Raw genomic sequence first — 215,890 nt, 5'->3', positions numbered from 1 at the left:
GTGAGTAGGCCCGCGTACCACAAAAAAAAAAAAAAAAAAAAAGTGAATGCAATCTTTATCAAAATATTACTGTAATTTTCTAAATCTTGACAAGCAGATTCTAAAGTTTAAATAGAAGATTAAATGCTCAAGGAAAGTCAAGAAAAATTTAAAAATTTAGAAGAGGAATTTGCCTGAGCAGATATCAAAACATACTAAAAATCAACAAGCCTCAAAACCAAAAAGTCATGAAGGAATACTGATTGTGAATAATGAAAGATAAGACAAACATGCATGTTCTTTAGTGGCAAGACTCATAATTTTTGTCGAGTCAGTTCTCCCAAAATTTCTTGTAAGTACAATGCAATATCCATAAAATCTTCAACAGAACGTTTTGGTTTTTTTTTTAAACAAAATTTGTTAGGTGATTCTAAAGCTCATATTAAAGAAAAAAATTCAAAACATTCTAAATAAAAAAACTATGGGGCTTCCCTGATGGCGCAGTGGTTGGGAGCCCGCCCGCCGATGCAGGGGACGCGGGTTCGTGCCCCGGTCCGGGAGGATCCCGCATGCCGCGGAGCGGCTGGGCCCGTGGGCCATGGCCGCTGGGCCTGCGCGTCCGGAGCCTGTGCTCCGCAGCGGGAGGGGCCACAACAGTGGGAGGCCCGTGTACCGCAAAAAAAAAAACAAAACAAAACAAAACAAAACAAAAAACTATGGGAACAATTTGTCCTTTCAAATAACAAAATATGCTAAAAAGCTACTGGAGTTAAAACAGGGTGTTATTAGTGCAGGAGGAGGATAGAAGGAATTTGATAAATACTGAAGAAACAGACTTATGCATAACTAGGAATTTCCTTTATGATAAAGGTGGCACCTCAAATCAAGGAGAAAAGATCAAGTATCTAACAAATTGTTTTTTAACAAATTACTATTTATAAGAAATAAGAGTGACACTTCATAATGCACCAAAAGAAACTGAATGTGTTTAAAAGTTAAAATTTAAAGAAAAAAATTAAGGTATTAGAAGAGAGGAAAAATATTTAATAACTTCAGCATAGGCAGGGCTTTCTAAGCAAGTTGTACAGGTGAATGTTGATAGATATGGCCCCCAAAACAATTAAAATGCAAAAAACCATATACAACAGGTGTCCCCAAGCTGCCTGAACCATCCCCCCCACCCCCGCCACAGTCCGTGGAAAAATTGTCTTCCACGATACCAGTCCCTGGTGTCAAAAAAGGTTGGGGACCGCTGATATAAACGTTAACATTTTTTAAATTACAAATAAGAATGTGTTTCCAGTATATTTAACAGACAGTGAAATACCCGGAACATAAAAAAGAGCCCTGGACTTCCCTGGTGGCGCAGAGGTTAAGAATCCGCTTGTCAATGCAGGGGACACGGGTTCGTGCCTTGGTCCTGGAAGATCCCACATGCCGCGGAGCAGCTAAGCCCGTGAGCCACAACTACTGAGCCTGCGCTCTAGAGCCCACGAGCCACAGCTACTGAAGCCCGCGCTCTGCAACAGGAGAAGCCACTGCAATGAGAAGCCCGCGCACTGCAACGAGTAGCCCCCACTCGCCGCCGCAACTAGAGAAAGCCCGCGCGCAGCAGCAAAGACCCAACACAGCCAAATATAAATAAGTAAATAAATTATAAAAAACAAACAAAAATAGATTATAAAAAAGAGCCCTACCAGTAAACAATAAAAATTGACCACCTAATGAAAAAATAAGTAACAAATAATAAATGGCTAATAAGGATACAAAAACATTTAAAAACTTACCAGCAAAGAAATATAATTTTAGCAATAACAGATAAGAAGTACCTAAATGATATATAGATACTGGGTGTATCCCTTCCCTTGATGGCTGAGGATCATAAGCTACAGAATCATAAAAGCCCAAAACTCTTGAGGGTGATTTGTCCTGTTGTGTGAAAGATTTGGACACTGGGGAGGAGAATTCTTTCCTCATCTGGAAATTGCTGCAAGGACCTCGTAAACCTGTAACTGCTACTGACCAATCTTTCCTGTCACATAGAGAACGCACCTGAGGAAGAAGCCAACATACAGCTAGTGGATTGGGCATGGGAGGGAAAGGTGTGGAAAAAAGGTGAGGGAAGAGGAGAGAGAGGGATTAGATTAAGATTGATTATGCACTTGGGTCCAGCTCCATCACTGAACGTTTAAAGTAAGCCACTGGCTCCCCTCTACTTATTCTCCAACCTATTCTCAACCCTCTATTATCAGGCCTCCACTCCTAGTCTATTGAATCAGTTTGGTAATGGTTACCAGTAGCCGTCCAACTGTCAAATCCAATGGACTCGTCATCTCACTTACGTGGCATTTATACTTTACATCTTGAAATTTTCTCCTTTAATTTCTTTAACATCTCTTTCTCCTGCTTCTCTTGTTAGAACATTTAATGCCAGTATTGTTTGGGAACTCCTTTTCCTCTGCCTTCTTTTACATTTTTAAAGTGTTTTTACTTGAAAATATTTCCAGGTATAGAGAATTATACCTGTGTACCTATCTCACCATCTATTTCTGCTTCAGAACTTTAAAGACATTATAGATACATTTGAAGGCCCTATACATGCATCCCTAGTATTATTTACCTCCCTTCCTCCTTCCCAAAAGATGGTTATTTAAAAGGTATCCACCATCTTGCAGCTGGTATCATTCCCAAGTATATTATTACATTTTTATACTTTTACTAGATGTATCCATAAACAATAAATAGTAATTTAACAACTATAAATAAAAGGTATCAAACTCTATATGTCAATCTAACTTGCTCTTTCAATATTTCTTTTGACATGTAAGAGCTGTTTCCAGTTCATTCACTTTAAGTGATATATAGTATTTCATCACAAGACATACTATAGTACTACTGACTCATCTCCTGCCTCCCTCTTAGACTTACCTTTGTGAATATATTGGGCCCACCTGGACAATCCAGGAAAACCTCATTCCAAATCTTTAACTTAATGACATCTGCAAAATCCCCTTTGCAGTATAAATAACTTTCACAGGTTCTGGAGATTAGGATGTGGACATCTTTGTGGGAGAGATTATTCAACCTCTCATACTGTTTTAACTACTGCTCCCTTAATTCCAAACATCTTTCTCACCTGGACAATTCCCAAACTATTCACATAGCCACGAGCTTTGTGGTCTCAATTTCGAATATAACCATAATCCTCTCCCTAAGACTTTCGGTGGTTGAGCATTCCCTACAGAATCAAGTGAAGTCATTTTCTTAGCATACAATTGGTCATGATTTGACTGCAAAGTAAATTCAGCTTTTCTCTTGTCGTACTCTACTGAAACCTACACTCCACCCATTCCAAACTATTATACTGAATTTGCCACATGGTCATGCCTCTTTGCCCTTCTTTACTTGCACTCTGTCAGTATGCTGTTCACTCTTCCTTCACCTACCTAGCCAACACATATTGTTCATGAATCCATTTGGAAGTTAATGCCTCTCCCCCCAACCCCAGCAGAGCTGACCACCATTGAATGTGTATTTCTAATACCATCAAAACATTCATAACACTTCACAGTAATATTTTGGCTTATAATGCTCCACTCTAGTTATTAAGGGTAGAAATTTCATAATTTTAGCATTCTGTGCACCTAGTATCTTGGCTTATAGTAGATATGTAAGATCAAAATGGTCATAAATGAAACAATTAAGGTCATGGAGTTAGTGTGTGGGTATTTCTAAGATTTGAATACTGATGGAAAGTGGCATGCTACACAAACAGCCATACATCCACAAGAAAACAAGTGGTGAGACACAATAAAAAATTTTTTTAACTTAGTAAGTTAAATCTGGAATCTTGAAGAGTATGTGCTATTACTCCCTAAATTTTTGGATGAGTAAACAAGCTGAGAGAAAGAAATGATTTGCCTAAATACACCAAGATTAATAACAGAGTTGGCTGTAGCTATGGGAAGACTATAATGTTACTCAGGGTTGGGGGGGATTTGATAGACATTCAAATTTTATAACCTTCTAGCCGTGTTTATGAGCGTGTTACTTCATTTCTAGGACACAGCTGTTTTGCTGAGGCATGTGTGAATTATGTTTTTTAGGGATCTTCACATAGAAAAATGGCAAGTTGATAATAAAATTTTTTTAGCAGTGATAACAGTCACAACAAGCTTAATGCTTTTAATTCCTCTCCAATCTGACAATTTTATTGGTGAGGATTGGAAACATTAAAACTTGAATGAACTCACATGAGAAGTGCTTAACAGTAGTTGGCATGGAGACTGTCCAGGTGGGAAGAGAGGATGATGATTAGGATTAGGGTAGCAACAATTAAGACAGAAATAGGGGTAGATATAAATTAAATAATTTTTAGCCCTATCCCTAAGTAAGCTGAAAGAAAATGTAATCTAATGAAAATCACCATAATGCTAGAGATGAACTGTTTTTTAGAATTAAAGGGAATGATTTTAGTTCGGTATTTCTTTTTGCAGTCCCCCTCCATCTTGCCATTGTTAGGATTATCAGAAATCCTGCAAGAACAAGCATAACCATCTCAAAACCGTATTGATATCTCCCTGCCCACAAAAGGTTCTTTGCCAATGTATTCAATCATAGTGAATGCCACAAACTTCCATCCAGTTCCAAAGTCACAAATTCATGAGTCATTTTCTATGCCTTCCTCTTACCCTCTATATCTAACCCATTCACGTCTTTTTCCCAAATGTTTCTCAAATCTACCACTTTGCTCCAACTGTATCATCACCAGGTAAAATCTATCTCGTCTCATCTGTTCTCCATAATGCACAAATTTCAAACCCAGGAGTCTGGCTCTTAACCTCTTTCTCTGTCCTCAGCTTGGAAGATGGAACAAGGTCCCCCCCATACTGTATCTGCAGGACACTATAATTCTTCCAATGCATCATAAAGATGTACAGTTTGCTCCTTCATCTGGAACACTCTCCTCTGGGCTCACCTAATTAACTCCTACTCCTTCAGATATCTGTCCTCGGTTTCTCAGGAAAGCATTCATCCCTGTATCACACCCCACTCCAACTGCATGGACTCTGCCTGGTTCTGGCTTTCACATTTACTGCTGGTCTAATTTTGCAATTACTTATGATTATTTCATGCTAAGCACCATAAGGGTAGGAATCCAATCTATTTTTTGCTGTCTAGCACAATGCCTGGAACACAGCATGCAATATATACTGGCTAAACAAATACCCCACCCATCACGATTAGGTCCAATGCTAAGTCAATACCCTCAGTTTTGACATGTCGAGGTCATAGTTATTTGTATAGGCAGAATTTGGAATGCAAAAGAGCAAAATTAGAACTTAGATGCATCATTCAAAATAAATATAAAACATACGTTAAAGATAAATAACAGCCTACATAAGGTTATAGGGAGGCTGGAGTTCTACTATGGTTCATTAAGTCTGATACAGCAGGTATGCAGAGGAAACAGGAGAGACATACAGCAGCTTCAAAGATTTGCAAAACAGCTACCAAAAATGAATTTAAAAGATAACATTTAGGAAGCTTGTTCCTTCCCACAACACCAGAAGAAAATGGAGCATTATGAAGAAAGTGAAAACATCTCAATTCCTTTAAACCCTCATACAAACTAAAGACATCCTTGATAGTTTTCATTCCAGAGATTTTTTAAGGAAATTCAGTCCTCTAGTAGTGTTAAACTTTTTATAAAAACTTCCAGGCATAAAACTGAAATTTAAACTTGGAGACATACTTCGGTTAATATTTTCTAACAAGGCATAAATACATAAAGTATCTCAGTGATAAGACTCTTGATAAATCCATTCATTTTTAATACAACTCAAAAGCCTACATAACTAAGTTTATCAATTGGTCATTAGTCCACCTAATACACAATTACAGTGTGTTCCTGATATGGTAAAGAAGAAATTTAAGTTATGCACTCCTCTCTTGGCCAAATAAACTCACTAACACACTGATAGAAAGCCCTAAGGCTTTGTTAGCATGTTTCCCCTGTAAACCTGTTATTACTGGGATGATTTTGCTCACTGATATCAGCTATCTTCATTAAGATAAATGTTCATTAGCAAAATAAAGGTTTTAGCTGTTGAAAGAGCAATGCTACTAAGTCATCATCAAAGTGAATGTTCACATTAAATGTTACCTTTATATGTATTATTTATAAACACACTCATAACACATAACTTGTGGAATAAATATTTCTGAATATATGAGAATTAGAAAATCTAATTTGAAATTAGCCTATATTTTAAAAGACCTAGATTTCTACTATTCAAGAATAAACTGTGGCATAACAGCTATGTAACACTTCAGGGTTTTTTAGCAATGCTATATTCAATAAAAGTTGAGCTGTCACATTAATTTGCAGATACCAGCTGTTAAAAAAAGCCAGAGATTGCTCAGCTTTTCCATTTTTGCCGTTATCATAGTTTAAAAAAAGATTAAAAGACTCACTTAAATTTCCCAGTAAACCTTCCCTTAAAAAGCTCCCCCAAACCCTTTAGCTCTAGGGTTTGCAATCAAAGATGTGGTTGAAAAGGTAAAGGTAACCAAGGGGCTTTCTCTTGGAAACAGAAGTTTAAAGACCCAGAATTTACACACTCAAATCAGGCCATAATCTGACCCACGAAGGCAAACCCCTAAGCTGCACATTGCCCTGTGATTTTTCTCCCCTCAATAACTGCTTCTGACACTAAAAGAATTTAAGAAAACCCCAGAATCACAGAGCTGAATCTTCTAGCTCTCTACCCTCACTGTGCAGATGAAATATCACACAGTCCATACCCCGCTCCCAAAAACAAAATAATAGCTGAAACCAGAATAGAACTAGAGAGTGGGCAACATAAAAGCTAATCAGAAAGTAAATACAAGTAGCCATTTAGAGATAAGCCACCTGGAGAAAAGGAAACCAGTCCTGCTTTTTAATAATTTTATTTTTTCTAATTTTGTGTTAATTTCCCATAGCACCTTGGCAATGTTGAAAACAAAAATACAAATACAACGATGTACTCATTATAACATAATATGCATGAGCATGTGTCACACCATTTGCGGGGGGGGGGGGGGGGGGGAATGGTTTTGACAACAAGAACAAACCTAAGCAATGGACAAGAGAAGCCAGATAACTGGTTCTGACTCCCAACCCCGAACATTTAAGAGATATCACTCACACCTGAATCAGGCAAAAAACAAAACCCAATAATGATGTGGATTGTTTCTTACACTAATCAGTGTTTTGTGCTTCAAAACTGAAAATAAAACCATTTCATTGTATACACAGCCTGTTGATATCTCACTTGTACTTTCAGGAACCGTCTACTCAACAATTCACAGCTTTTAAGAATAAAATTGAAACTATTTAATAATTAGGTGGAATTTAAAAAAGAATACACTCTCAACTTGAAAACAAATTCTCTTTCAACTTCTTAAAATGTCCTCAATTAATGAGGACTGAAATGTCTATGTATCTTCTTGAAATCTCAGACTAAATTAGCATACACCAAAAAGCCCAAAGTTAAATTAATGGCCACCAAATTGTAAGGAAATATAAAAACTTAGGAAAGAACACCATACACTGTAGTTAAGAATTTACAAAAACTCCTCTTTCGCATTTTACCCTTCCTGTAAAAACAAAACAGTACTTTTAAAATATGGTTAATATACATGGCCAACATAAATAACAGACTTAACCCCAGTGCTGCTCAACTGTATCAAAGTAAAACCAATGGACATTTAAGCCAAAAGACTAAATATTTAAGGCCATAACTAATAAAACTATAACGTGTTCAGTAACTTTTAAATATTAGTCTCTGCTCCAGCAGATGCTAATACTCCCTCATTACGCCTTCTCCAAAGCCAACCTGGTATTTAAAAAGAAAAAGGAATGTACAACAATATTCAAGATACCTTAATTTTAGAAACCAAAAATAAATAAATCTGCATGTCATCTGATCACATGCAAATAGAGCACATAAGATGATAAGAACAATAAAAACATATCACTGAAAGATCTTATCTTCTTCCAAAATCCAGTTGAAAAAAATTTAGATGGATCATTCCTTTGAATGCCAGTGTCTATATTTGCAAAAATGAAATTACTCAGATTAAAGACAGGCCTAGATACCATGAAAACCTTAATTATCTGGATAGAAAATGGAGGCAGGTTTTGCCATATCTCTATCTATATACCTTCTCTGTGAAGTGCAAGGTGATGAACTTGTGTGACTCTTGTTCTCATGCATTTAAGAAGTATGGCAGAAGATCACTGAACCATACACTCAAGATCATTTGTATCTACTTTTACCCTCCAACAACCCAAGGACACGTTAAGTCATAAGGATGAAGAGAAAAACTTGACATTTAAATTCCTCGTTCTAAAGAACCAAATAAATAGTTAAACTACAATGAATGCCCGACCCTCATCAGTTACAGAGTAATGCTGGACAAAAAAGCCATCAGTTTCACACAACTCACAGGCATCATTTAGATACAAACCTTAAATCTGATATAATAAAATAAATGCTAAATACATATTGTGAATATATATATTATATATATATATATACACACACACACACACACACACATACACCCACACATTATTCTTCCCTATACATCCCATCAAAATGGGAACTATTAGCTGTAATGAGGCAAATTAACTGAAAAACATTATATTATGAAATTTAAAAATGGTCATGTCTTTAAATTTCTACTTTCAATAACACCTTCTGGGAAAAAGCAAGAACACACTTGCTTTCTTGAAAAAGAACTCTTTTCTTGTGTATCAATTAGAACATTTAGTTTTTAGAAGTTGGGTAGACTAACAGCAAGTCATACAAGGATACAAGTAATATAGGCCTATTTCTGTGACACATTGTAAAAAAAAAAAAAAGTATTGTTTCATCTAAGTGCAATAATTAAGTTTATAATCCTTACCAAGCGATTTTTGTAAAATGTTTATTCTCTTAAATCCAATACATTCACAGAGTGTTAACACTTTAAACGTTTATCATTTCCACCAGCTGCAGCATTATCTAAGTAAACCAAAATAAGCACTTTTATCATAGATGTAGTCAGTGATTATTAATACTTTTTTTTTTTAAAGGACCTAAACTTCCCCCAAATTTCAGCACAGGTAGTTTTATGGTATGTTTCATTTAGTAGAAAATAGTGTGTAGAAATGAATAGTTTCAAACTGCTTAAATATATCATGTTATCAATCCACCAAATCAAAAGCAATTGCCAAGCTGAATAATAAGTTACAAAGAAATGATAATTCTGGCTTGTACAGAAATGTGCGGTGTTTTCAAAGCTCTGAACAGTTACCTACTAATACAAATCTCCAAAGCTTAACTTAGAGTTGGAAGATGAGTTTCACAGTAATGTAATTTTAACCCTCATTTACATTCATTTTAATATATTACTAAGATGTTTACTCTATGTCACAATGGTGCTTTCCAGTGTTCACAATTTACAGTTTCAATTTGTACATATGTAATTCACTAACATAAGGGACAGTTATTACTATCACAAACTATCCCTAAAAAGAAAACAAAACCCCACCTTACATAGAACTCTGAAAATGGTATGACTTAAAACAGATTAATGCAACATGGTTTTTAATTTTTTAGCCATTTTCTAAACACCAGCATGTAAACTTGCCTATTTAATGTGAGAGCTACAACTTTATTCACTGAGAAATTATATGTTAATTTTAACTATCTTTCTAACCTCAACTCAAAAATTTTGTGACTTGCTGGTTCTGTTTCTGTGAATTCCAAACTGCTTTTTTTTTTTTTTTTTTTGAGAAAGGGAAAGAAGGAAGGTGATAAATACATTGTAAACAGAAAAGGTTGTCCCCAAATTAAACCTTTAAAAAGAAATTTCTTTTTACATCTATACTATTTAACACTTTAAGAGTCAGCTACAATGTTTCATCTTTAACACTAACACAAATAAATTACTGTAGGGTCGGTCTGCCCTATCATTCTGGGATCTAAAGTTCTAAATACATGACCAGAAGAGTAAAATACTTTAATGTTCAAGTCAGAAATTTAGAACAGTTATATGATTTGACTAGACTGAGCGAGGCAGCTAGAAACATACAATTCTGTAGGTGATTGGTTATTTTGCTTTTGGGGGTGGATAATCAAAGAACAGAGTAATGAAGAAAGTAACAAAAAAAAAGAAATCGTTTCCTATTTTGGGGGGGGAAGAAAAATCACAGGGCAGCTTAAACCTCTGAGCTCCATTTGACCCACCCCCTCAGATATAACACAAAATTTTAATTTTTCAAATAACCCCCATTCTTTCCTTGAGTATCAAACTGATTGGTAGTCACATCCCCAAGTACAATCAGAGTTTAACAGCTTGTTGAATGAAATATTAGTAAGGTCAAAAAGACAGACTAAATTTCAAACTGGAAAAAAAAAAATCTACTCAAGTATTACATTCAGTTTTCAAATCATTTACTAACATGACAACAGATTTGGCTTCAATCATACTTGCACACACTCACACCACAACAGTCACCCCCAGCCACTGATCTGTTTTGCAACACAAGGCCATATAGGCAGAAATGGCATTCTCCAAGCCAAACTTTAAATAGATTAAAAAAAGTAATTTCTAATTTTACAGAAATGTTTCTTCAAAAAATATTTTCTCTCACTCCCTCATCTCCTATACTGAAGGATGTATAATGTGTTTTTCTCCCAAGCTAAATCTGAACCCTCAAAATTGATTCCAGGCAGAAGATCTCTGCAAATTAAAATCAAAAACAAAAATAGAAAAATTATATTTTTATATATGTATACATATATATATATATTTATACTGATTGGAATCCTCCAGCATTTTAAAATCGCTTTAGAGATGAATTTTGGGATTCTATAGCTCACAACTCCAAAATCCATAATGATTTAAGGATGTACTTTCTCTTGTTTCCTTCCTGGCCACGCCCTCCCCTCCAAAACAGTTCAATATAGCCAGGCTCAAGTTTAATGGGAAGAGAGAGAAGTTTCTGAACAGTTTTTTTGTTTTTGTTTACTTTGGTGATCTGGGTGGCACGTATTGCTCTTTGCCATTACGTCGAGTCACTCCCTGAGGTATAGCCCTATGGCCAAACTGGCGTCTCTGTTCCCTGATTTTTCCAGCTGCTCCCCTGGGAATGGCATTGCCTCGGAAGCCAGAGTAATCCTTACTAGCCCTTGCTTCTGGCTTCTCATGTTGTTTCTCGAAGGACTTCTCAGGAGCTCCATTCTCTTCATTTTTGGTGGGAGATACTGCATTGGAGCGAAGTTCTCGCAGTGGCTGCACAAGAACTGGAGATGGCTCTTTAGGGGGCTTCTGGCACACTTCAGCATAACTTAGCTTCCGAGGTTCCTTTGAAGTAAAGATAAGAAACAAAAACATTTATGGTACATATTCTCTAAATAATAAAGTACAGAAAGAATAGTGTTAACCACAAGAAATCAGTAAGTTATCTTGTAGGAAAGGGCACTAGGCAGTCTCTTATACACTGCTATTAAAGTGTACAGGTACAATCTTTAAAAATAAAATTTGTTGAATATAATTAAAAAGTCTTAGCAATTTATGTATGATACAATAATTTCACTTGAGATATTTATTTGAAGGATATACAAGTCAGCAATGTTTATAATGATGCAAAAAAACCTGGAAACCTAAATGGCTAACAAGTAAGAACAGATTAAATTAATAATGGTACATCCACATGATGAAATAAAATGGTTCCATTCTCTCTTCCCTGACTACAAAGAACCCTAAGAGAGATACAAGAATCTCAGCAGAGCAGTTGGAAACCAATAATATAAACTCTTAATTACCTCATCTGAAAAGGAGGAGAATAGGGATGCTGTGAGAATGGGCTAAAGCATAAAAAAAGTCTTTAGTACTGGTCCTAGCATATAGTAGGCATTTCATAAGTGGTAGGTGCTATTCTATTATTATCATCGTTATTATTAAAAGACAAGATAAAATGTTCTTAACCTGGAAAAAAAAAGAGCTGTACCAAAAATGCACTAGTTATATCAATGAATGAAAGACTTATAGGTAAATTCTGTGGCTTTTTTCCCCCTGCTTTTCTATATCTTTCAAATTATAAAAATGATTCTGGAAATTGAATAAAAATGGCAGTGGCTCCTCATGGGTTTCATAGATTTGTTAAGCATTATACAAAAAAGAATTTCAAGAGCCTCAAAGCCTCTATACCCTAGCCCAAAAAAAGGTACAGTCATCATAATGAGAAGGAAGCTTCACTTAACCACAATCTGATTGGAAATAAAGCAATCAAAAGAAACAGAATAAACAGTAATTTCTTCATTCCCTCAACAAGGCTAAAATTTCCAATTTCTTCAGAGTGACTTTAAATTCCTTTTTCAATGCGGGCAACCAGCCCCAATTGGGCTATTTCCAAATGACTCTGCTCTAGCAGAGTTATGTGAAAAATAAAATTTCTCATTATTTAACCTATTGTTTTATTCTCGCTAAACTAAATTCATCAAGTTACCTGTAGGGCCACAGCTACAGCTGCACTTATGTTACTATTACATGGTGAAGCAGTATTTGTTCTCGATGGCTTTGCAGTACTCGGGGAAGAAACTGGTATAGTTGTCTGGTTGGGAACATCTTTTTGAACAGTTGAATCCTCTATTAGATCCTTTTCTTGCTGAGTTGTGCTATGGAAAAAAGAACTTGACATTAGGCTTAGTATAGAGCACAAAGAAACACCTGAGAAATGATCAGAAGAAAAAGTAATCTTAATGTGAAAGATCATCTACTTTGAAATTGTACCTTAATGCAGAAAGCTCAGCTGTACATGGAGGACTGGTGCTCATACTGAGTTGCTGGGCAGAGGTGCAGTCTGTCTGTTCATCCTCTGCAGTCACTGGGCAACTAACTCTCAACTCTTCCTTATCCTTAAAGTGGAAACATATTTCAAAATTGAACTTATATAGATACTTCTCCCAAGAAGATAAACAAATGGCCAATAAGCACATGCATGAAAAGCTCAACATAACTGTCCATTAGGGAAATGCAAATCAAACCCACAATGAGAAACCGTTTCACACTCACTAGGATAGCTATAATCAGTAAGACAGACAATAATGAATGTTAGTGATAGTATGTAGATATTGGGACTCTCATACATTGAGGGTGGAAATGTAAAATGATGCAGCCACTTTGCAAAAACAGTCTGGCATGGGGATTCCCTGGTGGCGCAGTGGTTGAGAGTCCGCCTGCTGATGCAGGGGAAATGGGTTCGTGGCCCGGTCCGGGATGATCCCACATGCCGTGGAGCAGCTGGGCCCGTGCGCCATGGCCGCTGAGCCTGCGCTCCGCAACAGGAGAGGCCACAACAGTGAGAGGCCCGCGTACCACAAAAAAAAAAAAAAAGTCTGGCAGCTCCTCAAAAAGTTAAATATAGAGTTACCATATGACCCAGCAATTCTGCTTAGTTATAAACCCAAGAGGAAACACGTCTATACAAAAACTTATACACAAATGTTCACAATAACATTATTCATAATAGCCAAAAAGTGAGAACAAGCTAAATATTCAGCTGGTGAGTGGATAAACAAAATGTGGTGTAACTATCAAGTGGAATATTATTGCACAATGAAAGGAATGAAGTACTGATACACACTATGACAAAGAATGACCCTTGAGGACATTATGCTAAGTGAAATAAGACAGTCACAAAAAGACAAATACTGTTTGATTCCACTTATATGAGATACCTAGAGCAGTCAATTTCAGAGACAAAGCAGAATGGTGGTTGCCAGGGCCTGAGAGAAGTGGGGGAATGTGAGCTGCTATTTAATCGGTAAACCATTTTAGTTTTGCAAAATAAAAACAGTTCTGGAGACTGGTTGCACAACAATGTGAATGCATTTAACACTACTTAACTGTACATGCTTAACATGGTTAAGATGATAAATTTTATGTTATGTGCATTTTACCACAAGTAAAAAACGAATATCAAGAAAGAGCCCTAGGGCTTCCCTGGCGGCGCAGTGGTTGAGAGTCCGCCTGCCGATGCAGGGGACACGGGTTTGTGCCCCGGTCTGGGAGGATCCCACATGCCGCGGAGCAGCTGGGCCCGTGAGCCATGGCCGCTGAGCCTGCGCGTCCGCAGCCTGTGCTCCGCAATGGGAGAGGCCACAACAGTGAGAGGCCAGCGTACCAAAAAAAAAAAAAAAGAAAGAGCCCTAGAAATTAAAATCGACCGACAAAATAAAAATTTCAATAGGTTTTTAGGGGTATGGGATTAAAATGTTTTAAAATTTCAATAGGTTTAAAAGGTAACATTCAGGATAACTCTATAGAAAATACAGACAGGTACAAAGATAAAAATTAGAAAAACCAAACAAGAAAATCAGAGGTTCAACATACAAGGTCCAATATCAAATTAAGTGTTCATCCCATATTTGTGGGTTGGAATTATAAGAAGTACACTTTATTATTATTCTTTAAAAATGTATCTATGGGGGGCTTCCCTGGTGGCACAGTGGTTGAGAGTCTGCCTGCCGACGCAGGGGACACAGGTTCGTGCCCCGGTCTGGGAAGATCCCATATGCCGCGAAGCGGCTGGGCCCGTGAGCCATGGCCGCTGAGCCTGCACGTCCGGAGCCTGTGCTCCGCAGCGGGAGAGGCCACAGCAATGAGAGGCCCACGTACCGCAAAAAAGAAAAAAAAAAAAAAATGCATCTGTGGGACTTCCCTGGTGGCGCAGTGGTTAAGAATCCGCCTGCCAATGCAGGGCACACGGGTTCGAGCCCTGGTCCGGGAAGATCCCACATACTGTGGAGTAACTAAGCCCGTGCACTATAACTACTGAGCCTGCGTGCCTAGAGCCCGTGCTCCGCAACAAGAGAAGCCACTACGATAAGAAGGCTGCACACCGCAATGAAGAATAGCCCCTGCTCGCCGCAACTAGAGAAAGCCTGTGCACAGCAACAAAAACCCAATGCAGCCATAAACAAACAAACAAACAAACAAATAAATGTGTCTGTGTATCACACCTCACCAAATCTCAGAAGCCATCAACTTTAAAACACACCATTATTTTATATACTAAGAAAAAACACTGCCACTAAAACTACAATAGTTTTTTAATTATAAAACAGCCTGACTTTCATGGGGAAAATGTAATAATAATAATTTTTTTTAAAAAAAAGGTCTTAGGGGCTTCCCTGGTGGCGCAGTGGTTGAGAGTCCACCTGCCGACGCAGGGGACACGGGTTTGTGCCCCGGTCCGGGAGGATCCCACATGCTGCGGAGCAGCTGGGCCCGTGAGCCATGGCCGCTGAGCCTGCACGTCCGCAGCCTGTGCTCCGCAACGGGAGAGGCCACAACAGTGAGAGGCCCGTGTATGGGGGGGGCGGGGGAGGTCTTAGAAGTGGTGAAACAATTACAAAATTGCATAGTTTTTTTAACAAGGGAAGACAGTGAAATACCTTCAAAATTCTGAGGGAAAATGATTTCTAATAGAGAATTCTACAGAGATAAGCTACTGATCAAGTGTGAGAACAGAAGAACATTTCAGAATGCAAGATCTCAAGAAATTTATACTAAAAACCTTATACAGGAAGCCTGGGAAGATGTGACCCACCATAATTTGGGAAAGTCATACAAGAGTAAGAAAAAGAAGGGATCCACCAAAGAAGAGTAAAGAAAATTCCCAGGATGACAGTGAAGTCCCAGGAACACAGCTGTGCAGAGTATAAGAAAGGAGACATAATAATAATATACCATAAGCCTCAGTTATGGAAAAAAATGATGCAATATTGAGATGTGACATACAAATGATGGCATAGCCTAGTCTAACTGGCAGTGTCTTTTACTTTCTTAGTGATACCAAAATAATGGGGCATCTTGTAATTGATGGCAGCATAGATATGATGAAGTACAATATATTGAGAGGATGAGAAAAGTATATTGGTTTAAGAGAGCTAATCCCTCAGCTTCTAGAATGTAAAGTTAATAGACAACGTCTAAAACTGAAAAATCTAAGAAGGAGCAGTATAAACATGTTAATTAGATATACAGGGATAAATGTCAGGAGAAAAAGCTAGAGTTGAAAGTGGTAGCAGGGGACTACTATTTTTCATTATAAGCCTAGATATACTATGTACATGTACCCTTGAAAATGAAGCTGAATTAGAAACAAAAGGTAGAAAATGAGAAAAATTTGTGGGGCATGAGGATTTAGCATATAAAGAGGTCTACACTTAAAAAAACATTATAGGATGGGTCATCCCAACCTTTTGACATCAACTCTCCATTTATTTGGAAGACTTGAGTTTACCAGAGTAGCTTAGAATTCATTCGCGTTATCACTTAATTATCGATATATGCACTTAAGTGGAAATGACACTTTCCATTCACCTTTCATAAATTAGTTCTACCAAGCTGGGTTGACTGATACAAAGACAGGCAAAGGTGAAGAAACATTTTATTGACCTTGTGTAGCTTTATCACAAATCTTTTCATAATACTCAGAGTATGCTAAAAACTCATGAATAAACACTATGATAGAAATAAACATTGAGTGCAAATAAACTGTTAAATAACCCTGAAAACAAAGGCAAAAGATTGGTCCCATAAGATAAAGATTGGATGCTTCAGTGTTTACCTTTTCTTTGCAGACACCTTTAACAACATCAGACAACCTACTCTCCAAAACAAGTTCACCTGGCGTTCTTGATGAACTTCCAGGTAAAGGAGGAAAGTTTGAGGCTAATAAGTCAAACTTTGGTGTTGGAGCCTTTGCTTCAGCTGTTGAAGGATGGGGTCTCTAAAAGACACAAATCAAAAAACAGGTTACATGCTCATCTCATTCTCTAATCCTGTACCACAGAAGCTGAAAGCTCTAAGAAACAAACCAAACTCCACCTAATGAAGAGAACTGTTCCTCTATAAATTCCTGGATTCTCATTTTAGTTCTCATTAGTATTGATCAATCTGACCTATCTTTAGTCAGCTCCTTCTATTGGTTCTTTTGCAAACTCTGCCACACTCTTTAAACCTTCTAATCAATCTCCACTATTCTTTGCTTTCTAAATTTGCTATACCCTCTTCCATAACAAAAATAAACACAAAAACCCCTACACTATCTAAATTTGCCATCATCTTTTCTCCTTTTATAGTCTCAAGGGAAAACAATATCCTTCCTTGAAAATCTTTTCATCTTTCTCCTCCACCTACCACTCTCTATACCCTCTGACAAGCCTCTCACTTGTATCTTCTTCTCTACTCCCTCACCGCACCACTAAAATTGCTTTGACAAGTCACCAATGCCTTCTTCCACAATGCAAAATCTGACAGACTTTTTTTTCCTGACCTCACTCTAGCATTTGGCATGGTAAACATTCTTTCCGGTGGGAGCTCATTCTTCCGTTAGCTTCTGATACCTCTTTTCCTTCATTCTCAGATCTGACAAGCATGTGCTCTTCTCCCCCTGACCACCTCTTTGGATGGTTTTGGTTTCTATATGATTGCCACTCTTTCTCCCTTTCCATACTCTCCCTGTGTGATATCCATTATCCACAGCTTCAACTACTACCTACATGCAAACAACTCTTAAAACAATCTTTTTCACTTTTTGGTGAATTTTTGGCTGCACAACTCTGAAAATTTACCAAAACTCACTAGGTTGTACGCTTTAAATATTTTCAGACCAGATCTTTGCCTGAAACCCAGATATCAATTTGCCTATTAGCTATCTCCACTTGGATTTCTCTTGGATACTTCAAACAACAAAATGAATAATCACATTTTTCAGCCCCACAGCTACTATGTTCCTCAAGTTCCATTCTCGGTCCTTTTTAAAATCACTTACTCTACTGAGAGTCCCCTGCATGATCTCATCTACTCTTGTAACTTTAATTACTACATGTAAGCTTACAAATTCTAAATTGTACCTCTAGCTAAGATCTCCTCACTGCACAAGGGTACCCCCACCCTGCCCTTTGTACTAAGAAGCATGCCGGTCTCCTGTTTCTTCAGTCCTAATCTTCAGTCCTCAATCCAGGTATTTTCAACATATTAAACAGACCTCTAACCTAATCTCTCCTCTCCTCAATTGTTCAGGGCCACTTGAGGATTCACATAGACTGCTACAATGGTATCCTAAAAAAGGTGTTGCCTAAAGTCTCAAGGCTGCCATGGTATAGAAAGCTATAAATGAAAACCCAACACTTTTAAAAGGTTCACAGTTTGCCCAAAGGACTATTCTTTTTGTTATAATGCAATATTTTTCTTCTTTGAAAATCTGTACCTTTTCACTGCTTAAACATGTGATATCCGTATACTTATATGTATATGTACACTATATAGTATACTATTAAATATGTATATAATTCACTACTTATACACGTAAAGTGAGTATTATATTTCACATTTATGATATAAATGTAAATTCCAGGCAGGGTTTTCTTCAGACCTCCATGTCTTCCTGTACTATTTTTATTCCTCAACTCCTTTTGACCACAGTTAAGAAATGGGAAACATTCACCATGAACAAACCACACACACAAAAAAAATATGAATAATTTGAAGCTAGGTAAGTGAGGATTCAAATAAGAACCTGCCTAGAACTATAAAAATTTTTTTAAAAATCTCGAAGTGGTTTTACAGGATTGGCAAACATAAGAATCAGCACTAGGTAGAAAACTGCCCCCAAGTAACAATTAATAAATAGTATAACAGTTTCCAACACCATCCAACAGAGCTTTAAAAGTGAATCACATATGCTACCAGACTGGCAAAAAATCATATACCTTGTAAGGCTTATGGATAAACAGAAACTTTCAAAGAGTGAAAATCAGCACAACCCCTATAGAAAGCCATTAGGCAGCAACTTACTGAACTGTGACTCAGAAATCCCACTTCTAGGGATTCTCCTTCAGATACTACTGCACACATAGGAAGTGATGGTTGTATGAGGTTATCATTGCACTGTCTGTGGCAGCATTGTACAATCAAAAGATTGAACCTCTTTAAATTTCCATTAATAAAGCAATAATTAAACTTTCCATGGAATATTTTCATATATTTTATTTTAAACCATGTGAACAGATTAGGTATTCAAGTAATTTTTTTTAAAAGTGAGCAACACAAGTCAAAGCTCTAACTATATGTGTGCTTTAAGGGTGAGGGGTAGTGATGATGGCGGATATTTCAGGGTAAGAACAGGCTCTAATTATTATCAATATTATAATCAATAAAACAAAAACCCGGAAAGATACACCAGAAGTCAACGCCATAGTAAATCACAGAAGAAAAAAAAAATTGAACGTATGTAATTAAAGGTTAAAAAAAACAAAAAACTTACTGGGATCCTTTCATCTTCCCGACGTCTTCGACCTCTGAAGAGAGTTCTCCTTTAAACAATGACAAAAGGGAGTGGGGGTGGGGAAGCAGGTGGGAGGGACAACTCATAAGTTTCTTCAAATGTATACATTCTATCAAAGATGGGTGAACTTCTATTTTAAGTATCTATACTTCCTAAATCTCCTTTATTATTAAAAGATATATTTTCTTCTTAAGAGATCCTGAGCTAATCTACCAAAAACTTCACCTACTACCACCACCACCACTAAGTAAGCTGGGCCCATTTTTATTAGCAGTGCTCCCTCCAAATCAGAAGCATATTAGGGTTCATTTTTTTTGTTTTGTTTAGGAAGGGTAGATAACATATAACCCCATTCCCACAGTTTAGATGTTGCTAGAAATTAAAACTATGATGCAGATGGAATCTTATCTTTCTAAGCTAATCTTTCCTTAGTGAACTGTAAAGAACTTCAGAATAACTTTTATAAACCTCTGACTCAGAGCTATATGGACATTCTGAATTTCTTAATTATGAAAAACTAGTAACACATATTACATGAATAAAGTATTTATTTAGCATAACTATATACCAATAATTAAATTTAAAAATCACTAGATCGTGGTCTTCAAACATTCATATTATGATTAAAGAATTTTCATATACCTTATTTCCATATTTATTACCATATTTCCTTACCTGCCCCTACCATAGTCCCCATTCTGTTCCATCTGCAAAGTGGGAGTCTCTTTTGGAAGGTAGCTTTGCTCCTGGTGCCCTGTTACTGTAGGGTTATGTCGTTCAGTTGGAAAGTTCCTTGAACCAGATCTGTTCAATGGTCCATCCCCCAATGACACAGAGCCCTCTGTTGAGTGTTCTGAACCACTTGACCTAAAATGAGGCTTCACACTATAAGAAATATAAGACCATATATGTGAAAGGATAAATTAAAATGGAAAATATTTTCTCTTAATGGTAGAGACTCTTAACAGGCCAAGTTAAAAATTGCCTTCTGCTGTATTCTGATTTTCCATAAACTGGGTTGGACACAGAAGCATTGTGTTGTAAAAATGTAAACCCTTTAATGTCTCAGACATATTATTTTTAAAAGGCAAAGAATTTTTACATTAAAAAAAAGCTGTTTGGAGAGATTTGGGAGGTGATCCAAAGTTCTTCAAGATAAGGCTACTTCTACCCCCAAATTTAGGATATAACTAGGATTTTAGCTAATTTCTTTAACACGAACTGCAGTTCTGACACATCTAAATCAGCCAGGCTGGAAGCTTATTGAGTCTATGCCATACATTCTCAATGGGGCAACAATACCCACAAAGGGAGTAAGAACTGGCATACATTACACAAATAGATATACAATAATCTCTAGTATTAAATTTTCATATGGGGGAATTGGGGGAAAAGTCTAAAAAACTCTTTAGGGGACTGATAATTTTTTTTTAAAGTAAGGAACAGTGGAATATATTAAAATCCCAGCTTCCTACTAAGAATCCCTCTCCAAATGAAATCAGTTGTTCAAAGATCCAACAAAGATGTGAGACCAAAAAACTAGAAAAATATAACGCAACTAATAGCCTGGCATGACTTCATGAATTAAGGTATGGAATCTGGTAAAAAACAAAAAAACAAACCAAACCAAAGACAAAGCAAAACAAAACAAAAACAAAAACCACCTACATCTAACAAAAGTAGCTTTTATCTTGGATGATGGGTATAAGTACCCAACTCTCTTAACAATTTGTAAGCAGATGAAGCTAAGGCAGGGTAAAGGAGAGAGGATGCAGTTTAATCAATAGTGAAAACATCTAAAGTAAGCCCAAGAAACTGAGGACCCTGGCTCTACAGGAGATTAAAAAAGGAAGTATTAGATTTCTATTTAGCCCCTTGCTTGAACTTTATATACTCCATTTTTTTACAGTCTATTTTCATAGTTACAAATTTATAATATTAATAACACACTGTAAATTCCTGGTTCTTTGCATAGGGATTTTAAACCTCATAATTATGAACAATTAAACATTAATTCCAAAAGCATCTCCAGCTATCCTACTAACTCTTTGGAGAGTGTAACAAATTAGATTACTACTACTAAAACTTAAACATAAAAATTAGGCTATAATGTTGGGCTAAGTCTCATATACAATACTTTTCCAGATAATTACTTATGCGTTACAAAATAGTTTCTGAATAGCAATGAAATTTACAGTATGTCAACTAACACAAACTAATTTACATTATCCATCATATCTGAAAACGACCTCATGAGGTAGATATTGCTGTTTATGTATCTGTTCAGAAACTATCACTCACTGAAATTCTCTCATTGCATTTCAATACACCCAGTAAACAAGTTATTAGGTTTAACAGCCCTCAGATCTCATAATCTTACCCTTCACAGAGAGGGACTTAACAATCGCAGTCTTGGCAAAAGAAAAAAGGATGATGAAAGAAAGAAGTGATAAAAGATGTAAAGGAAGAAGGAAAATGACAGAAAGATAAAGTATGAAAGGTAGAAAATTGCCCAGACTTCTGAAAGTTAGTCCTATTCTCTCTCAGTAGGTCTAGTGATCATCACTGGGCTGTTACAAGGTTAATGTAATAAACTGCTCTTGACTGATAACTTAAATAAATAAAAATAAAGGCCTGGCAGTGGTCACTTCTTAGAAGTAAGAAGGAAGCAAGGATTTGGGTTGGTGGTCAAAAGGTTCTAGTTCATCTGCAATATCTGCATTTTTATAAGGAAGTATTCGTGTATTATTTCTGTGACTAAAAATTAACAACCTGTATTGGTCAAACAAACGCAAAAAAATGTACACAAGTAGTTTTGAATAACAAGCAAAATTATACTAAACCTATCCTGTATCTTCAAAACCAGATATATATCCTTATAAGCAAGAATGACTTGGGACTTCCCTGGTGGCGCAGTGGTTAAGACCCTGCGCTCCCAATGCAGGGGGCTTAGTATCGATCCCTCCTCAGGGTACTGGATCCCACATGCATGCCGCAACTAAGGCGCCCACCTCCTGCAACCAAGGAGCCCACCTCCCAGAACTAAGACTGGGTCCATCCATCCATCCATCCATTCAACCAACCAACCAACCAAGTAAGTAAATAAATAAATATACTTTTTTAAAAAAGCAAGAATGACTTGACTGTCATTCTTGGCTTTCTTATTGTATTTTTACCTCTTATTGTATTTTTATCTCTTTTTTTACCTCTTGAAAGCACAGCAGTGCTCTCAAGTGACAATAAAGGAATACCATAAGCCCACTTAATGTATTTTTAAGTCAAGCATTTGCAAACACCAATACTTTTTGTTGTTATTAAAAATTGTTTTTAGTCTCTTATAACCAAGACATCTACTTCACGTAGACGTAACTGTTTAAAGCAAAATTTACCTCTTCAAAGAAACGTGAAATCAACAGATACATATTTTTACAAAGCTACTATTTCTAATCATGAGAAATCTGTATCTCCTCACAAGGGAAGTTATAAACTGTCATTTGTATTAACTCAATTATTATTATTATTATTTTGGGGGGTTCGCGGGCCTCTCACTGTTGTGGCCTCTCCCGTTGCGGAGCACAGGCTCCGGACGTGCAGGCTCAGCGGCCATGGCTCACGGGACTAGCTGCTCTGCGGCATGTGGGATCTTCCCGGACCAGGGCACAAACCCGTGTCCCCTGCATCGGCAGGCGGACTCCCAACCACTGCGCCACCAGGGAAGCCCATTAACTCAATTATTTTTAAGAAAAAAACTTTACTAGCTATAGTAGAAGAAAAGAAAATGTGCTAATCTCAGGTCTGCTGATGATGAAAAGCCATGTAACCCTAGCAAGGTATTCATCCTCTTCAACTTTCACTTTCTTCAATTCATCTGTAAAATGAATTAAAACTACATCATAACAAACGTCTTTCCAGATTTAAACATTACTGTCTCTGTGTGCACATGGAAATTAAATAATCTTTTTGGAACAACAGGATGGAGGTTAGAGGACAGTGTGTGTTTTTAAAGCTCACTGTACTTCTACTCATATGTCCTAGCAATACTTCAATTTTGCTGTTATTACTGTATCACCAAACTAAGGGTCATCTACAAGAGCACAAGTAATCTTTTGTTTATAAAGAATCCTTTATTCTTACAATATGAAGAGTTCTCATTCGAAACTTCATAAAGCAATTAAGAATGTGTATATGTAGTAAAATTTTCTGTACACTTAAAAATGATCTTCAGGGAATCCCCTGGCAGTCCAGTGGTTAGGACCTGGTGCTTTCACTGCCGTGGGCCCGGGGTTTGATCTGGGGAACTCAGTCAGGGAACTAAGATCCCACAGGCCGCAAGGCAGGGAAAAAAAAAAAAGATATTCAAATGCTTTAACCAATTGTGTCAGTTAAAGTGAGTACATGGCTTCCCTGGTGGTGCAGTGGTTAAGAATCCTGTAGCCAATGCAGGGGACACGGGTTCGTGCCCTGGTCCGGGAAGATCCCACACGCCGCAGAGCAACTAAGCCTGTGCTCCACAACTACTGAGCCCGAGTGCCACAACTACTGAAGCCCACGCGCCTAGAGCCCGTGCTCTGCCACAAGAGAAGCCACTCAATGAGAAGCCTGTGCACCACAACGAAGAGTAGTCCCCGTTTGCCGCAACTAGAGAAAACCTGCGCACAGCAACTGAAGACCCAACACAGCCAAAAATAAAATAACTTAAATAAATTTAAAAATAAATAAATAAATTCCAGCTATCGTTTTTTATCTTACCGATTTTTTTGGAATGGTCGACCCATATTCACAGCAGCAGCAGCAGCAGCAGCAGCAGCAGCAGCAGCATTTGTTTTATAAGATCCTGGTGAATTAAAGCCATTCACAAAACTACCATTGGGAAAAGGAGCCTAAAAGAAAATTTTAATGTTTAAAAGCTATTCATAGTAAAGACAAAAATCTGGTGTGAAGGTCATACGAAACTTCTAATGAACTAACCTAGCATCAATTTCTTTGATAAGCCAAAAATAATTTTAAACATTTGCAATACTCACTCCAAGTTATCACTTGAATTACAGAACAAGGAACAACTGGTTCAACACTTAATAAAGAATATTTCTCTCTGAAAAAGTTTCACAAAACTAAAATCATTTTAAATCATTCAGGATTTTTCCAGTCTATTAATTTACCCAGCAACATTTAAAGAATAAAATGATAGGAACCAATAGCTCAACTCTTAGACTTAGTCATATGCATATATTTGATATGGGGGATTAAATATCCTTATCACCATTTACAAGCCAGAAAGTAACCAATATCAACACAAAACAAAATAAAACATGAACTCTAATTCTAGCTGATTTCTTCAAATTTCAGCTTCAGTGAAAAAATTGTATTATTCTGTGAGGATCTCACTTACCAGTGGTGTTTCAAAGTAAGGTGTGGGATTTGGAGACCAAGACTGAGGCACAATACTATAAACAGAGTACTGTTGGTGAGGATTATATACAGGCTGCATAAAGACCGGTGAGGCATACTGTGCTTGAGTTTGAATGGGCGGACTATACATACTAGAATCCATTAATCGATAACCATTCTTAGCAAAAAACGTATTGATGGCTTTTATCCTTGCCTAGAAGCAAGAAGAACACAAAGGATATAATCACAAAGGATAAAGTGTATATTTTCACAAATACATTTAATTTACATTTGGAACATATTTTCCATGACATTATTTCCATGTACTATAGAGTTAGTAGAGCAAAAGAAAAGGAAATGATTGATAGCTGTACTTTTAAAAACTTTTACATGGCAAATACAATTAATACAATAAACAAAGTAAAACAGTGAATGTCAAAATATTAAAACTAACTGCAACTTATCACAAGGGGGAAAAAGAAAGGCAAATGGCTCTTATATGAAAAGATGCTAGACCTTGCTCATAAGAGAAATGCAATTAAAATGGGATTAACATTTCTCACTTATAAAATTGGAAAAAGTCTAAAAATTTGACAACATACTCTATTGATAAGGCTGTGGCAAAACAGGTACTCTGATACATTGATGATGGGCATTCAAAACAACACAACCCTTAAAAAGGAAAATTCAGCAATGTCTTCCAAAATATCACATATGCATATTATCATATTCTTATCAACCCCACTTCTAGGAAACTTTACCGCATATACACAGACCAAAAAGAGGTTTTTTAAAAAATGATGCATACGGCTACTCACTGACACTTACTATGATAGGAAGTGGGGGGACGTGGGGGGTGAGGGGGCTCAGACCCACATCTCTCCCAAACACACACTCACACACACAAGACAACCCAAAAGTCCATCAATGATTGAAAACAATGTGGTATATCCAAACAATTATCAGATGTAAGAAAAAACAAAAAAAGAAAGAAACCTGAGGAACTGCTCTAAATATTATAATGGAGTGATTTCCAGAAAATACTATTTAAAAAAAAAAAAGAGGCAATGCAAGGAGAAAGGTATGTATAGTAAGGTGTTGTTTAGATAAGTTAGATGTGGATATGAAGATATACTTGCATTCATACAGACACGTGAATATGAATTTAATATACTGCTTTAGATATTTTACTTTTAAGCCATGCACACACTGAATAAAATTTTTAAAAATCAGTTTGTAAAAGTTCAATGCAAAATGAACCTAAATGTGTATCCAACTAGAGGAATAACACAGAGAAACTCTAAATGACTTTTGGTATTGTTATTCTGAGACTTCTGTCTGTGATTTTGGATACAGCAAATCATAAATTATATTGGGGTCACTGACATCTGAGATTTTCACGTGGGAGAAAAGAGATGCAGACAGCAACTGAAGAAGTAAAAACCATGTAGCCTGAATTTAAATCGAAAGCATCTATATAAACTCATGATATATACTGTCATTAAAAAAAAAGTATTTAATAGCTCTGTTCAAAGAAAAAGCTTAGAAATAACAAACAATTAGCCAGAAGCACTCCTTGTGCCTAACCAGTGGACTGCAAAACATTACTTTCCCATAAAAGTAACATGGCAACTCCAGAGCCTTGTGACACAAAATGTACAAGAGCCTGGAACATCTTGTCACACTAGAGAGCAAGGAACATTGAAAATTACCATTACAAAAGGACTCAAAGAGGCTGTACTTCATCAGTAAGGACAACGAACACACCAAATATGTTTAAATATTCAAAACCAAAAAATATCTGAATGGTCGTTTTTGAAGGTTGCCAGGGAACCGACACATTATTTTGAAAACTGGTAGTAAAAGCTAGAACCAAGCATTTATCACACATTGTATATATGAGCTGTACCTCAGGGTAATGAAGATGAAGGAAAGCTTTTCTTTATGGAAGTGTTTCAAATAATAAATGGAAAAAAGCACAGAAATAGTACCACTTTGCAACCATTAACATATCAATATAGCTAGTCAATGATCAGCAGCAGCTAGTATAAGAGAGACACACAAAGACATATACTACATGTTTTTGTTCTCTTTGCTGCTCCAAAATAAAATCTAATTCTGATTAAGCCTCTAGATCTAGCTACCAATTTGCATGAAATACAGAGGTCAGAGGATCGTGTTAAACTACACTCAAGAATATAACTTGGGACTTCCCTGGTGGCACAGTGGTTAAGAATCCGCCTGCCAATGCAGGGGACATGGGTTCGTGCCCTGGTCCTGGAAGATCCCACATGCTGTGGAACAACTAAGCCCATGCACCACAGCTACTGAGCCTGTGCTCTAGAGCCTGCGAGCCACAACTACTGAAGTCCATGCACTGCAACAAGAGAAACCACCGTAATGAGAAGCCCGCGCACCGCAACGAAGAGTAGCCCCCACTCACTGCAACTAGAGAAACTCCACGTGCAGCAATGAAGACCCAACGCAGCCAAAAATAAATAAATTTATATTAAAAAAAACTTATTAAAAAAGAGCTCGTTTTTAAAACAGGAAAAGAATATAACTAGTCAATTCAAAAGTGGGCAGAGAACTTGAATAGGTATTTCTCTAAAGAAGATATATAAGTGGCCAATAAGTAGGCGAAGAGATGCTCAACATCACTAATCATTGAAGAAATGCAATTAAAACCACAAAGAGATATCACATCACATTCATTAAAAGAGCTACTATCAAGAAACAGAAAACAGCCAAATGTTGGACAGGATGTGGAGAAACTGGAACCCTTGTGCACTGTTGGTGGGAATATAAAGTGGTATAGCCACTGTGGAAAACAGTATGGAGGTCCCTCGAAAAATTAAAAATAGAATTACCATATGACCCAGCAATTCCACTTCTGGGTATATATGCAAAAGAATTAAAAGCAGAATCTTGAAGAGAAATCTGTATACCGATGTTCATAGCAGCCTTATTCACAAAAGCTAAAATGTGGAAGCAAACCCAAGTGTCCATCAATAGATGAATGGATAAACAAATTGTTGTATATACATACAATGGATTATTCAGGCCTTAGAAAGGAGGGAAATTCTGCAATATGCTACATGGATGAACCTTGAAGACACCATATTAAAGTGAAATAAGCAAGTCACAAGGAGACAAATACTATATGATTCCATTTATATGAGGTAAATGGTCAAAAATCAAAAAGTATGGGCTGAAGGAGGGGAAAGTGGAGAGTTCCTGTTTAATAGGCAGAGTTTCAATTTTACAAGAAAAGAGTTATGAGAATGGATGATGGTGATGGCTGCACAACAATGTGAATGTGTTTAATATTATGGCACTGATAAATGAAATTAAAATTTAAAATGGTTAAGATGGTAAATTTTATATATGTGTATTTTAACACAATAAAAAAACACATAGCTAACGAAATGTATAATGTGAGAAACTTTGTAAGACAAATAACAGTGATTTCAAAAACATACTTCCAAAAGTAAAACTAAAGAGGTAGAGGACAAAATCATAAATTGTATTTTATATTTTTATTATTATTATTTTGCCACTCCCCGCAGCTTGTGGGATCTTAGTTCCCTGACCAGGGATCGAACCTGGGGCCCCAGCAGTGAGAATGCCGAGTCCGAACCACTGGACCACCAGGCAATTCCCCAAATCGTAAATTTTAAAAAAGAAAAAAGAGAAAGAAAAAATGTGAATCGGGAAAATGTGAACAGTGCCTGATGTTTAAGAAATTATTGTTTATTTTTCAAAAAGTGTGATAGTAGTGTGCCTATTTTTTTTTAATCCCTTTCTTTTAGAGATACCAGTATTAGTTTATTTACATGCAGATGAAATTAAGTTTCAAATTTGCTTCAAAAAACCTGGGGACATCGGGAAGTAGGTGGGATTAAGATGAAACAAGAAGAGCCATGCTCTACTAATTAATCTATTAAAACCAAATAAATATGCTATGGATAAAAGGGAAATAATGTTCTTAAAGACTGAATAAAAGAGGAAATCTCAGCAGAGAAGGAATATATTGTTTAAAATAGAAATGCTAGAACCCAACTTGAAGATGAATTCAAGTCCACAGAAAGTATCCAATCTGAAGAAGAAAGAGATGGAAGAAAAACAGAATCGCAGTGAATCAAGCAATACTACATATGTGTAACTGAAGTCTCAAAAGGAGAGGAGAAAGTGAGGCAGAAAATTTTTTGAAAAACTAGAGGTTGAAATTCCCCCAATTTGGTGAAAAGCATCAATTTACAAACAATAAGTTCAGAACACCCCAAGCAGTATAAATAGAAAACCATAGCTAGACACATTAGAGTCAACCTACTGAAAACCAAAGAGAAAACAAAACAAAAAATATCTTGGCGGCAGGCGGAGAAAAACAACATATATTACAAGAATGACTCACTAGAAAGAACAGAAGCCAGAAAACAATGCAATCTTAAAAGAAGGAAAAAAATTAAAACTATCAACCCAGAATTCTGTATCCATGTACATGTATCAATGTACAGAATTCTGTACCCATCAAAAATGAGTGTGAAATACAAGACAGCTTTAGATGAGGAAAAACTAAGAAAACTCATCCCTGGTGGGCACTGTTATAACATCAAAGGAAGTTCTTTAGCCTGAAAGGAACTAATACCAGGTAGAATTGATCTATGGAGGAAGAGCAATAAAAAATGCGTTCTTGGGCTTCCCTGGTAGCGCAGTGGTTGAGAGTCCGCCTGGCAATGTAGGGGACACGGGTTTGTGCCCCGGTCCGAGAGGACCCCACATGCCGCGGAGCGGCTGGGCCCGTGAGCCATGGCCACTGAGCCTGCGTGTCCAGAGCCTGTGCTCCGCAACTGGAGAGGCCACAGCAGTGACAGGCCCGCGTACCGCAAAAAAAAAGAAAAAAAAAGCGTTCTTGCTTATTTACAAGAGAAACAAGATAAAATGTGAAGCAACTTATTAGCACACACAATAAATGTTTCACTGGACTCCTTCACAAGCATATCTCTAGGCCAAAGTCTGCAAGGACCCTTGACCTTGGATGTCCACTGCACAAGAGTGAGAGCTCTCCCAAATTATCATGGGTGATTTTTATTAATTTTTGAATCATGAACACTATAATTTTCCAATTAATTGGGCACAAAGATACTATAATAAAATATAGCACTATGGTATAATAGCTTTTATAACTATTTTAAATTTTTGTGAAAAACGTAAATAACTATGATTTAGAGGAAAACACATGCAAAAGCATCTTTACATAAAATAGATAAAATCTAAGAAAAATGATAGGTCTAAATTGGAGTTTAAGCATTTAAAGCCATTTTATTAAAAAAATTGTCAGAATCTAATTTCACATCAGATTTTAAACTACTTTAAAATAAATAACTCTCCATTAAAAAATCTTTCTTAGGTTAAGAACAGAATTACTAATATTTATATTTTGTATTTGTATATGCTGTACTATAAAACAGAAATCAGTATGTATTAAATTAATTTACTTCATCAAAGAGCAAGTAGTAAAGAAATCATGTTAATATGCTGCAAGGAGTGTTTACATTCAATACAATATGCTTTATGGATTCAGGAAAGAGATTCTGTATTAGGTAGGGTAGAATACATTACTGTAATGAATATACAAATGATTTAAAAGGCCCAAACACAAAAAAATTACATTTACCTTGTTAATACATTTAACAAAATACGTTTAAGACAAGTACGCCGAAAACTACAAAGCAATGAGGAGAGAAACGAAAAGCCTAGATAAATGGAGATACCATGTTAGAGGACTCGATATTAATAAGGTGGCAATCCTCTCAAATTAATGTATAGTGTCAATGCAATCCCAATCAAAATACCAGCAAATATTTTTGTAAAATCGACACACTGATTTGAAAATTTATATGAAAATGTTAATGACTTGGAATACCAAAAATAATTTTGGAAAATCAAAACAAGTTTGAGAACTTACATATTATCTGATTTTGTAACTTATTATAAAGCTACAGTAATCAAAACAGCAGGGAACTGACTTAAGGGACAAACACAGATCAACAGAAAAGAACAGAGTCTAGAAATAGACCCAAGCACATATATGCTTTAATAGTCAACAAAGGAATAGTCTTCAACAAATGGTGCTGGAACAAGTATTATACTTCTTTTAAAAAAAGAATCCTGACTTTTCCTTCCAAAAAACACAAAGTAACTTGATATAGATCATAAGACGTAAATATAAATACTAAAACTATAATACTTCTAGAAGAAATCATGAAAAAAAATACTCATGACATTAGGAGGGGTTGATTTTAGAGAAGACAAAAATAATGAACCCTAAAAGAAAAAGGAGATGAAACAGACTTCATCAAAATTAAAAGTCTACTCTTTAATATACACTGTTAAGAAAGCAAAAGGCAATTCACAAACTAGGGCAAATATATTTGTAATACACATCTGACAAAAAACTTGTAACCAGAATACGTAAGGAACGCTTACAAATCAATAATCAGACTAACAACCAAATTTTTAAAGATAGAAAAAAGATTTAAAAAGACAGTTAACTAAAACAGATGTATGGAAAGAACGAAGATGTCTAAGAACAAGTGACTAGATAATCAAATCGCACTACAGGCATACCGTATTTTATTGCACTTTGCTTTATTGTATTTCCCAAATATTGCAGTTTAAAAAATTTTTTTATGTATTTATTTATTATTATTTTTTTTGGCTGCGTCAAGCCTTTGTTCCTGCATGCAGGCTTTCTCTAGTTGCAGCAAGCGGGAGCTACTCTTCATTGCAGTGCGTGGGCTTGTCATTGTGGTGGCTTCTCTTGTTGCAGGGCACAGGCTCTAGGCACGTGGACTTCAGTAGTTGCAGCACACAGGCTCAGAAGTTATGGCTCACTGGCTCTAGAGCACAGGCTCAGCAGTTGTGGCACATGGGCTTAGTTGCTCCACGGCATGTGGGATCTTCCCAGACCTGGGCTCGAACCCATGTCCCCTGCACTGGCAGGCGGATTCTTAACCACTGTGCCACCCGGGAAGTCCCCACACAGTATTTTATTAGTTTCAAGTGTACAAAATACTGTCCAATATTTTTATATCAACAGCATTTAATAACTTTGTGTCTCTGTATGACATTCTGGTAATTCTCGTAATATTTCTCACTTTGTCAAAATTATTATCTTTGTTATGGTGATCTGTGATCTTTGATGTTACTAATGTAATTGTTTTGGGACACCACAAACCATGCCCATATAAGGCAATGAACTTAATCAACAGATGTGTGTTTCTGACTCCACCAATGGGCAGTTCTCCCGTTCTCTATCTCTCCTCGGGCCACCCTATTCCCTGAGACACAACAATATTGAAACTGGGTCAATTTGGCCCTAAAATGGCCTCTAAGTATTCAAGTGAAAGAAAGATTCACATATCTCTCACTTTAAATCAAAAACTAGAAATGATTAAGCTTAGTGAGGAAGGCATGTCAAAAGTCAAGACAGGCTGAAAGCTAGGCCTCTTGTGCCAAACAGTTAAGCCAAGTTGTGCATGCAAAGAAAAAGTTCTTGAAAGAAATGAGAAGGACTACTGCAGTGAACACACGAATGCTAAGAAAGCCAAACAGCCTTATTGCTGATGTGGGAAAGTTTTAGTGATCTGGATAGATGACCAAACCAGTCACAACATTCCCTTAAGCATAAACCTAATCCAGAGCAAGACTCTCTCTTCAATTCTATGAACGCTGAGAGAGGTGAGGAAGCTGCAGAAGAAAAGTCTGAAGCTAGCAGAGGTTGGTTCATGAGGTTTAAGGAAAGAAGACGTCTCCACAACATCAAAGTACAAGATGAAGCAGCAAGTGCTGATGCAGAAGCTGCAACAAATTATTCAGCAGATCTAGCTAAAATAAGTAATGAAGATTTTCAACGTAGACAAAACAGTTTTATATTGGAAGAAGATGCCATCTAGGACTTTCATAGCTAGAGAGGATAAGCCAATGCCTGGCCTCAAGGCTTCAAAGCTTCAAGGACAGACTGACTCTCTTGTTATGGGCTAATGCAGCTGGTGACTTTAAGTTGAAACCAATGCTCATTAGCCATTCCAAAAATCCTTTGGCCCTTCAGAATTATGCTAAATCTACTCTACCTGTGTTCTGTGAATGAAACAACAAAGCTCAGATGATAGCACAACTGCTGACAACATGGTTTACTAAATATTTTAGGCCTACTATTGAGAACTACTGCTCAGAAAAAAAGATTCCTTTCAAAATATTACTGCTCACTGACAATGCACCTGGTCACCCAAGAGCTCTAATGGAGATGCATGTTAAGATTCACGTTGTTTTCACGCCTGCTAACACAGCTTCCATTCTGCAGCCCATGGATCAAGGAGTAATTTCGACTTTCAAGTCTTATTATTTAAGAAATAGATTTCGTAAGGCTATATAGTAGCTGCCATGGATGACGGATCTGGGCAAAGCCAATCAAAAACCTCTGGAATGGATTCACCCATTCTAGACGCCATTAAGTTCATTCATGATTCATGGAAAGACAAAATACCAACATGAATAGGAGTTTAGAAGAAGTTGATTCCAACCTTCATGGATAACTGAGCAGTTCAAGACTTCAGTGTAAGAAGTAACTGAAGATGCGGTGGAAATAGCAAGAGAACTAGAATTAGAAGTAGAGCCTGAAGATGGGACTGAATTGCTACCGTCTCATGATGAAACTTAAACAGATGAGGAGTTACTTCTTATAGATGAGGAAAGAAAGTGGTTTCTTGAGATAGAATCTCCTTCTGATGAAGATGCTGGGAAGAATGTTGAAATGACAACAAAGGGTTTAGAATATTACATAAACTTAGTTGTTAAGGCAGTGGCAGGGCTTGAGAGGACTGACTCCAATTTTAAAAGAGGTTCTACTGTGGATAAAATGCTATCAACAGCACTGTGTGCTACAGAGAAATGGTTTGTGAAAGGACAGAATTGATACAGCAAACTTCACTGTTGTCCTATTTTAAGAAACTGCCATGGCCACCCCTACCTTCAGCCACCACCATCCTGATCCATCAGCAGCTATCAACATCAAGGCAAGATCCCCCACCAGCAAAAAGATTACAACTGGTTGAAGACATGGATGATGATTGCCACTTTTTTTTTAGCAATAAAGTATTTTGAAATTAAGGTATGTACATTTTTTGACATAATGCTATTGCACACTTCACAGATTCCAGTAGAGTGTAAATGTAACTTTTATATGCACTGGGAAACCAAAAAATTCGTGTGACTTGCCTTACTGCAGTGGTCTGAAACTGAACCCTCCATACCTCCAAGGTATGCCTGTATATTCCTACAATGGAATACTACTTGGCAATAAAAAAGAGTGTATTACCAATACATGCTACAATACGGTTTACTGAAAATAATTATGGCAAGTGAAAGGAGTCAGGTACAAGAGAGAATATACTGTGTGGTTTCATTCATATGAAACTACAGAAGAAAACAAACATATAGCAGCAGAAAGCAGATCAATAATTGCCAACACTGGATGTTGATGAGGGGAGACTGAGTGAGAAACAACAGTGCATAAATTTGCAAAAACTAATAAAAATGTATGCTTCAAATAAGTACATTTTATTGTATGTAAACTATAAGAATGTTGATTAAAAAAGAAAATTTTTCTTAGAGAGGGCCTAGCAAAACTACATTCAAATCCAAAGGCATAAAGAAAAATATCAATCTTGTAATCTTGCTACAACAAAATGGATTTCCACACAAATACCACAAACATAGTAACAATACAAATAGTTAATTTGACAAGAAGATTAAGCTCCTCTAAGAACTCATACAGATCAATAAGAAAATCTTCACAGAAAAATAGTCATGGGGACTTCCCTGGCAGTCCATTGGTTAAGACTCCATGTTTCCACTGCAGGGGGCACAGGTTCAATCCCTGGTCAGGGAACTAAGATCCCACATGTGTAGTGTGGCCAAAAAAAAAAAAAAAAAAAAAAAAGTTGGAAAATCAGAGAATCAACTACAGGAAATTTTAAAGAAATAAAAAATACTGTAGGGACTTCCCTGGTGGTGCAGTGGTTAAGAATCCGCCTGCCAATGCAGGGGACACGTGTTCAAGCCCTGGTCCTGGAAGATCCCACATGCCGTGGAACAACTAAGCCCATGCACCATAGCTACTGAGCCTGTGCTCTAGAGCCCGCGAGCCACGACTACTGAAGCCCGTGCACCTAGAGCCTGTGCTCTGCAACAAGAGAAGCCACCACAGTGAGAAGCCCGTGCACACAACCAAGAGTAGCCCCCGCTCACCGCAACTGGAGAAAGCCCCCGTGCAGCAATGAAGACTCAACACAGCCAAAAGTAAATAAATAAAATAAATAAATTTAAAAAAATACTGTAAGAGTGTAAATTGGTTCTACCTAATAAGTAAATGGATATACTCTTCGATACAGATAATTTAGTTCTAGGGTATTATCCTAAAGTTATAATTGCATATATAAACAGAAAAACAGTGGTATAACAGCAGAATAGGCTCTATGCGTAGGTACCTCCACTGCATCAATAATTAAGCAAGAAAGAGTGCTTGTACACTTATAACTAGGTGAGTGCTTGACAAAAGGAGAGGCTGCTGATCTTTTCTAAGTGAGCAGTACATAAAAGTAGCTACCATCCCTGCCCCTCAGTAGCTTGTGTTCCTGGAGTGGCTGGCTGGTGCCAAGGCATGTAGTGGGGACTTTGTTCTCCAAAAATTGAGGGTGCACTGTGGTTGGTCTGGTGGATTCCTGAGAAATCAGTGCCCATGCTCGCCTTAGTTTTTATTCACAGCAGCACTGGTGACTGACTTAAAAGGACAAAATCCTTTGCCACCAGCATTACCCTATTCAGAGCCAGACATTTAGGGAAATCTTTTTTAGGTCACATGCCAAATGCAGAGATAATGGAACAGAAATTTCAGTGACCACAAACAACAAGGAATATATATTTTACGAAAATAATTTGGAAAAGTCACAAATGAACAGCTATAGCCCTCAACAAGCAAAGAAATCAGTAATATATGAGGAGCAGGAGAATCAGATTTCCAGAGTTAACACTTTACACTACCTTGGCATGTCTAATTCTCAAAAAAAATTACAAAACACACAAGGAAACAAAAAACTATGGTCCATTCACAGGAAAAACAGAATTTGATAGAAACCATCCTGAGGAAGCTCAGACATTAGAATTACTGGCCAAAGACGTTAAATCAACTATCTTAAGTATACTCAATAAGTAATGAAAACCATGGACAAACCTAATAGCGATCAGGAAAAAGATGTATAAACAAAATGATAAAAGGTAATCAGTACACCTACCCTTCAAGAAATGCTAACGGGAGTTGTTCAAGGTGAAATGAAAAGACACCAAACAATCAAAGCCATAAGAAGAAATAAAGAACACTGGTAATTACATAGGTAAATTTAAAAAATATTATTGTACAGTTGTCCCTTGGTATCCACAGGGGACTGGTTGCAGAACCTAGAAATACAAAGGGCTGACTGCACCTTTGGTATGTGACTCCTCTTTTTTCCTTATGATTCAAAAGAGAAATGAACAAAACAATATAAAGTGATACCAATGGGCACACATATAAAGATGTAACCTGTGACAATAAGAATATAAAGGGGGATGGACAGAGAAGTATAGAAGCAGAGTATTTGTACACTACTGAAACTAAATTGGTATTATTCAAATGAGGTTGTTATATATTTAAGATGTTAATTGTAACCCCCAAGAGAACCACTAAAAACAAAACAAAACAAAACTTAAAAGTATACAGAATAGGAAAGGATATCAAAATAGTTACATTACAAAATTTCAAAAAAGGCAATAATGGAGGAATTCAGGGGGAAAAGACATTTAGGACACACAGAAAACAAATACCTAAATGGCAGAAGTATTCCCTACTTATCAGTAAGAACTTTAAATGTAAATGGCTTAAACTCTCCTCTTAAAAGGCAGACACTGGTGGGTTGAAAAAAAAAACAAGATTCATCCATATGCTGTCTATAAGAGATTCCTTTTAGATTCAAAGACATTGAAATTAACAGAACTGAAAAGGGTATTCCAAGCAAACAGTAATCAAAATACAGCTAAGATGACTATATTATTATTATGCAAAACAAAGTCAAAAAAGGTTATCAGAGACAAAGGAGATTATATATTGATAAAAGGTTCAATCCAGCAAAAAGATAAAACAATTATAAACATACATGCATCTACCAAGAGAGCCACAAAATATGTAAAGCAAAAACTGACAGAACTGAAAGGATAGACAGTTCTGCAATAATAGAGACTTCAATAACCCACTTTCAATAATGAATAATAACAAAACAGAAAAGCAATAAACAGGGACTTCCCTGGTGGCACAGTGGTTAAGACTCCATGCTCCCAATGCAGGGGGCCCAGATTCGACCCCTGGTCAGGGAACTAGATCCCACATGCATGCTACAACTTAGAGTTTGCATGCCACAACTAAGGAGCCCTCCTGCCACAACTAAGACCCAATGCAACCAAATAAATAAATGAAATAAAAGCAATAAACAAACAGGGAACTTGAATAACACTACAAACACTGACAGACAGTACTCTAAACACCAGAGTATATATTTTTATCAAGTGTACATGGAACATTCTCTATGAGAGACCAAAACTGGTTTTAATAAATTTCAAAAGACTGATATCTTACAAAGTATCTCCTCTGTCCACAATGGAATGAAACTAGAAATCAATGACAGAAGGAAAACTAGAAAATTCACAAATTAAACAACACACGTTCTTAACCAATGGGTCAAAGATGAAATCGCAAGAGAAATTAGAAAATAATTTGAGATGAATGAACACAAAAACACAACATATCAGAACTTACTGGATGTATTGGCCATAAAAAGGAACAAAACTGGGTCATCTGTAGAGATGTGGATGGACCCAGAGACTGTCATACAGAGTGAAGTCAGTCAGAAAGAGAAAAACAAATATCGTGTGCTTCCCTGGTGGCGCAGTGGTTGAGAATCTGCCTGCCAATGCAGGGGACATGGGTTCAAGCCCTGGTCCGGGAAGATCCCACATGCCGCGGAGCAACTGGGCCCGTGAGCCACAACTACTGAGCCTGCGCGTCTGGAGCCTGTGCTCCGCAACAAGAGAGGCCACAACAGTGAGAGGCCCGCGCACTGCGATGAAGAGTGGCCCCCGCTCGCCACAACTAGAGAAAGCCCTTGCACAGAAACGAAGACCCAACACAGCCAAAAATAAATAAATAAATTTTTTTAAAATCGTATATTAATGCATATATGCAGAATCTAGAAAAATGGTACAGATGAACCAGTTTGCAAGGCAGCAACACAGACACAGACGCAGAGAACATACATATGGACACCAAGGGGGGAAGGGGGGTGGGTTGAACTGGGAGATTGGAATTGACATATATACACTAATATGTATAAAATAGATAACTAATGAGAACCTGCTGTATAGCACAGGGAACTCCACTGTACAGCAGAAATGAAGACAACATTGTAAAACAACTATAACCCAATAAAAAAGAACTTACTGGATGTTATAAAAACAGTGCAAAGAGGGAAACTTATAGCTATAAGCACCTATGTTAACAAAGAATGATCTCAAAGCAATAACCTAAGCTACCACCTAAAAACTAGAAAGAAGCAAACTAAAACCAAAGATAGCAGGAGGAAATAATAAAGATTAGAATGGAGATTAAAAAGAACAGAAAAATGACAGAAAAATCAATGAAACTGAACGCTGGTTCTTTGAAAAGATCAAGAAAATGAACAAACCTTTAGCTAGACTGACTAAGAAAGGTTAAAGATTCCAATTCCTAAATCAGAAATGAAAACTAAAATCAGACCCAAATACTGATTTTACAGAAATAAAAAGAATACAAGAGAACAGTGTAAACAAAGGCAGATCAACATGTGGATAACCTAGACGAAACGGACAGATTCCTAGAAACACACAAACTACAAAAACTGACCCGAGAAGGTGGAAATTTGAATAAACCTTTAAGAAGGAGGTTGAATCAGTGATTTTAAAATTTCAAAGAGGCCATATGATCCAGCAATCCCACTCCTGGACATATATCCAGACAAAACTATAATCTGAAAAGATACATGCACCCCTATGTTCATAACAGCACTATTTACAACAGCCAAGACATGGAAACAACCTAAATGCCCATTGACAGATGAATGGATAAAGAAGATGTGAGACACACACACACACACACACACACACACACACACACATACACACACACACACACGGAACATTACTCAGCCATAAAGAAAGAATGAAATAATGCCATCTGTAGCTACATGGATGGACCTAGAGATTATCACACTAAGTGAAATCAGTCAGAAAGAGAAAGACAAATAGCGTATGATATCACTTATATGTGGAATCTAAAATATGACACAAATGAACTTATCTATGAAACAGAAACAGAGTCATATATGTAGAGAGCAGACTTGTGGTTGCCAAGGGGAGGAGGGGTGAGGGAGGGTTGGATTGGAAGTTTGGGACTAGCAGATGGAAACTATTATATACAGAATGGATAGACAACAAGATTCTATTGTACAGCACAGGGAACTATATTCAATATCCTGTAATAAACCATAATGAAAAAGAAAAGAAAAAAATTTCACCAATCCTTCTCAATTAACACCAATCCTTCTCAAACTCTTCCAAAAAAGTTGAAGAAGAAGAAACACTTCCTAACTCATTCTAAGAGGCCAGTATTACTCTGATAAAACAGACAAAGACACTACAAGGGGGGGGGTAAAACCTACAGGCCAATATCCCTTATGAATATAGATTTTAAAAATCCACAAAAAAATACATCTTGACCAAGTGGGATTTATTCCAGAAATGGGAGTGGGAGGGTGGGGAGGGAGGATGGGAGGTGGGGTGGTTCAACATAAGAAAATCAATGTAATATGGCACATTAACAGAACAAAGGAAAAACACACATGATCATCTCAATTGATACAGAAAAAGCATTTCAAAGAATTCCACACTTTCAAGGTAAGAATACTCAAACTGGGAAGGGAAGGGAACTTCATCAACATGACAAAGGCCGTATGTGAAAAGCACATAGTTGATATCACACTCAGTGGTAAAAGACTGATGGTTTTTCCCCTAAGATCAAGAACAAGACAAGGATGCCCACTTTTGCCATTTCGCTCAACATAGTATTGGGAGTTCTAGCCAGAGCAATTAGGCAAGAAAAAGTAATAAAAGACATCCAAACTAGAAAGGAGAAGTAAAATGATCTGTTTGTAAATGACATGATCTTACATGTAGAAAATTCTTAAAGAATCAGACCCCCACCCCCACCCCCCAAAAAAGTTAGATCTAATCAACTAGTACAGCAAAGATGCAGGATATAAAATCAACACTCAAAATGGTTGTATTTCTATACACTAGGAATGAACAATCTGAAAAGGAAATTAAGAAAATTCCATCGACAACAATATCAAAAAGAACAAAATACTTAGGAATACATCACCTATACAATGAAAACTATTACAAATTGCTGAAAGAAATGAAAAACCTAAATAAATAGAATGAAACCCATGTTCATGGATTGGAGGACTCAATATTGTTAAGATGACAACAATATTCAAATGATATACAGACTCAGTGTACTATCAAAGTCCCAATGGCATTTGCTTGGAGAAACAGAAAACTCCAACCTAAAATTCATATGAAATTTCAAGTGGCCCTGAATACCCTCAGCAGTATTAAAAAAGAACAGTAAAATTGAACAGCTCATACTTCTCGTTTTCAAATCTTACTACAAAGCTACAGTAATTGAAATAGTGTGGTACTGGCATAAAGACAGACATACAGATCAATTAAATGGAAATAGAGAACCCAGAAATAAACCCAGCTCCTCCCATGGACACACCAAATTTACAAGTACTTACAGAACAAGTATCTATGACAACAACCTGAAGACTAGCAGAAAAGATTTTCCACAACTAAAGACATGAAAAAGGAAGCACGAGATGGGTAGAATGGGTGGAAATGAGACATAGTCAGGACCCAAACCCCCTGGTTGGTGACCCACAAACAGGAAGAATATCACAATTGTAGAGTTCCTCCCCCAAGGAGCAAGGGGTCCAAATGCCACATCGGGCTCCCCAGGCTGAGGGTCCTAAAACAAGAAGATGAGGCGCCAGGTCTGGCTTTGAAAATCAGTGGAGCTTGCATACTGGACACTGAGAAGATTGTAGGAAACAGAGAATCTGCTCCTAAAGGGTGGACGCAAAAATCTCACCCACCCAGGACCAGACAGACGGCTACATAGGGGAATTCTACAAAACATTTAATGATGCATTAACACCTATTCTTCTTAAACTATTCCAAAAAATTGAAGGAGGAATGCTTCTGAGCTTATTCTATGAGGCCAGCATCACCTAGATACCAAAACTAGACACAAAAAAGAAAACTACAGGCCAATATCACTGATGAACATGGATGCTAACATCCTCAACGAAATATTAGCAAACAGGATTCAACAATACATTAAATAGATCACACATCATGATCAAGTAAGATTTATCTCAGGGATCAAGGATGGTTTAATATCTGCAAATAAATCAATATGATATATCACTTTAACAAACTGAACATAAAAATCATATGATCATCTCAACAGATGTAGAAAAAGCTTTTGAAAATTAAACATTTAACATTTATGACAGGTATGTTCCTTATATACCCAATAAGTTGGTATATAAGGAACATACCTCAACATAATAAAGGCTATATATGACAAACCCACAGCCAACATCATACTCAATGGCGAAAAGCTGAAGCATTTCCAGTAAGTTAAGGAACATGACAAGGATGCCCACTCTTGCCATTTTTATTCAATATAGTACTGGAAGTCCTAGCCATAGCAATAACGAGGAAGAGAAATAAAAAGAATTCAAATTGGAAAGGAAGAAGTAAAACTGTCACTGTTTGTAAATGACATGATACTATACACAGAAAAGCCTAAGGATGCTATCAAAAATCTATTAAAATAAATGAATTCAGTACAGCTGTATGATACAAAACTAATACACAGAAATCTGTTGCCCTTCTATACATTAATAATGAACTATCAGAAAGAGATTTTAAGAAAACAATCCCATTTATAACTGCATCAAAAAATAAAATATCTAACCAAAGAGGTAAATGACTTATCCTCTGAAAACTATAAGGCATTGATGAAAGAAACCAAAGATGACACAAACAAACGAAATGGTACACCATGCTCATGGACTGAAGAATTAATATTGTTAAAATGACCAAACTAAGCAAGGCAATCTACAGATTCAAAGCAATCTCTATCAAAATATCAAGGGCATTTTTCACAGAAATAGAACAGTAATTCTAAACTCTGTATGGACACCAAAAGACCTCAAATACCAAAGCAATCTTGAGGAAGAAAAACAGAGCTGGAGGTATTTCGCTCCCAGATTTCAAACTATATTACAAAGCTTCAATAATCAAATAGTATGGTGCTAGCTCAAAAAGAGACACACAGATCAATGAAACCAAAGAGAGAGCCCAGAAATAAATCCACACATATTTGGCCTATTAATCTATGGCAAAGGAGGCAAGAATAAACAATGGGGAAAAGACAGCCTCTTAAAGAGAGCTGGGAAAACTGGATAGCTACATGCAAAAGAATCAAATTGGACTACATTCTCACACCATATACAAATGGGCAGAGGACCGGAATACAGACTTTTTATTCCCCCAAAGAAGACACACAGATGGCCACAGACAGAAAAGATGCTCCACATCACTAATAATCAGAGGAATGGAAATCAAAACCACAGTGAGATACCACCTCAAAACCGTCAGATGGCTATCATCAAAAAGACAACAAATAACAAGTGTTGGCGAAGATGTGGAGAAAAGGGAACCCTTGTGCACTTGTAGGATTGTAAATTGGTGCAGCCACTATGGAAAAACAGTATGGAGCTTCCTCAAGAAATTAAAAATGGAACTCCTATAGGATCCAGCAATTTCACTTCTGGGTATTTACCCAAGGAAATCAAAACTACTAATTCCAAAAGATATATGCACCCTTATATTCACTGCAGCATTATTTACAACAGCCAAGATATGGAAGCAACCTAAGTCCCCATCAATAGATGAATGGATAAAGAAGATGTGATATATATACACAGTGGAGTATTACTCAGCCATAAAAAAGAAATCTTGCCATTTGTGACAACATGGATGGATCTAGAGGGTAATTATGCTAAGTGAGGTAAGACAGAGAAAAGCAAATACCACATGATCTCACTTATATGTGGAAACTAAAAAATAAAACAAACAAAACAAAATGAAAACAGACTCATAGATACAGAGAACATTTGGGTAGTTGACGGAGGGGAGGGGGTTGTGGGGCAGGTAAATAGGTGAATGGAATTAAGAGGTACAAGCCTCCAGTTATACAATAAATAAGCCATCGGGATGTAATATACAGCATAAAGAATATGGTCAGGGAGTTTCCTGCTGGTCCAGTGGTTAAGACTCCACGCTCCCAATGTAGGGGGCCCGGGTTTGATCCCTGGTCGGGGAACTAGATCCCGCACGCATGCCGCAACTAAGAGTCCACGTGCCGCAACTAAGAAGCCTGCATGCCGCAACTAAAGTCCGCATGCCACAATGAAGATCCCACGTGCCCCAACTAAGAGCCAGCACAGCCAAAATAAATGAATGAATGAATGAATATTTTTTAAAAAGAATATGGTTAAATAATATTGTATTAACTTTGCATGGGGACAGATGGTTACTAGACTTAACACGGTGATCATTTCATAATGTATGCAAATGTCAAATCACTATGTAGTATACCTGAAATGAACATAATATTGTACATCAACTATATTTCAATTAAAAGGAAAGGCTAATATTATAAAACCCTTAGAAAACATAGGGGAAACATTTCATGATCTTGGATTTGGCAACAATTTATGAAGTATGGCAACAAAAGCACAGATAACAAAAAAATTAATTGGACTTCATAAAAATTAAAAGCTTTTGAGCCTCAAAGACACTTCAAGAGAGTAAAAAAGATAACCCACAAAATGGGAGAAAATATTTGCAGATCATATATCTGACAAGAGTTTAATATCCAGAATATATAAAGATCTGGTACAGCTCAACAACAAATAACCCAATTTAAAAAATGGTCAAAGGATTTGAACAGACATTTCTCCAAAAAAGACATATAAATGGCAAAGAAGCACATGAAAAGATGCCCGATATCATGTGTCACTAGGAAAACGAAGCAGAAAACCATGATGAGATACCACTTTCTACCCATTAGGATGAGGGCTTTATCCAAAAAGCAAAAATAACAAGTGTTGTTAAGGATGTAGAAAAATTTGAATCCTCCTCCATTGCTGGTGGGAATATAAAAGGATACAACTGCTTTGGAAACAGTTATGCACTCCTCGATATGTTAAACATATAATTATCATATTACCCAGTAATTCCTAGTATATACCCAAAAGAGTTGAAAGCAGGGACTCAGATAGTTGTGCAGCATTATTCACAGTAATCCAAAGACGGAAGCAACCTAAGCATCCTTCAATAGATAATGAATAAACAAAATGTGGTATATACATACAATGGAATATTATTCAGCCAATAAAAAGTAATGAAGTTCTGACACATGCTCCACATAGATGAAGCTGGAAAATATTATGCTAAGTGAAATAAGCCAGATACAAAAGGACAAATATTGCATGATTCCATTTATATGTGGTATCTAAAATAGGTAAATTCAGAAAGACAGAGACTAGAAGGGAAGTTACCAGCAGCTGGGAAGAATGGGAAGTTATGGTTTCATGGGTATAGAGTTTCTGGGGATGCTGCAAAGTTCTGGAAATAAATACCGGTGATGGTTGCATAGCAATGTGAATGTACTAAACACCACTGGGTTAGCTGTACACTTAAAAATGGTAAATTGTATGTATGCATATTTTATCACAATAAAAAAAACTTTTAAAGAAAGCATATGTTACAAATTATTTGTAAATAGAACTTAATAATTAAATCACGGAACAATATTAAATGTATACCTGTAACAATGGTGAATGAAAATATCTATTATGAGAAAAGAATAGGCGTGTATATACTATATATTTCCATTCACGTAAAGACAGAAAGAAAATTCTTAGATAGGTGCAGAAAAAACTGCTCTCTCTCATCACCTCTAGGGAAAATGACTGGAGGAATCTGGGACAGGGAGATTTAATTAACTTATTTACTATAAATCATTTGACTTTCTTACCACATATAGGTATTACTTTCACACTTAAAATAATGTGGAGGATGGACTGTAAGGAGGGGAAAGCTGAAGGCCTAACAGCTAAAAGGCTATTCCAATTGCTCAAGCCTAAACAATGGTAGTAATGATTGAAAGAAGTTTTGAAGGCAGATTTCATAGGATGTGAGAACAGATTAGACATGTAAACTGTGAGCAAGTGTCATCAACGACAATTTCCTGGTTCCCAAATGGCTATTAATGCAGTGATGCAGTTAATTGAAATGAAAGTACTGAGAATGTTTTCCACCTTTGTTACTAAAAAATTATTCCTGCTCCTAAGAGCAGGATTGAGTTCTATGATTATCTTACACATTGTCAATCAGCATCTAACTTAAACTTCATGCTGTCTGAAGTTATACTTCTAGAAGAAACTGCTGTTTACAAAGTATTTTGACATTCTATCACTAATTTCCTGAAACAGCATTTCATCTGTTTCAGAAATTTCTTTAAAATCATTATGGGTTTTATAAAATGTTATTCATCTTTGTTTGTTAATAGACAGACAACAAAAACCTTCTTGTCTCATGATGGACTAACAAATGTTTCTTACCATGATTGGCTTGCCCTGAAATGTCTTAACTTCTTCTCTTAAGTATTTAAAAGCCTGTTAACAAAGCAGGAAGGAACTTTCATTAGCATTCAAACATTTCATTAAAGCCATCATTATTCTATCAAGAGAGTTTTGGTAATTGCAACTATCTCTAAACTAAACAATAAAAAATTCTGAAGGTGATCCCATTATGCAGGTGACAGGGAATGAAAAAGTAAAAATTTAAGACTTCAGCTACAGTTCACATTTATTGTATATTAAACTACTATGGATTTCTACTGACACATACTCACAAAATTCAAAACAGACCCAAAATATCACTACATATCAATTTTAAAATGGGTTCGGAGGGCCTTCTAAGATGAAGAATTAAAAAAAAAAAAATCAGTACAAGGTTTTAAAAGGCTATTATAGAAATTTTTGTTTCAAAGGAATATTACTTTTCTTATCTTTAAATAGGCCATGATAACAATTAAGAGTAAAATCATTATGTCAAAATACCAAGAATCAGAACGGAAGTTATATATATTGCGGGCCTACTCTGTAATAGAAATACTAACTACTGAGTACATAGTCTCTGATCCCCATGTTAATTTAAAAATTGTTAATATTTTTACTGATAGGAAACAAACTGTTCTTACATTGAAACAAAAAAAGCTTTAAGAAGATCATCAAAAAGGAAACCAATTAATAAGCAACACCAAAAAGGTGAACAAGGTTCTCCAAAGTCTTTACAAACATTACTGTAAGCACACATTTTTCTCAATTAAAATATACACTACTGCTTTTATCACCAGGACTTCAAATCAGAAGAAAAGTTTTCTTCTCACCTGCTGTGCATCTGTGTCTGACTGGAAAGTGATATACCAGTTGCTATTGTGTGCAAATTCACAGCTTATCACCTTGGGGCAGTTTTCATTTTTAAACAAAGCTTTTACTTCCTAAAAAAGAAAATCTTCAGTTAACTCTAAAAATATATCAAAAATGGGCATTTTTTTTTTCCTCTTCGTGTCTTTTGGTCTTTTCTATTTCTTTACTTAGTAACTGTTTACGCCTTCTGCCCATTTTTCTGTTGAGTAGAATTATACTCTGAAACAAGAACATGCATAGTTATAGTGCAAATTTTGTGCATGATTTAGGGATGGAAGCTTATTTTATAATCAGCAAAACTGAAGTATTATTTCAATCCTAGTGGCAAGCTAAATTCTGCTTAAGAGTACAATCTTTCCAGTCCTGTCATTGTCCAAAAAAACAGGTGTGGGTGGGTGGGGGGACTGTCCTACATTAACATTTTCTAGGTGCAAAGTATTTTATGCATTTTCATTTACTCCAAATGCTCTGTCTACAATAGTCACAGACATGAACTGTGCACAGATATCTTGTTTTTCATAATTGATTTAATTAAAAACTAAAACTCAAAAAAATATATGGATTTAGAAAAAGATGATTATCAAAACTCAGAGGGACTTCCCTGGTGGCACAGTGGTTAAGAATCTGCCTGCCAATGCAGGGGACATGGGCTCGAGCCCTGGTCCGGGAAGATCCCACATGCTACAGAACAACTAAGCCCGTGTGCCACAACTACTGAAGCCTGCACGCCTAGAGCCTGTGCTCCACAACAAGAGAAGCCACCACAATGAGAAGCACATGCACCACAACGAAAAGTAGCCCCCGCTCGCCGCAACTAGAGAAAGCCTGCGCGCAGCAACGAAGACCCAATGCAGCCAAAAAAATAAACAAAAATAAATAAATCTATTAAAAATTACTGAAAATAAAATAAACAGTTAAGAATATTTAGCTTTAACAATACTAATGATTTACCTCTACTGGTGTTGTTTCCGGAATCTCTCTAAGAATTACAATACAACGCTTATGACTTGGTCTCACTTTCTCGCCCTTCTCATCAACTTGCACCATGGGAGAAGCTGAAATTTTAAAGATGTTTCATTCAAAAGTGTAAAAATAGTGATATTAATAATTCCATTAAAAAACTATTCATTTCAATTTCCAACTGAATAAATTAGCAGAGGCTAACATCTTAAAGAAATTAAGTTGTAGAATCAAAGATCACAGTTACAATAAAGTATCTTGAGACTGATATGCAAAGAACATTGTCCAATGTTATTCATTGCACAAATACTCAGTGTACTTATTTTGTGACGTGGCACAGTGTTGGAGTTGAAAAGAAGCCTTTAAGGAGTATACAATATTTATATCTCATAGGGCACTTCCCTGTATACAATTACCAAATTCTTTATTTCAAGTAAAATCAATGTACTGCATTAGCCAAACACTACTCTAGGGAATGTAATGAGCTTTGATATGTGAAAAAATTCTCCTTAAAATTAAAGTCTGAGAAACACTTAAAACCAAGAATTATATATAAATGATTACAATCTTTCTTTCAGATGCTGGTTTTGAGTTAATATAGAATGAAGGTAGTACCACAAGCCAAAACTTTTATTTCTAGTCCCTTCAAAGGATAATATGTCACATCTTCCTGTGCAGGTAAGTAGAGAGAATAAAAGTAGTTGTTAAGGAAGAAGGCCTGTGTATAAGTGCTAGGTTTCTGCCCTTGGAGGTAGGAGATTCTGTCTCTTGGCAAATTCTTTAAATGTTGACAAGACTGGGTCATTTTAAGATCTGGTCAAACCAGATCAAGACTGGTTTGATCTGTACAAACCGATCAGAGATTTCATAAATGTTTTTATCCCTCTGACAATGGAAATCCCTACTCCCATGAAAGTCTACTACTGGACTTGCTTTATTTTAACTTTCAAACATTTCAACGAATTTCAAAAAAAAGTGAAGATCCACCTTTACTCAAGTAGTTAACAAAACCTGTATAAGAGAGGTTACCAAGAAATGCTGATATAAGACACAAACACCACTAAAAATTCTTAAGCCTCAATCTAAAATATAAATTCTTTACCAAACTTTGGAGCAGTGTTTGTCAAACTGCAGGTCGCAACTCTTTTAATAGGTTGTGAAAACAATTTTATAATAAAAGAAATGAACTCATTTCAAGCATTTAGTATTAATCTACTATTAATATTTCAGTTGTGTGTATGTGTGTATTGGGTTGTGATATAAAGTTTACTTATTACTTTTGTTCAAAAGTTTGAAACAGATTGCTTTACAGGGTGTGATAATGACACATATAGCTTTCTAATAGCCCAGAAAACAGGTTTAATTGCTTATACTTGAGTAAATGGGTATCAAGATGAACAACCAAGGTACAGAACTGATATACAAGCTATATATGTACCAGTCAGTAAAAACAGATAAATTATTAGCACAGAATAGCAAAAAATATGGAGTTAAAAACAATTTCCTGCATGATCAGAAGTCAAAAGAATATTTAATCTTTGATTTTAAAAGTAAGCTAAAAGGTACGATTTACATACATCTCAACACTTCAAGAATTAGGTCAGGGTCTGTGGTCAGCTTTTTTATTTCTTCCATGTTGGCAACTGTCCAAATTGGGATGAACTGATCACTGTCCATTTGAGATATCAGGTAAAGATCCTTTGACAAATTTTCTCTGAAAGGAATAAGAGAAGCAACAGTCCAATAAAACAAACAAATCTTAAAAAGCACCTAAAGAAAAGAGATGCCTTATTAACTTTTGTCACTAAACCTAGGAAAACAAAATTATGCTATCAGAAATAACACAGTGAACTATGAAAATACGTAATATACAACAGATACATTCTAACAACTTCTGGAAAGTTTCTGAATCCCCAAATACATTGTGCCCAACAGTTTTGAACAAGGAATTTATGAAATTATATTGATATGGAAAGAGGCTTAATATTAAAGTATATTACAAAATATTACATACAGTTTTGTTCCATCTTATAAATACCTTATCACTGATGTTAGAATATGCATGTGGAGAAAATTGTAATGTAAACCATGAGTTGGATCATGGAGGATTTTCAGTTTCTTAATGTTTGCATTTTTTAATAGGTATGTTTGACTTTTTATTTAAATTTAAATAATAAAGTTAAAATAATAAATATAAAACATTTTAAATTAAGACAAAAGACTAAGATACATTTTTTAAAAAAGAAGATACAAATGCTCTATCTTACACATAAAATCTTGTTCAACAAACTGAAGGAGAATCAAATTCATGTCTTGTTATTTACAAACCTTTGTATTTATCAAACCTTTGAAGCAGTCTGGTTATAAACAGCTAGAAATCTTTGCTTAAAAGCCACCTTCTCAATGACCACCCTATTCTGAAACCACCCAAGTACTCCTGATTCCCCTCTTCCCTTGCTTATTCCGCTCTACTTTTTTCCATAGCACTTATCACCTAACACACTTCTAAGCTGCTTATTTATTATGTTTATTGTTTTGTCTCCCCCAGTCATAATACAGGTTCCACAAAGGATCTTTGTCATTCAAAATGACAAAGCCTTAGTACTTGGCAAAGAGTAGGGTCCAGGCCTTTACATTCAAATTATACTAAAATAGAGTAGTAATTACCTTTTTAAGGTTACAATTGTCAACAAGTGGTGGTTATTTGTCTTGGGGGAAAAAGAATAGAGAGGATACCAGTAACAGTTAAACTCACTTCTTCATAAAAGAAAGAACAGGGCTTCCCTAGTGGCACAGTGGTTAAGAATCCACCTGCCAATGCAGGGATCACGGTTCGAGCCCTGATCCGGGAATACCCCACATGCCGCAGAGCAACTAAGCCCGTGTGCCACAACTACTGAGCCTGCACTCTGGAGCCCACAAACCACAACTACTGAGTCCGTGTGCCACAACTACTGAAGCCTTGGTGCCTAGAGCCTGTGCTCCGCAACAAGAGAAGCCACCGCAATGAGAAGCCTGCGTACTGAAACGAAGAGTAGCCTCCGCTCGCCGCAACTAGAGAAAGCCTGCGCACAGCAACGAAGACCCAAAAATAAAATAAATAAATTTATTTATTAAAAAAAAAGGAACATACTAGTCAACCAGATATTCTTTAAGAACTTGAAAACAAGACAACTGTAAACATAATATTGTACAACTAAAAGGCTGTAGCCTAAATCAACTCAGACTTTCAGCCAGTCTCTCCTTATAAAACAGTATGACACACCCTTAAAGAAACTACCTTGTCAGAAGTAAGTCAAATTAATAGATATATAACATCGAGGATTATGACTAATACCTATTATGTTCATGACTAATACCTAATATGTCTTAGTGGCAATTCTACTGAGCTACAAATGGCAATTACCCGGCTGGTTTGAACTGTATCGTAGTTCTGAGTAGGATGTGATAGATCATGATAAGCCAGAGCTCATGCTGCAACAACTAAAAAAACTTGGATAGATTACAAAAAAATCATGTTTTTGGAAATAAAAACTGTAGAAGCTACAAGGACAAAATGAAATTCCAGAAAGATAATCTTTCTTTTCCAAGGATATCTGCAGATCCTGGACCAGAAAGAAACTAGTAGAGCTTTATTTTAGGCAGTTGCACAAGACTGGTATTATGAATTGGAAGCTAAAGGAGCCCCCAATACACAGCTGATTTTCCTCTATATGACATTTACTGAGTTCTAAGGAGGAAGATGGAAGGCTGGGACCCTGAAAGATGGAAGGCTGAAAAAGGAGAGTAAAATCTTTGTGGTCTTGTGGAAGCCCCAGTAGAAGAAGCAACCTTGCATCAAACCTAAGACAGGTCTCCCTGACAAGACATTTGCCAGATTTTGAAGCTGTACAGGGTAAGAGGCTAAAGAGCTCATCTCAAACCTCTGAAGAACAGAACTAAATTTCCCTTGGTGTTTCACGACTGAGGTAACAGAAACCTGCCAACTTCTAAATCAAAAGCCTAAGAAGGTCATGCCTAAGGAACAGAGATAAATCAGAGGTCGATCGAGTCTAATTAAAGTTGCTGCTCAGCCCTGACTCAGCTCAATCCTTAACTGGATTGAAGAAATCAATCTGCTTCTGCTTACCAGAAGAAAGCTCAACTCTTGTCTAGAGAGAAAAATTATGACACTGCAGCTTTCTAGTTTCTTTTATTATGTAGTGCCCAGCATATGTAGTGTCCAAATTATAATCAAAATTTATAAGACATGCAAAAAGCCAGGAAATTGTGACAATCAAGAGAAAAAAACCCTCAAATATAAGCAGACACACAAATGATCCAGCTAGTCGGCAAAGATTTTAAAACAACTATGACAAGTATGGGAGACAAAATGAATTGCATCATAGGCACAACTGACTAGAAGGGTCTTGTTTTCATAAAACTAGGGCCTGTACTAGACTATAAAGGCAAAGAAGAAAAAGGTGGAGAAGAAAAGGGAGATATTCAGGATGAAGAATCAATTAAAACTGAGTCAAGACTGTATTATATGTAAGGAAATAAAGAAGTCTATGATAAAATCCAGGTTTCTAGCTTAAAAAATTGGTTTACTGGTCCTCCTCCAAAAAACAGAAGGTATTACATTTGCACACATATCCAAACTTCTGTTTATTTTGGAAGGGGCAGTTCTACATACTGAAGGTTTATACATCTAAGCTATAAATATACCTACATAATTCTTAATTCTTATCTGTAAATAAGGTATCTTGAAATGTTTGCCTGAAGGAACTCTTTATTTAATAGAAGAAACTGGTAATATAAATTCTATACCCATCCACATCTTATTAAAAATAACTCTATGCTCAAAGATTACAAGAGCAAACTACTAAAAACATAGAGAACCCTAAAAATGAATATGATTATAGGAAAAATATCCAAAAGAAATTTCATTATCTTTCTACTGGGACTAGACCCTTTACATAATCAACTGGAGACCACATCTTTAAATCTCGTTAAGAAATATACTGAAGAATGATACCAAAATACATCACCAAAGGAAATTAAAACCATTTTTCCATTCTATTTCATAGGTATTTCACATCTACTAATCAAACAATTCAAAACGGAGAAAGGTCAGTTTAAAAATGATAGTGTACCGTGAGAAACAGAATTCTAATTGTTTCTTCAAACACTCTTTTAGTTCTTCTGTAGAAATTGCTGAGTTGCTTTCTCCTGATAGTAGAAAACAAGAGGGGAAAAGTTAATATCTAATTACCATAGGTAGTAAACTTTACATATTGTTTTCAGAGTAAGCCACAAAGTATGCACAAATTAAAATCACCAGAAAACTGTATTTTTATTCTTTTTAGAATTCAGATACACACAAGGTCTACCTTTTAACCTATCTATTCTTCTTTCTTTAGACAGATTTCATATCAGTTTTTTTTTTTTTTTTTGGCGGTACGCGGGCCTCTCACTGTTGTGGCCTCTCCTGTTGCGGAGCACAGGCTCCCGACGCGCAGGCTCAGCGGCCATGACTCACGGGCCCAGCTGCTCTGCGGCATGTGGGATCTTCCCGGACCAGGGCACGAACCCGTGTCCCCTGCATTGGCAGGCAGACTCTCAACCACTACGCCACCAGGGAAGCCCTCATATCAGTTTTTAAATTACATATTTTATCAAGTAATTAACAAATCATCGGTAATACTAAAAGCACTTGGATACCATATTGTAAAACATTACCCTAAATACTTAAAAAAATGTGATAACTATTTATTCCTTTAATGAAAACTCAAAGAACAAAAGTAATAGTGGGGCTTCCCTGGTGGTGCAGCGGTTGGGAGTCCGCCTGCCGATGCAGGGGACACGGGTTCGTGACCTGGTCATGGGCCCGTGAGCCATGGCTGCTGAGCCTGTGCGTCCGGAGCCTGTGCTCCGCAACGGGAGAGGCCACAACAGTGAGAGGCCTGCGTACCACCAAAAAAAAAAAAAAAAAAAAAGTAACAGTAATCTAGGGGCTTCCCTGGTGGCGCAGTGGTTAAGAATCCGCCTGCCAATGCAGGGAACACGGGTTTGAGCCCTGGTCCGGGAAGATCCCACATGCCGTGGAGCAACTAAGTCCGTGCACCACAACTACTGAGCCTGCGCTTTAGAGCCCGTGAGCCACAACTACTGAGCCCACAAGCCACAACTACTGAGCCCTCAAGCCACAACTACTGAGCCCGTGAGACACAACTACTGAAGCCTGCGCGCCTAGAACCTGTGCTCTGCAACAAGAGAAGCCACCGCAGTGAGAAGCCCACATGCCGCAACTAGAGAAAGCCCACACACAGCAACGAAGACCCAACGCAGCCAAAAAAACAAATAAATTTATATACATAAACAAAAGTAACAGTAATCTAAATTTGAAGACAGGAACTACACAAAGTGGGATATATATATGGCTCCACATCTGTACTATCGGTAGTAAATCTGATGTTAGTCACACTCCTTAAACTTCTATCTCTTAACAGACTTGTTGTTGCCAAGGGGGAGGTAGGGTAGGGGAGGGATGGATTGGGAGTTTGGGGCTAGTAGATGCAAACTATTATATAAAGAATGGATAAACAAGGTCCTACTGTATAGCACAGGGAACTATATTCAACATTCTGTGATAAAACATAATGGAAAAGAATATAAAAAAGAACGTGTGTGTGTGTATGTGTGTGTGTGTGTGTATTACTGAATCCCTTTGCTGTACAGAAATTAACACATTGTAAATCAACTATACTTCAATTAAAAAAAAACCCACTTCTATCTCTTAATACTCTTTTCATTGCTTAATTTTAGAGCACTATATTTTCCTGTAAAGATAAATTTTGTGCATGATTTTACCACTACTTTGTCTTACTACTCAAGATTCAAAATATTAGATATTAAATTAATTTCATTAAAAATGAAATAAGAAGCATTCTATTTCTATGTAGTATATGCAACCCTTCTAATATAAAATTCATCCACCCAAATGCTGGCTAAATGAATAATAACTTCATTTAAGCTTTCAGTGTTATTACAGCAAACTTTTAAAAATACCAGTTGGTTGCCAATTCACTTAAACCAACTCTAAGTTCAAAGTAGCCAGGATAGGTATATTATAACAAGGAGGGAGCAAAACCTAACCACCTTAAATTACTATATGGAAATACCACCCCATTCTACTTCAGAAATCAACTTACAAGCTGACCGACCTTAGAAATCTAATCCAGATATATATAATAAATAAACTGAGAACAAAGGTTTATATACCTTGACTAATGCCAGGGAACTAAGCAGTGACAGAGATGCCTACTCCCTATTACACTTATTTTCCAAAGAAACCCTTTAGAACTTAGAAAAATAAAGTTAGGTAATCAGGTTCTACAGTCTATCTTTAGTTTCTTTTAAATTTTATCCATTTTAAGTCCAAGCAATTAATAATCCATGCTAATTAAATGAATGTGAAAAAAAACATATCTCACAAGTTGAACTGTAGTAGAACTATGATATAACACAACCTTTTTCTCAAAATTAATCCCTGCAATCTCACATTTATAAATGCATTTCACACTGACAAAAGTGATGGGAAAATTGACAGAACTTGCGTTGATCCCAACTAATAGATCAAGAAACTTGGACTCTGAAAGATTGTAATTTAGGTCTCTTTTTTAACTATATTGACTGTTTTCTCCTTTCATCTCTAATTTCACACTTTCCTTTAATAAGATCTTTAAAATAAACTTTTTTTTTAAATTACAATGTTCATGTTTGGCCATTTGAAAACAGTATTTATAAAAGTCACCTAATATTTCATTAACATAAACTTCTTTTCAAATAATAAAATAGACCAATCAATGCCATGTTTACTAGAACAATGATAAAAAGACTGGAGAGGGAAAAAGACTAGCATACTGCATTCTCATTTTAACAATAAAACCATAAAGTTTACCAGAAACATCATATATTTGGTAACTCAGATCTTCTGGTCCCAAAATCATTCCATCAGTTGATTCCTCAATGCCTGTAGTAGTTCTTGTGGTTTCACAAGATGAATACATTACTTCATATTCCTTACACATATCATCTGCAAGTTCTCTATTACCTGTATTAAAGAAAACATACTGGAAGTGAATAGTAATTCTTTAAAATCCTATCTTTAGGCACTCTGGGCACAACAAGATTTTAAAGAATTCTAGCAATTGGGAAAATATCCACAAGATTTTAAGTAAGAGTCCAAAGGAGGTAAGTTTGACCATTATGGATAAGCTAAAATGATTAACAACAGCTTAAACTTACATAGTACTATCTATGTATAAGACAGCTTCATGTTCTTTATTCACTTAATTCTCAGAAAAACCAATGCCAAATTAATTGCTATTGTTAATGTTTTACAGATGAAGGCAACAAGCATGGAGAGGTTAAGTCATTTGCCTAAGATCAAACAGTGAGTAAGTAACACTGACAATGATGGTAGATCAAAACTAATTTAAAAATACCATATTGTACATGGGTTAAATGCTGAACCCAAAGATACAGCTACTGTCTGAAATTAGTGACAATCCATTCGTACTAGAAATAAATGAGAATGGTATACAAATTACATGTTAAACATTTATAAATATATTTTATCAAATAATCAAAGAATCTATTAAAAGTTCTATAAACTGGTTTGGCCATATGTTTAACCAAAATATGATTCAATCTGATGAAATATTTACGACTTACCCTCAGGATGAGACCCTGATGTGGCTGCTGTTTCATGCCAAGAGCTTTCAGTTCCATGAGTTACTGGAGTGGCATCAGTATTTCCTGGAGGTATTTCTTGCCATACTTTGGCATTAGGATTTAAGCCAGTTCCTTTAGATGTTACCTGCTAAATATTAAAAGGATCCATTTGTTAATTTTAAAGGTCAGAGCAGGGTTTCCCTGGTGGCGCAGTGGTTGAGAGTCCGCCTGCCAATGCAGGGGACACGGGTTCATGCCCCGGTCCGGGAAGATCTCACATGCCGCGAAGCGGCTAGGCCTGTGAGCCATGGCCGCTGAGCCTGTGCATCCGGAGCCTGTGCTCCGCAACGGGAGAGGCCACAACAGTGAGAGGCTGGCGCACCGCAAAAAAAAAAAAAAAAAGTCAGTGCATTAAAATTATAAATTTAGACAAAACTTTTCCATTACTTACATGTGAAGAAAATCCCCAATAATATTATGTAATCTAATAATAAATATTAAATAAACAATATTTTAAAGTTTTTGGCTCAACTTGAAAATATAAACCTTTTTAAGCAGATGAACTTGAAATGTTTATATGTAAAATTTAGCTACCTATACAATAAAAACATATTTTTATAAAATACTATTAGTATAGAAATACTGCTTTACCCCAACCTACTTGCAAGTATTGTTAAATTTATTAAAACTATTCACATATCTTTGATGTTAGTGTGTGTTTGAGTACCTAGAACAAATTTTTGAGTTATCTACAGCAATTTTCCACAGTACAATTTTTATTGCCATCTAAGCTGTGATAGAGAGTCTGAATGATTCTGTAAGTGGAAATTTTTTCCCAAGTCAAAAACCGCATTCTGCCTTATGTTACAATGCATTATTTCATTTGTCCTGAAAGTGTATTTTCTTTTTTTTAATTTATTTATTTATTATTTATTTTTGGCTGTGTTGGGTCTTTGTTGCTGCCTTCAGACTTTCTCTAGTTGCGGCACGCGGGCTTCTCATTGAGGTGGCTTCTCATTGAGGTGGCTTCTCTTGTAGTGGAGCACAGGCTCTAGGCATGCGGGCTCAGTAGTTGTGGCACGCGGGCTCAGTAGTTGTGGCGCACAGGCTTAGTCGCTCCACGGTACGTGGGATCTTACCAGACCAGGGCTCGAACCCGTGTTCCCTGCATCGGCAGGCGGATTCCTAAACACTGCGCCACCAGGGAAGCCCAGAGGATTTGTTTTCTTTCTGCTGGATGACTGCACAGTAAGACTACCAATCTGGTATCACTTAAAATTTCAACGTGGGTTTCTGGAGAACAAGTAGGGAATTTTAGCCCTACTTTGCATCAAAGAGGATTTGTGGTTAGAATAAGACCCCTCCTTCCACCAACCCAGAGCCAAGGCTAAAGCTGACAAGTTTTCCCTTTTCTCTGAGAAAGCTGTTTTTTCCCCTAGTTTATCTTTTGTCCTGTCTCTAAGCACTGCGATGAAAATCTAAGCTCTGGGCCACTAAGGATCAACAGATGCATTAGGGGCAGGACCTAAGTTTAACACCTGCTTCTTTCTCTGGATTAGTACTTCCTGATTTTTTTGGTCTGAAGATTTCATTTGCTTTCTTACCAGCTTAAAGCTCTGCTTAAAACATAATTTTTAAAAATTAACCACCTTCCCAGTTGTTTTCCAAAATCTCAAATTCATATTTCTTTAAAAGTACCAATACTGTCTTAAGAAAGCTAAATTGGGGACTTCCCTGGTGGCGCAGTGGTTGGGAATCCACCTGCCAATGCAGGGGACACAGGTTCGAGCCCTGGTCCAGGAGGATCCCACATGCCGCAGAGCAACTAAGCCTGTGCGCCACAGCTGCTAAGCCTGTGCTCTAGAGCCTGCGAGCCACAACTGCTGACGCATGGGCGCCTGGGGCCATGCTCCGCAGTGGGAGAGGCCACCGCAGTGAGAGGGCCGCCGCGCACCACAACGAAGAGTGGCTCCTGCTCACTGCAACTAGAGAAAGCCCGCGTGCAGCAACGAAAGCCCAATGCAGCCCCAAATAAATAAATAAATATTTTTTTTTTTAAAAAGCAAAATTGAAGAGAAATTCTAACAATTGAGAGGCAACTATGGTATAACAGACAAAGATCAAGTTCACTCTTCCACCCAGTAACTGTGCAATCACTGACCCCAGTTTCCTTATTTTAAAAAATATAATGGGACTTCCCTGGTGGTGCAGTGGTTAAGCATCCACCTGCCAATGCAGAGGACATGGGTTCAAGCTCTGGTCTGGGAAGATCCCACATGCCGCGGAGTAACTAAGCCTGTGAGCCACAACTACTGAGCCTGAGCTCTAGAGCTCTCAAGCCACAATTACTGAAGCCGGCGCGCCTAGAGCCCGCATGCTCCGCGACAAGAGAAGCCCCAGCAATGAGAAGCCCACGCACCACAGTGAAGAGTAGCCCCTGTTCACCACAACTAGAGAAAGCCTGCGTGCAGCAACAAAGACCCAATACAGCCAAACAAAATAATAATAAATAAATAAAACCTTCATTAGGTAAAAAAAGTAAACAAGCAAGTTTTAAAAATATATATGTGTGTGTGTGTATATATATGTATAATGCCTATTCTACCAAAACTCCTTATAGTTTCTACACACCTTGGACACCTAACTTCATGTGTGTTGGTCACTACTTCCTCTTTCCCTCTTGTTATTTGTACATACTTCTATTTTGTTACCACTGTAATAGTTTATTTAAGTAAGTGTTCTTTGCAACCAGGCAGTGGGCTCAATGAAGAAAAGGTAGAAACTGGGTCTTCCTCTTCTATTTCAGCTATTAATATAAAACAGGCCAAGAGTACACTTTCAACTGTCTATTTGAATGGAACAGTAGAGGCATAGGTGCAAAACAAAACAAACAAAAGAACCCAACTAATGTTTAACTACTGTATTTACCCTTCTGATGTGCTAGAAAATCAGAGTTGATACAATCTTCCTTGTTTTCATGTGCCTGTTTAAAATGGAAGTCTTACATTGGAGTGGTTCTTGGCTTTTTGATTTCAGGGCTGCTAAAAGCTTTTACAATAAACATCAAAACCAATAACAAAATGTCAAACGTAGCAAGGGAGCAAAAGCATCTTTAAAGTAGCACCAAAGATGAATAACCAAAGCAACATCTTCGCTTAGAGATGTTAATTCACAACTACTTCATATCATTAATTAGCTCAGGGAATAAACAACCAATTTTCTTATAGTACCACCAGGTAGCCCCACCAGGACAGGTACCCAGGTATTATTTAAAAACCTCTAGGTATGTAATTCCTTGGCGCTCCAGTGATTGGGTCTCCACGCTTCCACTGCAGGGGGTAGGGGTTCAATCCCTGGTAGGGAAACTGGGATCCTGAAAGCCTCACGACGTGGCAAAAGAAACAAACAATCAAAAACACCTCTAGGTACCGGTTTTTTCTTTTCTTTTTTTAAATATTTATTTATTTATTTATTTGGCTGCACCGGGTATTAGTTGTGGCACACGGGATCTCCTTCACAGCATGCAGGAACTTTAGTTGCAGCATGCACGAACTTTAGTTGCGGCATGCAAACCCTTAGTTGCAGCATGCATGTGGGATCTAGTTCCCTGACCAGGGATCAAACCTGGGCCCCCTGCATTGGAGAGCGGAGCCTTAGCCACTGGACCACCAGGGAAGTCCCTATGTAGCAATTTTAGAATGCAAGTAAACTTTACATTTGTCCCTATGTAGACATGTAAACAGGGCATGCTTATCAGTTAGAATTCAGAATCCACTCTGGCTAAATTAAACAGAAACGTAATTTATTAAAAGATAGTGTCAGGCTTCCCTGGTGGCACAGTGGTTGAGAATCTGCCTGCTAATGCAGAGGACACGGGTTCGAGCCCTGGTCTGGGAGGATCCCACATGCCGCGGAGCAACTAGGCCCGTGAACCACAACTACTGAGCCTGCACGTCTGGAGCCTGTGCTCTACAACAAGAGAGGCCGCGATAGTGAGAGGCCCACACACCGCAATGAAGAGTGGCCCCCGCTTGCCACAACTAGAGAAAGACCTCGCACAGAAACGAACACCCAGCACAGCAAAAATAAATTAATTAATTAATAAACTCCTACCCCCAACATCTTTAAAAAAAAAAAAAAAAGTTCCGGAAGTGCCCTGATGAGGAAATCACTAACCCTGCCACCACCAAGCAGTAAATGCCAAAATTCAAATCCATTACAACTTTTATTATTACCAGCACCAATGTCACTTCTCCATTAGGAACTAACTCAACCTTGTATTAACTCCACTTTAAGCTGACCGCCTCTGCTGCCACTTCTGTCTATGAAATGGAAGTTATGAATAGAACCCTCATTTCCCTACATTGTATATTTTCAAAAAGAAGACATCTGTAGGTGTGGTCTGACTAGTGGCTCTTAGTAACATGCCTGCATCCATCCAGATACAAGGGAATCTGGGAATTTGCGTTTTGACTAGTACGTTCACTGGAGAGGCCTAACTCATAATATGGGCATTTCTGCAAATGTAGAAAGCTACTGAAGAATTGGGAGGTCCCAAATATGATAAAGAGATTAAGGCTAATATTTAACATGCAAGATATATTATGCCACGTATACTTAATTTATAAATAAATACCCAATATTGGGGAATTATGATTAAAAAAACTTAACTTTTACTTACTGACGGGATGTACTATTTCACTAAGCATTAAATAATGACTCAAAATAATTAACTATATGCCTTTCAGCAGCATACTACCCATAAATCTGATGTCTCCCTTGCTAATGGTGCCAAGAATAATCAAAGTGTGAGGTCTATGGCATATAGACAAGCAGTACTCCTGGGCATGTTTATATTTTTCTCCAGACTAGTTAAGAGTATGCACTCTAAAAGCCATTAATGTACAGAAGAAGACATATACAAGAATGTATATTGCAGCCCTGACCCCCATTAGTGAAAGACTGAAAATAACCTAAATATCCATCTATAGACAAATGGTTAAATAAAATGTAGTATATTTCATAACATAGAATACTATAAAAGTTTAAAAAAAAAGGCCTACATACACTAATGTGGAAAGTGCTCCAAGGTATATTATTCAGTGAAAAAATTCAAGTTGCAAAACAATAAGCATTTTGGTTTTTACTCATATTAACAAACATAAAATCATTGTACAGATAAACATATTGGTATGTAAAAACAGAGAAGGTTTGGAAGGTTACTATTAACAATAGAACTGGGGACTTCCCTGGTGGTGCAGTGGTTAAGAATCCGCCTGTCAATGCAGGGGACACGGGTTTGAGCCCTGGTCCAGGAAGATCCCACATGCCGCGGAGCAACTAAGCCCATGCACCACAACTACTGAGCCGGCGCTCTAGAGCCCGTGAGCCACGACTACTGAAGTCCACGCACCGTAGCGCCTGTGTGCCGCAAGTAATGAGCCCACACACCCCCACAACTACTGAAGCCCACACACTCTAGGGCCTGTGTGCCACAACTACTGAGCCCGTGTGCTGCAACTACTGAAGCCCATGCATCTAGAGCCCGTGCTCCACAAGGAGAAGCCACCGCAGTGAGAGGCCCGCACACCACAATGAAGAGTAGCCATTTCTCCGACTGGAGCAAGCCCGCCCACAGCAACAAAGACACAATGCAGGCAAAAAAAAGAAAATAAAACAATAGAACTGCAAACTAGTAAGAGATCTACCAAACAGGGAAAAGGTACAAAAACAAGCAGGAATAATTAATTGCAAAATGTCAATTTTAGGGAATTTCCTGGTGTCCAGTGGTTAGGACTCCACACTTCTACTGCAGGAGGCACGGGTTCAATCCTGGTCATGGAACTAAGATGCCGCATGCTGCGCAGCATGGCCCCCCACCCCCCAGCCAAAAAAAGTCAATTTTACCGGGACTTCCCTCGTGGTCCAGTGGTTAAGAATCCGCCTTCCAATGCAGGGGACACTGGTTTGATCCCTGGTCGGGGAACTAAGATCCCACGTGCTGCAGGACAACTAAGCCCACGTACCACAACTAGAGAGCCCACACACCGCAACTACTGAGCCCGCGTGCCACAACTGGAGAGAAGCCTGTGCGTTGCAACTAAGACCCAATGCAGCCAAAAATAAAAATAAATTAAAAAAATTTTTTTAAATGTCAATTTTACCTATTGAACTACTTAGTGCCATTTTGACAAGTATAAAAGAAACAACTCACTGCTGTAATTCATATAACTTTGCTAAGAGTTGGCAATGTTTATCAAAAGCCTTAAAATTATATATTCTTTGGTCCAGAAATTCTACTTGTCAGATTTGCTCAAAAGAAAGATATACAAAAATATAAATACAAAGATGTTCATCACAATTTTATAATAGTGAAAAGTTAGAAACTTTCAACTGCTACGGTCTGAACATCTGTGTAACTCCCAACTTCATATATTGAAATCCTAATGCCCAATGTCATAGTACTGGGAGGTGGGGCCTTTGGGAGTTGCTTAAGTCATGAAAATGAATGAGATTAGTGCTCTTCTAAAAGAGAGTCCACAGACCTCCCTAGTCCCTTCCACCACTGAGGATACAGTGAAAAGGCACTATCTATGAACCAGAAAACCCTCACGAAATACCAAATCTGTTGGCACCATGATCCTAGACTTCCCAGAAATAAATTTCTGTTATTCATAAGCTACCTAATCTGTGATATTGTTATAGCAGCCCGAATAGAACAAGACACCAACAAGAGAGTGAGGATTTGTTCAGTAACTGTAGTCCAGCCACATACAGAATATCCTAGAGCCTTAAAACCAGATTGTATATAAAACTGATGAGACCTGAATAAGTTCTGTGGACTGTATCAACGTAAATTTGCTTGTCTTTACATCATACTATGGTTAAGCAAGGTGTTACTACTGGAGGGACCTGGGCAAAAAGTACACGGTACCACCCTGTACATTCTGGAGACAACTTCTTGTGAATCTATAATTATTTCAAAATAAAGTTTTTAAAAATGGAGAAAAAAATATAGAAGACATGGAAAATGTTCACATTTTGAAGACATTTGGAAAAATAGTAAAGCAAGTTGCTATCTTATGGAAATGATTCAAGTGTGTGAAATAATGCACAAGCACAGAAAAAAGTGGAGAGAGAATTCCCTGGTGGTCCAGCAGTTAGGACTCCATGCTTCCACTGAGGGGGCATAGGTTTGATCCCTGGTCTGGGAACTAAGATCTGCTTGCCGCATGGCACAGCAAATAAATAAACAAATAAATAAATAAGGTCATAACACCTTTGTAAAGCAATATGTCAATACTGATGTGAAAAACTTTTAAAACATTCACTATTTGAGCTACCACAGAGAATATTAGCCTAACAGCTTTATACATAAGAATGTCCTTTATAGAATTACTCAATATAAAGAAAATTTGGAAACTGAAAATGTCCATCAAAAAAACTTTTATGTGGGGACTTCCTGGTAGTCCAGTGGGTAAGACTCCGAGCTCCCAATGCAGCGGGCCTGGGTTTGATCCCTGGTCAGGGAACTAGGTCCCGCACACATACCACAACTAAAGATCCTGAGTGCTGCAACAAAGACCCGGCGCAGCCAAAATAAATAAATTTTTTAATTGAAAAAAAAATTAAAACGTTGATGTTTTCATATAACAAATAATCTTAAAAATGACACAATAATGAATCTGACAAGTCAGTTTAACGAGAACAAAGACTTAATTTTTCATTTAAATTCTAGATAACCATGTTTGACTCATCTTTTGACTAAGTTTAATAAAGAAGCCCATAAAAATCCTTATCTCATTAAAAAAAAATCCTTATCTCTCCCACAGAACTAGAAGTAAGCCCTTGAGGCTACAGTTATATAAAACATCTATTAAAGGATGTAAATTGTCCAAGTGCATGCTGAAACTATCTGCCAACATACACATATGCAGTATGTAAGCACAAAGATACTCTCAAATCACCACAAAAAAATTCAAATTGTCAGTCCATAAAACTAACAGATCAATACCTCTATCTCTAAGCAATATATGCCATTATCGAATAAGCCAAAAGCAGTCCTTATGATTGACCCATTTTATGCCAGTTCCTATCTGGGGAAAGATACAAATGAAAGGAAAAAACAGAAACATAAATTTCTTGAAAAAATGATATCTTCTGGTCATAAAAGAGCAGTTTTAAGGTAACAGAACCAAGAGTTAGGAAAAAGTCACCATAAATATGGCAAAACCATCTCTTTGGTCATATATAACTGTTTGTTTTACTTACCTATTTACTATCAGAAACAGAAATCCCATGCCACTTAACCCTACAAATGCTGAAAAACAGAAATAAAGTATAGAAATTGATTAAACTTATTTGCCTCATGGCAGATCAATCATCCAGGTTTAATTTTTACATCTCCAGTACTGAGAGGACAACACCACAAGTACTTTAAAAAAAAAGTGGGGTGGAATTCCCTGGCAGTCCAGCGGTTATGACTCCGCAATTCCACCGCAAGGGGCACAGGTTCAATCCCTGATCAGGGAACTAAGATCCCACAAGCTGCAAGGCACAGCCGCCCCCCCCCCCCCCAAAAAATAAACACCTGTCATTTCATCCAGCATGAAACTTCAGAGTCCTACCAGAATATGCTTAGGGGCATTTTATAGAAAGTAAAAATGAAAAATGGGAATTTTTCACCCATTCTGACAAAGAAGGATAACTAACATTTATGGAACACTTAATTCATCTTCATAACAACTACATTTAAATTCTATCATCTACATTTTGTAGATAAGGAAAACCTTACATTACCTAAAGGTAATCTGCCCAAGGCTGCACAGCTAATAAAGACAGAGCCAGAATTTGAACCTAGGCACTCTGCAGAGTCTGCCACTATACTACAGTTGCCCCAGAGAAAACTTTAAGACAACAAGTTACATACTATTTAAGGAATATTACAAATCTCCTCACCAAGTCTGTAAAACAGTCCCTGGCCCCAGTTCCACCTACAGTGTCTAACAATACAGAAGAAATGGATATAGAAAATAGACACCAGATAAGAACTAGAGTACCCAGGGCAGAAGTCAATTCAGCTCTGCAATGATTTCTATCTTAGGGCCATGGTACAGCTAATTTTCAGCTATTAAAAAAAAATTTAAAAAAAAAGGTAAGATTCATGGTAATTTATGCAATAAAATTTACCCCCTATTACAAAGCACTTACCCTAACTTGAATTATTTTGTCTGCAAGCTCCACAGTGGCAGTGACCTTGTCTATGGTTTACTCTTCTCTAGCACCTTGAACAGTAACTAGCACACAGGAGACCAATAATAAAATTTATATGCTATATGAGAGTTTCTTAAACTTTACTGTGCATAAGAATCATCTAGGGATCTTGATAAAATGCAGATTCTGATTCAGCAGTTCAGGGATAGGGCTAGAGAGTTTGTATTCTAACAAGTCCTGGGTAAAGAAGTTACTGAGGCTCACACTTTGAATAGCAAGGCAACTGGACCAATCTAAGTCATTTGCCAAATTGTCAAAAATCAGGATTCACTTACTCCACACCTGGAAGGAAATCTTCAGTTTATTCATCAATAAAACTATTACTGCTGATCCTCTAATATCAAGAGGGAAAGACAAGTTCCCCAAATTCCCACTTCCTCAGTCAGATGACAGATGATGAGTGCTTAAAACTCTGGGGGAGGGCTTCCCTGGTGGCACAGTAGTTAAGAATCCATCTACCAATACAGGGGACACGGGTTCGAGTCCTGGTCCCGGAAGATACCACATGCTGTGGAGCAACTAAGCCCGTGCACCACAACTACTGAAGCCTGTGCGCCTAGAGCCCGTGCTCCGCAAGGAGAAGCCACCGCAATGAGAAGCCTGCGCACCGCAATGAAGAGAAGCCCCCACTCGCTGCAACTAGAGAAAGCCCGAACGCAACGAAGACCCAACACGGTCAACAAAAAAAAACAACCAACCACCTTTGGGGGAATCATGGATTGATCTGAAGATATAATCAAAATTAGACTTCTTCCTAAAAAGTTCTTCATATGAGATTCATAATCACCTTACTGTTAAAGACTAAGAACCCAATTAATAGATATTTAGCATTTAAATAGTCCTCAAAATACCAAGTCATTTTACTTCAAATTGGTCATCTGATAAAGCCAATAGCTAACTATACAAATGAACTCAAAAAACCTCAAACCTCAAATATCAGTACTAAATATCAAAATAATCCTTTTCAAAAAAGGGCACCTTTTAATTCCTAGTGTGTATAGCCAAGTCAGCAAACCGTTTGTTACGAAAACTGAAATGAGATATTTCATAAGTATATGTGAAAGCAGCAACTCACTTATGTTTATTATGTACCAGACACTAGGTGCTTTACATTGACTGTCAATCCTCTTAACAACCCTTTGAGATAGATAATAATTATAATATCTCATATATTAGTATTATCCTCAATTTACAGATAAGGAAACTGAGAAACACAAGTTAAACAACTTGCCCAAGGTCATACAACTAGAAAATTGCCTAACCTGAGCAGGCAGCCTGGCCCCAGAGTCCATGTTCTTAACCATTCTTTTATGCAACCTTTCATATAAATGTATCTTATTATTACTCAATCACTGCCCTCCTATTTTTTTCCTTCCTCCAACTCAAAACGATAGAATAACCCTATTTCCCTTGGCTTGCTCAACTGCAAATTTTTGTAAATCCTATAAATTTACATTTCCCATAGCCAATTCAACAACAAATACTTTAGTACCAATTTAGTACACTATCTTCCCTTGTTAATGATATGGAAAAACAACAACCAGCCAAAAAGCACACAGTAAATCTCTGATCTCCTCTGAAAAATTATCATACAAACCAGGACATTTTTGAGAATAAAATGGGGTGCGACATCTGTTCCAGAAAACAGGTGTACACTATGACTGTCCAGGACAAAATGGGAGGTATGGTCACTCTACCCATTTTGTAGTTTGCACTACCTAGTGGTATGAAATACTGGCCAACTATGTACTATACAAACCCTGGATTACTCCTGACTTTTCTGCCCTGACAGAGAAAATGCTTTTCTCTTCCCTCAATAATATATAAATCAAACAAAACTTAATTCCTCATCCTTGGCTCTATGCCTATGTTCATACCATACTCCTAGTAATATTCATCTAAAGTACTCCTCTGTCTTTAATTTAGAGCCAGTCGTTTATAAATACAGAGATATTTTCTGAACTAAAGATTGGTTCAAATGTCCAGACAAGGCAACAGACGAGAGGAAACATGAGTATGTGATATTCAAGTTTCTTTTCCTTACATTTACTTACACTTATACATTAGAAAAAATATTTTTTTCCACAAGAGCAAATATAAAGTGCCGATTTGCACTTTATCATTTGTATTTCTTTAAATCTTGCATATAAATGAGTCTAAATTTTAACAGTCCGCAAGCTTCATTCTCATTTAAAAAGTTTTATTTGCCCAATTGATAATATGCTCAAACTATAAAAAATTTAAAGTAAGGTAATTAACCTGTTTGGCTTACAGCAAATCAATAACAATGCTGGGATTCAAACTCAAAGTTATACGTCTCTTAAATCAGTGCTATCTCACAGTAGCTTTTGCAATTAATAGTGCTACTATCATGTAGTTTTAATAAATTTCCCAGAAATACTTGCTGTGATGATCACATGATAGTGTCTGTCAAGCCTTTACTTAGACTGTATTACAAACAAGGCTTAATACATAAGCACCATGAACACAGGGCTTCCTTCCCTGGTGGTGCAGTGGTTGAGAATCTGCCTGCCAATGCAGGGGACACAGGTTCAATCCCTATCCCGGGAAGATCCCACATGCCGCGGAGCAACTAAGCCCGTGCGCCGCAACTACCGAGCCTGTGCTCCAGAGCCCATGAGCCACAACTACTGAAGCCCACGCACCTAGAGCCTGTGCTCCACAACTAGAGAAGCCACCGCAATGAGAAGCCTGCGCACTGCAACGAAGAGTAGCCCTGGCTAGCCGCCACTAGAGAAAGCCCGCGTGCAGCAACAAAGACCCAACACAGCCAAACAAAACAAAAAAGAAAACAAAAAAACCCACCATGAACACAACCTAAACTGTCAGAAGAATCATTCTCAAATTACAGATAAGAAGTTGAGGATCAAAAAAAGTTGTCACTTGCCTCGGGTCATAGCTAACATTTGAACCCAGGATTCCAAAACCCTTACAGAAAACATAGTGCAAAACACAAAAGTTTACAATGTTTTCAAGACTGGAAACCTCCCTCAAGAATTGAACTTTAAAGAAAACACAACTTAAGCAAAACACAGACTATAGGAACAATAAATTAAAATCCTACAAGCACTATCAGAGCTAAAGAGTCACTTTCTATTTTCACTTAAGGATATTCGAAGTGGAAGTTTAAAAAAAATTTTTTAAGACTTCACAATGATAGCTGCATTCGTTTCCTAACTTCCTCTACTGTCCACTCCTCTGCAATACAGACACGGACCCCATCTCTACCTACAGGGCCTAAATCTTTTTTTTAAGCTCTTAGGGAGAGACCAAAATTACAGATTTCAAATGTTCATGTCTAGTACTAAAGATCACTTCCATTAGCTGACAAGTAATATGGAGCTGACAGACAGCCTGAATTGATAGAAAATAGTTGAATATCAATATTTCTAGTTACTGGTTTTTCACATACTGTAATTTGAAGCACCATGAGGTACTTTTACATCTTTATATTCACTTCTGAGCATTTTATTCCACTTTTCACACTTTGAAAATAATTTCTACTTCATTTTCAGCCCATTATATTTGAAAATATTTCTTTGAAAATGTTTATCCATTTTAAAACTCTGTATCCAGCTCCAATAAATATTCCAAAATCAAATTGTTCAAAAATCACTCAGCTATTCACTTATTTATAATTCTTCTTGGCAATAATTTCACAATTCGTTAAGGCACTTTCTTCTTTTCAGTCATTTTTGAAAAGTCATTTCAACTAAGTCATATCTAATAACTTTTTATAAATATGTGATTATTTAAGCTAATGGGAAAAAACTGAGTACTATACTTGAGGTAAAAGGCACAATACTTCCCATGATTACTGAAATATAAAATCAATGAAAAATTATCTAGGCAAATATCTCACTTACTTCAGATTCTAAAGCTAACCTAAAATTTAAAACGTTATCACCTAAAAAAGCAGAAAACTTTAGGGACTTCCCTGGTGGTCCAGCGGATAAGACTCCGCGCTCCCAATGCAGGGGACACGGGTTTGATCCCTGGTCAGGGAACTAAGATCCCACATCCCACATGACACACGGTGTGGGCAAAAAAAAAAAAAAAAAAAAGCAGAAAACTTTAGAAGTCAGATAAATTACTTTTAAAATTGTATAAGATCTGGGGGAAGAGGGATTTACTGTTTAATGTGTACAGAGCTTCAGTTTTGCAAGATGAAGCTTCTGGAGATGGATGGTGGCAATGGTTGCACAACAATGTAAATGTACTTAATACCACTGAACTGTACATTAAAAATGGTTAAGATGATACATTTTGTTATGTGTATTTTACCATAATTTTTAAAAATTATGTTAGAGTATGCATCCTAGGGTGCATAAAAGTCACTGCTACCTAAATAAGTAGTTATAAGTATTCATTTTTAGGGAAAAACTCAAATAGAGACAGAAATCCAATTAAAACATTGCCAAACAACTAGAGCAGACATAATTGGCTGGAAATACTGGAGGGAGAAAATGATCTGAAAAATGAATAAAATACTGGCAAACCATAAAAACACGAAAAGATTGCAAACTGCCTCCTTGGCGCTCAAAAACTTAAATAACTCTCTAGCAGCCAGAAGAACACAGCAAATTGCTGTTTCAAACTTTCAGAATTTTTTGTAACCGAATTTATGTTGGAACATGTTTGACAATTTGGTATATTATCCAAACGTTTTTACCTCTTCCCAGAGAGACAGACACGGTATGTGTCTCCTTCAGAACAGAGGTGAGATAAAGACAATAAAACTACTGAAGTCAGTATAGCCCTTTGTCTGCAAGACCAAGTTTTTAAAAAGTTACATCTAAGTATTACCTAAAATAGGATTCCTAGTCTGCCTATAGATTTCTATTGCAGTACACTGCAATTTAGAGTTCTAATTCCACCTTCAATATTCACTAGCTGTACGATCTTGGGCAAGTTTCTTAAATTTTCTGTGCCTTAGTTTCTTTATCTCTAAAATGGCGATAATAATGCTACTTACCTCATAGATAGGTTTGAGTTGATGTATATAAATGTATACATGCAAAAAGACTTAACAGGCCTGACATATCAATAGTGAGCACAATTCATGAGAACACAACTATTATTATATTATTATCATTACTATTATCTATCCCACTGATTCCAGTTATAAACTAGTTAAGCTGGGGTCTCTCCAGAAAAATGCACACAAATAAAAGATTTTGAACACAGCTGCAGAGGACTCATCAATCCCAGATTAGAGAAGTCTTACCAAAGCAACTTAGTTGGTAGTAAAGTGGTTATTAACCTCCCTCATGCCATGGACCTCTTCAGTAGTCCAATTAACCTATGAATCTCTTCTCAGAATGTTTTTAAGTATATGAAATACACAGGACTATAAAAAATCAATTATAGTATAGTTATGAAAGTATTTTAAAATTTCTAATTTAGTAATAAATGTTTCTTTACAAGTGCATTAAACAAGACTTTTTTTTACATATAATAAGGAGCAATGCACGTAAACATTTCAAGATATCTGCAAAAACTGTAATATGATATGAAAACACTTCTCTTGTTGCATCCATTGAAATGTCAAGAATTTTTAATTCTCTTCAATTCTAGATTTCAATTAGAAGCTAGTGAAAATAAACAGGCAAATTTTTTTTTCCTCAACCAAGTTCACGGACTTCCTCAATTCCATCTAGGGACCCAGATTAAGAACCCCTGGCTTATTGGAAAGTAAGTGCAAAAATAAGTTTTGGAGTCTGTGACTTATGTTCTAGAAGCCAGACTTCAGACTTTAGTCTCCACATTATTTACACCTGAATGACCTTAGACATCAAACTTCTGAACTTTGGTTCCCTCATTTAGAATAATTCCTACATCGTGAGGTTACAAGGATTGAATATTAGTTAACAAAATGCCGAAAGACCAGTATGTTATATTTTATTGATTTTAATACCATATAATTAGACCCAAATATTTAATGCCATTGTTAATTTTCAGTAAAACTCATTATATGTGAAAAATTAAAAACCACATACTGATTTAGAAAGAAAATGGAAATATTAACTATATGTAACATTTTAGTGAGAGCTATGATTTGGCTTCAGAATGACCTGTATCTAAATCCCAGTTCCACTACTTTAGTCTTACTAAGTTAAACTCTCCACCTCAGTTTTCTCCTCTATAGAACACTGAAAGGTTGTTTTAGAAACGAGAGGATCTAGCTTAAACGGTCAATAAATGGAGTTATTATTAAAGTTCACATTTTAACAAAGCCAAAGCAATCAATTTGGACCTCAAAAGTTTATTCTGGAATTCATGTTTATACAACTACAACTTCACAGTCCTTTGCCCGGCAAAACACATACACACTTAAAACCTGCAGCATTTGCTTGGCATAACACTCCTAACACGAACTGGCACTGCTTGAAATCAGATATGATTTCTTACTCTGCCTAAGGAAAACAACGAGGATAAAAAACGATCAACAGAATGGATTCAATAATTTTAAATCTCTTCATGATTTACTTGGAATCTTTACTACCAAGGTTGGAATACTCTATAAGGTAGCTGTCTCTTTAAAACCCAATATAAAAATATCAAATTTATCAGCTACATATTGTCGGTTAGATTAAAAAAAAAAAGGCAGAAGCATGTGTCTACTTTATGCCGGAATACTATAGATTAAGATTCCCCCCTCCCCAAGTCCGTCTGAAATAAACCCGCCATAGACTGGCTCCCGATCCATTATACAACCTGTAAATTCCTTCCCTCATTGAAAAGATTCTTTTTGTGGGCATAGTTAACAAGTGCCAAGCTGCGAAGTTGCAGCTTTGCTGGTTTGACGTTTTCACAATGCAAGAACAATATGATCTGGAATCTACTCAAAGCATTAGCCAGGCAGTCAGCTGATGCTCACTGCACACAAGAGAAAGACAGAAATAAGAGAAACTGAACCTCGTAAAACCACTACGTTTTAAAGCTAAAATAGGCCAACAGCAGATGTTCCAGTTAAAGTAATAAAAGTATTTCTATTGTTAAAATAACAATTAAAAAAAACCCAAACAACCGGCTTTCCCCGAACTAGGTTTCGCTCGTTCTTGAAATTTTCCTTGTAAAGGGCTCTTATCCGTTCATAAAATCAGCTCCTCACCACAGAGCGACTGCCTGAGTTAACTTTATATAGCCAAACCCTATTGGCTTCTCCTCCGTTCACAGTAACTCGCTTGCCACCCACAGAACGTTCCAGAGATCTAGGGACGGGGACCAAACAAAATTTGGTGGGGGTTGCTAAACAGAAGCTTTCAACTTTCTTTCCCAAACACTTCTACCTAATTTCACCTTCCTGCCTCCGCAGCCCCACATGTTGCTCGCCTGCTCCCAGAGGGCCGCGCGAGGCCTCGGTTCACCCCGGAACGCGCCCACCTGATTACCCTTTTCTCCGCAGACTCCGCCCTCCCCGCCCCCTCCCCCCCCCCTCGCTCGCCTCCTCTAGAAGGTCCATATGGGACGCTTTCCCCTTCCTCCGATCCTCACGCCGCACCAGAGAAGCCTCGATACTCCACCTTCGGTTCTCCCCCGCCACGGCGCTCGCCTCTCACAGCCTCCTAAAGTGCTGCGAGCGCGCAAATCGGAGCCGCGGGCCTGCACGGCCCAGGTGCTGTGTCAGCCTATCTGCCGGTTCCGCGCCGTGTACGGCCTGGAAAGTCACATGGCGCTGGAACCGGCCGGCGCCTTCACACTCCTGCTCTCCTCAGAGCAGGACGAGAATCCCAAGTCCACTCACCTCCACGAAGAGCAACATGACTTTCTCCGCTCGGCCCAATCGTTCTCGCCGACGCGACTCCAACTGGCTTACAGGCCGGAGCCCCAATAGCTAGGATAAGGACACTCGCCTGGCCCCTCCACCCGGCAGCGGACCCGGCTCCTCCCCCGCCGTCAGCCGCTGCGGCCTGACCCGCCCAGTCCCACCTCCCTTGAAACAGCAACTGTTTCCGGCTCTAGAGAACAATTGCTTCCGGGAGAAGAGAAAATCCTCGGCGCGCTCAACTTTTGCGCTACCTTTTCCAGCCGCAGTATGGACTCTACTATCGTGTGGCCGGGGGGAGGGGGGGCGGGGGAAGCGATCAGAGGAAGGCACCATTCTGTGCCACGGGAGTATGTAAAAATTTTACAGGCGCATTTTATCCCTGGCGAAACGGATAGTTACCATGGCCATAATAACTCCGCAGTTCTCGTGGCCCAAGACCTAGATCTGATAAAAAGCCGAGCTTGTGCAAAATGTACTGAAAAACAACCACCCCTGCCGAAAAGGCGGCGGCTCTCAGGGAAAAAGTAGAGAAGGGAAAAAAGCAGCAGTAATAGTAAATACATTAACAGCAACTGCTGTACATTAAAGGCCTACTACATGCCTGGCACTATTCTAAGTATTTTACGTGAATTAATCTAAACAATCCAACGCAATAATACTATTATCCCTATTTTACAGTTGAAGGAGCTCTCTAGAACACACTTTGCCCCAAGTTCCCTTGAATTAGGTACCCACATCTCTGCTCAATATAATCCTATTTGGTAGTACTTAGCCTGGAGAGCCTCTTCATTGATGTTCTGCCATTAATTCAAATGAAATACAACAAAAAAAATTTTAAATTATCTTTATAATTTTCTGTTAGATGATCCAAAATCCTTATTATCTTTAGCAACACTTACTAGGATTTATCCCTCCCTTATCAGTCCCACTTCTATATCCTAGCTCTGACACTCATCGTTTGAAACAGTCATGTCTTGATCTTCTCCAATGGATTTTTTCTATTCTATTATTTCAAAAAATCTTCCTAAATTGAAAGTTTCATTTTTACCAAACTGTTATTATTTGCTTTCAAGACCTTACCATTCTGATCCTATGTAATCTCCCTTAACCTCAAATGAATCCCTTCATTTTTCATTTAGATGCCAAATTAATTTCCCCTTCGAATTGCTGATATTTCTGTCCCATACTCTCCTACTCTGATCTGCAGTAAACTCAACATTACCTCATCTCAATTAAACCAGTCTCCTTACTTTTTCCCTGAAATAACAAACTCTGCACTCACCTCCAAAGCCATGGCTCATTGAAAAGCCTATCTGAAATGCCTTCATTTGTCAGTCAATCTTCTCTCTCCATAAGATTCTCCCAAAGACCCTGCTCCTCACAGGTCTCTTCTTCATGTCCCTTGTTAGCACTTGAATATTATATTCTATCTTAAATTTTTTTTTGTTGTTTTTTAGTTTCTTCACAGGTCCCTATCATATATTTTTCACAGTCTAGTATAATGGTAGCCACATAGTAGTATCTCAACAAATGCTTGTCAGATTGAAGAGATTTTAAAATTTGCTTTAAAAAGCCTTCATTTCCAGTTGCTGATGAATTCCATGCTGCATAAAAAAATATGAAGGAGAGAGAGAGCACAATAATACTAAATTAGTTTTGTTGACAAGTATGTAGGCTGCTTTGTGAATGTCCACTAGGGTAAGCAATATAAAGAAATCAAGAGAAATTAACAGTTATTTAAGGATCTCACAATATAGTATTATTATCAACAAAGTAATTTAATAGATTAATTGATTATGTTGAGAAATGCTGGGTAATGATAGATATTTTAATGAAACCTCACATTTATATAAATAAATAATTCTCCTTAAATGTGGCCCTTTCACAGGAATGTACAGTGGAGAAAGGACAGCCTCTTCAATAAGTGGTGCTGGGAATACTGGACAGGTACATGTAACTGTTGGTGGGAATGTAAATTGATACAGCCACTGTGGAGAACAGTATGGAGATTCCTTAAAAAACTACAAATAGAACTACCATATGACTCAGCAATCCCATAATTCAAAACGAGTCATGTACCAAAATGTTCATTGCAGCTCTATTTACAATAGCCCGGAGATGGAAACAACCTAAGTGTCCATCATCGGATGAATGGATAAAGAAGATGTGGCACATATATACAATGGAATATTACTCAGCCATAAAAAGAAACGAAATTGAACTATTTGTAATGAGGTGGATAGACCTAGAGTCTGTCATACAGAGTGAAGTAAGTCAGAAAGAGAGAGACAAATACCATATGCTAACACATATATATGGAATTTAAGAAAAAAAAAATATCATGAAGAGCCTAGGGGTAAGACAGGAATAAAGACCCAGGCCTACTAGAGAATGGACTTGAGGATATGGGGAGGGGGAAGGGTAAGCTGTGATAAAGCGAGAGAGAGGCATGGACATATATACAGTACCAAACGTAAGGTAGATAGCTAGTGGGAAGCAGCGGCATAGCTCAGGGAGATCAGCTCGGTGCTTTGTGACCGCCTGGAGGGGTGGGAGTGGGAGAGTGGGAGGGAGGGAGACGCAAGAGGGAAGAGATATGGGGATATATGTATATATATAACTGATTCATTTTGTTGTAAAGCAGAAACTAACACACCATTGTAAAGCAATTATACTCCAATAAAGATGTTTAAAAAAAATGTGGCCCTTTCAGAAAATATTATGAACTTCCTTGAATAAATAGACTTAATTGTGATTTATAGGAAAGGAGGGAGTGATATTTTATGACTGGGGGGGAGGGTGCAGTCTAACAATAAAAGAAAGTATGAAAGTATTCTGGGACTTAGAAAAGTTTCCATGAGGAGAGGAGTTTTAAACTATAATGAATATCCAAATTTTAGACAGTTTCCATGGAGGTACTGAGGAAGAATATGCCAAATGTTAGATAAAGAAACCTAAAGTACCGCATCTGGTTTTGAGAGGTTCACCAACTGGTGGATAGAAACAAATAATAAATAGTTACACTCAATGAGATAAGTGCTATAATACAAAGTTTACAAAATGATTTGGGAACACAGGGGAGGGAGTAATTTAGACAACAGGATCTTAGAAGGGAAAATATTTAACTTGCTCTTACATATTGATTAATATTTTTAAAAGACAATTACATTATGATCCCCTGTATCCCTTTCTCTGAAGGGCTGAAACAAATTGTTTAAATTTACAAGTTTACAACAAGCACTCAACATAGGACTAAGTTACAATAAGGACTCAACATAGGAAGTTCTCATAGAGAAATTGTTATACATCCACAATTTATATAAAATCTAAAACATACAAAATGATATTACATAGTTATGAACACATACACCTGCAATAAAAGTATATAAACAGAGACTAGACACAAATACATCAAATTCATGCTTGTTATGGCCCTCTGAAGAGGGAAAAACAGGAAGGAAGGAGTCTGGGGAGAACACCAAAGGGGACTTCAACTTTATCTCTAATGCTTTCTTTTATTTAAAAATATCTGAAGCAAATATGACAAAATGTTAATATCTGTTCATTCTGGGTGGTAGGCACATGGCTATTTGTTATATTTCTTTCTGTACTTTTCACATTTTTTTAAATTAAAAAATAATCTACACAACCAACAAAACCATCTGTCCTTTTAATTGCTCTAGTGTCCTAAATCCTTTCACCACCTCTACAATCAGAGGAGCTGCCCAAAGTACTCTTCTTTCAGTTAGAAAGCAGCCTCTAAGCGTTCCCTTCAATTTCCCAGCCAACTACAGAACGTCAAAGCCTTCTTCTTCCCTTCAATTTCCCAGCCAACTACAGAACGTCTACAGTCAGGCTTCTTGAAAAAATGAGCCACTAGGCAGTGCAAAGAGTGTGATCTTCATGCAAATACTATCTTCCAAGTTACTACAAGTCTAGGAAAAGTTGAAGGGCAGCTGAGGAAGTTGTAACACAATTATTCCATTACAAGCTTAAACATTCTTAAGCGAAACCTCAGGAGGAGAGAAGAACCAGAAATTACATTTGATACACTGGATCTTGAATTCTAACACCTAGATTTTAAGCTCATTTAAAGCAGGGCTTTAATTTCTTTTAGCGTTTCTTTTTATTTCTTTTAGCGTTCCTGTTTATTCTTTCCTTCCCTCCCTCCCCCCTTCACCCACTACCATCACAGCATATAGAATGCCTAATTCTCTGCATATAGTAAGCACTCTTTAAATGTTTGAGTCAATGATAACGTCACAATGGGTCTATTATGACATCACCCGGACTGAAACACCACGGCTAGTATCAGGGTACACCACAGATTCTTAACCACTGTACCGCCAGAGAAGTCCCGCAATACCACAGTATCTTGATTACTGAGGTTTCATAATAATTCTTGAAATCATGTAGTTTTAATTCCTAAACTTTGTTCTCTTTCAATTGTGCCCAACTTCTCTCATCTTCCTTTTACTTCCTTTTCCTCTTCTTGGGCTTTTCTCTCAAGACTCAAACACTCATAATCTGAAACCTGTCTTTGAGACTTCCCTGATGGCACAGTGGTTAAGAATCCACCTGCCAATGCAGGGGACATGGGTTTGAGCCTCGGTCCGGTAAGATCCCACATGCCACGGAGCTACTAAGCCCATGTGCCACAACTACCGAGCCTGTGCTCTACAGCCCGCGAGCCACAACTACTGAGCTCACATGCCACAACTACTGAAGCCCGCACACCTAGAGCCCGTGCTCCGCAACACAAGAAGCCACCACAGTGAGAAGCCCGGGCACTTCAATGAAGAGTAGCCCCCGCTCGCTGTAACTAGGGAAAGCCCATGCACAGCAAGACCCAAAGCAGCCAAAAATAAATAATAAATAAATTTATTAAAAAAAATAAAAACTGTCTTTATCCACACTGCTTTCTCCCTTTGCTTTTCCATAGGATATTTAGAATCAGTCTGTCAAATACTATTGGGGAAAAAAAAAAAGCCTACTGGTATTTTGACTGGGAATGTATTTAATTTGTAGATCAATTGGGGGAGAATTGAAATCTTAACAATATTGAGTCTCTGACCCTTGAATATAGCATATATCTCCATTTATTTAGGTCTAATTTTTCTCAGAAGTGCTTTGCATATCTTTTGTCAGATTTATCCCCAAGTAGTTCATATTTTTTATATTATTGTAAATAGTATTGTTCCTTAATTTCTATTCTCGAGTGTTCACAACTAACAAAGAAATACAATAAATTTTTGTATATTGATCTTGTATACTGAAACCTAATTTATTAGTTCTCATAGATATTCTTTGTACAGTCTTTGGATTTTCTACATAGACAATCCTATCATATACTAATAGAGACAGTTTTATTTCCTCCTTTCATATCTCTGTGCACTTAAACTTGGTTCTTGACTCATTGGTTAGGCTAGGACCTCCAATATCAAGTTGAATAAAAGTGATGAGACAACCTTGCTTTTTTCTTGATGTTAGGCTTTAGCGGAAAGCATTCAGTCTTCTACCATTAAGTATGAAACAACTGTATATATTTTATGGCTCTTTATCAAGTTGGGAAATTCCTTCTTTTCCTAGTTTGGTGAGTTTTTTTTTTTTTGCTGTACGCGGGCCTCTCACTGTTGTGGCCTCTCCCGTTGCGGAGCACAGGCTCCGGACGCGCAAGCTCACCGGCCATGGCTCACGGGCCCAGCCGCTCCGCGGCACGTGGGATCTTCCCGGACCGGGGCACAAACGCGTGTCCCCTGCATCGGCAGGCGAACTCTCAACCACTGCGCCACCAGGGAAGCCCCTGGTGAGTTTTTAATCAGGAATAGGCATTGGGTTTTATCAAAAGGTTTTACCGCATCTAAGGAGATAATCATGATTTTTTCCCCCTGTTTGAATCTGGCAATATAGTGAATTACATTAATGTTAGGAATGTTAAACCAACCTTACACTTTTAGAGTAAATCCCATTTACTCATGATGTAGCATTCTTTTTACTACGTTGTATTCGATTAGCTACATTTTTGTTAACTAAACTTTTTCATAACTAACTTTTTCATCACCGCAAACAGAAACACTGACCCGTTAAACAGTAACTACCCATTCCCCTTTTCCCCCAAACCCTGGCGACAACGATTCATCTTTCTGTCTCTATGAATTTGCCTACTCTAGATACCTTATCTAAGTGAAATCATAAAGTATTTGTCCTTTTGTGCCTGGTTTATTTCATTTAGCATGTCCTCAGCGTTCATCACTATTGCAGTATCTGTTAGAATTTCCTTTCTTTTAAAGGCTAACTATTATTCCATTGTATGTATATATCACGTTTTGTTTATCCACTCATTCATCATTGGACACGCAAGTTGCTTCCACCTCTCTGCTGTTGTGAATAATGCTGCTATGAACATAGGAGTACAAATATCTGTTTAAGTCCCTGCTGTCAATTCTTTGTATATCCAGGAGTAGAATTGCTGGATCATATGATAATTTTATTTTTCATTTCTTAAGGAACTGCCATACTGTTTTCCGTATGGCTGCACCATTTTACATCCTTATCAGCAGTGCACAAGGGTTCCAATTTCCTCACACTCTCACCAACACTTGTTATTTTCTAGGTTTTGGCTTTTTTTCTCATAATAGCTATCCTAATGGGTCTGAAGTATCTCACTGTGATTTTGATTTGCATTTCCCAAATGATTAGTGATGTTGAGCATCTTTTCATGTGCTTGCTTGTCATGTGTATATATTCTTTGGAGAAATGTCTATTCAAGTCTTTTGCCCATTTTGGAACTAGGTTTGTTCTTGTTGAGTTGTAGGAATTCTTTATATATTCTGGATGTTAATTACTTATCAGACATGTGATTTGCAAATATTTTCTCCCACTCTGTGTATTGCCTTTTTACTCTGTTGATAGTTGTGCCAATCAATTTTATGTGTCAACTTGACTGGGCCACAGGGAGCCCAGACATTTAGTCAGATATTCTGGGTATGTCTGTGAAGATGTTTCTGGATGAGATTGACACTTGAATCAGTAGACTGAGTAAAGCAGAATGCCCTCCCTAATGTGGGTGGGTCTTATCCAATTAAAGACCTGAATAGAACAAAAAAAGTCTGAGTAGAAGGGAACTCCACCTGTCTGACTGCCTTGGGCTGGGACTTTAGTCTTTTCAGTCTTTAGGCTTGAACTGAAACATCAGCTCTTCTTGGGTCTTGGACCTGCTGGCTTTTAGACTGGAACTATACCTTGGGCTCTCCTGGGTCTCTAGCTTGCCAAGTAGAGATCATGAGACTTCTTAGCCTCCACAATCATGTGAGCTGATTCATTATAAGAGAAAAAAAAGATATATATCAACTGAAAAAAAATGCACAACCTTAAAGTTGAGAATTATGTTTTATTTGGTGCACTTGCTGAAAACTTAAGCCCAGGAGACAGCCTCTCAGATAGCTGTGAGGGACTGTTCCAAAGAGGTAAGGGAGGACCAAGGATATATAGGATGTTTTGCATTAAAAAAAAAACCAACAACAACAGGTAGTTGGAACATCAAAAAAGATTATTGTTAATTAAAGAAAACCAGATATTTCAAGTTAATGAATTTCACACTTCTCTAAATTCATTAACTGGGAAGATGCAAGAATCTGGGCTCATTGAAATCATCCCTTTGACATGCACCTTAACTACTTAGAGCCAGTATCCTGTTTATCTCCATCCTTGGCATGATCTGGCAATTAAGATATGCAAAATGTCACCATTGGATATTCCTAATGCACTGCTTATAAGAAGCAAGAACCTGGGTGACTGTGTATATGACACTTTCAAACATTTTTGGCAAATTAACAAATATAATGAGATTGGTTGGTTGCTCCTAATGTCACTGAACAAAGTGGGGAAAGAAAAGGATGAGCTCAGGGAATCAGATTCCCAGCTCAAGTGCCACATAAATGACCTGAAAGCTTCTGTGTGTGCCTTAAAGGAGACCCTTAATCTCCTGTAGCTCCAGGCTAAGACTGATGAAAATTAAACGAAGAATCTCATTCTCTGACTAACTGAATTACAAGTTGATCTCCCAGCCTCACTGGGTGGCTAATGTTAGAGTGAGGGCATTGGGACTACCCTGGTGACGCAGTGGTTAAGAATCCTCCTGCCAATGCAGGGGACACGGGTTTGAGCCCTGGTCCAGGAAGATCCCACATGCCATGGAGCAACAAAGCCTGTGTGCCACAACTGCTGAGCCCACGTGCCACAACTACTGAAGCCCACGTGCCTAGAGCCCGTGCTCTGCAACAAGAGAAGCCACTGCAATGAGAAGCCCGCACACAGCAACGAAGACCCAATGCAGCTAAATATAAATAAATAAATTTATAAAGTCAGGGCATTGACTGAAAAGGAATGGGATCCTGAAAGTTGGAATGGGGATGTGTGGAAAGACTTCGTTAAAGCTTGGGATGTTGAAAGCTCTAAATTCTGATGAGTGTTCTTTGCCAGGGGAGTGGCCTCTTCACCCAACACCAGTGGGAATGGCCACTCCACCCCTGTCTGAGAGTATTAACCCTGCATTGCCTGAGGAAACTGTACTGACCTCTCCTGAGGCAGTTGTCATGCAAGACAAGGCTGAGTTTCCTCAGGAACCACTCCCACAGTATTTCTTTGTTTCTAGATCTATAACTAGATTCAAATGCCAGTAGGCCACTAAAGGTGAGTTACAAAGAGTGACTCATGAGGAGGTACACTAGACTCCAGAAGAACTACTTGAGTTTTCTAATTTTTACAGGCAGAAATCCAGGGAATATGTGTGGGAATGGATGTTAAAGATGTGGGATAATGGTGGAAGGAACATAAAGTTGGATCAGGCCACCTGATGCAGACTCACTAAGCTGAGATTCAGTATTTAACATTTCAGCTTGGGGAATCAGAAAAGGTTCTAACAGTTTGGTTGGTTGACTGAAACATGGACCGAAAGGTTACTCACAGTGAATAAGTTAGACATGCCAGACTTGTCTAATGTAGGGGAAAGAATTAAAAGGCTTAGAGAGATTGGAATGTTAAAGTGGATTTGTCATTGAAGATCTGCTCATCCAACCTGGGAGAGTCCAGAAGACATACCTTTCATCATGACTGTGAGAAACAGATGTACGAGAGGAGCCTTGGCATTCTTGGAGAACTCTGTTATCACTCTTCTCTGTAGACCAGACCTTACAGTGGGAAATCTAAAAACAATGGGAGTGATTGGATCCTGAGATGCCAAGGACCAACTGGTGGCAGTCAACCATCAAAGGCCAAGTGGGCATGGTTACCATAATGGACAGCAGAGTCAAAGCATCAATGAGAATAGTCTGACTTATGAAGAACTATGGCATTGGCTAGTCGATCACGGTATTCCTACTAAAAGTAAAATAGTTAGGAACCTACTAAATTCTTACCTGATCTGTATAAGTGGAAAACTTCTAGGTCAAGTGAACAAAAGTCTAACCTGAATCGTAACAACAGAGAGTCATGGCCCCTCAATCAATTCCCAGACTTAAGCCAGTTTACAGACCCAGAACCCCTTGAATGAAGGGGAGGTTGGGTTTCCTTGCAGAAGGACACTGTCAAAATTTTATACTATTAATCCTTCTCCAAGCCTTCTCTGAAGAGAACTGGCCTTTTACCAGGATAACTGTGCATTGGAGAAAAGGAAATAACCAGACCTTTTGGGGACTACTGGCTCTGAACTGACACTAATTCTAGGAGATCCAAAGTGTAATCTATGGTCTACCAGTCAGAGTAGGGACTTACAGAAGTCATGTGATTAACAGTTTTAGCTCAGGTCCATATCACAGTGGGCCCACTGGGTCCCTGAACCCATCCTGTGGTTATTTTGCCAATTCTGGAATATGTAAAAGGAAAAGACATACTCAGCAGCTGGCAGAATCCCCACACTAGTTCCCTGACCTGTGGAGTGAGGGCTATTGTGGTGGGAAATGCCAAGTGGAAGCCACTAGAGCTGCCTTTACCTAGGAAAGTAGTGAACCAAAAACAATACTGCATTTCTAGAGGAATTGCAGAAGTAAATGCCACCATCAGGGAAAGATGCAGGAGTGGTAATTCCCACCACATCCTCATTCAACTTGCCTATCTGGCCTGTGCAGAAGAGAGATGGACCTTTGAGAATGACAGTGGATTATTGTAAAATTAATCAGGTGGTGACTCCAATTGCAGCTGATGTACCAGATGTGGTTTCATTGCTTGAGCAAATTATCGCACACACTGGTACCTGGTATGCAGCTACTGATCTGGCAAATGGCTTTCTCCATACCTGTCAATATGGACCACCAGACGCAATTTTCTTTCAGTGGGCAAGGCGAGCAATACACTTTTACTGGTCTACCTCAGGACATACCAACTCTCCAGTTTGGTAGAATTCACCAGTGAAGCCACCTGGTCTAGGACTTTTCTTTGTTGGGAGGTTTTTTATTACTGGTTTGTTCTCTGTTCTAGTTATGTATCTATTCAGATTTTATATTTCTTTGTTATTCAGTTTTCATATGTTTTGTGTTTTCAGGAATTTTTCCATTTCATCTAGGTTAACAATTTGGTGGCATATAATCGTTCATAGTACCCTCTTGTAATCCTACTTTTTTCTTTAAAAATTTTTAAAATTGAAGTATAATTGATGTACAATATTTTATGTTATGGGTGTACAATATAGTGATTCATAATTTTTCTTCCACCCACCCAACCAGCTATCCACCCATCCATCCACCCACCCACTCATTCATCTACCCATCCACCACCGATCCACCCATCCATTCACCCACCCATTCCGTGATTCACAATTTTTAAAGGTTATACTCCATTTATAGTTATTATAAAATATTGACTATATTCCCTGTGTTGTACAATATATCCTTGTAGCTTCTTTTATACCTAATAGCTTGTATCTCTTGTTCCCCTACTGCTATACTGCCCCTCCCCCCTTCCCTCTCTCCACGGGTAACCACTAGTTTGCTCTCTATATCTGTGAATCTGCTTCTTTTTTGTTATATTCACTAGTTTGTTGTATTTTTTAGATTCCAGATATAAGTGATATCATACAGTATTTGTTTTTCTCTGTCTGACTTATTTCACTAAGCATAGTACCCTCTAGGTCCATCCATGTTGTTGCAAATGGCAAAATTTCATTCTTTTTTATGGCTGAGTAGTATTCCATTGTGTGTGTATGTGTGTATGTGTACATTTTCTTTTCTTTTTTATTTTTTTTGGCCACACCACGTGGCATGTGGGATCTTAGTTCCCTGACCAGGGATCAAACCCACACCCCCTGCAGTGGAAGCACAGAGTCTTAACCACTGGACCACCAGGGAAGTCCCTATACTCTTTTTTTTTTTTTAAGTCTGCTCTAATTTTTCTAATCCTTCTTTCTGCTAGCTTTGGGTTAATTTTTCTTTCTCTAGTTCATTCAAGGTATAAAGTTAGGTTGTTGACTTGAGACCTTCTTTTTTTCATGTTTATTCCTATAAATTTCCCTCCTAGCACTGCTTTTGCTACATTCCATAAGTTTTTTGTTTTTTGTTTTGGCTGCATTGGGTCTTCGTTGCTGCACGAGGGCTTTCTCTAGTTGTTGAGAGCGGTTCACAGGCTTCTCATTGCAGTGGCTTCTCTTGTTGCAGAGCACGGGATCTAGGCGCATGGGCTTCAGTAGTTGCAGCGCATGGGCTCAGTAGTTGCAGCATATGGGCCTTAGAGCATGTGGGCTTCAGTAGTTGCAGCACATGGGCTCAGTAGTTGCAGCATATGGGCCTTAGAGCACACGGGCTTCAGTAGTTGCAGCACACAGGTTCAGTAGTTGTGGTGCACAGGCTTAGTGGCTCCGCAGCATGTGGGATCTTCCTGGACCAGGGATTGAACCTGTGTCCCCTTCATTGGCAGGTGGATTCTTAACCACTGCACCACCATGGAAGTCCCCCCATAAGTTTTTTTTTTAATTAATTAATTAATTTATTTATTTTTGGTTGCGTTGGGTCTTTGTTGCTGCACAAGGGTTTTCTCTAGTTGCGACAAGCAGGGGCTACCCTTCATTTTGGTGCATGGGCTTCTCACTGTGGTGCCTTCTCTTGTTGCAGAGCTTGGGCTATAGGAACGCAGGCTTCAGTAGTTGTGGTTCACGGGCTCTAGAGCTCAGGCTCAGTAGTTGTGGTGCACAGGCTTAGTTGCTCTGCAGCATGTGGGATCTTCCCAGACCAGGGGAAGAACCTGCGTCCCCTGTGTCCCCTGCATTGGCAGAAGGATTCTTAAACACTGCACCACCAGGGAAGCCCTCCCCCCATAAGTTTTTGTATGTTGTGATTTCATTTTCATCTCTTAGAATTTTTTAATTTCCTTTGTAATCTCATCTTTGACTCACTTGTTTAAGAATGTGTTAATTTCCACATATTTGTGAATTTTCCAATTTTCCTTCTGTGGTTGATTTATAATTTCATCTCACTGTGGTTGGAAAAGATACTTTGTATAATATATTTTTAAATACATTGAGATTTATTTTGTGGCCTATCCTGGAGAATGGTCTATCCTGGAGAATGCCCCACATGCAGTTGAAAAAATTGTGTATTCTGGGTATTTTTGTTTGTTTTTGGCCACATGGTAAGGCATGTGAGCTCTTAGTTCCCTGACCAGGGATCAAACCCATGTCCCCAGCATTGGGAGTGTGGAGTCTTAACCACTAGACCACCAGGGAAGTCCCTTTTCTTGTACTCTGTTATTTGATGGAGTATTCTGTATACATCTGTTATATCTAGATGGTTTATTGGTTGTTCAAGTCCTCCATTTCCTAATTTATCTCTGTCTAGTTGTTCTGTCCATTACTGAAAGTGAAATCTCCCCTTATTGCTGTAGAACTATCTATTTCTCCCTTCAAGTCTGTTAATTTTTGCTTCTTATATTTGGAGGGTATGTTATTAGGTGTGTACATTTTTATAATTGTTATATCTTCTTCCTCTATTGAATCTTTTTATTACAGTCTCTTGCAATCTTTTAAAAAATTTAAAGTCTATTTTGGGGGACGGAGTCAAGATGGCAGAGTAGAAGGACATGGAGTTCGCATCTCCTCACAACTAGGGCACCTACTAAGTGCTGGTGGGGACCTCAGACACCTAAGGGGACAGGAGGAATCCCCACGTGACCAGGTAGGATGTGGGAGGGAGAGGGGAAAGAAAAATGGAGGTGGGGCTGTTACAGAGGAAGAAACAGAGAGAAGTTAGAGTTTCACAGAGACCAGAGTGAGTCATTCTCCCAGTCACTGCTTGGACATTTGCCCAGGAAACAAACTTAAAGACAAGCGAGAGGGGAACCAAGATGGCAGAGTAGAAGGACGTGCTCTCATTCCCTCTTGAGAGAACACCAGAATCACAACTAGCTGCTGAACAATCATCGACAGGAAGACACTGGAACTCACCAAAAAAGATACCCCACATCCAAATACAAAGGAGAAGCCACAATGAGACAGTAGGAGGGGCACAATCACAGTAAAATCAAATCCCATAACTGCTGGGTGGGTGACTCACAGACTGGAGAACACTTATAACACAGAGGTCCACCCACTGGAGTGAAGGTTCTGAGCCCCAGGTCAGGCTTCCCAACCTGGGGGTCTGGCAACGGGAGGAGGAATTTGTAGAGAATCAGACTTTGAAGCCTAGTGGGAATTAATTGATTACAGGACTGGGAGAGGACTGGGGGAAACATAGACTCCACTCTTGGAGGGCACAGACAAAGTAGTGTGCACACGGGATCCAGGGGAAGGAGTAGTGACCCCAGGGGAGACTGAACCAGACCTACCTGCTAGTGTTGGAGGGTCTCCTGCAGAGGCATGGCGTGGCGGGGGGTGCTGTGGCTCACTGTGGGGCCAAGGACACTTACAGCAGAAGTTCTGGATAGTACTCCTTGGCGTGATCCCTCCGAGTCTGTCATTAGCCCCACCAAAGAGCCCAGGTAGGCTCCAGTGTTGGGTTGCCTCAGGCCAAACAACCAACAGGGAGGGAACCCAGCCCCACCCATCAACAGTCAAGTGGATTAAAGTTTTACTGAGCTCTGCCCACCAGAGCAACAGTCAGCGCTACCCACCAACAGTCCCTCCCATTAAGCCTCTTAGATAGCCTCATCCACAAGAGGGCAGAGTGCAGAAGCAAGAAGAATTACAATCCTGCAGCCTGTGGAACGAAAATCACATTCACAGAAAGACAGACAAAATGAAAAGGCAGAGGGCTATGTACCAGATGAAGGAACAAGATAAAAGCCCAGAAAAACAACTAAATGAAGTTGAGATGGGCAACCTTCCAGAAAAAGAATTCAGAATAATGGTAGTGAAGATGATCCAGGACCTCGGAAAAAGAATGGAGGCAAAGATCGAGAAGATGCAAGAAATGTTTAACAAAGACCTAGAAGAATTAAAGAACAAAGAGGGATGAACAATACAATAACTGAAATGAAAATTATACTAGAAAGAATCAATAGCAGAATAACTGAGGCAGAAGAATGGATAAGTGACCTGGAAGACAGAATGGTGGAATTCACTGCTGTGGAACAGAAAAAAGAAAAAAGAATGAAAAGAAATGAAGACAGCTTAAGAGACCTCTGGGACAACATTAAACGCAACAACATTTGCATTATAGGGGTCCCAGAAGGAGGAGAGAGAGAGAAAGGACCAGAGAAAATATTTGAGGAGATTATAGTCGAACACTTCCCTAACATGGGAAAGGAAATAGTCACCCAAGTCCAGGAAGCACAGTGAGTCCCATACAGGATAAACGCAAGGAGAAACACACTGAGATACATAGTAATCAAATTGGCAAAAATTAAAGACAAAGAAAAATTATTGAAAGCAGCAAGGGAAAAACGACAAATAACATACAAGGGAACTCCCATAAGGTTAACAGCTGATTTCTCAGCAGAAACTCTACAAGCCAGAAGGGAGTGGCATGATATACTGAAAGTGATGAAAGGGAAGAACCTACAACCAAGATTACTCTACCTGGCAAGGATCTCATTCAGACTCGATGGAGAAATCAAAAGCTTTACAGACAAGCAAAAGCTAAGAGAAGTCAGCACCACCAAACCAGCTCTACAACAAATGCTAAAGGAAGTTCTCTAAGTGGAAAACACAAGAGAAGAAAAGGATCTACAAAAACAAACCCAAAACCATTAAGAAAATGGTCATAGGAACATACATATCAATAATTACCTTAAACGTGAATGGATTAAATGCTCCAACCAAAAGACACAGGCTCACTGAATGGACATGAAAACAAGTCCTACATCTATGCAGTCTACAAGAGACCCACTTAGGACCTAGGGACAGATATAGACTGAAAGTGAGGGGATGCAAAAAGATATTCCATGCAAATGGAAATCAAAAGAAAGCTGGAGTAGCAATACTCATATCAGATAAAATAGACTTTAAAATAAAAAATGTTACAAGAGACAAGGAAGGACACTACATAATGATCAAGGGATCAATCCAAGAAGAAGGTATAACAAATATAAATATATATGCACCCAACATAGGAGCACCTCAATACATAAAGCAACTGCTAACAGCTATAAAAGAGGAAATCGACAGTAACACAATAACAGTTGGGGACTTTAACACCTCACTTACACAAATGGACAGATCATCCAAAATGAAAATAAATAAGGAAACAGAAGCTTTAAATAACACAATAGACCAGACAGATTTAATTGATATTTATAGGACATTCCATCCAAAAACAGCAGATTACACTTCTCAAGTGCGCATGGAACATTCTCCAGGATAGATCACATCTTGGGTCACAAATCAAGCCTCAGTAAATTTAAGAATATTGAAATCATATCAAGCATCTTTTCTGACCACAATGCTATGAGATTAGAAATTACAGGGAAAAAAAGTAAAAATCACAAACACGTGGAGGCTAAACAATACGTTACTAAATAACCAAGATATCACTGAAGAAATCAAAGAGGAAATCAAAAAATACCTAGAGAAAAATGACAATGAAAACATGACGATCCAAAACCTATGGCATTCAGCAAAAGCAGTTCTAAGAGAGAAGTTTATAGCTATACAAGCCTACCTCAAGAAACAAGAAAAATCTCAAATAAACAATCTAACCTTATACCTAAAGGAATTAGAGAAAGAAGAACAAACAAAACCCAAAGTTAGCAGAAGGAAAGAAATTATAAAGATCAGAGCAGAAATAAATGAAATAGAAACAAAGAAAACAGTAGCACAGATCAATAAAACTAAAAGCTGGTTCTTTGAGAAGATAAACAAAATTGATAAACCATTAGCCAGGCTCATCAAGAAAAAGAGGGAGAGGACTCAAATCAATAAAATTAAAAATGAAACAGGAGAAGTTACAACAGACACTGCAGAAATACAAAGTATCCTAAGAGACTACTACAAGCAACTCTATGCCAAGAAAATGGACAACCTGGAAGAAATGGACAAATTCTTAGTAAGGTATAAACTTCCAAGATTGAACCAGAAAGAAATAGAAAATATGAACAGACCAATCACAAGTAATGAAATTGAAACTATGATTAAAAATATTCCAACAAACAAAACTCCAGGACTAGATGGCTTCACAGGTGAATTCTATCAGACATTTAGAGAAGAGCTAACACCCATCCTTCTGAAACTCTTCCAAAAAATTGCAGAGGATGCAACACTCCCAAACTCATTCTATGAGGCCAACATCACCCTGATACCAAAACCAGACAAAGATACTACAAAAAAAAGAAAATTACAGACCAATATCACTGATGAAAATAGATGCAAAAATCCTCAACAATATACTAGCAAACAGAATCCAACAACACATTAAAAGGATCATACACCATGATCAAGTGGGATTTATCCCAGGGATCTAAGGATTCTTCAATATACACAAATCAATCAATGTGATACATCATATTAACAAATTGAAGAATAGAAACCATATGATCATCTCAATAGATGCAGAAAAACCTTTTGTCAAAATTCAACACCCATTTATGAAAAAAACTCTCCAGAAAGTGGGCATAGAGGGAACCTACCTCAACATAATAAAGGCCATATGACAAACCCACAGCAAACATCATTCTCAATGGTGAAAAACTGAAAGCATTTCCTCTATGATCAGGAAAAAGACGAGGATGTCCACTCTCACCACTATTATTCAACATAGTTTTGGAAGTCCCAACCACAGCAATCAGAGAAGAAAAATAAATAAAAGGAATACAAATTGGAAAAGAAGTAAAACTGTCACTGTTTGCAGATGACATGATACTATACATAGAGAATCCTAAAAATGCCACCAGAAAACTACTAGAGCTAATCAAGGAATTTGGTAAAGTTGTAGAATACAAATTAATGCACAGAAATCTCTTCCTTCCTATACACTAATGATGAAAAATCTGAAAGAATAATTATGGAAACACTCCCATTTACCATTGCAACAAAAAGAATAAAATACCTAGGAATAAACCTACCTAGGGAAAAAAAAGACCTGTATGCAGAAAACTCTAAGACACTGATGAAAGAAATTTAAAATGATACCAACAGATGGAGAGATACACCATGTTCTTGGATTGGAAGAATCAATATTGTGAAAATGACTATACTACCCAAAGCAATCTACAGATTCAATGCAATCCCTATCAAATTACCAATGGCATTTTTTACAGAACTAGAACAAATCATCTTAAAATTTGTATGGAGACACAAAAGACCCTGAATAGCCAAAGCAGTCTTGAGGGGAAAAAACGGAGCTGGAGGAATCAGACTCCCTGACTTCAGACTATACTACAAAGCTACAGTAATCAAGACAATATGGTACTGGCACAAAAACAGAAACATAGATCAATGGAACAAAATAGAAAGCCCATAGATAAACCCATGCACCTATGGTCAACTGATCTATGACAAAGGAGGCAAAGATATACAATGGAGAAAAGACAATCTCTTCAATAAGTGGTGCTGGGAAAACTGGACAGCTACATGTAAAAGAGTGAAATTAGAACACCCCCTAACACCATACACAAAAATAAACTCAAAATAGATTAAAGACCTAAATGTAAGTCCGGACCTATAAAACTCTTAGAAGAAAACATAGGAAGAACACTCTTTGACATAAATCACAGCAAGATCTTTTTTGATCCACCTCATAGAGTTATGGAAATAAAAACAAAAATAAACAAATGGGACCTAATGAAACTTCAAAGCATTTGCACAGCAAAGGAAACCATAAACAAGATGAAAAGACAACCCTCAGAATGGGAGAAGATATTCACAAACGAATGAATGGACAAAGGATTATCTCCAAAATATATAAACAGCTCATGCAGCTCAATATTAAAGAAACAAACAACCCAATCCAAAAATGGGCAGAAGAACTAAATAGACATTTCTCCAATGAAGACATACAGATGGCCAAGAAGCAGATGAAAAGCTGCTCAACATCACTAATTATTAGAGAAATGCAAATCAAAACTACAATGCGGTATCACCCCACACGAGTTAGAATGGTCATCATCAAAAAATCTACAAACAATAAGTGCTGGAGAGGGTGTGGAGAAAAGGGAACCCTCTTGTACTGTTGGTGGGAATGTAAATTGATACAGCCACTATGGAGAACAGTCTGGAGGTTCCTTAAAAAGCTAAAAATAGAATTACCATATGACCCAGCAATCTCACTACTGGGCATATACCCAGAGAAAACCATAATTCAAAAAGACACATGCACCACAATGTTCATTGCAGCACTATTTACAATAGCCAGGACACGGAAGCAACCTAAATGCTCATTGACAGATGAATGGATAAAGAAGATGTGGTACATATATACAATGGAATAGTACTCAGCCATAAAATGGAATGAAATTCAGTCATTTGCTGAGATGTGGATGGATCTAGAGACTGCCATACAGAGTGAAGAAAGTCAGAAAGAGGAAAACAAATATCGTATATAAACGCATGTATGTGGAACCTAGAAAAATGGTACAGATGAACCGGTTTGCAGGGCAGAAGTTGAGACACAGATGTAGAGGACAAACGTATGGACACCAAGGGGGGAAAACCGCGGTGGGGTGGGGATGGTGGTGTGCTGAATTGGGCGATTGGGATTGACATGTATACACTGATGTGTATAAAATTGATGAGTAATAAGAACCTGTAGTATAAACAAACAAACAAACAAACAAAAAAGACACTAATACTGAACTTTCTTTGGGTTATTTGTATGGAAATATGTTAATATAAATGTTTCAGACATTACATGAAATTTCTAAAAATCTTATATGTTCTGGTATAATGTTATAAGTCATAATTCTAGTTATTATTTTAAAATGTATATCTCAGAAATAACTAAATTTCCTTGTCAATTGCATTATTATGAACTTTCATCAAATCTTTATCCGTGGTCATTTTTAAGTCTTTTGTCATTTACAGACAGTTCTCTGATACTTTTGCAAAAATGTTCCTATAAAAGTGTTTCATCTTCAAGGAATTCATGGAAAAGACTGACAAATACAGGTTTCTGGTAACTGACTATACTGCTGAACGGAATGAATAAGCATTTTCAGAACTCTAATGGAAAACTGATGAATTCATAAAAGTGTTAACAAAGATCAAGATGAAAAAAAATTAATTACATGGGACTGAGTGAACTGATGAGGATGATTATAATATTTGTGACTTTCTGTTTCAATAAAAACAAAAAAAATCCCACAAGGACTCAGAGGCAAAAAATATACAAATCAATTTTCACTGCAAAGTAAAGGAGCTGTTACAGTGGAGGATTACTGGACTGAATGTCAATATTATGACATAGTATGAGTGTGCTTCGTGTTTGGTAATTGCAATCATTGTTGCTTTTATTGTGGTCATCCATTTACAATGCTTGGTGTCAGTTTATTTATATCTTGTAAAAATAAAATACAGTGTGTGTGAAAAAAAAAAAGCAGAGGTGGGATGGGACCAGCACCCCTGAGGGGGGATGGGGGAGGGGAAATGTTCCCACGCTCAGAGGTGCCCACTCATGGACATGGGACAGTGGGGACGAAGAGGGACCTTCAGGGGATTGGGGGATTGGAGGGGAATACTTCTCACCCGCCTGCTCAGGCCCCAGCAAGCCTGCTGGGGTCCCAGGCCTGAACCCCCACCCATCTGAGGCCCCCTCCGGCTGTGCTGGGCCTGGGCCTGAGCCCCCCCGCCACAAGCCTCTGCTGAGTGCGTGGGTCCTGGGCCTCAGCTGTGCCCCAGCTGGGGCCTCCTTTGGCTGCTTGGGTCCTGGCAGACCTGAGTACCGCCCCCAACAAGGCTTCTGTGGGTCGTGCTGTTCCCAGCGGCCTGAGCACAGCTCCCCCACAAAGCCTCCATGGGCCACACAGGTCCTGAGAGACCGTGAACTGTCCCAACAAAGCCTCTTCCAGACGAGGGCGTCCTGGGCCTGAGCCCCACCCCCACCAAAGCCTCCTCTAGCCACGTGCGTGCACACAGCCCGAGTGCCGCCCCTGACAGGGCCTCCTCTGGCTGTGCAAGTCCAGGCGGGCCAAGCACCGCCCCCTTCCAAGGCCTCCTCTGGCTGCACCAGCCCCTGTGGGAGAAGAACACATACAGAGGTGGGGCTGATACAGCAGGTCCAGAGACCTACCTAGAGGTCTTGGAGGCCTACTGGGAAGGTGGGAGGAAGCTGTAGCTCACCATAAGGGCAAGGACACTGACGAGGAGGCATCAGGGAATTTTTATTTTTTTAATTTTTTTATCTTATTTTTTTATCTTTTATTTTTAAAAATATTTTTTATTTTCTTTATTTTATTAAAAAATTTTTTTGCTGTTGTGGTTCTGCTTTGTTTTGTGGTTGTTTCATTTTTATTGTTATTTTTTTCTAATATATTTTTTATTTTTCTTATTTTATTTTATTTTATTTTATTTTTGTGTGTGTGTGGTATGCGGGCCTCTCACTGTTGTGGCCTCTCCCGTTGCGGAGCGCAGGCTCCAGACACACAGGCTCAACGGCCATGGCTCATGGGCCCAGCCGCTCCGCGGCATGTGGGATCTTCCCGGACTGGGGCATGAACCCGTGTCCCCCTGCATCGGCAGGCAGACTCTCAACCACTGCGCCACCAGGGAAGCCCTAATTTTATTTTATTTCTTAGTCTTTGCTATTGTTCTGCTCTTTTCTTTTTGTTGATTGATTTTTTTTACCATGCTGCACAGCTTGCAGGATCTTGGTTGTCAGGCCTGAGCGCCTGTTGTGCAAGCGCCAAGTCCCAGCTGCTAGACTAACAAAGAACTGCAGGTCCCAGGGAATATTACTTGGTGTGAGGTCTCCTGGAGGTCCTCATCTCAGCACCAAGAGCCGGCCCCACCCAACTGCCTGCAAACTCCAGTGCTGGACACCTCAGGCCAAACAACTACCAGGACAGGAACACAGCCCCACCCATCAAAAAAAATAAGATAACAAAAAAATGTTACAGACGAGGATTAAGGTAAAAACGTATAAGACCAAATAAACGAAGAGGAAATAGGCAACCTATCTGAAAAAGAATTCAGAGTAATGATAGTAAAGATGATCCAAAATCTCAGAAAGAGAATGGAGGCACGGATCAAGAAAATATGAGAAATGTTTAACAAGGACCTAGAAGAAGTAAAGAACAAACAAAGAGTGATGAATAACACAATAACCGAAATGAAAAATACACTACAGGAATCAATAGCAGAAACACTGAGACAGAAGAACGAATAAGTGAGCTGGAAGATAGAGTGGTGGAAATAACTGCTGAGAAGCCGAATAAAGAATAAAGAACGAAGGGACTTCCCTGGTGGCAGAGTAGTTAAGAATCTGCCTGCCAATGCAGGGGACACGGGTTCGATCCCTGGTCTGGAAAGATCCCACATGTCGTGGAGCAACAAAGCCCATGTGCCACAACTACTGAGCCTGCGCTCTAGAGCCCACAAGCCACAATTACTGAGCTCACACTCCACAACTACTGAAGCCCGCATAGCCTAGAGCCCATGCACCACAACTACTGAGCCCACGCACCGCAACTACTGAAGCCCACACGCTAGGTCCCACATGCCGCAACTACTGAGCCCGCATGCTGCAACTATTGAAGCCTGCGTGCATAGAGCCTGTGCTCTGCAATAAGAGAAGCCACCACAATGAGAAGCACATGCACCGCAACGGAGAGTAGCCCTTGCTCGCCGCAACTAGAGAAAGCCCACGTGCAGCAATGAAGACCCAACACAGCCAAAAATAAATAAATTAAAAACTAAAGAAATAAAGAAAAAAGAATGAAAAGAAATGAGGACAGCCTCAGAGACCTCTGGTACAACATTAAATGCACCAACATTCAAATTATAGGGGTCCCAGAGGAAGAAGAGAAAAAGAAAGGGTCTGAGAGAACATTCAGAGAGATTATAGTTGAAAACTTCCCTAACATGGGAAAAGAAATAGCACCCCAAGTCCAGGAAGCGCAGAGAGTCTCATACACGATAAACCTAAGGAGAAACATGCCAAGACACATATTAATCAAACTAACAAAAGTTAAATTCAAAGAAAAAAATATTAAAAGCATCAAGGGAAAAGCAAAAAATAACATACAAGGGAATCCCCGTAAAGTTATCAGCTGATTTTTCAGCAGAAACTCTGCAGGCCAGAAAGGAGTGGCAGGATGTATTTAAAGTAATGAAATGGAAAAACCTACAACCAAGATTACTCTACCGAGCAAGGATCTCATTTAGATTTGATGGAGAAATCAAAAGCTTTACAGACAAGCAAACTCTTAGAGAATTCAGCACCACCAAACCAGCTTTACAACAAAATGCTAAAGGAATTTCTGTAGGTGGGAAACACAAGAGAAGAAAAAGGTCTACAAAAACATACCCAAAACAATAAAGAAAATGGTAATAGGAACATACATATTGATAATTACCTTAAATGTAAATAGATTAAATGTTCCAACCAAAAGACACAGATTGGCTGAATGGATATAAAAACAAGACCTGTATATATGCTGTCTATAAGAGACCCACTTCAGACCTAGGCACACGTACAGACTGAAAGTGAGGTGATGGAAAAAGATATTCCATGCAAATGGAAATCAAAAGAAAGCTGGAGTAGCAATACCCATAAGAGATAAACTAGACTTTAAAATAAAGGCTGTTACAAGAGACAACGAAGGACATTACATAATGATCAAGGGATCAATCAAAGAAGAAGACATAACAATTATAAATATTTATGCACCCAATATTGGAGCACCTCAATACATACAGCAAATGCTAACAACCATAAAAGGGGTAATTGACAGTAACACAATAAAAGTGGGGGACTTTAACACCCCACTTACACCAATGGACAGATCATCCAAACAGAAAATAAATAAGGAAACACAAGCTTTAAATGACACATTAGACCAGATAGACTTAATTGACATTTATAGGACATTTCATCCAAAAGCAGCAGAATACACTTACTTCTCAAGTGCACACAGAACATTCTCCATGATAGATCACATCTTGAGTCACAAATCAAGCTTCACTAAATTTAAGAAAATTGATATCATATCAAGCATCTTTTCCCACCACAACACTATGAAATTAGAAATCAATTACAGGAAAAAAAAACTGTAAAAAAAAGCAAACACGGGCTTCCCTGGTGGCACAGTGGTTGAGAGTCCGCCTGCCGATGCAGGGGACACAGGTTCGTGCCCCGGTCTGGGAGGATCTCACATGCCGTGGAGTGGCTGGGCCTGTGAGCCATGGCCGCTGAGCCTGTGCGTCTGGAGCCTGTGCTCCGCAACAGGAGAGGCCACAGCAGTGAGAGGCCCACGTACTGAAGGCCTCCCCAAGGTCGCTGGGCCCACCCGGGTTGCCCTAGCTGCCACCAAGGGTATCAAAGTTTTAGAAGTTATCAAACCTTTCTGTGCAGTTCTACCAGATACTCAGAAACCTGAAAGGAAAATCCAGTTTAGAAAAAAGGTACTATGGACTCCTATAACTTTCTTCATCTTCTTAGTATGTTGTCAGATACCACTATTTGGAATCATGTCATCAGATTCTGCAGATCCTCTCTACTGGATGGGAGTTATTCTTGCATCCAACAGAGGAACTTTAATGCAATTGGGTATCTCCCCAATTGTAACATCTGGTTTGATTTTGCAGTTGTTAGCTGGAGCCAAAATCATTGAAGTTGGAGATACACCCAAAGTTAGAGCCCTATTCAATGGAGCCCAGAAAAATGAGCTTCAATAAAATTAAAGACCCTTTTCCAAATTTGAAAAAAAAAATAGAAACAAATGACAATGAAAATATGATGACGCAAAACCTATGGGATGCAGCAAAAGCAGTCCTAAGAGGGGAGTTTATAGCAATTCAATCCTACCTCAAGAAACAAGAAAAATCTCAAATAAACAACCTAACCTTACACCTAAAGCAACTAGAGAAGGAACAAAAAAACCAAAAGTTAGTAAAAGGAAAGAAATCATAATAACCAGAGCAGAACTAAATGAAATAGAAATGAAGGAAATAATAACAAACATCAGTGAAACCAAGAGCTGGATATTTGAGAAGATAAACAAAACTGATAAACCTTTAGCCAGACTCATCAAGAAAAAAAGGGGGGGGAAAAAAGGAGAGAATTCAAATCACTAAAATCAGAAATGAAAAAGGAGAAATTACAACTGACACTGCAGAAATAGAAAGGATCATAAGAGACTAATATAAGCAACTATATGCCAATAAAATGGACAACATAGAAGAAATGGTCAAACTCTTAGAAAGGTACAACATTCCAAGACTGAACCAGGAAGAAACAGAAAATATAAAGAGACTAAATCACAAGTAATGAAATTGAAACTGCAATTAAAATCTTCCAACAAACAAAAATCCAGGACCAGATGGCTTCACAGGTGACTTCTATCAAACACTTAGAGAAGAGCTGACACCCATCCTTCTCAAACTCTTCCAAAAATTGCAGAGAAAGGAACACTCCCAAGCTCATTCTACAAGGCCACCATCACCCTGATACCAAAACCAGAAAAAGATACTACGAAAAAAGAAAATTACAGACATATATCACTGATGAAAATAGACGCAAAAGTCCTCAACAAAATACTAGCAAACAGAATCCAACAGCACATTAAAAGGATCATATACCATGATCAAGTGGGATTTAACTGAGGGATGCAAGGATTCTTCAATATATGCAAATCAATCAATGTGATACACCATATTAATAAATTAAAGAATAAAAACCATATGATCATCTCAATAGGTGCAGAAAAAGATTTTGACAAAATTCAACACCCATGTATGAAAAAAACTCTCCAGAAAGTGGGCATAGAAGTTATGCCCTACCTCAACATAATAAAGGCCATAAATGACAAGCCCACAGCAAACATCATTCTCAATGGTGAAAAACTGAAAGCATTTCCTCTAAGATGAGGAACAAGACAAGGCTGTCCACTCTCACCACTATTATTCAATAGAGTTTTGAAAGTCCTATCCACAGCAGTCAGAGAAGAAAAAGAAGTAAAAGTAATCCAAATTGGAAAAGCAGTAAAACTGTCACTGTTTGCAGATGACATGATACTATACCTAGAAAATCCTAAAGATGCCACCAGAAAACTACTAGAGCTAATCAATGAATCTGGTACAGTTGCAGGATAAAAAATTAATGCACAGAAATCTCTTGCATTCCTATACCCTAACAACAAAAAATCAGAAAGAGAAATTAAGGAAACAATCCCATTTACCATTGCAACAAAAAGAGTAAAATACCTAGGAATAAACCTACCTAAGGAGGTAAAAGACCTGTACTCAGAAAACTATAAGACACCAACGAAAGGAATCAAAGATGACACAAACAGATGGAGAGATACACCATGTTCTTGGACTGCAAGAATTAATATTGTGAAAATAACTATACTACCCAAAGAAATCTACAGATTCAATGCAACCCCTATCAAATTACCAATGGCATTTTTCACAGAATTAGAACAAAAAATTTTACAATTTGTATGGGAACACAAAAGACCCTGAATAGCCAAAGCAATATTGAGAAAGAAAAATGGAGCTGGAGGAATCAGGCTCCCTGGCTTCAGACTATACTACAAAGCTACAGTAATCAAGACAGTATGGTACTGGCACAAAAACAGAAATATAGATCAATGGAACAGGATAGAAAGCCTAGAGATAAACCCACACACCTATGGTCACCTAATCCATGATAAAGGAGGCAAGAATATACAGTGGAGAAAGAGAGTCTTTCAATACGTGGTGCTGGGAAAACTGGACAGCTACATGTAAAAGAATGAAATTAGAACACTTCCTAACACCATACACAAAAATAAACTCAAAATGGATTAAAGACCTAAATGTAAGACCGCACCCTATAAAACTCTTAGAGGAAAACATAGGAAGAACACTCCTTGACATAAACGACAGAGAGATCTTTTTTGACCCACCTCCTAGGGTAATGAAAATAAAACCAAAGATAAATAAATAGGACCCAATCAAACTTTTGCACAGCAAAGAAAATCATAAATGAGACAAAAAGACAACCCTCAGAATGGGAGAAAATATTTGCAAATGAAGCAACTGACAAGGAATTATTCTCCAAAATATACAAACAGCTCATGCAGTTCAATATCAAAAAAACAAGCAACCCAATCAAAAATGGGCAGAACACCTAAATAGACATTTCTCCAAAAAAGACATATAGATGGCCAAGAGGCACATGAAAAGCTGCTCAACATCATTAATTATTAGAGAAATGTAGATCAAAACTACAATGAGGTATCACCTGACACCAGTCAGAATGGCCATCATCAAAAAAGCTACAAACAATAAATGCTGGAGAAAAGGGAACCCTCTTGCACTGTTGGTGGGAATGTAAATTGATACAGCCACTATGGAGAACAGTATGGAGGTTCCTTAAAAAACTAAAAATAGAACTACCATATGACCCAGCAATCCCACTACTGGGCATATACCTTGAGAAAACCATAATTCAAGAAGAGACATGTACCACAAGGTTCATTGCAGCACTATTTACAATAGCCAGGACATGGAAGCAACCTAGGTGTCCATTGACAGAAGAATGGATAAAGAAGAAGGGGCACATGTATACAATGGAATATTACTCAGCCATAAAAAGAAATGAAATTGAGTTATTTGTAGTGAGGTGGAGGGACCTAGTGTCTGTCATACAGAGTGAAGTAAGTCAGAAAGAAAAACAAAAGAAACAAATACCATATGCTAACATATATATATATGGAATCTAAAAAAAAAAGGTTCTGATGAACCTAGGGGCAGGACAGGAATAAAGACGCAGACGTAGAGAATGGACTTGCGGACACGGGGGGGGAAGGGTAAGCTGGGACGAAGTGAGAGAGTGGCATGGACATATACACACTACCAAATGTAAAACAGATAGCTAGTGGGAAGCAGCTGCATAGCACAGGGAGATCAGCTTAGTGTTTTGTGACCACCTAGAGGAGTGGGATAGGGAGGGTGGGAAAGAGATGCAGGAGGGGGATATGGGGATATATGTATACATATAGCTGATTCATCTGTTACACAGCAGAAACTAACAGAACATTGTAAAGCAATTATACTCCAATAAAGATGTTAAAAAAAAAAACCCAATCAAAAAATGGGCAGAAGACCTAAATAGGCATTTCTCTAAAGAAGATATACAGATGGCCAACAGGCACATGAAAATATGCTCAACACCATTAATTATTAGGGAAATGCAAATCAAAACTACCGTGAGGCATCACCCCACACCAGTCAGAATGGCCATCATCAAAAAATCTACACCATTAATTATTAGGGAAATGCAAATCAAAACTACCGTGAGGCATCACCCCACACCAGTCAGAATGGCCATCATCAAAAAATCTACAAACAATAAATGCTGGAGAGGGTGTGGAGAAAAGGAAACCCTCTTGCACTGTTGGTGGGAATGTAAATTGATACAGCCACTATGGAGAACAGTATGGAGGTTCCTTAAAAAACTAAAGATAGAACTATCATATGACTCAGCAATCCCACTACTGGGCATATACCCTGAGGAAACCGTAATTCAAAAAGACACATGCACCCCAATGTTCATTGCAGCACTATTTACAATAGTCAGGACATGGAAGCAACCAAGTCCTGATGGATGGAAACATGCATCCATTGACAGATGAATGGATAAAGTAGATGTGGTACATATATACAATGGAATGTTACTCAGCCATAAAAAGGAATGAAATTAGGTCATTTGTAGAGATGTGGATGGACCTAAAGTCTGACTTTACAGAGTGAAGTAAGTCAGAAAGAGAAAAACAAATATCATATATTAATGCATATATGTGGAATCTAGAAAAATGGAACAGATGAACCTATTTGCAGGGCAGGAATAGAGACGCAGACGTAGAGAATGGACATGTGGATGGGAGTGGGGAGGGGAGGTGGGATGAATTGGGAGATTGAGATTGACATATATACACTACCATGTGTAAAACAGATAGCTAGTGGGAACCTGCTGTATAGTTCAGGGAGCTCAGCTCAGTGCTCTGTGGTGACCTAGATGGGTGGGATGGGAGTGGTGGGAGGGAGGTCCAAGAGGCAGGGGATATATGTATACATATAGCTGATTCACTTCATTGTACAGCAGAAACTAGCACAACATTGTAAAGCAACTATACCCCAGTGGGGAAAAAAAGTCTATTTTTTCTGATATTAATATAACGCCCAACTTCTCTTTTGGGTATTACTTACATGGATATCTTTTTCCATCCTTTCAGTTTCAACCTCTTTGGGTCTTTGGACTAAAGTGAGTCTCTTACAGAGGGCATGGATCATTGGTTTTTTATTTATTTTTTATTTTATTTATTTTTGGGGTACGCGGGCCTCTCACCGTTGTGGCCTCTCCAGTTGCGGAGCACAGGCTCTGGACGTGCAGGCTCAGCGGCCATGGCTCACGGGTCCAGCCGCTCTGCGGCATGTGGGATCTTCCCAGACCGGGGCACGAACCCGTGTCCCCTGCATCGGCAGGTGGACTCTCAACCACTGCGCCACCAGGGAAGCCCCATTGGTTTTTTTAAAAATCTGTTCTGCTAATCCCTATCTTTTGATAAAATGGTTTAATCCATTTACATTTAAAGTAATTACTGATAAGGAGGGTTTAACTTTTGCCATTTTGTTATTTGTTTTCTATTTGTGTTATAGCTTTTCCCCCCTCATTTCTTTCATTGCTGTCATCTTTTGTGTTTTTTTAAATTTTTTTTTTTAGTGAAATTTAAAAATTCCCTTCTCATTTCCTTTTGAGTGTATTCTATATTTATTTTCTTTGTGTTTATCATGAGAATTACACATAACTTTGTAAAGTTATACACTCTTAACTTGAATTTATACCAGTTAAACTTTAATAGCATATAGTAACTCTGCCCCTTACTGCTCTGTCCCCACTCCTTTCAATTACTGATATCACAAATTATATCTTCATACAGCGTGTGCCCCCAAACAGACTTGTAATTGTTTTTTAATGTATTTGTATTTTTTAAATCTTTAAAAATTTTTTTCAATTTATTTATTGTATTTTTGGCTGTGTTGGGTCTTCGTTGCTGCACGAGGGCTTTCTCTAGTTGCGGCGAGTGGGCGCTACTGTTTGTTGCAGTGCACAGGCTTCTCAGTGTGGTGGATTCTCTTGTTGCAGAGCACAGGCTCTAGGCACGCAGGCTTCAGTAGTTGTGGCTCTCAGGCTCAGTAGTTGTGGCGCACAGGCTTAGCTGCCCCGCAGCATGTGGGATCTTCACAGTCCAGGGATCGAAGCTGTGTCCCCTGCATTGGCAGGCAGATTCTTATCCACTGCGCCACCAGCGAAAGCCCTGCATTTGTATTTTAAATCACGTAGAAAATAAGAAGTGGCGTTATAAACCAAAATTACATCAATACTAGCTTTTATAATTTCCCATGTATTTGCCTTTACCAAAGATTTTTATTTCTTCACACAACATTGAGTACTTTCATTTCAACCTGAAGGACTCCCTTTAGCATATCTCATAAGGCAGTTCTAGTGGTAATGTACTTTCTCAGCTTTTATCTGATAATGTCTTAAGTTCTTCCTCATGGTTTCTGTAATTTTTTTTCCTTTGACTGGGACATGCTTTCCTATTTATTTGTATACTTTATGATTTTTTTTTGTTGAAAACTGGACATCTGAATCTCATAATGTTGTAAGTCTGGAAATCAGATTCTCCTTCTCTCCCAGGGTGGGTGGTTGTTTTTAGTGTTGTATGGTGTCTACTATGTGCCATGGATCGGCCTGAGGTGTAAATTTCAGCTCTTCTCAGGTGTTTTCCGAAACTGCATCTTTTTATGGGCATGCTTGGTGACTTTCTAAGTTCCCTTGAAAATACAGTTGCATTTGAATGCTCTAATCTTTAAATGTCTGGCTCCCAAAAGGGGAAAAAGGAAAAGTAAGGGGAAAAACCCCTGAAACTGTCTGTTTAAATCCCCTGAAAGAAGCTTCCACCCAGTGCAGGTTAAAATGGTAGCTTGCCTTTGTATCTGCACCTCTGTGATTTAAAACAGCAGTTCATAATCAGAACACAGATCTCTCATATTTGGAGGACAAGATTCTTATTGCCCATCCTGGCTCTTGTAAGCTGCTCTAGGAACACTTCCTGTCACAGGCATGGAGGGTAGGAAATGAATAGCTGCTACCATGTTAAAGGCTGCAATTGAATGAAATTGCCCATAGTTTACTGGCCAAGTCTTCCTTTGAAAGATGGAAACCATTGAACAGACTCCAGAATTCCAAAACAGTTAAATCAGACAGATTCTGCCAACACAGTTGTTGTCTAGTTGGAGAGATAGATTCCTCATGCTTTCTACTCAGCCATCTTCCTTGGTGTCACTCCTCCTGCGTGATATTGTTTGATCGAATATCAGATATTGTAATTTTTATCTTGTTAGGTGCTGGGTATTTTTCTAATCTTATAAATATTCTCAAATTTTGAGAACACAGTTAAGTTATGCAGAAGTAGTTTGAGCCTTTTGAATCTTCCTTTTGTGCGTTGTTATGTGAGACTATAACAGCATTTACCCTACGCTTAATTTTGTTCCCACTACCACTGAGGCAAAAATCCTTCTGAGTACTCTACCAGTTGTCCCAGGAGCTAAGCTTTCTACTCCAGCTGAGAACAGAAAATACTCCTTCTCCCTATGTGACCTCTGGGGATTGTTTCTATTACCCTTTTAGGTGGCCCTCTTTTAGTTGTTTCAGATAAGAGAATAAATCTGGCCCATGTGTCTTTATCTAGGGTAGTAACATAGGTTAAATTCTTCTTTTGAAAACTTTAAAAATTATAATAAACATAAGTGAGAACTCACAGTTGAAAAACTCAACAATTATCACGAAGTGAACAAACTCTGAAATTAAAAACAAAACAATTATCTGCATTACAGAAACCTCCTGATTTCCTCTGAAGACAACTATTATCCTGACCTTTAACATTCTAGGTTAGCTTTTCCTGATAAATAGAAGCACACAGTACATATTTAATGTCTGGCTTCTTTTGCTTAATACTAAGTTCATGAGATTCTTTATATGAAGCTATAGTTTATTTTTATCACTGTCATTCTATTTTATGATTTTATCCATTCTGCTACTTTTGTCTACTACAAATAATATTGCAATAAACATTTTTGTGAACATCTTTTGATGCATGTAAGCATGCATTTCATCTACGAATGAAATTGCTGGGCAATCAGCTATGTATAGACTCAACTTTAGTAAATAATGCAAAATAGGTTTTTTTCTTTAAGCTTTTTACTTCAAGTTAATTTTAGATTTAAAGAAGAGCCCCAAAAATAGCACAGAGTTTCCATGTATCTCTAACCCAGCTTCCCTTAAGGTTAACATCTTATATAACCATAGTAAAATTGTTGAAACCAGGAAATTAAAATTGATAAAATACTCTTAAAGATCTCATTTGAATTTTACCAGTTTTTCCACCAATATTCTTTTTCTGTAACCAGATCCTATCCAGGGTCTCATATGACGTTTACTTGTTTCTCCTTATTCCTCTGCAGTCTTTACTATTTCCTTAGACATTTACTCATTGTCCTTCATGACCTTGATATTTTCAAAGAATATTACTTTTCTGAATGTCTATCAATTTTTAGTTTCTCTAATATTTTTCATGGTGGGACTGAGGTTATGCATTTTGGGGTCAAGAATATACACTAGAAATGATCTGTGTCCTCAGTACATCATATTACAGTGTTTTGTGGTATGACTAATGTTGAACTTGGTCACTTGGTTAAAGTGGCTTGTTCACTGTAAAGTTACTATTTTTCCCTTTGTAGTTAAGAAATATCTTGGGGCACTTCCCTGGTGGCACAGTGGTTAAGAATCCACCTGCCAATGCAGGGGACATGGGTTCGAGCCCTGGTCCAGTAAGATCCCACATGCCGCAGAGAAACTAAGCCTGTGAGCCACAACTTCTCAGCCTGAGCTCTAGAGCCCACGAGCCACAACTACTGAAGCCTGCATGCCTAGAGCCTGTGCTCCTCAACAAGAGAAGCAACCACAATGAGAAGCCAGCACACTGCAACGAAGACCCAATGCAGCCAAAAATAAATAAATACATTTATAAAAAAAAAAAAAGAAATATCTTGGGGAAGATACTTTGAGATTATGCACATTCTGTACCTTCTCAAACTTTTGTCCACTTTTTGGAATCCACTGATAAATATTGTCTGCAACAATTATTACTGTGGTGTTTACCTAATGGTAATTTTTAAATTTCCTTCTTTCATATTTATTAATTGGAAGTCAGTTGCAAGGAAGAGCTACCTCTTCCATTTATTTACTTACATATACTGATAGGTTGATAGATATTTATTCTAGCCTGTGGGGTTATTATTCAAACTATGTGTGTGTGTGTGTGTGTGTGTGTGTGTGTGTGTGTGTGTGTGGCTTCAATAGTTCCAGATTGGCCCATTAGGAGCACCTTCAGATTGATTCCTGTGTCCTTTCAACAAGTGGCTATCTATCTATTTATCTATCTATCTATCTGCATTTCATTACTTTTTGGAAGCATAACTTTTACATTCCCAGCCCAGCCCTGGAATCAATGACTTTTCCAAAAGCCCTGGTTCCTTTTACTGGAGAATGATGTTTAGAAACCAAACCTTTGGCTAGGTGTGTTCATTACTATCCAAGTGTCATTTCTTCTAGGCCCTCTCAGCAAGAAAAGAGCTAGGAAATATATATATGTGTATTAACCCATGTATATATAGATATTTATATTTATATAACTATCTCTCTCTGTATATATATTTAATATATGGTTTTATACTGATAGTTCAGATTCCAGTCCTGTACCACAGGGTTTATGTTACTCTTTTCTTGTTCCTTATTTGTTACTTCTTTCCCCAAGAGTTAGAATCCCAGTTCTAGTTATCTACAGTATATTTATTTATTTGTTCATTCCTAGCGTACACATAGTTTCAGAGTTGCTAACTCATAAGCCTACAAGAAACACGTTTACTGACTAGTACGGCATATATGTATCATTCTTTAACATTACATTATTCAGCCAAGATATTGTTTTCCAAAGTTACTAGCTAGTTCTTTTCTTCTCAGTGTGGTTATGTTATTCACTTGTATACAACTAGGTTCAATTGTTAGTATTTGTATCCATTCCTTGTCACCCCATATATTGGTTGGTTTTAATAGTTTTTTTTTTATCAAGTATGTGAAGGGTATGTGAAATATTACTATGGTGATACAAGGCAGAGCTATACAAAAAGATATACTCAGAAAAATGTCACTTCCTCCTCATCCCTGTTGCCCCATTCTTATTCCTCCTTTCCTTCCACCCATTTCCGACATATATCCTGTATATAACCAATCTCTTTAGCATCTAGCTTATTCTTCTTGTATTTCTTCCACATAAATGAGCAGATTCCTGTGTAATTTCTTATATTCTCTCTTTTCTGCACAAAATGCAGCATACAATAGTTATTCTTGTTTGCTTTATTTTTTTCACTTTAACTCTGTGTCCTGGAGATCATACCAATTCAAAGAGATCTTCCTTATTCTTTTATAGCCGTATAATAATCCATTATGTGGGTAGATGGTAGTTGATTCAATCACTCTCTTGTGTATGGATATTTAGGTTGTTTGCAATATTTTGTAATTCAAGCATTGATTCAATGAATAACCTTGTGTATATATATTTTCATGTGGTTAAATGTATACCTTCAAGGTAGATCCTTAGAAGTGGGGTTGGTGGGTTGAAATGTAAATGCATGTGTAGTTCTGTTAAGTAATAACAAAGTTCCTTCCATAAAAGTTGTACCAATTAGCATTTCCACCAGCAGCATGTTTTGCAAATATTTATTCCCAGTCTGTGGCTTGACTTTTTCTTTTCTTTTCCTTTTTAATAAATTTATTTATTTATTTTTGGCTGCATTGGGTCTTCGTTGCTGTGCACAGGCTTTCACTAGTTGCGGAGAGCAGGGGCTACTCTTCATTGTGGTGCATGGGCTTCTCATTGCAGTGGCTTCTCTTGTTGCAGAGCACAGGCTCTAGGCACATGGGTTTCAGTAGTTGTGGCACGTGGGCTCAGCAGTTGTGGCTCACGGGCTCTAGAGCGCAGGCTAAGTAGTTGTGGCACATGGGCTTAGTTGCTCTGCAGTATGTGGGATCTTCCTGGACCAGGGCTCGAACCCATGTCCCCTGCATTGGCAGGTGGATTCTTAACCACTGTGCCACCAGGGAAGTCCCTGACTTTTAATTCTCTTAACAGTGTTTTCAAAAGAGCAGAAGTCTAAACTTTTTGTGAAACCCAAGTTATGAATTTGTTTTTTTATCAATTGTGCTTTGATGTCATATCCAAGAAATCTTTGCCTAACCCAAGGTTACAAATATTTTCTCCTTTGTTTTCTTAGTTTTATAGTGTTGATTTTACATTTGGGTCTATGGTCCATTTGACTTAATTTTTTAATATTGTATGAGATATGGATAAACATTTAAAAAATTGTTTTGGTCATATAGATATCCAATTATTCCAAAACAATGTGTTGAAAAAACAATCCTTTTGGGAGACTTATGATTTCTGTTTCTGTATATGAGGAGCTTGGAAGTCACCATTCCATCCTAACAAGTAAAAAGCTGAAAAATCAACTCTTCTTGGATCCGTAAGAGAGGTGAGGACATGGGTCAAACCACTGCACTCAAGACTGGAGAGACAGGGGAGTACAAGGAGTCAACGGATTACTGGAGGAGAGAACTCACAAGCAGAAACTGCTGTGGGAACAAGTGCTGGAGTAGGAAAACCTGAATTGTGATTAACAATTGCTGCAGGCTCAGTGTAGGTGAGTCTGGGAGTTTAAAATTCCAGGGAGACCCAATCATAGGAGGGACCCCGTCACTTTCATGAATTTTACCTACAAGAGCTTGAACAGGTTCTCACAGTAAATATCCGAGAAAAATCCCCTTGTGCTTTTGGCAAGGGGAGGAAAAAAGTATACATTTTGAAATATGCCAGAGCACTCTGTTCTTAACAAGGGCTGCCCTCAGGAGAAACTATTTAACCACAGCCAGATCTGCTGGGATTTTATCAGAACCTAATATACCTGGGGGAAGGATAATACCTAATTCCAACTTGCTTTTGCCATTGGGTCCCACCTAAGTGGGGGAAAAGCTAAGAAGCACTGAGGAAGTTCACAGTCCAGAGCATAGGCTCTCCCAAAGACTGGACTATACAATGTTTCCCCTTCCCCCACACCTTACCACCACACCACTAAAGACCTGTTTACCAGAATTCTTCTCACACAGTACATCATGTATAAATTTCAACAAAAAATTATAAAGCATGCTAAAAGGAAAAAAGCACAATTTGAAGAGACAGAGTAAGCATCACAATCAGACATGGCAGGGATTTGGAATTATAACACTGGAAATTTAAAATAATAATGGTTTATATGCTAAAGCCTCTAATGGAAAAAGGAGACAACATGCAAGGACAGACGGATAAGCAACTATACTCAAAAAAACAAAAAAACAACAAAAAAACAGATGGATAATGTAAGCAGAGATGCAAATCCTAGGAAAGAACCGAAAAGAAATGCTAGAGATCAAACACACTGTAACAGAAATGGAGAATGCCTTTAATGGGCTCATTAGTAGATTGGAGATAGCTGAGGAAAGAATCTCTGAACACAAGGATATGAAAATAGAAGCCTCCAAAACTGAAAAGCAAAGAGAACAAAGACTGGGAAAAAAAGAAAAAAACAACAGAATATCGGAAGACTGTGGGACAACTACAAAAGGTGTAATCGATGTGTAATTAGAATACCAGGAGAGGAGGGAAAGGAACAGAAGCAATATTGGAAGCAATATTTACTGAGACTTTCCCCAAATTGATGTCAGACATCAAACCACAGATCTAGGAATCTCAGCGAAAACCAGGCAGGATAAATGCCTCCCAAACTACACTTAGGTATATCATTTTCAAACTTCATAAAACCAAAAAAATCCTAAAAGAAACTGGGGAAGGGGGGCAAGAATCTTATCTATAGGGGAACAAAGGTAAGAATTTTACATCTATTTCCCAGAAACCATTCAAGCAAGAGAATGGAGTGTAATATCTAAAGTGTTTAGAGAAAAAACCCACCAACCTAGAATTCTGTACCCTGCAAATGTACCAATCAAAACTGAAAGAGAGGGCTTCCCTGGTGGTGCAGTGGTTGAGAGTCCGCCTGCCAATGCAGGGGACGCAGGTTCGTGCCCCGGTCGGGGAAGATCCCATGTGCCGCGGAGCAGCTGGGCCCGTGAGCCATGGCCGCTGAGCCTGCGCGTCCGGAGCCTGTGCTCCACAACAGGAGAGGCCACAACAGTGAGAGGCCTGCTTACCGCAAAAAAAAAAAAAAAAAAGTGAAGGAGAAATACTTTCTCAGACAAACAAAATTTGAGGAAATTTGGTGCCAATAAACCTGTCTTGCAAGAAATGTTTGAAGTACTTCTTTAGAGGGAAGGAAAATAATATAGATCAGAAATTCTGATCTTTTTTTTTAATAAATGTATTTATTTTTGGTCATGTTTGGTCTTCATTGCTGCACGTGGGCTTTCTCTAGTTGTGGCAAGTGAAGGCAACTCTTTGTTGCGGTGCGCGGACTTCTCATTGAAGTGGCTCCTCTTGTTGTGGAGCACGGGCTCTAGGCATGTGGGCTTCAGTAGTTGTGGCTCGCGGGCTCAGTAGTTGTGGCTCGTGGGCTCTAGAGTGCAGGCTCAGTCGTTGTGGCGCACGGGCTTAGTCGCTCCGCGGCATGTGGGATCTTCCCGGGCCAGGGATCAAACCTGTGTCCCCTGCATTGGTGGGCAGATTCTTAACCACTGCACCACCAGGGAAGCCCAGAAATTCTGATCTTCAGTAAGAAAGAGCATTGTAGAAGGAATAAGCAAAGATAAAATAGAAACCTTTCTTTCTTTTTTTTAAAAATAAATTTATTTATTTATTTACTTTAGTTTTGGCTGTGCTGGGTCTTCATTGCTGCGCGTGAGCTTTCTCTAGCTGTGGCAAGCAGGGGATACTGTTTGTTGCGGTGTATGGGCTTATCGTTGCAGTGACTTCTCTTTGTTGCGGAGCACGGGCTCTAGGCGCACAGGCTTCAGTAGTTGTGGCATGCAGGCTCAGTAGTTGTGGCTCGCGGGCTCTAGAGTGCAGGCTCAGTAGTTGTGGTGCATGGGCTTAGTTGCCCCGTGGCCTGTGGGATCTTCCTGGACCAGGGCTCGAACCCATGTCCCCTGCATTGGCAGGTGGATTCTCAACCACTGCACCACCAGGGAAGTCCCAAAATTTTTATTTTTCTTATTCTTAATTGCTCTAACAGATAACAGTTTGCTCAAAATAATAGCAACAAATGTATTTGACTACGTATGCTTGTGTATATATTGTATATATATGTGCTTATGTGTCCTGGTATAAAAGGGAAATGAATGATAGCAATAATACAAAGGATGAGAGGGAGGAATTAGGATTATTTTGTTATTATAAGGTACTCACACTACATGTGAAGTGATATAATGTTACTTGAAAATGGACTTCAATTAGTTTTAAGAATATATTGAAAACTCTAAGGCAATCACTAAAAAAAAAAAAGAAAAAAGAAGTATAGGTGATATACTAAGGAGAAATGAGCATAATATAAAATGCTCAATGAAAACCACAAAAGGCAGAAATAGAGTGGAATACAAATATAGAAAAAGGAGGGCAAAAAATAGAAAACAGTAACAAACATGATAGATGTTAACCCAACTAGCACTAGAAAAAGATCTAAAATCAATAACTTAAGTTTTCACTTTGGGAAACTAGAAAAGGAAGAGCAAATTAAATCCAAAGAGAGCAGAAGAAAAGAAATAAAATTAGTGCCAAAATCAATAAAATTGGAAACAGGAAATCAATAGAGAAAATCAATTAAACCAAAGCTCATTTTTTGAAAACAATAAAATTGATAAGCCTCTAGCCAGGCTAACTAGGGAAAAAAAAAAAAGAGAGAGAGAGGACACAAATTACTAATATCAGAGATGAAAGTGGTAACATTCCACTACAAATTACATGAACATTAAAAGGATAATAAAGGAATAATATGAATAAATCTGTGCCCCCCCCAATTTGATAACCTAGATGAAATGGACCAATTTCTTAAAAGACTTATTTTTGACGTTATGGTGAAGAGTATTTTTTGAAAGACTTTATATTTTTTGGAGCAGTTTTAGGTCCACAGGAAAATTAAGAGGAAGGTACAGAGATTTCCCATATACCCCCCTTTCAAAAATACATACCCTTCTCCATTATTAACAACCCCCAAGAGAGTGGTACATTTATTACAATTGATGAACCTACATTGACACATCATGATCACCCAAAGTCCATGGTTTACATCAGGGTTCATTCTTTGTGCTGTACATTTTATAGGTTTGGACAAATATATAATGACATGTATCCATCATGATAGTATCATACAGAGTATTTTCATTGTCCTAAAAATCCTCTGTGGGCTTCCCTGGTGGCGCAGTGGTTGAGAGTCCGCCTGCTGATGCAGGGGACACGGGTTCATGCCCCAGTCTGGGAAGATCCCACATGCCGCAGAGCGGCTAGGCCCGTGAGCCATGGCCGCTGAGCCTGCGCGTCTGGAGCTCCGCAACGGGAGAGGCCACAACAGCGAGAGGCCCGCGTACCGCAAAAAAAAAAAAAAAAAAAAAAAAAAAAAAATCCTCTGTGCTCCACCTATTCATGCCTCACCATCCTCCCTGACCCTTGACAACCACTGATGTTTTTACTGCCTCCACTTTTGCCTTTTCCAAAATGTGATATGTTGGAATCATAGAGTAGGTAGCCTTTTCGGATTGGCTTCTTTTACTTAGCAACATGCATTTAAGGTTCCTCCATGTCTTGATAACTCTCTTTTTTCAGTGCTGAATAATATTCCATTGTCTGGACAAACCACAGTTTATTAATCCATTTACCTATTGAAGGACATCTTGTTGTTTCCAAGTTTTGGCAATTATGAATAAAGCTGCTATAAATATTGGTGAATGTTATTGTTTTTCAATTTCAATTTCCAGTTATTCATTGCTAGTATATAGAAATAGAATTTAAAAAATTTTTATTGTTCAGAGATTCTGAAAATATGAATTACTAATTATTTGCTTATCTTCAATTTCATCCACTTTTTCTCTGGCCCTTTTTGACTTTTCTCTTATGTCCTTCATCATTTTGGTTATCTTCTTGACTTCAATGACCCTTATTAAATTGACATTTGAGTCTATTCTCCCTTGGGGCACCTTGTAATTTATAGTTTATTTCTGAGACAATTTTATATTTTTCTTTCTTTTTTTCCCTGATGAGCCAACAGATATCTTTAGTTTATTTTTTAATAATCTTTCTGTCTAGTTTTATTAAGATATAATTGATATATAACATTGTATTAGTTTAAGATGTGCAGCATAATGATTTGCTATATGTATACATTGTGAAATGATTACCACAATAAATTTAATTAACATCCATCATTTCACAGTTACAAAATTTTTTCCTTGTGATAAAAATTTTTAAGGTCTACTCTCTTAACAACTTTCAAATATGCATACAGTACTGTTAACTATAGTCGCCATGCTGTACATTGCATCTCCAGAACTTATTCATGTTACAACTAGAAGTTTGTACCTTTGACCACCTTTACCCATTTCATCCACCCCCCAACCCTCACATCTGGCAACAACCAATCTGTTCTCTGTATTTATGAACTTAGTTTTTTTGGATTCCACATATAAGTGAGATAATACAGTATTTGTGTTTCTCTGACTTATTTCACTTAGCACAATACCCTCCAGGTCCATCCATGTTGTCATAAATGGTAGGATTTCCATTTTATATGGCTGAATAATATTACACACACACACACACATATATATGTATATATATATATACATGGGCCCAGCTGCTCTGCGGCATGTGGGATCTTCCCAGACCGGGGCACGAACCCATGTCCCCTGCATCGACAGGCGGACTCTCAACCACTGCGCCACCAGGGAAGCCCTTCCCTGTAATTTTTTTTTTTTTTTTGCCATGTTGGGTCTTTGTTGCTGCGTGCAGGCTTTTCTCTGGTTGCGGTGAGCGGGGGCTACTCTTCATTGCTGTGTGCGGGCTTCTCATTGCACTGGCTTCTCTTGTTGCAGAGCACGGGCTCTAGGTGTGTGGGATTCAGTAGTTGTGGCACGTGGGCTCAGTAGTTGTGGCTCACAGGCTCTAGAGCTCAGGCTCAGTAGTTTTGGTGCACAGGCCTAGTCACTCCACAGCATGTGGGAACTTCCCAGACCAGGGCTTGAACCCGTGTCCCCTGCATTGGCAGGCGGATTCTTAACCACTGCACCACCTTCTCTGTAGTTTTGATCAGTCTCCCTTTGCTCATTATAAAGCTCTGCAGCAGGGCAGGGATGGGGTGGGAGTATGTGCGACTGGGTAACTGGTATTTTCTTCTCTCGTTTTACTTACAGTCATCTTGCGTTTTCAGAACTCTCTTTCAGCGATGTATGTATATATTTGCATTGAATTTTCATACATGTGATGTTATTCTGTATCTTTTAGGAAAGAGATTTAGAAAGATTATTTGCTACATGACCTCCATTGTTTGCAGTTACCCAGAAGTCCCAAAGAGTTCTTTTTTTAAAAAAATATTTATTTATTTATTTATTTGGCTGTGTCGGGTCTTAGTTGCTGCACTTGGGATCTTCGATGTGGCACACAGGATCTTTTGCTGCAGAGCATGGGCTTATCTCTAGTTGTCGTGCACAGGCTCCAGAGCACGCGCGGGCTCAGTAGTTTCACCACACGGGCTTAGTTGCCATGAGGCGTGTGGGATCTTAATTCCCCAGCCAGGGATCGAACCCACGTCCCCTGAATTGGAAGGTGGATTCTTTTCTTTTTTTTTTTTGGCTGCGCTGGGTCTTCATTACTGCACACGATCTTTCTCAAGTTGTGGCGAGCGGAGGCTACTCTTCATTGTGGTGAGCAGGCTTTTCATTGTGGTGGCTTCTCTTGCTGTGGAGCACAGGCTCTAGGTGTGAGTGTTTCAATAATTGCAGCACTTGGGCTCAGTAGTTGCGTCACATGGGCCCCAGAGCACACAGGCTTCAGTAGTTGTGGCACATGGGCTCAGTAGTTGTGGTGCATGGGCTCTAGAGCGCAGGCTCAGTAGTTGTGGTGCACGGGCTTAGTTGCCCCTTGGCATGTGGAATCTTCCCGGACCAGGGATCGAACCCATGTCCCCTGCATTGGCAAGCAGATTCTTAACCACTGGACCACCAGGGAAGCCCCCCAAAGAGTTTTTTTAAGTGGTTGTACCAAATAGACTTCCACGAACAATCTATAAGAATGCCATGACTCTGTAGCATTACCAGTACTTCATATTACAGTCTTTGATTTTTAGCCATTCCAATGGGTATATGATACTATGTTATTATGGTTTTCATTTGCATTTTATTAGTTACTAATGAAATTGAACACATTTTCTTGTGATTTTTGATCATTTGGACATTTTCTTTATTGAAATACTATTCATGTCTTTTGCTTAGTCTTTCTATCGGGTTCCATTAATTTGTAAGTGTTCTTTATATGTTCTGGATTCAAGTCCTTCACTAATAATATGGCCTGCAACTATTTTCTCTTACTCTGTGGATTTCCTTTCATGCTCCTCATTGTGCCTGTTGACTAATGCAATTTCTTAAATTTTAATGTAATCCAATTTATTTCTCTTTTACTTTATGCTTAGTGCTTCTTGCATTTTATATATGAAAAAAGTAATGAAAATATATTTATATGTTGTGTTTACCTTTCACATTTAGATCTACAATCCACCTGGAATTAAATTTTGTTTATGATGTGAAGTAGAGATTAGAACTTGAATTTTAACTAGACACAAGCTTGGGGGAACGAGACAAGTCCAGGGTTCAAGTAAGGTGGGAGGTCAGAACACAGAACTTTGCATGTAATTGGGACCTTTGATAGACAATATCCTCAGTAAATTAACTATATTCCACTGCCCAATACTACAAGGTAATAATAAGAAAGCTTACTGGTTCAGTCTTGGGCCTGGAAGGTAGAGAAGAAAAGAAAATCTCTTAGAATGCCTACCAATAGATTGGTGCTCATATGAGTTTGGAACTAGAATTCATGCTAACTCTGTATCCCCCTAAAAATCAAGTTGGAATTTTAAAAAAATCACAAGGGATCTTGCCAAAAATGAATATATAGATCTATAGATCCTGCCCAAGGGGAATTATTTTAAACACAAGACAATGTATTTTCAGCCATGAAGTTTTTTTGTTTTGTTTTGTTTTTTATTTGGCTGTATGCAGGGCAGGTGGTATCTTAGTTCTCCAACCAGGGATCCAACCCATGTCCCCTGTATTGGAAGGGCAGAGTCTTAACCACTGGACCACAAGGGATGTCTCCAGCAAAGAAGTTTTATGGAAGAGGAAATAGGCTACAATGATCAAGATTTAGCAGAAACAAGAATCTAAGAAATCACACCCACCAACACTGGATTTTTAAAATTGTCAGATGTAGAAGTTAAGCTCATTTACCATGTTTAAAAGAATAAAAATGACCAGAATACAATAAGATTAAAATTCTCTCAAAGTGAGCAGGAAGTTTTGAAAAATACCAAATAGAATTTCTTTTTTTTTTAATAAATAAATTTATTTATTTTTGGCTGTGGTGGGTCTTTGTTGCTGCGTGTGGGCTTTCTTTAGTTGTGGCAAGCGGGGGTTACTCTTTATTATGGTGCGTGGGCTTCTCATTGTGGTGGCTTCTCTTGTTGCGGAGCACAGGCTCTATGCGTGGGCTTCAGTAGTTGTGGCACGTGGGCTCAGTAGTTGTGGTTCTCAGGCTCTAGAGTGCAGGCTCAGTAGTTGTGGCGCACGGGCTTAGTTGCTCCGTGGCCTGTGGGATCTTCCTGGACCAGGGCTTGAACCCACGTCCCCTACAATTGGCAGGTGGATTCTTAACCACTGCGCCAGCAGGGAAGCCACCAAATAAAATTTCTAAACATAAAAATATTAAAATCACAAACTCAATAGACAGGTGAAATAGCAGATTAAACACTAAAGAAAGAGTTAATAAACTGAGAAAATTGTGAAGAAATTATTAAGAATGCAGCTCATGGGGAATTCCCTGGTGGTCCAGTCATTGGGACTTGGTGCTTTCACTGCCATGGACCTGGGTTCAATCCCTGGTCGGGGAACTAAGATCCCACAAGCCACGCAGCATGGCCAAAAAAAAAAAAAAAAAAAAAAAGAATGCAGCTCAGAGAGATGAAAAAATTGAAACCACAAAAGAGGGGTTAACCAACATGAAGATCCAATATATTCTAGTCAGACTTTCAGAAGGAGAAAATAGAAAAGACTGGAGAGAGGTAATACATAAATAAATAATGGCTGAGAATTTTACGTATTAGATAAAAGACACCAATATTCAGATTCAGGTATCCCAAAGAATCCCAAGCAAGGTAACAAAAATCAAGTCAATATTTAAATACATAGTTGTGAGACAGCAGAAAACCAATGACAAAGATTGCATCTTAAAAGCAGGCAGAGAATAAAGTCAGATTCCTACAAAGTGATGGCATTTATTCTCCCAGCTATCTCAAGAGTAACAATGGATACCAAAGATAATGGGATAACAACTTCAAAGCTTTGAGAATAAACAACTCTCAACCTAGAATTGCATATCCAGCAAAAAATCTTTCAAGTATGAGGGTGAAATAAAGACATTTTCAGACAATGAGAAATTTAGAGAGTTTGCTACTAATAGACCCTCACTTAAGGAACTTCTAAAGGATGTTTCTGAGGAAGAAGGAAGGTAATTACAGAGAAGTTTAATATGAAAAAAGGTGTAATGAGAAAATAAAATTGTACACATAGGCAAATATAAAGAAATCAGGTATATAAAACAATAACAATAAAACAATAATAATGTCTAATTTGTGGAGCTTTACAAAAATAGAAATAAAATACTGGACAACAATAACATATTAAAAAGAGATTGATCAGAGCTAAAGCATTAAGATACTTGTACTATCCAAGATGCGTATTGATATTGATTTACCTTAGACTGTGTTAATTTATAAATATATGTGTTGAAATTTTTAAGGAAGCTATTACTAAGAGAAAAAAATCAATTCAAAAGTCAGCAAGAAAGGTGAAAAACTTAGAACAGTAAGTATTCTAATCAGTCTTATTTAGTGCTTTGTAATCATTCTAATTAGAAATAACGTGAATGATTATGGATGGTAAAAATGAAGCAAATATATCAATCTGCTGGACCTGGATCTGTTTACCTTTCTCTTAGTCTTCTCTGAATTATGTGGCATGGGAAGGAATGAAGGAGAGGTGGACAGACCCCTGCATGCTGCCTTTCCCAAGCACCTATGCCAGCGGGCTTCTGGGTTTGGACAAAGGAAGGCAAAGCAAAAGGCTGTAAGGCAGGAGGAAGGTAGACCCCCTCCCTGTTTCGCTGGGGCAGTGTCTCTGGAGTATCTCCTTCATGGATCCAGTTCATGACAGGCCTATTATACCAGCTTCCAAGCACCTGAGCTTCAGTAACACAATCTCCTCTCTTTGTTCCTGCTGTTACTAATCTCTGGTTGCCTCACTTTCATCCCCTGTTTGGCCTTTTGGCTCTTCTATGACATATGTAACAAATTCTCTACTTTAAATATTTTTAATGCTTTACGTATGTAATGCTCTCTCTTTTTCTGGTTAGACCCTGACTGATATATTCAATAGCTATACAAAAGTAAAAATTAAAATACAAAGATTGTTAGACTGGATGAAAAAAATTCAGTAAATTCTCTTTAGAAGATATCTAAAACAAGAGACAGAAAAATTGAAAACAAAAGGATGGCAAAACATATACCAGACAAATATTAACTGTTGGTGCAATTGTTTTAGTATCAGACAAATAGACTTTAAGTCAAGAAGTATTACTGGAGGGCTTCCCTGGTGGTGCAGTGGTTAAGAATCCACCTGCCAACGCAGGGGACATGGGTTCGAGCCCTGGTCCAGGAAGATTCCCACATGCCATGGAGCAACTAAGCCAGTGAGCCACAACTACTGAGCCCACGTGCCACAACTACTGATGCCCACGCGACTAAAGCCTGTGCTCTGCAACAAGAGAAGCCACCACAATAAGAAGCCCGTGCACTGCAACGAAGAGTAGCCCCTGCTCGCCGCAACTAGAGAAAGCCCACAGGCAACAATGAAGACACTATGCAGCCAAAAAAAAAAAAAAAGTATTACTGGAGAGAAAGAGGGTTATCAAGCAATAAGATTCAATTCCATATGTGATAATTCTGAACCTGCATGCATGCCTATGCCTCTAGTAACAAAGCTTAAACATATACAAAGAAAAAGATTTCACAAGTACAAGAAGAAATAGAAAAAAAATCTACTATTTTGATATAATTGGTTGATTAAGCTAACAAAACCACATTGAAGATGTAAAAGGTTTAAACAACACAATAACAAGCATCATCTAATGGACAAATTCAGGAATCAACATTAAAACTGGAAAATACATATTCTCTAAGCACAAATGGAACATTTCCCAGAATTGGCCACATTTTAGATTAAAGGTTTTAAAATTTTCAAAGAATTGATATCGTACAGACCACAATGTAACCAAATTAGAAATTAGTGGACAAAAGTTGGCTAAAAAATAGAGAAACAAATTGGGGAAAACTCCAAAATAATTCATAAGTCAAAGAAGTCATAGTAGAAATTAGAAAATGCTTAGAATAACATACTTAGAATAACAATAAATGCACTATATTAAATGCATATGAGATGCAATGAAAGTAGTACTTACAGGGAAATTTATACCTTATATTAGAAAAGAAAGTTAAAAATGCATAAGTTAAACAGACAACTTAGAAGTTAGGGGGAAAAAAACAACAGATTAAGCCCAGAGAATGTAAAATGAAGGAAATAACAAAAATTAAGAGTACAAATTTAAAAAATAGAAAAAAATACAATGAAGAGGCTTAAGAAAGGTAAAAAATGATTCTTTGAGTAGTCTAATTGAACAATCTTTATAACAGTTGATCAAGAAAAAAAAAGACAAGGAGCAAATAAACACTATTAAGAATGAAAGGGGTGGACTTCCCTGGTGGCGCAGTGGTTAAGAATCCACTTGTCAATGCAGGGGACACAGGTTCGAGCCCTGGTTTGGGAAGATCCCACATGCCGCGGAGCAACTAAGCCTGAGAGCCACAACTACTGAGCCTGTGCTCTAGAGCCCATGAGCCACAACTACTGAGCCCGCGTGCCGCAACTACTGAAGCCTACGCACCTAGGGCCCATGCTCTGGAACAAGAGAAGCCACTGCAATGAGAAGCCCGCACAGTGCAATGAAGAGTAGCCCCCGTTCGCTGCAACTAGAGAAAGCCCGCACTCAGCAACAGAGACCCAATGCAGCCAAAAAAATAATAAATTAATTAATTAAAAAAAAAGAAAACTCATTTCTACCTTTAAAAAAAAAAAGAATGAAAGGGGTAGCCACAACTAAGAAGCCCACCTGCTGCAACTAAGACCCAGCACAACCAAATAAATAAATAAATATTAAAAAAAAAATGAAAGGGGTGATATAACATTACATGCAGCAGAGATTGAAAAAATGATAAGAGGATATAGAATATATTGTACAACTTGGGGACAGTAACTTAGAAAGCTTAGGTGAATCGGGAAATTTTCTAGGAAAATTAAACTTACACAAATTTTTCAGAGAAGAGAAAAATGGAAAACTCTTTATAACATATTTTTATAATATTAATATCATATAACCCTCATACTTTTGAAAGATAATTTTGCTGGATATATAGTTCTAGGTTGAGAGCTATTTACTCTTCAAAGCTTGAAGTTGTTTATCAATAAAAAAAAATTATTAAGAGGTATACACTGTTTTCATACTGTCTGAAATTCAGCATGTAATTTGTTCTTAGAATACATCTCAAATTGCACGTCAAATTTTCATCAGAAATACTTGATCGATATTTAGGTTTCATAAAATTTTTAGATGAAGATTTAGATTCATATACCAAGTTCTTCCAAAATACTTAAAGGTTTTCCAATAAATGAATCGTATTAGTTTTAAATTTTCAATTAGTTTAATTTAAATTAAAATTTATTTCCTGTCACACTTGCCTCATTAAAATTTTTCAGTAGCTACATGTGGCTAGTGGCTACCATATTGGACAGCGTAGCTCTAGAAAAACTCTTGCATGTGTGTACCATGAGGAATGTTCAAAAATTTTATACCATTGTCTGTAAAAGCACAAAACTGAAAACAAACCAATATAGTAATGGATAAGTAAATTGTAGTATATTTGTGCAATAAAATACTAAACACACAACAGTGTAAATGAACGAGCTATAGGTATACATTCCAATGTGTATAAACTAAAAATAACACTATGTTGAGGGAAAAAAGCAAGTCACTGAAGGATAAAGAGAATAATTTAAAAACAAGCACAAGTACACAATCTACTGTCTAAGGATGTGTGTGTGCACACATGCGTGAGTGAAACTTTACCTCACCCATTTTAGGTTTTCAGCTAGTACTCCTTCACAAAAAGACAGATTAACAAGAGAAAAGCACTTTATTAATGTGTGCAGTGCCCATCACCTGGGAGAAATTTAAAGGAAGAGTAACTCCAAGTGGCTTATGTTAGCATCTTCAACAAAGAACAATAAATTTGTGGAGAAATGACAGGACAAGGGAAAGTAGTTTTAGGCTTTCAAAGTGGTACACTGTGGGAAGGTAAATATATGGGAGGAAACTAATAGAGTAAGGTTTCTTTGCAGATTCCTCTGGTGCTGATAAGTCTATCTCCAGTAAAAAGAATTTGTATCTTGCCTTTAGGCAGAACAGGGGGATGAGAGAGCTTTTCCGGCATTTGCTGATTTTTTTTTTTTTTTTTTTTTTTGGCCACGCCACACAGCTTGCGGGGATTCAACCAGGGATTGAACCCAGGCCCTCGGCAGTGAAAGCAGGAGTTCTAACCACTGGACAGCCAGGGGATTCCCACGTTTGCTGATTCTTAATAGCCTTCAGCTCAAAATAATTTTTATGTCAGAGGCATATTTTGGGGTGACATATTATGGTTTCCTTCACTGCTGTAACAAATACCCACAACCACGTGGTATAAAACAACAGATATTTAGTCTCTCACAAGTCTAAAGGTCAGAAATTCTAGAGGTCTGAAATCTGCATCACTGTGCTGAAGTCCAGATATCAGCAGGGCTGCTCTCTCCCCGGACTCTGAGAATCCATTCCTTGTCTCTTGCAGTTTCTGGTAGCTGCTGGCATTCCTTGTCTGTGGCCACATCACTCCAGACTCCAAGGCCAGCAGGTTCAAATCTCTCTCTGCTCCATCTTCACTTTGAACCTTCTCTTCTGTATGTGTCTGTAAAATTTTGTCCCTCTTCCTCCCTTTTATAAGGACACTTGTGATTGCAATAGGGCACTCCTGGATAATCCAGAATAATCTCTCCACCCCAAGATCGTTAATTTAAACACATCTTCAAAGACCCTTTTTCCATATAAAGTAACTTTTACACATTCCAGGGATTATGACCTGATACTGAAATGGACCCTGTGGGGCCCTCTCTGTTACAAATCCTTTCTGTGTCCCGTTTCCTACTTGCAGGCAAAGTCTTCAACCTCCTTGACCTTCCCTGAGTTCTAAAGGGCAGATTCAAATAGTTGCTAATCAGGGAAGGGAAGGAATGCAGAAGCAAAGGAGGAGCAGTCAAGAAACAGCAGTGCAGCCTTGGGGCAGGGTCCTGGTTCCTCTGCAAGGAATATACATAACAATGCCTTTGAGTTCTTCTGCAGGTACTAAGGCCTCCACCCAGGTTATGATGGTAACTTCAGGCTGAACACAAGATTCCTAGAGCACCACGCTGTTGCCTCACCACCAACCTAATCAGAAGAAAGTCACACACCCTGCAGCCCTCACCCCCAATTTTGCCTGTAAAAACTTATCTCCCCAAACCATTGTAGAGTTGTGGGTTTCTGAGCAGGAGCCACCCATTCTCCTAGCTTGGCCCTGCAATAAACCTTTCTCTGCTCCAAACTCCGACATTTAGATTTGTTTGGCCTCACTGTGAAGGAACTTGTGTTCGTTAACAATATCTTTGGGGGATGGGGACATCATTCAGCTTACTACAGTGTTAAAAGTATAGAGATTAAAATTCAGGATAGTATTTATCTCTGGGCATTGGGAAAGGGATGCAATTGATATGGGGAACACAGGAGACTTTAAAGATTTTCTGTTTTTTCAACTGGAGAATAGGTACACTGTGTTCATTTTGCTATTGCTATTATCTGCTTCTCATGTTCTATCCTGCTCCAGGTTACGGTGCTTTCTCTACCCTTCTTCTTACTTTGACCCTTTCACCCCTCTGGCATATAGTGAGCACTTAATAACCTGGTAGCATTTAAAGTGTTTACCATGTTACCTATGGTAGAAGTTTATTTACGGATTATCTCACTTAATTCCCATGATAATTCAACATGGATAGGTATTACTATCAATCCTATTTCACGGATGGGAAACTGAGACTATTTGAGGCCTGCCTAAAGGTCATAGTTGTTACACTGTGGTGGATCTGAATCAAATCCAGGTAGTGTGGGATTTCCTGGTGGTGCAGTGCTTGGGAATCCACCTGCCAATGCAGGGGATACGGGTTTGATCCCTGGTCCGGGAAGATCCCACATGCTGCAGAGAACTAATCCTGTGTACCACAACTACCGAGCCAGAGTGCTGCAACTGCTGAAGCCTGTGTGCCTAGAGCCTCTGTTCCGCAACAAGAGAAGCCACCACAATGAGAAGCCCGTGCACCACAACAAAGAATAGCCCCCGCTCACCAAAACTAGAGAAAGCCCGCTCACAGCAATGAAGACCCAACGCAGCCAAAAAAATTTAAAAATTAAAAAAATAAAATAAAATCCAGGTAGTCTGATTCTACTGCCTCTAACTTTGTTTTTTTAATTAAGGTAAAATTCCCACTTTTGGTATACTGTTCAAGAGTTTTGACAAAGACATGTCATCACCATCAAAATTCAGATTTAAAACAATTCTGTCTCCTCGAAAAATCCCCTTATGCCCTTTTGTGGCCAACCTCTCCCTGGCTGATAGACCCCTGAAGCCATTAGTTTTCTGTCCTTATAGTTTTCCCTTTCCTGAATACCACACAAAGGGAATCATACCCTACATCATTTGAATCTGTCTTAGCATAAAGCATGCATTCACTAGTTGAAGGATATTGAGGTTGTTTCCAGTTTGGAGCAATTACAAGTAGAGTCACTACAAACATTCATGTATAAATTCTTGTATAAACATAAGTTTTCATCTCTTGGCTAAATACCTAGGAATGGTATGCTAGATCGTATGGTAGCATACGTTTACAAAAAACTGCCTGTTATCTTAAATAGCTTTACTATTTTGCATTCCTACTGGGAAAATATGAGTTCCAGTTGCTCTACATCCTTGTCTGTGCTTAGAATTGTCATCATTTGTTTAGATCTTCTTTGATTTCTTTCATCAATGCTTTGTAATTTTCAACGTACAGATCTTGCACTTGTTAGATTTGTACTTAAGTATTTCATATTTTTAGTGTTAATTGCAAATGGTACTGTTTTATTAAATTTCAATTGTTTATTGCTAGTGTATAGAAATATGGTTTTGATTTTTGTATACTGGAAGCTCTTTTTTATAGATTCTTTGGGAGTTTTTACACAGACAGTTTTTTGTTTGTTTGATTTTTGGTTTGTTTTTGTTTTTGTTTGGTCTGTAAATACAAACCTTTTATTTCTCCCTTTCCAATGAATATTCTTTTATTTCCTTTTCTTACTTTATTGCATTGGGTAGGACCTTAATACAAGATTGAATAAAAATGAATCCTTAGAGCAATTTAGACTTTCACCATTAAGTATAATCCTAGCTGTAAAGTTTTTGTAAATGTTCTTCATCACGTTGGGGAAGTTATCCTCTATTCCTAGTTTGCTATAGAATTTTTTTAAAAATCATGAATGAATGTTGTCAGCTGCTTTTTCTGCATCTATTGAGATGATCATATGTTTTTTCTTATTTAGACTATTGATATGGTGACTTACATTTATTAATTTTCCAGTTTTGAATCAACCTTGTGTTCTAGGAATAAACCCCACTTATTCATAATGTTTTCTTTCTAGTCCATTGTTTGATCTAATTTCTAATATTTTGTTAAGCAGTTTTGTGACTGTGTTCATAAAGAATATTGACATATAGTTTATTTTCTTATGTCTTTGTCTGATTTGGGTATCAGGATAATGCTGGCCTCAAAGGATAAGTTGGGAAATGTTCTTTCCTGTTCAGTTTTCTGGAAGAATTTATGAGCAGCTGGTTAGTTCGTAATGTTATTTTTCATCACTTGACCTAGCAAAGTTTGACTCTGCTCTCCTGTATACCTGACTTAAATTACTGGCTGCAACTGGATCATCTGTTTCTTATTGCAATATTTCCAGCACTTAACATCTGATTACTCCTTATTTTAATTTAAAAAAAGTTTTTGTCTAATTTTAATTGTGGTAGAATGCACATAACATAAATTTTATCATCTCAATCATTTTTAAGTATATAGTTCAGTAGTATTAAGTATAATCACATTGTTATGCAATCAACCTCCAGAACATTTTCATCTTTTTTTTTTTTTTTTTGGCCCCACTGCACAGCCCTTGGCAGTGAGAGCACAGAGTCCTAACCACTGGACTGCCAGGGGATTCCCCCAGAACTTTTTCATCTTGCAAAACTAAAACTCTACACCTATTAAACAATACCCTATTTCCCTCTTCCCTTTAGCCTCTGGAAACCACCATTTTACTTGTTTCTATAAATTCTACCATTCTAGATATCTCATATTAGTGAAATCATACAGTATTTGTTTTTTATGACTGGCTTATTTCACTTAGTTTAATGTCTTAAGGTTCATCCATGTACCATGTGTCAGAATTTCTTTCCTTTTTAAGGCTGAATAACATTTCAATGTATGTATATACCACATCTTGTTATCCTTTCAGCTGTTAATGCACACTTGGGTTGCTTCTATCTCTTGGCTATTGTGAATAATGCTACTATGAACACAGGTGTACTAAGATCTCTTAGGGACCCTGTTTTCAATTATTTCAGGTATATACCCAGAAGTAAAATTGCTGGATCATATGGTAATTCTATTTTTAATATTTTGAGGAACTGCTATACATTTTCCATAGTGGCTGTATCATTTTGTATTCCCACCAATAGTGCACAAGAGTTCCAATTTTCACATCCTTGCCAACATTTATTTTCTATTTTTCTCTTGTTTGTTTGTTTTTGATAGTAGCCATCTGTATGGGTGTGAAGTGGTATCTCATTATGGTTTTGATTTGCATTTCCCTAATGATTAGTGATGTTGAGCTTTTTTTCATATATCTGTTGGCCATTTTATATATCTTCTTTGAATGTCTATTCAAGTCCTTTGCCCATTTTTGAATTGGGTTATTTATTTATTTGATGTTGAGAGTTTATTTTTAAATAAGTTCTTTTTAATATTTATTTATTTGATTGCTCTGGGTCTTAGTTGCAGCACATGGGCTCCTTAGTTGTGGCATGTGAACTCTTAGTTGCAGCATGCGTGTGGGATCTAGTTCTCAGATCCCACAGTGGATTTGACCAGGGATCGAACCTGGGCCCCCTGCATTGGGAGCATGGAGTCTTATCCACTGTGCCACCAGGGAAGTCCCAAGAGTTCTTTATATATTGTGGATATTAACCCTTCATTAGATATATGATTTGCAAAAATTTTTTTCACTCTATAGGTTACCTTTTCACTTTGTTGTGTCCTTTGATGCACAAGTTTTAAATTTTGATTTAGACCAATCTATCTATTTTTACTTTTATTGCCTGTACTTTTGGTGTCATATCTAAGAAATCATTGCCAAATCCAACGTCATGAAGCTTTTCTCTCTACATTTCCTCTGTATTATAGTTTTAGGTCTTATGCTTAGGTTTTTGATCCATTTTGAGTCAATTTTTGTATATAGTATAAGATAAGGGTCCAACTTCATTCTTGCATGTGGGTATCCAGTTTTCCCAATATCATTTGTTGACAGATTGTCCTCTCCCATTGAATGGTCTTGGCACTCTTGTCAAAAATTATTTGGCCATATATGCAAAAGTTTATTTCTGGGCTCTGTATTCTATTCTACTGGTCTATATGTCTTTTATGACAGTATGCTATTTTAATTATTGTAGATTTATAGTAATATTGAAAATGAGAAGTATGAGGTCTCCAATTTTATTCTTCTTTTTCAAGATGGTTTTGGGTATTTGGGGTACCTTGAGATTCCACATGAATACTAAAGATGGATTTTTCTATTTCTGCAAAAAACACCATTGGGGTTTTGTTAGGGATTGTACTGTCTGTAGATTGGTTCAGTAGTACTGATGTTTTAACATTGTCTTTCATCTCCTTGGTTAAGTTTATTATGAGTATTTTATTCTTTTGATGCTACTGTAAGTAGAAATGTTTTCTTAATTTCCTTTTCAGATTGTTAACTGTTAGTGTATAACAACACAACTGATTTTTAAAAATTCAATTTATTTAAACTAAACTAAAAAAAGAAATAGTTCACCCATTTTTCACACTGTCCCTACCCCTACCTTTGGTAACCACCAAACTGTTCTCTGTAGCTATGAATTTAGTTTTATTTTAGATTGCACGTATAAGAAAGATCATACCGTATTTGTGTTTCTCTGTCTCACTTATTTCACTTAGCATAATGCACTCAAAGTCCATCCATGTTGTTGTAAATGGCAAAACTTCATTCTTTTCTGTGGTTGAATAATATTCCATTGTATATTTATGTATGCTTGGTTTGTTTCCATATCTTGGCTATTGTAAATAATGCTACAGTGAACATGGGAGTGCAAATATCTTTTCTAATTAGTATTTTTGTTTTCTTCAGATAAATACCCAAAAGTGGAATTGCTGAATCATATGGTAGCTCTATTTTTAATCTTTCGAGGAAACTCCATTTTGTTTTCCATAGTAGCTGCACCAATTTACATTCCCACCAACAGTGCACAAGGGTTCCCTTTTCTCCACATCCTTGCCAACACTAAGAAGTGTTGTTAATTTTAGTCTTTTTGATAATAGCCATTCTAACAGGTGTGAGGTACATTTCATTGTGGTTTTGATTTGCATTTCCCTGATGATTAATAATGGTAGAGCATCTTTTCATGTACCCATTGGCCATCTGTATGTCTTCGTTGGAAAAATGTCTATGCATATCTTCAGTCCATTTTTCTAATCAGATTATTTGGGTTTTTGCTATTGAGTTGTATGAGTTCTTTACATATTTTGAATATTAGCCCCTTATCAGATATATGATTTGCAAATATTTTCTCCCATTTGGTAGGTTGCTTTTTCATTTTGTTGATGGTTTCCTTTGCTGTGCAGAAGCTATTTATTTATTTAGGCTGCACCAGGTCTTAGTTGAGGCACTTGGGATCCTCGTTGCAGCATATGGGATCTTTTAGTTGCAGCATGCGGACTTCTTAGTTGCGGCATGCAGACTCTTAGCTGTGTCATGTGGTCTCTTAGTTGTCGTATGCATGTGGGATCTAGTTCCCTGACTGGGGATTGAACCCAGACCCCCTGCATTGGGAGCATGGAGTCTTACCCACTGGACCACCAGGGAAGTTCCCAGAAGTTTTTTAGTTTGAGGTCGTACCACTTGTTTATTTTTGCTTTTTTTACCTTTGCTCTTGGTGTCAAATCCAAAAAATTATCACCAAGAGCAATGTCAAGGAGATTATTACCTATGTTTTCTTCTGGAATTTTTATAGTTCCAGGTTTTACATTCAAGTCTTTCATCCATCTGGAGTTAATTTTTATGTACGGTATAAGATAGAAATCCAGTTTCACTCTTTTGCATGTGGCTGTCCAATTTTCCCAGCACCATATATTGAAAAGACTTTCCTTTCCCCACTGTATATTCTTGGTTCCTTTTTTTTTTTTTTTTTTTATAATTTTGGCTGCCTTAGGTCTTTGTTGCTGCACGCAGGCTTTTCTCTAGTTGCGGTGAGTGGGGGCTACTCTTCGTTGCGGTGCACGGGTTTCTTATTGTGGTGGATTCTTTTGTGGCAGAGCACAGGCTCTAGGCACGTGGGCTTTAGTAGTTGTGGCTCACGGGCTCAGTAGTTGTGGCTTGCGGGCTCTAGAGCACAGGTTCAGTAGCTGTGGCGCACAGGTTTAGTTGCTCCGCGGCATGTGGGATCATCCCGGACCAGGGCTCGATCCCATGTCCCCTGCATTGGCAGGCAGATTCTTAACCACTGCACCACCAGGGAAGCCCTTCTTGGTTCCTTTGTCATAAACTGATGATATGTGTGTGGGGGTTTATTTCCAGGCTCTCTTTACTGTTCCATTGATGTATGTGTCTATTTTTATGCTGATATCATACTGTTTTAATTTCTATAGCTTGTAATATTGTTTGAAATCAGGGAGCTTGATGCCTCCAGCTTTTGTCTTTTTTTTCAATATTGCTTTAGCTCTTCAGGGTCTTTTATGATTCCAAAAGAATCAAATTTTAGGATTTTTTGTTCTATTTCTGTAAAAAATTTCAGGATTTTTTCTTCTATTTTTAGGATTTTTTGTTCTATTTCTGTAAAAAATGTCATTGGAATTTTGAAAAGGATTGTATTCACTCTGTAGGTTGCTTTGGGTAGTATAGATATTTTAACAATATTAATTCTCGCAGTGTATGAGCATGAAATACTTTTCCATGTGTGTCTTCTTCAATTTCTCTCATTAATGTCTTGTAGTTTCCAATATACACGTCTTTCACCTCCTTGGTTAAATTTAGTCTCAGGTATTTTATTCTTTTTGATGAAGTTGTAAATGGGATTACTTTCTTAATTTCTCTTTCTGATAGTTCATTATTAGTATATAGAAAACTAAACATTTTTGTGTATGATTTTGTATCCTGCAACTTTCATGAATTCATTTATTTGTTCTAACAGGTTTGGTTTTTGTTGTTGTTGCTGTTGTTTTTTGATGGAAACTTTTTTTTTTGGCTGTGTTGGGTCTTCGTTGCTGCACACAGGCTTTCTCTAGTTGTGGCGAGCAGGGGCTACTCTTCATTACAGTGGGCTTCTCATTGCGGTGGCTTCTCTTTTGTGGAGCATGGGCTCTAGGCATGCAAGCTTCAGTAGTTGTGGCACACGGGCCCAGTAGTTGTGGCTTGTGGGTTCTAGAGCACAGCCTCAGTAGTTGTGGTGCACGGGCTTAATTGCTTCATGGCATGTGGACTCTTCCTGGACCAGGGATCGAACCCATGCCCCCTGCATTGGCAGGTGGATTCTTAACCACTGCGTCACAAGGGAAGTCCCTTTTGATGGAATCTTTAGAGTTTTCTATATATAAGATTATATCATCTGCAAACAAATATAATATTTCCTCCTTTTCAATATGGATGTCTTTTATTTCTTTTTCTTTTTTAAAATATTTATTTATTTTTGGCTGTGTTGAGTCTTTGCTGCTGCGGGTGGGCTTTCTCTAGTTGCGGTGAGTGGGGGCTACTCTTCGTTGCTGTGCGCAGGCTTCTCTTGTTGTGGAGCACAAGCTTTAGGTGCACGGGCTTCAGTAGTTGTGGCATGCAGGCTCCAGTAGTTGTGGCACGCAGGTTCAGTAGCTGTGGCTCACAGGTTCTAGAGCACAGGCTTAGTAATTGTGGTACACGGGGTATGTTGCCCCACAACATGTGGCATCTTCCCAGACCAGGGATTGAACCCGTGTCCCCTGCATTGGCAGGTGGATTCTTAACCACTGCACCACCAGGGAAGTCCCTATTTCTTTTTTCTTGCCTAATTACTCTGGCTAGGGCTTCCAGTAATATGTCAAACAGAACTGGTAAGAGTGGGCATCCTTGTCTTGTTCCTAATCTTAGAGGAATAATTTTCAGATTTTCACTTTTCAGTATGATGTTAGCTGTGGGCTTGTCATATATGGCATTTATTATTTTGAGGTATGTTTCCTCTATACCTGCTTTGTTGAAGTTTTCATCATGAAAGGGTGCTGAATTTTGTCACATGCTTATTCTGCATCAATTGAGATGATCATATGATTTTTTTCCCCTTCCTTTTGTAAATTTGGTATATTTCATTCATTTATTTTCACATGTTGAACCATTTTTGCATCCCTGGAATAAACCCCACGTGGTCATGGTATATAATTCTATTAATGTGCTGTTTAATTCTGTTTGCTAGTACTTTGTTGAGGATTTTTGCAACAATGTTTAGAGATGTTGGTCTGTAGTTTTTTTGTTTTTTCTGTTTTGCAGTATCTTTATCTGACTTTGGTATGAGGGTAATTCTGACCACAAAGAATGAGTTGAGAAAGGTTCCTTTCTCTTCAATTTTCTGGGAGAACTTATGAGAAGTTGGTGATACTTTTTCTTTAATCACCATGCTGTGTGTTAGTTTGTAATGTTATTCTTCATCACGGCTTATCAAACTTTGTCTCTGCTCTCCTGTATTTCTGATAATTTGCTGCAACTGCATTACCTATTTCTGACTGCAGTATTTCCAGCACCTAACATTTGATTACTCTTTTTTTTTTTTTTTGCGGTACGTGGGCCTCTCACTGTTGTGGCCTCTTCCATTGTGGAGCACAGGCTCCAGACGCACAGGCTCAGCAGCCATGGCTCACGGGCCCAGCCACTCCACGGCATGTGGGATCCTCCTGGACCGGGACACGAACCCGTGTCCCCTGCATCGGCAGGCGGACTCTCAACCACTGCGCCACCAGGGAAGCCCTGATTACTCTTTTGACATGGTGATTTGGCTTGCAAAATCCAAATCTTAATGTTATTGTAAGGAGTGTAGAAAGAGTTCAGTTTGTCTGAAGCCAAACTGAGCGAGTAATTGATAAATTTGGAAAAGATGGAGCAGTGATTCTCCATCTATCAGATTTACCATTCCCTTTTAAAATATTTTTAACATACCTTTGTTACTCTGAAGTGAAATTCATAGATAAAATATCTATACTCATACTTTAAAAAATTAATATGTGAGGGTAAATATAAGTGCTAATTTATAATAAAATGCATTTCAATGTGTAAATTCTAGGTCAAACTTCACTAGAAGACATAACAAAGTAGTAGATAGAGGCTTGCATCCTTATGTAGAATTAAAATAAATATGAAAGCTACAAATACAGGCTGATACAAATGCAGGTTTATTGTACTGGCACTACATACTATTAGCAGTAGTGCCTTGCTAGTTGGTACTGTGGTGTTTCAGAATGGTGAAATTTTATTGGAGAAATTCTAAAGAATATTTTCCTTTGATTTACAAAATATTTGCATTCCTGGAAATTTCAGTAAGCAATGAAACTTTGTAAAAAATTATTCTGCATTTATACTTTAAAAAGAGTAAGTTTCTAGGCTCAGATAATTATAAACAGATTTTTTTTTTATAAACAGATTTTTTTAAAACCTATGTGAATATCCCATGGGACAGTCAAAATTTATGCAGGACGGACCAATTCTTTAACATGTGTACTGTCCATTGCACCGTTGGGTGGGCTGGCACCCCTTACTTAGCACCTTTTACTAAATACAATAAATCTTCCCTCCCATTCATTGTTACAACCAAAAATGCTTCCACAAATTTCTTTTTTAAATTATTTATTTATTTAGGCTGCGTTGGGTCTTCATTGCTGCGTGCAGGCTTTCTCTAGTTGTGGTGAGCGGGAGCTACTCTTTGTAGGGGTGCATGGGCTTCTCGTTGCAGTGGCCACTCTTGTTGTGGAGTGTGGGCTCTAGGCATGTGGACTTCAGTAGTTGCAGTGTGTGGGCTCTGTAGTTGTGGCTCGCCGGCTCTAGAGCGCAGTCTCAGTAGTTATGTCGCATGGGCTTATTTGCTTCGCGGCATGTGGGATCTTCCCCGACCAGGGATGGAACCCGTGTCCATTGCATTGGCAGGCAGATTCTTAACCACTGCGCCACCAGGGAAGTCCCCACAAATTTCTAAATGCCCATATGAGGCAGTAATTACCCTCACTGAGAATTTGCTGATAGATTCTTGAGGAGGGGAAATAATGAAGTAGAAGTCATGTTGTGGAATATTCTGATAGCTGCTTTCCAGGTGTAAGCGTTGATTAAAAAAAGAAAAAGAAGTAACTTCCTTTAATTAATTAGTAATTAATTAGTTTGTTTACAGCAGCCACAGTTTATAAGGTATTTCACACATCTTACGCGTCTCACATCAACTATAAACTCAGCATCTCCGTTATTTTACAGATGAGTCAGGGCAGCTCAGAATTGTTAAGTGATTTATTAAAAGTCATTTTAATGAGAGAGCTAGAGTTGGAGTCCAGATATGGTTTCAGACCCAATATTCTTTTCATTATATCATAGCAATGCTAGGATGAAGGCAGAGAAAAAAAATTTAAGAGGAAAATCTGAGACTCAGAGAAAAACTGGAATTAGGGGACTTCCCTGGTGGTCCAGTGGTTAAGACTCCATGCTTCCACTGCAGGGGGGTGTGGATTTGATCCCTGGTCAGGAAACTAAGATCTCACATGCCACGCAGCCAAAAACAAACAAACAAAAGACAACAACAACAAAAAAGTAGAATTGGCAGGCCTTTGATTAGACAGCTCTGTAGTGACTGTCACTGACATTCTGGGAAGAAAGGTGGTCAAAGCTTACTGCCAGAGAATTTATTAATATATTCCCCCTTCTTATTCTTATAGGACCTTAATATGCAGCTGGGTGACATCATGCAGAATGTGCAGTGGATAATAATAAATCACTATACTATGGATGAGAATGTGCACTCTGGAAGGAAAATATCCCTTACAGAACATAAGAAATAGAGAGCAAGTTTGCTGGAGAAAATAGTTACTTGTGCCAAGACTGCTGAAATTAGAGAAAAGACTCTTGTCTACATTCTGGCCTGGTTGGAAGAATGGAGTAAGTTTCCAGAAGTGATTTAAAGTTAATGAAAAAGCTAGAGAATGGAATTATAAGCAAATTATGAAGGATTAGAAGAAGACTAAACAAGAAAAGACTAAGGTGGTTATTTAGAGAACAGGCGCTCTCTGTTCCAGGAAGAATAGAATAAGGAAAATATAAGCTCGCTCACTTAGTACCAGCTATTCTGGCCTCCTTGCTTTTCTTCAAGCATGCCAGCATTCTCCTGCCCAGTGTCCTTATGCTTCCTAGTCCCTTGCCTGGAACATTTTCCATCAGGTAGCCACATGGCTCATTCTCTGCTTATATTTCTCTTTAAAATGAGGTGTTCTCTGACCATCCCCATTCTCTACCCACTGGCACTGTCCATTATTCTTTACTCTTCTTTATTTTTGTCTATAGCATTTCTTACCATCTGACATACTTTATAATTAATGTGTCTTTAAAAAATTTTTTGTCTGTGTCCTTTCACTAGAATGTAAATAGTATGAAATTAGGGAATTTGTTTTATTCAATGCTGTATCTTCAGGATCTAGAACAGTACATGACAGAGGAGACACTGGTTGAATGAAAGAATGAATAAGCTAAGAATACAAAAAAGAGAAATTTCATTTAGTTACAAGAAATCTCATGTAACAGGGGTTATAAAATACTAGAAAACTTACCAAAGGAGTTAATTGGGGTTTAGATCCCCAATATTAAAGCACATGTTCACATTTTAGATATCCCCATCCCTGAAGTCGGGGAACTAACAAATTAGACACCTTTCAACCATATTTTAACCATATTTTCATGGCCAAGGCTTATTGTTCGGCCTTCTATTCCAAGTTTCTCTTTTTAAATTTCTTCATAGAGAGAAGCCTCAGAATAGAAATAATTATGAGATACCTATATTTCCCAATACTACAATATTGAATAGGTAGCCAATATTATAAGCCTATATGGTTATAATTATTTATTTTTCTGCACAAAAGTAATTTTTTTTACTCTCTTCAAGATGTCATTTTGTCTGAGATGACTACAATTGATATTGATGAACACCACCACTGTATAGCACAAATGGAGATGTTACCAGAAACGCTCAAAGCTATCGAGAGCAATGTCAAGCTACTGAGCAGAATTAGTACATCTTTGAAGAAAAGAAGAAACAAAAGAAAAAATGAGGTAAGAGTGCTCTAAGACTTTGAAAATAGATTTGACTTTTTCTAAAAAAGAGCTTTATAATTTACGTACCATAAAATTTACCCACGATAATTGTACAATTCAATGACTTTTAATAAATTTAGAGTTGTGCAACTATCACCACAATCTAACTTTAGAACTTTTTTATCATCCCCCAAAGATCTCTCAGGCCCATTTGCAGTCAATCCTCATTCCCACCCACAGCCCCAGACAACCACTAATCTCTTTTCTGTCTCAATAGATTTGCCTTTCCTGGATATTTCATGAAGTGGAATCATATTTTATGTAGTCTTTTATGTCTGGTGTCTTTCATTTAGCATAATGTTTTTGAGGTTCAGCCATGTTATAGGATGTATCAGTAGTTTCTTCCTTTCTATTGCCAATTGTACACCATTGTTTGCATATACCAAACTTTGTTTATCCATTTACCAGTGCATGGACATTTGCATTGCTCCCACTTTTTGGCTTTTATGAATAATGCTGCTATGAACACACATGTATAAGTTTTTGTGTGGACATAAAATTTCATTTCTTTTTGGAGATACCTAGGAGTAGAATTTCTATGTCATTTATTTATCTATTGCTGGTAAACTTATGTTTAACTTTTTAAGAAATTGTTAACTGATTTCCCAAGTGACATCACCATTGCAATTTCCATCAGCAGTGTATTACGGTTCCAGTTTCTTCACATCCTCAACAACACTTGTCATTGTCTGTCTTTTTTATTATAGCCTTTCTAATAAGTATGAAGTGATATCTCATTGTGTTTTTTTTTTTTTTTTTTTTTTGCGGTACGCGGGCCTCTCACTGTTGTGGCCTCTCCCGTTGCGGAGCACAGGCTCCGGACGCGCAGGCCCAGCGGCCATGGCTCACCGGCCCAGCCGCTCCGCGGCACGTGGGATCTTCCCAGACCGGGGCACGAACCCGTGTCCCCTGCATCTGGCAGGCGGACTCTCAACCACTGCGCCACCAGGGAAGCCCTCATTGTGGTTTTAATTTGCATTTCCCTAATGATTAATGATGTTGAGTATTTTTTCATGTGCTTATTAGTCATTCCTATATCTTTGATGAAATGGCTATTCAAATACTTAGCCATTTTTATTATTGAGTTTTAAGAGTTCCTTATATATCCTGGATACAAGTCCTTTATCAGAAAAGTGATTTGCAAATGTTTTCTCCCATTCTGTGGCTTGTCTTTCATTTTCTTAATGGTGCCTTGAAACCCAAAAGTGTTTAATTTTGATGATGTTCCATCAATTTATCATTTTTTTCTTATATGGATCATGGTTTTAGTGTTGTATTATGAACTTGTATCAGTCAGAATTCAACCATGAGAGCAGAACCAGAAGGAGATTATATATAATCTATCTATCCATCTATCTATCACATTGCAATTGAGGAACATGCTCTGTATTATTTTAATTCTTTTAAATGTATTGGGACTTGTTTTATAGCCTAGCATATGAGCTATTCTGGAGAGTATTCCATGTGTTCTTGAGAAGAATATATATCTGGTTGTTGTCAGGTGCAGTGTTTTATAGTTGGTTTATATTGTTGTTCTAGTCTTCTATGTATCTCTTTGCTGATTTTTCTATCTAGTTGTTCTATCCATTATTGAGAGCGGGATATTGAACTCTCCAATATTATTGTTATTTCTCTCTTTAATTCTGTCAGTTTTTTTGCTTCCTGTATTTGAAGGCTCTGTTGTTAGATGCACATATGTTTATAATTGTGTTAGCTTCCTGATGAACTGACCCTTTTATCATTATAAAATGTCTTCTGTTATCTCTAGAACTATTTTTTTTTCCTTAACGTTTATTTTGCCGGATATTAGTATAGTCTCTCTAGCTCCCCTGTCGTTACTGTTAGCAAGATTAAATCTAGGATGTGTTGCTTATAGTTGGATCTTGTGGGCTTTTTTTTATTTTTAAATACAATATGGCAATCTCTGACTTTGGCTGGAGTGATTAATTCATATTTAATGTAATTATTGATATGGTTGGATATATACCTGCTATTTTGCTGTTTTCCATATGTCTCATATATCTTTTTCTTCTTCTATTCTTCTTTTACTGCCTTCTGTGTTAAACAGATATTTTATTTTTATTTTTATTTTATTTTTAGCTGTGTTAGGTCTTCGTTGCTGCGTGCAGGCTTCCTCTAGTTGCAGCAAGCAGGGACTACTCTTCTTTGTGGTTTGCAGGCTTTTCATTGCGGTGACTTCTCTTGTTGCGGAGCACAGGTTCTAGGCACGTGGGCTTCAGTAGTTGTGCCACACTGGCTCAGTAGTTGTGGCTCGTGGGCTCTAGAGCACAGGCTCAGTAGTTGTAGCACACGGGCTTACTTGCTCCATGGCATGTGGGATCTTCCGGGACCAGGGATCAAAGCCGTGTCCTGTGCATTGGCAGGTGGATCTTAACCACTGCGCCACCAGGGAAGTCCCCTAAACAGATATTTTCTAGTCTACCTTTTTTTTTTTTGGTTTTTTTTTTTTGAAGTACGCGGGCCTCTCACCGTTGTGGCCTCTCCCGTTGCGGAGCACAGGCTCCGGACGCGCAGGCTCAGCGGGCATGGCTCACGGGCCCAGCCGCTCCACAGCATGTGGTATCCTCCCAGACTGGGGCACGAACCTGTGTCTCCTGCATCGGCAGGTGGACTCTCAACCACTGCGCCACCAGGGAAGCCCTAGTCTACCTTTTAATTCCATTTTTTCCTACATTTTTGGAGTAATTTTCTTAGTGGTTGTTCTAGGAACTGCATTATACACCTTAAGTTACCACAATCTGCCAGAGATTAGTACTAACTTAATTTCAGCAAAATATAGAACCTTTGCTCCAATACCTCCATTCTCTTCCCCTCCTTTGTGCTTTGTCATACATATTACATATTTACGCATTATATGCCCAACAATATAGTTTTATAATTATTGTTATTTATTTATTTACTTATTTATTTTTGGCTGCGTTGGGTCTTCGCTGCTGCACGTGGGCTTTCTCTAGTTGCAGCAAGCGGGGGCTACTCTTCATTGCAGTGCACAGGCTTCTCAATGTGGTGGCTTCTCTTGTTGCGGAGCACAGGCTCTAGGCACGTGGGCTTCAGTGGTTGTGGAACGTGGGCTCAGTAGTTGTGGCACATGGGCTTAGTTGTGCCGAGGCATGTGGGATCTTCCTGGACCAGGGATTAAACCCATGTCCCCTGCATTGGTGGGAGTATTCTTAACCACTGCGCCACCAGGGAAGTCCATATAAATTATTGTTTTATATGATTGTCTTTTTAATTGACTAAGAGAGGAAAAAGAAAATAATATTTTTACCGTCTTTTAAATTTACTTACATATACTGGTGCTCTTTATTTCTTTGTGTGAAATTGCATTATCCTCTGGTGTCATTTTCTTTCAACCTAAAGGACTTCTTTACTATGTCTTGTAAGGCCAGTCTACCAGCACCAAGTCATTGCTTATCTGGCATTGTCTTCATTTCACATTCATTTTTTTCAGGCAGTTTTAGATTTAGAGAAAAATTGAGACTATAATAAAGTTCCATTTATCTCACCATACTTTATTATTATTAATATTTACATTAGTATCATGCATTTGCTATAATTAACAAACCAATATTGAGACATTATTAATTAAAGTTTGTAATTGATTAATAATTCCTTGTTTTTACCTAGTGTCCTTTTTCTGTTTCAGGAGCCCATCCAGGGTACCAGATTACATCTAGTTGCCATGTCTCCTTAGGCTTTCTTGGCTGTGACAATTTCTCAGATTTTTCCTTGTGTTTGATGTCCCTGATGGGTTTGAGGAGTACCAGTCAGGTGTATTGTAAAATGCCCCTCTATTGGAATTCATCTGATATTTTTCTCACATTTACCCTGGGGCTATGGGGTTTGGGGAGAAAGATCACAGAGGTAAAGTACTATTGTCACAATATCATTTCAAGGGTACATATTATCAAATGATTTATGACTCAGTGTTGACCTTGATCACCTAGCTAAAATAGTGCTTGTCAGGTTTCTCCACTGCAAAGTTAGTTTTTTCCTCATTTGCCATATTGTGCTCTTTAAAAGGAAGTCCATATGTGCAGCCCACATTTAAGGAATGGAGAGTTATGCGCCCCCTCCTCTAGGGTGGAGTATCTACATAAATTATTTGAACTTTTAAGCACAGGAGTCTGTCTCTTCTCTCCTATTTAGTAATTTATTAGATTATTTATTTATATCAAAATGAACTCACAGATATTTAATACTTTGGGTTATAAAACCTAATACTACTTTATTTTCTTGCTCAAGTTCCAGCTTTGGCCATCAGAACCTCTTTCAGTTGGTTTTTGTGCCCCTTTCACATACCCGCGTCAATGTGGTTTATTCTATCTTTTATTTTTAGCACTTCCTTACTTTCTGGTACTTACAAGATGCTTCAGGTTCATCTTGAATATTTCCTGCCCCAGTTCCAGAATCTGTCATTTCTCCAAGGACTTCTGGTTCCTTTCATTAGAGAATAGTATTAAAAACCAAGATCTGGTTGCTATGTGTGGTCATTGCTACTAGGGTGTTATTTCTGTTTGGCCCTCTCATCTTTCTTTTTTTTCTTTTCTTTTTTTTTTGGCTTGTGGGGTCTTAGTTCCTTGACCAGGGATTCAACCTGGGCCCTTGGGAGTGAGAGCTTGGAGTTCTAACCACCGGAGCACCAGGGAATTCCCTTGGCCCTCTCATCTACAGAGCAAAAAAAATGTGTGCGTGTGCTGACCCATGAATATACACATATCTATAGACATTTATGTATATAATCATCTGTAACTACATTAAGCTAAACATGAGTTCTTGTCAATGTCTCTAACTCTAATTCATTATCACATGGATCATTCTAGCTCCCTCCCCTTGCTTATCAGTAAATTCCTACCCAAAACAGTGAGAAACCTGTTCCTACCATCTGCCATCCATTTACTTAATTGTTCAGTCCAGTATACATGTATAGCAGTATCAGAATTATTAACCCATACTCCCAAGGGAAACAACTTATCAACTACAGTACAGCCCTCATATGTAGTTCCTTTTGCCTTGGTCTTACAGAATCCTTTCATTTCCAGTTACTTAGGTCAGCAACACTCCCTCTTCCCCAGCACTGCCATTTCTTTCAGTGAGGTTGTGTCATACATTTCTAATATGGTTAGATTCTCGTATCACAGTATGAATTCCTTCCTGGGATCCCCTTACCTCCTAGGTGGTTATTTTTAAAAATGTGCCTATGTAGTTTCACTCTTGGTACTGGAGAGTTCTGTAGGGTTTGACAAATGTGTATTGTCATGTATCCACCATTACAGTATCATACAGAATAGTTTCTCCATCCTAAAAATCCCCTGTGCTTAATCCTTCCCCTCTCTCCAAGACTCTGGCAACCACTGCTTTTTTAGGGTCCCTATAGTTTTGACTTGTCAAGAATGTCATATAATTGGAATTATGCAGTATGTAGCTTTTCCAGACAGGTTTCTATCTCTTAGCAATACACATTTAAGTTTCCTCCATAACATTCTGTGGCTTAATAGATTATTTCTTTTTATTGCTGAATAATATTTCATTGTATAGATGTACCACAGTTTGTTTATCTCCCTATTGAAGGACATTTTGGCTGCTTCCAGGTTTTGGTGATTAAGAATAAAGCTACTATAAACATTCTCATGCAAGTATTTTGTGTGGACGTAAGTTTTCAAATTAACTGGGTAGATACCTAGAAGCATGATTGCTGAATCATATAAGACTACATTGGGACTTCCCTGGTGGTCCAGTGGTCAAGACTCTGTGCTCCCAATGCAGGCCCGGGTTCCATCCGTGGTAAGGGAACTAAATCCCACATGCTGCAACTAAGAGTCCACATGCCGCAACTAAGAAGTCTGCACGCCGCAACAAAGATCCTGTGTGCCGTAACTAAGACCTGGCACAGCCAAATAAATAAATATTTGGGACTTCCCTGGTGGCGCAGTGGTTAAGAATCCGCCTGCCAACGCAGGGACACAGGTTCGATCCCTGGTCCGGGAAGATCCCACATGCCGCGGAGCAACTAAGCCTGTGCACCACAACTACTGAGCCTGCGCTCTAAAGCCCACGAGCCACAACTACTGAGCCCACATGCCACAACTACTGAAGCCCGCATGCCTAAAGCCTGTGCTCCACAACAAGAGAAGCCATGAGAAGCCCGTGCACCACAATGAAGAGTATAGCCCCCACTCACCACAACATAGGAAAAAAGACCCCATGCAGGCAAAAATAAATAAATAATAGTAGTAAATTTTTTAAAAGACTACATTATTTTGTAAGTAATTTTGTAAGAAACTTCCAAACTGTCTTCTCAAGTATCTGTACCATTTTTCATTCCCACCAGCAATAAACAAAAGTTCCAGTTACTCCATATCCTTGCGAGCATTGGTATTATCTGTTTTTTTTAAAATTTTAGATACTTTAATAGGTGTGTAACAGTATCTCATTGTAATTTCAATTCTCTAATGACAAGTGATATTGAGCATCTTCTCATATGCTTACTTGCTGTCAGTATATATTATTTCTTACCTTCATTAAAAATAAAGAGTTGTACATGCATGCTACTTTGAGAAGCATGTACTTATTTCAGTGAATGGATGTGACAGACATTCTGTAATGTATTTAGAGAAGAGTTTAAAAATACATGTATTAACTATGGATATATGAGTGTTCACTGAAAGCAACTTTGACAGGAGTGTTATTTCAGTGAATGGATGTGATAGCTCTTCTGTAATACATTTAGAGAAGTGTTTAAAAACATGCAATAATGATGGTTATGAGGGCTGTACATTCATAACCTACTACTTTGGGAAGAGTGTTATTTCAGGGAATGGATGTCTTAACTTCTAGTAATCTAGCATCAAGTTTGCTGTGTTATTTTTGAAGAATAGTTTTGCTGGATATAGAATTCTTGGTTAATAGTATTATTCTTTCAGCACTTTGAATATACCATCCCACTGCCTTCTGCCTCCACTGTTTCCGATAAGAAGTGACCTGTTAAATTTACTGCGGTTCCCCTGTTCTAAATGGGTCTCCTTTGATTGTGATGAGTCATTTTTCTCTTTTTGCTTTAAAGATTCTCACTTTGTCTGGCTTTCAACAGTTTGACTATGATGTTCTAGGTATCGATCTTTTGGTATTTATCCCACTTAGAATTTGCTGAGCTTCTTGAACGTGTTGATTAATGTTTTTCATCAAATTTGGGATAATCCGGCCATTATTTCTTCAAATACTTTTAATGCCCCACTGTCTTCTTCTGGGACTTCTATTGCTTGTACATCGGTATGCTTGATGGTATCTTACAAGTCTCTGAGGCTTTGTTCATTTTTCTTTATTCTTTATTTTTTTTCTTTATTCTTTTTTTCTTTATTCTTTTTCCTCCCTGTTCTTCAGAGTAGACAATCTCTAGTTATCTAGCATCAGGTTTGCTGGTTATTTTCTTCTGTAAGCTCAAACATGCTGTTGAGCCCTTTTGGTGAATTTTTCATTTCAGTTATTGTACTACTCAACTCCAATTTTTCCACTTGGTTTTCCAGTTTTCATCTCTTTAATGATATGCTCTATTTGACGAGTAATTGTCATCATACTTTTATTTTAAAATATGGTTTCTTTTAGTTTTTTGGACATATTTATAACTGCTTCTTTTTTTCTAATAAGTCCAACATCTGCCCACTCCTCTCCCTGGTCCCTGAGACAATTTCTACTGACTGCTTTTCCTCCTGTGTATGGGTCACACTTTTCTGTTTCTTTGCATGCTTTTTTTAATGTTGAAAATTGGACATTTTAGGTAATATGTTATAGCAACTCTGGATTTTGATTCTCCTTACAACCTCCAGAGTTTGTTTCTGTTGCCTTTTTGGTTTGTTTTTTAGTGACTTGTCTGGACTAATTTGGTGGAGTCTGTATCCCCCACAGTGGGCAGCCACTGATATCTCTGCTCAGTTGTGTTTTTTTGTTTGTTTATTTTTATTTTTAAGCCTGAACTTTAGGGGTTACTTTTGGGTCAGCATAGCTTAGTGGTCAGTCAATGATTAGTCAATCGTTAATTAATCCAGATTGATCCAGTAAGGCTTCTACTGTTTGCTAACAGATCTGTGTATGGGTTAAAGTAGAATTGTTAAAGAATTGCTTTGCTCTAGATCAAATCAACCCCCTCAGGCAGTAGAGCTGTCAGTCCTCACAGGTTGCCTCACTCTGGTAGAACTCAGGCCATAGGGCTAGGGAGTTGGAGATGGAAGCAGCTCCAGGCTAAAACATCATAGCAAATTTTTCTTGAATAAATTCTTCTCAATTTGTTGTATGCCTTTGCTCAGTTTCCAAAGTCCTAAAATGATTGTTTTGGGCAGTTTTGCTCAGTTTTTTCATTGCCTTTTTGGGAAAAATTTGCTGAGTTTCTCATTCAGCCATTTTGGAAATCCCTTCAAATGTTTGCCTTCTAGTCTTTTGTGATCCTTTTGAAAGAATCAAGGTTAGCTTCGACTCAGAAAAGGGAGAATAGAAAGATAGGAACCCAAGAAAGAAAATGGAAAGCACCAAGCATAATCAAAACCAAAGGAAAGTTCTGGTTTACCTTATGTCTAATCTCAAAATTGTAATCGGAAGTAAGTTGAGGTCACAGCTGAGTTCTCCTAAACTCTGGAAGAAGAACTTCTAGATGATTGTGGGAAAAGAGTCATTCTTTTGAAAATAGTGCTGTTTATTTTGGGGCCAAACTTTCCTGATGAAACTTTATCCTATATCTATCTGTTAATTTAGGCTCAATTCCTTAGGCTTAAACATAGAGCACAGCACAAAAGAAGAAATGCGATCTCATTATTTAATTTATTTATTTATTTCGTCTAGCATCTAGAGGTTCTCTATGGAAATCTTGGATAGAAAGTGTTATAAAGCGACCTGCAACAGCTCATGCTTTAAGACCAGATCAGATAATTAGTGATCAATTTGCAACAAATACAAAGGTTTCAGAAATCCAAGATATGCTACAGGAACTCAAAGATACTGCAGTGTTCAATAAATTGGAAAACAATGCTATTAAATATATGTCATCAACAATAGAAAACCTTTCGAAAGCTTTGAGTACACTAAATGATGAAGTGAAAGTTATTAACCTCCAAAGTGCCAATATGTATACAAATGAGACAAGTGAAAGAGAAAAAGAGATTTCCCTGAAGATAATACAAGATCTCAGTAAAAAAAATGAAATGCTCAGCAGAAACTTCAAGAAGCAGAAGAAAAATATAAACACCTTGTTCGATCCAAAGGCATAGAACACCAAGCATTGCCCACATCAACACTGAGAGTGTTACCTGAGCCTTCCCCACAATTAGCCATTAGCCAAGCTGACACATTAGACAGTGTAGATAATATTTTGGCCAGAGAATTTGAAATTGTTGTAGATGAGGCCCCCCAAAAAGGGACCAAAACCTTGGGGATCAAGTGGGACTCATCTCCTTCATACACAGCCCAAGGTGAGACAATTTCAGATATAACTGACCAGCAATACCCTTTACCTGAAAAAAAACAGAAAAAGTCTTCTGAAGAGATCACTGAAGATATCATTATAGATAAGATATCAGCGAAGAAAGGCGGTGCCTTTCAGAAAGATGGGACTGATCGGTACCAATCACAGGAAGGAAAGCGCACAAAAGGCCCATATGTGCAGGAGACCTCTGAATCAAATGTGAATGATGATAAAGGTAAACAGAAAGTCACAGGGACCAAACTTGATCACCACTTTGAAATACAAGCACTAGAAAAGAAAAGAAATAAAATCCTTTTCTGAAAGCAAATCAAAGTCACTCACTGAATCAAAAAGTCAACATTTTCCTTCTGATTTCCCTTCTGACACAAAGAGCCAAGGTGGCAAAAGTGGAACCAGTAGTATATGGGAAAGACTCAGGAAAGCCAAACTTAAATATTCACATAGCAAAAGTCAAATTTCTTCAGAGAATAAAGAGGAACTCATCATTGAGTCAATGGACGAAGAAGGCAGAAGTGAGATGAGTAGCCAAGCAGAGCCATCCAGGTTGAGCCAACTTGATTATTCCTCTGAGAAAATGAAAATAAAAGGAAAGAAACACCAAATCTCTCCAGGAACCATTATAAGCAAAGAAGAAAAAACTGAAGAGAAGGATATGTCCGTCTTCGCCATGAAAGTCAAGTCTCTTGAACTTGTTAAATCACAGTCTAGGATAACTAAAGAGACTTCAGGAATTCCAGATGGCAAAAGAGAACAGAGTAACCTAGAAGAAATTCAGAAAGCCATAGTGTCATTCCTAAAAGAGAAAATTGATAACACAGGAAAGCCTTTGGATAAAAAGACTAGGTCAAAAGAAGAGTTATTATTAAAAAGAGCAGAAGTTGAAAAATTAGGAATCATAAAGGCAAAAATCGAGGAATATTTCCAAAAAGTGACTGAAACTGTGACAAAAATCTTGAGAAAATACAAAGATATAAAAAATGCAGGATAAATTGGAGAGAAACCTATGAACTAAAAAAAGTGGTCTAATTTATGCCAGAAGTGCATTTTCAGAAGCAGATTAGTGCAAAGTCAGAAATTAGCACCTTACTTTCACAGGAGAGCCTTGGCCCACTAACTGACAATTTAATACAAATGATCTTGGCTGAAAAAGAAAGTGAAAGGGATGTTCCTGTAGCCTCAACAGTAGGGAAAGACCATAAGGAGAAGGAAAAACAAAGGCTAGAAGAAAGGAGCTATGAGACGATAAATAAGAATTTGGAAAAGGAAGAGGCATGGCTCCCAATGAAGGAGGGAAAGCGAGGGCAACAGAAGCAGAAACAGCGGCAGGAAGAAGAGGTGTGGAAGGGACAGCAAAAACAGGATGCAAAAGCAGATTGAGCCAGATGAGAAGCAAAAGAAAAGGGAAGAGGAGAAAGAAGGGCATCAGAAGTCAAAGCAGCAGCAGCTGGAAGCATGGAAGCAAAAAATGAAAGAACAAGGAGTGCCCTTGGAGAAGGAGAAAGGACAGCAGATGATGCAGGTTCAGAAGGAAGTGAGATAACTGGAGCAAGAAAGCAGTTGGCAGAGAGAGGAGGAGAAGCAGAAGCCAAGGAGAAAGGTAGAGGACCATGAAAGGCAGAAGCAGAAAACAGCAAAGGAGATGAAAACTTTTGAACAACCAGAACAGGTGCTCAGTCACACTTCAGTGACATTGTCTTCCAGGTGGCAGAGCACACCAAAAGACGCATTGCAGTTACACCAAAGAAGAGAGTTCAATGGGAATCTTAAGAAATTAGAGAATCTGGCTGATGGAAAGCACCCCATACCAATCATTCCTCCCATCTCTACACAATCTTCCTCACCAGGAGCCTTTTCTATTTCTGGACAGTCTCCCACAAAGTCCATTACTCTTACCCCTCAGCAGGCCCAGGCAATGGAAATTGACCTCACCCCTGAAGAGGCCAAGGCACTGGGAATCACCCCCACCTCCCATCAGGTTCAGGAATTGGGGGAAACCCCTACTCCTAAGATGTCTCAGGGTTTGGGAGCAGCCCACACACCTGAGCAGGCCCATGCACTGAGGGTCACTCTTACCCCTCAGCAAGTCCAGGCATTGGGGATAACTCTCACCCATGAGCAGGCCCAGACACTGGGGATTCATGTCACCCCTGAACAGGCCCAGGCACAGGTGGTGCCCCATGTCACCGCTCAGCAGACCCAGGAACTGGGGATCACTCTCAGCCCTCAACAGGCCCAGGGACTGGGGATCCATGTCAGTCCTCAGCAGGCCCAGGACTTGGGGGCCCCTTTCACTTTAGGACAGGCTCAAGCATTGGGGGTTTCTCTCTCTCCAGAACAGTTTGAGGAATTAGGAGTTCCTCCCACCTCAGATAACAACTATACCTTAGAATCTCCCCACATCCCAGAACAAATCCAACCTTTGGGAGCCCCTTTCACCCCAGGACAGGCCCAGTCCATGGGTATTACTCTCAGGTCTGAGCAGGATGTAAAATTAGGAGCTCTTCTTATTAATGAGCAGTCCTTACCACACAGGGCTGGTCCTCCTTCAAGACATACTCTGGAAGTTGGGATCTTTTCCATTACTGATAAATCTATCACAACACGTGCTCCTCACATTCCTAAGCAGTCCCCAGTATCATCTGCTCCTGTTGCTGAGAAGTCCCCTATAGTTGAGGTCTCTTCTACTCCTTTGCAGATATCAAGGTCTCCTCTTACACAAGCCCCCTTTGTCCCTGGGAAATCCTTGGGAATGAGGATTCCTTCAGAACCCAGGAAGCTCCTGGCACCACAGACTTTTCCTTCCTCTAGACAGACCCCAGTTTCTAAGGGTCAATTCACCTCTGTTCGGTTCCCAGCTCCAGTCCCCAGCCCAATATCTGGGCCCTCTCCCACTCCAGGGCAGCCCCTTGCACCAGGCCCTTCTTAGTTCTAGGCAATTCTTCATATCTAGGGACATTGTGACTCCCCAGTTGCCTCTGATATTGAAGCCCCTTCTTGACCTCAGACAGCTCCTTATATCTGGAGTCCCAGCCACCTCTGCACAGATCCCCAGTATCTGGGCTCCTTTCTCTCATGGGAAGTGCTTGGTTCCTGGGGCTTCTTCCACCCCTGAGGAACTCTTGGGATCTGGACCCTTAACCCTCTCTGAGCAGCCTCAGGCATGCCAGACCTCTGCCACCCATGAGCAATCTCCCTATCTACAAGCCCCTTCTACCCTTAGGCAGCATCTGTCACCATGGACCCTTCTTGGGCAAGCTTGCCCACTATGGATCCCTCCCACCCCTGGGCAACGCCCTATACTATGGGCTCCCTCAACCCCTGGAAAGCCCCAGAAAAATTTGTCCTCTCCTGTCTCTAAGAAAAGTAAGGAAAGATTGTCAATTATTTCTTCTCTGAAACCTAAATCAGCATTGGTCCATCCCAGTGCTCCAAGTTTCAAGGTACCTCAAGCCCCTTTCACCACTAAGAGGTTCCAAATATCAGAGGTCTCTGACACTTATGAAGAAATCCAGAGACCCCCGAGATCCTTTTGCTACGGAACAATTTAGAACATTTAAGTCCTATCTCACTGATTACAGGACACCAGTATCCCAAACCCCTTACATTGATGAGGGGGCCCTTCCTACTCTCATTAAGCCTGTAATATCACTACCTTCTCTTACTACCCAAAACATCACAGAGCTCACCTTCTGAATGGGACCAGAAATCCCGATTTCCCCCTATAGATAAGCCCTGGATACTGACCTCACTTTCAGGTACCCAGAAAACCAAGATGATGGTGCCCACTTCCTATCCCCAAGAGCTCAAAGAACAGAACTATTTTGTTGATGTGGAGGCTCAGCGGAAGAACCCGATTCTCTTAAATCAGGTGACAAAAGCTTCTATACTCCCTTCACAACTACACACAACAGCTAGGAATCTCATAATTGAGACACTTCATACGGACAAAGTTCGGCTGGGATACCTATTCCACAAGTACATTGCCTATAGGCTGATCCAGTGTGCAAGGTAGATATAAATATTGTGTGTCCAGTTTTCTGAAATCAGGTTTAGTCCTGATTTCAAATATCCTCCCTCGCTGCCCTATAAGTATATACATATTTGTCAGATTAGATGTTCTAAAAGATTCTCTTATAGAAGGTCTGTGGAATGGAAGCATATTTAAGATAGTAAAAGGAAGTCTATTTTTTAGGAAATAAAAAATGTCTTAAAACATCTATTTCATTCATTTATATCTCTAGCAGACAGGCTTAAGTATATTTTGTGGATCATGGTTGATCTCCAAAATATCAACTTCAGAAGTTTAGAAATGCTTCCAACTGGAAGAATGGTAACTTCCAACTGGTAACAATTTATACATTGGTCAGCATTATAAAAGAGTACTTCCCCACATCAAGACTAACATGAAATATTATCAGTTTTTTGGTTCATTGCCAATGTAATAGATAAAATATGGCATTTCAATGCTTTAATTTGCATTACTTTTATTATAGGTTGAGGTTAAGCATCTTTGCATAGACTTAAGAGCCATCTGTATTTTATTTTCTGTGAAGATTCTATTCAATACTTTGCCCATTTTTCAATTGGGTTGTCAAGTTGCTTTTTTAATTGATTCGTGGGGCCTGTTCAAATATTTGGAAAATTAGACCCTTGTCTGTGACATAAATTGCCAAATTTCCCCCACTTGTGTTTTGACTCTGCTTTTGGTGGGTTCTGCTTTCTAAAAAAATTTTGATTTTTATGTGTTTATATTTTCTTATTTAAATATTTATTTATTTATTTTGGATGCACTGGGTCTTAGTTGCGGCATGTGGACGTCTTAGTTGTGGTACGCGGACTCTTAGTTGCGGCATGTATGCGGGATCTAGTTCCCTGACCAGGGATCGAAGCCGAGCCTCTTGCACTGGGAACTTGGAGTCTTACCCACTGGACCACCATGGAAGTCCCTATATCAATATTTGCAATAATGCTTTGTACCAAATTTAGAAAGGCCCTCTCCACTATGAGAAATATAAAGAAATTCTTTCTAGGTTGCTTTTATGGTTGGTTATTAGTTTTTTGTTTGTTTGTTTTACATTTAAGTCTTCGATTCTAAGCTTTCTGTTGTGAGATATAGGTGTGATGTTTTTCACTCCCCCCCATCACTATTTACAAAATAATCTACCTTTTTCCCCATTGATTTGAATGTAGCTTCATCATAAATTGTTGTATCATTTAAGTCCATAACTGGATTTTCTATTATTTTTTATTGATTGCATATAGATGAGTTACTTCTATTCTCTGTTATTTATTGCAGTTTTATTTTTATGATGCTGAGTCTTCGTGGCAGTTAGTACTATTTGCCAGTACTTGTCAATGAGATGTGAGCAGAATTAATGTGTATCATTTCTGTACTAAGCTTGTCATTGTCAGTTTGAGACCCTCTAGAGTCTCCTTTTCCTCTGGTATGATAACCTATAGTGTTCAAGGTGATGACTGCTCTGTTAGCCTGTGTTCCTGAGAGTATAGAATGAAGCTCATTCCCTGCAAAGCCATGATGGATTTGTAGTATGAGCAACAGGTAAACTTTTGTTTACAAACAGCAAAACCCAGTTTATCTTTACTAATATAGTCTTCCTGTTCAAGAAAATGATATACCTTTGTTTTTGTTCAGGTCGTGTGTGTGTGTGTGTGTGTGTGCGTGTTTGTGTGTGTGTGCGTGTGTCCTGTTGGAGCATTCTAAAGTTTTCATCTAGCTCTTGCATATTCTGCCATAAGTGTATATCTTGCTAGTTTTTATTTTTGTTGTTACTATTGTAAATGGACTCTCTTCTTCTATGATACCTTCTAACTGGTTGTTATTTGTATAAATGAAGGCTAGATTTCTCTATATCAATTTTGTATGCAGCCATCTTACTGTATTCAAAAGCATGTGATAGTTTTTCAGTTGATATTCTTGAGTTTTCCAATTACATAATCATATCACCTGTAAATAATAATTTTTTACATCTAGAATTTCCAACTTTTAAACATCTCATTTCTGTCCCTGTCTACCTGAATTGATTAAGTACCTTCAGAACTATATTAAAAAATATTGGTGATGTGGCCACAAGGCCATCTTTGTTCATTTGACTTGCCCTGAGTAACAGCTAGTAGTGCCCTTCCATGGTCCCATGTTATTTTTTTCTAGGAAAAATTCACCTTCAAGAACATTTAAAAGGATTGTTTATATTTATATTCTCCTTTCTGAAAAAGTTACAAAACAACTTTAACCTTAGTCAATTTCATTTTGAGGGGGGTTATTTTCTCCATTCCTTTGTAACTCAGAATGCCAAAATGTAAGTCCTTTCATTGCTAATTATTATAGTGGTGATAGTGGACATTTTTCTAGTATATGTCATTAAAAAATGCTGGCTTTTGGGTTGAAATACATTTTATCATATTAAAAAAGTATCCGTCAGCTCCTGTTTTGTTATTTTTTTTTAATCAAGAGTGGATGTTGAATTTTGTTAAATTTATTAAATCACATTTTGTTAAATGTGATTTCAGCACTTCATTTTCATGGTTATTAGAGAACATATTTTCTCCTCAGATCTATTAATATGATTAATTATTTTAAACCATCATCACATCCCTGGAATTTGTCCTTGTTGTACCTTTCTTTGAATGTGTTACATTTGCTAATATTTTATTTAGGATTTTACTTTGCATTGATATTCATTAGTAAGTATGGTGGTTTACTTCTTTTGGTGCTATCTTTGTCAAATTTTGGTATAATTTTAAGTTTATATCATTTAAAAAATGTGAAAGCTTATTTTTTTTCTATGCTCTGGAACAGTTTAATGATAAAATTAGCTATTCTTTGAAAGTTTGGTAGATTTCACCTATGATATTATATGGGCTTGGTACTTTTGGGGGGAATTCTATGACAACTTTCTTAATTTTTATATGGCAATTAAGTTTGTTTAGTTTTAGTGAAGATTTTGAAGATCTAAGTGACACGATGTGACCTGTTTTAGTAAAATCATTTAAAAATGGAAATATATAGATCAACATTTCACAACAATATTTAATTTATACACATAACTTTTATAATTGATCCATCAAGGATCAATTTGTTCATTCTGCAGAAAGCTCTTCTTTAATATTTAATGTTATAATAATCAAATCACCAACAGGTATAACAAGGAATTAAATATTGACAGATGAAAGATTCCATAATAAAAATGGCTGAGTCAAGAAGATTCTAACATTATATGGGAGAGAAAACATAAAGTATAATAATATAAATTATTTTGGAATAAAGAAAGTTTTGTAGAACCTCTGTAAGTAAAGAGTCCATGTTTAAATGCTAAAATACAGTTTTAGAGTTGTATTACCACATGATCAGTGTAATATACCTGAAAAGCAATGACGGAAAGAATGTAAAATTACACCAGATGCTGATAATGAAACATTTCATTTCCATATATATTGAAGAAAGTTCTTAAAGATACTAAATGTTGTGGTGACTAGATAGGATTTAACTTATCATTTAATTCATCAACATTTAAAATATCCACTACATGCCAGGGGCTGGGTTAGGCCCAGGGGGTAGAGGGTGGAAGGATACAAAAATGGATAAGCCATAACCCTGCCTTGAGGGCACTCAAAGTCTACTAAAAGACAGTCATACAAACAGATGATTATATAGTATGATGTGGAAAGAATATATCACCTACTCTATACAAGAGGACTGAGGAGAGGGGAGAGTTAGGTAAAGCTTCTAGGAGTCCAGACCTTTGAACTATGTCTCAAAGAACTAGTAAAAGTCAGTAAGGCAGCAAAGGCAGAGAGTCTAGCAGGATAAAGAAAGGAAGAAAGAAGCAAAGTTTTGTGTGTGTGTGTGTGTGTGTGTGTGTGTGTGTGTGTGTGTGTCTGTCGGTGGAAACCAGTAACTGTTTTGGGGCACAATGAACCATATCCATATAAGACGGCGAATTTAAATGATAAATGTTTTGTGTGTTCTGACTGCTTCACCAATCGGCCATTCCCCCATCTCTCTCCCTCTCCTTGGGCTTCCCTATCCCCTGAGACACACAACAATATTGAAGTTAGGCCAGTTAATAATCCTACTATGGCCTCTAAGTGTTAAAGTGGAAGGAAGTCTCATGTCTCTCACTTTATCACTTTAAGTCAAAGGCTAGATATGAATGAGCTTAGTAAGGAAGGCATGTTGAAAGCTGAGAAAGGCTGAAAGCTAGGCCTTTTGCACAGTTAGCTAAGTTGTGAATGCAAAGGAAAAGTTCTTGAAGGAAATTGAAAGTGCTACTCTAGTGAACACAGGAATGATAAGAAAGACAAACAGCCTTATTGCTGATGTGGAGAAAGTTTTACTGGTCTGGATAGACGATCAAACCAGCCATGACATTCCCTTAATTGAAAGCCTAATCCAGAGCAAGGCCCTAAGTCTCTTCGATTCTATGAAGGCTGAGAGAGGTGAGAAAGCTGCAGAAGAAAAGTCTGAAGCTAGCAGAGGTTGATTTATGAGGTTTAAGGAAAGAAGCCTCTTCATAACATCAAAGTGCAAGGTGAAGCAAGTGCTAATGTAGAAGCTGGAGCAACTTATCCAGATCTAGCTAAAATAAGTAATGAAGGTGGCTCTATTAAAAAACAGATTTTCAGTGTATACAAAACTGCCTTATATTGGAAGAAGATGCCATCTAGGACTTTCATAGCTAGAGAGGATTAGTCAATGCCTGGCTTCAAGGCTTCAGAGCTTTGAAGGACAGGCTGACTCTCTTGTTAGGGGCTAACGCAGCTGGTGACTGTAAGTTGCAGCCAGTGCTCATTAACCATGCTAAATTAAAATGCTAAAGCTACTCGGCTATGTTCTATCAATGAAACAACAAAGCTTAGATGACAGCACAACCATTGACAACATGGTTTACTAAATATTTTAGGTCTACTATTGAGACCTACTGCTCAGAAAAAAAAGATTCCTTTCAAAACATTACAGCTCATTGACAATGCACCTGGTCACCCAAGAGCTCTAATGGAGATGCTCCATTAATCTTAATCTCCATTAAGATTCATGTTGTTTTCATGCCTGCTAACACAGCTTCCACTCTGCAGCCCATGGATCAAGGAGTAATTTCGACTTTCAAGTCTTATTATTTAAGAAATAGATTTCGTAAGGCTATACGGTAGCTGCCATAGATAATGGATCTGGGCAAAGTCAATTAAAAACCTTCTGGAAAGGATTCACCATTCTAGATGCCATTAAGATCATTCATGATTCATGCAAAGAAGGCAAAATACCAACGTGAACAGGAGTTTAGAAGAAATTGATTCCAACCTTCATGGGTAACTGAGCAGCTCAAGACTTCAGTGTAAGAAGTAACTGCAGATGTGGTGGAAACAGCAAGAGAACTAGAATTAGAAGTAGAGCCTGAAGATGGGACTGAATTGCTACCATCTCATGATGAAACCTGAATAGATGAGGAGTTGCTTCTTATGGAAGAGCAAAGAAAGTGGTTTCTTGAGATAAATTCTTCTGATGAAGACGCTGGGAAGACTGTTGAAATGACAACAAAGGATTTAGAATACTACATAAACTTAGCTGTTAAAAAGCAGTGGCAGGGTTTGAGAGGACTGACTCCAATTTTAAAAGAAGTTCTACCATGGGCTTCCCTGGTGGCGCAGTGGCTGAGAGTCCGCCTGCTGATGCAGGGGACACGGGTTCGTGCCCCAGTCCAGGAAGATCCCACATGCCGCGGAGCGCCTGGGCCCGTGAGCCATGGCCGCTGAGCCTGCGCATCCGGAGCCTGTGCTCCGCAACGGGAGAGGCCACAACAGTGAGAGGCCCGCGTAATGCAAAAAAAAAAAAAAAAAAAAAAAGTTCTACCATGGATAAAATGCTATCAAACAAACAAACAAAAAATGCTATCAAACAGCTTTGCAGGCTACAGAGATATCATTCGTAAAAGGACAAGTCAATGGATGCAGCAAACTTCATTTTTGTCTTTAAGAAATTGCCAAAGCCACCGAAACCTTCAGCAACCACCACCTGATCAGTCAGCAGCCATCAGCACTGAGGCAAGATTCTCTACCAGCTCAGATGACTGTTAGAATTTTTTAGCAATAAAGTATTTTTATTTTTTTTTTTAATTTTTAAAAATTGATATATAGTTAATTTACAATGTTGTGTTCATTGCAAAGTGATTCAGTTATACACATATACGTATAAATATATATACATATATATATACATTCTTTTTCAGATTCTTTTCCATTATAGGTTATTACAAGATACTGAGTATAGTTTCCTGTGCTATATAGCAGGTCCTTGTTGTTTACCTATTTTATATATAGTAGTGTGTATATGTTAATCCCAAACTCCTAATTCATCTCCCCCACCCCCTGGTAACCACTTTGGTAACCATAAGTTTGTTTTCTATGTCTATGAGTCTATTTCTGCTTTGTAAATAAGTTCATTTTTATCTTTTTTTTTTGGGCCATGCCATGTGGTTTGCAGGATCTTAGTTCAACCAGGGATCGAACCCGTGTCCCCTGCAGTGGAAGCAGGGAAGCATGAAGTCCTAACCACTGGACCGCCAGGGAATTCCCTGTACCATTTTTTCAGATGCCACATATCAGTGATATCATATGATATTTGTCTTTCTGTGACTTACTTCACTTAATATGATAAAATTTGGGTCCGTCCATATGCTGCAAATGGCATTATTTCATTCTTTTTATGGCTGAGTAATATTCCATTGTCTATATATACCACATCTTTAACCATTCATCTGTTGATGGACTTTTAGGTTGCTTCCATGTCTTGGCTATGGTAAATAGTGCTGCTGTGAACACTGGGGTGCATGTATCTTTTCAAAAGAACGTGTATCTTTTCAAATTAGAGTTTTCTCCAGATATATGCCCAGGAGTGGGATTGCAGGATCATATGGTAACTCTATTTTTAGTTTTTTAGGGAACCTCCATCCTGTTCTCCATAGAGGCTGCACCAATTTACATTCCTACCAACAGTGGAGGAGGGTAGTAATAGTTTTATATCCAAATTCTGATCATGCTTTTTCTCTGATGTCAGGAAGAACTTGGCTTGAATTTCCAGTTCTGAACTTCTCTAAGACTCAAATGTGCTGACTCAAATTTGTAAAATTGATGTAATGATAATTACTTCAAAGAATGGTTGCAAGGGGACTTCCCTGGTGGCGCAGAGGTTGAGAATCCGCCTGCCAATGCAGGGGACGATCCCTGGTCCGGGAAGATCCCACAAGCCGTGGAGCAAGTAAGCCCGTGTGCCACACCTACTGAGCCTGCACTCTAGAGCCCGCTCGCTGCAACTACTGAGCCCGCGTGCTGCAACTAATGAAGTCCATGTGCCTAGAGTCCATGCTCCGCAGCAAGAGAAGCCACTGCAATGAGAAGCCCCTGCACCGCAACAAAGAGTAGCCCCTGTTCACCACAACTGGAGAAAGCCCGGACGCAGCAATGAAGACCCAACGCAGCCAAAAATAATAATAATAAAAATATATAAAATTAACTCAGAAAGTTAATATATTTAAGTATTAAATGATCCATATATACAGTAGGTTCTAAGCTATTACAACCCACAAAGAGACCTAAGAGTTATTCCCTTCCCCCTCTCTCTATATATGTAAAATACATATATTCAGAAAAACGTCTTCAGTGGGTTCCCATTGCCTACCTCCCCCCAAATCCAAACTCCATAATATGCTGTTTAAAGCCTTTCACGATCCAGCTATGTCAGTCTCATCCCCCACTATATCCTTTCACATATATGTGATCTAAAAGTTCCAGACTATTCACCACTCCCAAAATATAACTTTTATTGTCTTGCCTTTATTTATAGTGTTCCCTCAACCTGGAATTCTTCATCCCCTTTTTCTCAAACTTCAGTGGCTATAAGTTTTACCTGAGATATTTTTTAAAATACAGATCCTGAAGCTTACCACCAAGATTTTTTATTCAAAAGGTCTGGTGATGCACCCTGGAATCTGCATTTTCAACAAGCACCACCCTCCCACCCCCAATAAAATGATTCAGTCCAGGTGATTAGGGTCCATACTTTGAAAAATACTGGTATTGTGGAAAGAGAAAAGATCTGGATTTGCTTCCAAAATCTGTTATTTATCAATTATGTGACTTTAGAAAATTACTTAACTTTGCTCAGAATCCTTTTCCTCTCCTGTAGAATAGGGATGGCAAAAAACTATGTTTTGGAGGCCCAAACATTGTGGCCTATTACATTATAGTAAAGAGAGTACTACATTTTTATGACTGTTCCTCAAGATCCTATTCAGTATCTTCCTACGAAGCATTCTTTATTCCTCTTATTAGAATTAATTATGTTTTGCTCGAACAGCTAAATTGCTATTTAGCATTTATTTCATTCTCTCTCTGACACAATTTATTAGTCTCCTAATCTGGCTTGTAAGTGCTTTGAAGGCAAGGACACTCTTTTTCATAATTGTATTAAGTACCTTCTATATGTTGTATACATATCAATACTAAAATATAATATATTAAAAAAATAATAAGCAACACTATTTTAACACTAAAAACTCTGTGAGGAGTTAATGAAAATTTGACAGTCATATAGAGTTTTGAAAGTTTAGTCATATAGGGAACTAGATTAAGGTCTCATTAAGCAAGCCTGCCACCCCTATACTATCTCTCTCTACTTACTAAGGATGAGATAAGAATGGTGACACCAGGTTTGCTGAGTTAGTGTCAGTAATTATATGAATCTCATTCTTGTTAATTTTTCCAAGAAACAACATAATTAAATGGTTACAAGCCATCCAGAATACTGGGAGAGGTTATGAGACCCAGAACCTCTACATAATGCTGAGCAGAATTGATGACTATCAAAAAAAGGTGATGCAGATCTGCACAGGGAAGCAGAAGTCGCTACAGCAGAAACAGAATCAGTGCCTGAGGAAAATGACGTACTTACTCAGCCAGGTAATCTGTTTTCTTTTCCCTCTCCCCAGTGTGTTGTAAGAAAAGGCAAAGTGGTAGGCTTTGAAAATAAGTTACCCGGAGATACCATAACATACTACAAATTTCATGGCTTAAAACAACAGAAATGTATTCTCTTACAGTTCTGGAGGCCAGTTCGAGAAATCAAGGTGTTGGCAGGGTTGGTTCCTTCTGGAGGCTCTGAGGGAGAAATTTGTTCCAAGTCTCTCTTCTAGATTCTGGTGGCTATAGACAATCCTTGGCATTCCTTGGCTTGTAGCTGCATAACTCCAATCTCTGCCTCTGTCTTTCCCATGGCCTCCTTCCTAGCGTGTTTTATGTTCTCCTCTTACAAAGCCATGTGTCATTGGATTTAGGACCCATCTGGTTAAACCAGGATGACCTCATCTTGAGATCCTTAACTACATCTGTAAAGACCCTTTTTCCAAATAAGGCCACATTCACATGTTCTGAGTGAACTTATCTTCTGGGGAGTTCATCATTCAATCCACTACACTGTGACTTCAGTGAAACTCCCAAGTTGACAACAGGAATACTGGCTGGACTCTTTAGATGAGAAAAGGTTAGAATAGGAGAGACTTCCAGAAATGCTCAACGCCTTCCTAGTCAACCCACATCTACCAGCCTCTAGATATGAAACCTCTTGAGCTCACTGCTCTCCAGCTGATTCTTGGTGGTTACATTCCTCAAAACTATCAGAAAGCAAGTTTTAATATGCATTTACAAAAAATGGAGATAAGGGTGTACTTAACTTGCTTACATAGCACCAGGCACAGAAGATCCTGCTAAACTCTGACATCCACCCAATTATGTCTCAGAGCCCTCTCTGAGATGACCATCAGTATGCTTTTGGAAGTGATACCTTCCAAAAGTTATAGAGATGAGATTAGAGTTCTTTGTTCTGGGATTATATGCTCCCATTATTTTCTCCAGCATGGAGTTCTGGAACATTCTTGGAGTTCTAGGAATATTTATACATCATTTTCTTTTACTAAAGTAAATAATTTACAAGATTAGTTTACTTGCTACTCTAGAAGGTACAGAGAGACTTCTCATTATAGACATATTGTGAATTTTCCAGAAGTTACTTTTTCTTTTCTTTTCTTTTCTTTTTTTTTTGGCCATGCCACGCGGCTTGCAGGATCTCAGTTCCCCAACCAAGGATTGAATCCAGGCCACAGCAGTGAAAGCCTGGAATCCTAACCACTAGGCCATCAGGGAACACCCAAGAAGTTACATTTTATTTTATTTTATTTTACTTTATTTTATTTTATTTTACTTTACTTTATTTTATTTTATTTTAGTTTGGCTGCACTGGGTCTTAGTTGCGGCATGCACGCGGGATCTCATTCCCCAACCAGGGATTGAACCTGGGCCCCCTGCATTGGGAGCAACGGGCCTTACCCACTGGACTACCAAGGAAGTCCCTAGAAGTACACTTTAAACATTAAAACTCTCTGACCTCAAAACTTGGATATTTTTGACAGTTCTGGGTTTGGAATATACGACCAATGTAAATGGAGTAAAGCAAGATGAATTGGCAGTGTCATGAACTGTCTGACAGGAATTACAATGTCTAGGGCATTTCAGGGGATTAATATGGGTCTGGGGTCAGGGAAGCTAGAATCTAGATGATGAGGTGGGTATCAAGGCATCAAGAAGGGAGGGGAAAAAGCAAAAAGGAAGAAAAGGGTAGAAATGAATAAATACACTGAATCAGAGTGGTGGTCAAGAGGTTGGTTCTGCTACCAGATTGGGTTCAAATCAGCTTCACCACATACTAGCTAAGAGATCTTGGGCAAGCCACTTAACTTTTCTGAGCTTCATATCCCCATATGTAAGAAGACAAGGATAATAATAGCACCTATCTCATAAGGTAGCAAATATCAAATAAATTAATACATAGAAGGCACCTGACAGTCAAAATTAGCTATCATTATATTTGCACAATGTTTCACAACTGATGAATATATTGTCTTACACAACTCTCATAAGAACCCTGTGTTTATTATTCTTGTTTTAGAAATGAGAAGAAAGAAGTGCAGATAAAATTAGCAACTAACCCAAAGTCACAAAGCTGGGAAATGAGAGGACTAAAACTAGAACTTAATGCAGGACCACGGTTTTTATACATCACAGTTGCCAACTCTGAAATTGTGTGTTGGAGGCAGGTAGAGGTCGAGGAGTGGCAGGAGGAAGGGAGAAAGGGCCTGGAGAAGGAGAATTCCTTTTCCAAGGAAAAGGAAGTGTCATAGTTTAGCTAAGGCCAGCTAGGAAGACCTTCCTAAAGACTTTGGCCCTTTCTTTTCATGATTTCCTTTTTCTGATTTATTTATGTTTAGCTTCAAGAGATATATAAATTGAATCTAAATCAACCTATCCCTTTGATCATCAAAAAGAAGCAAATATCTGCCTCTACCAAATTTGTTCAACAGCCAATCCTAAAAGAAGAGGACAAAAAGTATGACATATTCAATAAGTTCAGGTATGTGGTAGGAAAGACTGACATTAAACTTTCTTTGGATAATATCTGGGACCTCATGATTCTTTTTCCTGCCCAAGAGCTTCCCCTTCTCCACAGTTTTGATATGGTTCAGTGGAGAATATTAATTTTCTTAGCTAATTTAGCAAAAGGCTTATTTCTACTTAAATATTTAATAACTAATTTTGAGTTCCTTAAAAAAAATGAAGTTGATTCTTCCTTACGAAGAAACAAATTATTTTAATACACACAGTGAAGAAACTTAGAAGCATTACTTGTTGTTTTTTTTTTTTTTAAGAAGGTAGGAACTTTGGGAAGGAAGGGGAAAAGACTGCTGTGGGGGAAACATAGCCTGCATATGGAGTGTATACTCCATGAAGCTAAGAAAGTCGTTTTAAAACGTATTAGTAGGTGAAGTCAGAAATGCAACTTTCAGGGGGAAAAAACGTTATTTCTGCAAATTCTGCTGTTTTAATCCATCTCTCGGTCAAAGTGGGCATAGCTAATGTTCTTTGGTTCCAGGGGGGCTTTATAGGACACGGTGGTGGTGAAGAGAAGGGGCGAGAATAGGAATTATATCTTTTGAATGGCTATGGAGTTCAGGAGAGTTTAACGCTTCCAAATGGTGCTTGTTCTCTGATTCTCTAGACAAGAAGACCAAATGGAAGCCATCTGGAATGCTGATCTATTCACTTCAAGTTACCCAATAACAGAGAAGACATCAATGTAATCACTCTGGGCCCAGCTGGGTGGGTACCCAGATATTCCTATGCTGCTCCAGTTAGATGTTCACTCTACGTTCAGAAGATCTCTTACATGCATTCAACCAAAGTAAGTTAAGGACTGGGAGGGAGCACTCTGGTAATTGGGCCTTTGGTCACATACCTTTTGTTTCCCTAACCTGACTTTCTCTTACAGCACCAGGGAGTTGCCAAAAGTAGTTTTTTGGTGTGAGGTCAGACTCACACCAGCCATAAAATAGTACAGGTAAATTCAACATTAGTCTTTTATTTCTCTTCATAGGCCTATAGATGTCACTACTGGAATAATATAAACAAGCAAACAAACAGACAAAAAGCAGTTATAATACCATGAAACCTAATCTAACACTAGATAGGTCCACTTTGAATTCCACCCTTAGGGATTTATTACTGGAAGAACCAGAAAGACCGTAGTAGAATGCTCTCGCCCACTTCATGATTCAGTAACATGACCTTAAATGCAGTTGTCATATCTAGGCCAAATTTGAAGTAAATTCGATGCTTGTATCCCAGGATGCACTGAAGAGACTCGGAGAGAACAGGTAAGGTGGTCATGTGGTTCCACATTTCCAAATTCTGTTAAACCAGATTCTCACTGAAACTATTGGAAACCATTCTAGTGGAAGTGAAGAGTTTTGGAGTCTCCATTACCTCTTTCAAGTAAGAGAATTATTTAATGTTCTAAGCTAAGAATTTAGAAATGGAACTTTTGTAACCTGAAAGAGTTTGTGGGAGCAGTCTGATTTATTCTGGTGAAATCCAAGTCCTGGGGTAAGAAGAAATAGTGTTAACTCATCAATTTGTTTAGGTAGCAGACACCATGAAATAAGACACTTAAAATTCTATAATAAAGTAAAGTAATAGCAAAAATATTATATAATGTATACAATATAAAATCATATACCATGAGCACAGCGTTCATGAAAAAAAGTAACCAAATCAAATGTAACCATTAAGTTGAATAAGTATGACTCCTAAGTTATAGGTTATAATCAGAAAGCAGCTTTCTTTTTGTCTCCCATTTCCCTTACATTTTTTGAGTAATTAAATTAATTAACTTAGGCTATTTGGAGAGATAACATTGCTAATTTAATGCCTATAGTGCTTGGGACAAGATGTATAAAATTTTCTTTGAATAATATTTCCTTTATCTCCATTCCACAGCTAGCTTCAACTATTAGATATACTACTGACCTCACTATTCACTTCTTACTCATGCTAAATCCTACAAAGTTAGTGAGTCTCCTACTTGCAATTTACTGTTTGGAAGTACTCAGAATCAAGGAGCTTTCCATAGATTTTTTTTTAAGGTATAATGTGTATACATTTAACCTCTTTAGGGTACAGTTCTGAGTCTTGACAAGTGCATAGTTAAGGCAACCACTAATCTGCTTGCAGTTCCTATAGTTTTCTCTTTTCCAGAATGTCATATAAATGGAAGTATACAGTATGCAATCTTTTGAATCTGGCTTTTTCCACTTGGCATAATTCATGTGATTCATCCATGCTGTTACACGTATCAGTAATTCATTTCCTTTTACTTCCTGACTAGTATTATTCCACTGTATGGCTATACCATATTACTTTATCCATTCACCAGGTCAAAGACATCTGAGTTGTTTCCAGTTTTTGGCAATTATGAATAAAACTGCTATAAAAATTCATATACAGGATTTGGGGTGAATGTAAGTTTTGACTTCTCCTAGAAAAATACCCAGGTGTGGGATTGCTGGGTTGTATGATAAGTGTATATTTACTTTATAAGAAATGGCTAAGCTATTTTCCAAAGTGATTTTACATCCCTTTACATTTATTCAGTGAAGCTAGTTCTTACCCTACCTCTAGATGAAAACCTAGATGGTTCCATGACATTTCTGGTAACTTTTTTTTATATAGTATTTTAAAAAATATTTATTTTATTTATTTATTTTATTCTTGGCTGTGTCGCGAGTATTTATTCTTAGTTGCGGCAGGTGGGATCTTCATTGTGGCATGCGGGATCTTTTGCTGGGGCGTGTGGGCTCCAGAGAGTGTGGGCTCTGTAGTTTGTGGGCACACCTCTCTAGTTGAGGCACTCAGGCTCAGTAATTGTGGTGTGCATGCTCAGTTGCCCCGCAGCATGTGGGATCTTAATTCCCCGACCAGGGGTCGAACTCGTATCCCCTGCATTGGAAGATGGATTCTTTACCACTGGACCACCAGGGAAGTCCCCATTTCTGGTAACTTTTTAATAATGTAAGTTTATCTAGTCGGTAATTAAAATGTCCAGAACCATGTATAATAAAGCTTTAATTTTCTTTTAAAGTTCTCCTCTCTTCCAGCTTAGACTATTGCAACTTAATAGTCAGGGAAGGAGGACATGAACAGCTTATTTTCTCTCTTGTGGCCTACTGCTTTTGTTCCAACTTTTCCAGCTTGCTGGCATTGGACTTCTTATGGATTACAGTTCTGAGAAGGGAGGAGAGGGAAAGGGAAAGAGAAAGTCTTACTGACTACCACTGTTGCATTTTCTCACATCATTGCTTCCTGGATGTGACAGATTTTTGAAGATGACTCTTTCATGGATGTACTTGGTGAGTTCCTTGGTGATCATCATCACTGGAGGTCACTCAACTGCAGATGTCTTCTGCATGCTTTTTTCTTTTTGGCCACACCCCACGGCTTGTGGGATCTTAGTTCCCTGACCAGGGATGGAACCTGGGCCCTTGGCAGTGAGAGTGCGGAGTCCTAACCACTGGGCAGCCAGGGAATTCCCTGCAGATTTCTTCATCATGGCAGATACATTTCTATTCCAACTGGTTGTTTGCATGTGTGATACCCCCAGCTTCTCTCTGCTGAGATGTGTTTGCATATTAAGGCAGTTCTCCTGGACAGAATACATGACAGCCCTATGTCATCTCTCCTGGGTATATATGTATGTGTGGCCCTCATCTAGTCTATAGGAAACACTTGAGCCTCCTTTGTCCAGATAAACTCTGAGGCTGAAGGCCTATCCCAATGCAGCAGCAGCTTTTTCTTTGTTTCTGCCATTAGAGCAGCTAGCCAATCAGTCAGGTATGGTTTTTTTTTCGGGTATGGAATCAGACCCTTGTCTACTGGGCCTCCAAATTGGAGACTCGTGTTAAGTTCTTGGAGTGGAGGAAGGGTAGAAGCACTCTCAAAATCCTCTTCTCCTTGACCATCTCATACCCTCACCGTGAGTTAAAAGATTAAGAGCTAAGTTCTTTGTAAATCCTAGTCTAGCACTTCTCTTCAGAATTTGGTATCCATTGTTAGGGTTGCCAGATTTAGCAAATAAAAAGGTAGGACACCCAGTTAAATTTTAATTTCAGATAAACAGCAAGTGATTTAGTATAAGTGTGGCCCATGTAATTGTAAAAAATTATTTATTATTTATCTGAAGTTCAAATTTGACTAGGCACCCTGTATTTAATCTGGCAACCCTTCCATTGGGTTTTGCCAAAACTTCCATTTTTACATGATATTAGATACAAAATACGTATTAGGAGTTTCTGAGTTATAGAGTTAGTTGTTTGAAAACTTTCAGAGTAGGAGATGCTGAAAACAGTGATAAACTTTAATAAGACATTATAGGAAATAGAAGAATTGAAGACTTGGATTGTTTTCTATTTTTCACTAAACCTATTTTTAAGACATCTTTAATTAGTAATAATGGGCACTACATGATCCATTACTATTTGCCATCCTCCCCCTCCTTTTTTCCTCCCTAGAATCTCTTCAAGGTCTTTCTCCCTCAAAGAAGATTATATATTTTTTTACTTTGTGGCAATTATAGTCCAAACCAAGAGACTTTTTTCCCTCTGGGTTTGGTTATTTCTACCATCCTTCGGATCTCAGTTTAAACAATCACTCTTTCTTTTTTTTTCCTCAACATTTTTTTTTTTGGCCATGCCGCAGGGCATGTGGGATCCTAGTTCCCTGACCAGGGATGGAACACCCGCCTCCTGCATTAGAAGCACAGAGTCTTAACCACTGGATCAAAGGGAAGTTCCCAATCACTCTTTCCGAGCTGTCTTCTCTGACTCCTGTGTTCTCCCATAGCGTCTTATAATTAATACTATCTTAGCACTTACCATTCTGTATTGTAATTGCCTTATTACTTACCTCCCCTGATTTTAGACAATATGTTTTTTAAAATTTATTTATTTATTTTTGGCTTCGTTGGGTCTTCGTTGCTGCACACCTGCTTTCTCCAGTTGTGGCGAGCGGGAGCTACTCTTTGCTGGGGTGTGCAGGCTTCTCATTGTGGTGGCTTCTCTGGCTTAGGAGCATGGGCTCTAGGTACGCAGACTTCAGTAGTTGTGGCACACGGGCACACTAGTTGTGGCTCACGGGCTCTAGAGCGCAGACTCAGTAGTTGTGGCCCATGGGCTTAGTTGCTCCGTGGTATGTGGGATCTTCCTGGACCAGGGCTTGAACCCGTGACCCCTGCATTGGCAGACAGATTCTTAACCACTGTGCCACCAGGGAAGCCCCTAGACAATATGTTTTAAGGAGATTAACTGCCTGTTGTGTTCAACTGCCTCTATTTTTGCTCTGCCTGCTTTCCTTTCAAAAATATTTACTACTTCCTATGTGCCAGGTACTATAATGAGGCACTGAGATATAATATGTGGAAAGGGTTCAAGAGACCATGGATGCCAGGCAGAAGGAACACTACGTGCAAAAATCCAGGGCCGATAACATATTTCTTCTTTTACTTTATCTCAAAAAAAATTTTTTTTTAATTTAAAATATAGGAACTTCCCTGGTGGTCCAGTGGTTAAGATTCCGCCTTCCAATGCAGGGGACGTGGGTTCCATCCCTGGTCAGGGAACTAAGATCCCACATGTCTTGGGGCAACTAAGCCCACATGCTCTGGAGCCCGCGTGCCACAACTAGAGAGAGGCCCGTGCACCACAACGAAGATCCTATGTGCCGCAACTAAGACTCAAGGCAGTCAAATAAATAAATGATTTTTTTAATTAAAAATATATAAAAACTAAAACCTCCCTACTCTCCAGTACCCTTTCTTCCTGTTTCCAACAGAGATGACTAGAACTAAAATTTCTCTTCCTGCCTTGATGTGTCATGTAATGCTTGGAGCTATTGTCATCTTTGGCAACCCTAAGGTGATAACCACAGGACAAAAAGACAATACACCAAGAATTACAGAGGAGGAGGATAAATGAAACCCTATCTTTGATAACATTAAGTTGCTGGAACAACCCTGAGTACACCTGCCTCTGGCCTTTTTGTTAAGTGAGCAATAAATGACTTTTTCAGTTTCAACCATCCTTAGTCAGGGATTCTGTTACTTTTTTTTTAACATCTTTATTGGAGTATAATTGCTCTACAACGGTGTGTTAGTTTCTGCTGTATAACAAAGTGAATCAGCTATACATATACATATGTTCCCATATCTCCTCCCTCTTGCGTCTCCCTCCCTCCCACCCTTCCTATCCCACCCCTCTAGGTGGTCACAAAGCACGAGCTGATCTCCCTGTGCTATGCAGCTACTTCCCACTAGCTATTTTACATTTGGTAGTGTATATATGTCCATGCCACTCTCTTACTTCGTCCCAGCTTACCCTTCCCGCTCCCCGTGCCCTCAAGTCCATTCTCTACATCTGCGTCTCTATTCCTGTCCTGCCCCTAGGTTCTTCAGAACCTTTTTTTTTTTTTTTTTTAGATTCCATATATATGTGTTAGCATATGGTATTTGTTTTTCTCTTTCTGACTTACTTCACTCTGTATGACAGACTCTAGGTCCATCCACCTCACTACAAATAACTAAATTTCGTTTCTTTTTATGGCTGAGTAATATTCCACTGTATATATGTGCCACATCTTCTTTATCCATTCATCTGTCGGTGGACATTTAGATTGCTTCCATGTCCTGACTACTGCAAACAGAGCTGCAGTGAACATTGTGGTACATGACTCTTTTTGAATTATGGTTTTCTCAGGGTATATGCCCAATAATGGGACTGCTGGGTTGCATGGTAGTTCTGATTTTAGTTTTTTAAGGAACCTCCATACTGTTCTGCGTAGTGGCTGTATCAGTTTACATTCCCACAAACAGTGCAAGAGGGTAGGGATTCTGTTACTTGCAGCACAAAATATTACTGACTTAATCAGTTTATACTTTTCCCCCTGAGGAAAGTTTTCCTAATCTTCCCTATTGCCCTTATGTGCCATTTCCCCAAACTCCCATAATATCCTAAGATTATTACTCTATCATTGTATTTACCACATGTATTATAATGATCTGTTTATGCATCTGTCTCTTTGTATCCCAGGAGATCTGACATTTTGACCCATTAGAGATACCCAAAAAAGTTCAATGTTGAATGAATGAATAAATCTATGTTTCTTTCCCCAAAGGGGTAATAATCAAAGTAGGGGGTGATAAAATACTGAGGAATTACAAAAGACAGCAACTCTCAAAAGAACAGTTTCCATTTTTAAAAAATATTTTCAAAAATATTTATTTATTTATTGGCTGCATGTACAGCTTGTGGGATTTTAGTTCCCTGACCAGGGATTGAACCCGGGTCCCAGCAGTGAAAGTGCTGAGTCCTAACCACTGGGAATTCCCAAAAGAACAGTTTCAACAGGACTCTCTTAGGGCAGAGGAAGCTTTGGAAACTGCAGGCTATCTGGTGCAATTTTTATTGAGGGAAGTACTATTACCTGTTAAGTAATAGTAATAACAATAACACTTCACAGTTGTGTGGTGCTTTTCACAAACAGTGAATCTAATATCAAATTTAAACCTCACAGCCATCCTGATGAGGTAAAGAGAGCAAGCATTTTAAAGACTAGGAAGCTGAAGCAGAACCAGAATTTCAAACAAGTTCTACATGCCACACTAAAGATACCTGAAATTTACCTTAAGCTAAATCGTTTAAATATTTCTCTCTCACTGAGATAAAGACCATCTGATGTGAAAATTCTTACTTACCATACAGTAGACAAAGGTTAGAGTCACTCAGAATGACTGGATTTTCTGTTTCTGTCATTCACCCTATGTCCCTGCCACTTTCTGTATGTCACACATAAGCAAACACGTACACGTGCCTTTCTGTCTTTCACTATTCAAATCTTTGTTTAAAAGATGGGTAGAGAAAGCTGGCATATAGTGTGATATGTCATTCATTCTTTTTTTAAAAAAATATTTATTTATTTGGCTGCACCAAGTCTTAGTTGCGGCAGGCGGGCTCCTTAGTTGCAGCTTGCCAACTCCTTTGTTGTGGCATGAGAACTCTTAGTTGTGGCATGCATGTGGGATCTAGTTCCCTGACCAGGTATTGAAGCCGGGCCCCCTGCATTGGGAGTGTGGAGTCTTAACCACTGTGCCACCAGGGAAGTCCCTAGTGTGCTATGTCATAATTCTTTATTTTTTCTAAGGGCTGGTCCTAGCAGGGGGCTTGCACGCTTGAAAATAAGGAAATGGTTCAGATGTTTGCCTTGGCGTATTAGAGCATTTTCCCTAAAGGGGGAAAAACTACTTAGGACATAAATCAGAAATTAGAAAGTTGTCTGGCAAATACAGAATCAGGGCAGAAGCAGCTGTTTATGTGATATCGATGGTTGTGACATAAGATTATGATGTGGATTCATCTCCACCATAAGAATGTACCTGACCAACAACCTGGACAGTTATGCTGGCTACGCAGCATGCTGCTTTTCCAGAGACTCTTCTGTGACCCCATGCTTCTTGTTTCCATGCTGACCATCTGCCATTCCACTTAAAGTCTTTTTCCTAAAGTTTTTCTTTTTAAATAGGGAATTGCTTTTTTCCAAGTATAATTTGATATATTTTTACAAAAATATTTCAAAAATATATAAAGTATAAGAAAGTATAACAAAGAAAATTTAAAAATTACTTTGGACCCCTACCATTCAGGGATAATACTGCTGCTAACATTTTGGCATATAACTTTTGTTTGAAAGGAAAGTTGTATTATTTTATTAAGATATAAAACAATATTATATCTTCCTGGTGGTCCAGTGGTAAAGAATCCACCTTCCAATGCAGGGGATGTGGGTTTGATCCCTGGTCAGGGAACTAAGATCCCACATGCTGCAGGGCAACTAAGCCCGTGCGCCACAACTACTGAGCTCGAGTGCCTCAAACAGAGAGCCCGTGCACGAGCCACAGACTACAGAGCTCACTACAGAGAGAAAAAGGCCCACACGCCACAACTAGAGAGAAGCCTGCAAGCTGCAATGAAGAGCCCGTGTGCTGCAACGAAGACCCGAAACAGCCAAATAAATAAATAAATAATTTTTTTAAAGTATTTTTTTTACATACGGGGTTAGGAGCTGTTCGTAAATCACAATCTTTAGTTAGCAGCACATGGACTCTAAGGAAAATGAAGCAAAAGAGCAGACTAAGAAGAAAATATAAGTAACAATGGCATTTTTATTAGGTTCATTAAATGCAAGTGGTATCATACTTACCATCCATTAGAGTAATACCTATTATAGTCACCAAATTTGAATTTATAAAAATAAAAATCTGATGAACACCTACTATGAGCTAATCCTAAAAAACAAAGGCAAGACCTAGTTTAACCCAAACTTTGATATACGAATGACTGAAGAGAACTTTATTCCAGGTAATGATTTCTGTTTTGGGTTTTGTTTGTTTTTATTTTTGTTTCTGTTTTCCAGGTAATTATTTCTAACCACACTATGGGATGGTTAAGATTTATGATTCCAACTAAATACTGATTATTAAACAGGGTTCACATTAAAAATTAAATTATAGCATGCCTCAAGAATGTTAAGTAGGGCTTCCCTGGTGGTTCTGTGGTTAAGAATCTGCCTGTCAGTTCAGGGGACACGGGTTCGAGTTCTGGTCCGGGAGGATCCCACATGCCACAGAGCAGCTAAGCCCGTGCACCACAACTACTGAGCCTGTGCTCCAGAGCCCATGAACCATAACTACTGAGCACACGTGCCACAACTACTGAAGCCTGCAGGCATAGAGCCCGTGCTCTGCAACAAGAGAAGCCACCGCAATGGGAGTCCTGCGCACTGCAGCAAAGAATAGCCCCCGCTCGCCACAGCTACAGAAAAGCCCACATGCAGCAACAAAAGACCCAACGCAGCCAAAAATAAAATAAATAAAAATTAAAAAAAAAAGAATGTTAAGTAAACCAGCCCATCATTAACTAACTAATTGACTCCTAGAAGAATATTTACTGAGGGCCTATTACTGCCAGGTACTAGGCAGAGGCCAGGGATGTTAAGATAAATGAGACAGTTTCTATACTTTTATATTCAAATGGAAGCTACAGAGAAGTAAATCAACAATTCCAATATGGTGTGAATAAGTGGTAAGAGATGGTGAAAGTACTAAATATTTTGGAATTACAAAGAAGTACTCAACCCACACAAAGATAAAGTGCCAGAGAAGTTTTCCTAAAGTTATGGACAATTAAGCAAAGATTTAATAACAAGAGGAAGATGGATGAAAAGGGGAGGAGGGCTGGCTGTGCTGGAGAGGGGGAATGGCAAAGGCTTGCAGGTCTTTTGAGGAAAATTGGTCAGCCTGGTTGGACCACTGTGTACAAACTAGAAGTGGCAAGATTAGAGAGGTAAGTGGGGTCAGAGAAACTATGAAGGTGTTTGTAATCCATATTAGGTTCCCTGGACTTTATCTAGAGGGCTATAGAATATTTTAAAGATATTTATTATCAATATTTCAGACAGCTAAAAGCACAGTAATATTCAAAAATCTGCAAATGCAACACTAAGCTTAAGAAATAAAACATGCGGGGACTTTCCCGGTGGTCCAATGGTTAAGGTTCTGAACTTCCACTGCAGGGGGTGCAGGTTTGATCCCTGGTTGGGGAACTAAGATCCCACATGCCGTGAGACGTGGCCTAAACAAATAAATAAAATTAAAAAGAAAAAGAAATTAAACATGCTCTTTAAAAAAGAAAGGAGGGGCTTCCCTGGTGGCGCAGTGGTTGAGAGTCCGCCTGCTGATGCAGGGGACACGGGTTTGTGCCCCAGTCCGGGAGGATCCCGCATGCCGCCGAGCGGCTAGGCCCGTGAGGCCATGGCCGCTGAGCCTGTGCGTCCGGAACCTGTGCTCCGCAGCAGGAGAGGCCACAACGGTGAGAGGCCCACGTACCGCAAAAAAAAAAAAAAAAGAAGAAAGAAAAAGAAAGGAAAGGACTTGCCTGGTGGTGCAGTGGTTAGGAATCTGCCTGCCAATGCAGGAGACACAGGTTCGACCCCTGGTCTGAGACGATCCCACATGCTCTGGAGCAAGTAAGCCTGCGTGCCACAACTACTGAAGCCTGTGCACCTAGAGCCCGTGCTCCGCAACGAGAGAAGCCACTGCAGCGAGAAGCCCGCGCACTGCAATGCAGGGTAACCCCCGCACGCCACACCTAGAGAAAGCCCGTGTGCAGCAACACAGACCCAACGCAGCCAAAAATAAATAACTTAAGTAAATTTTTTTAAAAAAGAAAGGAAAACCCCAAAAAGCAAAAATTAAAAATACATAATACAAACACACGTAAGGGTGAATTCCTCTGTGTACCCCTAACCAATGACATTTTTCTCCTTCTTGCTCCATAGAAACCACTATACTGAATTTGCTGTTAATATTTCTACACATTTGGCTTTATACTTAACTATATATGTAACTCTAAACAACATAAGCACATGGTTGAGGGATGAGCAAGATGCCCACTTAAATCTGTTGATTTTCTCTATTGATTTCTGCTCTAATTTTTATTACTTCTTTTCTTCTGCTTATTTTGGATTTAGTTTACTCCTCTTTTTTTAGTTTCCCAAGGTGGAAGCTTAGATTATTGATTTAAGATTTTTTTCTTTCCTAACATGTGCATTCAATGCTATAAATTTCCTTCTAAGCACACCGCTTTTGCTGCATCCCACAAATTTTGATAAGTATGTATTTTCATTTTCATTTAGTTCAAAATATTTTAAAATTTCTCTTGAGAGTTCTTCTTTGAAGAAAATTCACATTATCCAATGTTCCTGCATGCTATCTACTTTTTCATCAAAGTCCTTAGCATATTAATCACAGTTAATTATGATTATAATTATCATAATTACAACATCACTACCATATCTGACTCTGGTTCCGATGCGTGTTCAGCCTCTTCAAACTGTATTTTTTTGCCTTTTAGCGTGCCCTGTAATTTTTAAATTAAAATCCAGACATGATATACTAGGTGAAAGAAACTCTGGTAAATAGGCCTTTAGTGGTGTGGTGAAGTATTGGAGAAGGGGAAACATTTTATAGTTCTACGATTAGGTCTCAGTCTTTTGGAGAGCCTATGCCTCTGGACTATGAACTTTACCAGTGCTTCTCAGTACCCATGACTCCCACTCCACCTTAGATGGGACAGGATGGCTAGAGCTGACTGGAGTTGAGTATTTCCCTTCCTCCAAGTAGGTTAGGCCCTGATAAAACCCCAGCATGTTAGACTCTGGTAAAATAGTTTCTCCTGAGGGCAGATTTGTTAAGAACAGAATGCTCTGCTGTATTTCAGAATGGTTACTTTCCCCCTTCCTCTGGGGTAAACATGAGGGGATTTTTCTCCAATCTTCACTATCAGGACCTAGTAGAGTTTCTGAAGGTCCCTTTGACTAGGTCCCCTGGAGTTTTTAACTCTCAGACTTGTTTATACTGAGCCTCCAGCAACTCATCAATTACAGTTTAGGTTTTTTACCAGGCACTGGTTCCTGCAGAAGTTTCTGCTCATGAGTTTCTGTTCTAGTTAAGTTGTAATTCTCTATATCATCTGTCTGTCTCTCCAATTTTGGGGGCAATGGTTTGCCCTGTGACCTCACTTCTCCAAAGAATCAAAGAAGAGTCGTTGATTTTTCACTTTGCTCAACTTTTTACTTGCTGTTAAGATTGAGAAGAAACTTTTTGCATATACTTTTCAAAAAATTTCTGTGCACTTACTTTTAGGTTGCAAAAATGGGCTCATTTCAGACATGTCTTTTAACCTACTTTGTTTCACTTAACAGTAAATCTTTGAAATTTTTCTATGTTAATATAGACTTATATCATCATCTTTATTGTTTGCATGATATTTCTTATAAAGATCTATCATAATTTATTGAACGGTTCTCCTACTGATAGAAATCTGGATCTTTTTCAACATTGCAAACAATGCTGCAGCAAATATCCTTGCACAAGTTTGTATATTTATATGATGATTTCACTTTGAAAATTCCATTCGAATAATTTTTTCCAATTACAAAAGTAATGAATGTTCATCATAAAAAATTTGGAAAATACAGACAAGTCCATGCCCAGAAATAACAACCATTGTCAATATTTAGGCTGTGTTCTAACTTTAGGTGTAAGAATACTGTCTAATAAGTATAAACTATTGCCAGGCTCTGCTCTTCCTGATTTTGGTCCTGGGAGACATTCTGCCTTGTGAAGGTGACTTTTATAAATATGGATTACATACTAATTTTACTAGTTTGACATTGTGAGCCCTGGTGGCACTCTTAATTTCCCTGTGAATCATCTGTTTTCCCACAAATGTGTTCAAGAGCAATTTGTAATAAGATTAATTTTCTTGTCTTGTTTCCAGGTTTAAGAAGATTCCCAAGTGACTGTAAAATTAAACACAAGCATGTGGAAAGTAAATTTCAATGTTTCAGTAAAATGTCTATTTTGCTTTCTTTCATGTATATACATTGCTTTGTCCAACCTATATTTTTATATTTTGCCTGTAGTTCTTCAGGTTAAACATCTTCATTTCCAGACTACTACCATAACCACTCAAGAAAGAACATCTTCTTCTCTAAATTACTTGAAACACAAAGCTTCAACAAACACTGAGGTAGGCTATCACAAAATGATCCCTGATATGATGGCAAAGTGGCACAGTCTACCTCCCCCACCCAACTCAAGCCCAAAGATGCCTCAGAAATAAGAAATGAATGGGCAAAAAAAAAAAAAAAAGAAAGAAAGAAAGAAAATGAAACCAGCAGAAACCCCTGGAGGGTCAGAAGATGGTTATGGTTTGATAAAGAAGGGAAATAGTAGCCCTAGACAAAGGAGGGCCCGGCTTCCAACATGGAGATTTGGGGAGAAATTTTGAGTTGGGCTCTTTTCTATCCACTGCATGCCTAGAGTAGATCACTGCCTTCCCCATCACCCTCTACAATACCAGAAAGCAAGTTCATAGGGTTACACTACTGGGATGTAAGGTAAAAAAACCAGCAACTGCTGGCTCAGCCAACAAACACCTAAGGGTTTCCTCCTACCTTTCCTCATAGGCTTTCTTTTCACCCAGGAGCCTAGACAAATACATTCTTAGAAAAGAACAAAGCCTAAGGGGACTTCCCTGGTAGTGCAGTGGTTAAGAATCCTCCTGCCAATGCAAGGGACACGGGTTCAATCCCTGGTCCGGGAAGATCCCACATGCCTCGGAGCAACTAAGCCCATGCGCCACGACTATTGAGCCTGTACTCTAGAGCCCGCGTGCCACAACTACTGAGCCCGCGTGCCACAACTACTGAGCCCATATGCCACAACTACTGAAGCCCGTGCGCCTAGAGCCCGCGCTCCGCAACAAGAGAAGTCACCACAATGAGAAGCCCGCGCACCGCAACGGAGAGTAGCCCCCACTCGCTGCAACTAGAGAAAGCCCTCGCACAGCAACAATGACCCAAAGCAGCCAAAAATAAATACATAAATAAAAGAACGAAGCCTAGGGTACAGAGACCTTCACTAAGGGGCAAAGCCCTCTGACGAGAGCAATAGATATAAAGACATTCAAAGTTGGACCCTCCCACTCACCAGGAGTTGTACAAGCTAAAGGCAGGTCTTGACTCCTCCCACCCCTTTCTCCTTCCATTACTCACCAAAATAACTGATACACGTAAAGGAAAATGACCTCACAGGGAAAAATAACTAGACAATTAGGAAGATAATAAATTGAATAACCTACCCTAGATGACAAGAATTAATAGAATACAGGCCAAATAAATGTTCCCAAAGAGGATATTGATACTGAAGCAGAAACAAACAATTATGAAGAACCAAGCAGGATTACTGAATATTCAATACACAATTGAAATAAACTCACTAGATGATATAAACAGCAAAATGAACATAACCCAAGATCAGGTCAAGAAACTTTTCCAGAAGACATTGAGAATGAATAAGAGATGAAAAAATATACAAATTAATGAAGCTAGACATAGAAAAGACAGCATTTATATAATAAGAGTCCCAGCAGGAGAGAAAAAGTTAATGGAGAGAAGATGATATATGAAAAAAACAAGTGAGAACCTCCAAAGAAAGACTGATATTGGAAGGGTATATGGGGAGTGGGGATAAAGAGGGCTGATATAGAAAACATGAATACTTAGTGATATTTTAATGAAATTTAAGAACTCCAAAGGCAAAGAGAAAATTCGAAGAAAAGCAGCTCACCCACAAAGAGAATGAATCAGAATGTCAGACTTCTCAGGAGCAACATTAGAGAAAGGAAAATAATGAATATTTTTATAATATTGAAAACAGAACTTTGAATCTAAGCTATATTCAGCTAAGCTATTGCTTAAATGTGAGGGTACAACAAATATATTCTCAGACCTTCAAGGTCTCAGCAGTATCATTAATATCCTCTTTGAAAATACTCTTGAAGGAAGTGATGTATCAAATGAAACTTTTGGAAATGCTACAAAATATAAGATAGTAAAAATGAGAAAATAATTTTGTAAAGCTTGTTGGTGTCTAAAAGCATTGTAAATATACATACACTACACACACACACACACACACACACACACACACACACCCCGCAGATATAACAAAGTGCAATATCCAGAGGTAGGCAAGAGTGTGTATGTTAAAGTATTTGTCCCACTATGGAGGAAGACACAGATAGGTGTTGATAAGTTTCAAAAGTTGGGGAAGATAAATACAAGTAAGAGTCGTAACAAGTTAAAGATAACCAGTGGAAGAACAAATATAAAATGCATACTTTTCAAACCATAGAAAAAACTAATATAAGTAAATAAGCATGAAAAAAATGAAAGAAAATTTAATCTAAGAAGAAATAAAATGTTCAACATAAAAGGAATTTAATAAATTAGTTAAATTTACCAAGAAAAGGTAGAATTCTCAGATTTAATTTAAAAACAAGATCTAGCAATATAATGTCTACAAGAGACACACTTAAAAGAAGGACAGGACAAAAAGAATCTAAAAATGAGTGGATGTATGTATATGTATAACTGATTCACTTTACTGTACAGCAGAAACTATCCCAACATTGTAAATTGACTATACTCCAATAAAAATTTTTAAAAAGGACAGGACAAAGTTAAAACAGAGAGATAGAAAAAGACAAATATGAACCCCCCCCAAAAGCCAAGCAGACATCTAATAACAGGCAAAAATAGAATTCAAGGCAAGAAGCATCATTAGGGGCAAAGGGAGACAGTAGATCAAAAAATGTGTAATATAAAGATAATATCATACATCTATATTGTTAATATAGATGCTTATAACAATATATCCTCAAAATACGCGAAGTAATAACTGACCCCTTGCTCTCCCCTGATAATACTGCCTCACTTGCAGCCCTCTCAAAGGATGTCTATTTTAACTTTCACATCCCCCTTATCACTTGGCCTGGAAATGAGGTAGGGATCTTCCTCATTCCTCAATGCTACTTCCAGATCATTCTCCCCTACTCTCTAATAAGACTCAGCTTTAAATCTCCTGTCATGAGACTATATACCACCCATTGCTCTCTCTGTTGCAGTCATTTACCTCCTCCTTGCTCACTGTCACTTTTATGCAGTCCATCTGTCATAATCCCTGGTAATTTCAATATTCACGTGGCTCTTTCCAACACCTGGCCTCACAATGCTTTGATCTGTTCTCCTTCAGAGATTTAATCCTCTACCCATTAGTCATATCCTTGACCTTGTCAAGGATATGACTAATGGAAAAAAAAAAAGGAAAACTGCAACCCTTCCATAGTCTTGGTTTCAAATAATTCATTCTCCAAACATCACCTCTTTATAGCTCTCTCCTTCTAGTACCCCAACTCCACAATCCTTTTGAACTCCACAGAGACCTTTCCTTCATTAATTCTACCACCTTCTTACTGTCTCTCACCCCTTCATGTCCTCATTTCCTTTGTAACCCAGCTAGAATTCCATAGTTATAATTATAATCAGTTTCTGGTATATGCTCTCAACTCGAACTCATTTGTTTTTCTCTTGCTCTGAAATACTCCTTGGCTGACCACAGCCCAGCTTAAATCCAGTTTTCTCTGCCTACTCCATAGCTGCACCCTGGAAGCTGAATGTAGCTTCAGGAAAACATTCAAATTTGCTGACTGGTCTTACTTTATATAATGATTAACCTCAAGTGGCCCGTAATGCTGCCTGGCAAATATACTATGTTTCCCTAATCCATTCACTCTGACTTTCCTGGACAAAATTCTGTATTTTCTCCTGTCTCTTCAGATCTCTGCAGCCTTCTCTTCCATCTTCTTTCTTGGCCGATGACCTAGCTCCCTACTGCACTGAGAAAATGGAAGCAATCATTATTAATTCCACATTATTAACCACATCTCCCTAATTATCTGAATTTGTCCTTATATATTCTACTTTCTCTCTTGTTACCTGTGGATGAACTATATGACTCCTATTTAATGCCAGCCTCTCTACTTGCACACTAGATCTCTTCTGTTCAAGGACATTGGTTCAGTGATTCTCCCATTTCTCTCAGTACAGACTTTTGCTTCTCTAACATGATGTTATTTTTCTTAACTTTTAACTTAAAAACAAACAACTCTCCTAGATCCACCTCCTCTGCCAGTTACTGCCCCATTTCTCTCCTTCCTTTAGCAGCAAAACTCCTTTTAAAAACTGTGTAGGGTCTTCCCTGGTGGTGCAGTGGTTAAGAATCCGCCTGTCAATGCAGGGGACACAGGTTTGAGTCCTGGTCCAGAAGATCCCACATGCTGTGGAGCAACTAAGCCTGTGCACCACAACTACTGAGCCTGCGCTCTAGAGCACGCAAGACACAACTACTGAGCCCATGTGCCACAACTACTGAAGCCCGTGTGCCTAGAGCCCATACTCTGCAACAAGAGAAGCCACTGCAATGAGAAGCCCGCACACCGCAATGAAGAGTAGCCCCCGCTCACCGCAACTAGAGACAGCCCGCGTGCAGCAATGAAGACCCAATGCAGCCAAACTAACTAACTAAATTAATAAATAAATAAACCTGTGTAAACTCACTGTCTCAAATTACTCTCCTCTCTTGAACCCACTCTAATCAGGTCTTTGCCCCAACTCCATTATCAAACTTGCTCCTAGGGAGGTCACCAACAACCTCCAGATTGTTAAATCCAAAGGTCAATTTGCAGTCCTCCTCTTATTTGGCCTGTTAGCAACGTTTGAAATTGCTAATCACTCTCTTCCTTTGAAATAATTTTTTCACGTGGTTCCAGGACATGATGCTCTCCTCATTTGGCTCCTATCTTTCTGGCCACTTCTAACTTTTTGCTGGTTCCTCTTCATCTCCCTGACCTCAGAATGTTGGAGTGGTTCAGAGTTTACTCCTTGGACCTCTTTTCTTGTTTACACTTCCTTGATAGTCTCACTCAGTCTTATGGCTTTAAATACCATATATATGCTGATGATTCCAAATTTATATCTCAGCTTTTATTTTGCTTCCGAACTTTTCCCCTGAATTTTAGTCCTATATATCTAACTATCCACTTGATATCACCACATGGTTAAGCTCCTGATAGTCTGCCTACTCCTTATGCTTTGTCCCTGATACTTTTCACCTTGAACTTGTACCTTTAACCTTATATAAAACAGTTATCTGTTTTTACATTTGTATGTTTGGTGTTTCTGCTCATATTAGACTGAAATATCTACTTATATCTCTACTTTCAATTTGTCCATATTCTTTCATTTTAAGTGTGTCTCAATAATAATATATTGCTAGACCTTAATTTTTAAATCCAGCCTGAGCTCCAATCTGAGTTTGTGTCTTCTTATTGATGGATTTAACTGATTAATATTTATTATAATTTCAGTTATGTTAGAACTTATTTTTGCCGTTTTATTTATAAAGATGAGTAAGATGGACAACTGTCTAATGAGTTAATCAGCAAAAAAGATGTAAATACTCAAATTACATAATGAAATCAAGGGAACTAGCAACAGCTACAACAGAGATAGAAAAGAATATTATGGTTAATTATAGACTCATTCACTAAACTTAAGTAGATGATTTTTGGAAAATTATAAAATGCCAAAATTGGTAAAAGAAATTAAAAATATGAACAGACCAAATACCTACAAATAAATTGAAAAGTAATTAAGACCTTATCCCTAGAAAAAAGCCTCAGGCTTATATGGTTTTATAGTGAGTTTTACCAAGCCTTCAAGGAAACAATAATCTTTTTATCAATTAAATTGTTCCAGAAAATAGGAAAAGAGAGAAAAAATTATTCCAAACTCAGATAGATAGTACAAGAAAAGAGAATCATAATCCAGGTCATTAATGAAAATAGATTTAAAAAAATAGATGCAAATAAATATTATATGACCAAATTCAACCATCAAGATGTTCTTCCAGGAACACAAGAATGGCTTAGCATGAGAAAACTATCAATGTTATTGACCATATCTATGAATTAAAGGAGAAAAAAATCACACATTCATCCCCAAACTTGAAGAATAAAACATGTAATAAAGTTAAACATTTATTTTAAAATTTCTGCAGAAAAACAAATATTATTTCTCTACACTAGCAATAACCAGAAATGGCAAGCTACCATTCACAACAGCGCTAAAAATTATAAAATATTTAACAATTAATCCACAAATATGACATAATACCTTTTCCCCGAAAAACTTGAAACTTTAATAAAGGATATAAAAGAAGATCGGAAAAAATAGATAAACTACATTCTTAGATAAAACAATTTAGCTTAGTAAAGACGTCAACTCTTCCCAAATTAATCAATTATTTCAAATCTTTTTAAAAAGGTAAGCTGGAACTTTTTAGAAACTTGACAAGCTCATTCTAAAATAGATATGGAGGGAATTCCCTAGTGGTCCAGTGTTTAGGATTCTGCACTCTCACTGCCAAGGGCCTGGTTTCAATCCCTAGTCAGGGAACTAAGATCCCACAAGCTGCGCAGCCAAAATAAAATGTATATGCAATAGTAGCCCATGAAAAGGTGAGTCAGTTTTGAAAAAGAAAATTAGAAAGAGGATAATAATACAAACTATTAAGACCTAGCATGCTACAGAAATTTTAAAAACAACAGCAACAACAAGATAGAGACAAAAGAACAAATAAACAGGTGAAGGACCTTCAAGATGGTGGAGGAGTAAGACGTGGAGATCACCTTCCTCCCCACAAATACATCAAAAATACATCTACATGTGGAATAGCTCCTACAGAACACCTACTGAACGCAGGCAGAAGACCTCAGACTTCCCAAAAGGCAAGAAACTCCCCATGTACCTGGGTAGGGCAAAAGAAAAAAGAAAAAACAGTGACAAAAGAATAGGGATGGGACCTGCACCTCTAGGAGGGAGCTGTGAAGGAGGAAAAGTTTCCACACACTAGGCAGCCCCTTCACTGATGGAAGACGGTGGGGTGGGGGTGGGGGAAGCTTCGGAGCCACAGAGGAGAGCTCAGCAACAGGGATGCAGAGGGAAAAGCAGAGAGATTCCCACACAGAGGATCGGGGCCAACCAGCACTCACCAGCCTGAGAGGCTTGTCTGCTCACCCACCGGGGTGGGTAAGGGCTGGGAGCTGAGGCTCCGACTTTGGAGGTCAGATCCCAGGGAGAGGACTGGGGTTGGCTGTGTGAACACAGCCTGAAGGGGGATACACTGCCACAGCTAACTAGTAAGGAGTCGGGGAAAAAGTCTGAAACTGCCTAAGAGTCAAGAGACCATTGTTTCAGGGTGCGCAAGGAGAGGAGATTCAGAACACCAACTAAATGAGCTTCAGAGATGGGCGCGAGCTGTGGCTACCAGTGCGGACACCAGAGACGGGCATGAAACGCTAAGGCTGCTACTGCAGCCACCAAGAATCCTGTGTGCAAGCACAGGTCACTATCCACACCTCCCCTTCTGGGAGGCTGTGTAGCCCGCCACTGCCAGGGTCCCGTGATCCAGGGACAACTTCCCCAGGAGAACACACAGCACACATCAGGCTGTTGCAACGTCACGCCGGCCTCTGCCACCACAGGCTTGCCCTGCATTCCATACTCCTCCCTCTCCCGGGCCTGAGTAAGCCAGAGCCCCCTAATCAGCCGCTCCTTTAACCCCCTCCTGTCTGGGTGAAGAACTGACGCCAGAGGGCGACCTACATGCAGAGGCGGGGCCAAATCCAAAGTTGAACCCCAGGAGCTGTACGAACAAAGAAGTGAAAGGGAAATTTCTCCGTGCAGCCACAGGAGCAGTGAATTAAATCTGCAGAATCAACCTGATGTACCCTGCATCTGTGGAATACCTGAATAGACAACGAATCATCCCAAATTGAAGCGGTGGAATTTGGGAGCAACTGTAGATTTGGGGTTTGCTGTATGCGACAGACTAGTTATTGATTTTTATGTTTATCATAGTATAGTTTTTAATCACTTGTTATCACTGGTGGATTTGTTTATTGGTTTGGTTGCTCTCTTCTTTTTTTTTACTTTAAAAAATTTTGTATTTTAATAATTTTTAAAATTTTATTTTATAACTATTTATTTATTTATTTTCTCCCTTCTCTTCTGAGCTGTGTGGCTGACAGGGTCTTGCTGCTCCAGCCAGGTGTCAGGCCTGAGCCTCTGAGGTGGGAGAGCCGATTTCAGGACACTGGACCACCAGAGACACCACAGCCCCACATAATATCAAGTGGCAAGAGCTCTCCCAGAGATCTCTGTCTCAACACTAAGACCCAGCTCCACTCAATGACCAGCAAGTTCCAGTGCTGGACACCCCATGCCAAACAACTAGCAAGACAGGAACACAACCCCACACATTATCAGAGAGGCTGCCTAAAATCATAATAAGTTCACAGACACCCCAAAACACACCACAAGATGTGGTTCTGCCCACCAGAAGGACAAGATCCAGCCTCATCCCCCAGAACACAGGCACCAGTCCCCTCCACCAGGAAGCCTACACAACCCACTGAACCAACCTTACCCACTGGGGGTAGAAACCAAAAACAATAGGAACTACGAACCTGCAGCCTGCGAAAAGGAGACCCCAAACACAGTAAGTTAAACAAAATGAGAAGGCAGAGAAATATGCAGCAGATGAAGGAGCAAAGTAAAAACTGACCAGACCTAACAAATGAAGAGGAAATAGGCAGTCTACCTGAAAAAGAATTCAGAGTAATGACAATGATCCAAAATCTTAGAAACTGAATGGAGAAGATACAAGAAATGTTTAACAAGGACCTAGAAGAACTAAAGAGCAAACAAACAATGATGAACAACACAATAAGTGAAATTAAAAATTCTCTAGAAGGAATCAATAGCAGAATAACTGAGGCAGAAGAACAGATAAGTGACCTGGAAGATAAAATAGTGGAAATAACTACTGCAGAGCAGAATAAAGAAAAAAGAATGAAAAGAATTGACGACAGTCTCAGAGACCGCTGGGACAATATTAAATGAACCAACATTCGACTTATAGGGACGCCAGAAGAAGAAGAGAAAAAGAAAGGGACTGAGAAAATATTTGAAGAGATTATAGTTGAAAACTTCCCTATAATGGGAAAGGTAATAGTCAATCAAGTCCAGGAAGCACAGAGAGTCCAAATAGGATAAATCCAAGGAGAAACATACCAAGACACATATTAATCAAACTATCAAAAATTAAATGCAAAAATTAAATGCAAAGAAAAAATATTAAAAGCAGCAAGGGAAAAGCAACAAATAACATACAAGGGAATCCCCATAAAGTTAACAGCTGATCTTTCAGCAGAGATTCTGCGAGCCAGAAGGGAGTGGCAGGACATATTTAAAATGATGAGGGGGAAAAACCTACAACCAAGATTACTCTACCCAGCAAGGATCTCATTCAGATTTGGCGGAGAAATTAAAACACTTACAGACAAGCAAAAGCTAACAGAATTCAGCACCACCAAACCAGCTTTACAACAAATGCTAAAGGAACTTCTCTAGGCAGGAAACACAAGAGAAAGAAAAGACCTACAAAAACAAACCCAAAACAATTAAGAAAATGAGAAAATGGTAATAGGAACATACATATCAATAATTACCTTAAATGTAAATGGATTATATGCTCCAACCAAAAGACATAGACTGGATGAATGGATACAAAAACAAGACCGCATACATATGCTGTCTACAAGAGACCCACTTCAGACCTAGGGACACATACAGACTGAAAGTGAGGGGATGGAAAAAGATATTCCATGCAAATGGAAATCAAAAGAAAGCTGGAGTAGCAATTCTCATATCACACAAAATAGACTTTAAAATAAAGAATGTTACAAGAGACAAGGAAGGATACTACATAATGATCAAGGGATCAATCCAAGAAGAAGATATAACAATTGTAAATATTTATGCACCCAACCTAGGAGCACATCAATACATAAGGCAAATGCTTACAGCCATAAAAGGGGAAATTGACAGTAACACAATCATAGTAGGGGACTTTAACACCCCACTTTCACCAATGGACAGATCATCCAAAATGAAAATAAATAAGGAAACACAAGCTTTAAATAATACATTAAACAAGATGGACTTAACTGATATTTATAGGACATTCCATCCAAAAACAACAGAATACACTTTCTTCTCAAGTGCTGATGGAACATTCTCCAGGATAGATCATATCTTGGGTCACAAATCAAGCCTTGGTAAATTTAGGAAAATGGAAATCATATCCAGTATCTTTTCTGACCACAACACTATGAGACTAGATATCAATTACAGGAAAAAACTGTAAAAAATAAAAACACATGGAGGCTAGACAATACACCACTAAATAACCAAGAGATCACTGAAGAAATCAAAGAGGAAATCAAAAAATACTTAGAAACAAGTGACAATGAAAGTACAATGATCCAAAACTTATGGGATTGCAGCAAAAGCAGTTCTAAGAGGGAAGTTTACAGCAATACAATCCTACCTCAAAAAACAAGAAAAATCTCAAATAAACAACCTAACCTTACACCTAAAGCAATTAGAGAAAGAAGAACAAAAAATCCCCAAAGTTAGCAGAAGGAAAGAAATCATAAAAAACAGATCAGAAATAAAAGAAAAAGAAATGAAGGACACAATAGCCAAGATCAATAAAACTAAAAGCTTGTTCTTTGAGAAGATAAACAAAATTGATAAACCATTAGCCAGACTCACCAAGAAAAAAGGGAAAGACTCAAATCAACAGAATTACAAATGAAAAAGGAGAAGTAACAATTGACACTGCAGAAATACGAAGGATCATGAGAGATTTCTACAAGCAACTATATGGCGATAAAATGGACAACCTGGAAGAAATAGACAAATTCTTAGAAAAGCACAACCTTCCAAGACTGAACCAGAAAGAAATAGAAAATATAAACAGAACAATCACAAGCACTGAAATTGAAACTGTGATTAAAAAATCTTCCAACAAACAAAAGCCCAGGACCAGATGGCTTCACAGGTGAATTCTATCAAACATTTAGAGAAGAGCTAAACCTATCCTTCTCAAACTCTTCCAAAATAGAGCAGAGAGCGGAACACTCCCAAACTCATTCTATGAGTCCACCATCACCCTGATACCAAAACCAAACAAAGATGTCACAGAAAAAGAAAACTACAGGTCAATATCACTGATGAACAAAGATGCAAAAATCCTCAACAAAATACTAGCAAACAGAATCCAACAGCACCTTAAAAGGATCGTACACCATGATCAAGTGTGATTTATCCCAGGAATGCAAGAATTCTTCAAAATATGCAAAGCAAGGGCTTCCCTGGTGGCACAGTGGTTGAGAGTCCGCCTGCCGATGCAGGGGACATGGGTTTGTGCCCCGTTACGGGAAGATCCCACATGTCACCGAGCAGCTGGCCCCGTGAGCCATGGCCACTGAGTCTGCACGTCCGGAGGCCTGTGCTCCGCAACAGGAGAGGCCACAACAGTGAGAGGCCCACGTACAGCAAAAAAAAAAAAAAAAAAAAATATATATATATATATATATATATATATATATATATATGCAAATCAGTCAATGTGGTACACCATAATAACAAACTGAAGGATAAAAACCATATGATAATCTCCAGAGATGCAGAAAAAGCTTTCAACACCAATTTATGACAAAAACTCTCCAGAAAGTAGGCATAGAGGGAACTTACCTCAACATAATAAAGGCCATATATGACAAACCTACAGCCAACATTGTTCTCAATGGTGAAAAACTGAAACCATTTCCACTAAGATCAGGAAAAAGACAAGGTTGCCCACTTTCACCACTATTATTCAACATAGTTTTGGAACTTTTAGCCACAGCAATCAGAGAAGAAAAAGAAATAAAAGGAATCCAAATCAGAAAAGAAGAAGTAGAACTATCACTGTTTGCAGATGACATGATACTATACATACAGAATCCTAAAGATGCTACCAGAAAACTACTAGAGCTAATCAATGAATTTGGTAAAGTAGCAGGATACAAAATTAATGCACAGAAATTTCTTGCATTCCTATACACTAACGACGAAAAATCTGAAAGAGAAATTAAGGAAACACTCCCATTTACCACTGCAACAAAAAGAATAAAATACCTACGAATAAGCTACCTAAGGAGACAAAAGACCTGTATACAGAAAACTATAAGACACTGATGAAAGAAATTAAAGATGATACAAACAAATGGAGAGATATACCATGTTCTTGGACTGCAAGAATCAACACTGTGAAAATGAGTATACTACCCAAAGCAATCTACAGATTTAATGCAATCCCTATCAAACTACCTGGCATTTTTCACAGAACTAGAACAAAAAATTTCACAATTTGTATGGAAACACAAAAGACCCCGAATAGCCAAAGCAATCTTGAGAAAGAAAAATGGAGCTGGAGGAATCAGGCTCCCAGACTTCAGACTATACTACAAACCTACAGTAATCAAGACAGTATGGTACTGGCACAAAAACAGAAATATAGATCAATGGAACAGGATAGAAAGCCCAGAGATAAACCCACGCACATATGGTCACCTTATTTTTGATAAAGGAGGCAAGAATATACAATGGAGAAAAGACAGTCTCTTCAATAAGTGGTGCTGGGAAAACTGGACAGCTACATGTAGAAGAATGAAATTAGAACACTCCCTAACACCATACACAAAGATAAACTCAAAACGGATTAAAGACCTCAATGTAAGGCCAGACACTATAAAACTCTTAGAGGAAAGCATAGGCAGAACACTCTGTGACATAAATCACAGCAAGGTCCTTTTTGACCCACCTCCTAGAGAAATGGATATAAAAACAAAAATAAACAAATGGGACCTAATGAAACTTAAAAGCTTTTGCACAGTAAAGGAAACCATAAACAAGATGAAAAGACAACCCTCAGAATGGGAGAAAATATTTCCAAACAAAGCAACTGACAAAGGATTAATTTCCAAAATATACAAGCAGCTCATGCAGCTCAATATCAAAAAAACAAACAACCCAATCCAAAAATGGGCAGAAGACATAAATAGACATTTCTCCAAAGAAGATATACAGATGGCCAACAAACACATGAAAGGATGCTCAACATCATTAATCATAAGAGAAATGCAAATCAAAACTACAATGAGATATCATCTCACACCGGTCAGAATGGCCATCATCAAAAAATCTAGAAACAATAAATGCTGGAGAGGGTGTGGAGAAAAGGGAACCGGAACCCTCTTGCACTGTTGATGGGAATGTAAATTGATACAGCCACTATGGAGAACAGTATGAAGATTCCTTAAAAAACGAAAAATAGAACTACCACATGACCCAACAATCCCACTACTGGGCATATACCCTGAGAAAACCATAATTCATAAAGAGTATGTACCACAATGTTCATTGTAGCACTATTTACAATAGCCAGGACATGGTAGCAACCTAAGTGTCCATCAACAGGTGAATGGATAAAGAAGATGTAGCACATACATACAATGGAATATTACTCAGCCATAAAAAGAAATGAAATTGAGTTATTTGTAGTGAGGTAGATGGACCTAGAGTCTGTCATACGAGTGAAGTTAAGTCAGAAAGAGAAAAACAAATACTGTATGCTAACGCATATATATGGAATCTAAAAAAAAAAAAAAAAAAAAAGAATGGTTCTGAAGAACCTAGGGGCAGGATAGGAATAAAGAGGCAGACGTAGAGAATGGTCTTGAGGACACAGGGAGGGGGAAGGGTAAGCTGGGACGAAGTGAGAGGGTGGCATTGACATAGACACACTACCAAATGTAAAACAGTTAGCTAGTGGGAAGCAGCTGCATAGCACAGGGAGATCAGCTCAGTGCTTTGCAAACACCTAGAGGGTTGGGATAGGGAGGGTGGGAGGAAGACGCAAGAGGGAGGGGATATGGGAATATATGTATACATATAGCCGCTTCACTTTGTTATAAAGCAGAAACTAACCCCACATTGTAAAGCAGTTATACTCCGATAAAGATGTTAAAAAAAAAGAAAAAAAGAGAGAATGAGCCAGATAACAGATGGCAAGAGGAAAAGAAGACTGAATAATTCTATGACAGGCAATAAGCAAGATTAGAAAATAACAGATGCCACAAAGAGATCAAGAAGTTCAGTGATGTATAGGGCTATCTGATATATACTGTGAGGCTATTCTTGTGCTGTGGGTAAAATTTCCTTTGAAAGATATAAAAAATGATATCAGAAAATTGTTCATTTTTTCCACAATATTAACAACAATTTCGCCTATTTTTGAAAAATGATTGTAGGATATAAACTGTCTGCTAAGACTAAAATAAAAATTACAGTGCTTCCCTGGTGGCGCAGTGGTTGAGAATCTGCCTGCTAACGCAGGGGACACGGGTTCGAGCCCTGGTCTGGGAAGATCCCACATGCCGCGGAGCAACTAGGCCCGTGCACCACAGCTACTGAGCCTGCATGCATCTGGAGCCCGTGCTCCGCAACAAGAGAGGCTGCGACAGTGAGAGGCCTGTGCACCGCGATGAAGAGTGGTCCCCGCTCGCCGCAACTAGAGGAAGCCCTCGCACAGAAACGAAGACCCAACACAGCCAAAAATTAATTAATTAATTAATTAAAAATAAAAAGTAAAAATGAGTTGATTTTTTAAAAAAATTACAATATAGCAATACCATACTCTATGAATATACTTAGGGAATTTTTTGTTTGCTTATTTGCTATTTGTTGTTTTTTAAAATTAAGATGAGCTATCAAAGAGTGAAAGATGTAAAATTACTCCTAAATAAGTCTGCTTAGAAAATAACATCAACAACTGTTTGTATGACTCAAAATTATGTTAGTGAATATTTCCTGGGAAAGAATTAATGGAGATATAGGAATTACTGTTTTGTTTTGTTTTGCTTTGCTTTAAGTAAGCATAATATAATTCAGTATCCCATTTTATATCAAGTAATAATTGACAAAGATTATCAAAATAAATAAATAAAGTGAAACAAATTGGAGAAGTAATCATATATAAAAAAAAATTCCCACAACTGATACTAAATACAGAAAGAAAGAAAGAAAAATCCTACAATCTCCAGTTTACATGCAGGTTGGGAAAAATACAGTAGGGACCATCTGAAATCTTCACAAGTGTATCTGTGGTCACAGAATCTGTTTGAAAGAGTAAGGGAACATGGAGGGTCTTAGTGTTGGTAGAACCCAGTAACATCAACGATTCATGTCAGGAGGAAATCACCCAAACCTTAGTGGGAATAGCTGAGATGTGGTCTGAAAATTGGCAGAGCAGCACTGGCAAGAGAAGTCAAAACATAGGGCTCGAAAAATTCATAGGAACAAAGGTGGCAGTCTTGAGAAGTGCCGCTTTAAGGATAAAGAGGCACTTTGGAAAGAAAGTCATAGACAGCAGCCCGGGGTAATTGGAAGAAAGAAAAATAGTTAGTGGTAATAAGTAGTGCACTTTAAAAAAGAATAGGAGAGTCAGAAGTCTGATTACAAAAACAAAACAAAACAAAAAAACACCAACACCCCCCTCCACGCCCCGCACACATTATCATTAAGAAAACTGCTCTTCACTATAGCAACAGAAGAGGGAGCACTTGAGCTGAAAAACCAGGAAAGGCACTCAAACCCCTCTCCATTCTCTCCAAAAGATCCATCTGTAAAAGCTGACCTAGAAAAATCCAACATATTCAAACATGAATAACAGTAACCAAAAAAAAATCAGTATCCAGACGAAACTACTGTAAGAAAAAAACAAAAAACAGAAACAAGTCACAAGTTTTGACAGATGAAAGTATACCAGAAAAAAATGCTGTCCCAAAACAGAAACCAAGATTAAACTACAAGACACAAGTGTAGCGGATCCTGTGGTGTGCTCCCCAGATACCCACTTTAGGACTGACACCATAATACCCCAAGTTGCTGGAATGTTGGAAGCTGAATCCTTCTCTGAGTACTTCCTTTAGCCAAAGAAAACTCCCTCACCCAAGGTCTAACCCTCTCCCCAGGGTCCACCTGTCTCCAATGACAAGATGAACAGGCCCTTGCCTCAAGGAGGAACATGCTGAAGGGCCATTCCAACTTCAAAGCTCTTCATGATATGGGCTAAGACCTTTGTTGTGACTGGTCATGGTCAGTGATGTGCTGGAGCTGGCTCTTACTGGCTTGTGAGAGCCAATTAACATTTTAAGGAATTTTGCAAGCAGGTTGTTAACCATAGCCATTACTAAAACAAATTATATAAAACAAAATTAAATAAATTATATTCAAAACCAAGGTAATGAATACTCATTACTTCCTAATTATTTTACTACATTTACTATTATCTATGCTCCTGTTATATCTATTGTATCTGTATGGGTGCTACTATGCAGATCCATGTTCAGTGACTCATGTTGGTAGCTTAAAATTGGCCATGATGGAAGTATTTACATGCTGGAAATGCTGCAAATCAGGGCTTCCCGCCCCCGCCTTCCCACTCACCTTGAGAACTGGTTGTTAAACCTTCACCAGCATACCATTAATTGCAGCTCAGCTCCTCCTACTGTCCAATACTCCTTCCTTAACATTGTCACAAGTGTTGATCCCAAAGGTACTCTCCAGTAAACTTCATGTATACAAATCTCTGTCTCAGAGTCTAGTCTGTGTCCCAGGAAATGCAACCTAAAACAACAAAAAAGAGCAACTAGGAATAAATGTATCATTTAGGACACAGAGGATGGAAATAAGAATGGTGAAACAAAGAGATTATATATTTAGCTATATATCTAAGACTAAAACAAAGGTGGGAATAAGAATAGTATATAAATTTTATATGCTCTGACAATATAGTCATAACTAAAAAAAAAGAGATGGCGGACAGAGAAAAGAGTAGAATAATCTCACTGATTGTCTAAAAATTTTAAAGTGGGAGTTAAAGGATGTCATTTAAAGCCAACTACTGAATATTATAAACCATAACATATTTAGGAGGACAAAAATAAACATTAAGAAAAGTAACATTATTAACTAAAATTGGATGGTGGAGGGCACACAGGAAAGAGAAGGCGGTTTCAAGTTCGTTCATTATTGCTCCAGGCAGGAGACTAATAGTCAATGTGTAAAGAAAAAGAGGACCAAGGTATTATATGAGTACTGGTATAAAGGAAATCATTAGAACAAAAAATACAAATTTTCCTAAATATCAAGAGAAGAACATACAAATAAAGGAAAGAGCAGGGAAAACCGAACACGGTTTTCTGGAAGACCATAAATTGTTTTGTATTTATAAAGATGACATAATTGAGATCAAACATAGCAGTTTTGTGTGTGTGTGTGTGTGTGTGTGTATACACACACATATATACATATGGGCTTACACACACATATATATGGGCTTAAATCACTTATAAGAAGAAAAAGATTTTCAGATTGACTCACAAAATAGAACCTAATTCTGGGCTGATATAAGAGAGCCTAAAAGAATGAACAAAGACGGACTTCCCTGGTGGTGAAGTGGTTAAGAATCCGCCTGCCAATGCAGGGGACATGGGTTCGAGCCCTGGTTGGGGAGGATCCCACATGCCATGGAGCAACTAAGACTGTGCTCCACAACTACTGAGCCTGTGCTCTAGATCCCGCAATCCACAACTACTGAGCCCAAGTGCTGCAACTACTGAAGCCCGTGAGCCTAGAGCCCGTGCTCTACAACAAGAGAAGCCACTGCAGTAAGAAGTCTGCGCACCACAATGAAGAGTAGCCCCTGCTCACCACAACCAGAGAAAACCCGTGCGCAGCAACGAAGGCCCAACACAGCCAAAAATAAATAAATAAATTTATAAAAGAATAAACAAAGATGTACTGGGTAAAGGCAAATTTTAAAAAGCAAGGGTTATAACCTTAATACCAGACAAGGTAACATTCAAGCAAAAAAGCATCAAATGAGAAAAAGAAGGACACTTCATAGTGCTAAACACTACAATTCACTATGAAGATATAATAGTTACAAATATCTATGCAACAAATAATACAGCAACAATTTTTGTAAAGTAGCAACTACAGGAGAAATTTGGAGAAATAGACAGAAAAATGCTAATAATGCTAATAACGACTTTAATGCCTATCTCTCAGTCCAAGAAAGTCCAAAGAAGTAATAACAAAAAAGTAAGAATTTAGGAGAACTAAAAGCAATGTTGGTTGGCTTATCTATAAGACAGATAAAAGGTTTATCAAAATTTTTACTACAAAATATTACATGATGGCATCTCAGTTCTCTATCGCTGAATAACAAAGTACCTCCAAGATTTAGTGGCTTAAAACAACACACATATGCTATCTCACAATTTTTGTGGGTCAGGAGTTCAGAAGCAGTTTAGCCAGCTGGTTCTGGATCAAGGTCTCTCATGAGGTTGCAGTCAAGATGTTGCCTGGGGCTGCAGTCATCTGAAGGCCTGACTAGGGCTGGAGGACCTGCTTTCAAATTGGTTCACTCAGTAGTTGTTGGCTGAAGTCATATGGATCTCTCCACAGAGCCTCATGGGTATCCTCAGGACATGGTAGCTGGCTTCTCCCAGAACCAATGACCCAAGAGAGACAGGAAGGATGAAGCCACAATGACATTTTATGACCTAGTCTCAAAAATACCACACTGTCATTTCTGTCACATTCTATTCATTAGAAGCAAGTCCCTAAGTACTATCCTTATTCAGGGGAGGGGCCCTACATTTTGAAGGGAGGAATATCAAAGAAATTGTGAATTATGTTTTAAAACCACCACAGATGGTGTACCAAAAGTAAAAACTTGTTTTTCTACTAAAATAAAAAATTGTTCTTTGAATATATAGTCTGCTGTCAATGCCTAGATCACGGAAATGTCTTAAATCATGAAAATACTGTGCGCAAGAACTTGTTTTGAGTCGTGCATTCACAGTAGTCATTCAAAAGGCATAGGAAAGAAAGAAAGGGAAGATTAAAAGGTTATGGCAAGAAAAGCACAGAAACTATGTTTGGTCAGCATGACTCACTAATGGGAAGCTCCACTATCTGACTTATTTGGAAGACAAATACCTTTTAAGGATAGTGCAATTTAAGATTTTGGACCTGGTCCTGTGTGAGTTTAAAGGGCTTTGCCTTGATCTAGAGCCTCAAGCAGAGGACAAAATGAGAAGATAAGTATAAATATACAAGTTGTGATTATCTCCAGTACCTCCAACTAGGATAAAAGCTACTTATGCTGGTGGCGCAGTGGTTGAGAGTCCACCTGCCGATGCGGGGGGCGCGGGATCGTGCCCCGGTCCGGGAGGATCCCACGTGCCGCAGAGCGGCTGGGCCCGTGAGCCGTGGCCTCTGGGCCTGCGCGTCCGGAGCCTGTGCCCTGCAACGGGAGAGGCCGCAGCAGTGAGAGGCCCGCGTACCACCCACAAAAAAAAAGCTACTTATGAAGGACCATATCTTTTTTTTTTTTCAGTATCTTTATTTATTTATTTGGTTGTGAAGGTGAAGCTCACAGGCTTCTTATTTGTGGCAGGCATGTGGGATCTAGCTCCCTGACCAGGGATCAAACCAGGGCCCACTGCATTGGGAGTGCTGAGTCTTGTCCACTGTGCCAACAGAGAAGTTATTGAAGGACCATCTCTTTTCTCCCTTTCTTTTCTATCTAGTTTAGCTGTTCAACAAATGAGTAACCTAACAGAAATCAAGATAAAGAAATATGGTCAGTCTTTTAAGTACTAATCTATAATTACAAGAGTGCTGAAACAAAAGCCCTGGCTTCCAATTCTGCTAGGTAAACGAGCTAATTGGAGTTCATAGTTCTAATTCATCTTCTACTTAAAAACTCTGGTTTACTAAAGATCCTGGCACTCATACTTAAAAAGCAAAATCAATCAAGCAACCCTAAAGCACAATTCTATACTTCTCTAATAAATCTAATGAAAATAATCTCCCAATGAAAGGAAATAAATTGAACCCATCTGGGACTTCTTTTAGGGTAAAAAATCTGTAGATCACTATTTAGAACCAACTGCCAGAATTCAATTATCACGAACTTCCATCACATTTAAATGATTGGGATAAATAGTTTGCCTTCTAGATGAGGTCAGTTCCCATAAGGTTATGGCCTGGAGGAGATTGCTGACCTTTTCTCACTCCTTGGGAAGGCATCATTACGTATTTATTTCGGCATGCTTTAATCATACAATATTCCTCAACATCCTCTTATCCAATGGACCAAGTTCTAGGGTGTTCCTTCAATGTTAGGATCTAGAAAATGTTAATAATATTTCTGACCATTACAATAACTAAAACTTTTAGTTCCTTTTACTCCACTTTTCCCAGTTTATTTACAAAGGTAGAATATTTTTAGGACCAATTTAAGACACATATGATACAAGAGAATAACATGTTTGAGGTCTACTACACAGAGAGTATGATCTTAGGTAAGTCATCTAATCTCTCTTTGCTTCAATTTCCAATTTCTAAAGTGGCAACAGTAATATTCAATCTAAATCATCAGGTTACAATAAACAATGAATGACAATTGGCTGAGTTAATTTTAACAAAATCTACAGAACTCAAATTGTATGTTTTAATGCAAGGGTTGGCAACCTGTAACGTGTGATCCAAATCTGGCCCACGGCCTATTTTGTATAGTTCACAAGCTAAAATAGTTTTTACATGTTTAAAGAATTTTAAAGGTAAAAGAAAAAGAGGAAGGAGGAGAAGTAACAGAGACTGTATGTGGCCTACAGAGTCTAACATATTTACTAACTGGCCCTTTATAGAAATAGTTTGCTGACCCATGTGTTAGTGGATTCAGCTATCATGAAAACATTACTAGAAATAACATTTTTTGTCTGTTTGTTTTTTGGCCGCACTCTCTGCAGCATGCGGGATCTTAGTTCCAGACCAGGGATTGAAACTGTGCCCCCGTAGTGGAAATGCACAGTCCAAACCACTGGACCTCTAGGGAATTCCCTAGAAATAACATTTTTTGATAAATATAATAATCAAAATGTATATGCTTCAAAGCCATATTATGGACAGGTAAGGGCACAAGAAAAAGAACGAGGAAATTATATTTGAGATCATTCATTTAATAAGTATTTGAATGCCTATACACCAATGTGCTGAGCACTGCTGATCAATTAGGTAAATAATCCCTGCTTTCATGAATTGGAAGAAAGTAGTAAGGGAACAAATAAGCATTTACCATACGGTTTGATAAATGCAATAATAATGAGAAAATTTACAGGTTAATAAGGGATATTTTAGAAGGGATGCTTAACCTAAATTTGGTGTGTCAGAGGAAGTTTTCCTGAGGAATGACTCCTAGGATGGAACTGAAGGAGAAAGAAGATTTAATCAAGCGAAATAGGGAAAGAAAAAGTATTCCAAGTTCAAGAGAATGTCATGAGAAGATCCAGAGGCCAGACAGAGTATTGTACTTAAAGAACTAAAGGTCAGAAGAGCTGGGACCTACCCTGCAGGGAAGTGAGAGTGAAGGTAGAGAACTAAGAGATGAAGCTAAAGATACAAGCAGGCAAAAAAAAAAAAAAAAGATATAAGCAGGCTTCAGGACATGTTGAGGGTTTTAGATTTTATACTGAGGATAATGAGAAGCCATGAATGGAATTTAAGCTGGGGAGTAACAATAAAATTTTCATTTTAGAGCACATACTCTATTGGTATAGAGAATGGACTGGGGAGGACAAGACAGAAGACAAGACATAGGGAAACTGGCTAATGAAGTTGTGCATGCCATGATCTAGGTGAGAGATGGAATGTACTGGTTCCAATTGTTACCAGGTGGGATGTACGTACCAGTTATTGAGTTACTGTCTCTCAGCTCCACATCCTTCCATTCTCTGCTTTGTAGTGCTGTTTATATTAGAACTTTACTGAACCTGGAATTTATTTTGATGTGAATAGGACAGTATTTCCTATTTTTCCATATGAATAGTCAATTATCCCAACACTCTTTATTGACCACCTCATCAGCCAGTGATCTGAAATGTCATCTTTAATCATGTATCAAATTAATCCTTATAGGTAGGAATCTGTTATTAGGCCCTATATTCTGTTTCATTGATTTACCAATCTTAGCACCAATAATACCATATTGTGTATTAACTACTATAACTTTTAGAATCAGTTGGTCAAGTTCCTAGAAAAATACTGTTAGGATTTTGATTGGATTGCATTGAATTTATGGATAAATTTTGAAAAATGAGTATCTTTTAAAAAAATATTTATTTCTGGCTGCCCCGGGTCTTCGTTGCAGCACTCGGGATCTTCGTTGCTGCATTCGGGATCTTTAGTTGTGGCATGCGGGCTTCTTACTTGCGGCATGCATGCAGGATCTAGTTCCCTGACCAGGGATGGAACCCGGGTCCCCTGCATTGGGAGCATGGGTTCTTACCCACTGGACCACCAGGGAAGTCCCCAAAATGAGTATCTTTTTGACATTGAGTCCTCCTACACATGAACATGGGATATTTCTCTATTCATTTATAGCTTCTCTAATGTTTTCAATAAAATTTAAAATTTCTCCGTATCTAATATATATTTTGTTAGATTTACTCCTATCTCTTATTTCTTTTCCTTGACTTATGGGACTAAGGACTGTCTAGGACTTCCTATAAACTACTCATTAGAAGTGGTATATAGTAGATATCTTTATCTTGTTCCTGGTTTTAGAGAGAATTCTTGTAACATTTTAATGTTGGAAATGATCCTCACTGCTAGATTCAATTTACTAATAATTTATTTAGAATTTTTATAAGATTGGCTTTTTTCTTTCCTTGTTTTGGTATCAAGGCTATCATGGTCTTATGGAAAGAGTTGGAGAGTATTTCTACTTTTTCTATTTCTTGAAATGTTTACGTAAGATTTAAATGATCTAGTTTTTGAAAATCTGGAAGAACACCTATCTAGGTCAGATGCTTTAACTACAGACTGAATTTCTTCAATGGTGCTTTCAGCAGCACGTACCAGAATATCCATGTAGCAATAGCTTAAACATAAAGACCTTTACTTATTTCTTCTAACAAGAATTCTTTCCAGAAAAGAGTGTTTAATGACTGAGTGTTTTTCTTACTCATGATGTTGCTACATCTGAGTGATATTGTAACAGAAAGTGTAAAAAAGTTTGTATATATATCTGAGCAGGCTCAAATCTATGCATGAATAAAAGGAGCAGAGAAAAGAATGAGCTTTTGGAAGTCAACCAATTAGTGTGAAATATTATTTGATAGGTGTTATAGTCTAAGTTAAATATATGTACATATATGTGAATATATCTTATATATAGAATCAGAGGAAGAGCTCTGCGTATTTTTATGCTTGAGATAAATCCAATGCACTATACAATAGAATTTCTGTACATGCCAGAAAACAGAATTAGGGCCTTTGAATTCTTTTTTTGTTTTTGTTTTTTTTTTGTTGTTTGTTTTTTTTGCGGTACGCGGGCTTCTCACTGTTGTGGCCTCTCCCACTGCAGAGCACAGGCTCCGGATGAGCAGGCTCAGCGGCCATGGCTCACGGGCCCAGCCGCTCCGCGGCATGTGGGATCTTCCCGGACCAGGGCACGAACCCGTGTCCCCTGCACCGGCAGGCGGACTCTCAACCACTGCGCCACCAGGGAAGCCCAGGGCCTTTGAATTCTAATCTTAGCTTGCCTTCCCTGTGACTTAAGTATGAAGTCCAAATCTTGTACTTTTCATATTCTCAAGGTCTAATACAGTGAGTAAATAATATAGAAAGTCTAATCTTCATTTTGTTCTTCATTAGAATTGGAATAGTGATACAGACATAACAGTAAGTTAGTGTAATCAGTCTAACTGATTGGGAGTGTTTTGAGTTTTGGCAGATATTCTCAAAATAAAAATTGATAATTTTTCTGCAATATCCCCAAAAAAGTACATTAAGATATCTGCACACATAACTGAGGATCTGTTGTTTGCTATAGGGATATGGAGGTCTTCACAATAAGTAGCTGGGGCATTTTGAAAAGTTTTTTCCTGCCTTTAGAAATGAAATTAATTGTGAAAGGGCAGGTGTGTGGGGAAGCAGGGAAGAGGAACCAAAAGCAACTTAAATTAGGCAGTGCCACTGTCTCTTTCATAGGATCAAGGTGGGAGGAGATGACGAGGGCCAGAATCTGGTAATTTAAGGTAACAAACTCTAATAATAAGTGTCTTTGAATTTAAAAGCTGAAGCAAGAGAGGACATAATTAAATTACATTAGGACAAAGAAGGATAGAGAAAGACTAAAAGGTGCTCTCAGGTCAGCTTTCCACTACAGCTGGGTACTGTTCTCACAGAATTCCCTAGAGAGTCTTCTACCATCAAGTGACATTTGAGGTATTAAACATGTGAGATGGGATTAGACACCTTGAGCATATGATCCTTAAGGGGCTGACAGTGCAAACTTCCTGCTGAACTAGTTTCTTATCCTAGAGTCTGATCCCTGAGCTCATCTGTTCTCCTGTTCCCCAGTAATTTTCAAACTTCTGTCAGTCTGTTACCAAAAAAATAAGGAAGAACAAACAGATCAGCTTCTGATGTGGGGTATACAATTTACCTCCAGAAAACTTCTCAACCTATATGAGGAAGGACTGGGAGAAGAGGGACAGGGATTTGATATTTACTGAATGTGTAGTATATGCTAAGCAGAGTACTAGGTCATTTAATTTAATCCTCATGACAACAATGTCAACCAAGTATTATTATTGCCAATGATGAAGCTGAGACTTAAAGAAGTTAGGAAACTTGCCCCCACCCCCAACTCATGTTAAGAAGTCAAAGAGATTAAATGCAAATGTATTCTGGTTCCAAAGCCTATGCTTATTTCACCAGAGCAAGGGACCCTCCAAGTCAATTGTTAATGTTTGAGTGTTTCCGTTCCTCTTGGTAATGCATCATCTCCCTGACTCTGGACTTTTCCACAACAGAGTGACTTTTTTTTTTAACAAAGTGACTTTTTACTGAAACAGTTTAAGACTCTGCAAACTAAGAATCTGACAAAAATCCCAAAGGTTTATGAAGTTCAGTAACATTAGTGTATATGTATTTAAAGTCCTAAAAGAGTGAAAGGAAGTACACTAATCCTGCCAACAATAAGTTTTTTTAAAAAGGAAAATAACTTCCTCCTTCATTTATTGGAACTGCTTGGAAGCAGAAGTCAGGAAATCCCCTTCCTTGATTTGTAGTATTTATGTTGCTATTATTCCCAAAGAACAGGTTTATTCTGCTTTATTCTTTGAAATTTTCAATATTCTTTTCATTTTTTTCTTAACAGAACATAGTTTTGGTTATTTTAAAGATTTCCACATGACAAGAGTTTACTTTACCCTCTTTTTTACATTCTGAGAAAATGAAGCTATAAGCAAACAAAAAATGCCTAATTACGTCTATTACATAAAAAAATGTATATTCCCTACAATAACTTACTATCCTAGGAAGTACTTATGGGAAAATCCTTTAGTACACATATACATTTCCAGTTAGAGTAATAGGTGTTTGAGGAGAATGAAAATTTTTCACATGTATAGGATTCAGCCCTTTCTCATAATATCTAAGAATAACTTGAGAATACTTTCCACCAAAGTAAAATAAATTATTTTCATTACTAAAAGATTATCATAGACATACAGTTAAATGGAATATAATAGAATGTCCAAAAATAGACCAACACAAATATATTCATTTAATTTTCAACCAAGGGGCCAAAGTAATTGAATGGGGGAAAGGATAACCTTTTCAACAAATGGTGCTGGAACATCTAGATATCCATGTGGAAAAACCTTCACCCTTACCTCACACCATATACAAAAAAATTAACTTGAAATGAATCATAAAAGAATAGGTAAGAGATGAAACTACAAAATTTCTAAAACTACAAAACATAGACAAAAATCTTTGTGACCTTGGATTAGACAAAGATTTCTTAGATAGAATTCAAAAAGCACAAAGCCATAAAAGAAAAAAGCTGATAAACTGTACTTCATCAAAACTTAAAACTTCTGCTTTTTGTAGTATAGTCTGAAGTCAGAGACCGTGATACCTCCAGCTCTGTGCTTGTCTGTCAAGATTGTTTTGACTTTTTCAGGTCTTTTCTGTTTCTATACAAATTTTTAAATTATTTTTTCTAGTTCTGTGAAAAATGCCATTGGTATTTTGACAGGGATTGCGGTGAATCTGTAGATTGCCTCAAGTAATATGGTCGTTTTAACAATATTAATTCTTCCAATCCATGAACACAGTATATCTTTCTATCTGTTTGTGTCATATGCAATTTCTTTCATCAGTGTCTTATAGTTTTCTTAGTCCAGGTCTTTTACCTCGTTAGGTAGGTTTATTCTAGCTATTTTATTCTTTTTGATGCAATTGTAAATGGAATTGTTTCCTTAATTTCTCCTTCTGATAGTTCGTTGTTACTGCATAGAAATGCAACAGATTTCTGTATATTAATTTTGTATTCTGCAACTTTACCAAATTCATTGGTGAACTCTAGTAGTTTTTTGGTGGTGTCTTTAGGATTTTCTATGTATAGTATCATGTTATCTGCAAACAGTGACAGTTTTATTTATTTCTTTCCAGTTTGGATTCCTTTTATTTCTTTTTGTCTGGGAATATACAATGGAAAAAAGACAGTCTCTTCAATAGGTGATGCTGGAAAAACTGGACAGGTACAAGTAAAAGAATGAAATTAGAACATTTTCTCAAACCATATACAAAAATAAATTCAAAATGGATGAAAGACCTAAACGTAAGACCAGGAATTATAAAACTTCTGGAAGAAAACATAGGCAGAACAGGCTTTGGCATAAATCACAGCAACATTTTTTTGGCTCTATCTCCTAAGGCAAAGGAAACAAGAGCAAAAATAAACAAATGGGACCTAATTAAATTTAAAAGCTTTTGCACAGCAAAGGAAACCATCAGCAAAACGAAAAGACAACCTACTGAATGGGAGAAAATATTTGTAAATGATATGACTGATAAGGGGATAATGCCCAAAATACGTAACAGCTTATACAATTCAACATCAAAAAAAAAAAAACAACTTGATCCAAAAATGGGCAGGAGGCCTGAATACACATTTTTCCAAAGAAGACATACAGATGAACAATAGCACATGAAATGATGCTCAACATCACTAATCATCAGAGAAATGCAAATCAAAGCCACAATGAGATATAACCTCACACCTGTCAGAATGGCTATTATCAAAAAGACCACAAATAACAAATGTTGGTCAGGATGTAGAGAAAAGGGAACCCTCTTGCACTGTTGGTGGGAATGTAAATTGGTATAGCCACTGTGAAAAACAGTATGGAGGTGCTTCAAAAAACTAAAAATAGAACTACCACATTAACTAGCAATTCCACTTCTGCGTATACATCCAAAGAAAACAAAAACACTAATTTGAAAAGATACATGCACCCCAACATTCATAGCAGCTTTACAATAACCAGGATATGGAAGCAACCTAAGTGTTCATTAACAGATGAAAAGATAAAGAAGATGTGGTGTGTGTGTGTGTATATATATATATATATACACACACATATACATATAATGGAATACTACTCAGCCATAACAAAGAATGAAATTTCGCGATTTGCAACAACATGTATGGACTTGGAAGTTACTATGCTTAGTGAAATAAGTCAGACAGAGAAAGACAAATATTTTATGTTACCACTTATATGTGGAATCTAAAAAATAAAACAAACTAGTGAATATAACAAAAAAGAAACAGACTCAGAGAGAACAAACTAGTGTTACCAGTGGGAAGAGGGAAGCGGAGAGGGGAAGGATAGGGGTAGGGGATTAAGAGCTAAAAACTACTGTGTATAAAATAAATAAGCTACAAGGATATATTGTACAGCACAGGGAATATAACCAATATTTTATAATAACTATAAATGGAGTATAACCTTTAAAAATCATGAATCATTATGTTGTACACCTGCAACTTATATAATATTGTAAATCAACAATATTTCAATTAAAAAATAAAAGGTATGACAAGTAAAAAAAAAAGCCAAAAAGAAAAAAAATCTTCTGCTTTTTGAAAGACACTTAAGAAAAATTAAGAAATAAGCCACAGTGGACTTCCCTGATGGCACAGTGGTTAAGAATCCACCTGCCAGTGCAGGGGACACAGGTTCATGCTCTGGTCTGGGAAGATCCCACATACCGCGGAGCAACTAAGCCCGTGCACCACAACTACTGAGCCTGTGCTCTAGAGCCTGCGAGCCACAACTACTAAGCCCACGTGCCTAGAGCCCGTGCTCCACAACAAGAGAAATGACCACAATGAGAAGCCCACGCACTACAATGAAGAGTGGCTCCTGCTCACCACAACTAGAGAAAGCCCGCGGGCAGCAACGAAGACCTAACGCAGCCAAAAATAAATAAATTAATTAATTTTTAAAAAAAGAAAAAGAAATAAGCCACAGACTGGGAGAAAATACTTTCAAAGCATGTATCTGATAAAAGACTTGTATCCAGAATATATAATAATTTTTACAACTCAATAAGACAAATAATCCAATTAATAAATGGGCAAAAGATTTGAACAGATACTCCATCAACAAAGATATATGAAATGCAAATAAGCACATGAAAAGATTCACATCATTAGTTATTAGGGAAATGCAAATTAACCACGAGATATCACTACACCCACTAGAATCACTATAATTAAAAAGACTAACAATACTAAGTGCAGCAGAGAATGGGGAGCAACTAGAACTAACACATTGCTGGTGGGAATGCAAAATATTACATTCACTTTGGAAAAGTCTGGCAGTTTTTTAAAAAGTTAAATGCACATTGCAATGCAACTCACTCCTAAGCAATCCTACTCCTGAGTATTTGCCCAAGAGAAATGAAAACAGATGTCAATATGAACTGGTATATAACTGGTATGTAAACATTCATAGCAGCTTTCTTCATAATAGCCCCAACTAGAAACAACTGAAATGTCCATCAACTGGTGAATCAATAAATTGTGATATATCCATACAATGGAATATACTACTTAGCATTAAAAAGGAATGAACTACTGATACAACATGGATAATCTCAAAAGCATTGTGTTAAGTGAAAGAAGCCAGAGATGGACACAAAAGACTATAGACATTTATATGAAATTCTGGTGAAGTCAAAATTGCAATGACAGAAAACAGATTAGTGGTTGCCGGGGGCAGGGGTGAGAGATTGTGGGGGAGACTGATGGCAAAGGGGCACAGGGAACATTTGAGGGTGACAAAAATATTATATATCTGGATTGTCATGGTGGTTGCACTGCTGTACACATTTGTCAAAAACACAATGAAATGTACACTTAAAATTGATGAATTTTAATGTATGTAAAACATACCTCAATGAAGCTGATTTTTTTTTGTGGGGGGGCGGTTCGCGGGCCTCTCACTGTTGTGGCCTCTCCCGTTGCGGAGCACAGGCTCCGGTCGCACAGGCTCAGCGGCCATGGCTCACGGGCCTAGCCGCTCCACGGCATGTGGGATCCTCCTGGACCGGGGCACGAACCCGTGTCCTCTGTATCGGCAGGCGGACTCTCAACCACTGCGCCACCAGGGAAGCCCAATAAAGCTGATTTTTAAAAAATGGTCCTCTTCCTGCATGAGAATCAGAGATTTAGATTAGACATAAGGGATTTCTGATCATGGGACATTATTGAAGATTTCCTTTCCTGGGACTTCCCTGGTGGCACAGTGGTTAAAAATCCGCCTGCCAATGCAGGGGACATGGGTTCGATCCCTGGTCCGGGAAGATCCCCCATGCCACGGAGCAACTAAGCCCGTGCGTCACAACTACTGAGCCTGCGTTCTAGAGCCCGCGAGCCACAACTACTGAGCCCACATGCCACAACTACTGAAGCCCGCGCACCTAGAGCCCGTGCTCCACAAGAAGAGAAGCCACCTCAATGAGAAGCACACGCACCTCAACGAAGAGTAGCCCCTGCTCTGCACAACTAGAGAAAGCCTGCACGCAGCAACAAAGACCCAATGCAACCAAAAATAAATTAAATAAATAAATTTATAAAGATTTCCTTTCCTTGACAATTTTTAAGAATGAAGATGAGAAGGCCATTGATTGAACTAGAATAGATTTTTTTTGAGGCAAAGAGTAAATGATACACTTATCTATATATTGGGTTGGCAAAAAAGTGCCTTCAGTTTTCAAGTAAAAATGAAAGGCACATTTTTCATTTTCACCAAGAACTTTATTATTTTTTAAAATATTTATTTAGGCTGCACCGGGTCTTAGTTGCAGCACCTGGGATCTTTTAGTTGCGGCATGCAGGATCTTTAGTTGGGCATGCAAACTCTTAGTTGTGGCATGCATGCAGGATCTAGTTCCGTGACCAGGAATTGAACCCAGCCCCCCTACAGTGGAAGCACAGAGCCTTAACCACTGGACCACCAGGGAAGTTCCTCACCAAGAACTTTGTTGAACAACGTATTCACCCTTTTGTTCCACTACCTTCTGCCATTTTTCAGGCAACTTCATAACTCCATCTTCCCAAAACTTTTAATCTTTTTGAGCAAAGAACTCTCTTTTACAGTCTTCCATGGAATTGAAATTTTTTCCATTAAGAGAATTGTGTAAAGACCGAAATAAATGGAATTCCAAAGGTGCAATGTCTGGTGAATACGGTGGATGAATCAGAACTTCCCAGCCAAGCTGTAACCGTTTTTGCCTGGTCATCAAAGAAACATGCAGTTTTGCGTTATCCTGATGGAAGATTATGTGTTTTCTGTTGACTAATTCCAGACGCTTTTCGTCAAGGGCTGTTTTCAGTTGGTCTAATTGGGAGCAGCTCTTGTTGGAATTAATTGTTCAGTTTTCCAGAAGGAGCTCATAATAGAGGACTCCCTTCCAATCCCACCATATACACATCACCTTCTTTGAATAAAGACAGGCCTTTGGTGTGGTTGGTGGTGGTTCATTTCACTTGCCCCACGATCTCTTCCGTTCCACATTATTGTACAGTATCCACTTGTCATCACCCGTCACAATTTGTTTTAAAAACGGAACATTTTCATTACATTTCAGTTGAGAATCGCATGAGGAAATACGGTCAAGAAGGTTTTTTTCGCTTAACTTATGTGGAACCCAAACATCAAAGCGATAACCAAGCTGGTGCAAATGATTTTCAATGCTTGATTTGGATATTTTGAGTATGTCAGCTATCTCCCGCATGGTTTAAAGTTGACTGTTCTCAATTAATGTCTCGATTTGATCGCTATCAACTTAAACTTAAACTCGGTCCACCCGACCGTGGAGCATCATCCAGCGAGAAATCTCCAGCACGGAACTTTGCAAACCACTTTTGACATGTTCGATCAGTCACAGTACCTTTTCCATACACTGCACAAACATTTTTTTTTTTGCATTTCAGTTGCATTTTGACCTTTCTTGAAATAATAAAGCATAATATGCCAAAAATATTGCTTTTTTCTTCCATCTTCAATGTTAAAATAGCTCCACAAAAATTCACCAATTTTGATTTTTTTTTTTATGCACGCTGATATGACAGCTGTCACAATACAGTCTAACAAAATTGTTTCGAATGAAGTTAAAGACAACTAAGTGCTACTAGAGCCATCTTATGGAAAAAATTGAATAAACTCTTTGGCCAAACCAATATTATATGTGATATATATAGATATGATCTATTACACATTAAATAGTAGATATTTATGTGATTCGAAAAGTATTTAGATAAGAACCACAATATTTAACTTAAATCTTCATCCTTCTTTTAAGATTTAGAAAAAAACTACTCTTGAGAGTTTAATTTTTTCATTCACAGTTATCAAAATGATTCCTTATGGGCCTACCCAAAAAGGCAAATTTATATAATACTTTAAATATATAAAGCTTTTAAGTTCAATTAAATCATAGTGTATCATACGACTACAAACTTTTTTACATTGTTTTTTAAGATTTTTTTCCCCTGATTTTTCTCTATACCTAATTTAAAATAATAGTTATTCCTGGAAAACAATGTGTAACATATTAAGATCTCTGTTGTTTTTTACTCTATACATTCTCCTAAGGCAATCTCGTCTTCTCAGGGTACTTCGTTACCATCATGTACACTGATAATTTTGACCTATATAGCTCAGAAACAGATCCAAGGTTTTCTGAGGCCTAAAGCTTACACAATCGGGAAATTAAGTTCACACAACTTAAGAAAATTAATATAGCTCTTCAAATATAGAATTCTTAGCGCCTGTCTCAGAGCCTTGAAAGGAGACTTTGCAAAAGAGACCTGGAGTAACTTCATCAGTTTCACAGCAAATCTGCCTCTGCTATAGCTGTATCTTACAGCCAGATACTTCTCTTAGCGACTATTGAACTATCCTCTAGTTGCCTACTGGATATCTCTCCTTTTAAGTCCCCCATTAAATTTTTTAAATTAATTTTTATTGGAGTATAGTTGCTTTTACAATGTTGTGTTCCTCCGTTAAAATTAACAGGCCCACAGTTGAACTTGGTTTCTCCTTTCTACTCTTCCACCACTACCATAAGGAGCTTGCTAGTTTTCCTGCATTCTCTCCAGATCAGGAAATAGCACCAGCATTCACGCAGCTGCATGTTACCTCCATATCCAAGCAAACCATCAAGTCTTGACAATTCATCTTCCAAATAATGACATTCACATCTCTCTCGTTCATCTACTTTTCTCCAACTCCAATCCCAATCTAGTTCAGGTCATCAACTTCTCTTACCTAGATTATTCCAACAGTCACCTAATGGGTCTCCTAGCCTCCAGTTTTGCCACCTTCTAAACTGTTCTTCATGTTGCAACCAAATATGCATCTGATCATATCACTCCCTGGTCTCTGTACAAACTTCAATACGCCTAAGAAATTACTTGGCATTGTTGTTAAAAAACAAACAAACAAACATAGATTTGGGAACTTTACCCTAGTGATTTTAACTTTTTATTATTTTTATTTCTTTGGCCGGGCCCCACAGCATGCAGGATCTTAGTTTCCTGACCAGGGATCAAACCCATGCCCACTGCAGTGGAAGCGCGGAGTCCTAACAACTGGACCGCAGGGAAATCCCTACCCCAGTGATTTTGGTTCAATAGGTTTGGGGTAGCATATAGGAGTGGGCAATTTTAATACGACTTGTACGTGATTCTGATGTAGGTAATCTGTACTTTAAGGCACAATGTTTAATGGCTCCCCAGTACTCCTACAGTGGAGTTCAAACTCCTTAACATGTCTTCCAATGCCCTGTAAAATCTGGGCCCTGCTTACCTTTCTGGTTTCATGTGACTACTACTTCCTGTATTCTAGGGTTAAGCTATATTGAACATTTCCCCATTTCTAAAGAAAGCATATCCCAACTATGCTTTGTTCTCCCCAGTTGATCCCATCCAATCTATCTATCCTTCCAGTGAACCAATCAAACACACACAACCCTCTGCCTTGCTAATTCTTATTTACCATTCAGTTTAGACATAAATTCCACTAGGAAGACTTTTGAGTCCCCAACCTTTCTAAGGGCTATAACAGCCTCCTATATTTTTCCCAATCACATACTTACCTAAAGTATTCTATTAATTTATTAACTAACCCTAACCCACTGAATCACTGTCTTGTTCTCCAGTGAATTCCCCAGTGCTTGGCACTGTACCTAGCATATTATAGGCACTCAATAAACATTTATTGAATGAAAAAATGAATGACTTTTACTTAGAAGAAGTTGAATGAAGTTAAGGGAAACAAGATAAAGATTGTATTTATGCAATGGAAAATACGTACACCAATGCAGAAGTGCCAGGGGGAACTACAGAAAGATAACCACAGCAAATAAGCTAGGAGGAAAATGAACAAAGGATTTGAAGAAGCAATTCACAGCAAAGAAATTCAAATGGCCAATAAGCATGAAAAAACATATTTATTCTTGTTATCAATTAGACAAGTACAAATTAAACCAATGATACTGTCATTCCATACCCATCAAACTGGCAAAGATTTATGTCTGTTAATACCAACTTTTGGCAAGGATGTAGAGAAATGAGATCTCACACTACAGATGGAAGGATAAACTGGAGGCATATACCTAGCAATTCTAGCATATAAGTACAAGGATGTCCTTTTAACACTGTTTATAAAGTGAAAAAATGGAAATAATGAAAATATCCAGCAGTGATATATGTTTCAATGGAATACTTCAAAGCATTTAAAAATGAATTAGTTACACATATGAATATGGATAGTGCCTCACAATAAAGAATAAATAATTAATGTCAGTGGTGCAAATGTTGAGAAATCAGGAGTGAAGAAACGAAGGACCCAACACAGGAGAAAAGCAAAGGGTCATGGTATAACCATCATTTGATGATCCCAATCTGGTAACTCTTTTCCCAATAAATTTCTTGTCATTAAATTTGATACATGACCTACTACTGAACTACCATTTCTCACCTGGTACAAATTCATTAAAATGAAGCATTTTTCAGCTTTAGCACTATTGACTGCAATAGTGGGGTTTTTTTTAGCTTTTTGAATAGTTGCAGGGAGTGTAACATTGTTTAATTCTACATTATTATCTACAAATCCCTGAAAAGTTCATGTTTAAAATTTCACTTAAATAATACAATTTCCCCCTACCAGCGATCCACTGTGAAGTTAGTTCCTCACAAGGCCAAGGAGATGGTTCTAATAAATCAAAATAATTCAAAATGCTTTGTTTCTAATAAAAGACATAAATTCATTACTTTTTAGTAACACATTTCTAGGCAGAGCTTCAAATTTATTTTTATTAAATGGAATGTCTTGGGACTTCCCTGGCGGTACAGTGGTTAAGGCTCTGTGCTTCCAGAGCAGGGGGTGTGGGTTCGATCCCTGGTGGGGGAACTAGGATCCCACAGGCCATGAAGTGCAGTCAAAAAAAAAAAAAAAAGTTGAAAAAAATAAATGGAATGTCTTTAAACTTATCTGACTTAAATCTCTGACATGAGATTCATGCTTTCTAATACCAATTTTAAATTTTCTAAAGCTTTTATGACACACTTAATTTTTTTTAACTTTCTGACTAGTAGTTGATCTTCATTGCAATGCAATTGAAAGTAATGAAAAATTTCAAAGAATATCAATCATTAAAACAAGGTCTTGGGCTTCCCTGGTGCTGCAGTGGTTAAGAATCCGCCTGCCAATGCAGGGGACACAGGTTCAAGCCCTGGTCCGGGAAGATCCCACATGCCACGGAGCAACTAAGCCCATGCACTACAACTACTGAGCCTGCACTCTAGAGCCCGAGCCACAACTACTGAGCTCACGTGCCACAACTACTGAAGCCTGTGCACCTAGAGTCCGTGCTCCGCAACAAAAGCCACCACAATGAGAAGTCCACACACTGCAATGAAGAGTAGCCCTGCTCGCCGCAACTAGAGAAAGCCCACACACAGCAACGAAGACCCAATGCAGCCAAAGATAAATTTTAAAAAACAAGGTTTTGTCATTTCTCCAAAGACGACATACAGATACCCAAGAGGTGCATGAAAAGCTGCTCAACATCACTAATTATTAGAGAAATCCAAATCAAAACTACAATGAGGTATCACCTCACACCAGTTAGAATGGGCATCATCAGAAAATCTACAAACAACAAATGCTGGAGAGAGTGTGCAGAAAAGGGAACCCTCTTGCAGTGTTGGTGGTAATGTAAATTGATACAGCCACTATGGAAAACAGTATGGAGGTTCCTTAAAAAACTAAAAATAGAATCACCATATGACCCAACAATCCCACTACTGGGCATATACCCAGAGAAAACCATAATTCAAAAAGACACATGCACCCCAATTTACAATAGCCAGATCATGGAAGCAACCTAAATGCCCATCGACAGATGAATGAATAAAGAAGATGTGGCACATATATACAATGGAATATTACTCAGTCATAAAAAGGAACAAAAGTGGGTCATTTGTAGAGACGTGGATGGACCTAGACTGTCATACAGAGTGAAGTAAGTCAGAAAGAGAAAAACAAATATCGTATATTAACGCATATATGTGGAATCTAGAAAAATGGTACAGATGAACCAGTTTGCAAGGCAGAAATAGAGACAGATGTAGAGAGCAAACGTACAGACACCAAGAGGGGAGAGTGGGGGGTGGTGGGGATGGTGGTGTGATGAATTGGGAGATAGGGATTGACATGTATACACTAATATGTATAAAATAGATAACAAATAAGAACCTGCTGTATAAAAAAATAATAATAAAATAAAATTCAAAAAAAACAAACAAACAAGGTCTTGTAAGAAAGTAATCTTAGCTAATCTCTTTGCCAAACCAGAATAAAAAGAATGAGAAAAATGTATATATGATGAAGTATATGCCTGACATACAGCAGTGGCAGTTTGTAAACTACATGCCACCCATCTCAATCTCAGTACTAGATCAGGTTTTTTTTTAATTGTAGTTGATTTACAATGTGGTGTTATAGACCAGTTTTAATAATCTCAATTTCAAGTTCTTTAGCTACAGTTTCCAATCAACTTTATTTTTGTTAGATTGGTGATAAATAGAATAAATTTTATCCAGAATATTTTTAAACAATTGACTTCCATTTCAGATACTGAATTGCAATTGATGACTTAGTGCCAAATAATGGCTTCAGGAAAATTTTCTAACAAATTTGCAGCTATTCCAGACTTCCTTTCCACTATTGTACAAGCACCATTAGAACAAAATGCGATTAAGTTTGCTTTCAAATATTATCAAGGCCACAATCATTTAAAGTAGACAATAATGTATTAGGAATACACTCTGTTGTGGCTGACACAAGCAACAAATACAATTACCAATACAGAAATTGATTCAACTGTGCACTGCAGATAAATCACTAGGCTCTTTTCTTCAAACGTGTAGATGCCTGATCAATTATAGTACCTATTTGGCATTCTCTTCTATAATATTCTTAAATATCTTCATATAATTTCTTTTGCAATATGGTCTGCTGTTCTTGTTGCATGTAAACAATTGTCTGTGTCTATTCCATTCTCCTCTTTCAACTTTATTGCTGCCCTCACTATCAGATAAAGGTCTACTATGTTTTACTAAACTGTGAAGAGTATTAAAAACATCTATGACAGTATCAATATTTTTTTAATTTAGTTTATACATTAAATTGGAGATTGAGTCATTAGTTGATTCTTTTAACAAATCGTGAATTTTAGTAGTCTTTAGGAAAAATCATATTCCTTAATTTTTTTTTTTCAGAAAAGTGTGCCTAGTAGTTTTATTAGTACCATTTGGGGTTACTCCATATGCCCTCCATTCCTTGGACATATGAACATGCTTTTCTTCTCTCCCTCCCTAACACTGAAATATCAAACAATCCTTATATATTAGTTTATGTTCTTTTATTTCAAGCAATTTGTGCTGCTCTGAAAACATAAACACTTGTCTTTTCGTTCCAACAATCTGGAAGCACAAGGTTATCTACCTCCTTTGCTAACCATGATGGTGTTTCTTCAATGACTAGTTGTTCAACAACTTTGAAATTTTTTTCCATTAGCTTAGGTATCCTACAATTTTCACTCCTATCATTTTCTGTGTCTGTTTTAAACTTCATCAGATTTAAAAAACTTAATAAGTCACTCTGTTACTTTGGCATTTTAGGGATCTGGATCTGAAAAATAATTTTAAGTTAGTAAAATTCACAATACTACTTGGGCGTTAACAAAATTTTTTAAAATAATTTTAATATGATTTTAGAAATAGCATACATTTTATTTTTTAATTAAAATTTTTTTATTACATTGTAATTAGCTAAACCAATATTTTGTACCCTGCTTATAAATGTAGAGCTGGGAAAAAATAAGTCACAGATGGTATTCTTAGCTTTTGGTATTAATTTTTTTAATGCAAACTTCTAAGAATATGCTAATATTTGGTTTCACATAAAAGATTTAGAAAGTGGTATTTTGTTTCCATTATTTTAGAAATAAAAGGTACGCATCTGTGTTTTTATATATATTATATACCTATGTCATATACATTAGTATATATAAAAATATGTGTATATATAAATATGCATATATATGCCTGGTTTACATCTTTTTTTTTTTTTAACCTTTTGACCCTCCTCACCCATTTGTCCCCTATTCCCACCTCTGGCAACCATTAATCTGCTCTCTATATCTATGAACTTGTTTTTTCATTTTTTTTCCCTTAAAGATCCACATGTAAGAGAGATCATACAGTATTTGTCTTTTTCTGTATTATTTCACTTAGCATAATGCCCTCAAGTTCAATCCATCTTTTCACAAATGGTAAGATGTCATTCTTTCTCATGGGTGCATAATATTCCATTGTATATATACCACATTTTCTTTATCCATCCATCCATTGATAGACACCTAGGCTGTTTCCGTATCTTGGTTTTTGTAAATAATGCTGCAATAAACATGGGGGTGCATATGTCTTTTTGAGTGTTTTCATTTTCTTTGGATAAATACTCCGAAGTAGAATTGCTGTACTATACAGTGTCTATTTTTAATTTTTTGAGGAATCTTCATACTGTTTTCCACAGTGGCTGCACCAATTTACATTCCCACCAGCAGTGTACAAGGGTTCCCTTTTCTCCACAACCTCACCAATACTTGTTATTTCTTGTCTTTTTGATAACAGACATTCTGACAGGTGTGAGCTTTTGATATCTCACTGTGGTTTTGATTTGCACTTCCCTGATGATTAACGCTGTTAAGCATCTTTTCATGTACCTGTTTACCTTCTGTATGTCTTCTATTGAAAAATGTCTATTCAAATCTTCTACCACTTTTTAATTGGATTTTTTCTTTGCCATTGAGTTGTATGAGTTGTATCTTTATAGACTTTGGATATTACCTCCTTATCAGATATGTATTATCTCCTGTTCAGTAGGTTGCCTTTTCATTTTGTTGATGGTCTCCTTTGCTGTGCAGAAGCTTTTTAGGATGATATAGTCCCACTTATTTATTTTTGCTTTTGGTGTCAGATTCAAAAAATCATCACCAGACCTATGTCAAGGAGCTTACTGCCTGTATTTTTCCTTCTAGTAGTTTTATGGTTTCAGGTTTTACATTCCAGTCTTTAATCCCTTTGAGTTAATTTTTGTTTATGGTGTAAGACAGCTTCCCCAACACCATTTACTGAAGAGACTATCCTTTCCCCATTACATATTCTTGGTAACTTTGTCATATGTTAATTGACCATATATGCATGGGTTTATTTCTGGGCTTTCTATTCTGTTCCACTGATCTATGCGTATGTTTTTAGGCCAATGCCATACTGTTTTAATTACAATAGCTTTATAATACAAAGTCAGGGAGTGTGATGCCTCCAGCTTTGTTCTTCTTTCTCAAGATTGCTTTGGCTATTCAGGTTTTTTGTTTGTTTTGTTTTGTTTGATTCCATTCAAATTTTGGATTATTTCTATTCCTTTGAAAAATGCCATTGGGATTTTGATAAGAATTGCACTGATCTGTAGATTGCTTTGGGTTGTATGGACATTTTAACAATATTGATTCTTCCAATCCATGAGCATGGACTATCTTTCCATTTATCTGTGTCTTCTTCCATTTCTTTCATTAATGTCTTATAGTTTTCAATATATAGGTTTTTCACCTTCCTGATTAAATTTATTCCTAAGTATTTTATTCTTTTTGATGCAGTTGTAAATGGGATTATTTTCTTCATTTCTCTTTCTGATAGTTCATTGCTACTGTATAGAAACACAACAGACTTTGTGTTTTAATGGAGTCTTTAGTATGAATTTTAAACAAAAATACTAACTGTGCTTTTCGGTGTTTACCTATACCTTCAGTGTGACTTGCTATTTCTTGAATATCTACTATCAGTTTTAATTTTTTTTCAACAATATCTCACAAAATCAGACTATGAATAAATTCTTGATTATGTTCTACAGTAAGACCCAACTGTAATAGTATAACGATGAATCCTAAAAAGTAAAAAATCTTGATTATGATTTGATTCAGCAAAAAAGATGCTCACATCATTGTAGTTTGGACATGGATGCTGACTGATATTTTTGTTTAATTAAGTAGTAAGAAAAAAGCAAAACAGTGAACTTCACTGTTGGAACTTCATTCATATGTCAATGACGTAAGCAACTTCTTTACTGAACTGGATGACAGTTTTTGAATACTGGAACAATACTTTCTTAACCTTTTGTGCTACTCACAACGTCAAGGCCACAGATGTGATACATTGTTTAGTTCTGCATTATTAATATTTTCTCCACTAGCCTACTGCCTGTTTTTATAAATACAGCTTTATTAGAACATAGCCATGCCCACTTTTAATGTAAGAGTTGAGCAGTTGTGACAAAGACCATATGTACTAGAAGGCCTTAAATATTTACTAATTGGCTGTTTACAGAAAAAATTGCAAACACTTGGTCTAGAAAATCAACAAAACAATAAGCCAAGCCCTGATTTGTAGCATTTGCCAATTTCCATGGCGTAAATACTCCTATTGCAGCCAATTTCATGCTACATATGTGACAAACATACAAACATGAACAAAGTTGGACAGAAACACATACAGCATAATATAGTATTTCCATCCTACAGATACCATAGACAACCTTAAGAGTAATTAGTAAAATGAAGTTTAAAAAAGTGACGTTTTGAGGGCTTCCCTAGTGGCACAGTGGTTGAGAGTCCGCCTGCCGATGCAGGGGACATGGGTTCATGCCCCGGTCCGGGAGGATCCCACATGCCCCGGAGCGGCTGGGCCCGTAAGCCATGGCCGCTGAGCCTGCGCTCCGCAACGGGAGAGGCCACAGCAGTGAGAAGCCCGCGTACCGCAAAAAAAAAAAAAAAAAGTGACGTTTTGAGTATTTATTACCTGTTTTTAACATATTTGTTAATTTATATAACTTTTTTTTTTTTTTTTTTTTTTTTTTGCGGTATGCGGGCCTCTCACCGCTGCGGCCTCTCCCGCTGCGGAGCACAGGCCCCGGACGCGCAGGCTCAGCGGCCGTGGCTCACGGGCCCAGCCGCTCCGCGGCATGTGGGATCCTCCCGGACCGGGGCACGAACCCGGGTCCTCTGCATCGTCAGGCGGACTCTCAACCACTGCGCCACCAGGGAAGCCCTATAATTTGATTTTAATAGTGGTTATGCTTAACAACTAGCTCATAAAATCTCCCCCCCCCAAATAGCAATCAGCCTTGCAAACTGGTAAAAGCCAACTGTGGTGTACTACTAGCTCTATTTTCAAGAGGCCAGGAGAACAAGGAGTAATTTGCCTGACAAGTGGCTGAGTCAAGATTCAAATCTAGGTGCAAATTTCTGACTCCGGTTCGGCTTCTTAGCAGAGAATAATGGCCTTTATTGGCTTGTTTAAAAAAAAAAAAAAAAGGGGGGGGGAGTGATATATACTAGGGGAACTCCACAGGTTATAGAATGCATTTTCTGCAGTACCATCCTATATATTTGCCACAAGTCTCTAACAAAACTGGCAGGCAGCACGGGAATATGAGTCTTGATGCTTGATACCTATTCAAAATACCTAGTCTGGGCTGGGTATCTGAGGGAATAAGAAAACAACTGATTGGTCTACCCATCATCTGCCGTTGGAAATTGATTAGAAATCTTCGTTAACTGCTTTAGGAAGTGTAAATACAGGTGTTTACTACCACGAGCCCCATATAGTGCTTATCGACCTACATGAATTCTGAAAAGCTTAAGAAAACTTGTGGTTTGAAACCTTACTACACGTGGGGCGCAGGCAAAGGAAAAGGAAAGGACATTCTCAAAGGGCCCTCATACAGCCACACGTACCTGGGGCAAAATGTGCGGGCAGGATGACCAAGTGCTAGGCCTCCCAACGTACTCTAAACCTTTAGGGCACAGCTCTAAATGAAGGAATGATAAGGGCTAGAGCTGCTGGAGAACTTGGAGACCTGCCCTTGTACAACCCCTTCATTTACATGAAGAAATTCTGCTCTAGTGAGGTGAGGCGACTTGAACTTCAAGCGGTGGAACCAGGATGAATTTAAAGCTCTTTCCACTACACCCCACGGCCTCCTCTAGAATACCCTCCCTGCACAGAACTTACCCCAAAAGCACCAGGAACCTGGTTGGTGACTGGCCTACACTTGAACCTAGGACAAATCTCCTAATCGCTCTTGAGTCAAACTGTGAAAGCTCTGAGTCAGCAGGTTAAAGCCAAAGTACAGAAGCACAGAACTCTACGTCGTGCAAGTGCGTAGACCCCTCAAAGAACAAAAAGCGAGACACGGGCCCTG

The 215,890-nt window shown here is 38.1% G+C and overlaps 2 protein-coding genes and 1 pseudogene across 6 annotated transcripts; 1 reads left to right on the top strand and 2 right to left on the bottom strand.

Annotated features, from left to right (window-relative positions):
- Window positions 1-10,452: 10,452 nt before the first annotated feature.
- LARP4 (La ribonucleoprotein 4) lies at window positions 10,453-73,446 on the bottom strand. Of its 5 annotated transcripts, none has more exons than XM_060024758.1 (17): window positions 73,301-73,446; window positions 64,531-64,579; window positions 56,260-56,407; window positions 55,484-55,636; window positions 52,677-52,752; window positions 49,119-49,255; window positions 47,533-47,636; window positions 46,542-46,652; window positions 45,712-45,765; window positions 24,765-24,977; window positions 24,125-24,255; window positions 20,051-20,260; window positions 19,355-19,403; window positions 16,655-16,816; window positions 12,811-12,935; window positions 12,527-12,695; window positions 10,453-11,382 (listed from the first exon to the last, which is right to left on the bottom strand). In XM_060024758.1, exons 4-17 carry the CDS (start codon window positions 55,611-55,613, stop codon window positions 11,044-11,046), a joined length of 2,010 nt encoding a protein of 669 aa, XP_059880741.1. In that variant the 5' UTR covers window positions 55,614-55,636; window positions 56,260-56,407; window positions 64,531-64,579; window positions 73,301-73,446; the 3' UTR covers window positions 10,453-11,043. The 5 variants fall into 5 exon arrangements, with proteins under 5 accessions (XP_059880741.1, XP_059880742.1, XP_059880739.1 ...); XM_060024759.1 differs by lacking the exon at window positions 73,301-73,446 and adding an exon at window positions 73,080-73,278; XM_060024756.1 differs by lacking the exon at window positions 73,301-73,446 and adding an exon at window positions 65,470-69,545.
- Window positions 73,447-97,361: 23,915 nt separating this feature from the next.
- On the top strand, window positions 97,362-173,501 carry FAM186A (family with sequence similarity 186 member A). The gene is given in 16 exon segments (XM_069541233.1): window positions 97,362-97,523; window positions 133,726-133,945; window positions 134,943-135,074; window positions 135,077-135,109; window positions 144,002-144,361; window positions 144,364-144,910; window positions 144,912-145,648; window positions 145,651-145,999; window positions 146,001-147,539; window positions 147,646-148,153; window positions 148,155-148,306; window positions 148,308-148,649; window positions 157,418-157,610; window positions 159,971-160,113; window positions 160,759-160,941; window positions 173,480-173,501. Coding segments are annotated over 16 exon segments (5,622 nt in total).
- Window positions 173,502-208,636: 35,135 nt separating this feature from the next.
- LOC138414218 (E3 SUMO-protein ligase KIAA1586-like) lies at window positions 208,637-211,249 on the bottom strand (annotated as a pseudogene).
- Window positions 211,250-215,890: the final 4,641 nt, after the last annotated feature.

This window comes from Delphinus delphis, chromosome 11 (assembly GCF_949987515.2).
Source record: "Delphinus delphis chromosome 11, mDelDel1.2, whole genome shotgun sequence".
Classification (NCBI taxonomy): domain Eukaryota; kingdom Metazoa; phylum Chordata; class Mammalia; order Artiodactyla; family Delphinidae; genus Delphinus; species Delphinus delphis.
The sequence above is the reverse complement of the archived record's forward strand: the minus strand, read 5'-3'. Positions and strand labels throughout refer to the sequence as shown.

What these genes read in the sequence shown, in the direction of transcription:
- LARP4 (XM_060024754.1), bottom strand. An exon ending in CCAAATATATGATGTTTCTG is followed by an intron (nt 52,753 to 55,483) that starts GTAAACTTTATG and finishes TTCTACTATCAG; the next exon opens with GAGAAAGCAACTCAGCAATT. An exon ending in CAGACACAGATGCACAGCAG is followed by an intron (nt 45,766 to 46,541) that starts GTGAGAAGAAAA and finishes CTTTGTTAACAG; the next exon opens with GCTTTTAAATACTTAAGAGA.